The sequence below is a fragment of the Orussus abietinus genome, unplaced genomic scaffold, assembly GCF_000612105.2.
Source record: "Orussus abietinus isolate OABI.00-Male unplaced genomic scaffold, Oabi_2.0 scaffold53, whole genome shotgun sequence".
Classification (NCBI taxonomy): domain Eukaryota; kingdom Metazoa; phylum Arthropoda; class Insecta; order Hymenoptera; family Orussidae; genus Orussus; species Orussus abietinus.
The window spans coordinates 532,282-751,555 of record NW_019394239.1 but is presented as its reverse complement, the minus strand read 5'-3'; the positions used below and the strand labels follow the sequence as shown (position 1 = coordinate 751,555).

At 44.3% G+C, this 219,274-nt stretch overlaps 2 protein-coding genes across 3 annotated transcripts; one reads left to right on the top strand and one right to left on the bottom strand.

Moving 5' to 3' along the window:
• The first annotated feature begins 76,806 nt into the window (after nucleotides 1-76,806).
• On the top strand, nucleotides 76,807-213,346 carry LOC105694157 (optomotor-blind protein). The gene is made up of 7 exons (XM_012418782.1): nucleotides 76,807-78,466; nucleotides 94,408-94,732; nucleotides 136,799-136,912; nucleotides 141,524-141,686; nucleotides 200,753-200,899; nucleotides 201,934-202,010; nucleotides 210,498-213,346. The coding sequence occupies exons 1-7, from the start codon at nucleotides 77,683-77,685 to the stop codon at nucleotides 211,306-211,308; spliced, it is 2,421 nt and encodes an 806-aa protein (XP_012274205.1). The 5' UTR covers nucleotides 76,807-77,682; the 3' UTR covers nucleotides 211,309-213,346.
• Nucleotides 170,269-170,919, bottom strand: LOC111673914. 2 transcript variants are annotated; one of them, XM_023432062.1, is made up of 2 exons: nucleotides 170,617-170,919; nucleotides 170,269-170,561 (listed from the first exon to the last, which is right to left on the bottom strand). In XM_023432062.1, exons 1-2 carry the CDS (start codon nucleotides 170,883-170,885, stop codon nucleotides 170,486-170,488), a joined length of 345 nt encoding a protein of 114 aa, XP_023287830.1. In that variant the 5' UTR covers nucleotides 170,886-170,919; the 3' UTR covers nucleotides 170,269-170,485. The 2 variants fall into 2 exon arrangements, with proteins under 2 accessions (XP_023287830.1, XP_023287832.1); XM_023432064.1 differs by having other exon boundaries at nucleotides 170,712-170,919.
• Nucleotides 213,347-219,274: the final 5,928 nt, after the last annotated feature.

The following is a 219,274-nucleotide window of genomic DNA, read 5'->3' as shown; positions in this document are numbered from 1 at the left end:
TTGAAGTCGGAAATAAAAATGTATTTGGCAAAGTTTTTTTTACATCATATTGACAAAATCGACTGTTCGACAAAATTAACATGACTTCGAAACGAAAGGGTATTCACTTAAGGAATCATGGATTTTAACGATCGAAATCATGTAGAAATCAGCTGGAAATCGCCATCAGGAATCACTGGAAATCGGTGGAAATCACCAAAATACTGTCAAAATTTTAAGGCCGGTCGTCACTCGTTGCCTTGGTCTTGCTTTTTGCAAGTCCTGGCCAGGTCGCAGGAACAAGTGCAATTTTCAACTGTACAAGACCAAATCAAGACTATAAGACCACGACCGGTGTTTAATCACCACTAATCCTCTCTAACTCTGTCCATCGCAGAAACAAGGAGATCCACTTGAACCTGCTTTTGCAAGATCAAGACCAAGACCAAGTCCTGATCACATTCACAAGACCAGACCGAACCCTACCATACAAATCCCTAGAATCAATTTTCTTCATCACAACTCTTCAGCCGCGTCCTAAGAACAAAGACCGACAAGGTGTGCGATTTCGCGCAGTTAAATCTCAGTTAAGACTTTCACTATCATAGACTTAGTACTCCTTAGACTCTCCAGCAAGAATAGACTCCCTGTCCCTTCGATCAGCGGCGAAGTTTCGGAAGCAGACGCTTCCAGGCCTATAGTTAAGTCTCGAAGGCCCAGTTATCGACTCGGGCGTTGAACCGGACCATGGAATCGCTCCCGCGATTAATAAGTCACAAGTGGCGCAAATATACGCGCGGACTCGCAAATATACGTCCCACCTCCGCGGGATGGCGCTTTTATACCGAGTATCGATTTTAATTACCCCGGTCGCCGTCTTCCGGTCGGCGTTCCGCTCGAACACTCGGCGTATCGCGCGACGCCGACGCCAGCGTCGGTGGGAGCTATTCGACGCGCATCGCCGCGTCCCCGATGCGCCTTTGAGGACGACGAGGAGAGGAACCGTAATCTTCGGCACGTGGTTCCGTTTCCGCCCTTCCGGCGAGGAGTCTTCAGGCCGTGACGAAGCTCGCGCCATCTTATCGACTCGTATCTCGACAACGAGGACGCGATACGAGTCTACTTCGCCACTCAGCGTCTGGGTTTGTGAATGAACACGCGAAGGTTTTTTAAAGTAATGGTATTTCTAGAGACAGTTGTATTTATAGTCAGAGAAGATTCACCGCGAGAGAATTTCTCCACTAGGGTATCGAAAGTACATAGATCTGGAAACGATTGTGGTCAGCCATTCGAGTTCTTTTCGATGTCTTTTTGTCTACCATCGATTCTCTTCTCTGGTCTGATAGACGTGATCAAGAAACTCGGCAGAGGTCCAAGACAAGTACACTTGTTTTGGGCGGAACGTTGACAGTAGATTTTCCCATGGCCGGCTAGACATGATCAGCTGATCAGTAGATTTTTCTCCGCTTCCTAGACGCGATATCTCAGCTGGTGGAATTCTAAACGCAAGTGGACCCTCGTTTCTACTCAACACGAGATAGCGTGACGACCTAGACAGTAGATTTCCCATATTATACCACGGACGATAACTTAGTAGATTCGCTATGTCCTGCTAGATCCGATAACCGAGGCAGTAGATTTCCGTCTTCATCCTAGACGCGATAACTCAACCAGTAGAATTCCAAATCCAACTAAACTCTCATTCCTGTTCAACGCAACAGAGTGTCATAACATTCCTTAGTACATTCTTCAGTACATGCCTCCTCATTATCTCGTACCATCATATTCTGCCATACCCGATAACTCGGTAGATTCCTCATTCTCTCCCAGACCCGATAACCCATCCAGTAGATTTCCCCCCTCCTAGACGCGATAACTCATCCAGTAGAATTCCAAACCCAACTGGACTCCCATTTCTGCTCGGAACGTCCCGAACCTCGATGGCTCCTCCGACGCGAGGGTAGGTCTGCCCTCTGGAGGGAGCGATCGCCGCGGGTGATCCGCGATCCCGTGACCCCCGGCCAAGCGGAATCGCGATCTGCGCGATAACTATAATTTGCGGAGTCGGAGGGGGGGAGCTCTAGGACGCTCCCAGGAGGAGCGTTTACATACGTAGGTGGCGGCCGAGTCGGGTCGGACTCCCTCGGCAGGTCCCTGGAGGTCCCACGGAGAGGGAGGCGGGAGAGAGATAAACGAGATACGGAGAGAGAGAGAGAAAGAGGCAACGAGCGTCGTACCAATACCAGACGTGGGTGGTCACTATGAGTTCTTGGGCTATCTGCCGATCTCAATAGCCGAGTAATTCCACGTTCCGAGGGGGCGCGTAAGGCGCATTCTGACACCTACGAGCGGGCACGAGGCATGCCAGCAAAAAGGCCCTTTTTGCGGCAAACCCGGCGAAATAGAAGGAATCGAGCTCCGTCCTGGACTCGGTTAGGCCCCCCGTCGGCCACGAACCAACCAGAGCCCAGAAGAACCGCTCTCGCGTACTCTCGTAGCCACACCTCTGCCCCGAACGCCGTCTCTCTCTACCGTTCCTTCTTTCTCCACCTCCGCCTCCGTCGTCCCTCTTACTCCCTTCGGCTCTTTCTCTCCCCCCCTGGACGACTCGAGAGCCTTTTGGAACCGAGAGGGACCCGGGTGAGAGCTGGAGCCATCTGCAGGTCGCGCCGGAAGTCGCGACGAAGCCTCCCCCTCGGCTTCGGACCGACGCCTGAGGGGGACGACATTTTGCGAGGGATCGGACCTTCCTCTTGGTCCTACGTCTAATTGCTCCAGAGGATGACTTCTCGAGACACCCGCGAGGGAAATTAACCCTCTCCTCTGAGTGCATACTCTGTTGCATTTTTCGTAATTTGGGTTTTACTTTATTGTTGTCGTTATTAGCTGGTACAATTAAACCTCTCCTCTGAGCGCACACTTTGTTTCATTTTTCGTAATTTGAGCTTTACTTCATTGTTTTTATTGTTTTCATTATTAGCTGGGAAAATTAACTCTCTCCTCTAACTGCATACTTTGTTTCACTTTTCGCTATTTGAGTTTTATTTTATTATTTTTATCGTTGTCGTTACTATCTGGGATAAGTAGTTACAATTAATCATGTCGCAGGAATTAACATTTTGATCATATCCGAATTTCTACCGCCCGGGACCAGACCTTTTTACTGAGTCTATGTGCAATTGCTCCATGGGATGACTTCTCGAGAAGCCCGTGAGGGAAACTAACCTTCTCCTCTAAGTGCATACTTTGTTTTTATTTTATTTTATTTTATTTTTCCATCGAAGCACACGAGAGCTGGCGCCTTTGCAAGGCAGCTTTCAGAAGCTGCACATTTCGACACAAATAACTGGACGCGTATGTTGTGTCTTCCTGTATCGGATTTTCACAGGGATTTATCATAATGCGCGTTCCGGTACATTAAATCTACTTGCGGACTCCTTAAAGTCTGACATCTGCGATCCTTTTATTGCGACTATTAATTTGAATCACCTGTTGAATGGGTATTCGTGAAACCATGAACTAGATAAGTATTATTTTCAAAAGTATTCGAATTTAGAAATTCGCTCATCCATCTCATGACTCTCAGTGTTAAGATGTTATGAAAGGTTTTTCAATATATATCAAAACATCGAAATATTTATAAAATTTTTTTCCAAACTGGGTACACCGAATAATGTTCACTATCGGCATGTGATTACGGGAGCCCTAAGGAAGAACGCGATGCTCATGGAATTTAATTTATCATCAAAAATGATTTTTATTTATCTCAAACTACAACCAAGGACACATTTTTTTTTTTCTAATGAAATTTCACGAGCTTCACGTTCTTCCTTAGGGCCTCCATAATCACGTGCCGAAGTTTCAAATGATTCAGTACAGCCAGTTTGGAGAATAGTTTAATAAATATTTTGATGATTCGATATATATAGAATGACCCGTACATAACATCTTAAAAATGTTTGTAAATTAGTCACCTTAAGGTGATATGCAAGTGGCATCTGAAGTATCAATCGTTTGTGAAGCTTTTCTCTGAACAGGATGTAACGAATCGTTTTAAACTTTACCACGTGAATATGAAGACTCTAAGGAAGGTCCTGATAACCATGAAATTTTATTTTTCATAAAACCTGCTTTTATTTACCCCAGACTAGAACTTAGGACTCATATTTTTTTCTAATGAAATTTCACGAGCATCGCGTTCTTCCTTAGGGCTTCCATAATCACGTGCCAATGTTTCAAATGATTCAGTGCACCCAGATTGGAGGAAAGTTGTATAAATATTTTCACATTTTGGAATATATAGAATAGTGTACCCAATTTGGAAGAAAGTTTTATAAACATTTAAACGTTTGGATATGTATAGAATATGTACTCAGTTTGGAGCTCTGTTATCAGAAATAACGTTATCAGGGAAACAGAAGTGGAAAGGGAACTGGATAATGACATGTTTCGTAACTTCGGTCTAAAGTTAAATAACTAACTTGGGTAAAGTGAACGGCCATCCTAAATATCTCGTTAAGTGGATGAAGAATGTATTTTCGAATCGCTGCCCAACAACTGCACCCCACGTTGCAGATGTCCTGGAAATATCGTGGGGGTGATTCCGAAACGACGGACCTTTCATTAGCCTTATCCACCCCCGAGGATCGTTCTTCTTTCCCGGCGCATTCCCTCGAAATTACAGTCCAGGAAAGAATTCCTATATTTGCCTGCGACGAGGAGACCAAATCGACCGCCATAAATCGTCGGACGCGGAAACCTAAGAAGGAGGTTTCGCCTGCCACACAAATTTTGAATGTAGCCTAGCGCCGCCGAAGCAGTAAAAATTCCACCGCCGTGACTGTCGTATTTTCAAAAATCGAAAAATTTTCTCAATGTATTCGGCCACTTATTTTTTAGTTCGAGTTAAGGTATTACGAAAGGGTCATTGTATACATATCAAAACGTGAAAATATGAAACTTTCTCCAAACTGGGTGCACCAAATAATTTGAAATTTCAGCATGTGACTGTGGAGGTCCTAAAGAAGAACGCGATGCCCGTGAACTTTCATTTTTCAAAAAAAAAAAAGAAATGGTTTATTTATCTCAGACTAGAACCAAGGACACGTATTTATTTTTTAATCAAATTTTATGAATATCACGTTCTTCCTTAGGGCTATCATAATCACGTGCCGAAGTTCCAAATAATTAGGTGCACCCAGTTTGGGGAAAAGATTTATAAATATTTCGACGTTTTATATATATAGAATGACCCTTTCATATCACTTTAAGTACTTAGATGGAGGTGCAAATATATCTTGACACTCCAATGAGTTACTTTTCAAGTTCTTTACTCGAACGACGCCTTGTTCTTCGGTTCTTTCGCAATTTCTCCAGGTTTCTGCAGATTTCTCGAGGTGCCTGGACTCCATCTCCGAAGCGAACCCTCCCAGATCCGTGGAAAATAAACGGCAAGGACACAGCGGCTCGCAGGAGGACGCCGAGGGGCTGAAGAGAGAAATTAATTAGCTTTGCGTTACCGAAAAAGAGTTCAAAGGAAGTGGCGCGGACTATGCCCTCCCGACTTCCTGGGCCTGCCCCTCGGAGCGCGCCGAGGGGTGGCTCCCACGCACGCGGAGTGTGTCTATAACAGGGAAAATGGCGGTATCTTCAGGGTCTGGGACCACCGCGAGTCTGGAACAAAAAGACCCGAGTCTCCGGCTTGCCTCCCGCCGTCGAGACCCCCGGGGGAAATCCGCGAAAAATCGAGCCTCGGCATCGATCGGGGTGACTTTTCGGGGTGGCTCCTCCAAGAGTTCCTCCGAGTCGTCGGAACACACTCGGACACCGGATTCCTACACACTATGTGTAATGTGTGATTCCGAATGTGTGGTGCGTTTTGTGCGGTGAATAGTGGGTATGAACATTGCGTTCACTTTTTGTGCGTTCGGTGGGTCGTGGTTCGCCATTTCGAATTGAAAATTTGAAGTAATCAAGGAGATGTTTAGCTTTCCTAAGTGGAGATGTATAGGGTAGATGTGTGTTTTGTGGGGTGTGTTGTGTGAAATGTGTAAAGATGCTGCGTTCAATTTCAGAGTCTTCGTATCGGATTGTGGTGGTTCGCCATCATGGCGGAAAATTTGACACATTAAATGAGATGTTTAACTTTTCTAAGTAGAGATCTATAGGGTGGATGGGTGATTTGTGGGGTGTATGTGTGGAGTGTATAAGGACGATGTGTTTAATTTTGGTGTATTCGTATCGATGTGTGGTGGTTCTCTAAACTCGGTCCCCGATCATTTGAAATTTTAACGCAGATTATGGAGGTCCTAGTAAAGGTCTTGAAACTCCCGAAATTTCATATTTAAAAAAAAAAATGTACTTATCTCGGATAAGAACCAGAAAAGGACATTTATTGTCGAAAAATGAAATTTCGTGTGTTTCAAGACCTTCATTATGACTTCCATAATCATGCATTGAAGTTTTAAATGATTCGGTGAACCCAGTTTGTTGAAAAGTTTTATAATTATTTTGACGTTTCGATACATATGGAATGACCTTAGCATACCACCTCAAATCCAGCACACTAACTCAGCTACTACGCATGTACCTTCCTATCCAACGTTAGACTTACGTCATATTGAGCAACAGTACCACCCTAATTAATCGGAGCAAGAGAAGAAGAGATCGATGACCAATTGGCCCTCGATCCCCAGCACCCGAACCTCGAGAATCCTCGAGAAAAGTTCGATAAGTCCTTTCCCGTTTCCTTTTCCTCCGTTTATCCGCCCCAGCGGCGCAGCGGGGAGGGCAAACAAATTAAAATCTGTATCACTAATCCGATCCACTTTGTCTCCAAATAAGACCAGCCAACCCCCTCGCTTTAAAGGCCGACATCCACCGCGGGTCGAGCCATCCCCTGTGGGTGTGCACCCACACTTATCCAAAGTAAACCCCGCAAATAGCTCGGTTGCCGAGGCCAGCCGAGTTATACGCAGCTAGTTTCATCCCCTTTCGCGTTCCACGGTGTCATCGTCAGAGGGCGCTGTGGTTGACACAGAATGACACCCCCTGTGAACCCCACCCAGCCTCTGGCTGTCGTCGTACCGAAATAGTGCTTCCCTCCCTCGGCCTTCCTCGCTTCCTCCCTCCTACCTCCTTCCCACCCCCGCACCCTCCACCCTCTCGTTCCCTCTTTGTCTCTCCATGGCGAACAAACGAAACAGTGTTTCAATCAGGCACCCTTCGCGACTTAACCCACCCCCTTCCACCCCGGTTTGACCCGTTAAATCTCAGTTCGAATTCAAGGGGCGGAGAACGCGACGCGACCCCCGAGACTCCCCAGGACGGCCACTAAATTTCGAAACCCCCACCGGCCAAGATTTGAAATTTAAATTTTATTTGATTATATTTGAATTTAATTTCGTTACTTGTACGGGGTGGCGCGTCGCGCGGGACTCGCGGAATTGAGAGGGACACCCTTAAGGGGGTCGCAGAACTCGGGACTTTGGAGGTTAGGGCATTCTCCCGCGAATGAGAAATTTCGGTACGACGATACAACGATCTGAAATCTGTTGAAAATAACGGCGCTGCTATTGAGTATGACTTGGTAACCGAAATGCGTAATTATTATTAAATAAGTACGGTAGAGCCTCGATAATTTGGTAATTTCTTGCGAGTTGGATGGAAAACGTATTTAGCGAAACTTGGATGGAGGTTAGAACATTGTCACGCGAAGGAAAAATTTCAATACCTGGATGTGATCGATCTAAAAGCTGTCGAAAGTAACGGCGGTGCCATTAAGTATGTTGAGAATATGAATTGGTAACAGAAATGCGTTATTATTATTAAATATGTATGGTGGAGGCTTAACAATACGTTAATTTATTTCGTGTTAAGCGAAAGTTAGAACAGCGATCAGGGGGGTAAGTTCGGTGCTAAATTGAAAGCAACTTTAATGAAACTTAAAATAACGCGATCGTCTTAAGGTAATATGAGAGTGGCGTCGAGACTCTCGTTTATGTCACTTTTTTCCGAACTGGGTGCACCGAAATTCTACCACATGAATATGGAGGTCCTCAGGAAGGCCCCGACACCCATATCACTTAATTAAAAAAAAATGTATCTACAAGTATTTTAAGAAACTCTTATAAAAAAGGAAGTTTTACGATCATCGCCACCTTTCCTCGCAGAATATTCACGAGGTGGAACGGCGAACAATTCGGTGCGCTGAGTTCGGAGAAAAGTTTGATTAAACGAGACGGCACTTTCGTATCACCTTAAAGGGTTTTATAACCTCCTATTAGGTTATCCAGAGACGCGCGGTAGCGTGGAGGTAAACGCTCGCCTGCAATAAAAGAGCCCTGGGACATGAGCGATACCCTTCCGTTTGGAGGGAAGCCGCGATCCGGGCCGACTTTAATCGCCAGGCCGCTAATTTATTTCAGCCCAGGGCGGGTGCTCTCGATTCTCCGCCGACACTCCTCGGGGACGACGAGTCCGGCTCCTCCAGGTCGGCGGTGATTCTTTATTACTCTATCCGCGTCCGAGTACGCGGACTATTCCGGGATGCCGCGGGTCGCCGTGACGAGTACGGCTCGGCCAGGGTAGTCCTCGCAAAGGACAAAAAAGGGACCCGTGAGCGATGTGGCAATTAGCGTGGTCACCGAGTCCCAGGACTCCTCGGCCGACATGTGGACGGTAGAAGTTACGATGACTGCGTCGGCGTAACACTTTGTCCCAAGTTACCGGTCCGACAAAGACGAGCCCGACCTCCTCTTCTGAGAGTAATCGAACCGATTCGTCCATCGGCTCCTCTCGCGAACCCTTAATCGTGGTTTCACCCCTTGCGGTTCAATTTCGGAATCAGTTATTCGCCCAAGACTTTAACGCTCCGTGGTTAATTAATTAAAACAGAGACCAACCCCCTCGGATTACTCGACCGTGCTCCCCTTTATACCCCTCCGTCATTTTCCGACTGACTTAAAGTGTTAGGAAAGGGTCATTCCATATGTATCGAAATGCGGAAATATTTGAAAAACTTTATTCTAACCTGCGTGCACCGAATCATTTGAAACATTAACACGCGATTGTGGAGGTCCTGATGAAGGTCTTGAAACTCGCGAAATTTCATTTTTCAAGAAACATGGTGTATTTATCCCGGGCATGAACTGAAAAGAAATCTTTTTTCGAAAAATGAAATTTCGTCGGTTTCAAGACCTTCGTTAACACCTGCATGATTACATGTTAAAGTTTCTAAATTCTAAAAAAACTTCTTCACAGAAAGGTGTGATGAATTTTCTGATCAACCTGCCAAAAACATCGCCGGTGAGGGGAATTTGGCGAAATTTCCAGATCCACGGCGTAGGATTACAGTCTGGCTGGACCAATAAAATGGTTGTCGTGGACCACCGATGGTCGTCGACGTGGAGTCCATCCCGTGATGTGGGCAAGCAGCACCAAAATTACCGGACAACTTTTTGAGATTAGGTTCCAAATTGCCTAAAATTCTGAATCACCATTTTCATTTCTTCAGCACAAAAGTGTTTCAGAACTTCCTGGTCAACCTGCCAAAAATATTGCGGGGGAGGGAAATTTGGTGGAATTTCCAGGTCCATGGCGTAGGATTACAGTCTGGCTGGACCAACAAAATGGTCGTCGTGGACCACCGATGATAGTCGGTGTGGGGCCCATCCCATGGTGTGGGCAAGCGGCGCGTACATGGAAATGCCGTGGTCGGCTCCGGAATCAGCGGTAATGCCGAGTCATCCCGATCCCGGCGCGGCCTAAACGGTACATCCACCTAAGTGGCGCCACTCGGAGCGACCCGGCCAAATTTCGAGCTGGATCGAGCGAGCATCAATGCAGAAATCGACCTCCGCATCCCGGCTCGTCGGGGCGATCGGCGCTTCTTGCTAAATCACGCCTGGGAGGCGAGCCCGGCTCGCTTTATTCGCGGCGCTCGCAGAAATTACGGCGAGACGGCGGCGGCGGCGGCGTCGGCGTCCTCCCGTAAAGGCTTCGACGCTCGTCCGCTCTACGAAATTTATATCGTTTCATATAATGTAGAGAAAGGGAGATGTGGAAGAGTTATGAAAGGTGGACGGTGACGTTCATGGCCGGCTTTTATGGAGGACGCGTTTCTTTGCCTCTGGACCCCTCAATTTTTTTCAACAATTTTCATTATCTCTCATCAAATTTTTAAGAACCATTCACTGTCCGTTTTCTGCGACTGGCGATGCATCTGGTTTGCGTTTTTATGTATATTCCGGTTACCTTTTTGTTTTCGATGAAATAATACGTTCTCTTAAGGGAGAACTTTATCCCGAGTTCGTAAGGAGTTGAGGAGGGAGTTTATTGTTTTTATTCCCGGTTGTGGGAAGATTATTGAATTTTTCTTCATGGAAATTCCAATTCTTTTTCGTTATTATGTAATGAATTTTTTAGAGGGAGTAGAATACTCTTTGTAGTCTATATTGGTTGTTACCGAATCAGGAATTAAAAAGTTGTTAACAACCATTAGCTATATATAAAATGTATGCCTTCACGTATGATGCGGTTACTTTTATTATTTTCTATAAAATAACTCATTTTTTAAGGGCGCTCACTATCAGGAATTTGCGAAAAGGAGGGCATTTACTCTCTTCATCCACGTACGTGGGAAGATAATTGGATTTTTCTTCAAGGAAGTTCCAGTTTCAGAAGATCCCTTAAGGCAGTAACTCGGAGGTTACTTACGTGAGGGGCACTAAAGCTTTTGCAAGGTAGGCATTCCGCGATGCGCTTTCGGGATCTTGCGGCGACGTCGTCGTCATCGCCGTCCTAACGTCTCGAGATTCCTGACGTCGGTTCCTCTCGATCCTGGCGAGTGGCTGCCGCCGGTGAAATAATTCAGTCTTAATTAGGATTTACGCGGCAGCGGAGAACAATTAAAACATAAGACAGTCGCCGTGAAGACAATCGTGAGCGGCGGAGGGACAGAAGTTGCCGCGAAGATATTGTCCACTGTTGCGCCGGGAACGCAGCCAGTGAGACTCCTCTTAGTTTTGGAAAAAGAGGACCGCAAACGTGAACAAAGCGAGCACGAAACTCGGTCTTAAGCTGCACATTTCTGCAGAATTTATATTTACGGTCGGAAGTTTCGTATCAGTCTGGAGATACAATCTCGACACAGTGATAAGAGCGGCATTAAGGTGAAGTGAAAGTGACCTCTGAGGCGTCAAATTATTTCTGAAACTTTTCTCCTAGGTTCGCCGAACCATTTGAAATTTTACCCCGCGAATACGGAGGCCCTAAGCAAGCTTTTGAAACCCATGAAATTTTACTTTCCTGCAAATTTTTAAGAATTATTATGAACAAATGTTTTCAAATTTAAAGCCCATGGGTATCAGGATCTTCCTTAGGACTTCCATACTCATGTAGTAGAATTTTAAACGATAACTCGCCGGAGGAAATTGTTTTAATTTGTTTATAAACCTTTTTGTAAATTTTATACAACAAATGATATTTCATCGGTGTCGAGACCTTCCTTAGAGGATCCACATTCATCTGGTGAAATTTTAAATAATTCAATACACCCTGTTAAGAAAAATGTTGCACGACGAACCACCTTAAATCCAGAACTATCAATTCGGAAGTTCATCATTCAAGGTTTAGTATCAAAATTCATTTCGATGTTCATTGGCACGCTGAGAAAAAGAATACATTGAATCAAAGAAATATTTCTTTGAATTGTACCAAAGAAATATTTTATTAATGCAAAGTATAATTATTAATTTATTCAAATGAATTCTCATAATTCCGAATAAACGTTGTATCCAATTTATTCGAGTTTATTTCAGCCAAATAATTATTCTTTGAATTAACAAAATATTTCTTCGGTTCAATGATATTTTTTTCTCAGTGCAGTATAAAACACACCTGTCGGACGACAGATGTAAAGAACGTCGTTAATCGGTTCTTCAGGATATGGAGGTCCTTGAAACGCAAATTCCCCAAGTCCCCAGCCTTGACATGGAATACGATAAGTCCGCCATTCCCTGTGACATAAGTTTCCCCCGATAAGAACGAAAAAGGACCAACCGAGATAAACCTCCACCGTGAAGCGGCGAGAGGGAAAGCCTGGCCATTTCTCCGCAATAAATTCCGTCCTGTTAGGATCCCGTCCGGCGGACGGGGGAGCAGAAGAAACGGCATAACGTCCGCGGCAGGCGTTGTAGAAAATTACCACGAGGGGTTCTTGCGGTTCAAAAAAGTCACCTCGACTCGGTTCCACCAATAAGGAGGTTAGAGACGTGCCCTGGTGTAGAAAACGCAAGCTTTTCTCCACATCGCAATATATCATTGTAACGTTCCTCAGTTTAATTACAATAATCGCGCGTCCATTGGGGGGACCTCTCAGTCGGAGGGTGAAAACCGAGGGGGAGTGATCGAGAAATCCCCGAAATATCCGAGGGGCAATAAACGGTCCGAAAGAAGGGAATACATACTGAAGTTCTACACCCGGTCAGTTACGTCAGGAACGATTAATTGTAGAATTTTATTTAACTTCCAGAGAAAAGTATTTACGGATAACTCCACGTGGAATCCCACGTGATTTAGCTCAGAACAGGGCAGATATTTCAATTTTCGGCTGTTATTTTAATTTTCGTCCAATATTTCGTTTATCCAATGACGTCGTGTACTGAAGGAAATAAGCGGTTTGATTGGCTGAAGAAAACGTACAATGGAAGACTTCTCACTTCGGTGTTTCTCTGCAGCCAATAAAAACGTCATTCGATCCGTCGTAAAAATTTTAATTGTCATAATTTCCCGAAGAAAGAACTTTAGCGAAATTCCCAGCAAACTTTTTTTTTTGACAAATTGCGAGAATTTAAATTTTTGGCGACGAATCAAATGAGAGGTTCTTTCTGATTGGCTGCTTAGAAGCACCGGAGTAGGTCTTCCTAGGAGGAGGACTTCCGTAGTACGTATTCCTCGGACAATTAAAAAAAAAAAAAAAAAACGTGTAAATATCTAGAACTATATTTTATAAAGATGTGAAATATCATGGATGTCCGGACCTTCCTCATAGTCTCCATATTCGCATTACGAAGTTCGAAACGATTCCATACAACCAATTAAAAAAAAAAGTTTCAAAAACAAGACCTCTATGTCGCAACTTTCACGTCATCTTAACCGAAGAAACCTGATATATAAATGAACTATGAACGTTCTCCCAAATTCTTGAATACCCTCGGTACCATCCGATACGTTTCAGTTACCTGCTCCAATTAAAAAAAAAATGGAGAAAATTTTCGAGAGCTCTAATCCATCTACGGGGTGAGCGTCGCGCTAGCTGCGAACTGACATTTCTCCGTAATAAATTCCACCTGGTTAGGACGTTGGGTGGCGGTCTCGGTGGGTGGGGGAGGGAGGCAGAAAAAAGGCCGTAACGCGTACGGCCAGGCGCTGTAGAAAATTACGTGTTTGCGGTTATTGGCAGTTGGGTTATAAAGGCAAGAAAAGTCGTGGAAAGGAGCGGAGCGCCGAGAGGGGAGACGGAAGGTGGAGGAGGCCGGAGGAGGACGGGCCACTCGTTGCGAGCGCTTCTTTCACGGTGGTCCACGGTTCTCCTCGAAGAGTCCTCTCCCGTTCGCTCGCTCCCTCCCTTTCCCTCTCTTTCTCTCCCTCTCGGCCGCTTCGGGCCCGCTCGGCCCCGGGCCAACGTAACCTCCCTTATTTCGTGCCGGACCCGCTCGCGTACGCTCCCGGGGGAGAGCATAATAATATAGACATCTCGTTAGCTCTCGCACACGGAGGCCTAGGATTGGTTTTAGGTACCTGTATGCATAGCTAATGAGCCACGGACAGCTGCCGTGCCGGATCGGGCCCCTTCCCCCCCGCCGTGTGTGGCCCGTTTTACGGATCCCCCCCTGGAGAACCGAGGAGGACACCCGAGGGCCCGGCTGGAGATCCCAATTTTCGGATTTTCGATTTCGGATTCCCAGCCCGCCAGACAGGGATAGGACTCCGATCCTTCGGGAAGGAATTTAGAACCAAGGACTTCCTGGTAAAGGACAATTTCGAGAGTCTGTTCAATCGGTAATCGGTGAAAATGATTTCCTCCTTGAAGAACCGATTGCCTTTTATTTCATTAGGAAACTAGGTAGAGTTTCGCACCAAATATACACTAGCATACGTTGCGTATGATAGACGACAATGCCGCTCGGCAGCAAATTGGCCTTTTAATTGTGGAAGTACTTTGCTCATTTCCAACGATTTCTAGGGATTTCTGTTTGCGATTATTGATGATTGCCACGTAATTTGGAACATGAAGATCCATGATTATCCGAATGAATAACCCGAGGAGCGGTTAATTAAAAAATCAGTGAAAATCATTTGTAAGTGTCACAGAAGAAATCTGCAGATTTAATAGATTCATCGGATTAAGGGTAACGGATATTTCTTCGTAACCCTTCCAACCATTTATATTTTACAGATATTTATCTGTAATCTTAACAGATTTGAGTTACAAAAGCTTTTAATAATCTCCAGACCTTATATCGACGGATAAAGTACATTTTACAGGTATTTCGGTAAGTTTAACAGATTTTTTTCTTCTCCGTGTTTGCCGCCATTATTCAAGATGGCCGACTCACGTTTACTACGGTCATCAAAGATAGTCGATTTGAGAAGATTTTGAGATTTTTCTCAGAGCGGACCACCTCGTCGCGGGGCGGCAGACCGTGGGCCATGGACGGTCCGTGCGCCACGTTACGGGATCGCTCTTGCTCTCGTTCTCGATCTTCGAGGGGCCCCCCTTCCCGTGAGTCCCGTCGGCCCGTCGGGCCCCGCGGCGGCGCCGCCGCGCGGCACCGACGTGACGTCTCACCGGCAGCCGCGGCGCGAGCTCGCCGGTAAGGCTCGACGCGGCTCGTAGCGGGCATCCAACCTTTCCTCGTTACTCGGTCGAAGGCACGATTATGATTTGTTGAGCGGACCACCGAGGCAGCAACGGTAAGCGCCGTTGCCCCCAGGGCGCATGCGCCGGACCCGGCCGGGAGGGCCGGACTTTCGGTTTGCGCCGGCATTACGGCCGAGGCTTTTACGGCAAATGGAGTTTGCGCTGCGGCCAAGTTACGGCGACGGTCTTTCCTTCTCCCCCTTTGGCCTCCCTTTTTGCGGGAAACGCGCGCAAACTGGTTGCCGAGGAAACGCATTTTTCCACCATCGACGCGACTGCCGTCGTTACACGCCGCGGCCGTTTCCTCCGTGTCGCCGGTAGCGGGCCCCACGTGAGATTGGATTTTTCTTATTTCCTTTTTATAGTTTTTGAGAAATTATGCCATCATCGATCTACGGCTTTCTCACCGAGCCGTTTACCCCTTGAGGAAAAAAGAAGTTTGCAGGTTTAGCAAAGGATGACATCGCTTCATCAGCGTCATCATCATCATCATCATGGTGATGCTTTGCTCTTCCTGCAGGAACCATTCCGCCAATGGTAACAATGTTTTCAGTTGTATTGAACGGAGATGTCGGAGGGGTGTTCACTCTGGGAATAATGGATTTTAATGAGAGAAATCACTGGACATCGTAGAAAATCACCAAAATTTTGTCACGATTTTAAGGCCGACTGTCGCTTGTTACCGCATCGCATTGTTGTTTATCATATGAAATAAAAGACGATCGATTCTTAAAGAAGGAAATCGGTTTCACTAATTCCCGAATGAATAACACCTGAACGAAGAACAATACTCCCAACGCTTGTGCTGTAACTCTTGTTACAGTTCTAACGAGTCGTTAACTTTGACTTGAACAGTTTTAATTTCTGACTTATATCAAAGATAACTGCAGTTAAGTGACTAAATAACATCGCTGCAGTCGTAACTTCCGATGTCATTTTTACTAAAATATATCCCGGCTGAAGAAAATGGTACCATCTCCTAGATGTGATTTATCGACCAACTCGAGAACGTATGGAGCACACCATACGTCATGTTCGCGAAACAGACACGAGTTTAACCGGACTGCCCACGTAATTGCGCAAGTATGTCGATCGGCTTGTTCCAGATGTCAGGTCAAAGTAGCTTTGCTTAAGCTTAATTACCGTGCGGCGTCGCGACGCCGTCGCAGGGATTCCGTTATTTATAAGGGCGCCGTTCCCCCGGGGTTTATGGTTCCCATGACGCAAGTGGCCATCCCCGGATCGGACGGTGGTCACGGTGGTCACAGTGGCTACACACCCCCGCGATAAACTCCCGAGACAGAAATTCGCCACGCTGGTATCGAGATGGGGTGTGTCCCATGGAGACCCATCCGATTCCGAGCGTATTAACATGAGAACACCATGACCGATCGATCGGACCCACCGTGTCCCCGATCGCTCTATTACTTCTCCCCCTGCCTCCCTTCGATGCTTTTTTTTACCGGCGATTAGGAAAGTAAATTCAAGCATATCAATTTTATCGATCATTTCCCTGAGTTTGAGCTCGATTCGTCAAAGAATTCATGTTAACACATTCGCGACCGGCAAATTTTTTCCGTTTCAAATACTGAGTACCGATGAAAATAATGAAATTCTGAAACTGGTTGCCGAAAATTTGTATCGCGTATCGTCATGGACGTGATTCACATCAGCGGTAATCAGGAATAGAATTTGAAATGACGTAAATTCACGTCAGCGGTCGCGAGTGTGTTAAGGTAATGCGAAAGTGGCGTTAAAGTTGTCTCGTTTACGAAACTTTTCTCTGAACTGGGTGTACCGAATAATTTCAAACTTTTCCCTGAGGAAAAAAAACATTCGTTGAACCTAAGAAGTATTTCTTTCAACAGTACCAATGAAATATTTAGTTGAATCAAAGATTAATTATATGACTCAAATAACTTGTCATTATTCTGTAGAAATATTGCATTCAATTTCTTCGAATTTATTTGAGACACGTAATTAATCTAGGTGTTAATAAAATAATTCTTCGATACCATTCAATGAAATATTTCTTTGGTTCCATGAATGCTATTCTCAGTGCGTGGAAAATACGCAATAAATTGCAAACAACGAGAACAAGGGCGGGCTGTATCGATATTCGAGTTAAACTGATAACGCATGATTTGAGTAGATTTTAACCTTCGGTTAGCCTGATTCATCTTGGTGCAATAAATTTCAATACCCCGAGATTAATAGAATTCCTAACAGACAGTAAAATTTCAACAAATTCGGTACGCTTAGTTCAGTTCAAGGATTCATAAACCTCCCTGAAACCGACATGATCAGGAAGCTCGGTAGAGCTTCGCGCCAAATATCCACTTGCATACGTTTATTGCAACACCCTCAAACCCTCCATCAATAATATAACTCCTCCCCTTAATCCATTCTAACAACCTCAGCATCTCTCCTCCTCCACCCACATTTTCCCAAATTTATCTCCACCCACCCAACAATCCATATCCTCTTCAAGACCCACCTCTCTCCCTTAGACCTCCAAAATCCAAACATCCCCCATAACATTCCCAAATCACCCAACTCCCCATTCCCTTTTCTAAATATTCTTTATCTTCGTCTGACGTCATCGTGGCGAGATGAAACGATTCCGCGGTATTTCCCTGACGAACTCGATTACTCGATTTTAATAACCTCCCAGAACTCGTTTCGTCTCTCGGGCAATCGGGCCGTCCACAGCGACAATGACTCTTAGCATAGTCGAATCGAGTGCGCGTGCACGCTACCGTTCAACGGGGGTGGGGGGAAGATTAAACGATACAGGGGCGAGATTGGGTTTACGGCGACGCGTCTCTGCCTCGGCGGCGAGGTGGGACGGGGAGGTGATCCGGGCGCTAGGGCCGGGGGGGAAGCGATACAGGCGCGGGGGGAGCAATAGGGGCGATAGGGGCGCGGGGGTATAGAGGCGCGCAGGGGAGGGGGCAGGCATGCGGGCGCGCGGCCCCGCGGACGGGGCGGTCGGGGCGGTCGGGGCTCCCAGTCGCGCAGAGTCGACGCGAGGGGGAAGATGCGACGTCACGGAGCGGAACCCGCGCGTTGGCCGGAAGGAGCCGGTCACGTGGCTTAAGCAACACGCAATTGTGTCCGGCATAATAAAGCATAGCTGCGCTATCTATAGAAACGTTATATGCTGCTTCACTGCCCCGAAGTGAGGCACCGCCGGGGGGGTTGTACGAGCAAGCGGAGCATTGATTTATGCCTTCGTGACAGATCGCGCCGCTCACGGGGGTCGGCGCGCGCACGGTGGGGGAAGGGGGCAGGGGTGGCGGCTCTCCGCGATTCGCCGCGTTAACCCGAGGGGGCTCTTCCGGCCGATAGGGACTATTGGCTTCGGCCGCGGTTTCGAGATTACGCGTGCCGACGCGGATTCTCAAACTCCTCTTGCCACCCCCTGGGAGGGGGAGGGAAAAGGGGGGAAGGTACTCAAGGATGCGTCCCTGGGATACGGAACTAACCCTTGCGTGGGAAAGTGTACTCCGAGATATCGATTAATGGATTCTGGACTCGTCTTGATCGATAAGAAAGGCATTTTGAGACGCGACCTTGGGAGAGTCTTTTTTTGTTATTGGAAAAATGCCAAACAAAATGTTTTCAAATAGAGTTTCTAATTTTTTCTTTTTTCGATTAGATTTAATTTTTAAATCTTTTATTTGATCGGGTGAAATGGAAAACTAGATTTTTACAGACGTGATTTTGATGGGAAATGTCGTTTTCAGATTAATAAATGTATTTGTATTACACTTGGTTAAATTCATTCATAGAGTACATGTCGCAAAGGGTAGTACAACATTTGGCACAAACATCAAATTCGAGTTTTTAATATGAAAGTACTATATTTGATGTGGCCAAAATAGTGGACTTTTATTTTTTGTGGACAAAACACGACCTGACCTATTTTTTTTAATTGGAGGTCGCATGAATGTATTTGGCGAAGTTCTTTTTACACCTAAGGTGATTTTTTGAGGAGTCATTTTAATAAGGGTGCAGGTAAGATGCCGTGAGAGGATTCACAATATTCTGCCCATTTGTTCGGAAAATCTTGATTCACGATCGTTCCCGGCTTTTCCACGTTCCGTTTGTATCCAGATGCGTCGTAGTCATCGTCGGTCTCACCCTTCCACACGGATGCACCTCGGGTAAAGACGGCGCCGTTCGGCCGCGCGGAGGGTGTGACACCCCGAGTCGCTTTTGTATCATTATTTGTTAGCAATTTTCCGTGCCGACTGCGCACGCGTGCCGATCCGTCGCCGCGACGGACACCGATCCCCGTCTCCGCGATCGTTATTGCGGTCATTGTCATTGTAATGTCAAGCGGGATATAATAGATAATGCGAAAGTGGGACGCGTGCCGGTCGCACACGACCGGCGACACGTCGCCCCGGACGTCGGCCCGTCAGCGGCGTCGGGACGTCGGGAAGATGCACGAGGGCTGCTCCGAGTGCCCAAAATAATGCCGCACGAGCGGGAAACGTCGACTCCATCGAGCGGAAGATTTAACGGCGCGGAGGAACGCCGCAGCGGTTCGGCCGCCCCGGTTTATTTGTCCATTTGATTTTTAATCAAATATCGCGCGACGATTACTCGCATTAAGGCCGTCGGCGGGGAGGGGGCGAAATTATTAGTTTTTCGGACGAGCTCATTAGCATTCAGTGAATGTGTGAGTGTATATGTTTAAGGACTAGGTGTATATGGGCAAGAATTTTAGTGTGTATTATTAAATCAAACATGGCGTCGATATTGTGCGGACTGGGAATAATTATGTGTGCTAGGTAGGGAAAGATTATTCACGGGTTAAGGGGATGTGAAAATATAATCTGGGGGGTTGTTTATGAATGTTTTCTTAAGATTGGGTGTATGGATTTGTTTGAAATTCACCACATGAGTATGGAGGCTCTAAGGAAGGTTCCGACCCCCAGAAAATTTTCTTTCTTACCCAAAAGTGTGTGAATTGTTTATAAATTTCGTAGATTGTACCTGATTTTACCATTCATTCGATTCCGAGACCCGGTATCTGGCCAGAGGCAACAATTGCGCGAGCTTTCTCTTGTCAATCTTTAACCAAAGAAACAGGACCGATACCAGTGGGTAATTAAATCGTAATTGCAAGTAGGCGAACTATCGCATAATAACATCGAGATTTAATGAAGTAGGCTAAAACAGTCTGATAATATATTCTTGTAATTCGTTTCTTAATTTACATCTACGTGTTTATTCGAATAATAGGTGATATGCTCCTTTGTGACGTAGGTTGCGAAACGGAGCCGCATTCTTCGGCAATAAAGTTGAGGATGACAGCAATAAAAACGCTGCCGCGTCTATGGGGTCCCATGATGGGGATGCTCGTACCACGGGGTGGCGTATTTGCACCGTAATCCCATGATAAATTACCGAAAGGCACGGAGGTTTAGGCGGGGCGAAGGGCGCCCCCGCTACGCGAAGATAAGCTCTATTAATTTTACGTTATAAACTGAGTTACGGGGACTCGATTATGGGGGATGTAAAGTTTTCATTTGCCGGTATTTATTGCCTGTTAAATCGTCATGAAACCCGCTCGGCCCGCTCGCGCTGAGATCTATTATACCCCATAATTTCTGAGCACTGGCGTAAGTGTAGCGATCGGACACTTTACGACGTTATTAAAAGGTGTACGCTTCCGTTCGGTTCTTTTCGAAACTTTTCGTCGGCCACGCCGCGAAAGTTCCTCGGAAACATTCCGTGGACCGAGGAAAACGACTCGAGTGACGCCGCGCAAACGGGCACTTAGCCGGTGGTGGCGCATCTCGGAAACGAAAAGTCTTTTACAAGTCATTTTTCAAAATCGGAACACCGAGGAAAAAAAATATCATTGAACCAGAGAAATGTTTCTTTAAGTGGCACTAAAGAAATAAAATTTTTTAATTCGAAGGCTTAATTATTTGACTCGAATAAATTCGATGCTACGTTTCTTCGGAATCATAACAATTTAATCGAGTTTACTTGAACTAAATAATTATTCATACCAGTACACTCGATTTTTAAGTATGTTAATTTCGAGTAACATGTACTTCAATAAATGTTTCAGTCGGTGCTTGATTAGAGATCTACTTTATGCTGATGGGAAGCTTTGACGACAATGATCCCAAAAATTCTAGGCAGCTTCCGACTGGTCCAGAAAGACGTTCCGTCTTCTTGGAGAGATTTCCTAGCCTCTGCTAGGAAGTCCTCAGCGACGATATCGTGCCAAGAGCAAGTTAGTCCGTTGATAAATTAATCGGTATTAAGCCTGGACCCAAAAGAGGAAGAGGAGGCCCGAAGATGGGACGTTCGTCGACCCTGCCACGCCATCTGCAAGATCTCCGAAGTGCGTCGATATATCAGGCCCGAAGACGGTGTCGCCGGTCCGCTTAAATCTAACATCGGTACACGGTTTGCCGGGACCGAGATCCATCGAGAGGATCACCTCGGTGTCATTAATAACGTATCACACCCATCTTAATGTATACACGGTCCACCGCGTGGATGGTCCCAGGGTGTCCCTTCGTCATCCGTCATAACGCGGGGATTCCGACGCATGCTTCTTCGTCTTCCGTCAGCCCTCGTCCGTCCTGGACGAGCCTCGTTTGTCACGGTTTCCGTCTTCTGCCCGTAATTTCGAAGGATACCTCGAGGATATTTCGACCGCCCTCGAGTTTGCACGGAAGAAGGACACTCGTACGCGTCTAAACGTTAGGAATCCGGAAAATATATTCATAATTCTACGTAATTGGAGGATATTTTTGGTGTACAGGTACATTTCGTTCGATTTCATTTCAGACCTTGGAATTTTCACTTAGAGACGTAAACAACGCGAGATAACCCACAAGTACTTACGTGAATGGTATTCAAGATGGCGGCGCTTCGCGTGATTATAGTTACGTGCTTACGACATTTAGCGTTAAAAAACCTGAAAATGTATTCATATTGATGTGTAATTATAGGATATTTTGAGTGCACAGGTACACTGAACTTGATTCGATTTCAGGATTTGAAGTTACTACTTAAATTATCACTCTGATGACGCAAACAGCGCGAGATAACCCACAAACACTTGCGCAGGCAGTAACCAAAATGACGGCGTTTCTCGCGACCTCACCACAAATCCAGCGATTATGGAATGCATATTAGGGAAGAGTTAATACGAAATACATTGATATTCATTTTATGCCCACGATTCAAAGTTCCAAGTGGGTTTAGTTTCCCTCTTTAAATATGTTTCAAAGTATCTCCTACTTTCAAACAAAGGGATTGATTTCGCCCTCCTTCCGCCGTGTCAAACACGAGTAGCGCTTTTTCCGCGTAAACAAATGAAATCTACCACCAGCAGAGAGGAAGAGTTTCGAGGGAAAGGCGAGGGAAAAGTGGAATCTGGCAAAATGGAGCCGTCGATCGCGAAATGGCCGACATAGGAGGCGCTCGCGAAAATGGCTCGCGATTTTTGGGCTCGTAGATTATTTTATTCCGAGTCGGCGTCGAGCACGGCCGACTGGCCCGAGGAATGCAGAGGGCCCAGGACTTACATCTTTTTCCGCGATTCGGCACATAAATAAACGCCGCCGGACAGTTTCGGGCCCCAAGAGGCCCGTCTAGGCGCCGCTCTTTTGTCTTAGCTAATAGAACACGCGTTCCTGCGCGTCCCTTTCGTAAAAATGCCCGAAATGTCCCGTCGTATAATCCCCGGCCGATCGCTCTTTTGCCGGTCCCTTTAGCCCGGTTCGCCCTCTATCTCTCTCTGTCCTCCTCCCTTTCGCTCCGTCTCTCCTTCCGTCTCTGCGCCTCGACGCGGGTTTTGCCTCCTTTTTTGCCCCCATGTCTCGAGGCTATCGGCTGATTATTATTGGCTGTTAATTGCTTTACCGTCCGCGAAGGGTTTGACAGATAAGCTCCCGATAGTTCCTCGTCGTCCTCGCCTTTTGCGCTCCTTTTTTTCTCCCTCTCGCGTTCTCGCGCCTTTCTCTCTCTCTCTCTCTCTCTCTCTCTCTCTCTCCGCGGCGTCCTCGCGCGATCGTTGCGTGTCGCCGAGGCGGTGATCCTTTGCCATTATCCTGCGGACCGGGGCAAAAAAAGGTCCGACCATTAAGGCTTTATGACTCGCGCACTTTCCTACCCCGGCCCTCCGCCAGCCCTTCTCGCGTGGCCGCACTTTCTCCCCGTTAAACGGCCCCAGAACTTCGCCCCGTTAAGGTGATGTGAAAGGCGCTGAGAAATTTAACCTAATACATTTGAGCGAGAAACTCGAAGGGTCGTTTAATCGACGACGGTGAAATGAAATTCATCTATACCCTTTTTTCTGGTAAATTTTCGATACTCAAGTGGTGACATAAAAAAGTGCGCTACGTTACCGACATTTATATTTGTGTTGAAATATTTTACAGTCTATGTTGAGAATTATACGAAATGAAGCGTTCCTTGTGTCATTTCGGTAGAATAATTATAAAGAGATCGAAGTAAAATTGTCGGCATCCCGTGGATTCATGATTTTTGATACTCTATTGGACCAACAACGCCATCTGTGACGTTCAACTGGAACTAAATTTTTTCTTTAGACACGTGTTACCCGCGGACAAGCTAGCATTCTCTTCCGATCGTTCGTGAAAGTATTTTTCATATTTTCTCACCTGACTCTGTAATTTTCCATTTCTGTAGTATTCTAAATTGTTCGAGCTAGGTCTCAAGACTCTTCATTTCCTATTGTAAGTCTTCCAAATGCATAATCCATTAAGCCATTCACGAATTATATCGAATTATCAAGAGTCGCGGTAGCGTCTCAAATAAGTTCATTGGACATTTCTTCACATCACGGTGTATTTTAATGAAATTTATGTATTTACTCGAAAACTTGACTTCCCTACAGCTTCTTTTGCATCTGCGCACTGGTTACTCACTTATCGTTAGATGTAGTAAAGAACAAATAGGAATCTTCGATCCCACCAATCTTCCAACCAATTTGCGTCTCCCTCTTTTTCCAGCCGTCTCTCGTTAATTAGTCAAGCCCACGGGCGGGGAAAACGTCCGCGTCCAGAATTCGTCGGTCGGCGGAGGAATGCAGTTGGACTATTCATTTCTGGATTATTAATTTCCGTTGCCACGCTCGAAACGAGTCTCCCGGGAGACCGGGAGAGAATTGGGTCGGAGAGGTCCGTCGGCGGAGTGAGAGAGGCAGAGGCGCCCCGCGGCGGCGCGAGAGAGACGAGGCGAAGCGCGACGAAGGAGAAGAAGAAGGATGGAGGAGGGAATGATGGGCGGCGCGAGAGAGGGAGAAGGACGGCGTCCTGGCGCCACTCCGAACATACCGCTCGTTTCGGGACGCTCCGCGTTTCGATCCCACACCGATGTCGGCCGAGCCTAACTTATTGTCTTATTATTGGACCACCTAGCGAATACGAGATTTTCCTCCGGCGTTAACGACCGGGCTAAACTTTTCAGGAATTGAATGTTTTTTACTCCAGAAATTTGATTCGACTTAAATGGCATGAAATGTCGCGTTTCAGAAACTTCTCCGGCGTTATGGACCGGGCAAAGCTTTCCAGGAATCGAATATTTTTCCTCCAGGAATCGAACGTTAGCTTGATGACTAGAGAAGGCTCAACTAGAATCTATAATTTCAACTCGAGTTCGCTTCCTTTTCTTTCTAGCTCCGCTTCGGACTTCAAACTCGGTTCTGTTTTATTCAATGACGGCGCATTATGGCTGGAAACGTCAACTTTTATTTACAAATGGCATCTTTTATTTACTTATATATCAATCATAGCGATGGCCGAATCAACGAATTGTAAGACAGTCGTTCTTCAGCTAGTTGGCGAGCTCCAAGGAATAAAATTCACGTTTTGGGAAAGCTTCCGCTCAGAATTCACTCAGGTCGTTTTCTGGACGAATCTGTAACCTCGGTCAGAAAGCAAGATGAGCATTCCTCGGTGAGCTTGCGAAGAAACGAGCGGAATGTCGGCGACCGAGGAGATTCGGGGTGATTTGCCGGGGTGACATGGTGGACACGAACCCGGTCTTGTACGCCAACTGGTACAGGGTCCGAATTCACGTCGTATCAATAAACACTTCAACCTGGAAGACATCCGACCGACAGTCGGAGTTACGCTGATGAGGCGGCTGATGAGCGGGCTCGTCGCTCACGGATTCAAAAAATGCTTGTTCGGCAAAGCCGGCCCTGGTCCGCGAATCGTTCCTCCAGGGAGGTCGGGACTTACCTTTGGAATAAGGGGATGGACCCATGATTTTTACACGGGGTTTGGAAATTAAAGGGAAGTGAAACTGACCCCTCAGAACAGGTCAACCGTTCATGAAACTTTTTTCTGTATTGGGTGTACCGAATCGTTTCAAACTTTACAACGTGAATGTGGAGGCTATAAGAAAGATCCTGACATCGGCGAAATTTCATTATTTATGAAAAATTGTGGAAATCTGTAAACAAATTAAAAAAAAAAAATTGAAATTTTATGAGTGGCCCTTCTTGCAGACCACATTGTGTAAAGTTTACAACGATTCGGTACATCCAGTACACAGAAAAATGTCATGACCGATTGACTTCTCAGATATCACTTTAACACCCCCTTAATGATGATATGAATGTGGCGTCAAAGAGGTGTTCGTGAAACTTTTCTCAGAATTGAGTATATCAAATCGTTTAAAACTTTACAACGTGAATATGGATGCTATAAGGAAGGTCCTGACACCTAAGAAATTTCCATTTTTTTAAAATTTGTTTATTTGCATTTTTACATTTTTCAAACAAAAATGAAATTTCATGGGTGACAAGACATTTCTTACAGCCCCAACATTCATGGCTTAAAGGTTGAAACGATTCGGTACACCCAGTTCTTTTGTTCAACGAAATTTTGTTTTCAGGGTGGTACCTTCTGAGGACGTTCGCCGAAAGAGGTGATATGAACCAGTACATTAAATTTTAAGGCACAATCTCCTGTACCGTGTACTTCAAGCAACGTTTCAGCTGGAGGTGCTCGATTGGCGGTTTACTTCACGTTGATGAGGGGCCTCGCCAAAGGCGATCTCAAAATGTTCTTGTCATTCGGCGAATTCGGTCCTGGTCCTCGAATCACCACAGCCGGCTCCTCGAAGGAGGTCAAGATTTATTTCTGAGACAGGGGAAGGAGGTAGTCTGATCATTTTTCCTCAGAACCTGGAAATTATCAAGTTGCATAATCCAGGTGGAAGCGAACACCAATGGCCGCGCGTGGGAAAGAACCACCTCAAGAATCGAATTCACCTTCCCCTCTCTGTAGATATTAATTCATTTCATTTAAGGAGATGTGAAAGTGGCACCTGAGAGATCAATCGTTCACGAAACTTTTTTTCGAATCTGATGTATCGAATCCCTTCACACTTTACAACGTGAATATGAAGACTATAAGAAATGTCCTGAGGCCCACAAAATTTCATTTTTTATAAACAATTTTAATAATGCCTACAAAACAAATTGTTTAAAATGGATGTTTTATGGTTGTCAGGACCTCCCTTACAGCCTCCATATTCCCGTTGTAAAGTTTATTTGAGTCAATTAATTATTCTTTGAATTATTTAAATATTTAAATATTTATATATCTTTGGCACTATTCAAAGAAATATGTTTTCGGTTCAATGACTTTTTCTTCTCAGCGTACGCAGGATGGGAATGTGACTTGAAAAATCAGCCGTGCGAGCAAATGCCACGTCAGGATGACGAACCAGGACGAAAGGATTCGTTTCGGATCGGTTCCCGAAGGATAGGCGTCGCATTGCCGAGTCAAAGTGTCCCTGACTCTTCGGAACGAGTCGTTAGTGCCGAGGAAGGGTTTCGGCGGAAGATTTGGCAGAGCGTTAATGACAAACTCGAAACAAAAGGAGCCTCGTCCTTCCCGACGGTCTAGGACCCCCTGCCGAGGCAGAAGACTACGGGGGGCACGTGGCGCCAGGAGCTGTCATCACGTGTCAACTGCTGAGCTATGATATCCAGGTAGATTTCCCGGGGTTTGGGTCGGAATAACTTCTACCTCCTTCCCCAGGACATCTACCGAGGACACAGATTCTTTCCTCCAGATTTCGAAACTGGATAGCTTTGTCCTAATACCTGCATCCCGTTAAGATGATATGAAAGTGGCGTCAAAAAGGTTTTCGAAACATTTCTCATAAATTGGGTGTATGGAATCGTTTAAAACTTTATAATGTGAATATGGATGCTATAAGAAAGGTCCTAACACCCATGAAATTTCAATTTCTTTTAAGTTTGTTGTAAGAAATGAAATTTCATGGATGTCAGGACCTTCCTTATAGCCGAAATATTCACATTGTAAAGTTTTAGAAGATTCGGTACACCCAGTTTGGAGAACAGTTGCACAAATGAGACCTCTGACGCCATTGTCGTATTACCTTAAGAATTCCACTTATTTGGAACCAGGCCATCACAAACAGGATGGAGGATAAATAAGAAACGCGATGAAGAGCATCGCAACTCGAGTTAACCGGAGTTTCAGTGGTTGACAGGACGTTTTAACCGCGTATAAACGAGATAACTTCGGTTACCTCAAGTTGTAGAATCGGGCTTTCGTGCGGGGATAGTGCAGAATTTTAATCTCAGTGCAGAAGTCTGCAATGTGGATTTCAATGCAAGCATTTACATCCTTGTCGCGTCATTATGAACGCCAATGTCCACGTATAACTCCTGCACTGCCATTAAATTTTGCACAATATCAAGTTGAAAGTGAACGACACTTATCATTTCATCTCCAACATCGAGTTTCACCTTGGTGCACGTATCGTTTATGCGACACTATAATGCTGGGTCGTTGATCCTCGAGGTAAACTAGGCGTCCTTTGTCTTCTAGAGCGTTATAAGTGTTGCCGGCGCCATATTGGCTGCGGCGAAGAGTAAGCGTTTGTATTCGAATCATCATTTATGGGGCACCATCGGACAGAAGTTCCACAGAAAGATGAGTGCCTTAAATTTTGTACTAGATCAAATCGAATGTGAACGACACTTATCATTTTATTTTTTAAAATAGAGTTTCACCCTGGTCGTTTGATCTTCACCATGATACTGGGTCGTTAATCCACGATGTAAATCACGCGTCCCTTGTCCGCTAGAGCGTCATAAGCGTCACCAGCGCCATATTGGCTGCGGCAAAGAATAAGAGGTCGTATTCGAATCATCATTTATGGGGCACCAACGAACAGAAATTTCTCAAAAAGGTGAGTGCCTTAAATTTTGCACTAGACCAAGTCGGAAGTGAACGACACATCATTTTATTTTTTAAAATAGAGTTTCACCCTGGTCATTTGATCTTCACCATAATGCTGGGTCGTTAATCCACGATGTAAACCACGCGTCCTTTGTCCGGTAGAGCGTTATAAGTGTTGCCGGCGCCATATTGACTGCGGCGAAGAATAAGCGGTTGTATTCGAATCATCATTTATGGGGCACCATCGGACAGAAGTTTCTCAAAAAGGTGAGTGCTTTAAATTTTGCACTAGACCAAGTCGGAAGTGAACGACACATCATTTTATTTTTTAAAATAGAGTTTCACCCTGGTCATTTGATCTTCACCATAATGCTGGGTCGTTAATCCACGATGTAAACCACGCGTCCTTTGTCCGCTAGAGCGTCATAAGCGTCGCCAGCGCCATATTGACTGCGGCAAAGAGTGAGAGGTCGTATTCGACTTTTTTTTCGAACTTATGGAGCACCATTGGGCAGCAGTTCCACAGAAAGGTGAGGGTTTTACCTTTTAATCCGGTCGACCCGTTTCTGTGTAATTCGCTTTTCACCGAGTCCCGCGGCCGAAAACGCCGTTTCGATCGCGGGCTTGCCGCGTAAAAGCCGGCGGCGACGCGCATGCGCCGTTTAGCAATCTGGTTAAGACATCTATACCGAGATTGGCCGAGTAAGGATCGTCCGTTCGGACAAGGAGAGCGAAAGATCACGGGAGCGGACAATAGTTGTCCCGGTCGGTGGTATGCGCTGGACCACACACGCCGGCGCCATACCAACACCGAGACCTAAACCGACCGAACGTACAACCCGTGTAAACGTATTTCAAACACCAGCCTACGTGGAAACGATAAATAAACTATAACTAACCTCCCTCGGTCTAGTGACAGGTGAATGGTGAATCCTCTTGTTAGAGCCGAAGGGCTCCACTCGGGCCAAGCAGGAGCGGCGAGTCGCGTTTTATCGAGACCCGGCCCTCTATATCCTGCCGACGAGAACGACTCCTCTTTTAGGTCGCACGCCTGTAGGTGCACTCCTCGAGTAGGTCGCGACCACCTTTTAGGAAGGCCAGGGATTCGCCGATACGAGAAATGCACCTAAAATGGCGCCGCCTGGTGAGAAGCGCCAGAAGGTTCCTCGCGGCGTTGAGCGATACTGATGAAAGTCTCGATTTAGAATCTCAAAGATGATCCATGGTTCCTGATTTTTCTGAAATAAAAAAATTTATATATGAACTGATCAGACCGAATCGGTAATGTCTATAGATATGTTTTCGTTGCTCTTACAATTTTGTAATACTTTAAACGTACCAGTTTCATCGCTATTAATGTTAACGGACATTTTCAGCTACAGTCGCAACTGACCTTCATGGAAATGCTTCTGCTAGCTGTATATGTAAGAAAGTAAAATTAATTGGATTAATCCGTTAATGGGACAGTTTTATAACCGCATCGTGAATAACAAGTTCCTATGGATAGACTTATGTAACTTAAAGGCTATTATTTTTCTCCGTGTAGTGAGCAGCAGGAGCAGTCAGTCGACTTCTGTTGAACGGAACCAGAAAGACAAAGAATGCAGCGACGCGACTCGAGGTATGAACGTAAGGTGAGCATTTACCGCGAGAAGAGCCAATGGTTTCGAACCGAGAGTAAGATATACGCGAGAGAACAACTGGAATTCTTAGCAATGATCCGTCGTGGCGTTCCGGCATTCCTCGACTCTTCTAAGCCTCTACGAATGGTATCCCGAGTTACAAAATGCCAAGAACGTTCCCTATCTTAAGGTGATGCGAAAGGCGTCGAGAATTTAATCGTCGATGAAAAATTGTAGAAACGTTTCTAAACAAACTTAAAACATTTGAAATTTCATGGGTGTCGAGACCTACCTTAAGGCTCCCATATGCCCGTTGTAAAGTTACAAATTACTTGGTATACTTAAGGTGATATGAAAGGGTCATTCTATATACATCAAAATGTATATAGATATATATATAAAACATTTCACCAAACTGGGTGCACCAAATAATTCGAAACTTTAGCACGTGATTATGGAGGTCCTAAATAAGAACGCGACGTTCGTGAAATTTCATTAAGAAAAAATGATTTATTTATCCCAAACTGGAACCAAGGAGACTTTTCTTTTTTAATGAAATTTCACAAGACTCGCGTTTTTCCTTAGTCTTTATAATCACGTGCTAAAGTTTCAAACGATTAGGTGCATCCAGGGTGGAGAAAAGGTTTATAAATATTTGGACGTTCTCTCTCTCTCTCTCTATGTATATATAGAATGACGCTTTCATATCACCTTAAATTGGCGACGTCGCAAGCAGGGGCGTAAGTTGTTTATTCCTAATTCCTCTCTCCGAGACGCCAGGCGGCCATCTTCAAAAGTAAACGAAAAAGTTGCCGGTCATTATGCCGAGTTCGAGCTTAATCCGAATATGCACTTCGAAGAAGATCTGACATCGAGATTCGGAAGAGGTGGGTCTTGAGGCTCGTCTTTGGACCGTTTACGGCGACAATAGTAATGGATATGTTTAATCCAATTGGCACGGGCCCTTGGGCCAAAGTACCGGGACAATGCCCATCCCGAGAATGACCGGGACGTACCTGAAAGGCCTCAACAATGCCGGAATATTGGATGAGCTCTCCGAACGGACGGAAGGACGAATGGTTCAGGTAAGGGGCAGCACGCTTAGCCAATTTTTGGGAGAAAAGGCCGAAATTTGCTTAAAATTAGGCCTACTTGGCGCACGCTTTGACAGCCGCCAACGGGCCCTGCGATTTGCATCTCCTCGTTGCCGACCCCCTGTTCTCCCTCGAAGAGATACCTGAACGATTCATTGTTATTCGCGAGGTCTGCGCATCTTTTGGACATGGTTGAGAGATTCGATATAATGCGCGATACGTCACCGGGACTTCCTCGGATCGATGCTCTCGGCGCAAATCCCTCCGGACATCCCGAAAAGATTCTCCTGGATTAACCTGGGACGACTCTATCGAAAATCCTGAAATCTGCGGCTGCAACGCGGAATAGTTGCATTAAGGGATGTGAACGTGCCACGTGAAAGGTCAATCGTTTATACAACTTTTCGCCGAACTGGGTGTACCGGATCGTTTCATCAGAATTTACAACGTGACTATGGAGGCTGTAAGAAAGGTTCTGACACCCATGGAATTTCATTATTTATAAAGAGTTCTTAAAATGATTATAAATGAGTTTGAAAAATTGAAATCTCATGGGTGTCAGGACCTCCCTTATAGCCTCTATATTCATATCGTAAAATTTGAAATAATTCGGTACTCCCAGTTTGACAAAAAAGTTTCATACCCGAGACCTCTTTTATGCCACTTTCACATTATCTTAACCAAAACCAGAAAATAGTGAAATTTGATTTAATTTCGGCAAGAATTTCAAAGATCTTTTCATCATCGCTTTAAACAAACTAAACATCGTTGCAAGACACTCGAGGGGAAATAAGGTTCTAGGATTTTGTCGGGATTGTTAACCGATTAATTAAACACCTTGAGAAGCGATATGGAATTCGTTCGAGAAAGAGATCTCGAAAAATTAGAACGCAATGCGACGCGATGCAAAGTTTGTACTGATATTTAATCGACACCATTTTTTAGGTCGCGTTAATTTCGGATAAATTTCAACGACCTCTTCGTCGTCGCTTTCGGATAGCTGTCTTTTAACTAACACCCTGAGGAGCGATATGGAGTTCGTTTGATAAGGAGATCTCGAAGAAGTCTGACGCGACGCAATGTTCGTCCTGGGATTTAATCGATGCAGAAAACTGTTTAAAGTAGATTTAATTTCTGATAAATTTCAAGGTCCTCTTTATCGTCGATTTGAACAACAAAGCGACGAAAGACACGGCGATGGCACTAGAGGGGAAATAAAGTCCCAGGAATTAATTGGGATAGCTTGGCTGTTAATTTAACACCTTGAGGAGCGATATGGAGTTCTTTTGATAAGGAGATCTCGAAGAAATCTGACGCAACGCAATGTTCGTCCTGGGATGTAATTGACACAGAAAAACGTTTAAGTAGATTTAATTTCCGACAAATTTCAAGGACCTCTTCATCGTCGATTTGAACAACAAAGCGACGAAAGACACGGCGACGGCACTAGAGGGGAAATAAGGTCCTAGGATTTAGTCGGGATAGGTGGCCTGTTAACTAAACACCGCGAGGGGCGATATGTAGCTTGTTCGAAAGAGAGATCTCGAAAAGGAGGAGCGCGTCGCGACGCAATGTTTGGAAAACTTTGCCGCGCCGGCGAAGGAAAAAGCTCGAAGGAGCCGCTCGTTGGGTAAGAATAGAATGCGGCCCGCGGTTAAGCCGGGCAACTGAAGGAGCAGGGCTTTGTGCGAGTGAAATTAGCCCTGAAATGGCAGGAAAATAATCCCAGGACTAACCTTCGCCGCGGATCATCCCGTTAAACGGATCGTCCTTCCTCGTTATTTCGCCTCCTCGTTCGAAACCGTAGCCGGCGCGGCTTTCTCGTCCCTGTCTCCTTCTTTTTTGTTTAAATGTCCCCTGTCCGACAAACGGAACGGTTTCTAGGATCGAGTACAGTCGAGCAAGCATTCCGCCTCTCTGTCCCGGCATTATGCTTCTGCTTATATTCTTTAAGGCCCTCTATGCCGAATCTTCGTCCCTCCTCTTCTCCTCCCCAGACTCTCCGCACCCGTCACAGGACTACGTTAAAATCTCTCGAAAGGATTCTCCGAGATCGGCCAATCCTCCTGGGAGTCGGACTTCGCCTCCAAAAAATCCCCACCGAGGTGCTCCGGATTCAACACGGAGAAAAAGAATCTGTTGAACTTGCAGAAGAACCTGTAAAATGTACAGATTTTATCCGTCGAAACAAGGACATCAGATTATTTCCGTTTCTGTTACGATAAAATTTTCGTTGCTCAAATACGTAAAAATTGCAGATAAATATCTATAACGATTACATATAAGTATTTGGAAGGGTTAGGGCTAAATGTCGGTTACCCTTAGCTCTTCGAATCTATTAAATCTGCAGACTTCGTCCGCAACGCTTACAAATATTTTTAATCATTCCGAAAAAAAAAGGAACCGAACGGATCGAATCCGAAATGTCTACTGATATTTTTCGTTGCACCTACAATTTTGTAATACTTTAAGTGTCCCAGTTTCATCGCTATTAATATTAACCGACATTTTCAGCTACGGTTACAGCCGATTTTTACAGAAATGTTTCCGCTAACTGTACATGTTAGAAAATAAAATTATCTGAATTAATCCGTTAATGCGAAAATTTGTAACCGTATCGTGAACAACAATTTCCAATGGATAGGCTTCGGTAACTTTAAGCCTCTTATTTTTCTCCACGAGAAAGACGCCTCCGTTTAAGAGCGAGAGAACGATCGGGGGAGGACGAGAAGAAGACGACTCAACACTCGCAGCAAATGAAATGCATGTCTCGTGGTTTTTACGGTGACATCTTCGGCGAGGAGAGAGAGAATCGCAAGACGAGAAGGAAAAGGTTCGGGGTGGAACGCCACCCCGAAGATTCGAGATCGAGTTAAGATAATTGCTCGTTTGTTTAAACATTTGACCGGCCGCCCGAGAACGGCCGTCGCTTTTTACTCCCTTTCCTGCCGACGAGAGTATATCTCCGAGTTCTCCTTCTCTTTTCTCCTCGTTCTTTCCTGGTGACCCGGAGAGATCCCTCTCTCTCGCCACGACCATCCGTCTTTCTCTCCGTTGTTCTCTCGGAATCTTTCCTTTGCGATTCTGCATCGTTCCGATTCCAACTTGTCCCATAACGCTTCCTTAGCTCCCCCAAAGCCCCGAAGACCATTCTAGAGGCTCCCTTGTTACGCGCTGCGCTGACGTATCGCGTTCCAAGAGGACGACACCGTCTCCTCGACTCTCGGTACTCCACCTAGAAGATCGAAACGCTTAAAAGAAACGAGCTCTGGAAAATATATACTCCCGACGACGCCCCCTGTCCTGCCCTCCGAGCTGCGTCGGGTTGAAAGACCTAATTGATGCCGAGACTAGAAGATCTGCTTTCTTTCAGTTTATTCTCCGCTATTTTGACCTTGTAAATCTCCGCAATCTTTAAGGTTCAGCGATACGAACGCGAGATCTGGTATTTTTTCCATTGTTAAAATTTGAAAGAAATTCAAGAAACGCATATTGGAGGCTCTAGACGTATACGGCATATTAAATTCATTGGTCTAACCGATTTTATCAAATTTGAAAATTGTTCATGAATTTACACAAATTTGGATTGACATATTTAACTTGTATTCTCATGTACTAAAAGAAATGGATGTTTACAAATGTATTAAACAGTGTGGGTTTGGTTTGGCACGCAAACTATTAAAATTCTTCCCTCCGAGCTGCGTTGGGTCGAAGGACCTAATTGATGCAGCAAGTAAAAGATCTGCTTACTTTGAGTTTGTCCCTGCCTACTCTAAATCCCCGCAATCTCTAGGATTCAGCGATACGAACGCGAGATCTAGTATTTTTTCATTGTTAAAATGTATAAGAAATTCAAGAAACGCATATTAGAGATGGATACGAAATAATTTAACTCGTGGTTATAGTCAATATGCAGGATTTATGATCTTACAAGCTGATCTAACAATTGTATCAAATTAGAATATTCAGGTCGCCATATCGAACTTATGAATTGCCGTACTAAAAGTGGGAAGTTTACAAATATTTTAAACAGGGTGGGTTTGGCTTAGCACATAAACCATTAATGTTTTGCTCCCGGAGTTACATACGGTCGAAGGACCTAATTGACTTAAATAAAACTTAATTTTTCATACAAAATTAAATATATTCTCGGTAAATAAATTTTAAACAATGGAACTATGTGGGTGTCGAAACGTTCCTTAAGGCCTTCACATCCACGTGGTGAAATTTCTAACGATTCAGTCAACCTTAAGATGATATGAAACTTTATGGATCCTGGAAATCTAATTTTTTTATACAAGATTAAAACAAATTTTGAAAAACGTATTTAAAAATAAAATTTCATGGTGTCGAGACGTTCTTTAAGGCCTCCACACTTGAGTGGTAAAATCTCAAGTGATTCGATACGCCCAGTTCGGCGAAAAGTTTGACGAACGGTTGACCCCTCCGATGCGACTTTCGTGTCGCCTTAAGATTCGGCGGGACGTCGTTTTAGTATCTAGGCATGTTTACACGAGAGGTTTGCCGAAAGGCGCGTTTCACGCGGGAATGTGTGCGAGGGGTTGCGATTCGCGCGCGGCAGAAGCGAAGGGTGGCCGAGAGGTCCAACCCCGACGAGGGGTGGAAGATGCTGGGCGTCCCTCGAAGGCGCCTCTCGCGTCATCTATCACCCTCCACCCCCGGATGGCGTCGCGTGCTCGCACACGTTCACGAGAGCATACGATTACGCGATCTCCTCCCCAACATCGGAGTACATACGTACATATGTACAGAAATGGACCAAGAGCAGCGCCCAGAGTCAAGACGGCGAAAACGTCGCACGATGGTCCCGAGGAAACAGGTCGGAAAATTTCATTTGGATTTTCGACCCCGACTGCTCCCCTTTTGGCGCTGTTAAAAGCGTTTGCAGATGATAACGTACAATTTAAGGATACAAAGTTACATTTACATTACACATTCGGTGCGGTGGTTCAAGTCACTCTTCGCAGCTCTGTCAAACGTATTTATGGATGGCAACATGCAATTTAAGTGTACACAGTTGCAATAAAATTACGCATTCTGTGTGGTGGTTCAAGGCACTCTTCGCAGTAGTGTCAAACGTGTTTCTAGATGGTAGCATGCAATTTAAGTGCACAAAGTTGTATTATAATTACACATTCGGAGCGACTATTCAAATTACTCGTTGCAGCACTGTCAAATGTGTTTATCGCCGATATCATGCAAGTTAGGGTACCTGCATTAAATGCCCATGCATTAAAATGACCATGGTTTAAATTATGAAATGGTCACGATTTAAATTCTAAATGTGTCAACGATCTGCGAATTTTATGGCTGCATTGACATTTTTATTAACCAGATTGTAATATTAAAGAGAATTTACTAGTATGTGGACTTTGTATGTGGTGCTCGTTTCGACGGGGGGATTTTCGATGCGCGTTTCATGATTTTCTTTTCCCTTATTTGAGACGTATTTATCAATATGTCTCTGCTGAAATGCATTATCGCTATTTTCGGGGAGCCTTAATTTAACAAATATATGGGATTACCCCAGAGGATGTTTACTTATCCCCCCAATGGTCGCGAAATCAGAGGAAATACGTGTTTCGGCGAGTTTTCAATCGCAACGAAGAGACTTTTTACTACCGCCGTCGCGGATTACATATGTATAAGGCCGAGGGGAGGGAAAAGATTTTTATGACAAACTTACCCTGGAAGCGGAATTATAGCCGGACAGGAAAATCGAATGTCTGTAAAGTTCCCCGAGCAAATCGTCCGCGACTTGTCCGGGGACGTTTCCCTTCTCGTCTCCTTTTCTTGAGTTTATAATACACCCAGGAACGTACAAGACTCATACAGGGTAATTAAATGTACCTCTATTACACAGAATCGTGATTACCGTGCTCGCGATAAAGTCACGGATACTAAATAAAAAATGCCGCGAATAATATTGCCATTCAATCCTATGACCCAGCGCACTAAGAATAAAATATCATTCAACTAAAGAAATATTTCTTTGAATAGTGCCAAAGAAATATTTCGTTAATCTCAAGAGTACTAATTTAACTCAAACTCGAATAAATAAATAGGATGCAACATTTATTCGAAATTATGACAATTTATTACAGTCAAGTAATTTATTCTTGGAAATAGAAAAATATTTCTCTGGTTTAATTCATTTTCTTTCTCAGTGCATAAATGTTTACGCACTCGATATGCGTATGCAAAGTACTTTCAATCTACGTGCGTGTAATGGTTCCAATTTTCTGATACATTTTGGAGGCAACCACTTGACCTCGTATCAACGATGGAAGAGAGCGGCAAGGGTGGAGGTTGTCATTGCGTGAAAGTGTATAAGTATATTGCCTGTAGTTAAATATATATACGTGCATATGTACGTGTGCCGAATACATACCGGTTGAAACTACTCGACATACAGCTATACGTCCTATGTCTCCCACAAAGCCAGCAGGAGCCAGCCAACCGCCGCCATTCTAACGCACGAAAGTCACCCCCGTAAACTTTCTGTCATACCCAGGCGGGGGGAGGGGGGTGGCCGGTCGGCGGAAAAGTGCTCGGTGTCCCCCGGAAATTGCTGGAATGTTCAAAAAAAAAAAGAAGACAGCAATGTCGGGTTTTTGTCGATACGTCGCTCGCTCGGTTCCGTCATTAATTGACTCTCTCATTACCGAGACGAGCGTTTCGTCGATTTTACTCGTTTCCAGGCGGAAAGAGCAATTACGGGGCCGCGAGAACACGCGACGCTTCGAAATTACGATTATTACGAGTATTGTACCTCTACTTACGAATGTCACGCTCGCGCTCGTTTCCAAGATGCCCGTGCACAGTTTATATATCGTCGGATACGGAAAAGTGGGATTGAAAAGGTCGGATTTGAAAATTTGGGTCATTTTGGGAGCTCTGAAAAATGTCATCTTGGACGTGGTTCATCAAGTATCTGCGCGAGTCCAAAAAAGTGAAAAAAGTATCGGAAGTAAAACGTTTAAACTAAGGGAAATTATTAGATATTGTTAATTTTTATTTGTTTGACTGCAGAAGGCATATATTTGGTCCACTGTACGTGTTCAGTAATTTCGCACGCAAGAGGAAATGACTCAGTGGTTAAAGGGTTGATTATTCTTAATTATTCTTTCCCCGGTGCTGCCCGAATAAAGAATTACTAATTCACAGTATAAAATAAGTACTGACAACCGAAGTTGAATATATGTAGTAATTAAATATGAAAAAGGAGGAAGAAAAGAAAAATGAAGACGAAACTTCGAGACAAGCACGTCGTGTCTATCGTTTCAAAAGTGTTGGCAAGAAAGATTTTTTTCCGCCAATCAGTGCAGGAAGCCATTAAAACATCGTATTCAATACTAAAACGCAAAATTCAATGCAAATATTAATTTAGCATAAAAAAGAAATAAGAGAAAAAAAAAACGTCGAAAATTCGAGATACGCACGTCGTGCCGATCGTTCCAAAAAAGTGTCCCCACAAGAGATTTTTCTCCTCCAATCGGTACAGGAAGCCATTACGCCGACAACGAGTGTCGAAGTACCGAGTACTAGCTCGGATCGGTGCATCTCGGGCGCGCACGTGCAGCGTAAGTACTCGGCCGAGTATCGCGTGCACTTACGGTAAACTATTATAGCTAAGTACGTCGTCGCTTATCTATGCGAATGTACTTTGCCGCGGGTAATCGTTCGTGATCGAAGTCACCACGCGAGACGCGTACCAGCCGGTCGCATTAGCCGACGAAAGACTTATTAATCCGAGATACGTCTCCGAGTATAATCCTCGAACGACGTATCAATTCTCGCCGAGGATATCTCTCGGCCTTCGCCTACCAACAGCGATGCCGACTTCGAACGGCACCATAGGCGATCTTCTCGATCTTCTTCGAAGATCGCAAAATTGCAATTAGCGGCGCGTTGCAATACCTAAGTGGGTCGTTCTAACAACGAGCAACGATGATACGTGCTCACGACAACTTCAGAGAAACTCTAGCCTGTAACTCCACAAGTATCACTCAATGCAACGTCTTATTCTAACCTATAATATTGAGACTTTTAAGAAAAAAACGGCGTACTCGCGCGTTCCTTATTCACCATTGTGTTGAAGAAGGGATTTCGAACTCAGTCTGCGTCTCATCGTATGTCGCAAAGTTCTGCTCTAACCTATAAACAAGTATCACTGTCCAATCCCAGATTCCGTTCTAACCTAAAAAGTCGGCCATGACCACGCTCTCGAGCGTTCCTTAAGGCGATATGAAAGTAGAGTTCGAGAGGTCAATCCTGTATAACCCATTTTCCTGAACTGAGTGTACCGAATTGTTTGAAATGTTGCCATCGGAACATGGACGCCGTAAGGAAAGTCCTGACATCCTTGAAATTTAGTATTTTATCAAAAGTGTATCAAATGTTTGTAACCAAATTCTTAAAAATGAAATTTCTTGGGTGCTAGAATCTACCTTAGAGTCTCTATATTCATGAGGGACAATTTCAAACGATTCGATACACCCAGTTCAGAGAAAGTTTCATAACTTCCATATCGTCTAAAAGTGATATGAAAGGGTCATTCTGTACATACCAAAACGTCAAAATATGCATACAATTTTTCTCCAAACTGCATGCACCGAATCATTTGAAACATCAATACATGACTATTAAGGTTCTAACGAAGAACGCGATGCTCATGGAATATATTTTTCGGAAAAATATGTGACCTTGGATCAAGCCTGGAATAAATAAAAAAAAAATGATTTTTGGAAAAATGAAATTTCATGACCATCGCGTTCTTCTTTAAGGCCTCCATATTCATGAATTTCAAATAATTTGGTGCACCCAATTTGAAGAAAGTTTCATAAATATTTTGATGTTTGATATGTAAAGTGACCCTTTCGTAACACCTTAACCAGTTAACTGAGTTCGACGTGTATACATGTCGGTAACCTGTAACGTTACAGGAAATTCTGCAGTTAACAGGTTAACCACCACTGTATCGAAGAAGTGGTAGGTACCTTCTCCTCTAAATCTCATCGCGGGGAAAATTCATCTCCAGGTTCAGTTTCCTAGAACTTTTGTGGAAAAAAGCGTGCGTCGGCGTCGTTGGCGTCGTTAGCCGCTGCGACCCTCCATACCGACGCGCAAGGGTGGTCCATGCGTGTGCGGTTTTGAGTGTGTTGGGCTAAATGGATTTTTCGAAGGCGAGGAAGCCACCCCCCGTGCCGAGGCGAAGCGTTTTGGGCGTCTTTTAGCCGGCGAGGCGAGTCCACTCGTGTGCGTATATAAGGGTGGCGTGCTCAGGGGTGGTGTGTCCAGTCCACTCGACTGGAGCCCAGGGCAGTCCGTTCGATCAATAGAGGGTAGAGGCTACGTTTCTAGGAGGTGGACACTGGCCACCTTAGCAACCTAGACCGGACGACGTCGACGCGTCCGACGTCCGCGTCCTCCGGCCGACGACCGACGTCGACGTCGCCGACGCGGCCCGACTTATCGATTCTCCGGCTTAGCTTCTTTACTTTTACATACCGCCCCTCCTCCGACCGGACTCGAGGCTCCCATCACTGCCGGACCCGCCCGAAGATTCGAATTAACATTTTCGTACGAAGGTACCAAATCTAAGCTTCTACTTGGAACTGAGATCATCCTGCATCCATCAGTTGTTCCAGATGCTAAGGGTTGTTTTTGAATTTTTTCCTGATAATCGCGACCAGTAGCATGAGATTTAGTGGAGACAATGGGATGCTGTGTTTCCAGGTGTTCACCCATCCATGCACGAACCTTATCCAATGTTTGGTGATCTTGCGAAAAACAGTCGAAATTTTAGACCTACTTCGGATTAACCTCTTCATACGAACGTTACCTGTTTTACGCCTCTACTTGGCGTTGAGATCATCCTGCATCCATCAGATGTTCCGATTCCAGATGCTAAGGGTTGTTTTTAGATTAGTTCCTGATAATCGCGATCACTAGCATGAGATTTTGTGGAGACAATGGGATGCTGTGTTTCCAGGTGGTCACCTATCCATGTACGAACCTTGTCCAATGTTCGGTGATCTTGCGAAAAACACAGTCGAAATTTTAGACCTACTTCGGATTAACCTCTTCATACGAACGTTACCTTTTTTACGCTTCTACTTGGCGTTGAGATCATCCTACGTCCATCGGTTGTTTCGATTCCAGGTAACAAGGGTTGTTTTTGGATTTTGGAGTGATAAACGCGACTAGTGATCGCGGGATTTTGTGACGTCAATATGCTGCCATGTTTCCAGGTTGTCACCCATTCAAGTATGAACTGTGCCTAACGTTCAACTTTGGTGATCTTGCAAAAAACACAGTTAAAATTTTAACCCTGTTTTGAACCTAAGTAAGCACTTTTTTGATCCTATTTCTAAATATAACCAACGCATTAGTGACGCACGTCACTGCCCAAGATGGCAACTGACCAACATCGCTGTAACACTGTCTGCATATAAAGCTTATATTACCTTCTATTCCTATATATACATTGCATGAAAAATGTGACGTATAAATACGTTTCATATATTTTGGGGTTGAATTTGACCCAGGAAGACATGACACGACTGGACCTTGGAAAACGCAAGTACAAGTTAGAAGGAACCAGGAGGTTTCAAAATGTCCACCCAATAGAGACACCGCGCCGCCATTTTGGAATTCAGGTTAGGTACGAAAATTCTTTATCTGTCCCGAAAGCCGCCTTGGTACCCTGAGAATAAAAATTCATCGACTCAAAGAAATATTTAGTTAATTCAAGGAATGCTCAAACAAACTCAAGTTGTCATAATTCCGAAAAAAAACATACAGCATTCAGTTTATTCCAGTTTATTCAAGTCAAATAATAACGCCGTTAATTAACAAAATATTTCATTGGTTCAGTGAAATTTCTTTCTCAGGGTAGATCGTGCAGCGGATGGATCTTCGATACCAAAAGCAAAATCAGCCTCCCCCAAGAGGGGGCGCCATTTTCGAAGGTTTCGGTTTCGATACCGATCGAACCTCGAAATTCAAGGTTGTCGACCTTGATTCGATCGAAATCGCGGGGCGCCGCGAGATGCTTCCCCTCTCTCTCCCCGTCTGGTCCCCTCTCCCGTTTCTTTCTCTCGCTCTCTCGGCGGGTTTTGATCCAATTATCTCATGTCCCTTGTCGGGATCAGCGTGCTACGCCATTGGTCCGCGGACCGGACCGCGGGGCCGTTTGTTTTGTAAGTCTAATCGCAGAACGGCTCTCCGGTGGTCCTCCTCGGCTCTACCCTTCTTCCCTTCCGACGCCGACCGGCGGCCGCCATTTTATTTTTAAAAAACGACCGCCGTGCGCGCACTTTCGTTCCTCCGCTCTCCTTCTCCCGGCTCTAGAGAGAGAAAGAGACAGCGAGACGTCGGGGCAAGGGGAGCGAGAGAGACGGGGGACGCGCGCGTATGGTGGCGCCATGGCCAACTGCCTTGACAGCCGTAAAGAAGACAAATCAAAAAAGAAATCTCGCACGAACTGCCATAGATTCCAGGAGGTGGACGGATTCGCCGATTCGGCGTCTCCGGGAAAGCCTTCGCGTCTCAAACGCGAGGCGGAATCCTTTGAGGCGATTCTTTGGCCTTTCGGATCTGCCGAATCTGTTGAGACGTATCTATGATCGTGACATGTTCCCCATGGATTATTAACGCGGGATAAAATAATTCGCGACCGTCGAATGTTAACGCGGGATAAAATAATTTGCGGCCATTGATTGTTAATGCGGGATAAAATAATTTACGGCCATTGATTGTCAATGCGGAATAAAATAATTTGCGACCATCGAATGTTAACGGGAGATACAATCATTTCTGAACATCGATTATTATCGAGGATAAAATAGTTTGGGACCATCGATTATTAACCCTTTCTTCGAGATATATTCCTCAAAATTTATGGGTATCAATGATTAACTGGCATTTAATTGGCCGCGTTGCAGTGGGTACGCCGAGGAAAAAAATGCATTGAACCAAAGAAATATTTCTTTGAATACTACCGAGATATTTTGATAATTCAAAGAAGAGTAATTTGACTAAATAAATTGTCATAATTCCAAAGAAAGTGCACCGAATCAGTTGAAATTTCAGTATGTGATTATGGAGGCCCTACCCATGTAGAAATTTACCATCGGCGGAATATTGGCCCAACAGTGCAAATGGTTGGCCCAATCTTGGCTGCCAAGCGTGGCCCTTTGTGGAAATGATAACATCGGCGGAGCCTCGACCAATTGTCTTTGCCTTCATTGGGCCAATATTTCTTAATGGAGGAAATACAATAGGCTTGTCGTTTGTCCAATGCTTGGGCCAAAATAGGCAACCACTCTTGGGCCAATGTTAAAATCCAAGGTTGGACCTCTGTGGAAATGATAACATCGGCGGAGCCTCGACCAATCGTCTTTGCCTTCATTGGGCCAATATTTCTTAAAGGTAAAAATACCATAGGCGAAATGATACTCCAAGGCTCGGGCCAATGGTGAATCAATGCTGAGCCGGTATTGGACCAGTATTGAACCAATGCTGAACCCGGATTGGGCCAATGTTGGTTATTTATGCACAAACAATAATTTTATGATAATAACCATCATTATATCTTCACACGGTCTTATTTTAATTGGTGATATTTATTTGTTCCCAATTCGTGGGCTGGCGACGAAAGGCGTTGTATGGTTATACGTGGAGGTTTTTCCTTCTCCGTCTTTCTCCTCTTCTTCCACCCCTTCCGCTTGGTGTGGTGATATAGTAGCGGGGCACAGCAGGTTTTAGCGTAAAGTTGAATATGAGCATCTGAAACGATAAGTCGTTACGCATTAAGATTCGAAAACAGTGACGGGCCTTATATACAAACTAGCTACTAATCACACCACTTGCGAGAAAGTCTGAAGCCACGAGTGCCATCTACCCGATCCTGTTGATACTAATGGAGGCAAATGCCAAGTATAACAGCAGTGGACGGCAGTTTTTCAAGACGTGCTGATCAAAAGAGGTGTAACCTAGAACTAATTTACTGACGTGACTCCAAAAAATAGGAATAGATTAAGTATGGTTTGCAACTTTTATTAAAAAAAAAAAATGAATGCATACGAGCGGGTGAAGAAATATCGTGCTATTTCACGACGAGAGAAATGTAGTAATGCTACAGAAAATAAACAATTAGTGAATGAAAAATGGGCTAATGACACTAGTGATAAATTAACATCGGAAAGAGACTTACCTTCAATGTTTTCGAGCACCTCATCGGACTTTTCTTGCACTGAGGAATCAACGTGGAAAATAATTATTATGAATCACCGCGCAATTTTGACAGCCATTTTCAAGGGACTGCAAGGGAAAAAAACGATCGTGGGCATTGGAACATATTAAAACTTTAAACCACGAAACAATTAGTGATTTACTTGTAACTCTTAGGGAGCTCGGTCATACAGATCTCCCAAAAACGGCAAAGACATTATTGGAAACTCCAATTTTGGACAAAGGGACATTACGCAATATCCTAGGCTACGATGAATTGGTGGGATATTTTATGTATATGGGAATAGAAAATAATTTAAATAAGTTAATTCCGTCAGAATTATTTTTAGATGATTATGTAAAGTATTAAGTAGTGTGTAGATAAGTACTTTGTATATAATTATTTTTTACTTTATAGTGCCTTTTTCATAGTCGGTTTTTATTAAAAAGTTTTTATTAAAACTAAGAATAAAGCATCATAATAAACAATACATTTTTTTAATTTGTTATCATTTATTGAGTTATTTTCTCATAGAATTGTTTTTTTTACAGATATCATCATGAGCAATTTTAATTACGAACTCATAGAATATAATTCTTCTTTATAGAACTTCTTTGCTCAAGCACAAGACCGAGAAGGGGGAAAGAAAGTTCGTATGCAAAATTTGTGAACAAAATGTTTAAATTAGTACCTAGGCATATCGATATTGTATAAAATATAACAAAAGAAATAAAAAACATGAAAAATGTATGTTATTAATTCGTTGTTTAACTTTTCTGTATATAGTAGTCTCCCTTATAAAGCGGTTAATAAGCTAAATTCCTACATGTGTGATTTTCGAATGGGCCAATCGTTTGCCAAGGGTTGGCTTTCTATAAAACTGATGGACTTGTCGATGTTGGCCCGACAGTCGGTTCTATATTGGGCCAATCGTTTGCCAAACATCGGCTGTCCTTAGGCTAAGGATGTAAACCGACATTGGCCCTAACAAATGCCGATGGTATTTTCAACATTGGGTCAAGGTAAGTGAGCGAGACTCGACTACCAATATTGGCCCAATGTTAAAACGATGGTCAGCATAGGCGAAAGATTGAAATTTCTACATGGGTAAGGATGAACGCGATGCTCGTGAAATTTCATTTTTCAAAAAAACTATGCACCTTTGGTCCTAGTTCGGGATAAATCATGAATTTTGGTTGAAAGTGAAATTCCACGAGCTTCGCGTTCTTCCTTAGGGCCTCCATAATCATGTGCCTAAGTTTTAAATCATTGGAGAAAAATGTAATAAACATATATAAAATGATTCTTTCATGACACCTTAAGAGGCGTTCCCACTTCTGCGGCCCAAATTGGCTTTCTGCGCGTGGCGATTCTCCAAGTCCCGAAGGGTTGCAGGTTTCCAGGATTCCCTGGGGAGAAAAGGATCGAGCGGATCCGGAGGACAAGATTGGCTCGATTTCGCGTGGATTTCTCCCCCAAGTTCGGACTCGATACTTCTTACCCTCCCCTTAAACCTCGCCCTCCACCCCGTGACTCGTAACTCCTCTGGCCCGGCGTCTTTACGCGGCGCGAGTAAGAATAAGAAGAGGGCAAAAATCTAGGGGGGAAAAAGGACAAACGTAAAAAAGGGTAAAGGTGAAATAAGAAGGAAAGGAGCGCCGGGAACCGAGCGGGGGATTTCTTCGAGGCCACGGGTAATATTTCCTCGGGGAAGTTCGGCGTAGTGCCGGGTTATGTGTGCGCTGGCGCCATGGCTAAGAGCGCTGACAGCCATGAGCTAAAGTACGAGAGAGAGGGAGAAGGGAAGAAAGATGGCGCGAGAGAGACGCCCAGAGAAAAAGGTGGAAAGGAAGGAAGAGCGGGAATACGTGGAGCCTTTTAGGAGGCCTCCCCATAGGTGGCCCCGGAGAGGAACCCATGGCCCGTCATGGTATTGGCTCAGGGGGTGGGCACCCTAATCGCTCCTATGAAAATTAATAATGCGGTTTTCGGGCCCGCGGGGGGTCGCGTCTATCCATGGATTTCCTAATGGCGATTGAGTCGTTCCTTTTTATCTGCATTTGAATGAATTGTCGGAAACTTTATTATCTCTTTCTGCGCCGCGGAAAGAAATTCACTGAACCGAAGATATATTTCCTTGAATGGTATCAAAAAAAAATGTTGTTACTTGTAAGAGTAATTATTTCACTTAAACTCAAATAGATTGTCGTAATACCGTGGAAACGTTGCATCCAATTTATTCGAGTTTATTCGAGTCGAAGAAATTGGAAATCAAATTCTTTGAATTGGCAACATGCTTCTTTGATTCAATGACATTTTTTCCTGAGTTTATACATTCCTCCTATTATGTGAAGCAATATTTCTTTAGGTAGCTTATCTTTTTTCTCAGTGCAGCCGTAAAATCTGTCGAGAAGCTGCGAGGACGGGACCGCGAAAAGATACAACCCCTTAAGACTTCGTTCTCCCCTTTCGCGTGATTCGCCGTTTCCACCCCGAAAGTGCGTTCATGTGCGTCCGTGTGCGTTTCGGGGTGCGTTTGCCGGGATCGATGCCTTCCTCCCGTATATCCCCACATCCTGGATGTACTTCGTGCGTAAAAACCACCCCAAAGATTCACCCCTGATGCTGGGTCTTCCCCCATGCCGAGAACCACAACCATTGCTATCGGTATTCGCGATTTGATTACAAATATGAATTAGAAAGGAAGAGGAAAAAAACGCTCCAGCGAGAAACAACCTAAATTGACTGTCTCGTCGACAATGGAGGATTAAAAATATGAATTATAAAAAAAAAGCACTTCAGCGAAGAACGCGACCTAAAATGGCCGCCTCGTCAAGAACGAAAAGACGCCATCCCCATTTACGTTCCAATATTTACATCTCTTTCACGCCCGTTGCATCCGGAATTGTGAGCAATTCTTAGAGCAGGAAAGAGGTAAAGCAGAGGAAAAAGAAGAATCCATTTTCTAGTTTAAGCGAGGCGTCTCCTCGAAATCCGGCGGCGCGTCCGCAGAACAAACTGCAACAAGGGCCCTCTTTCCTCCCGCCGCCATCTGATGAAAGAAATCACTTGAAAAAAAAAAGAAAGAAGTGGAAAAAAGTCGAGTTTTCGGAGCGAAGGAAGAGCCGGAAGCGCGACGGAAAGCGCTTCCTTGGCGGCGTCGTCTTCGAGCCGAGTTCCTCCCCCGAGTTCGTCCCTCGAAAACCCTTAGGCTCGGCCCCAACAAAAGTTTCACAGGCGACGAGCCAGCAACAAAAGGAAGGCCAGAAGGAGGGAAACGACTCGGTGCTCAATGCGGATGCGGCTAATTTTCTGGGCCGACCGCGCAACCTTCCGCTTAAATCTTTCCTGAGTCCAGAGACGTTAGCATAATTTTTGCCCTCCTTTCCGCCACCCTTAATGACGGCCTTCTGTTGGTGGTTATCCTCGGCCAGGGGTGAACTTCCTTCGCGCGAAAGGATTGTCATTTTCACGCTGCCCTCTCGTGTGAACCGGACATTCATTTTCTGTCTCACCCTTTCGCGAATTTTCTAACGATTTAAGGCAGGAACACATCCAGATAAACATAAAGTAGTGGAATTCCACGAGTTATGCACATAAATGTAGTGGAAATAGGGTGGTAGGTGTAAAAATTAAGCTTTTATCCTCCCACGGTTTTTTCTCTACGTTAAAAATACATCTACAAGAAACCTTGATTTTACATGTTACGTTTTCCATACGTTTATCCCTAGTCGAGAAGGAACGTGTACTTTAACATAACGTTTTTACGTTATTTGAACGTATAGCAAACGATTATGAACGACTATTTTACGTACGGACTACGTTTAAACGACGTTCATATTCCACGACTGAAACGGTAGTTTAATAAACGTGGAATAGACGCTATATCGACGTTGAATTTATTGTTGTAAAACTTAAAACAATTCTATACACCCAGTTTGAAAAAACGTCTCAAGAGCGAGGCACCTCAGACGTCACCTCAGTTTCATGAACGAGACTTTCTTTGATGCCATTTTCATATCACCTTAACTATATGGGAAATTGTGCGTTCATTCCTGCGGCACGACACCCCATGACACGTATGTCCTTGGATTTTTCCTTTTGTCGTTTCCTCGGTGATAAAGCAATGAAAGGTGTCGATTGACTTGCAGCTGAGATTAGGATGAATTTATTGGAGAATCTTTTAACTAATTATAGGTTATTCGCTGGGGTTGGTTTCCGCGTTTCTCAGGATTCTCTCTTCCCCGACAATTATTCTGCACAACTTTCGTTTCTTCTTGTCGGCAAGTCTCTTCAAGGTACCTACAGTTTCTTGCGTCATGACTGCATAGAGTCGCTGAATAATGCCGATGATTGTCTTCGTAATGGCAGGTTTCCACATTGTAAAACGGATATACCCGTAGAAAACGCGGCCGCCCCGAAGAGCGCTTCTCTGCGAAGCAACATCCGTGAGATTAGACTCCAGTTTCCAATTTTTTCAGGCAGGAGTAATTAGAGTTCCAGTCGCTTTAAAATCGCCCGCTATATCCAACAATATAGTTTCCGTCTCGCCTTGTATTTCTTCCTGGAAACGTAATCCAGGACAAGCACGGTATTCGTGCAATATCGATTTTTCCGGGATTATCGAACGTGACGACGTTACGTCCACTCGTGCACCGGAGGTATTATGTTCTAGGTTCACGGCGGATAGCTCGAAAGCTGTATGAGAAACTGCTTCTCACGGTTTCGTGGTTGCAACTCGTGAAATCAGTTGTGGAGCTATTTTAGAATTTTTTGGGATTTCTTGAATTTCTTGGATTTTTCGAAAATCCTTCCTGCGCCATTAAGGTGTTGGGGAAGGGTCACTCTATGTATCAAAACGTCAAAATTTGTATGAAACTTTTCTCTGAACTGGGTGTACCGAATCGTTTCAAACTTTACAACATGAATATGCAGGCTGCAAAGAAGGTCCTGACAACCATAAAATTTCAATTTTCTAAAAATTTGTCGATAGATATTTTTGAAATTACTTACAAAACATGAAATTTCAGGGGTTCCAAGACCTTCCTTATAGTCCCTATATTCATGTTGTAAATCTTTAAACGATTGGGTACACTCGGTTCGGAGAAAAGTTTCATTAACGATAGATCTCACAGATATCACTTTCGCATCCCCTTAACACAGGGGATACATGTTGCTCGTGTGTTCACCTCGATAGGTCATAGTAAAGTTCTATGCCGGATATTAGAACGTCGTTTTTCACCCACGTTGAGTTTGGCTTAATAGACTTATTGCACTTTTGAAAATAGAGGAAAGAGTCCGGTTAGAGAGTGGTGTCTTACAAATCGAGATTGGCGCATGCGCGAGACACCTTAATGTAACTCCTTCGCCCACGTGAGTCCTGAAAATGGCCTCCCATTACGCGGAGCATTCCTGCAGTGATGTGCTGCTGCATCTCGCATTATAATCGAATAACCACTCGCCACTTAGTGAAATATTAACCCCGCGTCTCTTCTCAAACGGTAGCGAGATGGGCGCCATGGAAGCAGGGGATCTTTTTACATGCAAATTGGAAAATTAAACCGCGTTCGGACTAGTTTCCAACGCAGTGACCAATGGCCGCGGTTTCCGGGCTAAATTTTCAGACTTCGAGTGGTAGTATGAGATTTTTCACACATAAAATGAAAAAGTTAACCTGGAGTTTCGATTTTATTTCCAAGGCAGCGACCAATGGTCGCGATTTCCGGGCCGATTTCTCAGGCTCGAGGGTGACTTCGTCGCCGTGTTTCTTTCGCACGGAAATAGGGGGCGTTCTGTGTCCTTTCCAGCATGAAAGTTGGAAAGCAACGGTGGTCGATGCATAGTCGACAAAAGTACCCTAGCGGAAGGGCTCGACGTAACCATCCTTTGTCATAAGCATAACCTGCAATCATTTTAGAGCCGAGCTCTCGCTCGTTTCTCCTGACTGACATGTCGGTGTATCATTACATGGCTCCTCGTTCCCCAAATCTTTTCCTGCATTGCGACGTTAAAAAACAGTGGAAATAACCATGTGGTTAAATTAGTCCGCTGTCATAGGAAGTCCTGACGTAACCGCACGTAGACACGCACATATATGATGAGTACAGATACTGCACATGGCAGAATGAAACCTGTAATAAAAACGCGACAGTTGCTCGATTAAATCTGAAACGACTATAACTCCTTTATTCAATAATCCTGCACTGAGAAAAAGAAATTCATTCAACCGAAGAAATATTTTGTTCATTCAAAGATTAATTATTTGATTCAATTGGAGTGAAAAAAAGTTATTCTAATTCCGAAGAAATGTCGCATCTAATTTATTCGAGTTTATTGAGTCAAATAATTATTCTTTGAATTAACAAAGTATTTCTTTGGTACTATACAAAGAAATGTTTCTTTGGCTGAATTAAACTCTTCTATCAGAGTGGAAGGCTTTATTAATTATTTTTCCCATTTCGGTCACCACGATATCGACATTTTCTTGTCTTCTTCTTCTTCTTCTTCTTCTTGCGAATAGCTTGAGGAGGTAATATCTGGGAAGAGGCGACAATTAGTGGTACTGTTGCGGGAAGAATCAGGGGCTAAGTCTCCTACCACGGAGTTGCCGGCCACCGTCCGGTCGCATTAATCTCACCGACTGTTATGAATGGCGATGAAACCGAAGTAATGACACAAGTCGAAGACGGCGGAGAGATACGAGCCGAAGTTTCACAATGCACGGGTAGTTGTCCGGTTATAATGCGGGAGGTAGTTATGTATCGCGGTAGGAGTGCCTCGGATAATAAGGGGTTGTTTCCAGTAGCTACACGTGAGCGAACGAGCTGCTGCGAGTGAGCGATGCCCGGCTGCGAAGACACGATAAAGCCTACCTATGGTGTACCTACCGGTACTTACGTACTTCGACGCACGCAATACCAATGAGACCGATTTCACGCGAAAAACCAGCCACCTCGCGCGAGACGTCCTGCCGGCTCGACCAAGAGATGCATGGGGTCGATCTCCCTGTAAATATCCACAATGTTGACAAAATTTGTATGCAACAAACAATTTGAGATAAAGGATATCGAAATCTGGGTGATACCTCTGCAAGAAATCAGAATGTTGAGAAAATTTGTCTAGACCCGAGAGATGCACGAGGTTGATTTCCCTGCAAAAATCCACAATGTTGACAAAATTTGTATGTAACAAACAATTTGAGATAAAAGATATCGAAATTCGGGTGATACCTCTGCAAGAAATGAGAATGTTGAGAAAATTTGTCCAGATCCGAGAGATGAACGAGGGCGATCTCCCTGCAGAAATCCACAATGTTGACAAAATTTGTATGTAACAAATAATTTGAGATAAAGGATATCGAAATCTGGGTGATACCTCTGCAAGAAATCAGAATGTTGAGAAAATTTGTCTACACCCGAGAGATGAACGAGGGCGATCTCCCTGCAGAAATCCACAATGTTGACAACATTTTTATGTAACAAACAATTTGAGAAAAAGAAAATCGAAATCCGAGTGATCTATCTGCAAGGAATCAGAGTATTAAACAAATTGGTTTAAACTCGAGAGATATACGAAGTCGATCTCTCTGAAAAGAACCATAATGACAAAATTTGTATATAACTAAAAATTTGAGATACACGAAATCGAAATCCGGATGGTCCTTCAGTTTTTTTAAAACGGGAAATACTCTGAGATAGAAAACCCTCGGAAGGTCGGTTCGCGCATTTCGAATCGAGAATTAAAAGGACACTCGTCCTGCGGTCTCTAGACAGGGAGGTGGAATTCCTTGGATTCCCTTAAAATACGACTCGCCATTCTTTCCACCACGGTCGACAACGCGGAAGGATTAAAACGGTCGCGAGGAAATTCCTGGGGGCCCCAGGAGTATAAATCCTCCGTACCTTTCCGGGGACGGAGAAAATGAAAGGTCTTTCGGGGTGGCGGGAATTATGCAAATTCGCGGGCAGAGCTCGCCTAATAACAGCTTGTCGGCGATGGCTGACCCCGCGAGCTCCGAAGCTACTCGATTCGCGATATATGCAAGTGCTTGTATATCGCCCAGCAAGATACAAAATGCATATGACGAGTTACGATCCCGCAAGGATCCTTTCCTAGAACTCTCTTCGCAGCTGCTGCAACGCCGCGAGCCATCTCAGATAAACTATCCCTAATCATCGCGTCGGATTTGCGATTGATTCACGCATATACGTGTAGAAAAAGAGCACTTTGATATCCCTTTCGAAGGCCCTCGACAAAGCGCACCCCCTAAAATCGGTGCACCATTACAAGAGTAGCAATCCGCGTTTCCTTCGACCTGGTCACAAATTTGACATCTTCGTAAATAATTTGTACAAATGTATTGACTGAATGCAAAGGAGGGTCGAAGAAAATCACGACGAAATCAAAGGCAGAAAAAAGCACGTCGAGCGCAAGTAATTTTCACATAGGTAAATGGCGTTTATTTCGGTAAAATAATTATTTTTTGAATTAACGAGATATATTTTTTTGGTACTATTCAAAGAAATATCTCTCATGTGAATGAAATTTTGTTCTCAGTGTAGCCGTAAGTATCACCACGATTCTGTCCCCATCCTCTCTCGTGCACACTTCACTAATTTGGATATTGTCACGAATTAACGATTTTACAATTCGCACAGATAGCACTTTGACATCCCTTTCAAGGAGCTCGACAAAGTGCATCCCCCAAAATCGATGCATCATTATAAGAGCAACAATCCGTATTTCCTTCGTCCTCGTACAAATTCTTCGGTACGTCTTCATCGGTAATTATTAAACGTGTATCGACTTACTTCAGAGGAAGGACGGAGAAAATGACGCCGTGGCGCTTGACGTCGGCACTTGGCGAAATCTGTCGAAATCGAAGGCAGAAAAAAGCACTTCGGGCGCAATTCATTTTCATGTAGGTACATGGCGTTTTCATGGCGTAGGGCGCACGGTGGGGTGAGCCGTTTCGGTGGAGGGACGAAAGGGAGGCGAATACACGGGCCGGTTCCATTGGTGCTCACCTCAGGGGTGGTTTTTACCCGAGCTGCCTCGAAGAAAAGAGTAGACCGGCACAAAACACGCCCGACCGTGTGTGTGGAACCACTCTTGGAACGAGCGAGCGGCGCTCATAATGGGAACGGTCCCCCGGAACACATCCATTGGGAATTTTCGAAATATTTCGTGCGTCCCATTGTGCGAAAGGAGCCCCTGGAATTCCCCATTTCCCTCCATTTTCCCGAAGGGAGGGATCGAATTTCAAGGTTTCCTTGGAACTTGACCGCACTCTTCCCTCTTTTCCAAAATCTCTCCTCCCATCCTGCCCCCCCACGTCCTATTTCCTTTTACTGAATCTTCACCAAGCAGATGGTGCAACGGTCCATTTTTCCACACTTTCCCCATTTCATCATTTTCATTAAATAGTAAATATTTGAATGCGCTTACGTGACTATTATTGAAAATTAATATTTTAAATAAAAGTTACTTGAGCGCATAAAAATATTTATTATTTCAATTAGTATTTTGGGCGATCTATCCTACATTTCCACATCCATTTTCCTTTCTTCTCTGAGTCTTCACCAAGTAGATGGTGCAACGCTCCACTATTCCACCTTGCTGCGATTCTATTACCGCCATTTTGCATATTTTAATAAACAGGGTATTTTAGTGCAATTCAGTGATTTTTATTTTAAATTGATTTAATTACGGGGCCAGGTATTAATATTTTGAGCGATCGGGGATGAGTCAGGGATTGATGTACGGCTCACACGACTGAATTACGTACTGTCACTCGAAAATTATCCCTAGATACTAATCCAGTCCCTAGGCTAGCCTATAAGCTGTGGGACGTTATACACACGGCACTTATCTATTAGAGACATAGGTTATCCACTTTTCTCTTCTTACGACCTCATATTACCACCATTTTGTTCACAAAGTGCGCTGATAAAAGTAATCCTCATAATGGACTTGCAGAGAAAAGTTCGTCTAATGCCTCTCGTTATTCACGATTTGAGAAATTTGTATTAGCTCGTATGTTTCGAAATAAAAACTGGATGATTTCGCAATAGAAACGCAACTTCGGGCTATTGTGAATAAATCGAGTGTCGGAAATATAGGATTCAACAATCTAGCGTTTCAACGGTGAATTTTCATATGTATTACGTATTGTCGATTGAAAATTATCCCTAGGTACTAATCGAATCTCTAGACTGGTCTATAACCACCGATACGTACGTTCTATACACTTTACTTATCCATTGGAGACCTAAGTTATCCACTTTTCTCTTCTTGCGGCCTCGTATCATCACCATTTTATTCACTTTGTCTATTCAAAGAGCACTGATAAGAACAATCCTCATACACTGAGAAAAAGGAAGTATGAAATTAGCGCTAGTCCCCACGTAGCGATATTGATTACCAGACTAATGATAAACTGTGGTTCATATAGTGGCTAAATATTGTCAATATTGCTCCAATATTGAAATGTGATCATTTTGCTTCGTCATATACAAAAGCAATATATATCCGATATTGCAGACGTATCATAACGAAATACCGCGAGTGTAACGACATTTATCAAGAATAACATTAAAAATGGTGAGTTTATAAGCTATAGGTGTACATCATACATTTCGCCTTATATTTTAATATGTAATACTAATTTTTTTTTTTAATATAATTATATTGAATCGCATTGACTCGTACAGTAAAGTTCATTTACTGCCTCCCGTTATTTGCGATTTCAGTCTTCTCGATTAGTTCCTGCGGTTCGAGATAAAGATTGAATGGTTTTCGACATAGAAACGCAGCTTCAGGCTGCGGCTATTTCGAGTAAATCGGGTGTCGGTGACAGAACGATATTTCGGCAATATGGAAATCGACGGTGTAGCATTTCGATGCATTTTCATCTGCAACGAGAGGGTCGACGAGGGAGAGGAGGACGTACAATTCTCGCACAGGCCGTAATCGAATTTCCTACGGGAATCGCCGGGAAAGAGTGCACGCGAACGATTTCTTCCTCGACAATCATTCGGGGTGGTTTCGAGCGTGAATTTGCAAATTGCACGGATCGGATTGCGGACGAATCGCCGAAAAACGTTCGTCCTTCGCACGCGAATTGCCGGGACGTCGCGGTTGAAAAATCGACCGCTCTCTTCTGGCGCATCTCCGGCGAGCGATAGTTTTTATCTCTGTCTTTCTATTTTCCATTCTACTCCGTCGATATGCAATCACGAAGTGACGCGTTGCGCAAATCGAGTTTCGCATTGGCAGTCGTTACCTTCGTAAAGGGAGAGAAATTTAAGGTGATAGGAAAGTCGCGTCAAAGAGATCATGAAATTTTTCTCCGGATTGGGTGTACCTAATCATTTCAAACTTTACATTGGGAAAATGAAGGCTATAAGGAAACGGCTGACAGCTATGAAATTTCAATTTTTTATTTTAATTTGTTTATAGATATTTCCCAATTTTTTTGTGAAAAATGAAATTTCCTGAGTTTTAGAATCTACCTTAGGGTCTCTTTGTTCATGTCGTAACATTTGAAAAAAATTGATACACCCAATTCGAAAAATACTTTCACGAACGATTGACCTCTTAGATTTAATAAATATTTTCACGTTTTTATATATGTATGTATATATAAGAATAATCCTTTCGTAACACCTTGACGGTGAAAAGTAATTTCGATTCATAATCCAACGCCAACGATGCTAATTGCCAAATATATCATGAAATATATCATTTTGGAAGATTTGAATATCGAGCAAAACTGGTGCATATTTTATCAGAGGCATTACAGCATTGTTTAAACCATTACCACGACATGCGCCGTATAACAATCGACATATGATAACGGCGTGAACCGAGACAAGGTATCGAGCGCGATAATGAGTTATCGGCGCCATTGGATATTTATGTGTTTCCTACATCACCGTGGGTGTCATTATTTCGCATAACTCATTAACCGAGCAGAAATTAATTGCCTCGAGCGGGAGGGCGAAATATCACATAACTTGGATATTACTAAAACCCCGCATTTGATAATTCTCTTATTAAATCACCATAAAATAAACTCTTTGAAAAAAACCTCTAAAACACCTTAACAACTTGACTATTTAAAACATAATGAAATAATTTCGATAAACTAATAAAAGAAGTATGAATATTCAAAAAGGCGCATCTATGTTCGCCGATTTGTCGACTCGTTGATTACAAATCCTGTGTAACATTCGAGTTTGATTATTACGTCAACAGTCGCACGTCATTCAATTGAAATGGCAGGAAATTTTCGTGCTCTCGAGGTAGAAATTGATGTCGATATCTCGATTAATGCGCGTGTGCCGATGTAGATTTTCCATATGTGCAAAATGCGCCGCGATTAACCCGTTGCCGCCAGAGCTCGTAAAGCTCCCTGATACGATTAACTTGATCGATTGATAATCCCATCGAATTATGCCAAGCACTTAACGCACGCTCGTAATTCATAGCTGGAAACCTTGTCGGCCGAGCATTCTTCTCGCTCGCACGGTTATCGCTTAATGTTCTCCGAGTAATTAACGTCACTGTTCGCAATGGCGTTGCGTAATGGCGCCGCGCCGAGAAAGCCTACACACGAGTCGAATGAAACAATAATTCTTCTGAGCCTGGCGCCTGCATTTTCCTCGTATCTCGAGATCATTATCGTCGAGCAATCCCTGAACAATGTAGAAACGCGCCTAAGACTTGTTCCGATAATTGCTGGAATCGATAATGACACGACGTTTCGGTGTTCGCGTAAAAGTACGAAGACTTGTTCCGATAATTGCTGGAATCGATAACGACACGACGTTTCGGTGTTCGCGTAAATGTACTAAAAGCCGACACCTCTCGAGTGATCTCTTGACAAAAAATAATAAAAAATTCTACCTGTCTCGGAAAAATCTTAAATACTTGAAGATGGGCCAGCCAAATTTTTCTGCGGAAATTTTTCGCAAATAATGAACTCAGCAAAAATAAATTAGCGAAAACCGCAAAAAAATAACAAGGAGTGAAAACAGCACAAAATGATAAGGAGTGGAATCAGCCAAAAAAAAATAAGGAATGAGATCCATTCTAGAGGAGATTGCGGACGAGGTTCGTTTTGCTCCAATTGTTCGTCGGGGCGTTCATCCGCACTGTTTACAGAGATAGGCTATACGGAAAGATCTTAATACTATATCGGAAAAATCATAAATACTTGAACATGGGCCAGCAAAATTTTTCTCTGGCAATGTTTCGCAAAAAATTAAATCAGTAGAAATAAGTGAGCGAAACCCGCAACAAAAATAATAAGGAGTGGAAGTAGCGCAAAATGATAATGAGTGGAATCTGCAAAAAAAAATAAGGAATGAGATCCATTCTAGAACAGATTGCGGACGAGGTTCGTGTTGCTCAAATTGTTCGTCGGGGTGTTTATCCGCTCTATGTATAGGGATGGACTATACGGAAAAATCTTAATACTATATCGGAAAAATCTTAAATACTTGATCATGGGCCAGCAAAATTTTTCTGTGGAAATGTTTCGCAAAAAATTAAATCAATAGAAATAAATGAGCGAAAACCGCAAAAAAAATAATAAGGAGTGGAAGTAGCACAAAATGATAAGGAGTGGAATCAGCCAAAAAAAATAAGGAATGAGATCCATTCTAGAGGAGATTGCGGACGAGGTTCGTTTTGCTCCAATTGTTCGTCGGGGCGTTCATCCGCACTGTGTACAGAGATGGGCTTGTACGGGACCCGTTCGGTTGCGTTTAGGTTTATAAACGTAATCCGTCATGCGGGGATGTGGAGAGGATCCGGGAAGGGCATAAACAGAAGGAAAGGGACGGAGAGAGAAAAAGCGCGACGACGCGACAAGGGTGGCTCCATGTCAATCGAGTGGCTCGCAGGGGCGGTTTGGGACACGGGCCTATAGGTATATATTTCTAATACTATTAGCCGGTGTTCCGTTACACGCGGACAGATGTACGGACAAGGAGAGATCCGCTCTGTTTGGATTTCGATGTCGGGGGTGCAGCTGCGTGTGTGTCAACCGTATACCACTGTTTGGCCCCGGCATCAATTGATAGTTTGGGCAAACGAGTCCACAATGAGCAATGAAGGACGCGTCTTCGGGGAGGGATCGGGATGCTGTGGTCCTTGACATGATCGAGATGAACCTTTCGAGCCTTCGGCATTAAAATTGCGCATATTGTTGAAAATGACCGGTAGATTGGAAGATTAATATCGTTATCAAATTCTCGTGGAAGGGTCTGAAATCCTGTGGTCCTTGACACGCTCGAGATGAATTATAGTCTTCGGCAGAAAAATTACGGATGTTGTTGAAAATGGCCGGTGGGTTGGCAGATTAATATAGCAACGAGCAAAATTGATCTCGATCGTTCGCATTTTGCCACGTCAAGATCAGGACTGATCCTAATGAACACAAAGTGGTGGAATACACATTAAAAAATGATGTAAAACCGTTGACAGTAATCGTATAAAGTGTGCTGCAAAAGATCGCATTTTACCCGTTCCGATATCCGCCCTTTCCACGACAAATTCAACGTCGATATAACGTCTACTTACTCCACATTCATTAAACCTTCGTTTCAGTCGTGTAATATGAACGTTGTTTAAACGTAGTCCGTACGTAAAATAATCGTTCATAATCGTTTACTAGACATGACAATAACGTTGAAACCTTACGTTAAAGTACGCGTTTTATTTTCTCAATTATTGATTAACGCATTAGAAACTAAACGCGTACAGTCACAGGTTCTTAAAAATGCATATTTAACGTAGAGAAAAACCCCGTGAGTGGATAAACGTTTAATTTTTGCACCTACACCCTATTTCCATTAGATTGACGTGTATACAACGTTTATTGCACTATTTTGTCTTCATTAGGTATATCTTCTCCGATGTGTCATTATGGCGGCTCACTTGGTTCGTTTCTCGCCATTTTTTTTTTTCTGAGGAATCCCTCAGAGTGGCAGAGACTATTTCGCGAGAAATTTGCATTGACATTTCCGTATGCGTACTCCAGGGCTCTCTTTGAAAATCGTGAAACGCCGTCCAGGTCAAGTGCCAGGTCGACACGCGGTGCGACAAGGGGTTTAATAATTAAAAGGAATAATGACACCGCTCGTGGCACTAAGGATGTCTCCTAAAGAAAGGCTGCAACACACGTCCGATTACGCATCGATCGCCGATACGTCCATTTCCATGTGCACGCGCACGCACGAGCGGACACGCGCGGAAAAATCGCCCGAGGAACGGACGTAAAACGCTGACTTGTGTCACAGTAAATTCCGCAAACGCGATAATCGCTCGTTACGGCGTACCCTCCGTGTTGCACTTTTAATCGTCTACGAACACGGCGAAACGGGACCATTAATGGCGACACCTTCTCTGCATTTTCGAAATACTGCCTTCGTAAAATAACTCACGGGTCGCGGGTAAAGTGCAATTCCGATGCACATGGGCTTGAACGAACACACGAGCTCGATAAAAAACCGTTCTTGGAACGATTCCATGAATTTTCAATTGATACCGCCATGGCGCTTTATTACAGTCGAAATGGAACGAAATGGAAAAAATATATATTTTAAGTATTTAATGGCAAGATGGTTTCATCGTATTTGGCAAAAGTCATTGATTTGTATCGTTTATGGAAGGGAAGCGATTTGAGCTACTTTTGGAAGTAATTGAGGAATTAAATTTATTTGGTTAATTTCTTTACGTCGAAAGTGTTTTTGTGACTATTATTTATAATTTTCATGGTGTTATATCGGTAGACATATTTCCTGCCCCAAGTTTCTTCAGTGGTCTGAATTCTTTCGTAATTATTTCTGGTGAAGGTGGCGGCCATCTTGGATTTTAGTAAAATCGTGATTTGGTCCGTGTTATCCAAAGTGCGCTTCAGTCTGATTGCATTGGTATTAACGAAGCTGTTTTCTTGACTTGTATTGACACCACCACCGGAGGAGAAGCACACGGATATTGGCCCCATGGACCGACAGATATTTGGCAAAGTATCGGGCAGGGAGGGTCCTAAATTCTCGGGGACACGATGCGTCGCTGCCAATATCGTAATCGGCTCGGCCAATAAATACTCGTGCTATCCAGGACTTCTATTCCGTCCGGTAATACATAATACGCTCTCTTGAATAATTCACGTTTATTTACATGTGATTTCGCCGTCGCCGCTGGTATCTCGGGACGAGCTCGGAAATTGTTTCGGTTCTCTTGACTCGACGCGTAAGCAGAGTCATACCGTGTAAAGAAAATTTAAGGCATACAGATCTACTAAAAAAAATGTCGCCGACGCGACAGTAGATTATTCTCAACAAATCCACGATAAACTCGAGTAAAAATTGAACAAAAAACAGAAACAAATGAAGCTTCCAAAATACGATCGCTATTAGCCAGGAGGTACCGCGAATGAGAGTCTCCACCTTGGTTCAGAAATTTCGAGGTTAGGTTCAAGCACTTGGCGCGACCTTGACTAATCGTCGACGCAATCTGTGTATTTTCCTCGGCAAATCAATGAAAGATTCGAATAAAAATCGAACAAAAGACAGAAACAAATGAATCTTCCAAATGACGATCGCCATTAACAAGGAGATACCGCGAATGAGAGCCTCCAACTTGAGTCCGAAATTTGGAGGTTAGGTTGAAGCACTTCTTGCTACTGCCACGAATAGTGAACGCAATCTGTATATTTTCCTCGGCATATCAATGGAAAACTCGAATAAGAATCGATCGAAAGCGAGAAAAAGTGGTATCTTCCAAGTTACGATCGCCATTAACCAGGAGGTGCCTCCACCTTGGGTCCACCTTTGGAGGTTAGGTCGAAGCACTTGGCGCGACACCGGCGAGTCGCCGTCGCGATCGGCGGATCGGGGATATCCTCGAGTAAAAAATCGGGGGAGGAAAGAAAGAGGGTCTTAGAAAGCGGGGGAGTGGCGGGCGATCCCGTTTCCGGGCCCATTGAAATCGCCGATAGCTACGGGGTCGGCGATTCGGCTCGGCTCGGCCCGATCCGCGGGGCGGAAGGCTCGGACCCAAGAAATGGCGATGGTTAATTAATGGATCGGCACGCGAGGGCCGGGCACGTCCGTCTCTCTCCCCCTCGCGGGCGGCGCCTTGCTCGCCTCCTTGTCTAGGGCCCGCGCATTGTGGCGGGCCTGTTTTGTCCCGTCAGTCCTCGGGCGCAATGCGATATCCACGGTTCCTTTCGGGCCTTGTGCCAGGGCCCGAAGCCGCCATCGCCATTATACGAAGGGGTAAGCTGTGAGCGCAAAATACGGTTCACAGGAGCGGAGCTCGGCCGACTAGCGGCTGTCTCGTGGCGCGGTCTTTACCTCTTGCGTGCCGCGCCGCGGCGCAGCGTGGAGGCCACTGCGCCGCAGCGTGCGAGGCCACCGCGTGCGTGCTCGACGTACCTGTATCTCGAGTTACTACTTGCCTATTTACTTAGCCTATTCACCCGCAGACCGAGCCCGCCAACTCGGACGGCTAGTCAAAGGCGAGAGGCTGCCTTCCGTAGGACGTAAGGCCCAAAGCGGCTCCGACAGATCCAGAATATATCACGGAGTACCATCTATTCCATTCGTCTTGAGTCGAAAGTCTCGAGATTTAAGCTAAATCTCCAGAAAATCGACAGATTCCTAGAATTAAGGTGTTACGAGCGGGTTGTTCTACATACATAAAATACCAATATATTTAGAAAACTTTTCCAAACCGGGTGCACCGAATTCTTTGAAACTACACTACGTGATTATGACGGATCTAAAGTTGGAACGTGATGCTCATTATATATTATTTAAGAAAAATATGTCCTTGGTTCTAGTCTGGAATAAATAAACTACTTTAAAAAAAAGAATGAAATTTCACGAGCATGGCGTACTTTCTCAGGGCGTTCATAATTACGTGCTGAAGTTTCAAATGATTAGGTGCATCTAGTTTAGAGAAAACTTTTATAAATACACCGTAAAGGGTTATGAAAGGGCCATTCTATGTATATTAAAACACGAAATGTTTATAAAAATTTTCTCCAAACTGTGCCCACCGAATCATTTAACATTCCGGTATGTGATTATATCCTGACTATTCTTATTTTTTTCCGTGAAGAGTACAAGTGACTGAAATTTATAAACGAGTCGAAATTGTACTCGTTTATGGGGAAACGTGAATTGCAATTCTCCATTGAGCAGTGGCTAAATTCCGATGCTGGGAATGATGCTTTATTAATAACAGCATTTACACTTGGGATGGTATATCCAATTATCGTGGCCAAGGGTCGGACATTAAAATTGGCCTGTGTAAATAGAGGTTTCAGAGACGGCAAAGAGTTATGGTGGAAATGGATAATGAATGCTCACAACGAAGTCAGAAACTAGAAGTCCTTTCTTCGTCGTTGGAAAATGTCTGCCTTGTCGCGATACGGTGGAGTAATAATAAAAAATAAATTATTCAACGTTGATGCCCGAAATTGACGTTTGCTGCACCGTTGGTCGTATCAGTTTCTTTTCAAAAAATAATTATTTCATTCAAATAAACTCAAATGAGTCGTCATAATTCTGAAGAAACGTGGCATCCAATTTATTCGAGTTTATTCCAGGCGAATAATTATTCCATGTATTAACAAAATATTTCTTTGGTTCAATGAAATTTTTTCGCAGCGTACGAAGGTAAAACATGGCGGAAAAAATAAAACTCTATTTTTGTGTCCGAATCTCTGGATATGGATATCCCGTTCTCGCGTCCTCCAAATTGACGTATTTCAAACAAGCGGAGGGTCCGATTTCGTGCAATTTTTCACGTAGAACGATGCAGATGAAATTTCAAGCGGTCTCGCTTCTAGACTGCGATGACCCACGATTTACTTCAACGATTAATCCTCTTGAACCGAATGTGTTTTCCCTCTGGAATCGATTTCCAGGAGAGGTTTCAATTTGACTCGATTGAGATCTTCGACTCTCGCGATATAAGCTCTACGTACACTTCATCTGCGTCTAATTAACACAATTTCGCATAGATGGATGGATGAATGATTGTTCCATCCCCATTTCTTTTTATGCAAGAGAAAGAGTGGTTCAAAGCATTCGTGTATTTAATCATATTTCATTACATTTTATTATATACATTTTCGTCATAAAAGTTTGACAGAAAAATTAGTACTATTATTAATCTCCTCAAAAGACACCTTAGGTGAAAAAAAGCTGCGCTAAATACATTCTTGTTTCTTTCTCGAATTGCAAAAATAATCCAAACTCACTCGCCAAATAAAATGTTGTTTTCAAATTGAGTTCTTAATTTTTTTTACTTCATCGGATTTAGTTTTGAGTTTTCTTTGGTCAGACGAAAATAGAAAACTAGATTTTCATAGACACATGATTTTGAGTGATAATATTATTTTTAGAATAGATGCACTTCTATTATGTGGAACAAAATGTACAATAATTAGGCAATAATATCTGATTTCAGTATTTAATAAAATGAAAGTACTAACATATTTGGCAAAAATTGTTGATTTTCATTTATTGTTAAAAAAACGGTTTGAATTATTTTTGCAATTCAAGAAAGAAACAAGAATGTATTCGGCGAAGTTTTTTTACACCTAAGGTGTCTTTTGAGGAGATTTTATTTCTTTTTGTAATTAATTTTGAAAGCGTTTTCTAATCAATTTTATTGAAAAAATATATTTCTTTTACCTTATCAGTAAAGTATACATTTTTTATATTATATTACATACTTATGATTTTCGTCATAAAAGATTGATAGAAAAATTAGCACTATTATTAATCCGGGGTGTTGGGTTTTTCCAATCCTATCGCGGAGACCAAAATGGCGGAATTTCGGAACGGTACACTTCATCGACTTTATTCTTCGAGATATTCCCCTAGACGCAGCACCAAACATTTTTCACTATTATTTTTCTTGAATTCAAAAATACCAAACGTAATATTCAGACGTTGGTCGTGTTAAGTGGTTGCCGTGTAAAGATGCCGACTAGTAACAAATAAATACAAGACCAAGACTGATGCACATCACTACCTCTTAGTGATGAACAAATACAAGACCAAGAACAAAACTACCATGAAATTGGTCTTATCCTGGTCTTGCATATATGTCTTGATCTTGCACGGTTGACCCTTATCTTGGTCTAGCAATTAAGATCAGGTCTCCGCCTTGCAATTTTTGCAAAATCGAAACCAATACTACAAGACAAAGATCGATTTTGTCCATCATCATTCACGACCACCGACCGCACTATAGAAATGACAAACCAAAAAAACGGAAACCAAGGTAGAAGAGCATCGATTGAAGCTTCTCGCAATTGTCAGAAATCTTTGTCTCAACTTTTCCCTATCTAGGGGCGAAGGGAAGGCAGAAGAGGGGAAAGGGGGTCAGCGCGTAAGAGGTGATTTTCCGGTCCGCGGGTGAAGTAGTCGAGGTGATAAGGAGGATAAAAAATCGGAAAATTCGACGCTGATACAGAAGTACCTTCGACGTGTAATCTATTTCTTCCAAAACAGCAAGACCACAATCGATGATAACTGATAAAAAATGCCCCGCCAGAAAAAAAAATGTCGGCGAAGCTTCTCAGAATTACTAGGAATCTTGGTCTCAACTATCCCCTATCTAGGGCGAAGGGAAGGCAGAAGAGGGAAAAGGGGGTCGGCGCGTAAGAGGTGATTTTCCGGTCCGCGCGTAAAGTAGTCGAGGCGATAGGGCGGAGGGTGGAAAATCAGAAAGTTCGGCGCTGATACGGAGGCGCCTCGGAGTCGCAGTCTGTTTGTTCCGGGCCCTCCGCGCGGATCGATCCGCGCAAATTTACACGCCCCGAGCGGCGGAATGACGCCGGAATTTTCGCTGTTTTTCGCTCCTCCGCCGCTCGCTTCCGGCTTTGTGGCGAGCGTGTAAATTCCCGCGGATCGATCCGCCCGCCCAGGAGGCTACGGTGGTCTCCGATTGTTCCATTCGATTGTTACATCGTTTCGAGCAACCCCCATTAAGACACTTAATTGGTTCGTCCTCGGCCCTCTCGAATTAAGCTCGTTTCACGCTGGGCAGGTTCCGCGATAAAGGCGACTTCGCCCCTCGGTTTTCTGCGACATCTTGTTCGCTGAGAAACAGAAGTTAATTACCTCAAAGAAATATACATTGTTACTATAAAACCCTGCGACCCAAATAAATGTCAGGAAAAGTAAACAAAATTCGTTCAAATTAACGATATCATTTTTTTTTCGGCGAAATAATTTCTTGCAATTGTATATGATTCAGGAAACAATAGATATTATTTTTTCAATCAACTAATCTCTTTTCTCAGGGCGCTCGCCAAAATTTTTGCACGAGTCCTCGCTATCAGTCAATATTGAAAAATAATTAGATATGCATGTTGTTTAACGTGTGACCATGCATTGTGAAAAATATGTCAATGAACAGGAGAAATATTTCTTTGAACAGTAGCAATGAAATATTTTGTTAATTCAAAGACTAATTATTTGGCTCTAATAAGCTCAAATAAATTGGACGCAACATTATGAAAATTTATTTCAGTCAAATAATTATTCTTGGAATTAAAAATATATTTCTTTGGTACTATTCAAAGAAAGATTTCTTTGCTTCAATGAATTTTTTTTCTCAGTGCACGGGTTCATGATAGCATACAGCAACATATTTGCTATGGGTTAACAAACATGTTACTATAGTAACATGCCAAAAAGTAGAAAAGAAAATGTTGGAAATGTTGTCACGACTCGTTATCGGCGAATTGAGCGCGGAACTTAATCAAGGTAATGGGTTCTAACAAAGAGTTACGGCACCGATAATTAACGCAGGAAAATACTGCTGATTAAGTTTACAGTCCTTTTCGAAAAAGTCATAAAGCTAATTTATTACGGCCGTTTGAATGTACCGTTTAACCGGTGCGCAACTATTTCGGTAGCATCTATAGGATATATGGTTATAGAGCAATGTAACGTGAGAATGGCGGCAAAAAGTGCGGTAATTCATAGGCTGGTTGTTTGTAGTTACCGCGGATATTACTTTGCCGGCAGCGAATGAGCGGTGTTTTACTCGGGACAATTACACTTCGCTTAAAACGTTACGGCATCGATAATGCTAGTGCACTTTTACTGCAAATCTTCGTAAACGATGCAGAATGGAACGAGCTTCTATCTACCTGCACGCAGAGAAATATCTCGTTGAATCGATACAATTTTTATTTAAAAAATATAAACAGGTCGCGTGAAGTCATTCCCGGTAACTGTCAACGACGTCCCCATCAAAACCGCCGGAAATCGTTTGAAATTGTCAACGATCAGATTTGGCGACACGCGCCCGTTCTTTTTTTTTACCGTTGCCAAGCAGACACGCATGCCGACGGCAAATGTCAAAATCGTCGATTGAAAAAAAATCAGAGGAACGAAATTCGTTAAACGATGCAGAAACTCGTGAAAAGCAGTGGAAACGATTTCTTTCACTGGGAACCGATTGTCTTTGATTTCATATGATATATAATAATCCGATTTGGTAACAAGTGACAGTCGGCCTTAAAATTGTGGCAAAGTTTTGGTGATTTTTGAAGATTTCCATTGATTTCTCCTTGCGATTTTCAGCTGATTTCCACGTGATTTCGATCATTACGGTGATATGAAAGGGTCATTCTAGATATATTAAACGTTAAAATATTAAAAATCTGTCTCCAAACTGGATGCACCGAAGCATTGGAAACATCAGCACATGATTATGGAGGCCCTAAGGAAGAACGTGGTGCTCATGAAATTTCATTTTTAATAAAAAAATGTTTTGTCTTTATCCCAGACTAGAACCAAGAACATATATTTTTTTGATGAAATTTCATGAGTACCACATTTTCCCTTAGGGCCCCCATGATCACATGCTGAAGTTTCCAACGATTCGGTTGACCCAATTTGTAGAAGTTTTATCAATTTTTCGGCTTTTCATACATATAGAATGTCCCTTTCACATCACTTTAAAATCCATGATTTCCTGTGTGAACATCCCCTCGCCAGAACGTTTATTTCTCTGGCGACTCCATCAGTGGAGTAGTTCCGCCATCTTTGCGCCGCCATCTTGCTTCCGCAGCTTCATTCTTCGTTCTTTCTTGATGTAGCCTTCAAGATGGGTCCACCATCGGGCGGATTTTAGACGATCTTTCAATGGGGACCTGAAACCATGCGAAAAACGCGTCGCCGTGATCCGGGGCTGCACAAAATGCCCGTCGCAGCAGACAGAGTCCTACGTTTCGGCTTCGGTTCCGGAAGGCCATGATGAGTCTGGCGTTAAATCCAGCCGACGGAGCTTTCGGGAACATTCGGCAACGCCATTTGCGAGCGTGCCGTTTCTATCCACACTATTTCCTTCTCTGTCCGATCGAGCTTTCTCCGGTTGTCCGCTTTCTCTCTCGCCTTTCTCGAGTTGGCTCGTTCGTTTTACACGTCGTTTCTCCCCGGTCCGTGTCTCTTCCCTTTGCGTCAGCGGGAGGAGAGTCGTCGGTCGTCACGCACATGCTACAACGACCTTTTGCATCAAAAGCTTTGTTTATGGCCCGGAGAGATTTATAGGGCTCGCACCGATATAGCGTCAATCTTTATCCTGAGGACATCTCCATTCGAGTACATCGTCCAACGCTGAGGAAAACGAATTCTTCGCGACGCACGAATCCAAAGTCTCTAGGTGCCCGAAACGACGCCATTACGACTTCAACAGCGATTTCAGATCTTGTTACAATTTTGAACAATCTTAATACACAGGCTGAAATTACCAAGGACCCCATTCTCGAGTTCCTATGGATTTTTCTCGCATAAAAATAGATTCGCAATGAAACATTTCGCATTGTTGCAGTCGCGTCATTCAACATTTGAAACAATTATCAGTTTCGCATGCGAAAGTTGATCATATGAAATCGAAGTTCAGATCCCAACAGCTTGAGAAAAAAAAAGAATGTACAGTTTCGAAGAAAATCGCAGGATATTATCGTTTCTTTTAATGAGACAATCAACCAGAGTCCTGTCATTCGATCCAAATGATCATTATTAATAGAAATCACGTTCTTTGAACCGAACTATTTTTTTTCTTGGGCATGATCATCGCTTTTATACCGATATAGCGTCAACCTTTATCCTCAGGAGATCTCCATTCGAGTATGTCGTCCACCACTGAGGAAAATGAATTCTTCGCGACGCACGAATCCAAAGATTATGTCCCTAAGTGCCTGAAACGACGCCATTACGACTTCAACAGCGCTTGTTACAATTTTGAACACTCTTAATACACAGGCTGAAATTACCAGGGACCCGGTTCTCGAGTTCCTACGGATTTTTCTCGCATAAAAATAGATTCGCAATGAAAAATTTCGCATTGTTGCAAAGTCGCGTCATTCAACATTTGAAACAATTATCAGTTTCGCATGCGAAAGTTGATCATAGGAAATCGAAGTTCAGATCCCAACACCCTGAGCAAAAAAAGATGTACAGTTTCGAAGGAAACCGCAGGATATTATCATTTCTTTTAATGAGAAACAAATGTTTCGTTGGGATAATTACATGTTCTCTCAACCAAAGCCCTGTTATTCGATCCAAATGATCATTATTAATAGAAATCACGTCCTTTGAACCGAACAATTTTCTTTCTTGGGGCATGATCATCTCTTTTATACCGATATAGCGTCGACCTTTACCCTGAGGTGATCTCCATTCGAGTACATCGTTCAATACCGAAGAAAACGAATTCTTCGAGGCGCATAAATCCAAAGACTATGTCCCTAGGTGCCTGAAATAACGCCCCTACGATTATACATGTAGGTCTTGCGGATCTGGTTACAATTTTGGACAATTTTAGGCTACAGGTTTGTACGAGGAAGAGATTCGCATGAAAAATCTCAACTTACATTTGGAGCAGTTAACAATTCATACCATTGATGCAACTCCAAAATGTGATCTTGCTCGAAATCTAAGTCGAATCGACTCGCTTAAAAGTTTGCCATATTTAATTCAGGAGATGAGTTGAATTAACTCAATTTTTTTTTCTTCAGTGTAGGGTCGTAGGTCGTCTATCGACGCGCACCGCTCCCGGGAAGTTAGCCCGCTGCTAGATCGACTAGACTCCCGGATATAACGCCGTATCGCGAAATTAGACCGTAGAAACCCCCTGGAAGTATTATACGTCGCCGAGCGAGTCTCTTCGTCTCCCTTCCCGCCTTTTCCCCGACCCCCACCGAGTAGAAATCTGCAATTCAATCTTCCCGCGGGACCGGGCCGAGGGGAACGGGGGGCACTTGGTCCGTGATTTACGTAGCGACGGATCGTGTACTCCCTGCAAAACATCCTCCGCCATACACAGGAGAGGATTTGCATGCGCGACGCCGGCGGACAATTAGGTGTGGCCGCTCTGCCGCGGAATCCTCGACGCCGGAGGACCGCCGCAAATAATCGCGACGCCCCTCGAGCGCCGACTCGCGAAAACCGCGTCCTAAGCAGAGAAATGGCCGTCGTTTTCCGGTCCCTCGCTCATCCGGTCACCTCGATAGAGAATTATTCGTGATGCCACCGGATCATCCTCTCCTGTATTGAGAAAAAGATATTTCATTAAACCGAAGAAATATTTCTTTCAATATTACCGAAGAAGGATTTCGTTAATTCAATGGATAATCATTTGACTCGGATAAACTCGAATAAATGACCATACTTCCGAAGAAACGTTGCAGCCAATTTATTCGAGTTCACTTCACTCGAATTAACGAAACATTTCTTCGGTTCAATGACTGTTTTTTATCTTTTCCTCAGGAAAACAAAAATTAGGATTTTAAATTAGTAAAGTATTATTTCCTTAAATAATGTTAAAGGAATACCTTGCTAAACCAAAGAATAATTGATCTGACTCGAATAAACTCTATTGAATTACCATAATTCCGAAGAAACGTTGCATCCAATTTATTCGAGTTCATTCGAGTCAAATAGATATTTTATGAATTACCGAAACATTCCTTTGGTACAATTCAAACGTCTTTGGCTCAATAACATTTTTTTTCTCAATCTGTCCACAAGTTTATCTGCCGATCGACAAAAAAAGACCTCAAGTGCGTGGAGATTTAGTTTGGTAAAGTTCAAAATCTCATGTGTAAAAAAATCAAGCGGATCACAATTAGGTCACGTGTGGTGTTCCGCGTCAACCATCAGCGCCTCTTCTGGTGTCGAAGCGAAACCGACATGGGTCCACCTATCGATAATTAACCTCGATTAATCGCCGCCAATTAGATCCATCAGGACGTTACAATAATACACTCGTTGGCCAGAGCACAAAAATCGAGTTGTCGGCAATTTCCGCCGGTCCGGAAGGGCCATGCCCACGCGCGAGTAGATGCGGCCGACGTGGACCGTGGAACCGCGGCGGGTCCGCCGCTAGCGCCCCCCGTGGGTGGTTGCACCTTATTTAGCGGCTATTATACTCGAAAACGTGAATATCTCGAGCGGAATATCTGCCAGTGCGTTCGCCGCGGCTTCGGTAATAAAACAATTCACGACCGCGGAGCTGATCTCGGCTTACTCGCCCCTTCCCCTCCGGCGAATGAGGGTCCCACGTGACGTCCGCGTCCCCCATCGCGCGGTGCCCCCGCTCTGCGCCGTCTTAGGGCAGTCGCTTATCGGCCCTCTTCGTTGCACCCGCGTGTCGGGTAGTTTCCTCTCTCCGTCGCGTCTATATGTTGGGTACCTTCCCCTCTCCGTCGCGCCCTCATGTTAGGTAGTTCTTCCCTCTCCGTCGCGCCCGCATGACGGGTAGTTCTCCCCTCTCAGTCGCGCCCGCATATCGGGCAATCCCCCCTCTTCGTCTCGCGCTTCCCCCACCATGCGGGTACTCCCCAACGCGCCGAGTCGCTGCACGGGTACTCGCCGCTTCCCGGCGTAGTAGGGGAACGGATGTGGCACGGGGCGGAGCTTGCGGCCCGACTACGCCCCTCGCGTTGCCTTTTTCCCAGCTCGGCGCTCGTCGAATGTTTTTCGCCGCAGATTATGACGCGGTCTGCGCGATTATGACCACCGCTCTCCGCGTTTCTTCTCAGCCCGCTTCTCGTCCCCTCTTGATACAGCGCCCTCCTTCTCTCTCGCTCTCTCTATCTCTCTCTGCCCACATCCTCCCTAGACCCGTGACGTCTGACTTTGCTGTGTATTCCTATTCGGTTTCTTCTCTCTCTTCTTCTCTGTCCTTTTCAATTCCATTCCGGCCTCTTTACTTTCGTTTGTCTCTCCTTCTTCGGCGTCGCGACGTCCCATCGATCCGGGTGAATCCCGACTGCATCATGCGAATGGTGAGCACTCGACGGGGAGAATTCCGACATCCGGAGAGACTCGATCGCGCCGCTTTTTCGCGCCCGGATGCGCCGGTGGTATATTCTCTTCTTGCTCTCGGTTGTAATCGCTCAGGCGTTATTGCCGATTATTCGGGACGGTGGGGTATATCTGTGGTGGATATTCCTTGGTCTGTTCTGGATTCGAAATGACCGGCCGTGATCTGTGGAGAAACTATGCCAGGAATGTTACGGATGCCGGGTGAGTTGGCGGCTGCCAAATTCCTGGAAAATCGGCCGCAAGAATACGTTCACGCTTTCTCTGCACTGCTTTCATCGTTTCGTTTTTTTTTGGTAACACTGTTGGTAAAGTGTCATAAATAGGAATGATATGGTGGGCATGATTACAATCCCAACATTGCAACAGCTTTCGGCAGGATCCAAAAGCTACAATTAATGGAAGAGTCGTATCACTTGGCTTCTCTTAATTGTGGTACTAACTGCAGGGAACAAATCCGTATACATTCCTCCGCGATATTTTCTTTTTATCGAGCGGTATCAGCTTTTCAGTAATATCTATTTAACCTAACCTTTCAGATGAGGAGTTTATTTAAATAATTAAGGGATTTTTAAAAATTCGTGATTTTATTTGCGATATAACGAAAATCAGCGACTTCCGATTTTTTTTTTAAGAAATGATTCTTATCAACACTGAGTGGTACGAGGGGCTATTCACATGAAAATCAGTGAAAACGATTTCCTTCGTTGAGGATCGATTGTTTTGACTTCATTTGATACCCAATAATGCGATTCGGTTACATGGGACAGTCGGCCTTAAAACAGTGGCAATGTTTGTTGATTTTCAACAATTTCCGGTGATTTTTGCTTGTGAATACCCAGCTGATTTCCACGTGATCTCGAGCGGTAAAATTCTTGGACAAAATCGTTTGATCGGCTGCATTTGATTAATTTCAGGAAAGGTTTTGGTTTAAGAAGCTAAAATCCAAGATTTCCTGAGTGAATACCCCCTCGAAGTGGTAGGTTCCGCGTTTTCCACACCTTCCTGTCTGTACATTTTCTCGTATGCCTTGTCCACGTCTTCTGGTGCTCTTTTTCCTTTCCTTCGGTGAAGACACGTTTCATCGAGCTGGACGGAACCCGCAGCGTCTGATGAGAACGATACCGCCATGCTGCTGATAAACAGGTCGGCTCGATGACGCCGCTTTTTCGCGCCCGGACGGGACGTGCGTCGATGACAGGTCCCTGGACGCGAAGATGATCCTTCTTGTTGGTTTCGGCTTTAATCGAGCACCGATCGTTGCCAAGCAAGGAACCGATCTCGACAGCGACGCTTCCACAGGATGTCCTTGATTAAAGGACCTCACCGCGGCGTCTGACGTCCCTCGATGGCGGGAAAATTAAAGCCCCTCAGAGCGGATCTCGATGATAAGCTGATGGTACTTGTGGCTCCAGATTACCTCTGCCTTGTCGAACGCTGGACCCGCTATGCATGGTCGAATCGGACCTAAGGAAAAGAAATCACCATTACTTCTCGATATTAATTATGACCTCACCATTGTTACGGCTATTTCGACCGACCTCGCAAGCGCAAGAAAATGACGACGCTAATTACTTCGAGCTTAAGTATGTATCGACTTGGGCAAATGTGCCTTCCTAAAACTAAGACTATGACCAAGTGAAATTTTGGTCACCATTAGTTTTTTACAGGAAGAAAAAATATTTCATTGAACCTTAAAAATGTTTCTTCGAATAGTACCGAAGAAATATCTTGCCAATTCGAAGAATAATTATTTGACTCGAATTCATGGAACGCAACGTTTCTTCGATTTATTTGAGTTTATCTGAGGGAAATAATTGTCCCTTGAATCAACAAAATATTTCCTTGCTTCGGTGAATTCTTTTTCTTGGGGTGATGATTCCGAATTTACGTTGACAGTCATTTTTTGACATCCAGATGAATATTTTAAAACGTTGATTACACGCTGCATGAACATTTGTTAGATACGTTTGAAGAGGTATTCGCACTTGAAGTACATAGAAGTAGGCAGTAGATAAATAAAGTGAGAATCTTGAAAAGTTACTGTGTAATGAAATTCAAACAAAATTATTACGAGTACAATAATTTTATTAAATATGCAATTTCGGTTTAAAGTAATTATCCATGACATTGCCAATGAAGAATCATCTCGAGCCGCGAAACGTTTGTACTCTGATCCGTTATTTACCGTAATCATAAATATTTCCCAGCATATTAAGGATTAAAAATCGACTTATTTTATTGTCCGGCTGCCGCTTTAAACTTTGTCTCGTAATAACGGTTGAAAAAAAATCCTTTATTCCAACAAAAATAATGTACTTCGTTCCGCCCTGTTCTTACACTGAGAAAAATAATTTCAATATTTCTTTGAATAGTATCAAAGAAATATTTGTATAATTCAGAGAATAATTATTCGACTGAAATAAACACGAATAAATTGGACGTAACGTTTCTTCGGGACCATGATAATTTATTTGAGTTTCTCCGAGTCAAATAATAATGCTTTGCATAAAAAAAAATATTTCATTGGTACTATTCAAAGGAATATTTCTATGGTTCAGTCGTCCTTTTTCGCTGTCTAGAGAAGTACACAACAATTACGAATATATTTACCGTAGTTCCAGGAAAGTAATACTTTCTTTTTCCGAACATATTAGATTAAGGAATAAGTTTCCGCCGTTTATCGTAACGTAATTAAAACAGCGGGAACTTGTTGTTGAACCCAATGTAAAAAAAAATGTTCCCAAGTAAAAATTTATCCGGTCCACTCTCAACTGTTCCCATTTTCTAAAGCAACTAAAATCTCGCGTTACATCTCTAAATTCCTCTCCACGCAAGTAACAAAGATTCGTTTGTCCAATCCACGAGCCCAGCGCGACAAGGTACCACTCTCTCATATCACTCCTGAAATTAAAATTCCCCTCGGTAGTGAAAATTTATTCCCAGGTGAGACGGTGAAAAAGCTCACTCGTGATCCGGGTGTTCGTTCGCGCTTCTCGGGAGCGCCGTGCGCTTCCACTGGGTGCCGCCAGGCGGCGCAAGTGTTCGCCACCGCCGGCGCTCGTCGGCGTGGCCGATCTCCACATCGCGACCGATAGGTCGTCGGACACGCCGCGACGTGCGGGGGGGTTCGCAGTGTCACGACGGTCAACGAGCTTTAGCACCCCGTTCGTCATTTTGTGTAATTATTATAAAGCAAAACCGTCCGGCTCCCACCCTTCGGGCTGGCGTTCCACCCTCGGAGCGTCTATCCTTCTCTTTGTCACTCTGGATGTCGGGTCGAGCGCCGTACGCGTCCCGAGCACTGGTCGTGTGCGCGCCAGTGTGCACGAACACAAACCCCGCGCACGGACGCTCTGGGCGTCGCTGTGACACTCCGCGCGCGAAGGCCGACCGGAGCGGCCGGGAGTGGGGGTAGGGTGGCGGAGTGGGGTCTCCCACGTGACCGTATATGCGGGCGGAGGGGGAGGGGCGGGGCGCGGCCTCCCCTCCCGGCCGAGCTGCCCCCTCCCCTCCCCACCTCCTCCCCGGCACCCAAGGCGTCCGCGGAGTCCAAAGCGCGTGTCGCGCTTCGAGCGCGAATTTTGGCACGCTTCGCGAAAACTTCTCGACACCCTCCGCCCGCCCCTCCCCGTGGCTCGGGAAATATGGTGCAACTTTTTTACTCGACCTCCTCGACCGGCATTGGGAACCGCTTCCATGCTCGCGGAAAAATTACTACGTGGGCTCTGGCTCGATAGAGGACCGACGGAACTCGAAGCCGTTGCTTATGTCGGGAGATAGAGCGGAGAGATCCGTTTCGGATGAATCAAGATGGGACGACGAAACATTGGGAAAATTATGCACTTAATTGAAGTTACGATGGATTATTAGTCTTTGAAAAGAAGAATAACTATGTAAACTGACAGGGAATTTAATCGTCGCTAATATTCTCATTCTCGGTTACGTTGCCGAAGTAATATAACGAAATGAACACTATTAGTTTATTCTATTCAAGGAAGAATGACCTGAAAGAGGATAATTGTGCGCCTAACCTTTTGGATGTCTCCAGTGATACAGAATTTGTCGTTGATTTGATTCAGGGTTAGGAATTGTGTTTTTAGTGCGTAATGTTACTCCGTAATGTAACAGAGAATGAGAATATCAGCGATGATTAAATTCCCTGTGAGTTTGGGAGAATTCAATTTTTTTAAAGGTTATTCATGTTATTCTCAGTAACTTTTTTTGAAACTATGAATGATCGTTGTGCTGCGCGAATATTTTTATTGTATTTCTGAAGATTTTTGCTTTTTAAACTTTTGATGCCGGAGTTTATAAACTTCTAATAATTGGACAAGCCACAATTCGTCGGCTATCATAACCTCCTGATCTTTTGTGCATCTTGATATTGATAAGAGTGACAAAATAAACTGCAGAAATAAAAGCAAGTAAAGTATCACAAATTAAAGGAACACAATTTAAAATAAGTCCCTCGACATTTTCCGAATATCACGTATTAAAAGTAATAAAATATTAGTAAAAATTAATTTAACCGCAAATCCTCAAAGTTCTCTTCGGTTCCCTTAAATTCTCCCAAGATTTTAAAATTACCGTCCACTTCTCGGTCGTACTACTCGAGCATAATTTCTTAAGAATTTAAACGTACAAGTTACGAGATCCCTATTTTCTCAAATTTAATAGATTACTGTAAGGCTCTTTTCACATTGTTCGCGAGAAGATATTGCAGGCCCATTTTCAAGGGTCCATATTTCCCGCAGTAACTAAAATTTCCAACTACGACCGTGAATTCATTTTCTGTGGGGAGAAACGTCTATTCCCGTCTCCAGTTCCGAGAAAGCCGTATCTCCTCGCTGTCGGCCGTTTCACCCCCGAGGTACGAAAGATCGGCGCCGTTCCATCGGTTTCCCATCGGCGCAGGATGCGGTAGGAGGCGTCTCGGCGTTTCCGCGGGACGACTCGGCGCGTTCGCTGGAGTTTTCCTAATCCCCCCACTCCCTGCCGGGCGGAGGGTGGCGTTAATGGGCGTACTCGCGGTTAACACCCTCGAGTCGTGAATCGGGGTGGGGGTGGTCGTCGGGGTGGGGGAGCCAAGGGTCGGCCGAGGCGTCGCGGGCGTCGCGGCCGGGCGCCGACACGCCAATCGGCGCGGCGTTCCCTCATTATCGCCCAGGCGCGGGAGGAGAAGCGTTCCCCCCACTCTGGTGAGCAGCCGCCTCCCCTCTCGCCGCGGTCCCCCCCCTCCCGGCCGCCGCGGCAGGGGAAGGGAGGAGCTCCAACGGTTTCAGTCGTCGCGCCGCTGCCCTCCAGCATTCACGCCTACCGCGCTCGTTCCGCGCTCCCCGTAGCACTATACCGGGCCGGGACTTTAGCACACCGACACCTCCGCGCGAGGTGTGGGGGTGAGCACCAGAGGAGGTGTCAATCCTGGCGCTGCTCAGTGACCATCGCGGCGCCACCCAAGTAACACCTTAACCTCCGGCAACCCGGACGAGAGCCCCCGAGCGCCACGCGTCCCCGCGACCTCGTAGCCGACGCGTTAGGTGGGTGCCGGTCGACCCGGTCGTCGCGACGGCGCCAGGCGCCATGCCGGTTCGCGAGTGCCGCGCGCGGGACCTCTCCTACGTGGGCCCGCGGTCGCCCTAGACTCGGCCTAGGGGTGCAGACCTAGACGGTGGTCGTCACCGCCGTCGGTGGCGGAATTTTCGCGAGGATACTCTTTAGCCCTCGCGGGGCGCCGACCCCTGCGATGAGCCGACTCCCGGCCTGAGGCCCGTCGACGGCCCGGGTGAGGCGTCGAGGATGTCGACGCCGGATGTCGGTTCGGAGGTACGGGCCTGGACAGAGACTCCGCTCCCCCGGACCGACCCTCGCGGCACCTCCAGCCGCGGATCGGCCGTGGAGCATCGAGGGAGCTAGGACCTGGGCAGACCTGGCGGTTCCTGGGAGATAGACGGATCGGGATGTCAGCGGAGGGGGTCGTTCCCCGGTGGAGATAAACCTTGGAAGCGATATCCGGTGACTGGGTCGCGAGTGCCAGGCGGGACCGACCGTGCGCCCCGCGTGGCCGGGAACTACCGGGTTCCCCCGGAGGAGGAGGCGGGAAAGGGAATCGGTCGGACGGCCAGGGCCCGAGCCTCGAGAGGCCGACTCGCATCGGCGGCTCGCGCTCGGCCGGGCAACCCCCTTTAATCTCGATGAGATACGAACAAGACTCCGCGTGCAGGGGTACCCACTGCGCCAGCACTCCGCTACCGGCCGCCGCACTGCAGCGCCCACGCGACCCGCGAGACCGCGAGCCGGACCCGCAGCCGCAGAGCCCCAGGAGGCGGGAGTCCGGCCTCGCCTCGGGCCAGCACCAGCGGCGCCGCGCCCCCGACTCGGAGAGACCCCCTGCCGACCTCAGGGAGGAGGGCGCGAAGACGGGGCTCAGGGCCGAGGTGGCGGCGGCGGCGGCGGCGGGGCCTGGGATGGCGTACCCCGCTCCCAAGGCGGCGGCGACGGCGACCCTCGCGCAACATTCGCCCTTCTCGGGGGCCAACCCCGCGGGACCCGGTGGACCCGGTGGGCCCGTTCACCTGGCCGGTCACCTGCCCGCCCCCGCCGCCCCCCGGCCCACGGACTTCAGCGTCTCGTCGCTCCTCACCGCCGTCGGCGGGGCCACCCATCCGCCCGTTCTCGGCTGCTCGTCCTCCCAGGGTAGCGCCTCGCCGCCCCCTGGGGGTCCCGGGAGTCCTGCCGCCGCCCCCGAGACGCCCCCGCCGTCTCTCGCCGGGCAGCGGGAGTTCGCCCAGCATCAGTCCTCCGCCGTCGCCAGCTATTTCGGCGCCGCCGCCCTCGCTGCTGCTGGATTCTACGGGCCCGCTGCCCATCTGCCCCCTGCCAGCTCACCTGGACCCACCCATCATCTGCAGGGAAAAGGCATCCTAGCTGGACCGCATCATCATCCCCATCTCAACCCCCACGGCCTCACGCCTCCCGGTACGTAGCGAAGCTGCCCGACGCGGCCCGACGGCTCCGCGCCGAGCCTCTGCTACTCGCCCCCTTCGAGAACCAGTGCACGGATTTGCGGGGAACCGTCCTTATCCGGTGGTTTTTACTCCTAGGGACGTGGTAGGCCGCTTGGAACGGCTCTTCGGATGGGTTGTCTCTATCGCCGAGGGGCTCGGGTCTGCGATTTTTACTTGCTCGGGAGGACCGCGGGTCAGGGTGACGGGTTTTCGGATGCGGGCGCGAGGTTTGAACCTTGAATCGGTGGTTGAAGGGACTTTTTCATGGGTGAAGTTGATCTTGGGGACATGGTCCGTTTCGCAGGCTTTGAGGAGTCGATCGTGGGGTTGCTTCGGTTAATCGAGGGAATTACGAATGATCTGTATGTTGGTCACTTGGGGAGTCGTCTCGTTCTAGGAGAGGAATCGTTTCCTCTTCAAAGGGAAGGCTTTACAGGGAGTTGGGAGGTTACTTAGCTTTGCGTCATTATTTCATGTTTTGAGGGAATTTTTTCTATACGCTACGTTGACCTATCACAGTTTTAGGGCCGTTTGAGAATTCGCGGGTAAAAACTGGAGGGTAACTGGTCAAGAGTTTGTACGATCTTCAGATTATCAATGTTATCTCGTGATCGCTATAAATGCGATTTATTTTGTCGGGGGTTTTGACCAGTCGCTGGAATCTGGAGCACGAATCACGAGCGATTTGTCAAGTGCAGATGGATGGCCGCGGAAATCAGGATGATTACCGGAAATACTCATCTTCACATCGTTGTGTCATGTTTGGGTACTTATTTTCACGTGGAATTCAAACGCTACGATTTTTATTTTTTTTTTTTTACGCCCTTAAGGTCGTTACAAAAATCGCGAATTGAAAATGTACGGAAACTGGCGAAAGACCAGCGTCATCTTCTGATCATCGTCATATGTTTATGATCCGCCCTACAAACGCGAGACCTTTCGGGGATTTTGATTAGTCACAAGAATCTGGAGTACGAATTACGAGCGACTTGTCAAATGGGAGATAAATGGCCTCACAAATTAGGGTAATTTGCGAGACTGACCATCTTCCCTTCATCGTGTCGTACCGTATCATATTTGAGCACTTATTTCCATGTGAAATCCAAACGCTGCATTTATCTTTTAGATTCTTAAGGTCGTTACAGAAATCGCGAGTTAAATGTGTAGGGAAACTGGCAAAGGACTCCCGTCATCTTCAAGTTATCATCTTACCACTTGTGATCACTGAAATCGCGACACCTTTTTCGGAGGTTTCGAATAGTCGCAGGAGTTGGGAGAACAAATTGGAACCGATATGTAGAATTTAAGCACGCAAGATGTCCGGACTTTGGGATAGGTTAGGGCTCGCGGACCCCAGCAGCGTTTCATGGATAAACCCACGACGTTGGCAGTCTCTTCTGTACGCCGGGCGAATTTTTTCTTCTTCTTTTTTTTTATCTTTACTTTTACGGTTTTCTTTGCAGGACGTCTGTTACGTACGTCCACCTCGAAGTCATCCGGGCTCTCGGCCAAGAGACCGCGGGCAGCACGACGGTGATTAATCTTGCCAAGGGCAAGAGACCCGACGTGTCTCGCATGCGGAATTTATCGCGGATCTACGATTCTCGGCTATCGTCTCTAGAGAGATCCGAAGTAAGAGTTCCGCGTTTTCGAGTCGTGCTTTAGAAAGGAAAATTCGAACACTCTGCCGCGAGACGCGGTTAAGAGGAAAGTTTGAACGACGTGAAGTTTCGGCGCGAGTCGTGCGTTTAAAAAAAAAAATTCGAACGTGAAGTTCCATTGCGAGGCAAGCATTGAAAGACGTGATGGTTCGTTACTAGTCGTGCGATTAAAAGAAAAATTTGAACTTGAAGTTCGGCTGCCAGGCGAGATAGAAAGAAAAATTCGAACGATCCAAAGTATCGATGCGAGTCGTGCGTTCGAAAAAAAAATTGAATATGAAGGTCCATTGCGAGGCATTTGTACGATGTGATGTTTGATTACGAGTCGTGCGTTAGAAAGAAAAAAATGGAACATGAAGTTCGGCTGCGAGGGAAAGTAGAAGAAAGAATTTGAACGACGCGAAGTTTCGGTGCGAGTCGTGCGTTTGAAATGAAAATTCGAACGTGAAGTTCCATTGCGAGGCATTTGTACGGCGTGATGTTTTGTTACGAGTCGTGCGTTTGAAAGAGAAAAATGGAACATAAGGGAAAGTAGAGGGAAAAATTTGAACGATGCGAAGTTTCGGTGCGAGTCGTGCGTTTGAAAAAAAAAAAAATTCGAACATGAAGTTCCATTGCGAGGCAAGCATTGAACGACGTGATGGTTTGTTAGCAGTCGTGCGTTTGACAGAAAAATTTCAATTTGAAGTTCGGCTGCCAGACAAGGTAGAGAGAAAAATTTGAACGACGCGAAGTTTTGGTGCGAGTCGTGCGTTTGAAATAAAACTCTAATATGAAGTTCCGCTGTGAGGCAAGGATTTGAATGACGTGATGTTTCGTTGCGAGTGGTGCGATTGAAAGCAAAATTTCAACACCCTGAAATTCTGCCGTGAGCTGTGCGTTAGAAATAATTCAAATGATCTGAAGTTTGGATCGTGAATTAGAAAAAGAAATTTGAACGACATGAAGTTACGCCAGGAATCGTGTGTTAGGAAGAAAAATTCGAATATGAAGTTTCTCGGCTAGTCATGAGTTAGAACATAAAATTCGAAAGTTTCGCCGTGAGTTGTGCGTTAAAAAGAAAAAAAAAATCGACGGACTGGAAGTTCCGCCGCGAGCCGTCGTCGACCGCTCTGATAATGGCGCGATAAGAGCCGCGTTTCGTCGTTAACAATCGACTCGCGAAAAACCATATTGAAGTTCGTCGCTTAAGAACCGCATTCGTCGCAAAATTGTTCATTCCCCCCCCCCCCCCCCCCCCCTGAAAACGAGGCTCTGATTATATGGAGTGCTAGTCGAATATTTCAGAGCGACTATGGCAGCTATTTTGTAAAATTTGATCGCGCCTCTGATTATCGAAATTCATCGGAAATTTGAATTTTATGCATTCCTTCTCTTTTTTGTGTCAAATTAGTAGCCTAAGGGACGGTACACTGTTAAAAGAAACTAAATTTATAATTCACTCATGGACGGATTTAATCTACACGTCTTCTAATTCTGCAAACTTGATTTAAAAAAAAAAAAATGTTCGATACAATTAATCGTAAAACTCAATTATACATGTGAAAACATTGCGTAGTGATTTAAATCGTCCGCTCAATTTTTCAATTTTAATGCAGCTTCGTGGACTTAATATAATATGAAAGGGTCATTCTATATATACAAAACGTCAAAATATTTATATAACTTTCCTTCAAACTGGGTGCACCGAGTAATCAAAAACTTTAACACGTGATTATGGCGATCCTAATGAAGGTCTTGAAACGCAGGAAATTTCATTTTTTCGACAATGAATTTTTTGTTTAGTTCGTGTTCAGGATAAATAACAAAATTCTTGAGTATCAAGACCTTCATTAGAACCTCTATAATCACGTGTAAAAGTTTCAAATTATTCGGTGCATCCAGTTTGGAGAAAAGTTTTATAAATATTTTGACATTTTGATACAGACGTGATACTTTCATAACACCTTAAATTTTGCGGAATTTTCCTCATGCGGAATTTCCAGTTTTAACGATCTAGCTTTAAAAATGCAGTTTTACATATCGGGGGGAAATCCGTCTTCCGATTCCGGCAAAGTAGAGCAATTTGGCTCGAGATGGAAACCGTAGAAATTTTTCCATGGTCAGCCTCGCCATTGTACGTTCGCGCAGCCAGAAGTAGAATTGTTTCGATCTCATTTCCATTTGTTCCAAACGAACATTCGACGTCGCCGAGGGAACTCCGCCAGGGGAATTACTCCATTCTTCAGGTTCGTTCTCACGGTGTAACGGAGCAAGACCGTTTTATTACGTAAAAAATGGTAATACCTTCGCTACCGGCGTCCGAATAAGTCCCGTACGTGTCCCAGGTAGCCGCCGAATGCTACGTGGCATAGCAAATGACGCCATTCGTCGCTTTTTATTCCCACAATGGGACATACTTAAATGCCTTTATTACATAAAGATGCTAATTTTTACAGTCCCGTTTCGAATCGGTCTTCTCCTCTCTCTTTTTTTGCCTTCACCACCGACAAGCTACTTGAAAAATATCCACAACCTCAATTTTAAGATCCAAATTTCAGATGTCTCAAAAAAGAAAAAAAAAACCCCTTCTCGACCTCCTGCTCTACAAAAACTGTCCATTAAATTTTCCGCAATTTAAGGTGGGGTGAAAGCGGCGTCAATGTCTCGTTTTTGAAACTTTTCTCCGAGCTGGATGCATCGAATCGTTTCAAATTTTACAATGAGAATGTGGAAGCCCCAAGGAAGGTTTTTACACCTAGGAAATTTCAGTTTTTTTAATTTGTTTATAGGGGTTTTAACATCTTTTTTTAATACAAAATGAAATTTTACGGGCGTCGGGATCTTCCTTATAGTCTCCATATTCATGTCGTAAAGTTTGAAACGATTCGGTATGCCCAATCCGGAGAATACTTTCACGAACGATTTGAACTTTCGGATATGTACAGGTTTTACATTTCATATCACCTTACGTATTATACATAAAATCCAAGTAAAGTACCGTATAAATTGCACGTTAAAATTACGTCAAAATTACGTACATTACGTAGAAAAACCTCGAATGACCCGTCGCTGCACAACCCTGATTCTTTTTTGCATGCGAATAGATACGCATGAAAAATTTCGCTTTGTTGCGATGTCACGTAATTGGTCAGCGTTTGAAATCCGTATACGAAATTGTCAATTTGGCGTGTGAAAGTCGATCGAATAAAAATCGAGAATAGAGTCCCTCGACGAGTCCGTTTTTGTCTGTCTCTTCCTCCGCCCGTAAGTTACTCGCAAAGGTGAAACGAAAGGGTGATTCTAAATATATAAAACGTAAAAATATTCATAAAGCTTTTCTCCAAACCGGGTGCACCGAATCATTTGAAACTCCAGCGCGTGCTTATGAAGACCCTAAGTAAGAACGTGGCGGTCATGAAATTTCATAGTTTAAAAAAAAATATATATTTTTACTTCTAGTGTGGGATAAATAAATAAAATTGTTATAGAAAATTAAATTAAATGAGCACGGTCTTCCTTAGAGCCTCCGTAATCACATGCCGATGTTTGCAACGATTCGGTGTATCCAGTTTAACCAATATATATTTTGACGTTATATATATAATGACCCTTTCATATCACCTTAAGTATTTTACCTAAAATCCATGTAAAATACTTAATAAATTACACGTTAAAATTATATGAAAATTACGTACATTATATAGAAAAACCTCGAACGACGCGTCATTGGGCAACCCTGGACGCGTTCGTTTTTTATCTGCCTGTTTCTACACCCGTAAATAGCAATGTTAATTCTTGGACTTATATTTCTCGTTCGTATTATACATTCTGACGAATTTGCGTGCGCGATCCTAATTATCCTAGGCAAACTGCGAGCGACACCGAGCTGTCGGGCCGTGTTGGAAAAGTGAGTCGTCGTAGGCTTGGGACGTTCGCTTCCTTGGTCGGAGTTTTCTTCGGACAAGAGCCGTTCGCCTAATTGGAAGCACCTTGTTCGTCCGGTGGCCTATAAATATACCTCGAGTAAATATATATATATCTCTCCGTCGCGACGTCCGGTTCCGTTCTGCATTACCGTTCCCGCGATACGTCTCGCCCTTCTTCGTGGACAATTACTCTCCGAAAAGTGCCCTCGTAACTCCTCAGCTTCCTTTCTGTTCCGAAAATTTCTCCCCAATGCGTCGTCCACGGACAAATGATAACGTGAGTGATAACATATCACCTGTAGTGTACAAAACAAAATAAGACTGTCAAAAATTATTTCTATGAATTATTCAGATGAGGCGTACTGGATTTTTCTTTGGATACTGTTGTAGGGTATCTTGTGTACTGACTTTTTCATTTTTATTCAAATTTCGGGTAATTCGGAAAATTCTAAATTTGTTGATATGCTTACGAGGATGAACCGGTTGAAGTGGTTGCATGAAATTTTGTAGTTTTTCCTCGAATTTATATTTTAATTGTATGGAATTTATGGATGTTTCTAGTGTAGGTGTCGCAAGTTTTTTTAGGGTCAGTTTTTTGAAGTCGTCGTCGCTGCACTTGCAATGTTCATTCGGGTAATTCTGACGACGCGTTTCTCGTGGAAGTTACCAAATTTTCGAAGTACAGTCCGAGGAACATTTTGGAAAGTTTAGGCGTCGCGTTTTAGAACTTACAAGTGTCGCGAGTACGTGTTAGTGTTGGCTCGTAGATTACAACATTCGCCGTTAACTTTGGAAAACGCATTCCTCGTGGAAGTTCTTGAATTTTCGAAGTGAAGTTCGAAATACATATCGAGAAGTCCAGCTGTCGCGTTTATACCCTCCACATATCACTTTAACCCCATTAGTGTCAGCTTCTACAAGAGTCGTCGTTGTCCTCATCCTCAATATTCACCGTAAAAAATTCGAAGCCGCGTTACTCCTGCAAGTTCTCGAAATTTCGAATTGAAGTTCCGTAATAAATTTTGAAAAAAAAACAAAAAAAATCAAGTGTCGTACTTTCGCAGACGAGGGAGGGTGCGCGGACGAACTTGCCATTCTCGTCCCTCACGGTCGCCGTAGGACGATAAATCGAATGGTAACCTCGCGGTTGGTTCGTTCATAAATATCCGACGATTAAGCAACACACTTTCGCACTCGCCACGGCTAATTAAAGGCGGGCTGATTTACGCCTGTAATTTACGATTTGGCAAAAATGGGCCCTCTTGAAGGGGGCGTCCGGGGTCGGGAGGGGAGGAGGGCTCGATTCCGCGAGTAGCCCCTCGATAATCCGCCGCGACTTTTTCCTGCCGCTTTTCCATTAACCCGCCTCTTGGCCGGAGACCGCCGGTCATCGGTAAGATGGTGGATTCTAATTAAAGGAAGAGAGCCTTAGGAAATTGGCCGGCGCTCGCAAGGGGCCGTAAATCTGTGCTGGCATCGAAAAGCGCGCGTCCGAGGTGGATGCGAAAGGTCACCGGTGATAAATCGATCGCGCGAATCGATAACCAATCGCGGATCGAGCCGCTCCCGGTGACAAGATCGATCTCGAATATCATTAATAACTCCGATAACGGATATCTCGACTACTCGATGATGGCTGGCCGCGGATCGGTTTCGCACCTTCCACCTATTGACGCGATATGAAAGCGGCTTCCAATCGTTTATGACACTTTTCTGTTAATTATATGCACCGAATCGTTTCAAATTCTACCATATGAACGTAAGTATCTCGAGGAAGGTCTCTCCACTCATGAAATGTAATTTTTGTTAACATTTATTTGTCGATTCCCTTTTAAATATTGTATAGAGAATTAAATTTCGCAGGTGTTGGGACATTTCTTAATGCCTCTATATTTACGTAGTAAGATTTCAAATCATTGGGTACTCCCAGTTCGGAGGAAAATTTCTTAAATAATAGATCCACTAGTGAAATTTCAAGTTTTATCTTTTATCTCTAAACATTTTTTAACCCTTTGCACTCCTTTGTCGAGTGTGACTCGACATCAATCGACATCTCAATAATTGGGAGCGTAAATTTTTCATTAAGAATGGTATGACTGCCAAGGCCTACCTTAAGGCCTTTATATTCATCTGGTGAAATTTCAAATAATGTAACTCATCTAGTCTGGAAAAAAGTTTCATTAATGATTGATCTTTGAGATACCACTTTAATGTCGCCTTAAATGCCACTTGTTATTGTTTTTTAATATTCTTCACTTTGGGGATCGGTGATTTTTCGGGAAATCGCGCCAATAAGGACAATACCGGAAAAATTCGCGAGTTTTTGGGATTTATTTATCAGAGGTGATAGAGAATTGTTGTCTTATAACAAATTAAAAATTTGCAATAAATTAGTTCCTTTTAGGCCCTTTGCGTGATCGAATAATTAGAGAAGGACGATATTAATTTTCTTTTTCTCTGAAATATCCGGATTCGATTGTGAAGGGGGAAACCAATTGTTATTATAAAAGTCCATCGACGTATCGAGTGCGTATTTACTGCGTTGCCACTATGTTTAATGTTGTTACTCCACGTGTCGCGGCCCACGTTAAATAATCCAATGAATTGCGCAAAACCCGCGATATACAATTAATCAATGACAGCAATTCAGCCCTTTGTTTGTCATGGGTATTGCACCGCAGCGAGATTTGCGATTGCACAAATATTTCCCGGTTCGTAATCGTAATCAGTCGTTTAAACATTTTACACGAGCGCCGGGCATTTTAATTTTTCCAATTTTCAAAAGTACGCGTCGCCGTCTAAATAACGCTAATCGATATACCCTTCGACATGAAATATCCGCAACAAATGGACGAGCCTTTTACGAGTGACTTTTTACACTCTCGATTCAAGTGACCGCACTGAAAAAAAAAAAAATTTATTTGATCCAAAGAAAATAATTTTTTTTAATATTGGACATTTGGATCAATTAACAGGGTTTTGGTAAAATGAATACGTACTCACCCCAAAGAAATGTTAATATTTTGCGAATTTCTTCAAAACCGTGACACGTTTAATTGTAACAAATAACTTGGAATATTTTATTCGATCCATCGAAAGGATTAGTTTCATAAGTACAATAGCATATTTCATTTTATTGAACTGATGAATAAAATGCTCGAATAAAAAAAAATGTGTTTTTCCTTTCAACGAAATTATTTCTTCGCATGGATCTAAAGAAATACTTGGTTAATTCAAAGAATAATTATTCTAATAAATTGTCATAATCCCGCAGAAATGTTGCATCCAACTTATTCGAGTTCATTTGAGTAAAATAATTATTCTTTTAATTAATAAAATATTTCTTTGCTGCTGTTCAAAGAAATTATTTCTTTGCTTCAATAATATTTTTTTTTTCTCAGTGCGGCATTTCGGTTTCTCGACGAGAGACGACGAGTCGGTGAGATTACGAAGAGGTTAAGTCTCCCGGGAAAATGTCCGCCATTTTGAAAACTGGTTCCCAATGCCAGTCGAGCGCGAAAATGACGCCCAAGAAAGTTGCAATCTATCATTCCACCTTCGATAAGCCGCTCGTTTTCCGCCAGTGCGGAAACTGAGCGCGCACTCCTTCCTGGAATAAATGTTTTTTCATTTCCATCGGAGTCGATGCATTATTAGCGGCGTTAACCGTGTGCACCGTGTGGAGAGATACACTCATTACGCGATAAACGGTGAATTAATGACAGCGATTACGCGGTGTATGGGTCGTAACGGGAATGTGGAGGATTTTCGAACGACAAGGTGACATTTTCCCTCCGGATCAACGTCGATTTTCAACTGGAAAATCGATCGTTACGTTCGATCGCTGATATCGTAAATACGTCACTATTCTGGCCGTTGCTCCGCGATTATGCTGTGTGAGTCACGGTACTCGTAATCAGCGGGTAATTGGCGTTACATAAATAACGCGGCCTTAAAGGTCCCTTGCTACCGGACGCAGTTTAATCTTTTGCTCTTTACTTGAATCCGGGAAATGGAACTTTCAATTCAAAGACGATATTTCGAGGTGACTCGATTTTTTGGCACGATAGCGAATTTTTTAATCCGGCAGGGTGGAGGCATCCGGAAGTCGCGATATTTCTGACTTAAGGCGGTATGAAAGCGGAGTCTGAAATATGAATCGTTTATAACACTTTTCTTCAAATTGTGTTTACCGAATCGGTTGAAATTGTATCATGCGAATACGGAGGACCTGAGGAATGTCTTGCCACCCGTGAATTTCATTTTTAACAAATTATTTTTGTGGTCATTTAAAGATTTTTTATCATCATTGAAATTTTATGGCTGACCGGGAGTTTATTAGGCTAAATGAATGACCGAGCCTCCACTTTCATACCGCCTTATGGTGATATGAGAGGGTCATTCTATATATATAAAACGTCAAAATGTTTATTCAAATTTTCTCCAAACTGGGTGTATCGAATAATTTGGAACTTCAGCACATGATCATTGAGGCCCTAAGGAAGAACGTGATGCTAATAAAATTTCATTAAGAAAAAAAATGTGTATTCTTGGTTCTAGTCTAGGCAAAATACAAAAATTGTTGTTGAAAAATGAAATTTCACGATCACGTTCTTCCTCAAGGTCTTCCAAATCACGTGCTGAAGTTTCGTATGATTCGGTGCACCTAGTTTGGAGAAGTTTTATAAATATTTTGACGTTCTGATATATAGAATGACCCTTTCGTATCACCTTAACGATACGACAGGGTCATATGTATATGGAATGACCCTTTCGTATCACCTTAACGATACGACAGGGTCATATGTATATGGAATGACCCTTTCGTATCACCTTAACGTTATTTCGGAGTTACATGGAACGCCTCCTGTAGAACGGTACAAACCGGCGAATTTCCTAACAGCGGTTGCACTCGTTGTGTCGCCGAGGACTCATATTGACCTTAATAGAGTACCTGCGTTTTACAATCTACATGGTGCTCCCTACATAGACAGTCATTAGTCCAATAATTATACATCGGCCGATCGCGGCTGGTCATTTAAAGTCGCATTAACGACACGGCCGCGGTCGTTACAGCAGTTACAGTCGTTATCCCTGCGGCACTCGTAGAGAAACTTATCCGATCTCCGACGTAACGTATCTATCGGCGACTATCTATTTTCTTTTTTCCTCTTTTCTTTTTTTCCGGGAATCTGGGCGTCGTAACTTTTGCTCCTGACCGGCAATCAGGAGTCGCAGGTAACGATTGCGATTAACGAGCTAGGCCTGTGTACGAGTAAGCCTTCTTCCACGAAGGGACTCCTCTTCGGGGAACGTATTCGTTCCCGCGGGACCTCCGAGTAGATTCCTCGCAGCTTTTCGAGCCGAGCTCTCCAACATTCGGGGAATCGGGAGCGATCATCGTTCGAGGGAGTACGCTCTCATCTCCGAGACTGGATTCATCCGAGGGGGTCCAGGGGAGCGCGAATTTTCCCTCCGTAGAAAATAAGCCATCTCTACTCCCAACATATGATAACATGGCCGATAATGTTTTGCAGTCACTGGAGAGATATCGGCAGTGTCAGCGAAAATGTTTGCAGTGATTTGAATAAATGAATGTAGGTGTTAGTACACAATGAGAAGAAGAGTTGGCTGACTCGATGAAATTGCGAAAAAAAATGTAGAACTGAGTAAATAAAATTACTTTAAATCAACAATTAGTTTAAATCGAGAGCATCAATTTTTCTTCCTGATGGAATAATTTTTTCTTACAGTTATGTATGATTCAGGCAACAATATATGTCATCGATACATCTTCTGGTCAACTAAGATTTCTTCAATGCATGTTTCTTTGAGTCAACCAATTTTCTTTTCCTCAGTGTTGGGATTTTTGTCGGGATAATATGTAGTGATTTCTGTAACAATTGAATGTTTCTGCAAGAATACTTTGATGGTTCATTTACACGGGTTGCACACCTGACTGGGTAAAACTCTTTGTGAGCATGAATTATTTTCTCGTGTGCGGGTTTTCGCAAAGAGTCGTTTTATTGTTTTTTAAGGATTATTTATTTCGGGGGAGATACTCCCAGTGGGTAAAACTCTTTATCGTGATTAAGAATTATTTTTCTCCGTGCGGATTTTCATCAAAAGGCGCGCCATTATTTTTTGAGGATTATTTATTTTAGGGGAAAAACTCTAGCGGGTAAAATTTTGTTATCGTAATTATGATTTATTTTTCTGGACGCGGATTTCCGTAAAGAGACGTGCGATTATTTTTTGAGGATTATTTATTTTAGGGGAAAACCTGGGGCGGTTAAAACTGTCTCTTGTGAACATTAATTATTTCTCTGTGTGCGGATTTTCGTAAAGAGACGTGTCATTATTTTTTGAGGATTATTTATTTTAGGAGAAAAACTGTAGCCAGGTTCGGGTTTGCGATCGGATGAGAACCCACTGGATCGCTGGATTTAAGGCGAAACTTATGAGAAACAAATGACCCTCCGAGTAGCCCATTGCAGAAGACACTTTAAGGCGGGTTTTTCAATTCAGCTTATGACGCGGTCAGAGAAGACCGGACAAATAGTCGAGTGTTATTTCGGTGAAATAAGAGAAAAATGAATTAGAGGCGAAGCGATACAGGAATTTCACTCCGTTTTAATGAGATTTATTTAATTCAGCCAGTAGAACGATTAGGGACGGATGGCTTTCTCGTATTATGCACTGAAAAAAATAAGTTCATTGAACAAAAGAAATATTTCTTTGAATAATGCCGAAGAATATATTTGGTTAATTCAAAGAATAATTATATCACTGAAATAAATTCGGAATGAAGCGGAAGCAACATTTCTTTGGAATAATGACAATTTATTTGAGACAATTCTTTGACGTAACAAAATATTCCTTTGGTTTGATGAATTTTTTTTTTAGTTGGATTCGACCAAAAAATCTCGATGAGGTTAGGCGACGCGTATACGTCGCCATATTTACACTTTATTATCGTCTACTTCAAAGATTAACATTTATTTATTTATTAGAAGGTTTATGTTTCTCGTTAGTCGAACATGCTACGGCGATGAGGTAATCTTTAGCTGATAACTTATTCGTAATTAGGTATATAATATCATTACGTATAGTTTTGCCGCGTTTACGGAGAAAATCACACGCAGTGATTGCTCACGACGCGTGTAATCATTCATACCTTCGGATTAACGGAAACCTGCAATTCAGTCGTAAATCATTTAATTTTCCTTGAAATCACGAACCGGGATGGGCGTATGACAAGTACGTCTTAACACAGCTTCCATTTCCTCACCGGCTCCAGAAAAAAGACATAAATGTTCGAATCACGTTTGCGATTAACGGGAATTACGATGTGCTAAGTATATCGTTTTATTCCATAGTTAGAGCGGTAACGAGCTACCGTTTCAATGAGCCGGTAATGATAATAGTACCTATGAATACGGTTAAGTGAATGCGTTTCTTTTTTTTTTTTTACCAGGAATGGATCGTTTACAAGCCTACGATGAATTCATTATTTCCCGGAGAGTACTGACACGGAAAGACGAACCATTTTGACCAGCGTCTGAAAATCCAACATCATGGAATCCATTTTCAAATCGAGGAATACATTGACTCAGTCACGTGAAAATCGTCCCAAAAATTTAAATAATAAACATTCGGGAACACGTCATCTACAGCATGAATTTCCAAACTGTATTTCTTTCATCCGTGTCCCCAATATTTAGGAATATTCAAAGCGTGCTTTTCTTTTGGCCTCGATATTTGCGAACAGCACATGGTCTAAAAAGTATTAATAATTTCAGTACAATTACAATAATACAGTATTTAAATACGAATATAAATACTTCCGTTAAACAAAATTCCAGCTAATGCAATTTTTCTTATTTTTTCAAATGATGTCGCGATGATGAAATATTCCAGTATAATAAAAAAAAAACTTATAATTTAAGCACTCTAATTTTTTTCACTTTTACCAGAAATATGGTCGCAATAATGAAATATTCCTGTATAATAAGAAAAAACCTTAATAATTTAAGAATTTAAAGAAAAGTTTTCTAATTACTCTGATTCAAACACACAGTGATTACATAAACGCTCCCATTTAACGTAATTCCGGGAGACGAAATGTTTCTCATTTTTTCCAGCAGTATCGTCTCAGTAGTTAAACATTTTCATCAGATGTAGGTCTATTTCCGAGGGGTGCAATCAATTCTTGAGAGATGAGAGGGCCGAAGGTAGAAAAAAGGAGCCGAATTTGCGAATCGATCGCGATCCTTTTCATTCCTTGTCTTTTCTGAGGAAAGGGAATTTCTTATGCGAGGAGGGTGAATCATGGCAGGCGTCTCTTTGGGGCACATAAGATGGCGGTCGGAAATTTTTTTCATTTTTTCCAACAGTATCGTCTCAGTAGTTAAAAATTTTCATGATATAAGTCCATTTCCGAGGAGTGCAACAAATTCTTGAAAGATGAGAGGAATGAAGATAAAAAAAAAGGAGTCGAATTTGCGAATAGATCGCGACCCTTTTCCCTTCTCTTTTCTTTTCTAAGGAAAGGGAATTTCTTATGCGAGGAGGGTGAATCTTGGCAGGCGTCTCTTCGGGGCACGCAAGATGGTGGCTGGAAATTTTTCTCATTTTTTCCAGTATCTTCTCAGTTGTTAAAAATTTTCATGATATAAGTCCATTACCGAGGGGTGCAACAAATTCTTGAGAGATGAGAGGAACGAAGGTAGAAAAAAGGAGCCAAATTTGCGAATCGATCGCGATCCTGTTTTTTTCCTTTTCTTTTCTAAGGAAAGAGAATTTCTTATGCGAGGAGGGTGAATCTTGGCAGGCGTCTCTTCGGAACACATAAGATGGCGGTCGGAAATTTTTTTCATTTTTTCCAACAGTATCGTCTCAGTAGTTAAAAATTTTCATGATATAAGTCCATTTCCGAGGAGTGCAACAAATTCTTGAAAGATGAGAGGAATGAAGATAAAAAAAAAGGAGTCGAATTTGCGAATAGATCGCGACCCTTTTCCCTTCTCTTTTCTTTTCTAAGGAAAGGGAATTTCTTATGCGAGGAAGGTGAATCTTGGCAGGCGCCTCTTCGGAGCACGCAAGATGGCGACCGCGGCCAGCCGCATATGAAAGACAGCCGGAGAGGCAGAGACCCCAAGTATCACCGGAATTCGAAGATCGACGTACGCGAGAATGGAATCTCGACCCTCTCGTGTGTTACCGTCCTCGGAAAGGTTCCTCTCCGTCGAAAGAATTCCGCCGCGACTCGCGCCTCGAGGTAATCGGAACGAAATTGAAATACTCGTCGTTCTCTCTTGCGAGCGCACTTGCGATACTTAGTCCTGCAGCAACGCTCGAAAGTGATCGTTAGTATCGATTGCTCTATTGACCCGCGGACGAATGCGTCAATCCTATTTTTAAGCGCGGTTCGCACATCTCAAGAACGATGCCGCCATTCCGAGCTACGAGGTTTGCGAAGGCACTTGTTCCACAGAGATCGCGATTCGGCACTGATAATCCTTTATCATTGTTACGTGCCACTGGCAAAGTTTCGGTTCGATGTCGCGAAACCCTTATATTTGCGGGGATATTCTCGGCCTCGAATTTTTACAATTATTGGTACATGGCATAATTACTTCAGTTTCATGGAGGTCCGGGGAGAGTGATTGCGCTACGAGCGCGGTTTCTTGATGTTAAACAAGTGGAATACGGTGTCTCACAAAGAACGCAGAATTTGCTTTCCAACACGACGGAAATGACTTAGGTCATTTTCATGATTACGGACGCGTGTACCGCGTGACTACGTTAATTAAGTTAATCTCCGGATTTCGGGTGGTACTCGAACAGCGGATATTAATCTTTGATTAGACCAATTTTTTTTTCATCGATCTAATACAAATTTCTAAGATGGTTACTAAATTTCATGATAATCACGAAAGTCGGACATGCGGGGATGCAATCGTCATGAAAATCAGACATGCGGGGATGTTACCGTCATGAAAATCGGACATGCGGGTATCCAAGCATGACAAACATCGAACATGCGGGGATGTAAGCGTCTTAAAAATCGGACATGCGGGTCCGCAAGTATCGCGAAAATCGGACATGCCTCCGCGTAATATTAACCCTTTCGTTACCTTGGACGAGATATCTCNTTAATCGGCCAGTATTGGGTCGCGAGATATCTCGTCCAAGGTAACGAAAGGGTTAACAGTGCGGTTCCATCCAAAGGACCTGACCCTAATTATTTCTTCACGCGTTCACATTTCCGATATTACGTCGCGTAGAAGTATCCAGCGTGAAGTAGTTTCGGATCTAACTGGCTCGCATCGGTTGTTCAGGTCTGGGCCTAGGGCCCCACACGCCCGAGGAGGCCCACGCCGCCGTGCTGGCAGCTGCGGCCGCGGCGCTGCACCACCAAGGTGCTCCCGGCGGGCCGGGCATGAGGCCCCTGAGGCCCCCACTGCCCCCGGGCATGCTGCACGCGTCCCCCCACCCCTTGGCGACTCATCACGCCTTGGCGGGGCCGCACCAGCCCCTGGCACCGCCTCATCACCCGGAGGAGGACGGGGTCGTGGACGACCCCAAGGTCACCCTCGAGGGTAAGGAGCTCTGGGAGAAGTTCCACAAGCTGGGCACCGAGATGGTCATCACCAAGAGCGGCCGGTAAGTCTCTTTCCCTCTCTTCTTTGTCGGTCCCTACCTTACCGGTCTCGCGACCGGTTGGGTGATGCGGCCGTAATTAAGATCTAGGAACACCACGTCGCTCCCTAGGGACTTGGCGACCTGAAATGTAACGAGGATGGAGAGACTTGCGATTTCTTTTCAGCGATTCCGCGCGAATGGGTCGTTCATTGGAATTTCGTCGTTTTCTTCCGCTTCTAGAGGTGATTTCTTTTTTCTCCCGGGAAGACGCGGACGGTCGAGGGAGGCGAATACTAACCTCGGTCCTTCTTTTTCACTCGGCTTGTTCGGATGGAAATCGATCCCGCCGCACTTCTTCGTACGACATGTCGTGGGGTTAGGAGAGACCCGCTTGACGCCGAATGCCGCGACTCGCGATTCGCTCGAACCGTTCTTGAACGGTTTCGCGGATTCTCGCGGCGATTGGAGCTTCTTGGCAGCTCTCCCACCCCTGGAGGCTTTCGGGGGTATCCTTAAAAGCGTCTTGGCCGACTCCACCCTCTGAGTGATCGACTGATCGAGTGGTTTTCATCTGGCCGTTTTTCCTGTTTTATCCTGGAAAATGTTCGCGATTTTAGGCTCTTTTTCTGATAAATAACTCGCTCACTAGAAATTTTGCAAGAAATTCGTCTTAGTCGACTAGAGATTGTTCGAAATTTACTGCTTATGAAAAATAACTCGCCTGAGTCACTGGAATATTTTGCAAAAAATTCGCCTTGGCCAATTCTATCCCCTAGCGACCAATCGAATGGTTTTCACTCTACCGTTTTCACTCTACCGTTTTCACCTTTCCTTCCCTTTCTTCCGCCATTTGCAATTTTCTCCTAGCTACTGTTGTTAAATTTTGTGAAAAAAGAAAAAAAGAACATTCCGTAATCACCGGAATACTCGCTTTTAATTCGTCGTATGAGTTGTTTCCGAGTGTTTTTACGTAAGTTGGGAATATCTAACGGCAGTGCATTAAATGTTCTATTAAATTTTGTTTAGAAAAAAAAAAGACATTCCCGAATCACCGGAAGACTAGCCCTTAATTTGTCGAGCGAGTGAAGTTTCTGAGCGTTTTTACGTAAGTTGGGAATATGTAAGGGCAGTGCATAGGAGTGGCGGTATTTCTACGTCGCCTGAGCTTCGACAGGAAAACAGCCATTACAGACTAGGGCTGTGTTTCCCCGAGTTTGATTCTTGCTTTATTTTGCCGGTATGCAGCCTGCACCACGCGACGTGAAAGTGGAAAAAGTCGGGAATACTTTCGTAGGAACTATCGAGACATGTCACGGGGAAAACTGCGCGGGTATTCCGTAGTCCGAGCGTACGCTTCTGCATATTTCAGTCGGGCAAGATGGAGGCTCGACTTACAGTGGTAAAAAAAGAAACCGGTAATAAATTCACCCATCATGTACCCAGAGTTTATATGCAGGGCATAACCCTCGATATACTAAATTTAAAATATACACGTACATCTATTTTTATTTTAATTCTACAGCCAGTGTAGACCAATTCCGACAAGACGTGAGAAAACTCGAGCCTCGTTCATGTTTTTAATATAAATGATCATCACAAATTGTTAGTTTCAGTGAAAGATTGAATACTTAAGGGGATGTGAAAGTGACCCCAAAAGGTGTTCATGAAACTTTTCTCCGAATTGGGTGTACCAAATAGTCTCAAACTTTACAACGTGAATATGGAGGCTATAAGGTATGTTCTGACACCCATGAAATTTCATGTTTATGCAAGATTAAAAAAATTGAAATTTTATGGGTGTTGGGACCTCCTTTATTGCCTCCATGTTTACGTTGTAAAGTTTGAAACGATTCGGTACACTCAGTTCGGATAAAAGTGTCATGAACGATTAACCTGTGATGCTGCTTTCACGTCCCCTTAAATTACATGAAATTTATGATTTTTAATAGTGAAGAGTCGAATCGAGGCACCTGTTTGCGGGCTCGAGTGCGCGGCATTGCGATAGTTCAACCGCAAGAAATAAAAACAGATTTCATTCCAAGGCTGGGCGAAGAGACATCTCGCCGAAGGTATGGAAAGAACCTGTCGGTGTACTATATACATTGTATTTGCGGCAAATTAGACGTTCCTCATGGAGCACGCACCGATGTTCATTCATCCCCGGTAGGTAAGACTTCAGGGACCGGATTTTTACCGCGACCGGTCCGGATCGCCATATAACTGGTCATGTCTCGGTCCCTTGCCAATGAAATCTCGCAAAAGTCTGCACGCGATCTTCCAGCAAATTCGGAAGTCAGTTTGCGAGCTCGCACCTCTCAAGAGAAACGTTCGATTCCCTGAAAAGTTCGCCGCAAAGGGGGATTCCTTAAGGCGATATCAAAGTGGCTACCTCATGGTCGGTATGACACTTTTTTCCGAACTGGATGTATCGATTCGTTTGAAACTTTACCACGTGAATATGGACGCTTTAAGGTGATATGAAAGTGTGATATATACGTACCAAAAAGTCAAAATATTTATAAAACTTTTCTCCAAACTGGGTGCACCAAATTATCTGAAACTTTAACACGTGGTTATGGTGGCTCTAAGGAAGAACGCGCTGAAAATTAATTTAACGCGTGAAATTTAATTTTTCGACAAAAAATATCTTTTTTGGTTCTTGTCCAAGATAAATGCAAAATTTCTTTCGAAAAATGAAACTTTACGACCAGCGCGCTCTTCCTTGGAGCTTCCATAATATCGTGTTAATATTTTAGATAATTCGGTACACCCAGTTTGGAGAAAAGTTTTATAAATATGTTGTCTTTTTGGTACGTATATATCACACTTTCATATCACCTTAAGAATGGCTCCGGCGCTCATAAAATATCATTTATTAAAAAATTGTTTGTAAACATTTTCTGAATTTTCTATACAATTTTATGGAGCGCCCGATTTTTTGAAGGGTTCCCTGCAAAGGGGGATTCCTTAAGGCGATATCAAAGTGGCCGCTTCACAGTTCATATGAAACTTTTCTCCGAATTGGATGCACTAATTCGTTTGAAACTTCACTATGTGAATATGGAGGTCTTAAGGAATGTTCCGGCGCTCATAAAATTGCATTTACTCAAAAATTGTTTATAATCATTTCCTGAATTTTCTATACAATTTTAGAGCGCGTCCGATCCTCTGCAATATTCCCTGGAAAGAGCGATTTCCTAAAGCGATATCAAAGCGACCATCTCACGATTCATATGAGACTTTTCACCTAACTGTGTAAACCGATTCATTCGAAAATTTATCACGTGAATACGGAGGCCTTGGGAAAGGTTCCGACACCATCGAAATTTTATTTACAAACATTCTTAAAAATCTCTACAAAAGTGTTTAAATTCGCGGCCTTCTATAGGGCGTTCATATTCACGTTGTACACTTTCAAATAATTCGGTGGAATATTTTTTTTTGTTTTAATGTAGATATCAGTGGAGGTAACCTGCGTGACGATGAAGTATACCTCCAGGTCCTCTCATTCATAGCCAGAGGGTACTCGATAGACTGGATCTAACCAACCGGTCCCGGCGCCGGGTTACCGGTCGCGTCGGTTCTCGTGAACGAAATTTTTCGAAAAACCTAGACTAGGTCGCTCGTGAATCCAGAAACGAGTCGTACGTTCTCTGCGTTCACACGGCGCGGTGTGTATGCTCGCGATCCCGTGTTCTCTCACTTTCATTCAACTCGGAACGCTCCACGCGGGGCTATTTTCTGTCCATCCGGTCGGCGACATCGTATTACCATGGTCATGGCAGAAAACGGTCACACGGAAATCCTTGGTACAAAAGATGGCCGGCTTTATTATTACAATTTGTACGCCGACGTAAAACCCGCTCAACGTGCTTTTTATTATCGAATCCGGCGAAATAAATTTCTCCCTTTGGGACATACGTCAGTCGTAAATCGACATCCCGCGTAATTTCAAAATCAAGGCGACATGGTTCCCTCCTAACCCCACAAATATATTAACTCTACACTCTACTTTATAATAACTTAAAAAGAGAAATTGAATAAGGATAAATAGAATTCGAATATAACTTGATAAAACTCGTATTCCTTGAACACTAGCAACGCCTTGAAACAATCGCTGCACTAAGAAAAAAAGAAATGTATTTAACTAGAGAAATATTTTTACAAGTCAAAGAATGATTCGTTATTCGACTCGAATAACCTCAAATAAGTCGTCACAATTCTGAATAAAAAACGTTGCAATATACACTGAGAAAAAAAGTATCATTGACCAAAAGAAATACGTCTTTGAATAGTACCGAAGAAATACTTTATTAATTAAAAGGATAATTATTTGACTCAAACGAACTCGGGCAAATTGGATGGAACATTTCTTTGGAATAGACCTTTTTCTGAGTCAAATAATATTCCTTTGACTTAAGAAAATGTTCTCCCGGTTAAATGAAAATTTTCCCTCAATCTACGTATAAACCTACTGTAAGAAAACGGATTAGTTAACTGAGACAAATATATATTGTTGCCATAACCATGTACGACTGCAAGAAACAATTATTTTTTCAGAAGAAAGATGTATGTTTATTGATTTAAATAAATTCTGTTTATCCAATCTGATATTTCTTTAAGGCAACCGACTTTTCTTTTTTCTCAGTGTAGGTGTAACAGTTCCATAAAACGTGCCACCTCGTGACTCCCACCCCCTCCTCGACACAGGAGTATCCCCTGGCCCTCTGGCGGTCGAAATTTCTGGAAAAGTTGCTCTCCCATCTCGCCCGCCTTATCTCGGCCGTGATCTGGCGTCGCGACCGGTACCGCTTTAAATCAATCCGCATCGATAAGTCGATTCTTACTGGAGGCGCATGCGACGGCACGTACGGTGAGCAAAGGAGAGAGGTATACGGCCCAAGCAGGGGGTGGGACGAAGAGGAGGAGGCCGGAGGGCCGGACGGATCGACGTAACGAGGGTGGTCGATAATTACATACGTCGAATCCTCGCACCGTCCATCCCGGGACCCGGATCGAGTCGACGTGTGGTCCTCTACGTCTCAATACCGTATGCGGCCCGCGCGGGTTCCCTCCCCCCTCCAAAGCGGGCGCGCATGCGCGAGCGCGAGCGAGTCCCGTAGGTGCGCAGTCGCCCCGCGCGCATGCGGGATGTAAATGGATCGCCGGAGGTACTGTGGATAGAGGGGGGAAGGGCCGGGGGGGAGGGGGCCCGCACGGGGAGGGGTGGTACACGCCGAGAGTAAATAACGCACCGAGTGAGGGGGTGGGGGGCCTAAGTATAGGGCTGGGTTAACGATGTTTGTTTTATACATTGGCAGCCTCTTCTCGAACCTGTAATCTTTCTAAACGAGATATTACCCCGGGAGGGAGCGAGAGAGAGAGAGAGAGAGAGAGAGACCCCGCGCGAAATCGGCGCGCAGCCGCCACCGGACCGGCGCCGATGCCGCCGGCGTCGCAGCGCCGGTCTCGACGGATCTTGCGCCTGCGAGGGCCCAAGACCCTGAAATTATCGGGCCTGGTTGCAACGCGGTCTCGATCGCCCAAGACGCGCGACGCCGGCCGCACCCGCACCGCGACAGGTGCCGCGGTTTTCGCTTCTCGCTCCCTCTATGGGTTTGCCAGCGAGCTCTGTCTCTCGCGACTCGGACGCGATCTTGTATCCGTGCCTACGTCTACCCTGGGACATGACATTCATTGAATGTTATGAAACATTAAATGTTTCTTTGAATGGCGCCGTAGATATATTTTAGTAATTCAAGGAATTAGTTGACTCGAATATATCCAATTGTGACTGTGAAGATACGTTGCACCCTATTTATTCGAGTTTATTTCGATCGAGTTATTCCTTGAGTTGACGTAATGTTTCGATGGTAATAATAGAAGAAATATTTCTTTGGTACAATGACTTTTTTTTATCGGTGTATAGTAAACTTCAGTTGCTCGATGTGTTTATCAAATTCTAGGTTGATATCAGAATGATAGTAATTTTTTTCAATTGCCTTTAGTCGCAGGCTAGAAATTCTAAAAGCCTTGGAAATTCTAAAAAACCTTAAAAATCATGAAATTCCTAAAAGACCTAAAAAATAGCTGTTTCTTGTACGTTTTGATATGAATATTGATCAAGGATTCAACAGGGTGCCATAGCCAAATCGGCTGGCGTCGAGGTGGCCGCCGGCCACGTGGCGGCCTCAGCTGAGAAAAGCGCGCTTTTGACAAAATTAGTAATTTCTTGCGTATTTTAAAGACAAGTCAAGGTTTCAAGAAGAAGAGTTGAACGATTTAGCCGAGATTCATGGGGTATCGTCCCCAAATCGTGAAATCGGCGGCGTCGAGGTGGCGTCCACCGCCGACTACGCTGCGGCCTCAACTGAGAAAAAGCGCGTTTTTGACGTCCAACGGGCCGACATCGCGGTGGAGAATGTCGGTCGAGACTCGCGTCGAGCCACTCGCGGGCCATGCGCCGCCAAAAGGAAAAGCGCAAAGTCTCCAATTAACACGGTTAGCGCTCCTCCCTTTGCAGCGGCTCTCCTCTTTGGCCGAGGCGCCTCGTTCCGCGGATTTCTAAATCGAAGGCGGGAGGGGAGAAAGAGAAAAGGGCCGGAGAAAGTTACACCTGCGATGAGGGTGCGAAGGACGCGTTTGAAGGGGCGAGGAGCGTGCAGCCGTAGTCGTTTGAACGCTGCTCGCGGGCTTCATGGCGCTAATCCCGGCGAATCGCGGATAGTGACTCAAGAGGCTGCCCGATGCCCGATACGACTCGTTTTCTGCAAGACCTTCGACCGATTCGAGAAAAACAGAATAAAGGAGGCAAAAGACTGCGAGAAAGTAGAGGAGAGTGAAAAAGATGAAGGCTTAACCCCTTAACGTACAGATTAAAAAAAAAACCGGCCAAAAAAATCAATTTTTTTTATGTAAAAAAACACTAGAACATTGTCTTGGCAAAAAAAATAAAATTCTCGATTATATTCGAGGGTGAAAAATTATAGTAGCACAAAATACAATGCCGCTCGAATTATCTCGCGTGTACACAGTTTGGCCTGTCTAGCGCGCTCGAATTAACTCAAGCGCACAAGTTAAGGGGTTAAAGGTAGAGAAGGGTTTCAGCTAGGCATACGGTATGATTTTGTTTAATTTAATTTAATTTCATTTCGACTTATTGAATTTAATTTTATATAATTTCATTTCACCTCATTTCATTTTATTTCGTTGCCATTAAGTTGACGTGAAAGTGGCGTCAAGGAGGTCTCGTTTGCGAAACTTTTCTCCGAACCAGGTGTACCGAATCGTTTCAAACTTTACAGGGTGAACATGAAGGCTATAAGGAAGGTTCTCACACTCGTACAATTTCAATTGTTAAAAAATTTATTTGCAGACGCTTTGAAAATTTTGCATAAAAAAATGAAAATTCATGGGGGGCAGTTACTTATATCCTTCGTATTGTAGTTTGAAACGATTCGGTACACTTACTTAGCGGATACGTTGGGAACTTCGATTGACCGAAATATTTCATAAAATTAGCAAAACGAATTAACCAAAACACTTTAGTCGATTTTAACAAACTTTGGACAAGTGAACTGAAATCTCGGGCGTTCGACTCCGATCAGTGACCGTCTTCATTTTCGAGGTTAGGTTCTCGCGGAGCGTTGTCTCCTCCCGCGCACGGTAACGTCAGAGTCCCGCTCTCCGCCGCCTTCGCTTTTTCCCTCTTAAGTCGCGCGTTCGCGCGCTCTCCACCTCCCCTCGCCTCTGGGCGCCCTCCGCCCTTCGGCGTACGCACCCCTCTCGAAGCATCCTCCTAGCGCGTCGTCCCCCGCCGCCCGCCGACCTGCGATTGTCCCACTCGACTCGCGGCGTCTCTCACGGGCGCGCGCACCCCCCACCCCGCCCGCATCGCCCGCATCGCCCGCACCACCCACACCACCCATATCACCCACACCACCCGCATCGCCCGTATCACCCGCACCACCCACATTACCCGCATCGCCCGCATCACCCGCACCACCGGCATCCCCCGCCTCCTCTCCCTTCCTCTCGGTCTCGCCGACGCGCGCCCGAGAGAAGAGAGAGCGAGTTCCCCAGGGTCGCGCGTTGGGGTCCCGGCTCGGTAATTAGCCGTAGTGGTCTGCGCGCGCTAGTGTGAGCGCGGGAAAACGCGTCGCCGCGACTCGTCCCTCGTGTATCGACGTTTCCGCCGTGCCGGTGTGCCGGCGAGCCGCGGCTCGACACGGGGGGGTCTTTCACGGCCATCCCCGGGAACCACTACCACAGTCGGCACCGCCGCCCGTACCAACACCGACACCGCGACGTCGCGCTAGACTCCTCCGGCCCCTCCGTCGACTCCTTGGCACTTGCGTTCCCTCCTAGCGCGAGTTCTTCCGCGTCTCTTCCTCTTGCTCCCGCTCGCGTCTCCTCCTATCCTCCCCTCTCGCTCATCGCGCTCTCTCCTTCGGCGAGCCCGGGGTCGTCGACTAATGCGTTCCGCGGAAACCGCCGCCGCCGCCGCCGACGTCGTTCGAGACTAGCGGATTTTTCAATCCCTCCGCTCCCCTCCTTCCCTCCCGGGGGAGGCGACCTCCGGGGAATTAACGACCTCCGGGATTCCCGCGAGGAGGAGGGTAAGGAGGAATCGTCGAGATGCGGAAACCGCGCTGTCGGACACCCCCCATCCCCCCCGAGGATTTGACCGCCCCCTCAACCCCTTTCACTTGTTTTGATTGGGATTTTTTTCACAATTTGATATAGATATGAGGAATAAAAATTTGTGGGTAAATTAATACATTTGTTATATTAACCCTTATCACTCCAACCGACAGTAATGCTGCCGACTTCTTACACCTACTCTTTAAATATTCTTGGAGTGTTAAGGGTTAATATTGGGTTATTATTTTATCACCCGCTAAACCCTCTCGCGCGCTTTGATTAGGATTTTATTCGCAAATTGACATAGATGTATGGAAAAATATTTGTTGTGTGAATCAATATATATACTTTTTTTTTTCGTTCGATAATTATTTTGTGGGTGAAAAAATACTTTTGGTCGACGAGATAAGTGGGTTAATTATTTTTAGTTCGTTGTGTCGAATGGTGGAGTAAATCACATTGATTGTGGAATTTGGTATGTTTCTAGTAATATTCCGTAATGTTGAGAAAACGATTTGATTGAGACGGTTTGGTCGAGTGATATGTAATTTGACTAAATAGATTATAATTCTTGTGAATGTGACTGAATTCAGGCGATCGGACGAATTTGTTCAATTACATTTAATGATTACATTTTATGTAAATGTATTTTATTATCATGGTATTTGCTGGACATTTTTTTGGAGTAAGATTTTTGTTGAAGAGCGCTACTTACGTTACTTTGTATAAATGCATAGCGCGTTTGGAGCTTATAATAAATGCTTGGGCTAATGGATACATGCTGTTCCTTTCTTTCCGATACTCTTTTGCCTCTTTATCTCTCGCTCTCTCATACGGCGACCCTTTGGATGTTTCACACTCGAGGGGTGAAAAACTCACGAGTTGAAAGAGGGTCACCGCGATAAAGTTCGCGTCGTCACGACACTTGAGTCCGAGGTTCGACTTGACAAAGGGAAGTTTCTTTAATTTAATGAAATCGAGTTAAAGTTACGGGACCCTAACGAGGATTTACCATTTAACGTTAGTCGTTCCACGAACGGACATTGGGCTATCGAAATGTTGTAATTCATTCTCACCGTTGAAGACACTCGGGAGAGTTCTGCGCTAAGAGCAACGCCGTAATCGCTGTTTCTACCCCTATCAGAAAAATGAATTGAACCAAAGAAATATTTTGTTTGAATAGTACCGAAAAAAAGTTGTTTTTTAGTCAAAGAATAATTATTTCGTTCAAATATGTCGTCACGCTGATTAAAATACCTGCATAATTTTAAGCAAAGAAATTGGTGCAACAAAGAAACATATCGTTATCCTTACTCAAACGAATAAGCGATATACAATTTATTGTTGCTAGGAAAGAATATTGCAACTGTCAGAAGAATTTGTAGTGCCCCAGTGAAGCAATCGTTCCTTTCCTGTCAACATAACAAAAATGTTGCTGGCTCATTTTAACGTGTCCACATTTGTTGCAGCAAGTAAAATTGCATACTATGATCGTGAATTCTTTTTCTGTGGATCTCACCCCAAGTGCATTCTTTGGATTTCGACTTTTAATTTTTTTTAAAGTTTAATTTCTTATTTTCATTACTCAACTTCGACATCCAATTTCTGTTTAGGACCCTATTGAACGCGGGACTCATAATTCCGCACCGCGAAGGCATTTTGCGGCGCGTTTTCCGACCACAAAAGCCCGCACACGCGATTACGAGATAGCGCATCGCGTCGTGTGGCACGCGACGTCCGACACGGCGCGTCGGGTTCGAGTGCGGTTCGATTTCGAGGATTGCGACCATCCCTTGTGCGTCCGACAGGACGCGTCTTTTTCAAGGTGCGAAACGGTCGACTTCAATGTCTCTATCTTTTTTATTTTTTTCTTCCACCCTGCCAAATGTTTTTTCTGCCGGAAGTTCCCATTCCACTATTCTCGATTCCATCTCTGGATCGATGATATCTTTGCAGATGTCCGAATTATCCGTTTTGCCCGGCCATATCGCGTTTGCGTCGACCGCTGACTTTCGTATCTCTCATTTTCATTTTTTTATCGTATCCACGATACAACGTTGCGGCTCACACAAGTACCGAATGACGCGATCCGCGCCAAGGTTTACACTTTGCGTTTCGTTTGAGTTATTTTTTTTCTCTCTTTTTTACTCGCAGTGAGACTTTCACTCGCCGACCCCGATTCACGCGACCGTCGTATCTGGATTTTTTTTTTCAAGTATTTTTCGTTTTAATTGTTATCGAAGAAATAATTGCGAAGTCGCAACGAAGGATGCCGTGGTAACACATTTTCGACGAAACACAGTTTTCTCCTTTACCGGGGAAACTTTTATAAAAGGAACACTTTTCTCGAAGAATATGAAAGGAGATCACACTTTGATATTTGACGTGATATCTACCATGACATTTCACGCGGTCAACCAAACGTTATTGATCAAATAATTGAGTCATGTCAACCGAATATTTGGTGGTCCATGTAATGACCATATTCTACGACTGAACAAAAATTGTATTAATTAAACATAATATTTTTCTGCGTGCATAAATATTATATTGAATTTTCCGACTCCAATTCTAACAAGGATAGCGATGTGTAAATCGTCTCGCGAATTCCGTTACACCCTGTATTTACGATTACAGAGGACACCGGGCGTCCGGTCGCGTCGCGGCGACCGAGACGCGTTATCGGGCACCTCGCGACTCGCGTGTCGCGGGCTGATAGAGGCGGCTCGCGACGACGCGACGCGGCGCGTCCGCTCGTGTCTGGCCGCCTTCGCGCCGGAGGCGGTCCGGCCCTTATCGCGCCGTCCGTCTACGCGCGCACATGTCGCCGAGATAATGGGGTGCTAATTATTGCAGGAAGCTCTGGCGACGCGGCAATTAATCGTGTGACCGGCGAACCAGCCTGAATATTTTTCCGACGTGGCGAGTTCGCCCGGTCACGTACAGAAAGCGCGTTCTCGACGCGTCTCGCGACGCACGAAAGAGGTTAGGTTGTCGAGAACAAAAAAAGAAAGAAATTCGAAAACCAGGGAAACGGGGAGATCAAACTGGAGGGCGAAAGAGAAGCGTCGGGGCGGATGAAAAAGGAAGGCCGAGAGAGAAAAAATGGACAATGAGAGGAACCCCCGACGACAGTAGAATAACCTCTTAGTAAGCCGTCACATTCCTGGAAGAGCATATTCTATCCAACTTGCGGAAAAAGAATTCACAGCCATAACAAGAAATTTTTCTTGCTTCGACAAGTGGGAACCCTTGAAAATGGGTCGGCAAAATGTTATTCAGAAACATTTTTACTGCGTAGACAACGGAAAAAGCGGTTACTTCACTGGGGCAGCGCAAATTCCATTCATGGTAGAAATATTGTTTTCCAGAAACAACTAATTGCATTTCGTTCATTCGAGTGGGGATAACACCATTTTTTTGACTGTTCCTGCAAATTCGTTCTTTAATTTAGCAAACATTTATGCAATTATTGCGATTATTTCTGTAGCAAGAGCGAAACTTTATCAGCAATGTTGTCCTTTATTAAGAATGCAAATGTATTTTGTTTTCCGTGCACAGCTGTGTCCTCGTATTTATGTTTCAAGTTCGTCCAGGAATTCTGCGATTTTTTCCTAGAGGGTCGGTTTAGTGAATTCTCAATCCACGATCATTTTCCGGAAACGTGTACGGTGAGCGTTTAATTTAATTACTTTAATTACTGACAAACACGACCGGAATTGCATCGATACACAGATTTCTGTAACGTTGGCCGATGACACTCGAGTGTTATTTCTGCATTTTGCGAAGCATTTATCGGAGATTCCGCCCTCGTTGCGCCCGATAAAACGATAATTTCGCCTCAATTTTCGGAGCCTCGGGGGACTAGGAATCGAGCGGCGTCAGTTCCGGGCACACAATTCCTGGAAAGCGGAAAGCCGATGTTCTCGGAGCCAGGAGAAGCCTAGTCCGTTCGACGTATAATTTTCCGCGGGCGTATGCTCTGAAAATTTAATTCCCAACGACGGCCGCTCACCGCACGGGATAATAAATTCCGGCCGACAGGGTAATGCCGATATTCTGGACAGCGTAATGCGCGGTTGCGCCGGGCGACGTGTACAAACGTATATATTCCCACAAAGCACACCTTCGGCGTACAAAAAGTTAACCAAATAGATTTATCTTTCCTTAATTAATTGCAAAAATAGTAAAAATATTTCTTTTCACTATGAAAAACCGAAATCAACTATTTTTTTCCAAATACTGCAGAGCTTCCATGCCATTGAAATCACAGATGAAATCTTGCTGCCAAAAATAACAGTACACTTTGTTTCACGTGTCTTACGAGTACAAGATTTTCAACTTATCTCCAACCAAATAGAAGAAGTAAAGAGTACACCGAACCAATAAAAAAGAAATTACCATACTAAATTTGAAAACAACATTCTATTTGGAGAGCAGCTAAGGTGTACACTGCCATCCATTGATGGTTATCTCGAGGACCTACTGCCCTCTTCGGCCGCGCGGCGTACTAGCTGCGGGAACAGCCCGGAATTTGAATCGTCCAAGGAGCAGAGCCCGCTGTGTCTAGCTGTGGCGTGCCCTGGCGTGCCGTAACGTGCTATAATGTCCTATAACGTGCTGTAACGTGCCGTGGCGTGTGGTAGCGTGCTGTGACGTGCCGTAGCGGTCCCAGACGCGACGCCAATGAGGCCCCCGTGGCGTCGCCTCAAAAGGCCCTCAATTGGTGTTGCTCAGCTCCTTGGGCGATTCAAATTCCGCGTTGCTACCGCCGCTAGTACGCGGCGCGGCCGTAGAGGGCAGTAGGTCCGTGGGGTAACCATCGAAGAATGGCAGTGTACCCATGGCATATGACAATTTTAGTGTTCGCCAGATAAATTATTTTTTTAAATTTTGTTTTCAAGTTTTTTACACACACATATACATTCCGTGATTTTTGACACTCGATGCGCGGTGCGGCACTTCGCATCCGCCGAAGTCGGCCGACCAATCAGAAAGCGGATCGCCTCGATCTGCGCGGCCGAGGTGTGCAGCGACGTGGAGCCGCGCAGTCCTTGAGACGCACGCGTCGCGGGAACATGTCCTTTCGGTGCTCGTTATCGGCCGACACTTCATTTGCATCGGTATCTCGCATTAGCAGGAAGAACGACCGTTTACTAGGCCGAGGTTAGCTTCCGCCGAGGCGGCGCAACCGAGTTACTTTTTAACCGGTCGACGCGCGTCTAACCCTCTCGTACATCCACTTTAAGCACCTTTCCGCAAACTCGACGGCGAGCACGTACGAGGAGTTCCTCCATAGGTGCAATTCCGCAGATGCGGTGGATCCTATATGCACGCAGAAAAAGTATTTGCTTGAATCGATACAATTTTTCTTGGTTCATAGAATATGGTAATTATTTAGACAACCATATATTTGGTTGACACGTCTAAATTCTTTGTTTTTAACGTTTATTTCATCGCGTCAAATATTAAGACGCACAGGGCGCGTTTCGCTCATCATTCCCCACTACGAGTGTCTCGTTGAAATGTATTTGGCTCGAAACTCTACCGAGTTTCTTGATGGTAGATTGCGTCGAATACAGGTTGCCAATCGACTATTATTGTAATATTCGTCCTATTATTTCAGTCCGTGTACCACGCATTTCTAGAACGACAATCGGACGCAAATTGTGCAATTATTTTAGTAGAAAGTGAAACTGTATGGACAACGCTGTTATCATTGATGGATATTCCCGTTTACATTCGTGCTCCTAAAGACATTTGTGATTTGTTAAAATAGGGAATGAAATATAAACCGTCCAGTTTTGTATTTTCAGTTCTATTTCGGCTGATTAAAGTTCATCACGCGTTCAGTTTCCAGTTGACCTCTGAAATATTAGAAATGAGCGTTATAAATAAATACATTCAATATTTCTTCGGTTAAATGGATTTTTTTTCTCAGGGTAGAAAGGCGATCCGGGTTCCCCTGGAGATGCGCGCGCACGCGTCGTTCGTTCCCCCTTTCCCTTCTGTCTAACCGTGACGATGAGAGCTATTACGTTCACCGGTAAATGGAGTACATTCTTTCTGGACCACGAGTCCTTTTCTGGAGGCAGAAAGAGTCAGGGATCATCAATCGGCCCAGTTTCCGTCGGGCAAAAGCCGCGGCGTAGGAGCACCGCCACGGGGCATAGTAATAGGCGCGACTACTCGTAAACGGACGGAAGGGTGCATAAAAAGGTTTTATGGCCGCCAGGGGAAGAGTGATTAAAATAATATATTCCGAATGGGAAACGGGGATCGAATGGGCGCGATGAAGACGTGACGTGCCTCCATTGGGTGCGTGTGAGTGCGATAATCAAAGGGTTGCTCCTCCGCCCCCCCATCCCACCACATATCGTGGTCCTCGTCGCTCCTTCTTCCGGCCGATTTCGCCCCTCCTCCTTCACATCGCAGCTCGAGTGGCTTGGCGCTGCCCCGGAGTCATCTCTCTCCATTCTGGGGCTCCTCTTCTCGTGCGCGGGTGCGGATGCTCTTAGTATGGATATGGGCACGTGTGTGCCTTCAGCATGCACGTGGACGCGGGTGTATGCCTTCGACATGGACATGAGCCCGTGGGTGTGTGTCCTCGATATGGATATGGGCCCGGGTGTGTGCCTTCAGCGTAGATACGAGCGTGTGGGTGTCTGTCCTCAGTATGGATACGGGCGCACATGTGTGTGCCCCCATCATGGAAACGGGCACGTGTGTGTGCTCACGGTATGGATACGGGCGCACGTATGTGTACCCTCAGCATGGACACGGACATACGCGCCTGATGAAACACGTCAGAAAAAATGTCAGATTGAGTAAAGGAAATTTTGTTTAAATCAACAACAATTAGTTCAACTCAACGACATCAATTTTTCTTCCGAAGAAAATAATTGTTTCTTGCAATCGTATATGCTTCAGGGAACAATATATATATATATTTTTTTTTTCAGCCAACTAGTATTTTTTCCTCCGGGTATGTTACATTAACTGTTACACATGGAATAGTTATATTATTGTTACCAAACCGTGTTAGGTGGACATTGTCTGAAATGAAAGGTGTGATCAATAACTTTCATAACTCGTGATCAATCGCAACGGCGTGAAGATAGACACATCGTCTTCAAAATAGCAGGATGCGAGTTTACAAAAACATTACCCGCAATAAGTATGAAGCGTGTCGTCACCCATTGCCCTCGTTATGGGGTCAGCTATGGAAAGAATGCGTTCCCGCTTCTCTCGGTAAGTCGGTCGAGAGTCCTCGAAGGTGTCCGAAAATCTGACCGAGTGAAGACTCGCGAGGTGGCAGAGAGAAGTCGCGGCGTAGTTGGCAGCCAATTTCTGAATGCAAATACTCGCGGTGTCGAAGGGTGAGGCGGGGGTGGTATGCAAATAGAAAGCTGTTACGAGGAGGCTCGTTCCTCCCTCTTTGCCCTCCTGGCCTCTCGCTCGCTCTTCCGCCCTCGGGGCTCCCTCCCTCTCTCTCGCTCCGCCGCCCTTCGCCCACCGCCCAGCTTACCGCCTTTTCAACGTTGATATATCCACCTAAGAGTGTACACCGGGACGCGTGAATTCTATGCGAAATGCCGGAGATAGATGAGCCAAGCCGCCCCCGCTCGGGAGAAAGAGGAAGACGGAACGGCAGCCGTTGCATTCTAACGCGCGAGCATTCACTCGCTCATTCAGTCGCCCGGTGTTTTCAGCCCGAAATGGAGGGCCGTGTTTTAGGATGCCGTTGCCACCGCATTCGCCACCTTTCGACACCGTTGGCTCCGTCCTCGAATCGACTCCCCAGGTCGGATCTGTACCTCCAACTTCCGGACGGATATTGCTCTATCTGGAAATTCGATCAAAATTTCAGATTTTCGTATGAGGCATCAAAAAGTAGAATAAAAGATCTCTGCCTGGTCGCTACACGTGATGGAAGTGAAAATTCGAGATTAAAAGGAATTATTAGATTAGATTAGATATTGAGTTTTTTTAATCACCCCTTCGTTAAATGCCCTTATACGCTCGGCACTGGTCGATTCGGTCATCATTAATTTTATCTCATTTCTTACTTTTTTTTATTCCACCTTAAATGTTAGGAATTCGTTCCCTTTAGGCTGCCGCCGGGATATCGCTCGGCCTGGAAGTTTGATACAATTTTAAAGTCATCTTACGAAGCATCAAAAATGAGGAAAAATAATCCATGCCTAGCCGTACGGATTTTCATTTTATCCTCGTTCGTAGTGAAAATGTTAAGTTGAAGGAAATTATTAGATATTATAAATTATTTTTAATTATCCCTTCATTAAATACCCTTATCAGCTCGGTACTAGTGTTGTTCTGGGCACAACTGCTTTTATTTATAATATTATTTATTTTTCCCTAAATGTCAATGATTCGTTCACTGGTTTCACTTGAAATGTCGAAAATAACGTAGCAATGTGTGTCGGAAACTGGGAAATATAGATAGTTTACTGTCGTGTTAAGTGTCAGGTCCTTTCAATGAAATGTATCTTTTATATTACTGCCTTACATTTGATGTCGATAGTAAGATGTAATATATTATTACATTATCATATATCATATCAAGGATACATAATATTTTTGTTAGAAGTCTTTGCAACAATGAAAAATAGAGAAAGGAAGTTTACACCGCGTTCTTCGATTTACTCGGGGGTTTCGAATGCAAAACGAGGACGTGCGCGGGAGGGGGGATGAAATAGTGCTTGAAGCGTGTTAAAGAGGCTTTACTCGCGCGTGACACGCGCGGGCAAAACGCGCGGATTCAACGCGGATTGTCGGAGAGACACATAGGTGGGCCGCGCCGGGAGAGAGAGAGAGGGACAAAAGAGGGCCGGGGGGTTTTGTCTCGACGTGCGAGCGCACACTCGCTTTTCCCGTTCATTCGGCAGCTCGGGTGGCGAATTCCGCGTTTCAGGCCGCTGCGTCTCCGCCGCCGCCCCCGCTGCGGCGAGACCGCTGCGTCTCCGCCGTCTCCCGCGGCCGAGGGTGCCCCAAGACGCGTCCGATGTACACCTTTGTCGTCCATGAATCATTCCTGGGACTTCCCCTTCTTCCATGAGCCGTATACTTTTTAGCCGCGTTTCGGTTATCCCGTTTCATAGAAGAAAGCGGAAAACCAACCTTAAGGTGAAGTGAAACACGTAGAGGAACTTGATCGACGTCAATAAAGAAGATTTTTCTAAATGCCTACGTTGCCGACGTTCGTTTTTATATTGACAGCTGTGTCGAATTATATTGGATATTGTACTAAATGGCATACTCCACCTGTCGTTTTCGTACAATAAATATCAAGAAATTGAAGTAGTACTCCAGAATTCTTCTGGATTCATGCTTTCTGGGGCCCTAATTGACTGCAGAGGAACCCCCTGCGCCATCTGTGATTTCCAGGTCAATTAAATTTTCACTCCGAGACCTCGTATTCCCATCGTTTTAGCATAGAAGCGCATAGAACACTTTTTTTGCCTTTATCTCGTTCAAATGCGAGGTTATCGATTACCAGAGTGTTCTAAATTGTCGTAAAATTGTCCTGACCCTTTCGTTTCTTACGTCAGAGCCTTCAGTAATTGTATATTGATCGCAATATGAGAGCTCGACGCCATTTTGGTTCTGGCCTGGGCAAAGTTAAAAAATTGTTTCTAAAAATCCAAATTTTGAATGTGTCAGGACAATTCTTAGATGTGTCAAAATTTCGGACAGTTTGGTTTAATACCCTTAAAAAAAAGTGTTGCATTCGAATCGACTGATTTGAGGGGGGTTTCACTTCACCTTAAGGGTAAGGGGGTAAAAGAGCGACACCTCGGGTTCTCGGAACCTCGTGTAGTCGCCGAAAGGGGTAAACTCGGTCTAATCGAGAGGTCGTTCCTTTCGAAATTTGAAGGGTTAGGGTGGGATTGATTAAGGGAAATGGATTTTGGTTGCGGCTTAAGGTGGGATGAAAGTGGCGTGGAAGAAGTCTCATTCGTGAAACTTTTCTCCGAATTGGTGTATCGAATCGTTTGAAACTTTACAAAGAGATTGTGGATGCTGTTAGGAAGGTTCTGACACCCATGAAATTTCAATTTTGAGACAATTTGTTCGCACGTGTTTTCAACATTTTTGATAGAACATGAAATTTCGCGAGTTCTAAGACATACCTTAGGGTCTCTTTATTCGTCCAATCATTCCTGGGACTTCCGCACCCCCATGAGCCGTATACTTTTTAGTCGCGTTTCAGTTATACCGTTTCATAGAAGAAACCGGAAAACCAACCTTAGAGTTAAGGGGGCGAGAGGGCGACACCTCGGGTTCTCGGAACCTCGTCTAGAAAGGGGTGAGGTCATTCTAATCGAGAAGTCGATGCTTCTGAAATTTGAAGGGTTAGGGTGGGTCTTATTAAGGGAATTTTGGTTGCGGCTTAAGGTGGGATGAAAGTGGCGACAAAGAGGTCCGCTTCGTGAAACATTTCTCCAAAATAGATATATCGAATCATTTCGGACCTTACAACATGAATGTGGAGGCTTTAAGGAAGGACTTAACCCTCATGAAATTTTAATTTTAAGAAAATTTGTTCAGAGATATTTTCAAAATATTGTATAAATAATATGCTTAGGAACCTTTGATTCGAATTTGTAGTTCTCTATTCCAGCTGAGAAGCCGACTACAGGTTGCGCGGTTTCCGCAGGCCGCCGTCCGTGCGGCATTTCCGCACGCGAGGGTCGACCCGCGGCCGGAAGAACGGCGCATCTTTGCTGTTTCTCCGTCGAGGAACAATTTGGAGGCCCCTGCGGTCGGCGGCCGACTCGCACAGGTCTCTCCGATCGCGTGAAACGTCACTCGGCCGCACCGGACGTGGTCCGCATGCTCCGTCCCCACCCTACGGCCATGTTCCCGTCAAGTTCGCCTTCCGGGAACCCGAGGACTTCGAGGTCTTCCTCGGGTCGTGCAACTCGGCCTCGGGGAAAGTGTTCGGCACTTTTTGTCACGTCTCATCGGCCCCACAGGGGTGCCTCCATTTTTTTCCTACTCGCTCGGAATAATTATCGACACTTCGACTAACTGCCGATACTCGACGCTAACCGGAATTACGACAGCGCGATTAGTGCTGCCTCAGCACTTGAGGAACTAACGTAGTCGGATTTTATGATTTAGGCGGCCATGTTGCCGTTGGAACGTTTATGAGTGTCGCAAACGCCGCGAGTGAGGTTAGGTATCGTAAACACCTGCATGCGGAAGAAAAGGTTTCGTTCATTTAACAAAATCGATCGTTTGACTGCGTTTGGTTTTTTTCCGAAAACTTTTTGGTCGAGCAGACCGAGTTTTAGTTCACTTGAACAAACTCGTTCGTGTCGATCGACTAAGATGTCTTGGTTAAATCGTTTTGTTAATTATGTGAAAGTGTAATTGGAGCGCGAGCGTATCGTGGCCATAAGTCAATTTGAGGGAATGTGGATACTGTGAAAGGTGGGCTCCGTTTACGAAAATTCGTAAGTTCTAAGCGCCGAGAAAAGTCCTCTCTTTAAGGTGGGACGAAAATGGCGGCCGAGGTTTCGCTTATGACGCTTTCTTCCGAAATCGGTGTATCGAATCGTTTGAAATTTTACGACGCGATTGTGAAAGTCTCGAAGAAGGTCTCGACACCCATAAAATTTCGAATTCTTGAAAATTTGTCTATCAATATTGAACAAAAATTTCTCGTGAAAACTGAACATTTACAAAAGTTCCGTTTTAAAATCAGTTTGAACGGAGTTGTTGAAGAGTTAGAAAGGAGTAATCCATTTTGGACGCTTTTTTCAGATGAGATCTTTTTTCGCGAAGCTCTTTGATCTCGTCTGTTTTTAACGATGGCGGGATTCCTCGAGGTTTTTTAATGGGGAGAAAAAAGCACACGGGTCGTTCGATAGCGACAGACGTTGTGGCGTTATATAGCCGGGTAATTCGTGCCATAATGGCCATAACGACACCTCCTGAAATTCTGCAGAAGTCTGCCCTGCCCTTAAGAAAGTCGATTGCGGTGTCGGAGCGTGACGGCGTGGCCTCGGCCGTGTGATAAGTTTATACCCAGGGGTGAAACCCGCGCTATAAAAAATCACGGCTTCCCGGAATCGGCCCTCGTTTGTGTAAATTCACGAAACACTGGCATTCGACACCCTGACCTGTCGCATTCTACGTGAATGCACGCGGGTGGAACTTTCAAAGGTTTCGACTTACCATTGCTCGCCTATAGTGGACGATTGATCGATCCACCTTTAAATGTGTGTCAATGAATGAAATTTCGAATTCCAGTCTCATATACACAATTTCGTTACTTCGTTCCAAGAATACGAAAATAATCCGAGATTCCGTAAAGAACGCCCTTAAAATTGCTTTTTTCTAATACAAACATGCCATGAAGAATTGATCGGTCCGCCTTTAAATATGCGTCATCGAATAGAAGTTGAAATTAAATTGTTTTAAATCTCTTATATTAAGGAAGCAATTTTACACGTTATCTCGTTCCATTCCTTCGCTCCGGAAATACGGAAGAAAATTCCATAGATTCCCAAAAGAAAGCCCTTAAAATTGCAATATTTAACATAACATACCATGAATAGTCTACCAATTCACTACGTGTCAATACATACAATTTTAAATTTCAATCTCTTACACTCCTTACATTAAGGGTATAATTCTCCCTGTCCCTTCGCTTCATTCCTGGGGCATAAAAAATAAACTCTGAAATTCCCAACGGAACAGCCATAAAAATTCCATTCTCTCCCGCAACGTTTATACCGCGATTCCTTCATTACTTTTCTTCCGTCAAGAGTCGAGCAACTCGAATTAATTCGCTATTAATATAATTCCGTCCGACGCACGGTTGAATATTGAATCGCGTGATAAAATCGATCCTGTTCGACGAGCCGTCATCGAGCGATCAACCGGAGCGGGTTCGTTTATCGAAAAAGCTCGGCGCAATATTTAGAGAGTAATTTCCGGTGGATTTTCCGCGAACGGCGGGCGATTTCCGCGCGAATCCCGGCCCTGGCGGCGAGATTCCGCGCGCGGGATTTTTCGAGGTAGCCCGGTATAATTTAGGCGTTTACGGCTGGCCGAGAACAAATAATAATTTAGTGGGCGTCTCCCGTCTTGACCCTCCGTCTCGGCGCCCCCCCCCCCCGCCCCCGGACATCCCGCTATACACTGTATAAATAACGAGTGGCGCCAGCCAAACTTCCACCGTTACATTATCTCTTATAGTTTACACACTATACGGCGCTATAGGCCGCGCTGTCATTATGTATATCGTATATAGTCGCCGGCGCGTGTGCGTGCGCGCCACACACTCGCGTGGCGCGCAGCACATAGAGCCGGGCGCAGCACGCAGAGCCGCACGCACACGCGCCGCGCGCAGCACGCAGAGACGCAGGTAAACGGACGTCGCCGCGGACTGGAGAGGGTCTACGCATCCCATGGCCCGACGTATTACCAGCCTTATAGGTTTTCTTATTAGTCTACGGTACACGAGGTGTGAGAAACCGTGAACTCTTCTCCGGCAACGCTAACGGCTCGTGACTATACCGGGTGGCCTCGTCTTCCTCCGTTCAACTTTGCGCTTCGACTCCAAAAATCAGCGAAAGCACCTCGACTTTCCATTTTTTTACCCCATTGTTTAACCCTTTGCGAACGAGTGTCGCTAAATAGCGGCCCAAAAGTCTTTAGAAAGAAAAAGTATCGTCCGCAAGGGTTTAGGTTGGGTTAGGTTTATCTCAAGTTTCAATCAACGTCTACAACGTCAATATGGAGGACACAAAGAAAGCTCAAAAAATCAGCGAAAGCTCCTCGGCTTTCCAATTTTTCACCCCATTGTTTAACCCGGTTGCGAACGAGTGTCGCTAAATAGCGACCGAAAAATCTTCGGAAAGGAAAAGTATCGTCCGCAAAAGGTTTAGGTTGGGTGAAAGTGGCGTCAAAAAGGTCTCGTTTATGAAACTTTTATCTCAACTGGATGTATCGGATCGTTTCACCCTTTACAATGTGAATATGGAGGATACAAAGAAAGTCCTGACACTAAAGGAATTTCAATTTCTTTTTAAACTTGTGTATAAACTTTTTAAAATTTGAATAAAAAATGAGATTTTGTGGGTGTCGGGATCTTCTTTGTAGCTTTCGCGTTCAAGGTGGAAAGTTAGAAATGGGTTGATACGTCCAGTTTGGAGAAATGTTTTGTGGACGATTGACACCTCGGATGCTACTTTCACACCCCCTTAATAGCCGTGCAGTCACTTTTCCTGTTTTGTAATTTGTCATTTTTCTTGGTATACGCAAACGTACTGGATCTGGAATTGGATAATAATAATTTTGTTCTATTTCAGGAGATTTGAAATAGTATTTCATGGAGGTAGCCACCTTCCCTATGGTTTCCATATTCACATGATAAAATTTCAAACGATTCTCTGCACTCATTTCGGAGAAAAGCATCACAAGCGATTGACCCTTGCGATGCTACTTTCAGAGCGCCTTAATACGTGGTAATTTGGGGGCTACAAAGGGAAATGCGTCTCTTTTATTACGTTGTATCGTTTTCCAGTAGACGCGTAATTACGCGTCGAGACTAGGTTAGGATGCACGGGATGCTGCGCATTATGCATACAAATGGTGCCGGACCGATGCGAGAAGGCCGAGCCCCGTGATTTCGGGAGTTTTTTGTTTAACTACTCTCGATTGATTTCGGCTTGCGAGCCGATGGGTTGGGTAAAAAAATTGATACGTGGGGTCGAAATGAGCCGGGATGTGGGATGTAAAACGGCGCCCTCGTGGAGTCAGCTGGCGAACGCCGAAGAGTAGCAGGGAGAGTGGCGTCCGATTAAAACGTTCCGGATAATCTGATCGGTCGATTTTTCGCGCACTCGATTGTTCGCGCCGTAATTCACGAGCCGTGAACCATGAGTTGGTTGTTCGGTAGGTGGGGGGATTCTTTCTCGGGGGGGAAGGCTCCTCCCAGGTTCCTTCTTATGGAGAAGAGCTTAGGACGGAGACGGAAGTCCGATTTCGCACGAGGAACGAATAATGATGAGCAAAATCGGTCTTGGTCATGTGGTTTTGGTCTTGTCCATTTTGCACATTTTACATTTTTTTTTTAACTTTTTGCCCTTTTTGTAGGACCAAGATTATGATCAACACCGAGTAGCTATTTACTTGGAAATCAGTGAAAACAATTTCCTTCTCTGAGAGCCGATTTGATTTCATACGATGAACAACAAACGATTCGGTGATAAGTGACGTTCGACCTTAAAATTGTTTCAAACTCCACTACTTAAACATGCAAGCTGTGAAGAAGATCCTGACACGTATGAAATTTTATTTTTTATAAACAATTTTAGAAACATTTATAAAGAAATTGTCTAAATATTGATGTTTCATGGGTGCAAGGACCTTCCTTATAGCCTCCACATTCACGTTGTAAAATTTGAAACGATTTGGTGCACCCGGTTTGGAGAAAAGTATCATAAACGAGACCTGTTTGACGCCACTTTCCGAGAGGCTGCTCACTCGGAAATCAGTGGAAACGATTTCTTTCTTTGAGAGTCGATTACCTTTGATTTCATATGATAAGCAACAATACGATTCGGTAACAAGTGACGGTCGGCCTTAAAATGGTGATAGTATTTCGGGAATTTCCATCGATTTCCAGTGATTTCTGTTTACGATTTCCAGCTAATTTCCACATGATTCTAGGGTTAACATCTATGATTTCCCTTGTGAATACGCCCTTGCCATTTTCACATCACCTTAACCAAATTTTTTATCAGCACGTGGTAGTCATACATTTGTCCGTCACGGGCTTCCACATTTCAAGGCACTGAAAGACGGCGAAACGGCACTCCTTGTCGCCGGGTTGATCTACATCGAACTACCGACCTGTAGATCCGTCCGAGATCGGCATCGGGATGTCGTCGACACCTCGGAGGATCCGGGACAGGTTGTGGACGGGTTTCGGAAGGCTCTCGAGAGGTGCTCCAGAAGGCGGCGAGCGGCGCTGGGCGTCGGGGGAGGAGGGCGGCTAGGACCCTCGGGGCCTGAAGGCCTGTTTTCAAAAATTCATCCTTCGTCGCCGGACACGAGGGCCGCCGTCAGACCCCACCTCTGGGCATAACTCAACCGACTTAATTAACGCGCCCCGTATCGTCATCCCCGTCGGCGACTACTCGAGCTACCTCGCCAGAAATTCGGCTTTATTCCGGATTACCGAAACCCGGGGGGTTATTTACTCAAATCATGGATTTTAATACTGGAAATCGCAGGCATTTTAATTCTGGAAATGGCAGGTATTTTAATTCTGGAAATCGCAGGAATTTTAATTCTGGAAATCGCAGGCATCTTAATTCTGGAAATCACCGAACATTCTCAGGATTTTAAGGCCGAACGTCACTTGTTACCGAATCATATGTTTATTTATCATATGAAATAAAAGAATCGATTCTCAAAGAAGGAAATCGTTTCCACTGATTCTCGAGGGAATAGCCCCTAAACTGAACCTATACAAACTGGACAATTTACTCCAACTAGCTCCGTGTAATGAGATTCGTGACAAATTAAAGACACGCCACATTAAGGGGATGTGGAAGTGACATCTAAGGAGGTGATCGCTCCTGAATCTTTTTTCCGAATTGGGCGTACCGAATCGTTTCAAACTTTACAAAATGAATATAGTGGCTATAAGGAAGGTCCTGACACCCATGAAATTTAGTATTTTATAAAAATTCTAAAAATATCCATAGACAAATTTTTAAATATTGCAATTTTATGGGTGTTGGGATCTTTCTTAGAGCCTTCGTATTTACGTTGTGAAGTTTGAAACAATTCGGTACACCTAGTTCGGAGCAAAATTTCATGAACGATACCTCTTTGGCGCCACTTTCACATCACCTTGACGTTATAAACTAATCCGATCTTTGACGAGTCTAAAGGGCAAACAATTTGGATTAGGCTCATCATGGAGGACGGTGGGGTCCGTTACGAGTGCGAGGACGGCGCACCTCCCTCGCGAGTTCACCTCGGTGTCGATCCAATTCCCGAGAGCCATTTTAGCTCCCCTCGGGGTACGGAGAGGCGGACCGAATCCATCGTGCCGATGATAATCCAAATAATTTGAGTGGGGTACCCGGGCCGATTCCAGGGCATGGTGGGTATCGGTCTTGAGCTTCCTCTCGATGTTTATTTTAAGGAAATTCCTAAAAGAGTACTTTATATCTAATTCGCTCGAGATATAATGTTTAGAGTAAAGAGACGCAGTACTCAATCAAGGTCCTTGTACTTGTCCGAGACGCTACCACTCCCTCTTGAAAGAAGGCAAATCGGCGCAGACCTTGCGACTCCTTCGTAAACTTCTTCGGCGCGGTCTCCGGGTCCAGAATTAAATTTGTTCTAATTTTTTTTCCAATTCTAATTCGTTGAAGTCGAAACATTTAGAGTACATAAACGTAGCGCTCAGGGGCAATCTATGTACTTGCCTGCAATGCTATCTCTTGTCTTAAAAGAAGGCAAATCGGCGCAGACCACGCGTCACCCTCGAGGACCTCTTCGGCGCGTCTTCGGGACCGGGGCTAAATTCGCCTCGGGAGCGAGGAGAAGCGGACTCGTCCCATAGAGGCGCGTCCCGTTTCCAGATTAAATCGTTCCTCCGGAGCAGAGACAAAGAGCCGCCGCCTCCCGGACCGGCGGGCCTTAAACAAAACGACTAACGGACGACAGGACGGATGGACGGACGGAGGACGAGCGCAACTTTGAGACTCCGCGAGTCTCCGGGCCGCAGTCTCGCTGCAGGGGTCCTTCGAGCCGAACCGGAGGCCCAACCGAAGGCCCAACCAGAGGCCGAACCGGCGCGTCGGTTCCAACCGGCCGGCTATCGGTTTCCCTATCGGCGCGCTCATCTCGCCTCTCCCGGGACCAGGTCCCGCTCAAAAGCGAGAGAGGCGCATATAAACCCGGTCTTAACTGCTTTACGACGATCGTTTGTACCGATTTGTTCGACGAGACCCCGAGGACGAGCCCCCTCCCCCGCTCTAACCTCCCCTCGCGACTCCAAGAGCAATGGATTTCTGTCTTTCCTGGCCGCTATAAAGTCTCTCGCGATTCGCGCCTCCGCGCCAGTCGCGCCGCTGACGCCCTCTGCATCGGGTGTCCCGAACTAACCCGACTGTAGCGTCGACGCCATCTTGCGGCAAGCTCACTTCGACGCTTTTTATATTTCTTTCATTATTTCTATATTTTATATGTTGCATATTTTCCATAGAGAATCATCGCACGGTGAGCAACGGATTTTTGACTTTCCACGCAACTGTAAGGTCGCTCGCGTAGAGTTCGAAAATTCTCGGTAACATAAAATTGGGGAAGGTAACTGTGAAACATACCGTAAGTTACCGAGAATATCGAGAACTTATGAGAACGTTAATTCTTTCATTTATGTATTTTAGGTTTCTTCGTTTAAATAACATTCGTTTTCGATGCAGTTCAAAGTTCAAGCTAAAGAGTAATAAATAAAAAGATAGTGATTATACGGTCTTGTGTCCTTCCAGCTAAGTATATTCATGTATGTCCAACTTCACGTGAAATTCCATGCGATTTGTTTCAAAACGAGCCGATATTTCATTGCTCATTTTATTCTTGATTTCATTCTACTTGGTGCAACGGGCTGATATTTACCTTAATTTTAATTCCTGAAAATGAGATAAGTATGAAGAAGTAAATAGTTTCATGCTTCATCACTGCAAAGCATTTAATGCAACACCATATATATGTATATATACGTACTGTGTAGAAACCGCGTAAAATGTGTGTGTGTAGGGTGAATTATAATAAATACGTAAACTATACGATGTTTTGTACATAAACCTCCAAAAACGTCCCGTCAGGGTGCAACAAAGTCGAAGCGGTTCACGGTCTCTGGTCTTAGGGGCCTACATTCTTTCGTGGAGATTATAAAGTTCATCGGGTCTTTTTGGTTAATTTCTAAGGTGCGAACCATGCCTGTCGACTTTTCGCACGAGCGAGCACGTCGATTGATATCGGATTTTAGGAAAAACGCGTGGCCCCTCTCAGATTTCACCGAAGTCGAAGCGAGGGTTCGCGCTCGAGCCCGAGCGCATAACCTCAAAGTCGAGGGAAGATTTTAATCCTCTCAAAATGTCTAATTTCACTTGACACGAGTTACCGGGAACCTCCGGGTGCGTTTCACGAAAGGAAAATTCATTCCAGGTACACCGAGAAAAAGAATTCATTGAACCAAAGAAATATTTCTTTGAATAATTGCGAGAAAATATTTTCATAATTTAAAGAATAATTATGTAACACGAATGAACTTCAATAAATTGTCATAACACCAAAGAAACGTTGCATATCCAATTTAATCGAGTTTATTTGAGTCAAATAAAATTATCCTCTGAATGAAGGAACAATTTCTTTGGTTAAATGAATTCCTTTTCTCAGCGTAGAGAATTAATTCCAAAGACCGGAGGCGCGCATCCCGAAAGAAGTCGCCGGTTATTGCCCAGAGATTCTCGTCGACTCGATCGAACTCGAGATTTCGCTTTGCCATTTGGCAAGATAGTCCTCGTCGGGGCACGGTGAAATCGCAGGATACAACGTTGACCGCCACCCAACGGGTGTCCGGCGATTCCTTGTCAGCCATCTTGAATCGGCGAAGCTGGCATCTAAATGCGCATTTTCGCTTGGAAAACGAATTTCCTCGATGTTTCCGGAGACGGGACAAATTTCCGGAGGTTTTTCGGGATTTTCCAGGTCCTATGCGGGATGAATTTCCGCACGCGGCCGTTCCACTTGTCCATTTTCAACGGCATCCACCCGTTAGTCGAGGCCAGCATTTCTACATGGAGAAACATGCCGGTAGGAGAATAAATGAGCGCGCAAAAAGGACGCGAGCGAATCATCGGTAGGCGCGTAGTGCGATAAAATAAATTAACTTAAAGCTACCGGGTTGCGGATTCTTTACGTCCCGGTAATGACGCGCCATAAATAACAATTCGCCTCGATTTATCGACGCGCGGGGCTCGCCGCGAAAGATTGTTATCCAGCCTGTTGCAGCTCTCCCCGTATGGTTTCTTGCGCGGCCCCTCTTTCTCTCTCTCGTATTGTTACTTGTTATTACCTCCTCGAGCGACTTTTATCCCCCGTCGCCATTGACATGTCTCGTTTTTCGAGTCCGATTCTTCCCGCGAGCTCTCGAGAGGTGCCCACGTACCCGTGGAAAATTCATAAATTAACCGCGTCAAGGAATTTTTCGCGTTTGTCTCGTTTGCGGAAATGTTAAATAAATTTACCCAGTTGTTTTTAATGCAGTTTGTTTTTAAAGCAGACTTTTTCTAAGAAGGAAAATTCCTTCGTCGCATCTTTGAAAGTGAGATAATCGCCACAAATCGTGCTAGTAAATGTACCAGACTATTTATTAATTTATCGATTTTTTTCAAGGGAAATTGTTTTCCATTTTGTGGAAAAGTCATAAATTAACCGCGTTAAGGAACTTTTCGCGTTTATCTCACTTGCTTATATGTACTGGTTAATTTATTAAGACGATCTTTTTAAGGGAGTTTGCGGAAATGTTAAATAAATGTACCCAGTTATTTTTACAACAGACTTTTTCAAGGGAAATTCCTTTGCCACGTCTTTGTCAGTAAGATAATCGTGACAAACTATACTAATTAATGTACCGGATTATTTATTAAGACGATATTTTCCAGTGAAATTCTATTTTGTAAAGTGAAAAAATCATAAGTTAACCGCGTCAAGGAATTTTTCGCGTTTATCTCGCTTCCGGAAATGTTAAATAAATTTACTCAGTTGTTTTTAAAGCAGTCTTTTTCTAAGAAGGAAAATTCCTTTACCGCATCTTTGTGAGATAATCTTGACAAATCGTACCAATTAATGCATCCAGTTACTTATTAAGATGATTTTTTTCAAACGAAATTCTATTTCATTAAGTGGAAAATTCATAAATTAACCGCCTCAAGGAATTTATCGCGTTTTTCTCGCTAGCGGAAATATTAAATAAATATACCTAATGATTTCTACAAAGGAATTTTCCGAGAAGATAATTGTCTGGAGGCGGAATTTTCACTCTCTCGTCTCGATTATATAGATGCATAATTATGGAACATCTATAAATAGGCTCGATTTAATTTGATGAAAGCGTTTCTTTCCAGGGAAATTCTTTGAAATTTCGTAGAAATTCATAAAACCTCCATTTCACATCGAAATATATTTGCCGCATCTTTAAAAGTGAGACAATCGCGACAAATCGTTCCAATAAATATACCAAGCTATCAATTAAATCGATTTTTCCAAGGAGAATTCCTTTCCATTCGAAGAACATCTCCGATTGCGAAAACGATAGCATTATCAGCCGAGACGATAATTCACGGTTCTTCCATAAACGGAGCCGCGGAGTTCGATAGCAACGATCGAGCCTCGACGACATTTCCCGTTCGTCGAGTCGATCGAAGCAGTAATCGATCAATCGTTCGCGGGCACCTATCGGAAATCCATTTCCTCCCGAAAGGATCCGATTTTTCGCCAATAAACGAGCACGCTGACATCCGGACACGTCGTCTCTGCAGAATCGCCGATAACGCGACACGCGTAGGGATGTTTCCTGGCGTGTACGTGTACACATATATATACCAGAAAAAATCCCTACGCTCGATGTACATGTGCACATATGTGGGAGTCCCCGCGACGTCGGCACCGGCCTACATTGACGCCAGTCCATATCGCATAGTCTTAATCGAGCCTTAATCGAGCCGACCAGCCATAAACGCGGTTTGAGCGGTACACGAAGCCCAAGGCATGAGATTACCGTGAATTTTCTCCTGACTCGATCGTATTCGCTCGAGATCTCTCATCTCAATTCAGTAATCCGCCCCGAGTCGGTGCGATAGCCGATCGCCAAAAACAGGGGAAAAAATCGAAAATTCTCCCCGAGAGGAAAATTCCGGAAAGCAGGAGGAGCCCTTGAGCCACCGATTTCAATATCGTTTGGTTACCTTTTGATAACAATCTTGGAACACACGCAGAGAAAAATAAAAATCTTAAAGTTACAGAAGCCTGTCCGTTGGGAATTGTTATTCAAATAATTAAAAATTGTCCCATTAACGGATTAATTTAGGTCATTTTACTTTCTTATATATACTGTCAGCAGAAACATTGCTGGAAAGGCTGCTGTAACCATAACTGGAAATGTGTGTTAATGTTAATAGCGATGAAACTGGGATTTTTAAAGTATTACAAAATTGTAGGTGCAACGAACAATATCGGTGGATATTACGGACTCGGTCTCTTCGGTTCATATCTTTTTTCTCAGGAAGATTAAACATATTTATTTCATGGCGATCTTTGATTTCTCTTCGCATCTCTCGCGACTCTTTAACCCTCCAAATTTCTTTTGTATCTTTTCTTCCGAGAGGGAGGAATCCTTGCTTTTCGAGATCGGCGAGCGAAGATAAAGGGCCGAAGAAACGCGGCTAGACTCCCGATCGGTGGAAGTTTCGTGGAAATTATGGCATCCACCTGCTTCTCCACGTCGGGAGGGAAGCCGACCGCCTTTGCTCACGTGGTCACTGAAGACGTGCGACATGTGTGGGGTGCAAAGGGTGTTCCGGAAGTCTGCCTCACCGGGCTCACCTCCGGACCCCAAAACTTCCGTCCCATTTTTCCACTTTCCCGGTAAACGTTTCCTAAAATCTCACCTCGCATATCCCGGTGCACTGTTAAGGTCATTCAATATATATCATAACGTCAAAATATTTATAAAACTTTTCTCTAAACTGGGTGCATCGAATCATTTGAAACTTCAGCCCATGGTTATCGAGTCCCTAAAAAATTACGCGATGCTCATAAAATTTGATTAAAAAGAAAAAGTACGTGTCCTTGGTTCCAGTGTGGGATAATTCAAATTTGATTTTGAAAAATGAAATGTCACGAGCGTCGCGTATAAACGTAATAAGGATAACCTTAGGGCCTCTATATAACAAAATTTATTATCGAAAAATGTTATTCCGGGAGTTTCAAGACCTTCATTAAGGCCTCCATAATCACGTGTTGAAGTTTCAAATGATTCGATGCACCCAGTTAGGAAAAATGTTTTAAAAATATTGCGACATTTTGATGTATATAGAATGACCCTTTCATAATGCCTTAAAGCTTTCAGTACTCGACGGCGAGGTTTGTTTTATGGAACTGTACGGGTTCCGTTGGATTGACGAAATTAGCAAATGGACCTTTGTTCGTTGAATTTTTTAGTAGGGTTCCATCGACGTCTTATACAGTGGTCTTGTGTATCTGGCAAATGGAATCCTCGCATGCCGCGGCCGGCAAACGACACGACAATTACAATAGTTTACTCGACAGGTGCAATTTCCAGCACTCTCGGTAATTGTGCCCGATGTGCAAATTTTAACACCGCTCTCCCAAGTGTGTCGGATCTCTGACGGTGGTCGCTTTCGTGACGATCGATGTCACGTGCTTTAGCGACTGAAACGAGACACTTCGAGAGCGAGAGAGACTCGCGCCGTTGACACGAAAAAGTCGACGAGCCGCGTGTAAAACCGAGATCGAGATAAAACGGACGCGTTTCCGCACACGCCTCGCGTTAATTACAGATCTTACAAGCGCGATACCGATGGCGGATCGTTTCCGCGGATCCATTGACCCCGGCGAAATCACGATCTCCTCGTCAAGAGACGTTAAAACGAACTCACTTAACCCTACTTTTAAGGTGATACGAAAGTGGCATAGCTAAGAAATCAGTCTTTTATGAAATATTTCTCCACATTGAGTGTACCGAATTGTGTGAAATGTTGCAACGTGAATATGTAGGCTATAAGGAGGATCCTGACACCCATGAAATTTCAATTCTAATAGAAAATTTAAAAGAAACCTGTAAACAAATTTTTAAACAATTCAAATTTCATGGATGTTACAACCTTCCTTATAGCTTCCATATTCGTGTTGTAAACTTTAAAACTATATACCCAGTTCAGAGAAAAGTTTCATAAACTAGACCTCTGTGTCGGTACTTTTAAATCACCTTAAGGTGATACGAAAGTGGCATAGCTAAGAAATCAGTCTTTTATGAAACTTTTCTCCAAATTGAGTGTACCGAATTGTGTGAAATTTTATAACCTGAACATGCAGGTTCTGAAGAAGATTCCGACACTCGTGAGAATTAATTTTCTAAATTTGTGTCTATATATTTCTGAACTTCATTGTAAAAAGTTTAAATTTATAGAAGGTCAAGACCTTCCTTAGGGCTTTTATGTTCAAGTGGTAATTTTTTTAACGATTCGGTATAAACAGTTTCAATGAAAAGTTTCATATCACCATTTAAGGTGATGTGAAAGCGGCACTTGAGGGGTGAATTCAATTTTTGAAATTTCCCAACGTGAATATAAAGTAAGGAAAGTTTCGATTCTCGTGAAAACTACTTTCTTAAAAATTAGTGTTTAAATATTTCTTAACTTCTTTATGAAAAATTAAATTTTATATAGGTGTCAGAACCGTTCCTATGGCATTCGTATTCATGTGGTAAAATTTCAAACGATTCGGTAATAGATGGTTAGTAGAAAAGCGTTATAAACATTTGATTCTTCAGGCGCGACTTTAATGTCGCCTTAATTCACTCGCCATAGAGACGCGTCCAAAATCCATAGGAATTAATTTCACTCCGATGAGTTTCATTCCGGTTCTCTTGACCAAATATTTCCTTTTCATTTTTAGGAACATGTAGACATGCCTTTCGTTATGACACCCATTCGGTCGGAATTTATGGCACTGTGGTTCGAGGATTTCGCTCCTTCGGTCGTGGCCTAAAATTAGGGAACGAGTGAGGCGATTTATCCCCGATTCGCCTCTCTTTAATGAGCAACTCGTTATGCGGCCTGGGACAGTTCTCACCTGTCGGCGACTCTATCGAAGTCGGCGGTTCCCAACGAGGAATGAATCGAAACCGGGCGCGATGGAGTCGCCGAAAGGTTCCCTGGGGACATTCCTGGTCCCCCTGAGCTCGTATTCGGAAAGGACTCCCATTAAAATCCAAAGATCATCGGATGGAACGATCGGTATGCCACGTGGAACCGCCCTTTCCCTGGACCTCCACGAATCGAGTAATCTTCAACAGAAGTGCACTCGGCCGCGCCTTATCGGACCACCGAAGGCTGCATTTTGCCCAAAAGAAGAACTGAGAGTACAATTTACATAGGGATCTGTCATAACACCGAAACAGCGTTAAACGGACTGGAAGATTCATGGCGAAGAAGTCTCGACTCGAACCATAATTCCGACTCCTTGGCACAGATTCTTTTTAGGAATTAAAGATCACAGGCTTTGAAAATTCTGATGTTCAATTAGTTGACGGACTCGATACAAATTGTATGATTTTGGAAGTGACCTGTGAGGCAACATATCGCAGTGATTAAAATGCCCATTCCATTAAACTGATTTTTTTTCTCTTTTCGTTTGGGACGGTAGGCTTTTAAAATTTTGAGATTTAATCGACGGGGAATTTGATGCAAATTGTATGGTTTTGGAAGGACCCTGCAGGGTGATACATCACGGTGGTTAAAATGCCGATTTACCTTTCCGACTCCTTTGAACAAATGTTTTTTTTATAAAAAAAAGGCTCTAACAGCGAAATTTCATTCATGCTTGTCATTCATGTACTAGGCGCGGTTAAGACTCCTTCGACAGATCTTGTTTCAAGAATTCAAACCACGGGCTTTGACAGTACTGACGTACAATTCTCGGAAGATTTTATACAGATGTGATGATCTTTAAAATGATCCATGAGGCGATATATCTCGAATATTAAAATGCCAATTATCCGATTGCGCGGTATAAAAGGTGGCTCTAGCTCGGAAATTTCATTCACGCTTGTCATTAATGTAGGAGCAGCCGTTCCGGAACAACAATCTACAAGTTTGCGTCAAAGGGGCTTCTAAGCGACACGCTTTCGGTCGGCTGGAGGTGATTTTTCATCCATAATTCATGAGTGTCTCTTTCAAGGATTCGCCGAGCGCTGCGTTGACCTCGCGACAATGTAGTCGGATACTTTTTTGTCGGATAATTATCTCGATCTTGACGCCGGCTCACCGACGTCGGAAAGGAAGGAAGGAAGGAAGAAAGGAAAGACGATTCTTCCAGTTTCCTCCGAGCGATTAACAGGTCTTCGATTTGCATCGAGGTGTCTCGCTCGCTCTTGTGAGAGCGCATCTTCGGAGGATGCTGCCTCTCCTGTGGCGAGGATAATCCGGCTTAAGGGTCGAAGGCTTTCTCGGGATGAATGAAACTTCCCCGGCGTGTCCCGCGGATCCGTTTTTTCCTCTTCCAGGCGAAATTCAAAGTAGCGCCATGGGGACAGTGGGCAGATGCTCCGGAAGAAGGCTCGGATCGATGAACCCTCTAAGTTGGATCCTGGATCGATCCGTCCTTAGCTTCATCCTGGGATTCTGCATTCATCTTCAAATGCCCTCGAAAGATCAGAGATGCCCTCGCCGTTCTCACGAGTCCTGTGAATTTTAGACATTTCTTTTTACCATATACAGGCATAGTTTGAAAGACACCTCAGAAACTTAGATCCGTACTGATATCTCACTTTTAGAGTTTAAGGACGTCTTTCATTTGTAGTTTTCAAATGACACAAACTTCTTTCATTTTTAGCCCCGAAATAACAAAAAGTCGTCCTTTATTTTTAGCCTCGAAATTACAGAAAGATGTACTTTATTTGTCATCTTGAAATGGCAAAAAGACGCCTTTTATTTGCTGTCTTAAAATGGCAAACGTGATGTACTTAATTTCCTTTAACGCTAAACGTGATGTGCGAGGATTCGTCTTCGTACATCACGTTTATCATTAATCTTACTTTATCGCGGTGGTAGATAATTCGTAACCGCTTCAATTCATTTTCTTTTGCTGGACATATGTTTCATAGACACCCTTGTAGGTGCATACTAGGCTTTTAATTCGGCATCAATTTGGGTGAGAGGAGCTCACCGAGTTAACCCCCCTGAGACTTCATTATGCAATTATCATCACGTCCCCCGTGTATTTGTACAAGAGTGACACGTCGACTATCGCTAAAGAGCTTCGATAAAATTTTCTTCTTACTTCAAATTATTTTCCTTTCTTCATCCTTAAAATACTGCGTCTCCCTCTTCATCGTCGCCAGGTCTTGAAGCAATTTCAATATTTGTACTTATGGTCAACGGATCACTCTTCGTCATGATCCTTTCAAGCCTCGGTACATCTTGCGTTACCATTTATCCGTCTTGCGGATAATTTGCTCCGCACAGTCAGCTTTGTCTCCGTCAACGGCCGATGCGGCCGCGCACCCTCGGGCTGCCAAATGACATGTTTATGACAGCTAATTATGGTAATTGGGCCCGGCAACGATACCGTTGCAAGCCCAGGACCGATTTAGCTACTTTTCCTACCTTAACGGGCACAGGACCGTTTCGCTGATGATTATCGCACCGACTGCCGTCTTTCGGCGAGGGCTTGCGCACGACCCGGCGGCTTTGCGATCTTCCGCTGCTCCTCTAAGTATGTACCTGGACGCCTCGGAGCCTTCGGGGACAAAGGACGACGACTGTCCCTTAATTTCTGAATCAGTCACGCCCAATTTCCAGCCGGCTCCGCTCCTTGGGTCGCCCTGCCGCGTCCACTGAGACGAAAAGGAAAAAAACGGAAAAGAGGATAACGAAAGCATGTCGCCACCATTTCGAGAGGATCCGGGAGGAATTTCAACTACGACTTTCCCTGCAGCGAGAGAACCAGAAAAAGATGGCGCCGGAAAAAAAGCTAAAGAACAAAATGTCGCAATTAAAATACACGGAGCGAAAATTACTTTCTAACCAAATTTAATCTTACGTAAAATATAGTTACTGGCCACTGTTAAAGAATTAAGTTATAGGGTCGATGGAACGGGGCTAACTCGAATATCAAACAATGGGGAATTTTCATCAACTACTGATGATACCTACGAACTAAATTTCAGGGGAGACTTTTCTTTAGCGAGAATCATTTAGATTGCCGTAAATAAATAATTTCATGACGGAAAGTCAATTTTTCGCTCGGGGTATGAGGAAACGAGAATAATCGGGCTGACATCTTTTCGGATGGACAATTTTTCCTGACTTTGGTTTTCATTTTAATTTTTTCGCTCAGTGCAGATGGCCAAAACAAGACCGGCCAGACAGCTTTGAGTCGTCTCTGATTGGCTTGGGCGTGGCGGTCACGTGACCGCCGGGGCCGGTCACGTGGTCCCAGGAGTCGATCACATGACCGACCCCGGCGACCCGTGAGTACGCAGTCGCGGTTCGGCTCGCGGAAGTCGCGGTCGAGCGTGCAGCTCGGGCACTCTCAAGCGCGATTTCCAGGGCTTTTATCGGGGACGCGAGCTTTCGTCTCCGCCACGAGTCTCGTGGGCGTGAACGAGCGATATCCACGCGTGTACCGCGGCCACTTACATCTGTATTAACGCGTTCGCTATGGCCTCGCGACGACGTCCGACTGCAATTCGAGTCGTCGTGCCTCTGCATCCCGCCCGTTCCTACGACCACGCACGCGATGTAATCGCGACATCGAGCGACAGCGGTGACCAACCTGCGCCGCCATTTTTAATCCCGATCCTTGAGTCGGCGTACTTCCATCCTAGACCCATTAAATTTTATTTTTTCCTACGATAGACCCTTTTAAGGTGATATGCAAGGATCATTCTGTGTATATCACAACGGCAAAATATTTATAAACTTTTCTCCAAACTGGCTGCACCAAATCATTTGAATCTTTAACACGTGGTCTTGAAACCCGAGAAATTTAATTTTGCGAAAAGTCATTTTTTATTCATCCTGGGCAAGAGGCAAAAATTATTTTCGAAACATGACATTTCACGAACATCGCATTCTTCCTTAGGACCTCCGTAAAAATGTGATTTTGAAAAATGAAATTTCACGAGCATCACGTTCTTTCTTAGGGCCTTCGTACAAGAAAAATTTGTTTTTAAAAAATGAAATTTCGCGAACATCGCGTTTTTTTTCAGGGTCTCCCTAATCATGGTGAAATTTCCAAGGATTCGGTACATTAAATTTAGAGAAAAGTTTTATAAATGTTTTCACGTTTTATATATATAAATAGAATGGCCTTTCATATCGCCTTAATGTCGCGAAAATACATTTCAGGGATTAAGGCGAGGCGATCACTGCGGTTCAAGTGTTCGCGGCGATTAATATCGAGTAACAATTGCGCTGGAAGGTTCGCCGTACCACAGGTGGTCGACGCAGGCGTGTGTGTACATGCGTGTGTGGTGTGGGTACGTAGTTACACGTGTAACTACCAGTCGTGTGGAGCACTCGTCCATTCCCTGTACACCGCGGAATGGGCACTCGTAAAGCACGGATCGTGCCGGTGCGACGGAGACGGCGAAATAAAAGGGAAGAGAGGAAGAAAGACGACGCATGCTTATGAACGTGTTACACGTGTGCTCTTCGACTCTTTCTCCGATTCGTGCGTGACGAATCGGACTTGCACGCCTTTTTTTAGCGATGGGAAATCTTGACGAAAGTGCCCCATGTACTTGTTCGGTCTTGGAAACAATGCAAACGAAGTCGTCCCTAGAAATTGACTGCAACCGGGATTTCCAGTTAGGCTGGAACACAAATCGCCGGCGAAGTTGCTTTTTAATTTTTTCTGCCATTTTTGTATTTGAACCCATTTTCAAAAATGGCGCCGACCAAGTCCTGATTCTTTTACCCACTGTTTTTTTTTTATGGGACTTTTCTGGTGGTCAATTGAACGGGGAAAATAAAATTCCAATTTGAAGTGCGATTTATTTTCTGTCTTTGGATTCTTTAATGACGGACAAATCGATTTTTAAGGTGGAACCGACCTCTCAGGAAACTCGATAAGCCCTCTTCGACGAACGTACCGGTCATTCTTGATGTTGTTAATTCCATGTGCTAATGATTGCAAATTTTAGGGATGTAGAAGTACCTGGCGTTGAAATCGCCAGGTGTCTTATCAGGGAATGCGTTAAGGATGAGTGTGCGTACCTTCTCCATCTTCGTTACATTTCTGGTTTATGTGTGTATAATCCTGTTCATGACTTTTTCCAGGTGAAGGTAGGACGATGCGAATCTTTCTCGAATGTTCAACTTGATAAATCATTGTTACGAAAGAATTATTTATTTAATCATGTACAGTCTGTACAGTTTGATGAACGGTTGCTCGAAGCGTTGCATCGCTTTGGTCCGTTTAGTTGATTTTTCAATTGCTCTACATTTTTTCTAGATAGAAAAATTGACGGCCAAAGCAAAACAAATCGTTTGGCGGCAGATCAATATCTAGAATGGTGTATGGAGATGATTTTAGATTTCATTGACCACCCAACAACGCCTCGTTTCGGCGATTCCGCGAAATTCTGCCACCGACGTCGACGACGTCTGCGTCGCCGATTGTCTTCATCTTCGGTGGCGTCGGTCGGATAAATAGAACGATTTGCTGCCTAAGGACGAAACTCATTGATTTGTTATACAGGGTGGTCCCCCGTAGACAGAGTCAATGTCAAATGCGTTGAACCTTGTCAATTCGTGTCGTCCTACCAATTTTATTATCTTATTATGTCTGCTGGACGAATCATAGAGATCTTCGACAAACATTTTTCCCTCTCGATTATTTTTTCCCAATACCTAATAATCACAAAGTGGTGGAAGACACGTTGAAAAATTGTGTAAAACCATTGACGGTAATCGTATAAAGTGTGTTGCAAAAAAAATGTCTATCGTTTTACTCGAGTAACATGAACGTCGTTTAATATACGTAAATCGTAAATTTAATATCGTAATCGTTTACTATACGTTGAAATAACGTTAAAGCGTTACGTTAAAGTACATGTTTTGTTCTCGATTAGGGATAAATACATCGAAAAGTTATCGCGTAAAATCAACGTTTTTTGCAAATGTATATTTAACGTAGAAAAAAACACTGTGGATGGATAAACGTTTAATTTTTACACCTAGTACTTTATTTCCACTAGTTTAAAACGTGAATTCCACTCCTTTGTGTTTATTCAGTTTTTGTATGGTGTTCAATAAATCGGCTTTCTGCATCGGAGAAAAAACTTAATAATTTATCACGTTTCCAGAAAGAAAGTTTCGAGAAAAATGGCGAGATCCTCTTTGATTCTTTACAGTTTCGCATTACATGGTATTATATCCCTGTCGCATCCCGAGTCGAAATTTTAAACCTACTCAGGACCTCCAATTATAGGCTGTAAATAGGTTTTGACACGATATACATTCATATGTTCGAGGTCCTATTTTAGACCTTAAAAGTGGCAGATATTTCCATTTCTTCTTCTTGTAGGTCTAAAGTAGATCATAATTCGAATAAAGTAGGACGTGAAAGGTTGAAAGGAGGACATAAACGAGTGAAAGGGCTCTAAAAAGGTCATACTTGGGTTACTGCAAGAAGGGCTAAAATTTCGACTGGGGATGCAAATGATGAAAATAATTATGTAGGAAATTATTTTACCCTGAATTCATCTGATTTTATCAATATTTTGTGTGGTTCTTGTACTGTGGCGTAAATTAATTTAAGTCTCATGGAAATTGCCGAGATGTTGGTTTCCATTATCGGCTGGAAACTCTATTTACTCCGAGAATCGACAATGCCGCGGAAAATTCTAGGAACACCTGGTCGTGGGAATCGTCGCGAAATGGCAGTCCGCCTTGGTGAACACGGGTCCCGATTATGGCAGTGACAACCGGCGTCAAACTGGCCCTATTACGGTAAAGCGGTTGTGCATTAAGTGGGGAAAACTAGGTCTTTAGACGCGACACAAAGAGCCCGGGAGACACGGCAATTCGCTCCATAAGCACTGCTTGAATTAAGACAAATCACGTCGTGCGTGTTCGCGTTACTCGAGTCACGGGTGCAGTAACGCCTACCTCCGTCGTTCGCTTTTCTCGAGCCTACTTTTTCCGCAGATTATTCTACGTCTGGAACCGTAAACATGGACGTTTATTAGTTACGTCACTTCCCGATGCAGGAATTTGCTAAATTCGAACGCAAAGAGACAGCAGCCCTGCGCGATCCATGTTAATTTGCGCGCCCTTAAGGTGGGACGAAAGGGCCATTCTAAATGTGTCAAAACGTGAAAATATGTATAAACCTCCTAACTGGGTGCAGCGAATAATCTGAAACCTTAACGCGTGATTGTGGAGGGCCTAATGAATGTCTTGAAACTCGCAGAATTTCATTTTTCCAAAAAAAAGTGTGGTATTTATCCCAGACAAGTACCGAAAGAAAATTCTTTTTCGAAAATTGAAATCTCGCGAGTTTCAAGACCTTCATTAGAACCTCCATAATCACGTGTTAAAGTTTGAGATTATTCGGTGCACCCAGTTTGGAGAAAAGTTTTATAAATATTTGGACTTTTTCTTATGTATATATCACACTTTCACATCACCTTAAATCCCTCCAGGGATGACGAAAAATTGCAGAATCAGTAAATGTCAAGGAGGGAAATTTCTTGCTGGTAGGCATCGTGCTTGCTCGACACTTATCGTTTCGCACTCGTGGACCTAATTTCCCTGCCGCGGGCTGTCATGGCGGCCCGATATTTTCCTGTGTTTATTAGGCCCGGCGCAACGCGGCCGTTTGATCTCGATCGTGTGGTAACTTTTCTCGATATTATTCCGCCGTGAAGGTAGCCGGGCGAGTGCTTTTTCCTCGTGTACTTGTTCACCCGAGGCCGACACGCCGAGCCGGCCAGCGACCAGTCCGCGGATGCTTCAAGATGGCTTCGCATTTCTGGCCGGGAGCGAGATCTGGTTTTTATTTCAGCTTTCTCCGGGAACACGGCCGTCCCTCCCTCGTCTTTGGTCGGCTGACAGCGGGGTCGATTGACTCGTGCACGTTTCTATTTCAGCGTTACCGGGATTCCTGGGGTGGCTGCGATCGCGTTAGCGTCCCTCCGGATGGCGCGACCAGGCGCCATCTTGAATTTTTCGAGCGTCGACGAAACGCACAGAAAACGATTCCAAAGTAACCGACTACCGGCGCTGGTCGCCAGAAAAAGTAGCAGGAAAAGTGCCAGGAAACTCTCCGCATCGATTTTCGAGCTCTACACTCGCTAATGGAGTAATCGCTTCCCGAAATACTCGACTCTTGGACCTTGTGCCGAGAGAGGCGAGGCGCGTCCAAGATGGCGTCCGTTACTCGAGGTGTCGCGGACTAATCAGCTCTTAATTATTCATTCAAACGTGAAGAGCGGTAGACAATCGAGTTACTTTGGGAACGACTTGGGGGTATTTAGCTATAAGTAGTATCTTGTTGCCAGTTTGTTTTAAGCCGTTAAATGGCCGTTAAGACTAACCGGAGTGTACATGTTGATCGGGGGTCTAGGCAGATGTTTCCTCAGATGAAGTTCAGAGTTTCCGGTCTGGACGCGAAGGCCAAGTACATCCTCCTGCTGGACATCGTGGCCGCCGACGACTACAGATACAAGTTCCACAACAGGTAGACATTCTGGATGAGAAGGACTGAAAGCGAAACTGGAAAACCATACTCGCTGCTCGTTTTAGGACTGTGTTCTTCCTTTTTCGAATTTCCCTCCTATTATTTAATCTTTTTTTGCAATTTCTCCCATGTGCTCCAAGCTACTCTCGAGGATTTTCTCGACCTCCATTTTTCTTGAGATCTATGTTTAAGATGGTCTGAATTTTATCGTTCTATATATATCTAAACGTCGAAATATCGATAAAACTATTCTTCAAATTGGGCGCACCGAATTATTTAAAACATCAACGCGTGATTTTGGAGGCCCTAAGGAAAAACGCGATGCTCGTAAAGTTTCATTTTTCAGACAGAAATTTTTTTTCTTTATCCCAGACTGGAAACAAAGTCACATATTTTTAGGAAAAATGAAATTTCATGAACATCGCGTTCTTCCTTAGGGTCTCCATAATCACGTGCGGAAGTTTTTGAAATGATTCGAGATACCCAGTTTGGAGAAAAGATTTATAAATCTTTTGACGTTTTTTATACGTAATATGACCCTTTTATAAATCTTAAATATTTCGAGTGGAACTAACATGGTAAAAATTCACAAGACACGACGTCCTTGGTGGCAAATATTTTATAGTCAAATCCAAGGATCGTCATTTTTGTAGTTTTTTTTTTCTTTTGAGAGGATGTCATGTATATTTTTGATCGATAGTAGAAGAAGAAAAGGGACGAACATTGCCGTAATTCGAGCAAAATTCGACGCTGCGATCGCTACCGGTCCAATATGGCGACCACCCTCGAAACGCACCGGAAGTGGGCGTAAGAAAGAACTAACGTGTTGCATTTTGCGATTGCAAATTGTTCGCAGACGCATGTTTCCCGCGTATAAAGTGAGGGTGTCCGGATTAGACAGGCAGGCTAGCTACATTCTCCTGATGGACATCGTGGCCTCAGACGAGTGCCGATATAAGTTTCACAACAGGTGATTATTACACCGCGAAACGATCCCATAAGACGCGGAGCGTCCCTACCCAAGAGACCGAATAATCGAAACCACGGTTGTACACCCGAGTCGAAATTTTAATTCCACTTGGAACCTCTAATTGATTCCATAAATAAATTCCGAGATAACTAAAGAAGGTTAACACCTCTGTTAAAAAAAGAATCAAAGAAATATTTCTTGGAAGAGTGCCAAAAAAATCTTTATCTCGACGTGAAATTATTTAGCTGAAATAAGTTGTCATAATTCCGAAGAAATAATTGGCTTTTATTTTAGTAAAATTCTTGTAAGAATATTTCATTGGGACCATGCGAAGAAATATTTCTCAGGTTCAATGAACATTATTTTTCAGTGTACAATCCTAGACCTTAAAAGTGGCAGAAATTTGCATCTCTTCTACACGTAGGTATAGAGTAGGGCTTAATTCTTATTAAGTAGGAGGTTCGAAATCGGAACAAGGACTTGAACATTGAAATAGGGGCCAAAATGGCTGACTTAGGTTGTATAGGTTCTACATAGGGCTAAAATCTTGACTCGGGCACCCGGTTCTTGAAACAACAAAATTCTTGCGATGAGGGGCGACATCGACGCCATTTTTTATCAAGCGTTGCGATAGGGCAAAGCACCGTCGAACATAACCTCTAATGACCATCTTCAAGGATCTTCTGAATCGGTATTTTTGACCGAGGTGCTATGTCGCAGTATTTTTTATTTAACGACTCGTTAATTCGCCATGCCCGGTTCATGGTTAGGTAATGCATGATAAGAAAGGAAAATTACTTATATGTCTGTCTATTTTTGTGAACAATGGTACCTTATCCTATTGCGGAAACTTTGGTAGTCGAAAGTCAGATAAAAATCGCCATTATTAAGAGATTGTCCCCCATAGGAGGAGTTTTAGGATTTGTGTGTACAACCGTGGTCGAATGAACGGTCGGTCGATGGCTCGAGCCAGCGACCTTCCATCTCGGGAGTTGACATAAAAAAAATAAAATAAAAAAAGATGACGGACGCGACAGTTCCGATCGACGATCGACTCATTGTCAGATCGCACTGTGTACTCCGCCCCGTGTGTGGAGCGTGCGCTGCGAACAATTCCTCATACTCGTCGAAAGTAATTCAGGGTCGGCGCGATTCAGGGAATCGCGGAAGCGACATGGACGTAGGATGATTCTTAAGATTGTCAAGTTAAGATCCATGATAATTCATGATTTGGAACTAATTTCTTAGCTTCCTTCAAGTTTTGTTTCGGAAATGATGAAATGTTGAAAATTATAAAAAATATTGATGATGAAATAACGAAAATGATCGAAAACACTAACTATGAAATCTTTAAAATTATATAAAATATATTAATGTTGAAACCATGGAAATTATCAGAAATATTAATTATGAACTATGGAAGCTATAAAAAAGTAATCATTATGAAATTTTTAAAATCATGAAAAGTATTCTTTATGAAACCATGAGAATTACCAAAATTATTCACTATGCAAATGTGAAAATTATTAAAGATATTCATGGTGAAATTGTGACAATGATGAAAAATGTGAAAAAAAAATTGATTCGTCACATATTTTCTGTTGCGTGCATTTCAAGTATAATAATGTAAAGTAAGTATAGCAACAGAATAAAATTTCTTAGGCCAGTTCCATACTTTCATGGTCGTTATATCCTACGTCCATTCCCAGGATTTTCCGGGAAAATAGGCGCGTTTCCGCGAGGCTGCGGATCAGATCCGCGTCCGGAATCGGCCGACGTCTTGATTCCTTGGCTGCTCTCCCGCCGAAGGCCTGCAAAAAGATCGGTACTCTGTCGATTGTATGACCGAGTAACCCGTTGTCTGCTTCTTCTGGTAATTGGCGAACGACTCAGTGCTAACCTTATCTCAGCTGATCGCCATTGCCCGAACGAGAACACTCGAGGATTTCACTGTTAAAAATGCATTCTATATTTTACACATTTGCAATTTTGCACTGTGCAAAGTTACGTGACAGTTACATATTTAACGTTTGTTTTTTAACGTTTTATGGGAAATTTAAAACAGTCTGTAGAGTCATTCAGTCCACACTGAGAGAGAAATATAATTGAACCAAAGAAATATTTCTTTGAATAGTACTAACAAAATATTTTGTTAATTTAAAGAAGAATTAGTTGATTCAAATAAATTTCCGAATAAATGTTCCATCCAATTTATTCGAGTTTATTTGAGTGAAATAATTACTCTTTGAATTAACAAACATATTCGTTTGATAGTGTTCAAAGAAGTAATTCTATGGTCCAATGAAATTTTTTTCTCAGTACGTACATATGTTGAATGTGTTTATTATATTCAATTTGTCTACAGTGTTTGAATATTGCATTCAATACATGGCCAATGAATTTATTGCAGTCATTTTTAGCAGTGCTTACTTTGAAAAGCTGTTACTGCAATATTAGAGTACTATATATGCAGTACGCAATTCTGGAAGTTCCACTGCAGATGCATCTGCACTTTTTGAAACGTTTAATAGTTTAATTGTTTATTTAAATTACACTTTTTCCCTGATTAACGTTCACGAGAATGGTGGTCATTGATGGTCAGTCAGTAATCGGCGGTATAGACCGTTTCTACATGGCGAAATTCTTTTTTTAACGAGCCACCGATCTTTTTATAAGCTTGTCCGCGTCGCTAATTTTTCTCTTGATTTATGCAACGCGAGAGATAAACCGATAGGTGGAAGTGGGAAGTTATTTCGACTTGTATGGGGATCGCAAGCCTTCACGTTCGCGACCGGAGATGCGTCTCTTGAGAGATTTTTCTAACATTTCGAATATTTAATTGAAAAAAAAAATCGGAAAATGACCTCGGAGAAGCATCTCCGTTTTTAGAAAACTGGAATTTCGTGCCCGGCCGAGGATTAACAACGAATGGCAGAAAATAATGGCGTAATTAATTATCAAAAATGATCGATATAAACTCGTCGAATCATTTTGCACACGGAGAGAAAAAAAATAGCACAAAAGAAATATTTTGTTAATTCAGAGACTAATTATTTAATCAGGACACTCGGTAGAGTTGTGCGCCAAATATACACACTTGCATACGTACATATACGTATGTGCGAAGCCATGTGTATGCGTGAAACGCCACCGAGTTCTTTACGCCAAGTTTGGGCATGTTAAATCTGTAAGAATTAAAATCTCCGTATTTAACAATTTCTTGTAGCCTGGGACTGAGATACATGAGTAGAAATGATTTCCGCAGTTGTTTTAATTTTTTTCAGATTTTTCTAAGTCATTTTTATCCTATAATAAAATTTTAAACATTCGAATAGACTGAAATAAATTGTCATGATTCCAAAGAAACGTTGCCTCCAATTTATTAGAGTTTGAGTCAAATAATTATTCTTCGGATTAACAAAATATTTCTTTGGTTGAATATCATTTTTTTTCTTAGCACATAATTACAGGTTTAGGGTTCCTCGGCTGGACGTGAATATTCTAGTTTTTCATCTAAATCTCTTCCTTCTCCTTTGAGCACCGAAGGAGGAGGAACGGTGACGACTAGTAACACCCGAAATTTGTTGAAAATCTATGGTGTGAGTTCTGACTTGGTTTTTTCTTCACGTTTTTGGGAGCAGTAGGTGGATGGTCGCCGGAAAAGCGGACCCGGAAATGCCGAAGAGGATGTACATACATCCGGATTCCCCAACGAGTGGCGAGCAATGGATGCAGAAGGTCGTCAGCTTTCACAAGCTCAAGCTCACCAACAACATCAGCGACAAGCACGGCTTTGTAAGTACTGTACGTAACGCCAACCAACCAATTACTTATTAGCACTTAAGGCCACTCCGAGAGCCGGGACTCTAGAAGCCTCAAAGTCTAATTAACAACCCTGGTTGAAACTTTCTGACAATTTTTATGAAAACATGATGCTTCAAAAACGGTAGAACTCTCAAGGTTTCAACAATTTTCTGTCCCTATGTCATTGGCTGGAGCTTGGCCCTCGGACCATGAATGCGTTCGTCTTATTAGTAATAATTTATAATTAATTGTCGAGAATTAGAGCATAACTAAAAAGCTGGTAGGTCGCTTGTCTTGATTTCGAGGTTGTGAATGGGAAACGTCCCTATAATCTAGGATGAGATCGGACTTCGGTCTCAGTCTTGATTCAGATCGATCAGCCTTCGATCTACTCAAGTCGATAGATCGTTCAGACTTCAAAAGCCACAAAGTTCGATTGACCATCCTAGCCAAGCTTTTCTCGAAAGTTTGTATGAAGGCATAATGCTTAAAAATTCGAAAAATTCTCAAGGTTTCAACAATCTTCTGTCCCTTCGTTATTGGACCACGAATGCTTTCGTCTTTTCATTAATAATTAATTATTAATTATCGAGAATTAGAGCCTAACTAAAAAGCTGGTAGGTCAGTTGTCGTGATTTTGAGGTTGTGAACGCGAAATGCCCTGAAATCTGGGATCGGATCAGACTCCGATCTCGGTTCTGGTCCAGATCGATCGGTCTCTGATCTACTCGAGTCGATAGACTTCTCGTCGTTTTGTCGTTCCAATCGGAATCGCGATCCATCGGGTCGAGGACTGACCAATTAGCACCGGTACATTCAGGTGACTGTCTAGGTCCACCCAAGCTTCGGGATAACCATCACCCAACACATTCGGGATCGAGTCGTCTGGCATATTTCGTAGACTGGAGAGTTATACTTTGATAGCAATCATTTTGATCAGAACGTACGACCGGGATTATCTGTCGCGGATTTTCACACGTCGTCGCGTATGTGAGGGGTATTTATTTTTAATTAACGCCCGCGTTCTTTTGAAAGATTGGAAATCATGAACGGATCGCTCCCACTGAACGTTTGCTTCTCGCCTGGATAAATCGAAATTAAGTTATCCCACGGATTTCTTCGGCGGGATAATTAGATAACCACCCTACCATTATCCTTGGCGATTAGCTGCTGATCATCGGCGAGTATCGGTCCAGCAATGGCTTTGTAGGTACTATCCGAAACAAATCGCCAAAGAGCGCACAATTTAAAGCGATTATCTCGAAATATTTTAGGAAGCCATATTTATCTCTTACTTCATTTCTTCTTCCCGATACCCAAAGTGACTACCGTAGCAGTACAAGCTTACATCATTCGAACACGGAACTGGAGTCTAACTCCACGTCCCATAATTTGGGGTCTAAGTTCTAAACGAATGAAGATCACACGATTTGCAACGATCATCTCGAGATATTTAATCTAGACTTATTTATTTCTCATTTTATATCTTCTTTCCGGTATCCGAATCCTGTCAGAGAGTGACGACAATGCGGTACGGTTGTATATAGTTGTCGCATCATCGGAACGTGGGACTGTAGTCCGACTCCACGTCCCATAATTTTGGGGGCCGTAGGGAGCGGTTGCGGCCGATCGGATTTCCGTAGCGGATCGGCCGTGAGGGCTGGAGGCACCCGAGTCTCGGGTAATCCGGGATTAAGTTATCTCGCGGATTTCGCCGTCAAGTAGGTGCCCCGCTATTAGGCTCCCCATCGGCCCGGAGGGGTCCTGGAGATCTCGGTCGGCCGCCACGTAACTCCCAACTGCTGGAAACCCGGCTCCTCATTTTTTCTCTGCCTCCTCCTCTCCTCGTCCCCACCATTTCCTCTCTCGATCCGCCCCTCCCCCGCGGTCCTCTCTCTCCCTCCATCCCCATCTCCCTCGGGCCGGGTCCTTTTTTTTGCGAATCCTTTTTGCGGCTGCGTCGGCGCCCTTTGAAGGATCCTGCATCGCTGGCTCGTGAAATCTAGTCCTCCTTATCCGGGGCCCCCGATGTCAATGCTGCTGCCGTGCAGTGCGTGGTGGAGCCCACCTTTTGTCAGGCCACTCTTTTTCTACCCCCTCCTGTCTCTCTTTCTCTCTCTCTCTCTCTCTCTTTTCTTCTTCCCGTGGCGGGCCGGTCTCCGGCTCGGTCTTTCGGCGTCTCTCCTCGAGAACGGTAATGTGGCCACGGGGCCGATGGTTCACCTACATTGTGGTCGGGGGACGCAGGAGACGGGAGAGGAGCCACGGAGAGGAGCTTCTGCCTTTAAGGACTCTCGTGGCCCCGGATCTCCACGGTCCGATCCAGTTTGTGCACGAGCCCAGAAAATGCCCCTGAGAGACCCGGGAACCCCTTTTACGGCTAATAAACGGCCCTCTTTCACCTGGTACGTCGCCCTCCAGAACCCTGGGTCTCCGGCGACGCCGAGCGACCCCGCGACCGGATCTCCGGCACATTCGGCGACGTCTTCTCCTCGTTAGCGCGAATCCTCAAGTGACCCCCTCGAGTTCGGCTTGACTTCCTTGGGGCTCCGTTTCTTGGCTCCTGAGGGAGCTGCCTGTCCTTGGGCACGCCGGAATGCAAGGAACTCCTGGTGAGGTGTTGTTGTCGAAACAGGGAACGCCTGGAACGCGGGTCCCATTTCGCGGATCCGTGGTCTTAATCTTGAGGATCACGGAAAAGAGATCAATCGGTATCCTGTCGATTCATCTCGCTGATCCCTTTCGTCATCTTCCTGTCGCAGAAACTCTTCCCGATTTGCATCATGAGCAAAGTACCGATGAGCAACATAGGGGTTTTGGTGTTGGTCTTGCAGAAGGTGCCATCGTGAATTGATTAGGTCAAGATGATAGGAACTAGGATCAATTTTGTTCATCACTAGGGTGAAGTGGTTGTCCCGGATCTTACCCCTTTCTCCGGGCTTTGGGGCAGTTTCCCTAGGGCGGGAAAACAAGGAAATTAGTGCAAATATCGGCTAAGAGCCCCCGCTTGACTCCGACCCTCGATACTCCCCGAGGCTTAGAAAAATCCCTTTGTCGGGAAAGCCCTGCCAACGGAAAAGGGGACTCCATAATAGAGTCCTTCCGCACCACTCGAGCGCGTCCTGAGCCGTGCCGTGCACCCGGAGGACCACAGGACTTTGGTCGGGCTTATGCGACCACACGACCACAGAAACGGCAGAAAGTAACGACGAGCTCAAAGTGGCGCGCCGAGCAAACACCGGACGAGGCGATGGACCGAGTAGAGTAAGGACGACCTGAGGACAGGGATCGATGAATTAACACAGCTGCTCTCATTCGAAGGAGCACCTTGTGTACTCGGGTCCTGGCGCCACTGTCTGGCTCCGTCGTCGGCATCATCCGTTTTTCTCTTTCTTCTTCTCTGCTGGGAGAAATATCAGTGCCATGTTGATATTTTGCTCTATTCTTAACGCTGTGCTGGTGTGCGGGAAGAAACCTAATTTGGAGGAACGAAAAGGATTGATAAATTGAAAAAAAATATAGGATTCGATAAATTAAGATACATGCGCTTATTTGAAGGAGCTGGGTCCTGACGCCTCTGTCTGCCCTTGTTGTCGGTATCATCCATTTGGCTCTCTCTTATTTTCTGCTGGGAGAAACAGCAGCGCCATGTTAACGTTTCGCTGTGTCCTCATCGCTGCTACTCAGGAACCACGGCTGATCTAGAGGAATGGAGAGGATTGATCAATTTCGAGACAAAATAGAGGATTTTACGTTGCTCGTCAGGTCCCGTTGGTTGCTTGAGACAGAAGTGAACGTAACCTCGCTTCACCCTCACGAAGAAACCACACGTGAAACATTTTAAAATGGCATGAAATGGAATAAAACAAGAGACCACGAATTACCTGTATCCATTTAACACTGAACCTACCGACGATTTATACCCCCATTACAAATACCATTTAAAACTATCAATTTGACCCGTCGGTGGTAGGTTTAGTGTTAATCGTTCTTAGCCGCGACGTCTCTGCTTAACTTTGAGAATAAAAAAATAGTCCTATGGTATTTATTACATCCTATTTTCATCTGGAAGATGGACAAGCCAGTCCCTCAAACAGGCATCGAGCCTAACCTCACTTCCTCGCGACACCTAGAAGCATTGCTTGGAACCAGGAAAATGGCTAGAAAATGGGACAAAAAGAGAAACCGCGAATTACCTTTATCCATTTTAAGCGTTCTAGCCGCAACGTCTCTACTTAACCTGAGAAAGAAGAGAATTCTACGTTATTTGTTACATCTCAGATTTATCTGGAAAAGGGATGAGTCAGTCCCTCTAACAGACATCGAACCTAACCTCACTTTCTCGCGACATCTAGAAGCACGCATGTAGCTATGAAAATGGCTGGAAATGGGACAAAAAGAGAGACCGCGAATTACCTCTAGCAATTCGAGGCGGTCTAACCGCGGCGTCGTTTACGTCGGGCCGACGCTCGGACGCCGCCTCCCCTTCGTGGCGAAGAAAGATGGCGCGCCAATCGCGGCGTCCATCGCGCGCATCTCGGAAACGACCGGTTCGATCGCGCCGAGCCTTCGGCTCGGTAATGCATCCGATCCCACACTCTCTTGCCGCCCGCGCTCACGAATAGGGCCGGACCACCGCGAGACTCGCTCGTACCGTCCTTACGTCCCAACACGCACGCGCGTGTGGGAAGCGGGGCTTATTACGGAATCGCGTGCGGCAGGGCGACGGGCGCATAAGCTTTCGAGTGGTTCTCGGGAGCCATTTTGCTGTCCACCGCACGAGACGCCGCGTCGGCGTTCCTCGAGGACGCGCATGCCCGGAGTAGGTGACCGGTCGTCGAGGGATTTCCCCCGGATCGAATAAATCAGCGACCCTTTCCCCTGGACCCGGCGACTCGACTGGTCCTTGCGCCCGCCCCAGAGGAAACGAGCGCGCCCCCGTAAGAAAAAAAAAAAATTACACTTCTAGCGGACATTACTAATACATTTTTCCTCTTACTACAGGAATGTTTGCAATTGTATGCAACGTAGTTGTAGCCAGTAGAGACTATTCTTTGGAAAAAAATGTATCCTAAATTAGAAAATGGATGCGCTGCAACTGCCAGAAAAATATTGTCGTCCTTGCTCAAACGAATGAGCGATATACGATTTGTTGTTCCTAGGAAATAATGTTGCGCCCAGGACTAGAACTTGGTTTGTCTCGGTAAAGTAATCGTTTCTCTGTTCTCAACGTAACAAAAATCTGTCTAGATAAAAGTGTTGCCGGTCCATTTTCAAGTATTCGCATTGAATATTTTTAACGGCACGCTCGATAGAAATCGTTTCACTGCCCAGAAAAAGCAGACTCATTGAACCAAAGAAATATTTTGTTAATTCAAAGAACTTGACTGAAATAAAGTCAAATGAATTTATTTCAGTCAAATAATTATTCTTGGATTGAACAAAATATTTCTTTGGTATTATTTAAAGAAATATTTCTTTGGTTCAATGAATCTTTTTGTTCAGTACAATTTCCAGCGTTCGACGGGGGCACGTGTTCGCGTGATCGGTTTTCCTTGATTTATCGGGGAAATGTAGGAGTCTTTAAAAAAGCACTTCCGGCGTTCTGGAGAATGGTAATTGGGGAGAAACGATCTCGGTACAATGGACTCGCGTGCGGACTTTCCGCCACGCGGAAAGGGTGCGTTCGACGGGTTCGGTGTCACCGAGGGTACGTTCCAAATTAACGTCCGTTCAGTCCGATCGTATCTGTGGCTTGTTTCGACCGGATAACGAGTCGAAAATACATTTGCCACTGCTTATTCAAACGCTCGTTCGTGACGCCTTTGACCCTACTTGAACCGCCCTTAAAAGTCGTCAAAGTAATTTCAGATTTTTCGGATTACACCCCTGAAGATTAGGGTAAAGTACGGATAGATGCCACGTTTTCCAGATCTTTAAAATAAATTAACTTTTAGCGACCTGACGTCCCTGCTTGCATAGTCCCTCCCCCCGACACTTCATTTACGACGCAACACCCACGAAGCATGCACTTACGTAGGGTCATGCGCGCCTAAAAAAATCACAGCAACAGATTTGCCCGTAAAGTATCTCTCAATTCGAAGCAACTGCTGTAAAAGTAGAAAACTAACGCGTAAACCAACATATTTACCTCATTTCTACATCACAAATATAACAATTAAAGACCTTCAACGGTTTTCTAATCTCAGTTTATAACATTTATTTCGATATATACGAAGGCATCTATCCGCACTTAAAAGGATAGATACCCTAGTTTAAGGTCCGGATAGTCGCCTGTAGAGAATAGATGTCTATATTATCACATTTTTGGTGCGAATAGATCCCTTTTGGAGATTATTTCATTTTGTAGTTTTTTTCGTATTCAACGCGGAATATTTAACAATATTTACTCTAAGTAAAAATATTCTATTACGGAATGCCAAGATGTTATATTCGAAAAGTAGATGTAGGGAATACGTATATGCCTACGTTAACCATTCAAAACTATTTTTAACTTTGCTAAGATTAAAAATACGATTTTTCAAACAAATTGATTACGATTTGAATAGTACCAGCCCTGTGGGATAGATGCCAAAATCGAGACCTTTTTGATTTTTCTTCTATTATAATAACTATTGATCCTGGGCAAATAATTGTTGAATATAATGAAGGTAAAATATGACGGTATGATATGGACAAAGAATTGTTTGGAAACGAAAGCAAATACCGACTTTAGAAGCATATGTTAAAAACGTAGGCGTCTATCTGGACTTTACCCTAGACATTACGCTCGAGACAGCGATATATCTACAATTCTGAATTGTAATCTGAGATTCTTCATTCTGACACTCTAGAATATATCAATTATGCCTGTGGGTAATTTAATAATTACTATACTGTAATAGTTACAAAGTACACATAATTACCTCTTTATTTTTTACTTTCTACGAGGCCCTATAATACACTACTTAGACTTAAAAAAAATTCATTGAATCAAAGAAATATTTCTTTGGGCAGTACCAACGAAATATTTGATTCATTCAAAGAACAATTATTTGACTCAAATAAACACAAATAAATTGTCATCTTTCCGAAGAAACGTTGCATCCAATTTATTCCAATTGGAGTCAAATAATAATTTAGTGAATTAAAAAAATATTTCTTCGGTACCGTTCAGACAAGTATATTTTTGGTTCAATGACTTTTTGTTCTCTTTATTTAACACCACATTTTACCCCCATTTGTTTTTTAATACTCTTTCAGGACATGAATCTGGATGCCGTAAGGAAAGTCCTGACACACGTAAAACTTAATTTCTTCTAAATTTGTTCATAAATATTTTTACAAAATAAATGTCATGTATGCTAGGCTCTATCTTAGGGCCTCCGTGTTCAGGTGGTCAAATTTCAAACCATTCGATACTCGACCACTAAAATTCCACTTTCATACCAGCTTAACTCCGTCCGCTACAATTCCGATTAGTTTTTCATTATCAACGCGTGACGCGCCGCGCTGTGAGTCGCCCGACGCGCCCAGTGGGACTCCGGTCTGACATGTTGTATCAATCAATTGTCGCTCTCGCCTACGTTGTCAATCAAAGTTCTGTCGTTTGTTCGGTCGGTTCTCGGAGCGGTGACCAATCGCAGGCCTCGAGCGAACGCGCTAAAGCGTGAGCGCGATTAAATGCCGATTAACGATGCGTTTTGTACATCAAGACATCATCGCACACGAGCGCAGCGTCTAGCGGTGATTTGCCGGGCAATTTGCGTCCGTCGAGCGAGAAACGGGCGTGGATTCCACTCGGTCGGCGATCATTATATAAATGGGATAATGACATAACGGAAAGTTAACATCATAATTATTGTGTAGGGAAATGCATGGCTGCCACGGTTATCACGCCGCGTATGGACGTGCATACGCTTCTCGTTCTTTCTCTCCCTCTTTTCGTCTCTTTCCCTCTCCGACTCGTTCACTCGCGCGAGTAACTCGCCCGTGCACTCGCGCGAATTTACTCGCCCGTGAGAGACAACGATTAGACTAAACGAGTGCGAGCTCGATAATGGTGAATCGAACTTAGACGGTTCGTCCTGTTTCCGAATTTTCAAAATTAACCTTTCTCAGTTCAAGTTTTGGAAATCGGATTTCGAATTGCTACCTCGGGTTTAGATCCAATAAATGCGAAGTGGTGGAATACACGTTGAGAAATGGGGTGAAACCGTTGATAGTGATCGTATAAGGTTTGCTGATTAAAAAAACGAATTTTATCCGATTCAATTACAAATTCAACGTCGATATATAGCGTCGATGTTCGGGAATGGCGATAAGAGCAATCTCCGCGAGTTCGCTTTACTCTCAAGTTTCAGAATTGACCCTTCTGAGTTCAAGTTTTGGCTCAAAGTTTCGAATTGTGACCTCGGGTTTCAAAGTCCACTTCGGACTTGAAACTAGGATTTCTGAGTTTCGGGTCGACTCGCATTCAACACCTCTCCTCGTCTCTCGGCTCTGAGAAACTAAGTACAGAGTTTAAAAAATGTCATAAATTTATGCATCGAAAGTTCTACTCAGATGCGGTGTACTGAATTTATGATACATGTCAAATAATTTTACGATGCCAAGTACAGCGTTAAAAAGAAATGTGATAAATTAGTATGTTTCGAAAGTTTTACTCAGATGCGGTGTACTGAATTTATAATACATGTTAAATAATTTTACGATGCATGACAAGAATTATACGATATTTCATTGATTTGTTGAGAGTACAGCTTCCATGTCTTTGCAATTTAGTCTAAAAAATTCTGTACATCCTTTATGGATTTACGAGTACTAATGTGAATCAGTATATTTAACTTGTCATTTTAGTGGAATTCTTAGTATCGAAACTGTATAAATTTACAGGAATTTTTATCGGTCTACTCTATTAGGGATTTTTGAAGACCGCCGTGATTTTTTCTCTAAATTTCTCCAGAAGCTCGAGAGGGATGTAGAGGTCTTTCACTTAATTTTCGGTGCCTGAAGATCATCGACGGAATCCATAAGTCATAACCGAAACCGAAAGCTCAATTTTCCGGGAATTCGAAAATCATTTGGGCGAGCCCTTCTCGCTCGTTTTGCGGATCTCCCGCATTCGCAAAGGAGTCTCTGGAGAGACCATTTTTTTCCGTAGGTTTCCTCTTTACGCCCCCGGCATTAACACTTTTTTTTCATTACGAGCTTAAAGTCCAAAGGCCTTTGATCTCTCCCGCCTGGGACCCCTCGACTCGTGAAAGAAATCCAGAAATTTACTTGCAAGCGAATCAACAGGCTTTCCATTAGTCAAGTACGGATCGCACAACCTGTTCCATCGATAAATCGTCCCATTGAGTGCACATCGACTAGATATCACTAAAGACTCTCAAAGATCGATCTCCAAAATTTACTTTAACCCTCTGTTGTCCCTTTTCACTTTAATTCTTGCCATCATTTACCCACGGACATCCACCATACACAGAGCGAAAAAAATTACATTCTAGATGAAATGAATTACTTGCAACTATCGAAACGTTTCTCGTTACAAAAATTTCTTGACTGCAGAAAAATAGATTTCGTAAGAATCACCAGTGTTTCATCCCAAACGATGGTGAGTTAGCGGACATAATTTCGCGAAAGAAATATAACGATAACGAGTCAAACAAACTCGATGATATTCAGCTGAAGAAAATCGAGTTTTCTTTCAAATTTGTCTTAATTTCGTTCGATCGACCCTTCAACTGATTTTGTCGTTGTAACCAGTAAAGTATCTCTCATCGAATATTCGACCCAAGAATTTCTTTTTTTCTTCAAAGTGATATTTTCTCTCAGTGCATGTTCATTTCTCGCGGCCGACAAGTAACGATGACTCAAAATCCCTCCGGGAATAAATCATCCCTTTAATTCAATGATTACCTATTATTAAGAGTCCGTGGCAGTCTTTTTCTTTTCTTCTCAGGACACCGTATCGGTGGTTCCCTTCCCCTTGGCGAAAACCAACACCCCCGCGAATGATCGATTTTAATCGAGCAGAGGACGCTTCGCCACGTATGTGCAGATGAGTATCTCGATTCAACCTAAACACTATCTTTACAGGTCGAGAGATAAATCGCAGCCTTCTGAGGTACGATTCGATCTCGACGAATTCGCGATCGCTCGCAACCACGGGTGTCCTCGCACGAGAGAGAGGTTCAAAAATCGCCTTCCGGGGACGAAGACGGCGAGAGGAAGACGGCCGAGTATTTTTTTCCACCTGTCGTCCGAAATTCCCGACCATAGGGACATAAAGTAGCGGTTAGGTCAGGAAGTGGGGCCGAACGCGACTCGTTAGTCCCTATAAATCAAGCCGACGCCATAATTCAGGCCTCTTCAGGGTCCCTCTACCTCGAAACGGCAGAATCGCCTGGTCGATCTCATTTCCAACTCGAATTTTACCTCCCCGTTTATCTCCTTAATCTCGATTTTCAACTGGATATTTTTCTTGAAGCGGTGGTTTCAAGGTTTCCTTCTACTCTTTTTTAGAGGACGTTCTCTAATAGTGATGAGCGAAATAAAAATTTTCAAACAAATGCCATAATTCAGGCCTCTTCAGGGTCCATCTACCTCGAAACGGTAGAATCGCCTGGTCGATCTCATTTCCAACTCGAATTTTACCTCCCCGTTTATCTTCTTAATCTCGATTTTCAACTGGATATTTTTCTTGAAGCGGTGGTTTCAAGGTTTCCTTCTCCTCTTTTTTAGAGGACGTTCTCTAATAGTGATGAGCGAAATAAAAATTCTCAAACAAATGCCATAATTCTGGCCTCTTCAGGTTCCCTCTACCTCGAAACGACCAAACTCATTTCCCACTCGACTTTTACCTCCCTGATTATCTCCTTAATCTCGATTTTCAACTGGATATTTTTCTTGGAGCGATGGTTTGAAGGTTTCCTTTACTTCTTTTTTTGGGAAAGTTCTGTAATAGTGATGAGCAAATTGAATATTTTTCTGTAGCGATGGTTTCAACGTGTTTGTCTCTTCTTTTTTTGTGGACGCTCTCCAATAGTGATGAGCAAAATAAAATTTTGGTTGAGCGGTGGCTTCATCTTCTTCCCTCCTCGTGGTAAAATTCTCCAATAGTGATCAGCGAAATGGGACGTAATCTAGATCTTGCGCTTACACTTTTTGCAAAACCAAAACTGTGAGACCAAGTCCGAGTTTTCTTATCACAATTCCTCAATACTGGATTAGGCATATTCTTCGAAGTCCAAATATAAATTTTATGAAGACTCGTAATTCACTGAAATACCATTGTATGCCAAAATGTAATGCATATCGGTAACCGTTATCATACTGGAGGCGCAAAAATGGGAGATTTCGCGGATTTGCCGAGAGTTTCGGTCGACGCGTTCGCAAACGTTGCGTAAAAAGTTGCCCCGGCGAATAATTATCGCGATCCTTTCCCACGATAATTCGCCTCGCCTCTTCCCTTCTGACCGGTGCACCGGGTAGCCGCGTTGCCGACCGGGTGCTCTAATGGATCTTGTCTTTTTCGTCGTTTAATCGGCCGTAATCTCGCGTAATAATCATCTCTCATCGGCGCGAAAGAGAAAGCTGCAGAGAGAAAGAGCGAGGGGAGAGCGAGGCCCGAGGAAGAGCAGAAAAAGCGGCCCCGAAGGAAAATGGAGCAAGTGCAAGATGCACCGGCCCGAGTGTCAGGAGGTGGCCTATTGCCAGGGAGGATGTCTTGTCTCGCATTTTTGTGCCAGGAGGTGCCCTCCATCGCTACTCTATTTTTGGCCAAACGTCTCGTGACGTCGAAAAGTGGCTCACTAGTTAACCGACCTTTTCGTCCCGTGTTAGTTCACACGTGGAGATGCTGCTCGAATTCTTGATGCTCATTGGGGAACCTTGGAGATGCTGCTCGGATTCTTCGACAGAACTCTTGCTCTCATTTTCCCTTTTTCAAATTTACGTAGGTTAAGATAGGTTGATGTTGGTTGGGGGAGATACTGTTCAAATTTTTTATGTTGATTGGGGAACCTTGGAGATGCTGCAATAATTCTTGATACTGATCAAGGAGCCCACATTGTGCAACAGTCTTATCTGCCTTCTAGATGGTGCGAACTCTTGTTCTCACTTTATTCGAAATTTCGGTAGGTTAGGCTAGATTGATGTTGACCGGAAGAGATACTGCTTAAATTCTTGACGTTGATAGAGGAACCTTGGGGATGTTGCTTGAATTTTTAATCCTAATCAGAGAACCGACTTTGTCCATGATTGTTGTCTACTTTCTAGATGGTGCGAACTCTTGTTCTCACTTTCAAATTTTGGTAAGTTAAGCTAGTCTCCAGCTGGCAAAAAAGTGCGACAAGTAGCAAGCACTAAAATAAATAAATGCAGTTAGTAATGCAGAGGGCGACAATGTCGTTATGATAACATGAGAGGTGTTGAGAATGTTAGTCGACGTCAGTAAAATAGATTATATTAGCTGATGTTCCGTACGAAACCATGAACCACGATCTCCACCCTTTTTGCGTTATTTCGAAAATCTTGGGTACAAAAGCCCTTCCAGAGCGCACATTGCAAGATAACCAATAATCTCCTGGCACGTATTTATAAAACAGTCCCCAACGTTCCCCAGATGATTCCGAGGTGTTGAAACAATCGCGCTCGCGAATTCACATCGACCTTTATTTCATCAGCCCCTCGCTTCCGCCATCTTGGGCCCGAACGGAACAAACGCCGTCCGCCTTATCCCCTGTACAAACCCAAAACTCTCATTAGTTAATTAACCGGATCCCCATACCTGGGAATAAATAAATGTTCCCGGGAACAATGGACTTTTCCATCCCGTAATCAAGCATCCGAGGGTACATTTCGCGAAGTTAAGCGCCTCCCCCGTATAATTCCATTTCCGTTCACGTTTTCCTTCTGCCAACAGATCAGGGATTTTTTATCACGGGGGAGGTTCGTTTACGTGCACCCTCCAGCAGGGGATAGACCAGGGCGTGTTAGTTAGCTTGGTTATGTTGACCCGTGCGATTTTCCCCGAACACGTCGCTCTTGGGGCACATCGACGAGGGATGCATTAAGGATTCCCGGGGTTGATTCGTCGGCATCGACCTCTTCGGGGTCGCGCTCTTTCTCCTTCTTCTCCCCGAGGGGATGGGCTGCTGTCGTTGGGGTCGAACGTTCGGGGATGTTCGGGGATGTTCGGCCGGCGGGGGACTAAGCTCTCCGCGCGGTTGGCCGGGTCTCGGGGGTAAGGCACACCATCGGTTTAATAGAATCGAACAGGCCGTAAGGTGATCCCCGGCGATCTATCTTTCACTCCTGAGCGGTCCAATTGAGACCTCCCCGTCTGATCCGACATCCCCCGGCGTCTATAAACAGCCTCCAGGCGTGTGCCCGTCCATTTCCCGCAAGAGGGACGGCGAACGCGTGTTTCGCCCCAAACTGATGGATTCCTGCCCAGGACGGCTCCGGCCTCTTTTCTCTCCCTCGGTTTCTATAAGTAATAGCGGGGGACCGAGTTCTTCCCTCCTCTCTCTTCCTCTGCACCCTCTTCAAGGGATAGACGGAAGACCCGCGTCGCGGCGTCGCGAGTTTGCACGGGGTTGACGCGTCGAGGACGACGCTGCAGTCCGGGGACCGACTTCTTGATGTTTCCCTGTCGGAAAAAATTAATTATTAAAAGTATAGAAATATAATTGTTAGAGGGCTAGAAGAATAATTGTAGGGTATATATGGAACTGTGGTTTGGAATGGCATTCAACACGTTCCGGGTCACGTGTAGCACAGATAATACGCGTTAACCTCGACTTGTACACGGCGTGGCACGAAACGTGTTAAAAAAGGTTTTAAAAAAGGTTTTCCTGGATATCTCGTGTAGTATAAACCATAAGCGTAATGGAAAAAACTAGTGAAATTGTAGGAAATTCAAAATGGCGTCTCAGCGACGCTGCACAGAGCGGACGCTGTTACGAGTTGCGTGCGTTGTCCAACTATTTCGGGAATTAATTCAGTTGATGGAAGAAGTCACTTTCTGATCTGTTCTTCTCTTTTCCAACATGCTCATTTGCATACACCATACATTCATGTATATGTATGATTCAGCCTTACGTGTATTTGACCTACATATATTCAATTTTCCATTGAAATGGAATGAAAATCTATTTAAAATAGGAAATGCAAAATGGTTTCATTATTCTTGTATAAAATGGGAAATAGAAAATGGCATTTTACATTTTAGAACTATTTGAAATGTATTCGATTGAAATAGTTACCTAGCTCTGTAATACGATTTGTGGTTGTTTGATATCGGGAATTAGTACCCGATAATCGAGGTTTATGGAGAGTTAACGATCGAACTCGCTCGAGGGCGAAACTTGATTAACCTTAGAATCCATTCGGCGGAATTTCGGGCAAATGTGCATTTCCGGACGAAAACGGGGCGGACGACGGCCGGGAAAAATCGCGCGTCCGTTCTCGCTACGTTTTCCTCGGGTGAGTAGCGATGTAACGCGAATAATTCGGCGGAACAAAACCAAGCGCGCCGTTTCCTCCGTGAAATCCGCGGAAAATCGGCGGAACGCGCGACGCGTCGGTCGCTGCGGGCTGATGCAGCCCGATGCAACCCGATGCGGCTCGCGAAGCGATTTTCGCGGCCCGCCGGCGAATTTTCGCGCTCGAATCGAGCCTTGCAGAAAAAAGGCGAGCGGGAAAAACGTGCGCGTGCTCGAGCGGATCGGCCGCAGGCCCCCGGGAAACGGTTTACAATTTTCCAAATCCGCCTGTGCGGAAATTGGAAAAAATGGAATCCCATCCGTCCGCCGCGACGTACCGTCGCGATTCCATGAAAAAAACGCCGACGGACTGGGACGGGGCCGCGTGAGTGCGCGCGATTTTTGCCATCTGCGTTGTACTCGTGCGGGGGCGAGAACCCCTTGAAAATAAAAAAAAAAAAGGAGTGGATGCACCGTTCTGCCAACCTCGCTGATCCATGTACCTATATTTCAGTCCGCCATTGATGTGACTCTTGCGTTGGTGATGCAAACTAAAACTGTCCTTCGATGTTAAAAAAAGGGCAAAACGCATCCTCCCGGTGGCGTAAATTATTAGCAATAATTCTCACCTCCTGAAGGTAATATAGAAGTGTCATATATATGTACCAAAAATTCAAAATATTAAATTTTTCGACAAACTGGATGCACAGAATAATTTTAAACTTTAACAGGCGATTATGGAGGTCCTAATAAAGGTTTTGAAATTCACGAAATTTAATTTTTCGAGAGAAAAACTTTGTTGGTTCTTATCCGGAATAAATAAGACATTTTCTCTTCAAAAAATGAAATATGGAAGGTTTTACGGCCATCGTTAGAACCTCCATAATTATGTGTTGGAGTTTAAAATTATTCGGTGCAACCAGTTTGGAGAAAAGTTTTATAAATATTTTTAGGTTTTAATATTTATAGAATGACCCTTTCATATCACCTTAAGGTGACGTGAAAACCGAGGTGAAAGAAATTCTTCCAACTAATGTGGCACGACACATACGCTCGTGTCTATCCTTGCGGCGGTGACGCCATCTTGAATATTTTGGACCCATGAGCACTTATAAATCACGCGGAATATCCGAGAATTTCACTCAACGTGTTTCAGGAACCGATCACGAAGTTTTCCAGATGGAATTAAGCCATTATAGCCATATTTTCTTATTTCCAGGTTTTAAAAGTCTTCAATTCTAACCCTTCAAATGTCTTGAAGTATCGAAAAAATGCACCAACGACGCCATCTTGATTCTAGTTTGACATAACTGAATAGTTTATGGATATTAGGACCTTCCGAGAGACTAGTCACTCGGAATAAACAACAATTCCATTCAGTAACAAATGACAGTCGGCGTTAAAATTGCCAACATTTCAGTGATTTCCAACGATCTCCCTTGATTTCCGCTTGCAATATATAGCCGATTCTCACACGATTGCCCGCGTTGAAATCCCGATTTCCTGACTAAACAACACCTAGGAATTTTTCTCAGAGCCTGCAAATTTGCGAGTTAAGTTTAAAACGATTCAACGCACTCAGTTCCCTGAAAAGTTTGATAATCCCACGCCGGAGGCCACTTCACGTCAATTTAAAAATTCTGGAGAGATATAACCGGGAATCCTGGTCCAAGATCGTAGTAAACAACCTCGTGTATATATATACACGATCGTAGTTAACAACCTCATGTATATATATACACGAGATTGTTTACCGAGTTTCGTTTGTGCGTCGAGCGTTCGGTGCACGTGCACCGAACGTGTACGACGCACACCGAACATGTACAAACGCGCACGGATCCGCAGGGTGCGACGCGCTGCCGGAGGTGACGCAAGGCTCGTCGACTGCAGGTTCGTCCACAGCTCAGCTACGCGCACGTCCCGCGCGCATCGCAGGTCGCGCGCGCACTCATGGGGGCCTTCACCCGCGCGGAGCGTGCGCCCGCATTTCGCCTGTGTCCGTCGGGCGGGCACGTCGGGACGCGCAGCTGGCGCACGCTGTTCGCGCGTGTGGTGTAGGTGCGCGGGGGTTGTGCGTGTGTCGCGTACGCCGCCGGTACGTATACGAAGGGGAAGCCGAAGGGCGTTTCCAGAGGCGGTCCTTTCCACCGCCCGGAGGAGCGCACACGCGACGGGGTGGGGGCGATTGCATATCCGCGCGAGTACGAGGGCTCGTTGCGCGATCAAAATATTCGGCATCGCTTATTCCCAATTAATGCGCCCCCGGGGTTGCCCGCTTCGCTGGCTCCGCCATTATTTTTCGCCGCTCGCGCGGCTACCTACCAATTTCCGCCCTTTTCCCGAACCCGCCCCCGCGAACGCAGCTTTGTCCACCGCCAAGCCAGCGACCGGCCACGGGCCGTTAACTCGCGCTTTCCGCCTCGTACTTTCTCGAATAATTAACCTCCACTCCGCTCGCGAATTACCCGATTTTCGCCCACGTGAAATACGGACTCGTTACTCTCGCCACTGCGCGGGCGTTTCACTCCTCTGCGACGAATTTTATTTCTCGCCAAATTTCTGGCCAGAATTAAGGTAGTATGAAAGTGCGATATATACATACCAACAAGTGAAAATATTTCTTAAACTTTTCTCCAAACTGGGTGCACCGAATTATCTAAAACTTTAATATGTGATTATGGAGGCTCTAAGGAAGAACGCGCTGCCCGTGAATTTTCATGTTTCGAAAAAGAAAATCTTTTTTTGGTTCTTATCCGTGAAAAGTACACCATTTTTTTTTCGAAAAATAAAATTTCATGAGCAGCGCATTGTTCCTTAGGACCTCCATAGTCACATGTTAAAGTTTCAGATAATTCGGTGCATCCAGTTTGGAGAAAAGTTTTATAAATATTTTGACATTTTCTTATGTATATATCACACTTTCATATCACCTTAAGGGGGCATTTAATAGCAAAACGTGAAAATATTTATAAAACTTCTCCAAAACGGGTGCACTGAATAATTTGAAACGTTCGCATGTGATTAGGCCCTAGTTAAGAGCTTCTCATTTTGTTTTATGAAAGAACACCTCTTTATTTTTCCGGGACAGGAAAGAAGCAAATATATTTTCTTTTTCGTGAATTGAAATTTCCTGAGTTTCGAGACCTTCGTTAGGACCTCCGTAATCATGTGTTAAAGTTTCTAATTGATTTGTGCATCCAGTTTGATGAAATGTTTTATGTATGAAAGGCGAAAGAGGCATTGGAGTCATTGAAAATATTGATTTTTGACATTTTTGGAGACCAGGAGGAAGTTTCGTTTTTGGATAGCGTTCCGCTCGGGGGTTTGATTCCGTGAGTTTCGACTTCGGAAACTTCTGCGGGAAACTCGAGAGCGGAGGACTGGATGATTTTCCAGGCATATTAATATTGCTTTCGCAAACATCGAACGTATCTTCTCCGGAACGATTTCCGATCGAGTACTTGAACTTCCGATCGTTCACTTTGCATTCGCCACTTACGAGAGACTCTCGAGTCAATTAAAATCTTTCGCATTCTCGGGCACTATCAGAGTGATTTTTTATTTATTTCCACATTATCTCCAAATAATTTTCACCATGCGAGCTGAGAATGTCACATGTTAATTTTCTTTATTACCATGAACACGTCTTTGTGATTAATTATTAATTCGGTCTTAATTATTCCAGCACTTTTAGGCGCTTTTGTCCGCCACGTGGCTATGATGCCTCTTTTGTTTATTTCTACACTACCTCCAAATCATTTTGACTATGCAAGCGGAACATTTCACGACACGCCTATTTTTTTTTTATTAACGTGAACACACCATTGCGATTAATTATTAATTCGGTCTTAATTATTCATCCACTTTCAGGCGACTTAGCCGCCGTGGTTTTTATTTATTCCTACATCATCCTTAAACAATTTTGACCATGTGAACTAAAGAATGTCAGGATTTACAAATTGGTACTTTTTTCTTCTTTTTAACCGAGCTTTTCTTTGCGATCAATTATTAATTCAGTCCTAACCATTCCAGATAAAAAAGCTAAATTCATAAATCTTTCACGTTTCAGCTTTGCTCTCGGTTTCGTAATAAACGCACTTTATTACGCGTTAAATCGATCCCGTCGCTCTAGCTCTTCTGAATTTCCTCGACGGGGGAATTCGCGCTTCCCCCGCATCCTCCATTAGCTTCGAGATTTGCGGAAATAAGGAGCGGGCCGCGCCGCGACGCGTGGCGTCCCTCAAAGGGAACCCCCCCCTCGGGGGTGCACCTTTGCGCGGATTCTCGGAGACGCCGTAAGAATCCCCGGAATTCGGGGCGTCGGAGTTTAAGGGCGCCGAGTCTTCGAATGGGAGTCAAAAACCTCAGGGAGGCCGGGACGCGGAGACAAAGCGGAAACGCGGCCGGAAAAACGAACACCGCGAGGAGAAAAATGCTCCGACGCACCCGGGCTAATTGCCGGTGCGACGATTACCGACAATTACCGGGGAGCGTTTACCGGCGTCGCGGCGCTAAATCTCCCCGGCGGAGCGGAAACGGGACCTCCGCCTTCGAGCGTTCCCAAAATAAATGGGGAAAAAATTCGGAAACGCCCTACCGCGGTTAAGGTTTCTCTTTTTCTTTTCTCTTTCTTTTTTTCTGCGGAATCGCTCTCGAACGCTAAGAGCAAGAACGATTGACGAGCACATATGACGCCGAGTGGGTAGTCAGGTGGATGTGGTTATGTGTACTTGGCGCGGAACTCTATCGAGGTTTATTTTTTTTAATTACGAGGAATTCGGGGTTTTAAGCGATCCAGGAAAATACCACACGCTGGGTTGTTGCCAGGCTGCGGATTTTTGAGATGTCGAGGATGAGGAGTTGATTTGAGGAGAGAAAACGCGGATACGATATTTGAAATTTCGGATTTTTCCGCCCGTTGTTTTCCCCTATTTCCTTCGGTTGAGTTTAGATATATGCGTCGGAAGAGAAATTCAGGAACGATTAACACGAATATAAGTGGTAAGCGTGCACTTACGGGTATGTATTTGGCGCGATACTATACCGAGCTATGTTTTCTCGACCGAGAGAAATTCGGATTTTCCGCGTCTCTCAGAAAATACACTTTGCGGTGGTTATTACCTCCCGGAAGGAAATTTTCCGAAGCAGAATCTAGGAAACATTGATGCATACATGTGCTAAGCATGTACTTGGCGCCAGACTCTGCCGAATTATTTTTCTCCCGGCTGGGGATATTCGGATTTTCCATTACTTCCAACGGAATACCTTTCTGAGGTATTACCTAATGGAAGGAAATTTTGAGAAACGAAATCCAGGAACCATCGATGCGTACATGTGTTGCTAAGCATGCACTTGACGCGAGACTCTGCCGAGCTATTTTTCTTCCGATTGGGAGAAATTCGGATTTTCCATTACTTCCAAAACTACCCCTTACAGCGTTATTACCTTGAAGCAGGGAATTTTGCGAATGATGTCGAGTTCAGAATCGTCATGACGAGGACCCGATTCGAGGAGAACAACCGCCCCCTGGCCCCTTCAACGCCCGACTGCTCGACCCGCGCTCTTTCGGCGACCTCGGAAGCTCCGTTCCCGAACCGCGTAAACGCAGCGGCTCACCCGCTGCGGGGATTTTAGTTCCCGTTGTTTTGCGCCCTTCCCTTTGGCTGAGTTCCGAGGCGCGCGTCGAGAGCGAAACCTCTTCTCCGCGGTCCCTGACATGCGGAAAACGCGACTACCGATTCCATTACGCCCGTCGCTGGGCGAGTTAACCTCACTTTTCTTTTTCGGGGAAATCCCGGACTATTCGAGGCGCGAGCCCGACTCGGAAAATAGGACGGGTGCTCCTATGCGTGTGTAAGGACTTTAGGTGGTAGTTTAGCATGGCGGCGTGATGTTGTCGGAGGGTAAATATTAATTAGCGCAGCTCTGTGTTCATTTCATTCCGGCCGGCCGTGCTCCGGCCGACGCGCCGACGCACCCGACGCGGCGACGCCCGACGCCGCAACGCCGGCACGTCACCCAGGACCGACGCCGCGTTACACCGAGTAAACACATTTCGCCCGACCTCCTCACACCTTCCGTGAATTCGGCTTCCCCGCTATTATTCGTCCACGCTCCTACATATTTAGTATCGATGACTCTTTGAAAACATCCATATTTCAATTGAATTTTTATCCCGGTATTTTTATCGCCATTTTGGAAAATTTTGCCCCGAGAGAAAAAAATCCATATTCGATTTCATGGAATCGTTCGTGGAATTTATTAATAAGAGATATTCTTCGTCATTAGAAAAGGGAATTTCAGATTTTTAGCGATTTAAGGCGATATGAAAGGGTCATTCTATATATATAACGTCAAAATATTTATAAAACTTTTTCCCAAACTGGGTGCACCAAATTATCTGAAACTTTAACACATGATTATGGAGGCCCTAAAGAATAACGCGCTGCTCATGAAATTTCCTTTTTCGAAATAAATGTTTCTTTGGTTCTTGTCCGAGATAAATACACATTTTTTTTTCGAAAAATGAAATTTCACGAGCATCGCGTTCTTCCTTTGGGTCTTCATAATCATGTGCTGAAGTTTCAAATTATTCGGTGCACCCAATTTGGAGAAAAGTTTTATAAATATTTTGACTTTTTGGTATGTATATACATACCAATGTACATGTCACTTACATATCACCTTAAGGCGATGCGAAAGTGGCGTCAGAGGTCTCGTTTATGAAACTTTTCTCCGAACTGGGTGTACCGAATCGTTTCAAACTTACCAATCTGAATATGGAGACTATAAGGAAGGTTTCAACGCCCATGGAATGTCAAATTTTTAAAAATTTGTTCAGAGAGTTTTAGAATTTTTTATGAAAATTTAAATTTTATGACTGCAAGGACCTTCCTTGCTACTTTTGTATCCCCTTAATAGAGCTGAAGGGAATGTTTGAAACATGTGACAGGGTTTGTGAAACAATATTTGCGACGGATAGTAGAAAAAATGTGCGTTCGGGCAATTTGGTACAGTGGGTGTATAATCATTCAAGAATGGTGGATATAAGAGATTTTTGGATACAAGCTCTTCAATTTTCCTCACTCCGGACGAGAGGAGTCTCGTTGACGCTTCAATGCCGCTCGGGGTGCGTTTTCAAGGCTGGGCAAACAGCTCGGGGCGGTTAAGGAGGCTCGGATGAAAACCATTTTTCTTTTCGCAAAGACACGGTCGCCGAGCTGGGGGATGCTCCTTTCCAGCTCGCGAGGACCGATGGACACTTAAGGTGATACGAAAGGCGCTGAAACACTTAACCGACAACGATAAAATAAATGAAATAAAATTCATCTATATATTATTATTGGAGGTAACTCCATTTGGATACTTCCGATACTTAACGCCTGTTGGATACTTAAGGCGATGTGAAAGTGGCAACGCAGAGGACTCGTTAATGAAACTTTTCTCCGAATTGGGTGTGCCGAATCGTTTCAAACATTATACCAAGAATATAAAGGCTTTAAAGAAAACCCTGACACCCATTAAATTTCAGTTTTTATCAAAAATCTTCTAAATACCTGTAAAGAAATTTAAAAAGGAATTGAAATTTCATGGATGCCAGGACTCTCTTTATAGCTTCCATATTCACGTTGTGGACTTTAAAATGATTTGGTACACCCAGTTCAGAGAAATATTTCACGAACTAAAACCTCTTTGACGCCACTTTCATATTACCTACATTTCGGCTATTTAATCGATGATGCTATACCTGTAGACACGATGCATATCGATATGCTATTGACATCATACTTCTTGGTAAACGGCTCACCGGCTGTAGGGTTGTTAAGTTTTCCTCGAATTGCAAAATTTCGATTGTCGATCGTCAAAACTTGGCTTGAAATTTTCGGATGCTGTGTCGGATTGCGGTGCGGAAATTTTTGATCAAGGAGCAAAGAGGCCGGGGCGGAAACGGGCTGGATTCTTAAATCGCGCGATAACCACGAACCCCGTGGTTTCAACGAACGGTCGGCCTCATTGTCACTGAAGCCGGCGAGAAATAAACGAAAAACCGAGGACGACGAGGGCGCCGAGGCCGATGCGCGTGGAGGCCCCTGCGAGAGGACATCTCCGTCGCTCACCATCGAAGCGTGAGGCCGACACGTCCCGCGGCTCTTCTTTCGTCGTTTGTCCCGACTAAGCCGGCGCGACATCTCGAAACCGCGACATGTCTTTTAGCCTCTGGCACGTCCTTCGCAGAGGCCCGAAGACACGCTGCCCCCAGGTGCCCCCAGGTGCCCCCAGATGCCCCCTCCCTTCCGATTAGCGGACCCACCCTGATAAACCCAAAGTTGTGGAATTCGCGTTTACAGGCGCAAAGCTAGTGGAAATAGGGCGGTAGATATAAACATTAAAGGTTTATCCACCCACGGTGTTTTCCCTACATTCAGTATACATTAATAAGAAACGTTGATTTTTAACGCGTCGTTTGCGATGCGTTTATCCCAGCCGAGAAGAAACGTTTGCTTTAACGCAACATCTTAACGTTATTTCAACGTACAGTAAACGATTATGAACGAATTTATTCCTGGATATAACTCCATAATGAACACAAAGTAGCGGAATTCCCGTTTTATGCACGTAAAATTCCTGAAAATAGGGCTCTGGGTGTACACATTCGGAAGTGTTGAAAATATCTACGGACAAATGTTAAAGGGATGAACGTTTCACGGAGGCCATGACCGTCCTAATAGCTTCCATATTCACGTCGTGAAGTTTGAAACGATTCGGTACACTCCATTCGGTGAAAAGATCCATAAATGATTTTTGACGCCACTTTCGCATCACCTTAAGGAGCCAGACTTCTGGGGACGCGTCTCCTTGTCTTGAGACATCTCGGCGACGATCCTGGCAGGATTCGAGGAATATCGCGAGGTCCTGCGAGGTATCGCTTTTTGCCTCATCCTGCGTCAGCGTGAAAATTGGCCACATCCTGGGCTAGCCGGGTATTACGTGTGGGGGTATCGCAAGGGTACGGTTAGGGAGTTGCTGACAGCTTCGGAATTACGGTTCTCCTTCCGCTCCTCGTCCTTTTTTCCCTCGAGCTGTTCCTTGCCCCTCCTTACCTCGATTTCGCCCTCCTTGCCGCGCTCGAGAACCTGTTCGAATCTTCGCGCCGTCCGCGCATCACGCGAGGCCCTCGTCTCCGGCGCGAAAGTGATCGCCGATTAGGTCGGCATGTATCGATTTGCCCCCGTGGTTCCCGATTTCCCGCGGAATCTCCGTATCCTTCGCCTTAGACATCCTTCCTCACCTTTGCCACCTTTCGTGCATCCTCAGTCTCCTCTGTAAAGTCGTTAAGGTGAAGCGAAACACGTCGAGGAACTTGATCGACGTCGATAAAGAAGATTTTTCTAAATGCCTACGTTGCCGATGTTCGTTTTTATATTGACAGCTGTGTCAAATTATATTGGGTATTGTACTAAATGGCATACTCCACCTGTCGCTTTCATACAATAAGTATAAAGAAATCGAAGTAAAACTCCAGAAATCCTCTGGATTCATGCTTTCTGGGGCCCTAATTGACTGCAGAGGGACCCCCTACGCCATCTGTGATTTCCAGGTCAATTAAATTTTCTCTCCGAGACCTCGTATTACCGTCGTTTTCGCATAGAAGCGCATACAACACTTTTTTTGCCTTTATCCCGTTCAAATGCGAGTTTATCGATTACCAGAGTGTTCTAAATTGTCGTAAAATTGTCCTTACCCTTTCGTTTCTCATATCAGAGCCTTCGATAATTGTATATGGATCGAAATATGAGAGCTCGACGCCATTTTGATTCTGGTCTAGGCTAAGTTAAACAATTTTTTTGAAAAATCCAAATTTTGAATGTGTCCGGACAATTCTTAGATGATCAGGAGTGACGTGTCAAAGTTTCGGACAGTTTGGTCTAATACCCTTAAAAAAAAGTGTTGTATTCGACTGCTCGACTGATTTGAAGGGGGTTTCACTTCACCTTAACAGCCTCCCAATGTACATGTGCGCCGTCCGCTGCGGGGCTGTTAACACATTCGCGACCGGCAAATTTTTCCCGTTTTAAACACCAAGTACCGGCGAAAATAATGAAATTCTGAAACTTGTTGCCGCAAACTTGTATCGTGTATCGTTATGGACGTGATTCACGTCAGCGGCAATCAGGAATAGAATTTAAAACGACGTGAATTCACGTCAGCGGCAACCAGGAATAGAACTTGAAAAGACGTGAATTCACGTCAGTGGTCGCGAATGTGTTAAAACGAAAAAGACATTTATAACAAATTTAAAAAGACCTGTCTGCAGTTACCACACCCGGCAAAAGAATTCACGGTCATGAAAAGATAATTTACTTGCTTCGACAACTACAAACACTTGAAAATGGACCAGGAAAATTTTTATCCGGAAATAATTTTATTATGTCGAAAACAAAAAGCGATTACTTTACTGAGGGTGCACAAATTCTATTCGTGGTTACAGAATTTCATTCATTTCAATTTTTCAGGACAATTTTACAACAATTTAGAACACACTGGTAATCGATAAACTCGCATTTGAACGGGATAAGGGCAAAAAAAGTGTTGTATGCGCTTCTACGCTAAAACGATGGTAATATGAGGTCCCGGAGTGAAACTTTAATTGACCTGGAAATCACAGATGGCGCAGGGGTACCCTCTGCAGTCAATTAAGGCCCCAGAAAGCATGAATCCAGAGGATTTCTGGAGTTTTACTTCGATTTCTTTATAATTATTGTATGAAAACGACAGGTGGAGTATGCTATTTGGTACAATACCCAATATAATTCGACACAGATGTCAATATAAAAACGAGCATCGGCAACGTAGACATTTAGAAAAATCTTCTTTATCGACGTCGATCAAGTTCCTCGATGTGTTTCCCTTCACCTTAATATGTGTAGGTTAGGAAGGGTTTTTTTAAAGTGTGGTCAAAGTGGGTTGCGGCCGTTTCGGAGAGGGTGCGATACAGTTCTGCGGAAATTTCCAGATGTAAAAGGGAGTCAAAGGTGGTTTATTGGAAATTGGTCGATGCGCGGGGATCGTAACTCCTAACCGCAATTCTCTTCGGAAATTTGCATGACGCTTCCGGTTCCTGGACGCGCGCCGTCGCGTGACTCGCGACGCCTCATCCAGGTGTCTCGCAACCACACAAAGACGAAGCCGGAGGGGAAATAAAGTGGCATTGAGAAAAATACACGTTTCCGGAGACTAGTCGTTGCGCAATTCGTGACGCATCTCGCCGGTCACGCCGGTCTCGTTAGGGAGATCTGGTTGAATCCACGCCGGTAAAAAAAGACGCAAAAAATTCCAGAATCATGTTTGGGAAGTTTCGAGTACGCACTAAATTTATTATGTGTTTCTTGTAAATACTGTGATATTCTGCCAGACGGTTCAAGGACTCTAAAATTGTTTAAACGTTTGTAAACAGTGCGTATTGATTTAAATCGTCAGATTGAATATATCATTTTCGTGTTAAATGTATACTTCAATTGTACCAAAATTTAGGAACGTTTTTAACGATGCAGGATTTAATGATCTCTAGATACTAGGTTTATGTTTTTTTATTTTCTTAATTTTTTAACTTTTATTTGCAAACTCGTTCTATGGTATGTTTGGGTTTAACGTTCTCTAAATTTCTTCATTTTTTACATTTCACTTGGGAATAAAGATTGTCATCTTAAAGGGCGATCGAAATTAGAAGTAAGATTCACTTTGTGGGTGTCGGTAGTTCCATTAATCACGAACGGCGTGGTTTTAGTCTCGACCACTGCGTAAGAGAGAAACGTAGAAACGGAAAGACGCGGAGAGCCGGCAACTCGGAAATCAAGGCTCATTCATAACTGACGGATGCTCGCGGCTAAGCGGTGATCCGTGGCGCTAGCAGTAGTCATTAGTTTCACGGCCAATCTGCGCGGTAGTTAGGATAGTTTTCTTGATTGACATAACTCATCTCGTTCCCCGGCACGTCGAATTCCCCTCCGGTATCCCAGAGTTTCCCAACCTTCCCAACCTTTCGAAGAGCGTTAACTCAGCATTTTCCCATTTCATCTTTTAAAAATGATCCCCAATGTCGCCAAATTTAGCTTAAAATGAAAACTGGCCAGTTTATCCACGGAAATATTATTTCATTAAAATAAAGGAGAAAAAAAATAGAATGAATTACAAATTCAGATTCACCGCAAGATCCATGATCAGCATTTCGTATAAGCAAGGAATACTTGACAATTTATCTCGAAAATATTATTTTCTATTAAGGAGAAAATGAAAAGAGAAATAGAATGAATTACAAATTTAGTTCCAATTCCGAGATTGGTGATCAGCATTTCGTGTAAGCACGGGGGTTGATTTTCTCGCCGTACGTAACCGTTCGCGAATTCGTTCAGCCAGAGTCGAGGGGCCATTCCTTTCGGTAATTTCGGGGTAATTTCCAGGGTGTATCCCGTTCCACGTTGATGGGGCAGCGCGTATAAATAATGCCGAGCAGGACGAGGCCGACATATGGCTCGTGTTCCGATCGAAAAGCCCGATATACCCCGAACTTCTATCGTATTACCGTGGGGACTATCTCTGGCAACGGAATCGCGGGCTTATGTGGGGTTTGGGATTATGGTCCAGCATCAGGAGATCACAGATCGGAGATCGTCGATACGAAGCGGCAAGAGGATGGCGGGGAAGCGGCGTAACGCGGTTAGATCCCTTCCAGATTTGACCGCTTTATCCTCGGTTTGAACCTCCGACCTCGCGATCGCTTTACCCCTTCGATTTAGCTCGATCAAGTTGCCCCATGAAAACCCCTTCGTCTACCTTCGACAACAACCAACCGGACCGACTCTTCAAGGCTCAAGAAAAAGCCTAAAGCTTTACCTATCAAAACCCACAAAACCTTCCGAAAAAACCCTAAAACCTTCGCAGAGGGATTTCGGTTACCTCTAAGCTCCGAGAGCTCTAGATAAAGCGCCTCGGGGCACGTAAGACTTATCACAGACACCTGTTAAGTTCTCGGAGATCAGTGGCTCGGTGCAAATTGCGCATAATTAGTCCATCTCTCCAGAACAGGTGTAGAAGTACCTTATCCCGTGTCGAGTGTTCTGCATTTCCCATGTTCGAAGTTCCTCTCCTGATGGACAAAGATGGATCAAGATGGCAGCGCGTCCGCGTCGCCAAGTAGTGCATGGGAGATCAGCGATTTTTCTCAGGTAACTTCCAAAGTGAGAGTGTTTGCTCGCACTCGGGTAGTTCTTCTGGAGGATCCGCTGCCAAAGGAGCCCGTATATTCGTCTCTCTTGTTCCCCATAGTCGGGAGACCAGCCGTCTCTTTCGTTTTAGCTCCACCAGAGGAACGTCCCGCGAACGATTCCCGCGAGTCTCGGCACTCGTCGCGTGCTGCTCCTAAAGACGTGCTTTACAAGCCGTCCGCCCCCCCCCCCCCCGGACACACACCAACTATCCTCGTCTTCGGGGTTCTGGCAGAGCAGCACGTACGATCACGTAAGCGGACTCGCTCGGAGGCTCGACACGCAGGGGTCCCGCGAAAGTGGCCGCGGACGGGATCGCGCGGAATACGGGGCCGGGCACGGAAACCCGCGCGGAAGGCGGAGAAGGCGAAGACGCGGCCACCGGGATGGAAAGAAAAGCCCGGCCCGTTAACATACCTCCACGCGATCCCGAACCTCGGGACGTCTCAATCGGCGCATCTTGAAGAGAACCCTCTCCCATCAGCATCTACTTGCACAGGACGTCCACGGAAAACCGCGTCCCTGGAGATGACACTATATCATTTTCCCACTCCCTTAAAGTGATGTCAAAGAGATCTCGTTTATGAAACTTTTCCGAACTCGATATACCGAGCCGTTTCAAACCATAAAATGAGAATAAAGAAACTACAAGGAAGGTCCTGCCCGTCATAAAATTTCAATTTTCCAAAACTTATTCATGTATACAATTTTTTATCAAAATTGAAATTTCATTAGTGTCAGTCTCTACATTCACATTGTAAAATGTGAAAAAAATTTCCCATCGCCTTAACCCGAACACAACTCGATGGGTCAATAATGTATACAACCACCCTTGTCAGATATATATTAAAACTGTCCTACAGTACCATAAAACAAGAAATACACGTACAAAACATCTAATCAACGCGCTAAATTATGTCAAGTATCAATCCTTCGCCAGGACGATGGAAGAGCTTGGATTGGCCGGATTCGTAGATCAAGGTCCATCCATAAAATGTTGCGTGATTGGATATAATCCCATGCAGCGGCGAAGGTCGCTGCCGCATTATCCTCGAAGTCTCTCCCACAAAGAATCTCCATGCTTAAATCCAGACGAGCGGCACCTCTCTCCTCTCCATAACCTAAAAGGAATCGAAAACCCATTTTCAGCGTTACCAGTAACCGGGGGAACCTAACCTGTCTGGTCCGCTCTGCGGAGCAGTCGCGGTGTTTATCGGGGTGATCAGCGGGGAAGCTCTCGAAGCGGCTAACAACGGCTTCTTCCGTATTACCGGCAGCCACGCCATGCGAGGTAGCGATCCGATCGCTGTGGTTCTCTTCGCCCGTTTATCCTGGACGGGCCTCGGCGGGATCCTGGCGCTTCCGCGGGTGCCCAGGTCGTGGCTCGGCCCGCGAAAGGGGGCGGAGAGGGGAACCCCCGCAGGGTTTCCCGGACGAAGAGCCATCCGGCGGACCACCACCTCGCGCGGCTGTTCCCGGGCGTCTGGGAGCGCGTCCACCGGGCGCCGGCGGCGCGCGCTTGCCCCCTCCCCCTCCCCACCCGCAGTCGCCGCTCCGCCGCCTACGAGCCGAGACCGAACGAGCGTCCTTCGGCCAATCGGCGCGTCCCGCGTTACCGCGGGGTCGTTATGCCTCGTCGTTATTTCCATAACGACTCGCTGAAAACGCCGGAGAGCGGATCGACGCGTGTGTTCGAGCGCGTGGGAAAGGGGACCACACCGGTGCGCCGTGACGCTCCGGAAGATGGCCGAGGAGCAGCCTGGCCAGATCTCGAGCCGGAGGCCATCTTGAAGGCGATCGGGAAACTTCGACCGCTCGATTCGGGAGCGGGGACTGCGGACGGTTTGCAGTTGGGGCGACGATTCTTTTTTAAGGTGATATGAAAGGGCCGTCCTACATATATAAAACGTTGAAATATTTATAAAACCATTCGAGAAACTGGGTGCACCGGATAATTTGAAACTTCAGCACGTGTTTATGGAGATCCTAAGAAAGAACGTGGTGTTTATGACATTTAATTAACATAAAATGTATGTATTCTTGAATCTAGTCTGAGATAAATAAAAAAATTTTTTTTATCAAAAATGAAGTTTCACGAGCTCCTCGTTCTTTCTTAGGGCCTCTATAATCAAGTGCTGATGTTTCCAACGGTTCGGTGCATCTAGTTTGGAGATAAATTTTGTGAATATTTATATGTTTTATATATGTATAGGATGACCCTTTCGTATCACCTTAACCGTTACACTGAGAAAAAAAGATGAATTGACTGAAACAAATATACATTATTGTCTAAATTATATATAATTACAAGAAATAATTATTTTGTCGAGAAGAAAAGTTATAACGTTGATTTAAACGAATTTTCTTTACTCTTCCTGATATCTCTTTGGACATATTTGATTGCAGGTTTCTTGCGTGAGACTGCGTGAATCGTGTGAAAGTAGGATGAGAAATAAATAGTTCAAGCCCTTCTTAATTTGTAAACCGATAGATGAGATGACGGTTGCCGGGGAATAGACGATGGGACCGCTTTTCGGTTTACGGGAGTCTTAAGTAATCCCGGAAGTGTCGCGATAACGAAAACGACCGAGCTCAAGCAGGATCGGCTTCCCCGGAGGCCGCCGACGAGTATTTTGAGTCGAAGTAGAAGTCCAAGGAATGGTTAAAAAAGTGCCGAAAACGTTGAGCTCCCGTCTTTATCTAGCGCTTGGTAGCCACGACCAGTCCCGGTCGAAAAATGTCAAACGGCAGCCGTGGAGGGTGGGTAGCTAAAGAATAAAGGGAACCGCTCTTCGATTTACGGATGTCTTAAGGTGATACGAAATTTCGATTTAAGGAGCCCATCTTTTATGAAACTTTCATTCAAGCTGAATGTACCGAATAATTGGAACTCTACCTCGTGAATGTGAAGTTTCTAACGAGGGTCCTGACACCCGTGGAATTTCAATTTTTATTAAATAAGTATCTCCCGACGTGTCGTGACAACGAATTCGTCAGATCCGTTACTTCGGTTCCGCCCCCAATGGGTATTTTACGTCGAAAACGGAAAACCACAGGGAAAAAAATAATTTGGTTACAATTACTATAGGGACATGGTTAAAATACTGTAGGAAATAAAACCACACAAATGGTGAAATGGACCACATGGAATGATAAATGTAACCTTGCGAATAGGTACTGTATCCATGGCATTGCGCTTAAAAGGTGCAGGAGTGATCATTTGGAGAAGTTACAATACGCACAGGAAAATGGAAGGTTTATTTAGGAGCTGTAACCACATATAGTAAGGTTTTCCTCGTTGCGAGGTTATTCTAAACTTGCCTATGTGACTGCAGAAACAATGGTTTGGCCCCATTAGTTTCGACAGGAACGCCAGGTGGCAAAACTTCTCGCAGACGATGCAGACTGCTCGTTTGTATATAAGACCTGTTATTATATCTTACGTTTAAGTTACAATGACTCTATCCATTCCTGAAGAAGAGGGAAACGGGATGATACCTTACTCCTTAAGATAGAAATGTATGAGAACACTGACAGAATCATAAGTGTAATGTATGTAATCCTGAAAATCCAGCTTTTTATGTCGACGGTAAATTTTTAAATGGATACTCACAACAATGCACAATGTTGGACAAACTTGTTCCCTGTAGTTACATGAACTAAATGGTGGAGTAACCCTTCCTATGTTCTTTTTACTACGTTTCGCTCGTATGTTACCTTGCAATCGGATTACGATTACCACAATTGTGGTATTCCTGACAATTCTTCTTCTTTTTCCGTGCAAGGAAACGAAATAAAGAGCCGAAAGCGTCGGGCTCTCGTCTTTATCTAGCGTTCGGTAGCCGGGTCGGAAAATTTGTGAAACGGCAGTGGTGGAGGGTCGGTAGCCGCGGCTGGTTACAAGCCGGTACACGGAGCACTACCGGCGACGGCCGTTCTATCGGGCGGCCGTTCGGCGGTGGGTCGCGCGGCTCGGTGAAAGGCCCGCCTTATCTACGGTTGTCCCGCGCGCTAAAGGATTCCCATGTACGCCCGAGATAGATCTTATTTATACGCTCCCTTTTACCGGCTACCGATCGGGCCCGGATACCTCGCTATCCACTCTCGGAATACCTGGCTCGCTCCCTTTCCAGGAAAGCCGCCGCTCGCGGTGGGCCCGCCGATCCTCGCGAGGGCCACGCGAGCGGGTGGCGCCGCTAGTCTGGCCCGAGGGGCCGAAAGGCCGATTGGCGCCGCCATTTATGGCCGAATTCGCTGAGCCGGGCCCTTCGCGGCGAGAGATATGGAGATGTCCGAGATAAACCGCGGGATGATGCCCGGGCACCTTGCTTCACGTTTTTCCGTTTATTGATCCTCTTCTGATGATCTATGCAAGGAACTACGCCTCTTAGATCGTTTACGTGGTTGATGTTTTATCAGTTAGCTGTTTTTTACCAGTATACTCGTCATGAAGATTTGGCAATATTCGAAACGCAACAGCTAACTGGTTAAAAGGACTTCATAAATGTATATTTTCGCTTATACGTTCTTAAATGTACATTTATATAAGATAGCCAAAAGTTATCATCTATTTCCGTAAATATCTATGTAAAAATTTGACAACTGAACGTTGTCCAAATTTGATGTATGATTTTGACAGATGGAAGCGGTATAAAAGTCGCTCACTTTTATCCTAACCCTTGTTCAAAAAGAAGCTTAGAAGAGGGGATGAGTATTGCTGCTAAAATACGCTTTTTATAGCTTCTTTTAAGTATTTTCTATAAAAGTGATTTAATAGCAAGGCATAAGTAGGGTTGCTTTTAACGGTACTCCGAAATACGTCTTTTAACGCTAAAAGTGATATACGAGTATGGGCCTTTGTCTTTTACGAGAATAAATTATCGGAAATTTATTTTGTCGAATACCTACATAGAAATATATGTCTCGTAAAGTCATTGACACCGGATTAACGTGGGTCTAACGTGATTCCGTAAGTATCCGTAATTGACCGGATCAAAATGTATTCTTCATATAAAAATTGACTGAAATAGATAACTTTTGGTAATCTTCTAGAAATAAAGAATACTTGAGAATGAATTACCGGAAATACATTTTGTCGAATATATGCAAATATAAGTTTCGTAAAGTCTTTGACACCGAATTAACGTAGTTTCCGTGAGTAGCCGCAATTGACCGGATCTTGCCGGGTTTCGAGACGCGGCACCTCGGCTTGCCCTCTACCTGGAAGCGTCCAGTTAAGGGCCGACCGGTGAAACTTTAAAAAGTTGAAACAATGACCCCCGAGGCACGACGCCGAGGGACGGCGAGTGAAGGTGAGCTCATCTAAATCACAAATCTCGGCCCTCCATCGGCACACCTCCAGCGATAGTCCATGTTAATAACCGTGGAGGGCCGTAGGTGCATGGGCGCGTGTCGGTGGGCCGCGCGCCCGTGTTGGTTGCCGGACCCCCCGCGACATGGCGCCACGGTGCTCCGCCCTCCCCGCGGTCGGCCGGTCGACCTAACCTAAAAGTCGCACTATCGGCCTGCCGAGGCCACCTTCGAATTCGCCCTTCCTTCCCGGCATCCTCTTTATTCCCGCGATACTTATTGACTCTTTTACTCGGCGGTTTCGCGGCTAGTTCTCCGGATTATTACCATCTTTTTGGTTAATTCTGTCGATTTTAGCGGTTAGTCCGCACAAGAGATCACCTGAAATTCTGTTTCCTTCGTTTCTCTCCCCGATACTATTCATGCTTGTATACTTACACTTCAGGGATAATTTTCTAATTTACTACAAGCTTTCTGCTCGACTATTTGTTGATCGAAGCGGTTATTCGTCTTAACCTAAAAGTCACACGCAGAGGCTATACGAAACTTGCCGTACTTTCATGATATCCTCTTCCTTTCTCTCCACAATACTTATTGATGTCTTTACACTCGAAATTTACGAGTTATTCTTTGGTACACTGTCATCTCTCTGGCTAACTCTTCGCCGATTTTAGCGGTCTGAGAGATTGTCTGAAATTTCCTGGTTTTTCAAGGCACCCTCGTTTTTCCTCGATACTTGTTCATAATTTTAAGTGTTTAAGTTCATGGCTAGTTCTTCGATTAATACCATCTTCTTGCTTGAATGTGACGATTTAAGCGATTAATCGTTCGAACTTAAATCCTAAAAAGTCGCGGCGGAGGTCGCTTAAAATTCGCCGTTTTTTACTACATCTTCTTCTTTTCTTCTTTATATATATTTTCATATTTTAATATATATATAAAATCATTCTTTCATATCACCTTAACGTTTCCACCCTATTCACGAATAGTTCTCCGATTTACTGCCATCTCCTTGTCCGGCTTTTTACGATTTAATTGAATCGGTCAACCCACCTCGACTCGAGTTCGCTTCTACGTGCGAAGCGCTCTTCCAAGATCTCTCGCTGCTTCATCTTCGCGATATCCTGGAATTTCTGCACGCGGAGCACGAGAAATCTATTCCACGCGATATAGCGGTCGCTTCGGAGGAATTCTCGGCGAATGGCGTAGAATCGGCCGATCATCGCGTCGAAACGATCGGTAGAAGTATCCGTGCAAAGTAGGACTGCGTCATTAACGCGATATCTCTCGATCCCGCTATTCCGCGATTCCTCCAATTAAGCCTAAACCGTTTCTAATCTGGAATCACGGGGTAATCTACATTTATAACGTACAAGTTTAAACATTATCGTCCACGCGGCGAAAGTTGTGATCTGGTTCCAGAGGCACAATTTCTGGAATTTCTCGCATTTCCCGCGTGTGTTTCGTCTTTACCACATCGTCGTAAGATGTGTGGACCCCCCGCCATGATCTGCCTATCAGGGCAGCGGAAATGAAAGAGAAAAAATAAAGGGACCGTTATAAAATATGGTGGCTGCTTATCAGTGCGCTTGTAATTGTGAGTGGTCTTCATAAAACCGAGAAAGAAATTAATTTGTTCCAGATTTTCTGCTACATACATTGGAATTGGAATGTGAAATGATATTGTCGATAAAAGATTAAATGACGGACTTTTTTCGGAATAATGGGCACATCTAGTAACAAGAGAGACACTGAGGATATATACCTCGTTTATTAATACTCTTTCTTTTTTTTCTGTCTAAGAGTGTCAACACTGAAAAAGATAGAGTAAATTCACCTCATTTGCTGAATGAAAAATGCTGAACTCAATAAGTGTGGGTCTTCAATTTTTTATTCCGTTACTTTCGATTTCTTTTTCCTTCTTTCGCCGACTTCAAACTTTCCAAGCAAAAGAATACTTAGAAATGTACAGTGGTTAGTGGATAAGTAGTTTGTACATCATTTTTTATTTCCTGGTGTCCTTGTTTTTTTTTTTTTTAGTTTTTGCCACAATTATTTTCGTAACAGGAAGAGAGCGAGAAATAAACAGCTTTATTTGCCATCTTTCCATTTCTCTGCCTTCTCAAGAATATCAAGGGAATGGCCAGCTTTACCGACTCCATGTCCCCTACATTGATGTTATCGTTCGAACCGATCATCGTCAATAATTTGATTCCCGCGGCACCAATTGTTCCGACCGGATATGCTACGCATCGCTAGCTACAACCAAATGCCAATTGCGATCGAAATATGCGAAACACTCGACAATGATACGAGAATTACTGGTGAATGCCGAATGTGCCGATAGTTCCGATTCGGTACCACGAAAAGGAACCAGCTGTCCACTTCATAAACGTAACGATCGAAGAGTAACCATCGATTTCGACACGGAAAACAGCACTTTATCTCTCCGGCAACATGTACGGCTAATTGAACGATTGTTGCCCCATTTTTAGCCGTGTCGATAAGCAGTAATTGCACAGGCAGTCACGTCGTGTTATGGTAATTATATCAGCCGCGTTCAAGTCATCGTTCGGTATCGGTCGTTTCTCTTTCGCGCACTTTCAGCCGACCCAACGAGATCTCGAAGAAGTGCAACGAGTGTTGACTTTTAGTCACGGAATTACTCGGATTAACGTGGGGAGGCAAATGACAGAGCGCACGGTTCGTAAAATTCAACCCCAATTCGACATCCCAGACGTCCAGCAAATTTCTACTCGCGAGCAATCGCGCGTTTCCGCTTTGGACCTTGTTTGCGGTTTTTCGTCTGAACGAGGAGCAAATTGGACTGCTACGGGACATTGTCTTTGCTCTCGAGATGCGACACTTGGTCCAGCACTCTACCCTTTTCCTCTTCGACTAACCTACGTATCAAGAGATGGGGTATACTTTCCATTTCTACAAGTATAACCTATTCAAAATTTCGCCATCGTTGCAATCATACGTGTTCATAGAGATTAGTTAGGTCAGGATCGAATGACTCGTCAAGAACTACTAAACGAAAGAAAATTAATTCTTCATCGGTTTATTCCTCTGCGTTGGCAAAATCCGCCATTTTTCTTACTTACTGCTGCATTGGGCATCTTTTTCAAATTCGTCATTACTGTAATCACATGTAATCATAGAGATAAGGAAGCTAGTAATTGAATCGACCATCAGCAGCTCCAAAAACAGAAGAAAATCCATTCTCCATCAGTCCATTCCTCCGGGTTGTCAAGATCCGCCATTTCTCCGGATTACCACTTCATCGACTACCCTTTTGAATTTCGGCTTCCATATTTCCAAAGGAAATGGCGACACATCCGGATTGTCCGGTATTCCAGAGCACGGCAGGGAAGCATCAGGCGCGTTTAACCCTTGCGGGATGAAAAACGGAGGCCCGTCCCTTTTTATGTGAGTTTAAAGTGCGTAAAATCTGCGGTCCGTTAACGCGTTCCGTAGGTCGGTGTGTGGGAGTGGAGAGCGGGTCATCCATCACCTCGCGGGTGCAAAGCATCCCCCTGGGCCAGGACGGCGGATAGAGAGAGAAAACGAAGGTCCTGCCGAGAAAGGGAGAGGATGGACCTGGTCCCGTGGAGGGAGCAAAAAAAGAGGGAGCAAAAAACAGAGTATCTTTGTTTGGCGAGCTCGGGGTGGCCCGTGTCCGCCGGGCGGAACGACTAGGGCGACCCAGGGTGGGCGTCCTGGATGGGACGGAGAGGTTAGGACGATAGAAGCGGCCTGGAACGGGAGAGCCATAGATGAGAGGTTTCGGAGGTTAAACAAACATGAGATTACCGCTGTGCCTACAGCTGGCTATATTATATCTGCCTACCAAGGTAACCATCTCGCGTCTCCGTCCTGCTCCCTCTCAGGGCTGCGGTTGGGTTTGTGGCCAGGGGCTACGTTATGGCCAGTCGTCGTTCCCTCCTCGCGCTCGTTCACCGTAGACCAGCAGTGGTTCCCGGATTACCACTACTGGCACCGCCGTGGCTAATGGTAGTGCCGGTGGGAGTTGTACTTACTACGACTCCACCGCTTTATGGCGAGTCTTGGGGCTCTCCTCCTCCTCGTGCGCTCTGTGCTCTGGTTGTTGAAGAGCAGGGGCGTTTTCGATCCACTGGTGTGGCCACCATGGTGGATGCCACCAGGGTGGGGAATGATGTGGGCACTGGGACTGTAAGAACTGAAGATGCCACTACTGGGGATAAAACTAGCGGAGGTGACTGCCAACAGTGGGAGCATCACTATTGTTGATGCCACTGATGGGGATGTTATTAACGTGGATGCCATTAATGTGGATGCCAATACTGTGGACACCATTATTGCGTACCCCTCCAACGCTGTGGGTACCGCGATACACATATTCGCAATCGTTCCAATGATATATAGGATTCTACAAGATTTATCCCATTAGTGAGACTATGAATTGTCAATGAACAAAATCGGTCTTGGTCTTACAATCTTGGTACTGGTCATTCAAAAATTGCAAATTAAGTCCAAGACTAGGGAAAACACAAATTCTATTCATAGTTGCAATATTCTTTTCCAGCAACAATAAATTGTATATCGCTCATTCGTTCGAGTAGGGACAACGATATTTTGTTGGCTGTTGCAATCAATTTATTTGCAAATTTTATGAGCATTGTTTCTAACGAGAGCTCTTCAATGGTTACATCTAGGATTCGATGGAATTGCAAATATTTTTTCTTTTGGTATGATCATTTATGCAGTAAGAACAAAACTTGATCAGTAATGCTGTTTTTTGCTAAAAGTGCAAATGTCTTTTTTTTTCGTGCAGTGATGGTAGCCTGCAATACAAGTCATACCGGGAGGTTAGCGTTTCTCGTCTAACGACGTCCAATGGCGACCAATGGTGCACGTCGACGGTTTGTGATAACACCCTCAGGACGTCGATCGGTTCTTCCTAGAAGACACCGTCGTAGTTCTTGAAACAGGTGTCTTCTCCCGAGAGAAAGCCTCCGGGGCATTCGGGCACCCATGTGGAAAGGAAAGCTCTGGGCAGGGACGGAAAAAAGGAACAACGTCTCCGGAGACTCCGCGAGACTCGCCACCAGGTGCTTAATTACATTGTAGCACGTACTCCGCGGAATACGCGGTCACGTACGCCGATGAGACGGCACGTAAAGTGCACGTGGCTGCATTTTGCACTGCGCGTGCGCAGATACGTGACAAGGCGCCCCTTCCGAGCTGTTTGCTCAGTGACGTCCATCGAGTTCGTCCTCTTTGCTCCTTTTCGTTAATCTCTGAAAGTAAAACTTTCCCAATGGGCAAGAAATTGCCGAGAATACGCTGAGATAAAAATGTCATTCAACCAAGAAAATATATTTTTACTTCAAAGAATAATTACTTGGCTCAAATAAGTTACCACAAATACAAAGAAACGTCGCATCCAATTCATTTGAGTTCATTTGAGGGAAATAATTATTCTATGAATTAAAAAAATATTTCTTTGATTCAATGAGATTATTTCCTCGAGGTGGAATGACCCTGTCATATCACCTTAAATTTTGTACAAAAGGCAGACAGTTGGGCCAGTCGAAAACGTTTCCGGAAGTAATAACCCGGTTTTAGCGAGAAAGACGATTGCGCGGTGGTCTGGCCGGAAGGTGATCTCGTTTAGGAGCGGACACTTCCGGCCACGGAACGACCGCGAGTCGTTCCGGCGGATGCAAAAAGGCAGGGGAAGAAGTTGGATTAGGGCGAGGCGCGGCCATTCGCGGAATGGTGGAAACTAGGAACGGTTCCAATCCAGTTGGCACCTCCACTTGGAGAGGAACGATCTCCGCTCGGATCCAGCTAGGCGTCTCTTGGGAGGTAATCGTCGTCTTCCTTTCCGGCGAATTTCGGGAGGGTGCGAACCGTCGGCCGGGTCAATCAAGAGGCTTGGTTAGCCATATTGAAAAATGAATTGAAATAATAAAATGCAATGTAGCGGGACAGGGGATGCTAATGGGCCCGCTGTCGTCGGGACGGCTTCCTGCTTAACGCCGAGCCACTCGCCACGTCCGCTCTCTCTCGGCCGGCCACCCAATTCACTCGCTCGATCAATCCACCAATCATAATTTCTATCAGAGCCACCTCCGGGTGACGATACCCACAGCAGGCGAGGAGCCCATTGGCCGGACGCCTTTTGTCTCTTGTCGCTTCCCTGCCGATTCCCAATCCCTGATCGACCTCCAGACGAGACCAATTTCATTACCGGCTGCTGACACTCGAGGCCATTGGACGGATCAATCGGGAACGTGAAGAACGTTTCCGTTTTACGGTTTTACGACCCACTGCCTTAAGGGGATGTGAAACTGGCATCCGAAAGCTCAATCGTTCATAAAACTTTTCTACGAACTGGATGTCTCAAATCGTTTAATACTTTGAAACGTGAATACGGAGACCCTAAGGTAGGTACTGAAACTCGCGAAATATCATTTTTTATAAACTATTTTTAAAATACCTATAAACACATTCGAAGAGAATTGAAATTTCATGAGTTTCAGGACCTTCCTTATAGTCTCCCTATTCACCTTGTAAAGTTTCAAACTATTCGGTAAATCGAGTTAGGAGGAAAGTTTTATAAACAAAACCTCTTCGATTCCACTTTCACATTACCTTAACCAGTCCTACGTTATCATGTATGGCGCCGGTGAAATATTCAATACTTTGTCAACGCTTTAAGGGGATGTGAAAGTGGGATCCGCGGAATCAATCGTTCATGAAACTTTTCTCCGAACAGGGTGTGTTGAATCGTTTCAAACCTAACAGCGTGAATATGGAGGCTACAAGGAAGGTCCTAAAATCCATGAAATTTCAAGTGTTTAAAAGTTTGTTTATAGATAGTTTTAAAATTTGTTATAAAAAAAATGAAATTTCAAGGGTGTCTTACCTTTCTTATAGCTTCCACGTTCACGTTGTAAAGAGCGAAACGAATCGGTACATCCAGTTCGGAGAAAAGTTTCACCAATGGAACATCTTTGACGCTCTGACTTGCAAGGTCAATTGTTACGAATTTTGAAATCATTGAGAAATTTTGCAATTTTTTTTTAGAACAAAGAATGAATTGAACTTTTATGGATGGGACTGTGTTCTACAAGTAATTACTAATAATAATGTTTGAGGTGAGACAAAAGTCAAGAATTCTTATGGAAATGAGCAGAGTCTTCTGTCATCGGGGCCTTTTCGACGGAACAACGGAACAGTAGATCGGAAAACAGTCGAAGTGAGGTTGAGTACTGACACTCGATAAGTCCTGGTGCCATTACTCGTAACGATAGTAATCGATTCGTTAACCGGTAAGCTCGAGTGGCTCTTCTGGTATATGAAACGGATCGGCTCGTAGCTTAACGATCTTTCTCGGTTATTAACTGCGAGCATCCACTATCGCCGTGGAATCCTTAGGAGGCGGCAAAGGCCCGACTGGAGGATCGTTACCTTTTACGAGTACCTCGGCCGACTTGACAATTACGCGGCCCAAGTAAACCCTCGTTTATTAATGACATTCCGATACCTCCCGCCCAGAAACCGGCGACTTTGGCGCAAACGAACGCCGTTTAAAAGCCGGCAGAACGAACATGAAACCACCGTGTCCATCCATACGTCCATGAATATTAAAAATGCAGGGGAGGTGCACTTTACTCTTAATTCTCGAAAAAAACAAAATAAGAGGAGCCGTACACTGAGCGAAAAAAAATTAATTTCTAAGTGAGACGAATTATTCTCGACCGTTCGAACGATTGAAGAAATTTCTTGGTCTAGTAAAATTGATTTTGTAAGAATAGCATTGCTGTTGCATCTCTTAAGGTAACGATCACTATAGCGGCGCGAGTATTAATTATGACTATGAATTCTCTTTCTGCGGGTATTCGACCCAAGAATTTCTTTCTTTCTTTTTTTTTTCTAGAAAGTCACTTTTTTTTCTCTCAGTTTAACGGTCACAATAACGGCGCGAGTATTAATGGCCGGCGCAGGGGCGCCAAACCTCCGCTCGGATGTTCCCCGTTCCTTTTTTCATTATTTTCTTAAGTTCCTCCTGCTTTCTTTTTCGCCCGCGAGTCTCTTACACCCGTTTCTCCCTTTCCTCCTTTCCTCGTGGTAAACCGTTCTCTCCGTCCTTTTTGCCTGAGCCTCTCTCCTGCGTCGCGTCGTCAGAACTCTCGTCACCGGCGGGCTGCAAGCGGCGTCTTTGAGCAAATTGAAAACACCCGTTGGATTCGGCTAATTACCACGGCATAATGAGGTCCCTCTTTGCGATTCGGCGGCGTGGCCGCGGTGGCGTTTGCGTTTTGCGCAAGGCGCCACCGAGATGCGAAATACACGGAATCGCGCTGCTTTCCTGGACTTCCGGGCTGCGCCGAGGGGCTGCCTCTTTCTTTATCATTTTCTTAGTCCCACTCCTACAAAGTCGAGTCTTAATGCACGGCCTCGCGAGACGTTCCAGAAACGCACCGAAGGGGTTAGAGCTGAAGGAGGCCTCGAGGAAGGGGTGCACTGATAAAAATCGATGGAAATTTACATACGTTTCTATACACCTCGTGACTGGACTCTCACACAGAAAGACGTAAAATGGAAAATTTACAAATTGGAAAACGCACACTGGGAACAGAAATTACACCGAGCCGAAGAAATGTTCCTTTGCGTAGTACCAAAGGAACAGTTTGTTAATTCAAAGACTAATTATATCACGCAAATAAACTCGAATAAATTGCATGCAAATTACCATCGGAATTATGACGATTTAATGGAGCTTATTTGAATTGAATAATTATTATTTGAAGTAACAAAATATGTCTTTGGTTCGATGACATCTCTTTTTTCTCGGTGTATATATACACGTAATATAGTATATTTACCGTATTAATGCACTTTTATTTGAATTAAATGTAATATTACGTTGTTATTTTCACTAATTTAATTTAAACCAAAGGAAATCGATGGCAATTTTCATACGTTTTTGCACACCTCATTGATATATTTGAGTTTATCTCAGTCAAATAATTATTCTTTAATTTATATTACATTGAGTACTGTACAGAATGGCATGCACACAAACTCACTTTTGCCATTATCACATTCAAATGCGCGTTTCTCAATGACCAGTGTTCTAAATCGTTGTATGACGGTTTAGACGCACTCACACCAGAGCCTTCAAGAATTGCATATTGATCGAAATATGATCGCAATAAAACTATAATTACATATTCAATTATTACCACGAAGAGGAGTTACATTCCTCGCGTTCCTTCCATACATTTAGGAGCTGACAATTGTAAATGAGAGCAGCAAACTCAACATCCTACTGCGATCATACTTTAGGTCTAATGTTCATACGTACTCGATGATAACAAATCACTTGTTCGCGTTATCATCACAAGTATTTTTCCACGAAATTAAAATTAATTTAGGCTCCAAAGTAGTACAAGATGTCCGTCGGTGAGTTAACCCGTAATCACTACCATCCGAAATCTGTGAGTTAAGTACGGCTAGAAGCGTCGATAGTAGTAGTCACGGGTTAAGTGGTCTGCCGGTATCGATTCTCGAGTAGGTCGAGCTCGACGTGTCCGATGGACGGGTTCTCTCGAGATCCTGGCACTCCTCGACGAGGCCCTCCACGTCGAAAGTGGCAATCGAAGAAAGGCCCTAGGCGGGGCTCAGCTTCCGAGGGCGTCCCGGATGACGAATCTCGGGCGAACCGGAACGGCGCCAAACTGACACGTCGCATCTGCTTCGAGTTACTCGCGCGAATTAAGCGACGAGACGGAAAAAAAAAAGAAGAAAGAAATCGGAAGCGACCGCAAATAGACGCCGCGACCTGCAACATGCCCTCTCTTTCTCGCCCATTAACATTCCAATACACCAATATTTGTAGCGATGCTAATATGGATCACTCCAAAGACGAGAATTTCTGGGAGGCTGGGACTTGTTCTCCAGAATCTTCGCTTTTCGTGGTTTTCAACACGGTGACGACGACTTCGTCATCGTGGGTGGTCTATTTCATGGGTACAGGGGGTTAAACAATTACCACAGTGGCCTGAAATGGTTGGTACTCGGTAATTTGAACGCATGGGGAGATGGTACCTGAGTTGTGATGAACAAAAGAGGTCTTGGTCTTCAACTTCTTGCGAGACCAAGACCAAGGCTGATGATGCTCATCACCATATCTGAGCGAGAGGCTGTTCACTCGGAAATCAGTGAAAACGATTTCCTTATTTAAGAACCGAGGACCTTTGATTTTATATGATAGACAATAATGCGAGTTGGTAACAAAAGTCGGCTTTAAAATGATGGCAATGTTTTGGTGATTTCTAACGATTTTTAGGGATTTCTTCTTGCGATGTATAGCAGATTCCCATGTGATTTCGAGCATTAAAATTCAGCTGTTATTTGTCTTGCACTAAGAAGGAGTGTTTATTTAACCAGAGAAATCTTTCTTCGGTATCATTCAAAGTAATGTTTCTTTAAAAACATTTCTTCTCAGTACAGACCTCAGTACTTGCAAAATCGTTGCAGTTAAGACGAACAGGGGTGAAAAGCACGGGACACGGGATGGAGGAACGGAGAATCGGGCCAGAGAAATTGGTCGGCTGCTATTTGCCACTAAAGCCGAGAGGATTTCGAGCCATGTGTGATCGGTCGACTTCAGAGGTGCCGCCGCGCAAACTCAACTAATGGACGCCCGACGACAGCCGGACACAGGAGGACGGGCTCGCTTCCTTACTGTTTGTCGTTTGAATGTTTTAGGACCTCTGTTTAACCAACTTACTTACTGCCTCTGTCTCCCAGGGGCCGCGGATATTTGCCCAAGGGGCCCCTTTCCTGGCCGGGGACACCTTTGTGTTCCTCGGTGACGCCGGACAAGTTCGCCCTCGTATGTCGGACTTGGTTTCTACTGGGTGCTTCGGTCGCTTCTTCCCGGGTGTAAATACTCCACATCGAAAGTTTAGCCTCCTTAACGGAGGAGAGTGAATACTTAACCAAGCCGAAGACCTGACATTGCAAGGGAACGCTTAACCAACGTTGAAAGCGCCGGTCATCGACCGATCAACGTTGAGCAATGTTGAACATGGTCAGTATTGGATGGGGACTGTCTAGAAATACGTTCGTTGTCAACATACACGGAGAAAAAAAAATTAATTGAACCAAAGAAATATTCCTATAAATGGTATCAACGATATATTTTGTTAATTCAAAGACTCATTATTTGATTCGAATAAACTCGAATAAACTCGAATAAATTGAATACAACATTTATTCGGAAGTTATTACGACTTATTAAAGTTAAATAATTATTCTTGGAATTTACCAAATATTTCCTCGTTGCTACTCCAAAAAATATTTCTTTGGTTCAATGAAATTCTTTTCTCAGTGTATGAAGATTCTGAAGATTCATTAATAAAGGTGTGTGAAAAGGATCCTGCAGGCAAAAATAGGGGATAGAAGTGCAGACTACCATCAGCACCTAACTTCGCTTTCGATACGGCGCACCAATTATCAGTCCCTTCTTTAGCCTTTCCAACCTCGCCGTGGAATCCATCCGATTATGCTAATCTCACACGATTTGGTATTCGGAGGCTGAGAAATGACTAGATCATTCGACTGCGAATATAGAAGTACCTAAGTTTGTTTGTGAACGTCGTGCCGATGTGTTTCTCCTGGGCAGTCCAGACGTAAACCGCTGGGCAGAAAGCGGAATGAAGAACGCGATTCCGCACCGCAACTCCGAAGCGGAATGCGAGAAATGACGAGGATTGCGTTTACGTTCGCCAATCGAAACTTGGAACTCACAGCTCCGCCTAGAAGGGCGTTTATTCCACTTCGGTTGCGCTTCGAGATAGTTTCAGAAACTGGTATCTCATTTGATTCCGCTGCGAAACGACACGCGGAATGAATAAATCGGTCTTGGTCTTGGTTTTGCAATTTTTGCAAAATTGCACGACCAAGACCAACCTCAACTCATGAGCACATTCGCAAGATCAAGACCAAGACCGATTTTCCTCATCACTAGAATGGCGTCTTCAATGGAAGTCCTTTTTCGAACAGGTTCCTGGATTTTCGATCGACCAGTGAAATCCACCTTGATGAAAAACAGTCATTGAACCAAGGAAATATTTTGTTAATTCAAAGAATTAAAATATACAATATTCGTGAAATATATAGAAAATATAAGACAAGTTTTGTGCTACTAGGGTTGTTACCGAATCACATTGTTATCACATGAAATCAAAGGCAATGGTTCCTCAAAGAAGGAAATCGTTTCCACCAATTTCCGAGTGAATAACCTTTCGTTGGAAAACCTAAACCTAAGAAATTAGAAGACAGTGCTTTAATATTTTTCTTCGGATTTAATCGCTGCAAAAAGCTCGCTTTCTGCGGAAAGAGTGGCGCCATCTTGCTTTATGAAATTAGCGACGCAAATCAACGAATGATTATTTCCCACGAGGGTTGGAGAAGGTTTTTGAAGAGAGAGAGTGGAATCGCACGCATCGTTACTGTCATCTGCGTGTCATTACGTCCGTCAAATGGCATCGGCGCAGTTGGGGACAGATTAAGATAGAACGCTTTGAACTTTGAGGTTATCTCGCCGCGCCATAGGTCGCTGATAGTACGTATTGATGGACCACGAGCGGCTCCTCGGAGGAGATAGGAGAGAAGCGAGAAGTGCGAGAAAAAAACGGGAAGCGGCAGATTCCAAGACGAAAGGACCGAGCCGAGACTCCGCACTCGATAACGATGGCGGTAATCTTTATTACGGCGGTAAAAGATGTGCGGGATGCTGGGGGGTGCCGAATGAGGGGGCCAATAAACGTAACAAGGTGGATCTGGAATATACGGCAAACCTCGCCAGTCGTAAACATTGAGAGAATCAAGGGGTCCCTATTAAACGGTAAATCATTTGGCAAACATTCTAACAGGTTCGCCACTTACTCTTCTTCTTTCCATTTTACGCCGCCGTTATATCGAGGATCAAACCTGAACCAAACTCGATTTCCTGGGAAAAAATCTTAAACATGCGGAATATCGTAATTGATTTTTAAGATATTCTTTAATGACCGAGCTAAGTTATGATCACCGTCGTAAATACAGGTAACTGACCACTTAAGCTTCCTATGATGAAACTTAAAATATGGTATCGTGGGACATAGAAACACTGCGTCCTTAAAATTTCTCTGTTTGGGCTGAAATAATTGTTATATTTTCAATCAACTTTCACGATCACACTTTGAACATTCATTCGTTCATATGCGATAAATGGTCTTTGGAGGAAATGTTTATAGCGCCTTACTAAATATCCGAATACGCAGGCACAGGGAAATACTTCGAAGTTAAAACAAAAAATTCCACATAAAATCTGTTCGCGGTTGCAATATTTTTTACTGGTAACAACAAATTGTATAACGCTCGTGCGAATGGGCAGAGACATCGATATTTTTTTACCGTTGCTACAAATTTATTTGCTAATTTCGCAAGTACTTTTTCCAAATAAAACACTCCTATGGTTACATAAACGTCCGATACGATTGCAAATATTTTTTCTGTTGGTGCAATTATTACTGCAGGAAGAGCAAAACTTTATCAGCGATGCTGTCCTTTGTTAAAAATTCGAATGACTTTTTTTTTTCCCAATAAACTGCCACGTTCATGACGTTGACCCTGAAAAGTATGATACCATACCTTAGAGCTTTTAGGTTAGTTCGCCACATAAGTTAGGACCAAGACTCATTCTTCGAATGAGGTTGGTAACCACTGGACCAGGTTTGGAGGAGAATTTGTATTCCAAAAACCTCAGGGTGGAACGATTACCCGGTCGAGTCGTTTTCCGCCACAATAAGACAGCCTGGAACCGCGAGGGGCCGCCATGGCGGCTTCTGTCGTCGGCAGAAGTTCGCCCGGAGGGTGGACTCGTACGCAGGGGTAGTTTTGCGGGTCTTTTGGCGTCTCTTTTTTACGTTTGACCCGCCACCGCGAAATTACAGGCCCGAGACACCTCGGGCGGAAGAACGAATTGTCGGGTGTCATCTCGCCCTGCAGCGGTCGTCTCGATTCGCGACGCTTTCGTGGACGCCGAGCAAATCGCGGTCGAGGGATAAAAAATTCGGAATAATCGATCTCATCAGCTCTATTGTTGGTCAGAGCGCGATCATTCGGCTCATCGGCTCCTTCCGATTTCCGATTCGCGGCTGCGTTCGGTCTTAGGGGAATCATGGATTTTAATTCTCGAAATCACGCGGAAATCAGCTGGAAATCGCAAGCAAAAATCACTGGACATCGCAAGCAAAAATCACTGGAAATCATTGGAAATCACCAAAACATTGCCACACGAAAAAAGTTGCATAAGAAGATAAAACGCCATGTATTGGAATCGTCCCCACTTTGGAGCAGGAAAAAATCTTCAGATCTTTTTCCGATCTAGGGCCGAGAGCGCCTCTTCGATGATATCTTGCAATTCAAAATTTTTGTCTGCTAGGGGGTCTGCTACTCTTTATTACGATAAAAACATTACATTCTGTATATCATGCGCGGATTAAAGTTTCGCTTGGTGTACCTTAATCGCAAAATTAAAAGCATTTTAGGTAATTTATGTCGGTGGGAAATTTTTTTTATACATGTAGGATTAGAGTTCCCTCATTTTCCGCCAGTACCGCTCGTATCGTTAGGTTAGGAAAATCTGAAATCCTGGGTTCCGATTCTGGAGTCACTTTCTGTGGAACCGACCATTAGCGTCATGTCTTCTTGTACTACTTCATGGCCACAATGTTAAGGCCGATTGTCACTTATTACCGAATCGCATTTTTATTTATCATGTAAAATTAAAGGTAACGGCTCTCAAGGAAGGAAATCGTTTTTACTGATTTCCAAGTGAATAGCCTCTCGATTTGGTCATCATCGCTCGTTAGATTCTCGATCGAGTCGCGAAATGAGTGCTCGATGTCGGACAAGAATGTCAAGAGGTCCGATGTCGTAACCTGTAACGCTGCGAGAGTCGAATCGTTCAATTCGCGGGAAAACAAGGGAATTATCGTTCCTTCTCGTATCATTCGAAACATTTCGTCACCCCATAGTGATAGAGGTCACTGTTTCTGACTTTTCACTTTTCGGCGTTCCTGAAAATAACGAAAAAGTGTTATTATAAATCATGATAATTGAACGTGACGGTACACTGAGAAGAAAAAGTTGGTTAACTCAAAAAAATATGCATTGCGACAACAGTCCTGCGATCGAATCGAATACGTCCAAAGAAATATCAGGAAGAGTAAAGAAATTTATTCTAAATCAAGAATAATTAATTTAAATCAACAGTCAGCTAATTATTTTCTCACGGCAGAAGCTTTATACGAACTATAAACATGTAAAAAATGTGCGGCGATTATTGTTTCTCTTGTAAAAATGGTGTGGTTAAACTTTTTGAATTTGAATTGAAAATTGAGGATACGTTGTTGCGACCTCGAGTCGTGAATTCATCAGTTTGAAAGCAGCCCTTGAACGTGGCGATGTAAATTTTAGGAAGCACAGTCCTATAATTATATTTATAAATATTGAATATTCGATTCCTATTTTTTGTTGCATTTCCACGTTTACGGCATTTCCTTTTCTTTTTTTCTGTACATGTGGTTGAACTACTTAACGTGCATTTTCTCGATTCTCTTGATCTTTCCAGGCCGTTCCCTTTTCTTAAGGACGTGGCGGTAAAGCAAGCTTCCAAAGTAGCGTAAGCAAATCGCCTAAGTCCCCTTTTGAGGTGGTATCGAGCCGCGTATCAATTTCGCACTTGCCTACCACGAGGCCAAGCACCTCTCGTGAGATTTTCCATCTTTCGAGCATATTTCCTTCGAGATATCGACTCCGTTCGAGCTCTTCAAAGCGGCTTCCCTCGGGAGGCGGGGGAGGGACGCCCTTTGTGCCCACGGCTCGGTGTAAGCGGGCTGATTTCCGTTTAACGTTTCCTTTGCGAATTTCCCTGCACGCCAAAACGGCACTCCGCCACAAACAACTTTCCTTGCTTAGTCGGCGATTACCTTAACTCTCGACAAACTCGCAACATCCCTTTTCATCGTTCCCCAATGGCAGGGTTTTCTGGTACATCTTTGCCTCCCCGAAAATCATTAACGGCCACTTTGATCCGACAACTCGATACGTGTAATGTCAATTTTTAGGACACATTTAGGACACCTTTATGACGCCCAAACTTTTGAACCTCGTAAAGAAACGGTCCTGCACTGAGAAAATGTATTCATTGAACCTAAGGAATATTTCTTTGGGAACAGTGCCCAAGAAATATCTTGTTAATTATATAATTGCTGGAATTTGTTAATAATATAAATCTGAATAATTATTTGACTTAAATAAACTAAAAGTCGAGTTTATTTATTATTTCTCTGAATTCACAAAATATTTCTTCTCTACTATTCAAAGAAATATTTCTCCGGTTTAACGGAATTTTGTTCCTCACCGTGTGAAAGGAATCATTATAGTATTATATTGAAAGCGGAGGCTCAGACCATTGAAAAATCAATCAATAAATTACTAAATAAACTAAGTAGTGAAATGTGTTATTGTCATATTTTGCTCCAGTGATTCGCTGGGAAAACGGACTATATTTCACATGTTCTGTGCGAAAAGTAATATTTATATATCATTATTGCAATAGAAATTTATATTACAACTAATGGCTGGAACTCAATAATAAGCTTCACAGTTTTTTTATATTTTTAAGTAATACTTTTTTGAATTTCCGAGCTAATGATGTGTGGAATACAAGGTGTACAATAAAATAGGAGTAATTCGGGTGATTGAAATTTATATCAAGATTAAATCGCAGCAACTAATAATGAGCTTAACAATTTTTAATATTTTTAAGCAAGATGTTTTTGGATTTTCGAATGAATTATGTATGGAATAACGAGGTGTACAATGAAATACCGGGAATTCGGGTGGTCGTTCCTTTTCCTCCTCGTATTTCGAGATTTCGTGCGTCCGCACGAGAGCGCCGCTCGAGAGATAAGGCATATCAGCCGACACAGTGATCTTATTCAGTAATTAGTCGGCGCTTGGTGGGTCACATCTTGCGTTCTACGAAAGCGGTATCGAAAGTAAGTAGATACGAGACTGCGACGACGTTTCGAGGTCTTTCTTCCCGATTTATGGCCGATAGCGCAGGAAATGATATATCGAGGTGATCGGCTGGTAATTATTGCCCACAGCTTCCAGAAAACATCTCCGGCGAGATTAATCTTAACCTAAGGTCTTTAAAAGACCTGATCTCATCATCCCAAATCGAACAGAAATTACCAAGCACTCCATATCCGAAATTCGAAGAAGATTAAAATCACCCGCAACAAAGATGCAAGAAATCCTACCTACGAGCCCAAAGTGGTATTTTGATCGATGTTCAAGGTATTAATTACAAGCTAATTACTTTCGAAGCGATTCTCTTACCCTTTAGCGCAGAATGCATTAAGACGGTGCTTGCGCGCAAGGAAGCCGGTAAATGGATAAATTACAGGTTCATTACAATTCAAGGCCATTTAAGGTGACGAGAATGTAACATCTGAGAGGTTAATCGTTTATGAAAATTTTCTCCGAACCGAGAATATCACATTTTACAATATGAATATAGAGGCTGTAAGGAAGGTCCCGACACCCAGAAAATTTCACTTTTTATAAACATTTTTTAAAAATATTCATGAACAAATTAAATAAAAATTGACATTTCATGAGAACCTTCCGTATACCCTCCATTATTTATATTGTAAAGTTTGAATCGATTTGGTACACCCAGTTTGGAGAAGTTCCATGAACGAGAACTCTTTCACGCCACTCTCACATCACCTTAAGACCTTCCTTAGGACCTCACGCGCAGAAGTTCAAATAATTCGGTGCACCCAATTTGTAGAAAAATCGTACAGATTTGGCATTTTGATATACGTAAAATGACCCTTTCACAATCCCGTAAAAAATTCCGTTGCAATCGAAAAGCCACAATCCCCACGACGGTTCTAATCCTTCTTTGCCGGTTCCGCGTCGGGCGACGCGGCGGCCATGTTGCGTATCTCGTAAGCCAATTACCGTGGGCGTTTCTGAGCGCCGGAAGCCGAGAGTCGAGAAGCTTCGGGGCGGACAAAGGGAGTCCCGAGAAGCCGGAAGTCCGGCCGGGATCGCGATCGGCTCGCGCGAGGTGCGACCTCTGGGGGGGTCGAGAAGAGGCTGGGTGGGTCGCCGCGTCTCCGACCGCCCTCCTCCCCTTCGGGGTGCGCCCCTCTTATGCCCCCTCCCGGTCGCTCAAAAATCCACCCCTTTTCCAGCCGGTCGATACGCGAGGACGCGGCCGGCCGTCTTCTTCTCCTCCTTCTCCCACCCCCGGCTCGCCGGCTCGCCTTTTCTTTCTCGCGCTCGCGCCGAAAGTTTCTCCGCTCTGCCGCTTCCTGCCGGGGTGGCGCCACCTACGGCGCCGGCCGCGATTACGGCCACCCTCCGCCCCACTCCGCTCGCGACCGCCATGCGCGTTGCTTCGAGTGATCCCCGGACCATCGGCTAACTCCTTAGCCCGAGGAGAGAGAACGCCTCTCCCTCTCGCTCTTGCTTATGGCGGATGATGGTTTCTTTGCCCGTGTCCGGGCTCGGGTCAACCTGGTCCAGGGTTGGGTAGGTATAATCTCTGTGTATATAAACCTCGCCAAATACATGGTCGCTGCGAATCCCCATTTTGAAAAAAGAGTATTTAGATCTCTACATTATGCTTCTATCTACAAGAAATACTGAAATCCATGCGCAAACCCAAACGCATAAGTTGGTACGTATCTGCTTCTTATGTAATCTGGAATGAATCATTCTTTTTTCATTTATGAAGTTTAATGCCTTCACTAGTTTTGCGTTATTACTGCTAATTAGTAGTACTGTATTATTTCAAAGTAGTACTCGGTAAGAAATCAGTTAACGTTAAACATAATAATAAATGATAATTATCAAACTTCAACGTAAGAAAATTTTATTATACGGTAAAGTATATGGTTTACGTAATATATGTCAAAAGTTTTTAAAAACCCTAAATTACTCAACCCTGACCTGAACTTAAAAATAATGGAGTCATTTCAAAAAGCTAAGTGCACGAGGAGATGGATATCAAATTTTAATATGTATTATGGCACCTGGCATTGGTTTGTCGTTGGTTCTTTGACTTATAGATTTTAATTATGACGTATTTTAAGTTTGGACGCTTGGACTCGAGAACCAAGGGCGGCCATCTTGTTTTTTGCGTTCTCGCCTGGTTTGAACGGAGCTGAAAACGAGTGAAGTTTGTGGCAACTGTTGCCGACATTTGCTACTATATCCTTGAAAAGAATGTCTGGTATAACTTTAATCAGTATTTTATACCTGGTACGTGTTTTATAGGTATTCGGAAAGGGTTTTGTGAATATGAGAATTGAATATATAGGAAAGTGTAAAAGTCCGTTACGTCCTGAAATGCATGTAATGATGAGAAATATCGCACTAAATTTCTGACAACGTTCAGATATTCCTTTTCGGAACCATCAGGCCTTGAATAAGATCGTTTCAGCCATGTGAAATTCATACCCACCGACCAGGTGAGTTATTAGATTTTTCCAATTAACCCGGTCTTGAAGCGCGACGTTGAACCACGGAAGGCGTTTGTGGAGGAAGTCGATTGCTATAGGCAGTTCAGACAGACGGGGACGTTAATACTTTATATTGCCGAGGGAGTCACGAAAGACGGCTTATTTTTACTCCATGTAATTCTCTATTCTCTTTACCTCTCGCAACGCGTTTGTGAGTAAGCGATGGCCTTAATATCCCCTGCCATAGGAAAAGTGCACCGGTGAGTGGACAACTAAGTAGCTGGAGAGTTAATAGACGTTACGCCACTTTACGTTAAACTTTCCCGTACCAGTCATTTTCCTTCAAGAAACGCGTAAGAAAGGGTTCGAGCTCTCCATTAAGCCTGCAAGTATATACGATACCTTCGGAAGCGAGCTAGAATCATTCTTGAGGCGTATTGAGCCAGGGAAATCTTACCATATAAAGGGCATCAAGCCTTGTCTGAACTTAGAGGCTTCCAGGGTGTTCGCTCTATCCTCTAGATTCAAGGTTTTTTTTAGATCTGCATAGGTCAGGACGAATCGCTTAATCCCCTAAGGAACGGATTGGTCCTCTAAGGTGGAAGAGCTTTTAAGTAATCGAAGTTATCTAACCTTCAAAATAAACGGAACGATATGAAGGAGACGATGTCACGAATGTTAAATAACTTGAAAAACTTGCGAGGGGTACGTTCTGGGTGACTGATATGCATTTGGCGACTTATTCTTCCACACATGCTGAACTTCATCGTCTATCCCAGGTCTGAATTTACCTTCGAAACAAAAAAAAATCAGAAGACGCCAAATGTTTACGCGTAAGGGGTTTTATCATGCCTTGACAGATGTCCCCCTCATGGTACCCGCTTCATCAGTCGATTTGTGCGCTTAGCAATTCCGAAAGCGTTGGTCCTCGCTGGTTTTTGCCAGTAGCAAGATCTCTAAACTTCATCGTCTGTCCCAGATCTAAATTTACCTTCGAAACAAAAAATCGCTACACTTCAACGCCGACTTCCAAACTGAGAAACTTATAAGGAGTCTCACCATGCCTCATCGGACCCATGGTCCCATCTCCGTCATCGAACTTATTCGCTTCCCAATTCCGGAAGCGTCAGCCTCCGTCGGTTTCAGACGGTGGCAAGATGGCGGCGTTTCGATCCGACCTCGTCGACCTCTCGATTCGAAGCCGCTCGGAAACCCGGAAGCGGAGTCGACCAGCGGTCCCAGGTCCGCGTCGTTCGCTCGGCTCGGAGAAATCGATCGGTCGTAAAGTAGCGGCAGGTCCGTGATTCGAAGTAGGTGGGCCCCCAGGTAGCCGGGACAGATAACACCCCGAGATTACCCGAGACAGAGTCATTAGCCGCGAGGCGGCTCCTGTGTGCCGCGGCTCGGAGCAAGCCTCTCTCGAATCTCTTCTTTTTCCCGGTTTTATCGGCCCGGTCAATTCGCGCCGAGCGATACCGCCAGGCTCGATCCGGGTTCCATTCCCCCTACTGCTTTCGCCCCCAAGCCTAACCCTTTCGTCCGAGAGTTACTTACCGAGTCCCTTAACTCCTGCCTTAACTCGTACCCGCTCGACTCCTTTCTCGGCTCCCTGCTCCTTCCATTGACTCGTCCCCCGTGGAAATCGAAATTACACGGCGAAACCACGTAAATCCTGGAATTAACCAACGCCTCCAGGAAGCGGCATCGCCCTAGAAGATGAGGAGCAAGAGTCGAAGGTGCGATAGCGGTGATTATTTTTAATCTCCCCGTAACTCATCCTTAGGCTCCTACAGGATGCTGGAGTTCAAGTATAGGTGCAACCAAGCTTCTTGACTCGTTCTTCATCCTTTTCTTTGAATCCTCTCCACCTGGTTAATAGTTTACGGGGATCCGCTGAGCTCTGAGAATTTAGAATTCAGATTCAAGGTTCATCCGTGAGTTCATCTCTCGTGAACACGCTTTTGTGACGCATCTTCTAGAATTTCGCAAAAATCCTGAAGTTTCGGTCATCGGAGAGTCTTAGATCATGGTGGCGTCCAAGATACCTATTGTTTATGTGGTTGTTTTTCACCTTTCTTGATTTCCAGGTACCATGAATAGCCTATTTTGAAAACATCCGAATGAAAATTTTGAGTCTATTTAGGATCTCCAATTGTAGATCTTAAATGGGGTTTATATGATGTACTTTCAAATATTCGAGGTCCTACGTCATGTTAGCAATAGTATTCGTTACCTTCCCTGCTTTTCTGTTATCGAGTCGGGTTCTCTTCTCGTTCTCGATTCCAGAAGCAAACTGGACCAGACTTCGACCGCTTCCTTGACTGGTTCTTCGGTTCGTGTCTCTTCCTTTTCCTAGCCACTTCCTCCATTCATCCTCGGCTCATTCGTCTTCCGTTACTCGAGCTGGTTTTTCGATTCATTCCTCTTCAGTCATCTCGTCTCGTCCCCTACGATTCTTCCCGTTCTTTCCTCCACTTCCTTCTTTCACGACGCATTTACGTCTGGAGTGCAGATAATTCTCCCGAGAAATACTAATTGCTGCGGCGCGTTCGCACGTATTTTGCGGGCGCTCGAGTTATGCGAAATGCGAAAAGAGCCTCGACTATGCATGGAAGGCATTAGCTTCGATAGGCTAATGACGAACGCGCAGATTAGCGCTATCACGCGACCGCTAATTATTTCCCTTTGTGCCCCGCCGACTGTGCGCATCTCACGTAATGCTATACCGACAGAAGCGATGGAGGCAGGATGTTTAGACTTTTTTAGAAAAAGTCGTCACCCCCACTGTTAAACATCACCAAATCACAACGAAAGTCGTCTAATGATGAAATGGAAAATTTGCAGCTGTTTAAAATAATAATAATGTGCGAATGCGATAAAACGTGGCTAGACATTTTTATTGCATGATAACAATAGTCGTGTAAATAATTTCATAATACAAGTTGTCACAAAAGATCGTTAACAAACGAATAATTTGCAGTAAATCGCTCAAGCTGTGCTCTGACGACGGAAAATCGGGAATCCAAATCGCTGCAACTGCTTTCCTGGAATTGAAAATTGTAAAATGGCGGGACTCACGGGATTTTCTGAAAAATTCTCGCCTGGCTTGCATCTGCAGCTCTCACGTTGGGAGTAACATTTCCCCGAACGCATTCCATGCACTGAAAACGAACATTCTTTGAACCAAAGCAATATTTTGTTTAAACGGTACCAAAGAAATATTTGAATTCAAAGAATAATTAATTGACTCAAGTAAATTATAACAATTCGGGAGAAACGTTACATCCAATATATTCGAATTTGACTCAAATATTTATTCTTTACAATAATTATCCCTTGAATTAACAAAACATTCCTTTGGTACTATTCGAAGATATATTCCTTTGGTTCAATGGAATTTTTTTCCTCAATGTGTAGGTCTCGTAACAAATTGCCAATTCATATCTCCCTCAAAAGAACATAGTTAATCTCTCATACATTATTATAACTATACAGTTGTACGGCTTAACTCAATAACGAGGTTATTATGGGACGCTTGAAGGGCTTTTACCCGGTCCACGCGGTGAGGTCGCCGAAGAATCAATCTCGGGTAATCGACGATTATGAAACTAATTTGCTAATCCCGTTATTCGCGAACAATGGACGGCGGGAGTAGGGTCAATTTGGACCGCGCGGGAGGGCAGGAGTTGTCTCGCGCGACGAAGCACCGGCAATTACCTTCCGCTCGGGACCAATCGCGACGCCGGCCGGTTCAAAATGGCCGAGCGCATAAACGGATTTATCGGGCGGCGGCGAAACATCCATTCTTACCCGGGAATGTCGCGGGCAATCTTGTTAAGTCGCTACTCTTCGGAGGGGCGCGCACAGCCAAGCAGCGGTCGGGGTGCGTCTGCCGGCGGGACGGGGAGTGCCGGTTGAGCGGCTCCGAGGCGGCGAGGGGAGGGGATGCGCGGAGGTGCTGCGCGGGGAAGGGGGCGCGCCGACCTGACTGGAGTGGGGGGATCGCCGGGGGAGGATGTGGCATTCGTCGCATGCCGATCCCCGGGCAGAGTCCCGTAGGCTGCGGACACTCTTATGGGAATTTTTGCGGCCCAAGTGCTAGCGCCACCTATATCTTTGTTCAGAATCTGAAGGGCACGTTTTATGAAAAACGAATTTGAAAGAAAGTATACTTGGCGCCAAGTTGTTTAACACCAAAAGTGTTGATTTTTGGAATATGTATATTCCAGAAGTTTCGATGACATAAAATTCAATACGGATCATGAATGGTTACGATGCAATGTCGACTCAAGCCGCCATGTTTGTTTCTTGTGAAGCATTCCATTAAAATATACAAATATTTATTGCGCTTTTCTTCTTTATTCCCCCAATCTTCTGCCTCGCAAATACGTTTCACTAAAAATTTACAGATTTTTATTAAACCAACTCGCGGACTATCTTTCGATGTTTCTAGAAAATGCCGGTAATTATTCAATATTTCGTTATCCATAGTTTTGTTAGAACTTTAATCAAGACTCTTAAGTTCGATGCCGATTGCAACCTCGACTGAATTTAGCACGATATTCGAATACTCAAATGGTTCGAGAGAGAAGGAATTTTCGACTTCGAGGGATGTCTGTTCGCATTTGCGCGGACATCTTTAATGGCCTAACGGTGGCTGCCAATAGAGAGCCTGTAAATGGCCGTAGCAGGTGCCCATATCCATCGATCGCTTCAGCGTGTTCCGATAGCCGCTGAATAAATTACCGGCAGCGTAATTGTGGTCAGCCCTCCGGTAGTGCCGGAAACAATCTGACGTTGCATCAGGGTTGGAGCGACGTCGAGGGGTGGCGATTCGCGCTTAACAACCCGACGTTGGCGCTTATCAGCCGCGAGGTGACCGTCATACCGAGTTATCGCCTTTATCGAGCTCCGTGGCGAATGCTGCCATAATACCCTGCCCGCCATCTTTTTTCTGCTCTGCAAGAAATTCGCCCTCGAGAAATTCACCTCGGCGCCGCCGGCGGCCATTTTGTTCTTCGTGCAGTTTCTTGCTTGGCCTCCGACCACGAAACCACGGCGACCTTAGGATCGTGTGAACCATGCTAGGGAATGCACCGAGATCTGTAATTCAGCGCAAACTAATGATTCCATTCGCTTTCAAGTGCACTTCCCTTCACTAAATCATACGCTGTTTCATGAGGGAGGTTAATGGGACCTCGAGAAAAGGTATACTTTCCACGTTTCCAGCAGAAAATCGGAAAAATTAACTCACGTCGAGTTAGGCTTATAATTCCATTCGCCTTCAAGCGCGCTTCTTTTCAGAAAATGTTATTTCATGATCACATAAACACCAAGTAGAAGAATTCACGATTTAAGCACGTAAAACTAGTGGAAATAGGGTGGTAGGTGTAGAAATTCAACATTTACCCACCTAAGGTTTTCATCTACGTTAAATATACGGTTATAAGAAACGTTGATTTTACGTGTTATGTCTTCGATGCGTTTATATCCCTAATCGAGAAGAAACGTGTACTTTAACGTAATATATACGTTTAAACGACGTTCATGTTACGCGACTGAAGCGATAGTTTAATAAACGTAGAATAGATGTTATATCAACGTTGAATTCGTCGTGGGAATGGTGGACGTTGGAACGGGTAAAACACGGTTTTTTTACAACACATTTTATACGATTACTGTCAACGGTTTTATAGTATTTATCAACGTGTATTTCTCCATTTTGTGTTTCTTACGAAAGGTGTACTTTCCACATTTCTAGCAGAATATTTGGAAAATTGAGTTACGTCGAGTTAGGATAACGATTGTTATCTATGTGGGGTCGATGTCCCACTCGTAAGGAAGTGATTGTCACGACAATTTATCGTCTTCGCCAAACATGGTGAACTTGGCTGCGATATCTCGCTCCTTATGTTCGCCAGCCGCCATTTTCTTTGCTGTGTCTTTTTTTACGGGGCCCTCGACCGCGAAACCACACAACCTTATGAGCGTGCGAAACCTTCAAGAAGGTTTACAGGAACCTTTCGATCGAGGGTCGCATTTAGTTTCTTTGTGTTTTTTCCTTTGACTCTTTATTAACGTAGTCGATTTTGTGGAGTGGGTAGAGGTTATAGAGATATATAGGACGTATTTACGTAGTCCGTCATCTTGTTTCTGATATGAACTACGATGATCGGTTAGTTTTTATGCTTAAAATGGTAAAGAAGGACCCTAGATGATGAGGAATAATTTTGGGTCTGATATGAAATACGATGATCGGATTATTTTTATACTTAAAAGGGTTAAGGAAGGGTTTTGGAAGATTAGGAGTAATTTTGATGGTAGAACCGCTATCGAACGCGACTTTTCGATGCAAACATAAAACAGTCTGTCCCAATATATGCTCTGCTTCGTGATTTCAGACGATACTCAACTCCATGCACAAATACCAGCCGAGGTTTCATCTCGTGAGGGCGAACGACATCATGAAACTTCCCTACTCCACGTTTCGAAGTTACGTCTTTAAGGAGACCGAGTTCATCGCCGTGACGGCCTACCAAAACGAGAAGGTGAGCTTTATAAAAATTCCAAAAACCAGAATTTCCATTACCGAATCAGGCACAACCTGTATTTGAACTGTACGAGTACAAAAAAACTAAAAGAAACAGAAAAAGAACGGAAATAAAATGTGTTTCAAATAATTTCATTCACTACATGGCGCAACGAAAGCGCACCTTCCAAAACGATAAAGAAAAGATATTACTGCTAAAGAGAGCAACTTTCAGCATTTCGTTTTTTAAATATTGTCACTACGGCTCGAACGATTGTTGCTAGCGGGTAGGTAAATCGTTAATTTATGAGATAGTTAAATTCCGCTAAAATATTTATAATATCGAGAATTTTTGATACTTCCTATAGTTACGTGCAAGTCGTAATGAGTAATGGGGAAAACATTTAGTAGGGTATTCAGGAATTTTTGTCACGGTTATGGTGATATTTTTATACCTGAGCACTTGTAATATTTTTCTTGGCGCATAACGAAATGTTTATGGGAAATTTTTATGGCACTCCGAGTTTGCGTGAGTACGCGGATACGGTATATACGGTTTCGCAGTACCGACTATCGCCGGTAGATCGCGGTGTCCTGTTTTACTTTATGACCGCCCTAATTAATATCTGCTTGTGCCGATAGAGCTCTCGCATTTCGAGGAATAACTGGGTTCTCGGTACGCATTATTTCTGGTAGACACGGCCCGGTTTGTATCGCGCCGCCGATCGTAAAGAGACGCGTCCTTGTCCGATTTTTGAGAACGAGGCGGTCTAAATTTTTCTGCTCCTCCGTCGACCATCTTTCCAAGTAAATCGTCGAGACGGTGGTCCGAAATGTTGGGGAAAAAAGGAAATGATCTTCCGTTATCGTTAAATATTATAATTTTGGTAAATGTTTGTGCCTGACTCAAGTTTGGAAAATTCTCTGCCAAGTCAAGACTTTCTATTTTAGTTGACGTCAAATACGTTTTCCGGAAATCTGTTTCGTTATCGGACTGAAACTTTTTTGGGTTATGTTGACTTTCTTTCATGTTGGATTTTATTTTTTTCTCAGATCACGCAGCTGAAGATCGACAACAACCCCTTCGCCAAGGGCTTCCGGGACACGGGGGCAGGAAAGCGAGAGAAAAAGTGAGTGTCGCTTTCAAAATTTTTCTGGTTATGGTTTTCTTATAAATATTCATATATTTCTCTTGGAGATTTTCCATATCAAAGTACGCACGTAAACGAGACAACAACTTTGGCTCCTTTTGGGGTGTATTTTAGAACGGGACTTGCTATAATAATTCAAGAGGCTTGGCTGTGAACTCAGAGACCTTGTCATTTTGCGAAATCTATTCCCCGAAATATAGGAAAAATATGACATGGAAATTAAAACTTTAATACGGAAGATTTTTAATTTAGAAATTGCAACATAGATTTTTCCACCTCGGGCTTTCAATAATTTGTAAAGAGTTGCATGAATACTGCTCACGCCATGTTTTTTGCATGGGGTTGAAAATGTTCATTTTGGTTGCCATTTTTCCGAATCCCTACACATTTACTGAGAGAGTAAGGTAAACCCAAGAATCGATTTTGATTCAATAGAGATCTCGTCTTTTAACCTCTTATATACATCTGCACGTTACAGTGTACATTCATGACCAATAAATAGACGTATTCACCCAGAATTTCAAATTACAATTAAGTATATCTGCATTAGGAACATGAAACTTCTTTCTTTTAAGCTGTTTCCGGCTTTAAGGTGATGTGAAAGTGGCGTCGAAGAGGTTTTGTTTATAAAACTTTTCTCTCAATTCGGTTTACCGACTAGTTTGACTCTTTACAACATGAATAGGGAGGCTGTAAGGAAGGTCCTGAAACTCATGAAATTTCAATTCTTTTCAAATTTTGTTTACAGGTATTATAAAAATAGTTTATAAAAAATTAATTTTTGCGAGTTTCACCTACCTTAGGATCTCCATATTCACGTTTTAAGGTATGAAACGATTTGAGACCCCCAGTTTGTATAAAAGTTTTATGAACAATTGAGCTTTCGGATGCCGCTTTCACATCCTCTTAAAGGATCGAACGAATTTATATTGACTTTAGATTATACCCAGCGAAAATAAAAATAATTCCGAGTAATTTGAAAACCCTATTCCAGGCATAAGAAATTCTTAACAATTCCGGTATATTTATCTGATAAATATTTCTCGGGTCTAAAATATCAAACGAATTTATGCTAACTTTAGGTGATAATTAATGAAAATAAAAATGGTTCCAAGTACTTTAAAGTCCCTACTCCACGTATAGGAATATGTTAATGACTCCGATATATACATGGGGTTCCACAACGCAGAGTCGGTAGACAAGGTTAAGGCGTGTCCGATAGGTGGTGGTAATTCAATCGGGGAAGATATCTCGGTCTTTTACCCTCTATCAGTGGCATTATTCTAAGCCAAGCGGTGACCCCCGAGCCGGGGGCTGGTTAAAACCGGGGCTCATTTGCACCCCATTCGCCGTCCAAGCGGAGGCATCCATTTGTATTCAATATTGCAAGTTTACGAGCTTATGTCAGCCACCCCTCGGGGTCCATTGTTGCCGCCGCCGATGAAGCCCATTTCAATTTCATTGAGCGCGGGGTGAAAACTCAAGTGGATTTTGATGATGTTAGGTTAGTATGCATAGAGTATGCCCGATCCGCCGTTCTCCGCCATGTTCGCCAATGGGTTTATGTGCAAACCGCCGACATGTGCCCCGCCCGAACATCCGATGCGTAATGTATCGACACACTCGCTTGTTGCAAACAAAAAGGCGCCGAGGCGGATCAATGTACCTCGTCGATTTCGCCTCATCGACTCTTTCGTAATGTGCTCCTCAAATGATCATTTTCATTATATCCAAATTTCGAAGTCCTTTCCACAGTTCGCGGAAAAGCGAACATTTTTTTCCTTTTAAACTGAGCCTAGGTGACGAGCTCCAAATTCAAGATGGCGGCGCATTCTTTGCTTGACCATCTTTAGGTACCACCCTTTTCGATCACAAATCGGCCAGAATATAATTTATTCCGTATAGTGCATAAGCATCTCTACAAAATGTCTAATATTAGTCTTCTACTCTGAGAAAGAAAGTTCGTCGAACCAAAGAAATACTTCTTTGAAAGGTAACTAGTAAATTTTGTTAATTTAAAGAATATATAGAATGACCATTTCGTAACACCTTGAAGACTGTCCTGACGGGTTCAGGAATAAAGGATGCTATTTTTAATAATCTCGAGTGTTTCCGAAGAGAATTCATTCCTGGGACGTCGATGGAAGTAATAATGAGAACGCCTTTCATAATAAGGATAACTTTTAATAATGTTGGTTATATCTTTTTTGCGACAATTCATTCCTGGGATATTGTAGGTGGTACTAATGAGGATGCCACCTATTCGAAAAATATGCCGCGACGTCGTGAACAGGTACCGAGAATAAACTTAATCGAGGGAATATGCAAAGCAAGCCGCGTCGCTGGGCCTAATTAGAATAAGGGTTAGTTTTGGCCCATGGGTTTGGTTAAGGGTGGTCGGGGCGAACGAGGAAGCCGGAAAAAGAGGGGGCGTATTCTGAAAAAGTAAAGGAGCAGGCCAGACGGAGAGTGAACCGGGGGCAAAGGACGAAGGGATGGGGTTGGAACATAGCCAATCATCGGATTAGCATACTGATGCTCAGGGGCGGCGCTATCGTTAACATGGAGGGTGCCACTTGGTGGCTTTGAATTTTATATCGCGCACCACCACGGATCGCAGCCCTCGTAAAAAGCCTATTTTCGGCTCGTCTCTTTGCCGACTTCCGGTTTCTCCGTTCGCTGTCCCAAAATAACCCCGAAAAATCGACACTCACTAAGTCCCTCTGAACTTTTTGATCCTTGCATTTTTTTTTCCTACAAATGAATTTTCATTCATTAGAACGTGGAATTTAGAGGGTCTTATCATTCTTTTCACATGCCAAAATTCAGTAGACCATGAAGTGTAACGTCTCTTCACCGACTTCCGGTTCCTCCGTTCGCTAACCCAAAATGAACCCTACACATCGACACTTACTAAATCCCTCTAAATTTTCTGATATTCGCATTTTGTCTACGAAAATTCATTATAACATGAAGTTTAGAGGGTCTTATCATTTACTTTTCTGTGCGAAAATTCAATAGACCATGAAATGTAACGTTAAATAAAATGAATGATGATAGAATGGAAAAATTCGCAACAGTGGTTTCTTATCCTTGGCTGACGATTAGCGATAGGATTAGGTGCGATCTTAAGGGTCTCGTAATTTTTTTTTCTGGCGGGAAAATTTAGTAGACCATAAAATGAAACATTAGATATCACAAATGACTGATAACGAAGACAACGGAATACTGAAATTCTCAAAAGTGGCTTCTGGTCCCGGGCTGATGGCTGGTGTCGAGGCAGGGTGCGATCTTAGGGGGGCCTGTAATTTAAAATGCAGACGGGAAGCTACCGCGCAGGATTCGCATCCCCTTAAACCCTGACATTACCTAATCCAAGGTTGACTGTGGGGTCGCGGTTTCGCTTTGAACGGTCCGATCTTCTACTTTGTCGAGACTAAACGCACAGACGGAGTCCGTTAGCTCGTTGCGATGGGGACGCTCGAGGGGAAGGCCGTCATCCCTAAGCGGGGGTGTCAGGGGCTTCAACGGTAAAGTTGAAAGGGGTGATTATAATTCCGAGCGACAAGGGCCGATGATACTAATAGTCAGCCGAATCTGTCGTGTCAAAGGAACGTGCGGCTCGCAAAGCTACGTTTTAATTTCCCCGAGATTATGATCCTCGACACCGCTGCGGTGTGTCTCTGTGAAAACGTATCAGGGGTTGGTACCCTGGCGCGAGAATCCCTCCCCTCCCCTTCGTTTGCGCGCACGCGTCCACAAATCCGCTCGGCCACGTTTATTTCAATGGACTACAAAAGCGACGAGGGAAAGAAATCCTTCGTATAACGACGAACGCAAATTCGGGGCATGGTGGCCATTCCTTGATTTCATCCCCGCCCTTTACGAGACTGCTACATTATGTGGCAAATAATCCCCAAAAATGTATATCTAATTCTCTTGCCTTATATGTGACGTGCATAGTAATTTCATAATTTATTACAAATAAAGAATAACGGGGCACGGTTTTCGGAGGTTATGTTCGATGCCGTTTTAGTCTATTGCGCGCACACGCGTCGACAAATCCATTCGGCCACGTTTATTTCAATGGACTACAAAAGCGACGAGGGAAAGAAATCCTTCGTATAACGACGAACGCAAATTCGGGGCATGGTGGCCATTCCTTGATTTCATCCGGCCCTTTAGGAGACTGCTACATTATGTGGCAAATAATCCCCAAAAATGTATATCTAATTCTCTTGCCTTATATGTGACGTGCATAGTAATTTCATAATTTATTACAAATAAAGAATAACGGGGCACGGTTTTCGGAGGTTATGTTCGATGCCGTTTTAGTCTATTGCGCGCACACGCGTCGACAAATCCATTCGGCCACGTTTATTTCAATGGACTACAAAAGCGACGAGGGAAAGAAATCCTTCGTATAACGACGAACGCAAATTCGGGGCATGGTGGCCATTCCTTGATTTCATCCGGCCCTTTAGGAGACTGCTACATTATGTGGCAAATAATCCCCAAAAATTTATATCTAATTCTCTTGCCTTATATGTGACGTGCATAGTAATTTCATAATTTATTACAAATAAAGAATAACGGGGCACGGTTTTCGGAGGTTATGTTCGATGCCGTTTTAGTCTATTGCGCGCACACGCGTCGACAAATCCATTCGGCCACGTTTATTTCAATGGACTACAAAAGCGACGAGGGAAAGAAATCCTTCGTATAACGATGAACACAAATTCGAGGCATGACGACCATTTCTTGATTTCATCTCTGCCCTACACGAGACTGCTTTATTATATGGCAAATATTTCTCAGAAATTTATATCAAATTTTCTTGCCTTACATTTTACGTGCATATTATCATATTAATTTGTTTAATATGGAAGAATTATTTTATACGTTGCATTCACGCGCGGAAGCGGTGTTTGCTTTTGGAAATAAAAAATGGCTTCGGTGAGCGATTGCCTCTTGTAGAAGTTTGACGATGTTTGACGAAGTTTCAAGATCTACGAGGCAAAAATTTCACAGAGATTTGTATTTAAGCCTACTGCCTCACATTACGTGCATATTAAACCTTATCACTCCAAGAATATTAGAGGAGTATAAGAAGTTGGCAGTATTACTGCCGGTTGGAGTGATAAGCGTTAACATAGCTCGTTAAGATATAGAATTATTTTTAACATCGCATTCGCGCGCTCCTCTACTGCAGCGCCAAGCGCTGGCAGTAATAGAAAACAAAAATGGCGTCGTTGAGTAAACTTTATATCTAATCCTACTACCCCCCACGTTACGTGTATATTAATATATTAACTCGTGAAAATATCGAATAATTTTTAACATCTCATTCGCGCGCAAAAACGGTTTCCAACGTGTTATTGCCGCACTGAGCAATGGCAGATTAAGAAAGAAAAATGGCGTCGGCGAGCAACTGCCTCTCGCGGAAGTTTGTCGAAGTTTCGAGACTCGAACACGACTAAAGATGGGATGGACATTTATTTTACTCCGGTGTGGAAAATTCAGAGCGCAATTCTAGTCTCGGATCTGGTATTGGATCGTAAGCTGATATTGATTCAGCGTGTACCTACGATACGTACGCTACAGCGGAGGTACGGACACGAGGGTGTACTATGCGTTGTTATCGAGTATACGTCTACTCGTGGGATACTGATCGCATTACACGGCATTAGGAACCGGTAAGCCTCTCAGTGAGTCCGATGCAGCTCTGGCTGTCGACTTACATGAAGTTTATACCTTGTCCGGCATGCAAGGGAAATGCATCAATTTAACCCCGTTATATTCCACTTCACGAGATGAGCTCTCCCGATGCAGCTTCCGAGAGCACTTAACGACCGACTGATCGGATGTCAGAGGCAACCCTGGACCGGCGAAGTTGCCGGCATCGATCATTCGAGTCTCCATAATAATTAATCAAATACTTGGGGGAAAAGTATAGTGTTCTTAAATAGTTAAAAAGTTGTAAGCACTTGCTTGAACATAAGATTCCATCGTGTCTTCTTCTGCGAGGAAATTCTCCAGCCTCTTAGCGCTCCAAATGCGAGGTACATGCGTCTACGTCGAAAGAATTGAATAGCATGCAGTGGCAATTTAAAACGGGTATTATCGCAATTTAAACCGAGTATAATACGAATTTGATCCAAAAATGACGTTTATGGTTAACCCGTTTCGTCACGAGAAATCTCGCGACCAAAAGAGGTTTTTTTACTGTTGATTTCTTTAAGGTGATTTGAAAGTGGCGGAAAGGAGATTGATAGTTTATGAAACTTTTCTGGATGTACTCAATCGTTCCAAATTTCACCGAGTCGCGCGTGCAAGCGTAATTTGTTCGCGAGGTATCTCGTAAAAAATCTTAAACGGACAGTATTACGTCACGACATATATCATCCTACGTGATGAAAGGGTTAATATCGCTTATTGGTTAGGAATTGCATCCGTCGCGTCCAGTGATGATCATAAATGCCTACCCACCATCCCCTAACAATATTTTGTCTGCAAGGAAGGCATTCATGTCCGCCAGTGTACAACAATCGCGGAAAATCATGAACTTTCCATGGTAAGCGTGGTTTGTTCGCGAGATATCCCATAAAAATCCTTAGCTGATATTGAGTCGCGAGATATCTCATCCTAGCTGACGAAAAGGTTAATATCGTTTATTGGCTCGGAATCCCGGCTATCGTATGCAACAATCGCGCAAAATCATAAATTTTCCATGGTAAGCGTAGTTTGTTTGCGAGATATCCCATAAAAATCCTTAGCTAATATTGAATCGCGAGATATCTCATCCTAGGTGACGAAAAGGTTAATATCGTTTATTGGCTCAAAATCCCGGCTATCGTATACAACAATCGCGGGAAATCATAAATTTTCCATGGTAATCGTGGTTTGTTCGCGAGATATCCCATAAAAATCCTTAGAAAGCTGATATCGAGTCGCGAGATATCTTATCCTAGGTGACGAAAAGGTTAATATCGTTTATTGCCTCGAAATCCCGGTTATCGCATGCAACAATCGCGCAAAATCATGAATTTCCGCGGCAGCGATGATCACCGTGGATGAAAGGGTCGCCCGCAGCGATTGTCGCGGCACTTCGTCTGCAGCGCCGGAGGATATGACTCGCGCGATTTCGAGGTTAGGTGAGTCGCGCGTGCAAGCGGAGTTTACTCGTATGTACCCTTTGATCGGTTAGGTAACCACCTAATGAGCCTTCGTGCGCGTTTACGGAGGTAGCCTAATACGTTAGGCACACCGAGAACTCGCATGTGCGGAGCGCCCAGAGTACATAGAGAGGAGGAGAGACGAAGACGGTCGAGAGAGAAGGAGAGATGCACGCGTGCACTCGCGGAACGTACCCAGCTCGTGGGCGCACGTTTACCTACGTGTTGCATACGCGTTGCATACGTATTGCATACGTGTTTATACGTGTTGGACGTCTTGCATACGTATTGTATACGTGTTTTATACGTGTTGCATGTCTTGCATACGTGTTTCATACGTGTCTTATACACGTGCATCCGCGTTGCATCCGATGTTGGTCCCGGTTGCACGTGTGTCTGTCGAGTGTTGCAAGCGTACATCTGCACGTAACGTGGTCGGGGTTAGGCCGGAGCAGGAGCGACGCCGATGCACTTGTGCATACGAAAGGCGTCGAAGGTGCAATTAAGGTAATTAATTCAATCCCCCGAGCGCTGCGGGCAATGGCTACCGGGTTTTAATAAATCATTAAGCTCATTGCCGACCGGTGAGTTATTGCGCCGCGAGATCGGCCTGTCGGGTACCGGACCCGACGACTTTCGACGTTGTGCTTCCCCGTTCTCGGGTATCGCTTACGAGATCTCGCGGCCGATGTACGTCCGGGATTTATCGTCCGTCGCGGAACGGCCGCATACCCTGTCGCGGACTCCCGAGAAGCGCCTTTGGCTGCTTAAGACGCAGGGAGGCGCAATCGGTCGACTTTAGGCCGCGTATAGAATTGCAACCGCGTCAAGTTATGGTTTTTGTCGTAGGCACTTGCAACCTGGTTGCGCAATGCATAAAAGGTTGAATGTTAATCGTTGAGCGACGCGATTGAGTCAGGTTACCTTCAAACTTGCAACTGCGTCGCGGAACCCAAAATGCCCGTTCTTTAACATTTTCAAGCGGTTGAATTCTGCCAAGATGGAATTTCTAAAAAAATGGCATTACGCCCCACACGAAACTCGTTTCATAATCTAATTCTCCGCGGCAAAAAAGACGGAATTTCGAAAAAAAATGACCCACTACACCCCACACGAAATTTGTTCCATCATCTAAAGCTCCGCAGGAAAAAAGTCGAGATCTCGAAAAATTTGACGCAGGTATTTAAAACATCTCATTCGATAGGGAACCCACTCAAAATCCCCTCATCACCCTGGTCCCCCAGTTATATAGCACCCCCTCGTCCTTGCTAACTCCTTATCATTGTTGCAGAAGGCAGGCGCTGTTGACCGTGTCCGGCGGCGGTTCGCGGTTGACCTCCGGAGCGCCACCATCGCCTAAAAAGAGGCGCTACTCGAACTCCGGGACCGATGCGCTGGACGACGAGGACAAGCTCCTGGACGTGGTGGGCCCAGATACGCCGCACCCCCTACAGCACCAGGATCGGGAACACTCTCGGGAGCGAGACGACAGGACGAGCGAGCGAGGGGAGGGAAGCGAGTCGTCGGGATCCGAGAGCGGCGGCGGAGGCGGCGGCGCAGGGACGGCAGCGTCGGAAGGTCCACGGCCAGACGTGTCGGTAGGCCCCCCGCTGCATCCTCCTCTGCTGCCGTACCTGTACCCTCCGGTGCCAGGGTTGTACCCAGGTCCAGGTCCGCTGATCCCGCCCAGCCCCCTCGGTCTGCACGGAGGGGTGACCCCAGGGATGCTGTTCAACGCGCAGCTGGCGCTGGCGGCGTCGCAGCACCCCGCCCTGTTCGCCCACTACCCTCACCCTCTGGCGAGTCCGTTGCACCAGCTGAAGGGGCACCGGTTCGCACCCTACACGCTGCCGGCGCCCTCTCACGGGTCGGCGTTCGAGACGGTGACCCCCGGGAGTCGAACGCTGAGTCCCCGCTCGCCGCCGCCGCGGCCGCCGACCGGGTCGCCGACGCCTGCCTCCGGGCTCAACTCCGGCCAGGGCGCGGGCGACCTTAAGTCCATCGAGAACATGGTCAACGGCCTCCAGGACAAGCGGAAACGCAGCCCCAGCCTCACCCCCGGGCACCGTGGCGACGCCGAGGCCGGCGGGGGGAGTCCGTGACAGCAGCACCAGAACGACCTCCTCGTCACGAGCACCAACGACGAGCCCGAGGACCTCGCCCGCTGCTCCGACTCCGAGGACCCCGAGGACCTCGACGAGGACGAACCCGGGGAACTGGAGCCAGACTCCACCTCGGACCCCTCGTAGCGAGTCGTGTCGGCCCCCGACCCGGGAGCGAGCCGAACAAAGTGCAATTTTAACTAACCGAGGCCGAGGGCCTCCGTTGCCTCGCCTCCCGGCACTCTTAGCGCCCTCTGTACATATACGTAAGACGAGAGAGAGAGAGAGAGAGAGAAAGAGAGAGATTCGCATCCGCGAATCTGGACCGGCGAGACCTCGACCTCCCATCGGATCCTTGTAAATTTACGCGATCGGGCGGAGCATCTCCTACGTTCTACCTGCGAATATTAGGGACTTATTATATATATAAATATATAAAGATCAGAGGATATTAAATGACGATATTGCAATACGAAAGGCACCTCCACTATTTGCAGACCCCTGTATATATGTACCTTAGGGATATTATGTGTATATATGATATATGCTATGTATATTATATATATACATGTATGGATATGCGTACCCCCCACTTGTATTAATTATTGAATATATTATATTAATTATTAGAGTCGACGGAATCTACCCATCGTGCGGACGCTGCCCGGTTATGTCTCGTATCGTGCGAGAGTACCGAGGACGCATGACGCTCTTCGAGAGCTTCTTCGAGGTCTTCTTCGAGTTCTTTTCGGTTTTCCGTTCGCTTACACCTACATGATCGCTGACGGTTTTCCTGGGACCTTTCTTCTTGAATGTTTTGATCGGCTGCCGCGCCGAATCGAAATCAACTGCGTGTAGAATCGCAACTGATGGCAAATTTTTAATCCTGCACTCGGGTCGAAATTTGTATCCTACTTGGGAATTCTAATTGTTGGTCTTAAGAGGATATCAAAGAGACTTCTGAAGGGTCTATTGTTCGTGGAATTTTTCTGCGAACTGGAGGTACCGAATCTTTTCAAACTTCACATCGTGAATATGGTAATCCTAAGAAAGGTGATGACACTGATGAAAGTTCATTTTCTTAGAAAAAAATTTTTAAATATATGTAAACAAATTAAAAAAATAAATTGAATTTTCATAAGCGGGAGGACCTTTCTTATAATATCCATATTCACGTTTAATACTTGAAGGAGGGCAAAAATTTCGACTCTGGCAACGCCGCCATTTTGGAGAACGCGGTTGATCAGTCGCGTCGCTCTGAAATTTCGATATCGTGGCGCCGAAATTTCTTTATAATTCTGAAATTTCGAGATCGTGGCGCCGAAATTTCTTTATACTGTTGAAATTTCGAGGCTAACCCTTCCAGAATCTCTTCCTCGTTGCGATTTAACCTGTTCTTAAACGAAATTCACCGTTAGGGACGGTTTAATGCGCCGTTACGTCGGACTTTTTCTCAGACCGTCGTGCCATCTTGCGATCGATTTGTGACGATTATCGTCGAACTGGTGGAAATAAAATCGATGCTTCGATTTTATCTCAGGAACGAAGATGTTTGTCACGAACGGTACCGTTTTTTGCGTTTACCAAACGTCTCGGCTGGACGACTCCATTCGAGGGTGCGATTAATTCCTTTTGTCTCGAAGGCAAATAATTACCTACAGAGACAATTACTTTTATTTTACGTCAGTGATTTAAGTTCTAGAAACTCGTGTGATGTCAAGTCCAGCCGTGGTGGTCGGTACGAGTATAGGATTTTTATCGTTTATGGTGTACAGTCGCATCTCGATTGATTAACGGTTCAACAGTGAACTCCCCTAAAATCTGTAAAAGTGGACTCGATGACGTAAGTAATCGCAATGGCGGAATCTCGCAGAGATGCTGAAGGGAAAAAATTAGAATCCGATTTATTGAACCGGTAGAGTATTAACAATGGGACGATTATCTTTTTTCTGGTTAAGAAAATACCAGTTAAGGTGTTATGAAAGTGTCATACACCAGAAGGCAAAATATTTATAAAACTTTTCTCCAAACTGGGTGCATCGAATAATTTGAAACATTAACACGTGATTATGGAGGTGATAATAAATGTCTTGAAATTCGCGAAATCTCATTTTCTGAAAAAATATTTATTTAGCCAGAACAAGAATGAAAAAAAGTTTTATTTCGAAAAATAAAATTTTACGAGTGTTAAGACCTTCATTAGGACCTCCATAATTACGTGTTAAAGTTTCAAATTGATCGGGGCACCCAGTTTGGAGGAAAGTTTGTAAATATTTTTACGTTTTCATGTATATAGAATGACTCTTTCGTAACACCTTAAAGGGATGTGAAAGTGGCATCTAAAAAGTCAATCGTTCATGAAACTTTTACCTGAACTGGGTGTGCCGAATCGTTTCAAACTTTACAACGTGAATGTAGAGGCTGTTAGAAAGGTTCTGACACTCATGAAATTTCATTTTTCATACAAAATGTTTAAAATACCTATAAACAAATTATTAAAAAATTGAAATTTTGTGAGTTTTGAGACCTTCCTTGTAGCCTCCATATTTATATTGTAAAATTTGGACCGATTCAATACGCCCAGTTTGAAGAAAAGTTTTACGAACAAGATATCATTGACACCACTTTCACATCACCTTAAGTGCGACTTCTAACGCTTCGCCACATGCAATGTCCTTTTACACCAGAATAATTAATGAAATTCGGGACAGTTTCGCGACAAATATATTTGCGCGAGATACTCGTTTTCAGGTAACACCAGTTTCACCAGTTAGTGTAAAATTTTGAAAAATTTCCTTATTTTTTGGTCCAGGGATAACTTATGGTGATGTTGTGTAGGCTATGTTTAAATTTCCCAGCAGCGCTCGCGACGGTTCCGCGGGAGCGAAAAGCTTCGAGACGAATCGCCGCCATTTTGTACGCCGAAGAGCTGGAGAAGAGAGGCGGATGAATCCTAAGGCGGTTTTTCTTCCTTCCGAAGAAGGAGGGTACCAACTCCCGGCACTGGAGCGACGGACACAAGAAGCTAATAGTGGATAGGCTAGTCGGAATAGCTGCACATGTACAATTTCCCACGTGAGACGTTGTTATTTATTTTAAAGTTTAAACCCCGACGATCCAGTGAAAACCGAAGCCTACACTCTACGTGCGCCGCGAGCCTCTCTCGCCCGTAAATTTTCCATATTTTCCATTTCTAGAGCGAGAGTGGAGGGAAGAAACCTTTCCATAACCAAACCTTAAGGCGATATGAAAGGGTCATTCTGTATCATCAAAACGTCAAATTACAAAACTTTTCTCCAAACAGGGTGCACTGCATAATTTAAAACTTTAACGCGTGATTATGGAAGTCCACACTCACGAAATTTCATTTTTCGAAAAGAAACTTCTTTCCTTGGTTCATGCTCGAGATATATGCATCGTTTTTGAAAACATGAAATTTCGCGAATTTTAAGACCATTAGAACCTTCATAATCACGTGTTAAAGCTTTTTAATTATTCGGTACTCCCAGTTTTGAGAAAAGTTTGACAAAGATTTGGACTTTTTGATATATGACACTTTCATAATACCTTAAGCGGCGAAATTCCGAGATCGACGTTACTTAGCACTTTCGTCCATCGGATATACGATCGGCTTCGAAAAAATGCGAGTCTGATCAATTTTTATCGGGATCTCGTCGTTTTCGAGACGCCATGAAGTCCAACTTCGATTCGATTCGCAAACTCCCCGTCGAAACGCTTCGATAACCTGGAAATCATTGAACCGTTCGATCACCAACGATAAATCTCCAGGCAGGTCAGTCGCAAGAATAAGGTAGAACCATATCAGTCGTCGAAATTCGAAACTCCCGCGGAGACGCCACGACCGTCGCCATTTTGTTTTCGCCGAAAGACTGGCCTTTTTCTTGGAGTCCTCGTTGGTGTTCGATTTGGCGGGCCCTTGATCGTCGCGTCTTTCGAATCTTGTGATAAAAACTGTGCCATTTTACGCCTCTTTCTCTCTCTCCCCACCTTTCATTGGTGCCACGTGTGGACGCCGTGAAAATAGCCGCGTATACTCGCCGGACGATCAAGGGAACCTTCAGGCGAACGATTGAAGCGAGAGACGTTACTGGCGATGATGAAAAAATCGAGGGGCTATTCACTCGGAAATCAATGAAAACGATTTGCTTCTTTCAGAACCGATTGCCTTTGATTTCATGTGAGTAACAATAATGCGATTCGGTAACAGGTGACGTTCGGCCTTAAAAATATGACAGTGTTTTGGTGATTTCCAAAGATTCCTAGGGACTTTTGCTTGCGATCTCCAGCTGATTTCCACATTAATTCGAGCGTTAAAATCCATGATTTCCTATTTTGCCAGTTGATTTCCACGTAATTTCGAACATTAAGGTGTTATGAAAGGGTCATTCTATGTATCGGAGCGTCAATATATTTATAATACATTTCTCTGAATTGGATGTACCGAATCGTTTCAAACTTTACAATGTGAATATGGAGATCCTAAGGAAGGTCTTGCCACCCGTTAAATTTCATTTTCTATAAAAAATGTCAAAAATAACTGTAAACAAATTTAAAAAAGAGATGAAATTTCATGGGCACCTTCCTTATAGCCGCCATATTTACGTAGCAAAGTTCGAAACGATTCGATACACTCAGTTTGGAGAAAAGTTTTATGAACTATTGACTTCTCGGATGCCACTTTCACATCGCCTTAAAATTCGTGATTTCCTGAATGAATACTCCCTCGACGCGATCCGTAGGCGTCGTACGTTAGGTTTTCTTTTCGACACGAGTATATCCGAGAAGCGTTGTCGCGAGGCGAGGAGAATCGCCTCGAGATGCACAAAGACACGTCTAATTAGTAATGTGGCATTTGTAATGGGCACAGCCCAGGGCCGTATCGTCGAGCAGCGGGGCCCTCGCCTACCTCGTCGCGTCACGCCGGGCCGGGGCTACTCGTTCGGTTTTCCTAGGACTTTTTCCACGTTTCTTTCCTTCGAGGATTTGCTCAACTTGTTTATTGTTTCTCTCGCGAGCACGCGGCCCTGCGCTCGAACCACGGGCCCTCCCGAAAAAGCAATAACGTGGCCCTCCGTGGCCGTATCACCCCCAGAATCATATTCCTATGGCTTGTATTGTATATTGTACACCCTAGCCCCCAGCCCTCCGGAACCCACGTGACTAAGAATTATATATTAATTTAAAAATACACCAACGTCTCTTTCATTTGACCCAAAACATCCCGAAATTCAATGAAGAGCTCTTCAACGTTTTGTTGAACGGAAAGGATAAAGATCATCGACTTAAGTCGATGCAAAAGTGTCTCGTGTATGAAACTCTTCTCCGAACTGAGGGCATCAAATCGTTTCAAATTGTGCAATGTGAATGTGGAGGCTGTAAGGAAAGTCCCGACACCCATAAGATTTCGACTTTCTTAAATTTGTTCATAGAAAATTCTAAAATTTGTTAGAAACAATAAAATTTCGTGGATGTCAAGACCTTCCTTGTAGCCTTCATATTCACATTGTCGAGTTTGACACGATTCGGTACACTCAGGTCAGAGTTCCATGAACAATTGTACCCTCATATGTCACGTTAATATCCTTAACTAAAATACAAGAAAGATATAAAAAATAAAATAAAAGTGAAATAAGTCACTGTATGAAATTTATTTCCGAGAGACTTTAGAAGTTAATGAAATCTTGTAAGTACTTTTGATAATTGTATTCCTGATTAGGGCTCTTGTTCTGCTGCGGAACAGATTGCGAATGGCCGCTTCGATGCTGCGTTCTTTCGAGGTAAGTTATTGCGATTTGATAAAAGTTCCGGCGAGCGGTTGGTAAATAATTTGATGTCGATTTATCGATCGCGGTTCGATATCGCGTAGCAATATTTCCCGATTAATTTGACCCGTGTTATCCTTTCCTTCGGGTCTTCGGCGGTGGAACGTAAAGCATTTCTCTATGAGCTTTGAGGGGTTAAGAGATCTTGAATTATGGCAGATCCGCACTTTCAGATTATGAGTCTGCGGTGCTTAATTGAAAGCAGGTTTTGCTCGGTACGGTTGTACACGTTGGTACGGTAGTACGTATTAATTATTTGATGCTGCTCCATTGCTCATCTACCTCGCTACATTGGATCATGCACATCGTTCGTCGTTACGTTTACGGCAAAACTTAATAACAGGTAATGGCTCCGTGAATCACTCTGCATAATGAAAGCCTGACTTCTTGTAAATTAGATGCGATACGCCATTTCGAATTAGCTCGGAGATATTACTTTCTTCGAGAAACTCGGACAGAAATTGTCACTTTTCTGCCGCGAAAGAAGTACCTCGCCTAACCTTTTACCAACATTTCCTTTTTTAAATCCTGCAAACACTTGCATTGTTTAATGAAGAAAATTGTAAGATGAAATTGGCTACAATATCTTATAGTTCGCTATTTTCAATATCCGCTATGGTACTGATAACAATATTTAGCGATCGATCTACTGCGTCGCGAAACCGTGTCGGCGAACCTAACTTTAAAAGCCAGAAAGCGATTATTACAAATAAGACATTTATACAACACGATCGTTATTCACATTTCAAATATGTGGAAACGATTAAGGCGATGTAAAAGGGTACTTTGCGGCGCCAAAAGTTATTCATTAAGATTTTCTTCTACACGAGTGCACTGAATCGTTAGAATCTTATCACGAAAATAAAAAGGCTCTAAGAAAGCTCCCGGCACCCCTAAAATTTCCTTTTTAAGATAAAACATTTTTTCATTTATTTCGGACTAGAGCCAAGATGTCTACACATATTTGTAAGCGTTTTTGGTCCAACATTTTCAAAATGGCGGCATCGCCGAGGAGGTTGGAAATCGGAGATTGTTTCAGATAATACATCGGTTTAAATTTTTTTGCTAGCGTCGATTAAGTCTCTCGGCGTCTTTCACATCGCCTTAAAGGTGATGATGAAAAAATCGAGGGGCTCCGAATTTCATGGGAACTCACTCGGAAATCAAGGGTAATAAATTCCTTCTTTGAGAACCGATTGATTTCATATGATGAACAAGAATGCGATTCGATAATAAGCGATAGTTGGCCGTAAAATTGTGCCGATGTTTTGGTGATTTCCAAAAATGTTCAGTGATTTCTGCTTAGGATTTCTAGCGTTAAAATCCATGATTTCCTGAGTGATTACCCCTTCGAAAAAAATGATACCTGGGACGAGGGGAATTTTGAGTAATCCTGCGTAATGGAATAAGATCGATAATCCCTGGGAAATGTAAAATCGGTGTTTCCTAGTCGATATTTCACCTCGACTCGTCGCCGTTTACAAGCTCGGGCCCACTTTAAGCAAGTTGTTCTACCGGTGCCTCATTTTTCAATTCCCTCCCTCTAATCACCGGGCGAAGTTAATCGCTCGAATCACGGAAGGCTGGTCTTTTCGTTGTCTCGTGTCACGGCGCGGCTCCTCGCGGAATCGAACCTCGTGCAGACTTTACATTCCGGGCAGCCGTTTAGTCGTAATGATTGTCTGCGCATATTCGCCGATGTTAGTGTCTCAAAACTGTCACAAGACAGTCCGCGTCATGCGAAGGTTGTCGAGTATCGCGTGGATCGCGCACTTTCCGCTTTATACTTGACACATCCACGACGAATGTCGACCTCACCCGGAAGACGATAAACTGACGTCCAATGACTTCCTGACAACGAGTATTTAACAAAAGTTTAATCGCTTCCCCAGTCCAAAACTTACGTCCCCTGTTTAGGGGAATAAACCCTAATTACTCGATTCCTGAAACATTCTACAAACATGGGAAAATCAATTCAAGGAAAATTGATAAAGTTGCCGCTTAATAACCTTATTGAAGAATTCTGAAGATTTTACAAATTAATAAAGTGATTTTCAGGATTCGGAATGAATATTCTTTTGAGTCCAAAAGTTTCGTTTCTGAAATATATTTTAATGAACCGA

Coding starts and splice junctions, on each gene's coding strand:
- LOC105694157 (XM_012418782.1), top strand. CDS start 77,683: ATGAGATACGAACAAGACTCCGCGTGCAGGGGTACCCACTGCGCCAGC. Junction 78,467..94,407: donor CCACGGCCTCACGCCTCCCG/GTACGTAGCGAA, acceptor TCGGTTGTTCAG/GTCTGGGCCTAGGGCCCCAC. Junction 136,913..141,523: donor AGATACAAGTTCCACAACAG/GTAGACATTCTG, acceptor TTTTGGGAGCAG/TAGGTGGATGGTCGCCGGAA.
- LOC111673914 (XM_023432062.1), bottom strand. CDS start 170,885: ATGGCTCTTCGTCCGGGAAACCCTGCGGGGGTTCCCCTCTCCGCCCCC. Junction 170,562..170,616: donor CCGCAGAGCGGACCAGACAG/GTTAGGTTCCCC, acceptor GATTCCTTTTAG/GTTATGGAGAGGAGAGAGGT.